The following is a 288,358-nucleotide window of genomic DNA, read 5'->3' on the forward strand; positions in this document are numbered from 1 at the left end:
AGTTGAGATCCACATCACGCATTTCGTACCCTCGTTAGTAGTCCACCGCGGAGTCGACGTCCTCCAGGATCGAGTTGGAGTGCTGTTTTGGCCACAGAAACGTCGTCTTTTCTCACGACGTGACCATACCACCGGGGTCGGGCCTCACTCGCTCTAACCACAACAAGCTGTTACCCGCGGCTTCGCTCGCGTGCATTTAGTAATTTGATAAAAGTTATCGTTCCTCTGTACTGCACTAAGACATCATCTAAAAATCCCTAAAGTACAAAACTCTCCAAAAATTGATTTTCATTTACCCCAGAACCTCCTACGTTTGTGGTACTGGGGCTAAGATGATCTAGCTACTGGCAGAGCTAACTCTGGAAATGCGGCATAGAACTCCTTATTCACTTCTTCTCCCCCACCCCCACCCCCGCCCCACTTGAGTAGGTTTACCGAAAACAAAAATACGCGTACCTTTGTTTTTAAACGTCTGTTACAGGTTTATTTTTAATAATAATGTTATTTGCTTTACCTCCCACAAACTATAGGCTACTCATGTCCATAAAAACCAGAACACGTTGAAAGACTAGAGATAGGAAGTTCATATTCACAGGATATGTGCATTAGTATGTTCTAAAGAAATAATTAGCATTTGAACCATGCAGGACTTCAGGTTCAAGGTTCACATCGATATCTCGGCGCACCAGCACCGACTGGTAAAACGTGACTGCGGCTCTCGTTGTCGCTAAAAAGCGAAGGTAATTGATCAGTGTGACTTGAGCAGTCGTGCAGGATTCCTCGCAGATGTATGCGACAAAAGTGCTGTCAAATGAGTGAGTTTGAAAGAGGGCGCATAATTGGAATGAGAGAACGTGATGCATCCGTCCGGAAAATTGCTGCTCGAGTGGGACGTACTATGTCAGCAGTGCAACGAGTGTGTACAGAAGGGTTCGCGGAAGGCCGTAGAACACGACGAGATGGGTCTAGTCACACCGCTCAGACCCCACCCCCCCCCCGAGAAGATCGACACATCATCCGAATGGCATTGCAGGACTGATCTGCGTTCTCTTCGACTCTGGCGCAACAGTGGAACAGTGTAACATATCGTAATCAGGAGTGACAATCCGTCGTCGTTTATTACGGTCCGGGTTACCGGCGCATCGTCCACTTCTCCGCCTACGTTTGACTAATGTGCATAAATATGTTGGACTGCAATGGTGTATGGAACAACGTCACTGGAGACAAGAATGGCAGCAGATAATGTTTTCGGGCGAATCTAGGTTCTGTATGTGTGGACATGATGGCCACATTTTGGTTCGCCGCAGACAGGGGGAGAGGCATCACATTGACTGCATTCGCACAAGACATACAGTGCCATCTCAAGGCTTTATGGTGTTAGGTGCTATTGGGTACAACCACTAATCACAGTAGGTGCGTGTCCAGGGCACTGAGACCAGTTTGACCTACGTGAATGACGTCCTGCGACCCGTAGCCATACCCTTTCTGCACAACATCCTAGACGCCACATTTCAGCAGAACAATGCGCTACCACATGTTGCTGCACGAACACGTGCCTTCTTGTTGTCACAGGATGTCAGGATGTTGCCCTGGCCCACCCAATCACTGGACTTGCCGCCAATCGAAAATGTGTGGGATATGGTGAAACGACGGGTGCAGCGCTGTGAGGCAAAGCCAACCACCAAAGATGAACTGTAGACCCAGGTGAATGCAGCATGGGTGGCTTACCCCAGCACGCCATTCGCTCCTTATACGCGTCGATGCCATCATGCATGGAACAAGTTATCAGTGCTCATTGAGGACCGAGTGCCTATAGGGCAACAGGACACATGCTGAACCTAGGTGACTGAAATGCTAATCGTTTCTGCATAACATACTAATGAACATGTTCTGTGAATATGAAGTTCCTATCTCTAGTCCTTCAAGGTGTTCTTTTTTTATGAATAGGAGTGTACTTTACTGTTTTCGGAGATGTCGAGGTGCCGGAATTTAGTCCCGCAGGGGTTCTTTTACGTGCCAGTAAATCTACCGGCAGGAGGCTGGCGTACTTGAGCACCTTCAAATACCACCGGTCTGAGCCAGGATCGAATCTGCCAAGTTGGGGTCAGAAGGCCGGCGCAACAAGAACAGGAATCTGTGTAGACTGATTGTTGCATGAAATATATATACTCAGAAACCAGTCTCATCCCATAAGTCAATGAGATTTTGATGTTCAGAGCGATAAACACCTGCTAGTATCAGAATACCAATCACACACTCTTCCACTTAGTCTGTTTACCTTTACCCAAGTAATGATTTTCTCCTTCATGGTGAACTGATTCTGTCCGTCATTATGTACTTCTCTATAAGCCTCAGTATCACTGTCTTGGTCAAGTCTCTTACAATTGTCGCTTTCTTCTAGATCTGACTCATCCAAATCTTCTTCACAACTTTCATCATCTTCTAAATGTTCGCGTATTTTAGCCTCTGGTCGTTCATAGCTACACATTTTCATAGAAAATGAGACTTTCACCACTCAAGCGAGAACTGAGTACTGAGCCGAAAATGTTACGATAGCGGTCGAGCGGGGGTATGACGACACCCCACGTGTGAAAAAAGAGCGCTAACGCCCGTCATAGCAATTCTAATTATAAGTACTCGCTCAACACTTCATTGTAAAGGTCACTTAGAGTGGTATACTGTAAGAGATTACAGCAAGCTAAATGAACTCGATCGCAAGATATAGCCTAAAAATGAACGTGGGGTGTTGTCAACACCCCACGCGACTCTTTGAGGGTTAAGCTCTTCAGTTTTATTCAACTGAATTTCATTATTTATGTCCACCGTCTCTTCATCGGCCCTATTGCAGTCATCAACTAACAGTTCGTTCCTTTCGCTAGAGTCTAATTTCGGCTGTATCTCATCACTTGCCTGGAATTCTATGACAATGCAGTCCTTATTGGGGTCTACCTCCATTTGAGAAATACTAGATTGTTCACTCAGTTCAGTGGACTTATTCACTCATTTATCTTCACCACGTTCGACTTGATTGTCATTTATTGGTTCTGTGGACCTAACTGTCCTTTGATTTACCCCAAACTTCAAATTGTCTCTATTCTTTCTTATATCATCGTCCCAAACCTTAATCCTAGCCTCTAACTTATCAGCTAAACGATCCCTTTGAGCTTTCATGTTTCCCTCATATTATTCAAACCATCCTTCTGAATGTTCATGTCTACACCCAACTGCCTCAGCAGTTCCATCATCTGACCTTCCATCACAACAATAACAAATACACAAACGAGTACGCTGGCTGTTCAGTGCAGCCAAGACACCCTACACCACTATGGAAAGTATTCACTACTGCGTTTTGACATGCAAACGCTATTAAGTGTTAATGAAATGAAACTCACATCCTTGCGACAGTTGCCTTATTTAAATTTAACAATGGCGGGGTGTATCACAAATAATTTAATGAAAGAAAATTCTGAAGTTATAGTAAAGTAATAAAGATAAATATCCAAAAATTGTTTTGCTTCCATGTAATTACGTAATTATCCAACATGCTAAAGCAGAAATCCTGAATGTAATTCAAAAGTATCACTTCCAAAATTGGTATGTGACATGGATCAAAATTAACAAAAAGCCTTAAGTATCGGCTTCCTTAAATAAAATGTGACTGTCATTATTATTTACTAAGCAGTTATGCTCCTTGTTCTACGTAATAAATTTAGCACTCTCACTGGGCATAATTTGTTTAACTGTGGATCAGCGCTAGTCTTCATCTGGCTTGTATTACTTATAATGTGGCTTAGGCCTGAACATTAATTCGCGTTATCGTTATATATTTGTTACAGTGACATATGCTCCCTAATCGTTATCGTGACATAGGCTCCAAAGTTGGTGCGCCATTTTAGTGGCGAACAGCTTGACAAAATCTCCTCGTCCGAGTGACTTAAGCCCCACGTTGATGCGACATTTTACTGATCGGTAAGGTTCAGAAGATGTGGGTATAAGTAGTTCAAATGAGGAGCAAAAATGCGCTTACTACAATTTATTCAATGCAAATCACGATAATTTATTCATTAATTTAATCAAGAAAAGTCACTTAAAATGTTCGCAACATGTTTTAACGCAGTCATAATGTATAACGTGAGTGGTAAATTTTTATTGAAATTGTTTATTATTCTCTGTCAAAGAATGAAAATGTAGTGTAAGATTCTTGGACAGCAAAAACCAGAAATAGAGAATAAAACCTGAAAATCGGGAACCATTGATCCATATGATGACTGAAAGTTAATCCACACGATCCGTGGAAAATCTGACCTTCAACAAATAGAATTCCAGATTGGCATTGAATTAAGGTTATCCACCAGTCGACTATCCTACCGGTTATTGGAACACTCCTGGAATGGATCCTTAATCGAACCAAATCGACGATCAGTTGCTTTGGATAGGTTGCGAAAAGTTACTCGAAAGCATGGTGTTCATTACTGGTTAACAGCAATTGTCACAATCAAAAATAAAGTTCCACCATATATCGCCATCTCATTACACCCTTAAGTTACAGATGAATCCCGATGCTGAAAAACACATCACCCCAAACAGATGTTCAGAAGGAACCAACAACACTTGATCCGATGGGATCTTACGTTACATCGTTCTAGAGGAATAAAACTGCGAAATGCAGGAAAACATTAATTCATTTACGCTTTTAGAAGAAATGACAAACACTGAAATTAAAGAAAGGTGATAAATCACTTGAAAATGTTCTTACTAAACCAATTTCCAGTTATGAAATAATTACATCGTTAAATTAGTTAGATACAAATCCACAAAATACAACCAACAAAAGGAAATCTTCCCAATTTTCTATAACTACGACTACAATTACATATCTGTCTACCTACATTTGTCCCATTAAACCAAACTACAAGTGATCGGTAAATCAATGTCTCACATAATAATGTGAATAACGAAAAAATGAAAATAAAGTACATTAACTACTGAAGGATCGAAACCGCATTCGTATGGAAAATTCTACAAAAATCAACTAAGTGTCAACACACGGCATTATCATAATATACCGAACACCCGAACAATAAATCTTAAAGTAAAGAACGGGTAAATAAAAAACGAATGTTAATCGAACTTGAACACCGCGGCTAAGCAATAATGATCAGTCTCCATTAGCCAGATTTCCACGTGAGACAACCCTAACATTCATGCCACTAAGGATGCACCTTCTTTCTAGTAAGAATTTTGCCGAAACGTGGCCTGAATAATACCTGCTAATATCTTTCACATTCATATCCACTACTGCAAAGACTAACATCGTTCAAGTCGATTCACAAAAATGACTAACTTAAGACTTGACTATGTACAGACGACGCCCTAATCCTGTCGTTGAGTCAGCGTTACAGTGTCTACTCATCCTTAAGTTATGTAATACACGCAGCGTCCTAAATCTACCGTTGAGCCAACGTTATAGCGTCTACACATCATTGAAACTGTCAGACGAAATCGAAACGTTTAACACAATGTCTGGATATTTAAATTTGATCCTCGTTGAAATTCTAACGCACGAAGTGAAATTCGCTACAAAAATGAACTCGAACCTGGAAATATTGTCTATTTTGTAAAATAAAGCGTGAAACTTAAATTAAACAAGATGTCCGAGTAGTTTAATCTATTCCTCAATACAGTCTCAACTCATGCAGTGAAGTTCGCTAAATAAAAATAAACTCAACTCTCGTTTGATATTACGTGATATCACTGAAAACAATAATCACTACCATCACGATATTCACGGCACAACTGGAGTGTGAGGCTCCAGCCGACCTTCCGTGTTAACAATCCAAACAGGTATCACAGTGAACTGTCCAGTGAAATAACTTTCCATCGATCTACGCAAGCTAAACTCTCATTTTAATAAATTTTATTTTTCACACCTGCAATGTTTCCAGTCAACGATATTTTCATCTCGTAAAGATACTGAATAGAATTCAATTTACAATAATCAAGTATTCTATTGACCGTGTGTGAGAATGTATTTTGTTCGTGAGGTCAGCTATCACAAAATGCACTTCGCTGGTACCACATACAACCATCACTTAAACTTAACTGCCGTTACCTACGGTCTTACATAAAATAGTAATCATGGGAGAACATAAACTTGTACTTTAAAAAGTCGTTACAACGCGCTCACTTGGATTTCACAACCTTCTTATTCATCAATCGCTCTAGATTGCTACAGGACATTGTTCCTCTTATACAGCCTGTCTCAGAAATATTATATCTCATCCGATAGACCTGTCACAAAAAACCTCTCCGTCGAAATACAGGGACTCTTATCCTCAGCATCCTACTTATGCTACATTACTCATAAAATACAGGCTCACTTTGCCCTTAACATCTTCGTAACTTTTCTCATAATATTCCATTTCCATTACAATCCATTTCCTTCTTGTTTGAAACTTTTTTAATTGCAAGCGATCACATAACCAAACAGCTTTATAATGATCTCGCAATTAATGTAACTTCTCGAAATTTTTCCTGACCTCAGGAGCAAAATAGCATGTCGTGATTTACTGTATCAGAAATACACGTTGTCACAAAATTTAACATTCCCAAAAATGCCGACATGATTTTCTTCAGTGGATTTCGATATAAACCGCAAATTTTGCTTGACATTACTGATGAACACATAATTTATCATCTCACTTTCATCCTGATGTGAATATTATTATGATTATTATAATTGGATAATTTGATATTTGACTTTATCACACTCATAACGGTTATTTCATCGGTATCACTATCGTAATTTTTAGCGGCCCGAACATTATTTCATTAATTTTCATTGCAATATTTATCTTCATTCGAATTTTTTTAAAGAAACGTAAACACATTGTAAAGTTTCGCGCGCTGACATAAATCATAGAAAATTCGCCTCCACACTAGAATAACGACAAGAAACATCATCATCGTCGCAACACTTAAATGCAGTGTGCCACGTATACAACGCGATGTTACGATTTATTAATTAATTAATTTTAAAGGACAAGCATTTACATTTCTAACTACAAAATATGATGTTTAAATTAGACAGACCTGTACTTTCGTCGTTGGCATGGCGTTATCTGGCTTCATTTTATGCCAGCCACCTCGGACTTTGCCTCTCATAATTGCAGGACACATTATTCGCTTACACCTTATAAATACACAGATTCTGCATTTGGTTTGAAGCAACACACATTAAATTTTCTTATATCTAACCCTTGACGAAATTAAAATTATATACCGTACAATTATACAACAGTTAAACCGCCCCGCTTCATATCGAGAACTCTACTAATACAGTTCGCTGTATCTTCCAACTCCTTCCTATTGAGATGTTTCACAGGTGGGACTGGCCGTGAGACACAAGCTTATCTCCGCAAGACTACAGTCCCCCCTTACCGATTACCTAAAATAACACCGTCCGCAGTAATACACAAGAGCTATGTATGAATCTGCTGTCTCGCTATGAGAAGTTCAGAATCCTACAATGATTTAACTCCTAATTTTCTTCCCCGACTGGAATGGATATCATGAATACAAAGTTATCATTATCTAATTTGTCTCCGTTCACCATTTACCACTTGGTAATGTATTCCTCCCTTACGCCAACTGGCTTTAGAGATTCTACAAGTCTATTTCGCACACTTTTAAGTCTTCTTATTAATGTCACCTGACGCAGATTCACACTCTAGGACCATGGTATGATAACTGACGCTCTTGCTGGAGGAGGTGCTATTTATGCATTTTCTAGGGACGCACTGTTTGGCGTTATCTACTGTTGTGAAATGATTCCAATTGATGACCATTGGACCGATTTCTTCGAGACTCACTACAGAGACTCAACCTATTTTTCCAGGCATGCTGTTTCTTTAACGGGCGTAATTAATTAATTTCGTGCACGAGGATTCCCGCTCATTTTGACTGCATATGCTTGACACGTGTGTTTCTCTCGACCAAGATAAATGCCAACTTCTCTCGAAGCCTAATTAAATACATTTCCACCCTGTGGACTTAAGCTTCACCAGATTTTTCCCAAAATTCTTAATCACGTAATTCTTGGTTAATTGACAGTGCCGAAATCTCTCGCAATGAGGGTTATTACCCAGAATTCCATTATTAATTACCCGAGGTATTCCGAAATGTTCAGACCTCGTTCGAAGTTTGGTAGCTCACCTGCCGTCGAGAGTTTTCACGCCACAGAACGTGAGACGAGCTTGCAATAAACATATAGATGCACTCTATCTTATAGTTGAAATTTTTAGCAAGGTAGAATTATGAGTTCATTTACTAGACACTGCTGGCAACTTACAAACCAAAGGCTGTAGGCCAGTATGTGCCACCTCAATACAGAAGCAATTCTCCTATGTTAAACACAATTCCATTCCCTAGGTGGCACTAGTAACCATAAGTAGTGACATCAAATAATGATCCACTAATTTAAGTAGAAATAGTTCAGTTCAACCTGTCTCCATGAGACTTCACCACTTGCAGGTATTAGAAGGTTTGTCCACAACTATGGAGAGGCCGCAGTACTTTCACATACTCCAACTCATAAGATTTGTAAATCTAAAACAGCCTGTGAAATTTACATAAATTTTCTTCAATTTTTTATATTTTTTAATTTCTTGCAAATATATTGATTGCAGCGTGATACCTGCTATAGTACGTTATTGCATAATCAAGGCTGTTGTGCCCAAAGCTTGACAGCGAGATTGGTCATCGTGGCTTCTTTTGGTTCCGAAGAATCGGACCCACAATATACCCTGTGATACCGGTTCCCGGTATAATGAGAAATGTGTTAAGTGTTGACCTTTTCACCAACCAAGGACCTTGACACCATACACCGTATGAGGTGCATGCATGTGTTGTAACCCCAGATACTGTCCAACACTGTATAAGTTCCCGTGACACAGAGAATCTGAATGGCTCACGAGTTCATGACACAGCAGCTTGCTTCAGTCGGGCCCAGACAGGAGCTGCAAAATATGAATCCAGATCAAAACACCATCCACGGTGTTACTTGGGGAACTGAAACGAAGCACAACTCGGAAAGAGAAAATGTTTATGCTTTCTGTTTCTTGAAGTTGAACGTGGTTGCGCGAGAAGGGGAGTGAGACATCATAGAGTGATTGAGTTTTCAACGATGGTAGGCTGGGGCAGTTAGTAGAACTTAACTGTCTCGAGGAGATATTACAAAAAATTTAAACAAGAGGAGGTCCTGCAATTAGATTAAATTAGGATGTAACCCATCTAATTCACTAGAAAATGAAAGAGAATAGACTATACGAATATTGCACAAGTTATAAAGAAGAAAAAGCCTAAACATGCCCCCAAAGTATATTTTACATGGAGGCATATCTAACACTAATCACAGACACATTTAACTAATAAATCTGTAGATAGATGCCTTTAACAGCTGTATGTTTTAACATTCCTAATCTCGCGTTGTGTGGAATGCCATTTTTGGCTGGATTCGAAGGATTTGATTTTGGAAACTGTAGCTCTGTCCTACATTGACATATACCTAACATGTACATTCAATGAAGACATGAATATGAAAACTCAATTATTACAGTTGACTTCTTCGAAAGAAAGTCCCAAGATGGGATCAGAAACAATTAAGCAACAAAAGTTCCGTAAGTGGGCTTGTCTTGAGACAGGTGAAACCTGAAAAACTTTTGGGACTCCGAATTTCTAACCAACAGAGTAACTGGAGTGAGAAAATCCTCAATGGAACAATGGCCGCCTAATCTGATAGCAAGTTTACAAGACGCAACAAAATTCTTTAAAAAATACCTTCCCTCTGTCATTCAAGTTAGTGGTTCGGTGTCCACGATCGTATCTCTCCTTCCCTCATCTATGCGAGTCCTTGCGATTATCCTTAGCTTTTCCCCACGAACTTTAGTCTGATATATTGTTTCGGGCAAAATAAACAAAAGTTGGAAAGTGGTGAGTTAGGGACTATACATTAGGGACGTCGGAGAAAGCTTTCTAGTGGATAGATGAATTAAATGCGAAAGACGGCAAATGCAACGATGTAACCCATCGGATATGGTCATCGTGTTGGAAATAATTGAGGGCCGAGCGGAGTTTGTAGTAAACTCACTCTGCCAACGAGGCCAGAGGATAAGAGGCAGTAGTTGTCACATGTGAAATAGACAGATCAGATGAGTGAAAAATAGAAGGGTATGTATAGGTAGTTTAAGGCAGAAACAGGTTCCAAGAAGGACATTCCAGGAATAATTAATGAACAAGGAGAGTGTATATGTGAGGATCTTCAAAAGGTTGAAGTATTCAGTCAGCAGTATGTAAAGATTGTTGGTTACAAGGAAAATGTCCAGATGGAGGAGGTGACTAATGCTAAAGAAGTATTAAAATTTACATATGATCACAATGGTATTTACAACAAGATACAAAAGTTGAAAGCTAGAAAAGCGGCTGGAAATGATAAGATTTCTGGGGATATATTAAAGACAATGATTTGGGATATAGTACCATATCTGAAGTACTTATTTGATTATTGTTCGGTTGAGGAGCTATACAAAATGAATGGAGAGTTGCTATCGTAGCCCCTGTGTATAAAGGAGGGGGTTATAGACATAAAACTGAAAATTACAGGCCAATAAGTTTGACATGCGTTGCATGTAAGCTATGGGAAGGCATTCCTTCTGATTACATTAGACATGTTTGCGAAATTAATAACTGGTTCGATAGAAGGCAATTCGATTTTAGGAAACGCTATTCGACTGAAGCTCAACTTGTAGGATTCCAGCAAGATAAACCAGATATTTTGGATTCTGGAGGTCAAATAGACTGTATCGCGATTGCCCTGTCTAAAGCATTTGATAGGGTGGATCATGGGAGACTACTGGAAAAAATGAGTGAAATTGGACTAGATAAAAGAGTGACTGAGGGGTTGCTATATTTCTAGAAAATATATCTCAGAGCATTAGAGTAGGTGAAGCTTTATCTGACCTTGTAATAATTAAGAGGGGAATTCCTCAAGGCAGTATTATTGGACCTTTATGTTTTCTTATACATATACAAATGATTTTAGTAAAGGAGTGGAATCAGAGGTAAGGCTTTTTGCGGATGATGTTATTCTCTATAGAGTAATAAATAAGTTACAAGATTGTGAGCAACTGCAAAATGAGGTTGATAATGTTGTGAGATGGACAGTAAGAAATGGTATGATGATAAACGGGGTTAAAAGTCAGGTTGTGAGTTTCACAAATAGGAAATGTCCTCTCAGTTTAATTACTGCGTTGATGGAGTGAAATGTCCTTTTCTTGGAATCAATGTAAGTATCTGGGTGTTAATATAAGGAAAGATCTTCATTGGGGTAATGTTTAGGGGTTGTAGCAAGGATGCAAAGGAGAGGGCCTATAAGTCTCTGATAAGACCCCAACTAGAGAATGGTTCGAGTGTATGAGGCCCTCACCAGGATTACTTGATTCAAGACCTGGAAAAAATCCAAAGAAAAGCACCTCTATTTGTTGTGGGTGATTTCCGACAAAAGAGTAGCGTTACAAAAATGTTGCAAAGTTTGGGCTGTGAATAACTGGGAGAAAGGAGACGAGCTGCTCGACTGAGTGGTATGTTCCGAGCTGTCAGCGGAGAAATGGCGTGGAATGACATTAGTAGACGAATAAGTTTGAGTGGCATCTTTAAAAGTAGGAAAGGTCACAATATGAAGATAAAGTTGGAATACAAGAGGACAAATTGGGGAAAATATTCATTTATAGGAAGGGGAGTTACGGACTGGAATAACTTACCAAGGGAGATGTTCAATAAATTTCCAATGTCATTGAAATCCCATTTAAGAAAAGACTAGGAAAACTACAGATAGGGAATCTGCCACCTGGACGCCTGCCCTAAATGCAGATCAGTATTGATTGATTGACTGATAGCAAAACTTACGTGAAAGTTTGACGTGAATACTCTTGCATTATCATATACAAGATATTGACAGGGTCCGAATGAAGCGGGAATAGAATGCAGACAAGTGATGGTGGTTTGAGCAGTGGTCGGTCTAGTAGGAAACAACCATGAAACACGGATAAACTCGTCCACACACACACATACGAACTTGTCTCCATTTCCTTTATACTTTGGAAAAGGCCCCACGTGGTCAATAAACATGCGCTCCACAGGGCGAGTGGCTTGATGAAAAGACAGTAATCCAGACTTATTATTTAACGGCTTGCTAACCATAAAAATTTTACAGGCCTTGACAAGTCCCTCCATCTCTCCATCCATAGATTTACAGATGAACATTTCCCGAATTTACTTTCGGGTCTTGAAAACTCCTAGACGTCCTCCTAGAGGCTCCTCACCATAATATTTGAAGATCATGGGCACTAAGACAGTGGGGATAACGATCTTCATACTCTTATCTAGTTGAGACGGACCACAGATAAGACCATTTTTCAGTACATATGGAGTACCTGTTTTGCCAGGAGAAAGGTCCTCAATAATAGGCCCTAGGACACTGTCTTCCCTTTCGTGCTTAGTAATATCATGATATAGTAACGGAGCATCAGATAGGATGGCATTAACAGTAGAATTAACAGAAGATGAAAGATGAGATAATTTCGAAGAGACAGGATAAGAATTAATGGAGTCACTATCCGAAAACATTCTACTGAGACTGTCAGAGACCACATTATCTGATCCCTGAATGTGTAGCTCGTCAAAATGGATGCAGAAATGTGAAGAGCCCAGCGAACTAGGCGACCAGTACGACGGGGCATACTCAGTGGCCAATTCAAAGCCTGTTTTTCGGTCTTCAACTCCAATTTAACATGCTCCATATACAAATGAAATTTTTCTAGAGAAGAAAGAACTGCAAGCCCCTCTACTTCGAAAACGGTATTTTCGCTTCCTGAGGATAAATCATTCTAGCAAAGTATGAGACAGGTCCCCTACATATATCGGAGTCTTTTAATAAGGCAGCAGAGACGGGAGGTGAAGATGAGTATGTTTAAACAATAAATGTTCTAGACAATTCCGCCATGGCTATGATTGGCGCATTACACAGGTCTTCAAAAACGGCTTGTTGAGAGGATGCCCATACGCATTTGACATATTTGCGCCGCAGATTGTTAAGAGGAGCAGCACGATTAGCAAAATTGGCTATACATTTGCGCAAGATCCTATCCCGATGAATTGGGCTACACCTGTTTACGCCTTTAGGGGGTTTGACCTCACGGATTATGTGAGTCCTAGATTTGTCAACAGAAACTCCGCTAGGAGAAACGATGTGCACTACAAAGGTCATGCTCGGTTTAGCGAATGATACCTCATATAATTTAACAGCCAGACCGAACTTTCTCAGAAACAGTAGGACTTCTTTCAGACGAGTAAGGTGTTCTTTAAAGGTTTCAGAATATACAACAACGTCGCCTAGGTAGTGATAGATAAAGCTGAATTTGACGTCAGAGAGGATATTATCAAGCTGCCTAATAAATACAGAAGCCCCAGTCGACAATGCAAAATGTCCTCAGCTGAATTCGTAGAGATTCCAGTCCGTAGCGAGGCAGTGATATATTTACATTCCTCAGCTAACGCAGTCTGAAAACACGCTTGATATAATATAAAGTAGTAAAATACCTAGCTTTGCGAACCAAGAATACAAATCAGGGTGAGAAACAGATTGCAAGATATCTTCTTATTCAAGGCCGTATTATCAATAACAGGGTGAAAACCACCGTGTGGTATAAGCACGAGAAAAATAGGGGAACAGTAAGTGGACGTCAATGGGCGGATGAAACCATCAGTGAACATCAGGTTTATGATTTCCCTAAGCGCATTCATCTTAGGAAGGGCTAAACGATAGGGAGGAAATCTCACCGGAATCGTATCCGTGACGTCAATTTTGTATTCGAACTCGTCAGTAACCCCTAGCTTCTCTGAGAAGATATCCGAGAAAGACTGACAGAGACTATGAATACCCTTAGCCTGGTCTTCAGGTAAATGACTAAGATCCCACGTAATTTCACACTGAGGGGGAGAAAATAAAATACACGTTGCCGATATAATCGCATAGTATGACTGTGAATCTTCCAAAAATTTGTACGGTGCTGCATAGGGTTACTTCTGATGAAATTATATAGTAAACAAAACCAATAGTAGACAATTCTGGTCCTTCTCAAACTATCTCCACATTATTTGTCTCGCTTTTAAATAAATGGCGTTACTTGAATCACACTACCAAACGTAGGATAAAGAAAAGAAACGAATTTTCAATAAAATGAAAGAAAGGAGAAATAGAGTACTTATCTTTGCTGGAACACCACTACCGCATGCTGTGGTGGCTAACTAACCATAATCATAGGGTTTCCAGTCCCCCATGTTTTTCAGGTGGACATGTTTATAGCTTTCTCAAACCTCTCCATACTTGGCTTATTTACAACATTCTCGTTCACCTGTAACTGAAAACTGAGTATTAAGTACATCGTAAAAGAGAAAAGTACACAGCACATAATTCTAAAAGCAACAAAACAACACTTGCCTTAAAAATAATATTAAAACTTTTACGAACAATCTCTTATAACCAGCTTAACCTAAATAAAGTATTTACAGTCTGTATTTAGCAACAGTCTCTACATGTGTGTGGCCACGCCACATCGACTTCATATTTCCACACGGCACATATTCCATAGATTCGACATCAGTACCCTTTCACACGTTTCATGTAGCATTCACAATCAGCACACTGCTAAAATATGGATTCACTATCGTAAGCAGTTTGCCTTGTAATCGTTTGTTTAGCAGCATATGATATTTCCAATAAACAGAAATGCACAAGGATCCAGTATCTTCGTAGTTCATATTAACTGAATTAATTTAAGAAAACACTGTTTATAGTATAAATCACTCTAAGAACATTCCTCGAACATGTAAAACTCAAATACGCGAGCAACCGACTCATGGCGCATTATTGTCATGCCGTATCCATTGTTGGCCGGCCCCGTGGTGTAGGGGTAGCGTGCCAGCCTCTCACCCGGAGACCCCGGGTTCGATTCCCGGCCAGGTCAGGGATTTTTCTCTCGACCTGAGAGCTGGATCGAGGTCCACTCAGCCTACGTGATTAGAATTGAGGAGCTATGTGACGGTGAGATGGCGGCTCCGGTCTCGAAAGCCCAGAATAATGGCCGAGAGAATGCGCCGTGCTGACCACACGACTCCTCGAAATCTGCAGGCCTTCGGACTGAGCAGCGGTCGCTGGGCAGGCCAAAGCCCTTTCACGAGCGTTAAGTGACGTGGGGTATGTTTTTTGGTATACATTGTTGAACTTGTTCACACAGACAAGACGATCAGAGTGATAGTGACAAAGATAAAATGGCGAACTGCCGCGACTGGAAAGCAGTCCTACAACTCAAGTCATTGAATGACTAATGATTCATAAATGTCATTTAAAATTGTTCCAAATCCCAATTTTATATGTGGCCAAATTATCAGTGATAACTAATAACACATCCATTCTGGATGAATAGCTCTATGCCCCATGGTAAAATTAACAACTTGAGCAGTCGTATTGCCAAAATGTACTCTCACAATTCCATGGAATAAATTAAGCCATCGCCTATCATCCTCATGAAAGGCTACACCAGATTGCACCTTTCTTATAAAAAAATAATTAAAAAAGCTCCGCTACAGCGTCCCGAGGGTTTGACATAGTAAAAACTTTGGAAGAAACGAAAAATTGAAAAATTGAAATTTTCAGAATTCGGATGAGAAAACTACCAAAAATGGTCAAATGTTGCTTTGTCCAGGACTATTTAACTATGCTCTGCTACCACATGTTGTCACCAGGTGGCAGGAGAGTGGGAAGAATCGGCACGGCAAAAGCACACGACGAAAATTTTAAATTTAGAATAAATTTTCATTCTTTGACTTCATAATGCTTAAAGCAATAAAAATTTAAAAAAAAGTAACATCAAGTAAAATTTAAAAGGGTATTTACAAAATTATAATTCTTGACTAGGGAGAAGAAGCTCCCAATTTACCATACATCGTCAATAGGTATTACAAGTGTCTTAGCTAAGGAGGGAGAAAAATGGAGCTTCAGCCTTTACGCATGAATTTCCCCTTCAGAGGGTATATCGAGCTTTACTTTTTTAACGTAGAGAAAGAAGCTAGAGTTTCCAAAACCAAGTTACTAAGAGGGGAATAGAACCCTTATTTCAAAGATTACATTACAGAAGGTTCCCGAATCCTGAACCACAATCTCAATTTTTAACGACCTAATGGACCAACAATATACATCAGATACCCCGATTTACCTTTAAAAGTTCACATTAGAACACCTCTTATTATTCTTAACAGCTGATCGGATTCAACATTCGCCACCCTTACCAAGTAGGGGAGGCACACACAAATAGAAAATCGAAAGATCCAAGCCGGCGATGAAATGAAAATAAACAAAACAAAAGGCTAATATAAAGGCTGAGAACAAAAATGAAAGGGATGCTGGACACCTCAAGCGATCCCGTTACGTAACTTGTCAAGAAATCTAACAGTGCAGAAGGCCCTGTGATACAAAGGATAAGCCATATTGAACCTTTGACTTACCATTCGATCGTTGGTCGGGCACAGCTGCTGCAGTAGAGCAATGTTGAACGCTTAAATCTTGGGGTCGTTGCGGGAATAATTCGGTCACGATCTTAACCATACGATGGGGTTCCGAAGAGAGCCTAACTACTTGAAATGAGGAGCGAATATGTGCTTACTAACTTTTATTGAATCAATTAATTGCACAAAAACATTTTATTTATATAAATCCTTGATCAAAAATTTATTAATTATTAAATGTTTCAAACGCAGTCACATTGCATAGCGTTATTTTTATTGATTACAATATCGAAGAATTTTCTTCGGAGAAAAGTAGAGATCTCACAGATTAGTGGACAGCGAAACTGAAAAAGTGAAAAGAAAATCTGAGAATCGGGTACCTATTGGTCCAAACGATAACTGAGAATTAATCCACACGATCCGTGGAAAATCTGACCTTCAACAAATAGAGTTCCAGATTTTCTCTTAATTAAGGTTATCCACCAGTCAAATACCCTGTCGGATACGGAAACACCCGCCGAATGGACTCTTAAACGAACCAAATTGACTATCAGTTGCTTTGGATAGGCTCCGAGATATTATTGGAAAGCATGGTGTTCACTACAAGTTAACAGCAGCATTCACAGTCGAAAACAAAATTCCACCATGTATTGTCATTTCATGACACCATTAAGTTATAAAATAATCCCGATGCTGAAACGTGCATCACCCAAACAGCTGTTCAGAAGGAACCAACAACAACACGATCCGGGAGGACCTTTCGTTACGTCGTTCTGAAGGAACAAAACTGCGAAATGCAGGAAACACTTATTCATCACGCATTTAGAGGAAATGCCAAACACTGAAGTTAAATAAAAAGTGGTATATCACTTGGAAAATATTATTATAAAACCAACTTTCAGGTTATAAATGGTTACGTTACGCTTAATAAAATTACAAGTCCACATGATAAAATAAAATAAAACACAGAATTATTTCCTTTATAACAATGACTACCATCACAGATCCATCTACTTATTGTTTGTCCCAAGACACTATCTACAAAGTTATCAATTGACCACACTCAACTACGTATACAAATGAAAGAACGACAAAAATTGAAAATAAAATATATTACCGGCTGACGAATCGAACCCGCATTCGTAACTCAAGTCTCACCTATTACTAAGTGTCAACACGCACACTAGCAAAGCACTCGGACGCCAGAACGACAAAGCAATAAAATACTGAAGTTCATTGAACTCAAACATGCGTAGCGCACTGCAATAATATTTCAATCACCGTTAGCTTAGTACCTAATATTGGACAACCCTCAAGTTAGTGGTTCCATAATCTTAGGTAAACACCTTCCAGCTGGTAAAGGGCTGCGCGCAACCATGGCATCAATATTACTTAGCTAACACTCTTCGCATTGCATACACTACTGCAGACACTGCCATCGCTCAAGTCACTTCGCAAAAACATCTAATCCAAGACTTGAGTATATACAGCTGACATCCCAGACCTATCGTCGGGCCTACCTGATGTCTGCACGCCCTAACATTAACCTCTATGTACACACACACCTTCCTAAACCTATCGTTAAGAGTAAACTAGGACGTCTCATCATCAGTATACTCCTAGGATAACATGTGACGTACTAAATCTATTGTCGAGCGGAAACTGGGTCGTATACGCTTCCTCTAGCATATCAGGCGAAATCGTAACTTCGAACACACTCTTAGATATTTCAGCTGTAAACCTTGTCGAAAATAATAGCACACAATGAAACGAATCTTGCCACAGAATGAACGAAAGTCGGGAAATGCAACTAAGTCCCTATCTTGTTACTAAAACGTGAAATTGAAAATAAATAACGCGTGGCAAGCAGTCCACAACTCAAACACGATCTCGGCATGTGCAATGAAGTTTGGAAAAAAATAGTGACTTCCAACACACGTCTAACATTACGTGAATATCGGCAAAAATAGTAATCAACACCACCTCAAAAATCCACGCTGTAATTTTAGGATGAACACCTCAAATCGCCTACCATCTCATAATTCCAAATATCCATACCCATGACTATCCAGTGAAGTGAAATTCAATGAATCTACACAGCCAAACTATCGCTTTAAAACGTCCAACATCTCATCCCACAATGTTTCCGATTTAATGATAAATTATCGTCTGGTAAGTTTTGAAATTTACTGATTGGAAACTTGTCATTACAGTCATATAACACCAACCACGTATCCAGAATGCTCTTCTACTCTTGAGGTCATATTAATATAATATTCATTATACTGACTTTACGTAACTAGTCACTTGGTCTTTAACTACCACGAGTTACAATCTTCACCAGAAATTGTTTTCCCTTGGGATCTTAACTTGAAATCTTACTATGCATCACACAATGCTCATCTCGAACCAACCTTCTCCTGGTCTCAGTTTTCGGATTGTTAGCGGAATATACTACAGCCTGCCACATAAATATCACATTAAATATACAGCCTGTCTCAAAAATTCTTCGCGCATCAGCAAATATAACTTGTCTCAAAAATTCATTCTCATCGCCTTCTCACGGCGGCATCGCATGAAATACAGGCTTCCTCATCTATACAACTCTTATCTCAACATATATAAATTCATCGCCATCTATCCCTTTTCTTATATTTCAGGACCTTTCAAACCTCAATCCTCTCCTGACAAACAACTTTTATAAAAATTCCTTTTCATCTTATTTTTACTACAACATTCGGACCTCAGGAATACAACAACACACCGTGATTTCCCTTATCACCGACATACACGATGTCAAAAAATTTAACTTCCCATGAATAAAACATAACTTTATCAGATTTTCCTGGATTTCGCAAACCTTATTGATCAAAACTGTTAAATACACTTTTAACATAGAAACATTTTTATCCCGCGGTAAATATTATTATTATTATTATTATTATTATTATTATTATTATTATTATTATTATTATTATTATTATTATTATTATTTCGACAAAAAATTCTGAATTCATACGATATTCGAAATTAAGACATTCATCACGACTACATGATCGTTATCAACTTCCTAATTTTACTCAATTTGGACAATATCTCAAAGAATATTAACACACAATTTATATGTTTGAGTTGTGGACTGCTTGCCACGCGTTATTTTATAGTTTCCTGACGGGAATTTTACAGCCCTGAAGAGTTTCACACGACGACAAAAAATGGAATACCTTCGCCTGATCATTATTAAATATCAACCCGACACACGCAATGAAAATTGGTTGGGACAAAGAATATTCTAACTACAACATTGATACAAAGATATTTACAGACCTGTAATCGTAGACATCATCCTGGATTCTGGCTGCATCTAGCCAGCAGGCTTTGTGTCTAACCTTCCATGGTTATAATTGTCGTCATCTTCTAATATATATATAATTCAAAATACACAACAATTTACACTCGGGGTCGATTGACACCGCAAACAACGCACTTTCAACACGTTTAACACGCGACGAGCACTCTTCTCAAATGGCAACGGCCACTGTTTTCCCAAGATACTGCTTTCGTTCACCCTACTAAGGGCCAGGTGGCAAATGTTCTGCCTGCCTTAATGCCGCTGCCCCAGCCTCGTCGTCGTCTCCTGCGTTGCACGGACACAGATAATTTTGGGCGACAATGGGATAGGAAAGGGCTGGGAGTGGGAAGGAAGGAAGGAAGGAAGGAAGGAAGGAAGGAAGGAAGGAAGGCAGGAAGGAAGGAAGGAAGGTCGGAAGGTCAGAAGGAAGCGGCCCTGTCCTTAATTAAGGTACAGCCCCAGCATTTCCTGGTGCAAAAATTCAAAACCACGGAAAACTATCTTCAGGGCTGCCTATAGTGGGGTTCAAACCCACTATCTCCCGAATACTCAAAGATTAGATCAGGATAGATCTATGAGGGACAAGTTCACAGTATGTATAAGGATACGCTGGGCGTTGATAGGGTGATGATGACATAAACAGCCAGTAGGCAGATTGGCTGATAATGACATAACAAGATAGTAGCGCCAACATAGAAAAAAATACTGTAGCCGAGTGTTCGCCACCCCAATACAGAAACAATTTCCTACTAAATTAAACATAACATCAGTTCTTAGGCCAACCAACAGTAGTGGCTTCTAGTTATGATCCAGTAATTTAAGTGGGCATAGTCCAGTTCAACTTGTCTTCGTGAGACTTTCCCACTTTGACGTTTGATAAGTTTTGCCTACAACTAGGGAGAAGCAGTAAATACTGTCACAATTATTATTATTATTATTATTATTATTATTATTATTATTATTATTATTATTATTATTATTATTATTATTATTATTATTATTATTATTATTATTTGCTAATTGCTTTAAGTCGCACCGACACAGATAGGTCTTATGGCGACGATGGGACAGGAAAGGGCTAGGAGTGGGAGGGAAGCGGCCGTGGCCTTAATTAAGGTACAGCCCCATTATTTGCATGGTGTGAAAATGGGAAATCACGGAACACCATCTTCAGCGCTGCCGACAGTGGGGTTCGAACCTACTATCTCCCGAATACTGAATACTGGCCGCACTTAAGCGACTGCAGCTATCGAGCTCGGTAGTTTATTATTATTATTATTGTTATTATTATTATTATTATTATTGTAATTTTATTCAACTGATTCAAATGAACGAAAATATTGGGGAAATATACTCACTTTGATCATCTGCAAATAACTTCGCGTACTCATCTGCTAAAATTAATGTAACTCGACGTAACACATCTTTTCATGACATTTACCGAAAGCCTGTCTCAGTCAGTGCTACGTTAAACCACTAGCGAAATAATAATAATAATAATAATAATAATAATAATAATAATAATAATAATAATAATAATAATAATAATAATAATAATAATAATAATAATAATAGTTGATTTTAATGTTGCAAATTACTATGCTCACAGAGTTCTTCCAATAATAGTAGTAATTTTATATGCCGTATTGTTTCATGGGAAATGTTTGGTGTACCGTGAGAAGAAGAATGTTGCAGAACACTGGTATAGTGATTCCATGTATTCTATTACAAGATTTACAGAAGAGGTTTAAAGTCAATTTATTTTATCCACTTCTTTTTTTTATGGCGTATACCCGCTGAAGAGGCGTTTTGTGCATGTGTGACCTGCACATCTGCGAGGATGGGCCCCTACCTAGGATGTCAGTATCTAACGCTGAAGAGGGCACAAACTCTTCGTCCCCTGAGCCAGAGGAATAAATCAATGAAGGTTAAAATACCCTAGCTGGCCGATAATCGACTCTTGAACCCACGGGACAAAGGGCAGAATTCAAACAAGTTAAGCCACTGAACCGGGCACTTTCTTCAATGAGAAATTTCCGGTAGAGAAAATGTTTAGAACCCCCGTAGTTGGTAAATACGTAACTCCCTAATTTACAGCAGTATCTATAAATTTCATGGTGAAAGATGTCATTTATAATAGCCATTCGAAATTTTCCTCAGGTGACATCACTTTTAGAAACGTGACGGCGCAACACTTCATAACATAAAAATACCGAGGTTCAATCCCTGATCGTGGAAGAAAGTTGAGAAATTGTGTACAATTTCGAGGAGGTTGTTAGTTGAATCTGTCACTTAGCCAAACTAAGACCTGAGGAACTTCCACCCTTCATCATTCAAGTATATCATCGTATTGACTCCACTGTCTCCTGCTCTGGAGGTTAATAATAATAATAATAATAATAATAATAATAATAATAATGTGCTACTTGTTTTACGTTGCACCTATACAATGAAGAGGCGTACTAGGAATATAAGGATCTAATTTAGTTTTTCATTGCCTTTTTAGGGAGACAAACTGTGTTGTTGCCTATCATTCTGCCAAACCAATTGAAATTCATACACCAATCTATACTATGAGGTATACCTTCACACTATTCATCACAGGGATTGGCTACATAAGAAATTTGGTGTAACTTGCATCACTCATATCTCAGTCACTTTGATATTCATGATACTGAGACAGACAAATTATAGCCACAAACTTGTTCTACCTAATACTAGTCCCATAGTAGGTGTTCAAATACGCCGGCAGTGTCCATGGATTTACAAGCACGTAGCTACATGACGGGACCGGGCGAGTTGGCCGTGTAGTTAGGGGAGTGCAGCTGTGAGCTTGCATCCGGGAGATAGTGGGTTCGAATCCCACTATCGGCAGTCCTGAAGATAGTTTTCCGTGGTTTCCCATTTTCACAACAGGAAAATTCTGGGGCTGTACCTTAATTAAGGCCAAGGCCGCTTCCTTCCCGCTCCTAGCCCTTTCCAATCCCATCGTCGACATAAGACCTGCCTGTATCGGTGCGACGTAAAGCCACTAGCAAAAAAAATCGACGGAAAAAAATATCCGGCACTTCGGTGTTTCAGAAATCCTTGAAAGTAATAAGTGGGACGTTAAACACTAAACTTGGAAATGAATCCAGTAACTCTATCAGACGATAGAATAGAGCCTTACACTACGCGTTGATTATCATAGCGATCTCGGTCAGGCTTTTTCCATGAACTTTTGGCACATCAGAGTAGCTCACGGGTACCTGTATTGGGTGAGGTAATCACCACGTTCAGACAGAGAGTAAGAAGACTTTCGGCCGCATTACGATGTGAGTATGAACGAAAGCGGAAGCAGGTGAAAGAGAACAAGTCATTAAGACTGTAAGAGCTAGTGGGTCAGCAACGCTTCTCCTCGCCTCAGGACCACACAACGGAAGTTAGAAATTCGGCGTGTCATAAACCCTGCAGTAATGAGTCGGCAACTCCTACCTCATTAGCCTCCCCTGTTCTACTACTTGCAATCATACTACAAAGAGGTACACATTTATGATGTTACTAAAAGTAGTAACTTACTAAATGAAGTTAGAAGATAATCAGCAGTAACATTCCTTGGAGTAAATTATTGATTTAGCGTATGATGATATGTTAGTGTTGATGTACGTTCGCTCAAACAGGAATGATTATTGTATCAGTTCCTCGCAGGTACACTTTTCTCAACCGACAGTATATGTAGATACAATGATTTTTGACGGTATGCACAGGGTTTGTATCTACATAGGAGGTGTATTATTTGTTGATAATGATTCAAATTAAGTGAGATAAAATTTTAAATGCGAGGAATATAGAACAAAATGTGGTTCATTCATTTTTGAAAGACTATGCCATAGTATTAAAACATTGTTTGCAAATATATAAGTTTACTGATCTCAAGATTGTAATCAAATTGCAGTTGTAAATCCAGTTGGTGAATTCTATGAATAATTTAGCCAGTCCCGAGGTGGAGGAGGTCTGTTATATTGCCCTATAGCACCCACCACTAGGGAAGGCCCTTGGAGACGACAGTGTCTTTCTCCTCCAGCGACCGCGATATTGCCGGCCCTCCCACGCCTCGCACACATGCCAACCGGAGGTGCGTTTCTATTTCTGATGGCATGCTTATATCTCATATGATTACGGTCATAATTCTCTAATTTTATCTAATAATAATAATAATACGACTCTCTTAATCGCACCACCCTGTTTAATATGCTTCGTGAATACGGTATGGATAATCAAACAACTATGTTAATCGAACAGATCTTGACAGACACATTCCGGACCTTTCCAAATTAGAACTGAAATAAGACAGGGTAATGGACTGTCCTCATTCCTGTTCAACCTGGTACTCGTTAAGATCATCGAAACATGGGAGAAATAAACACGTGGAATAAGTATGGAGACAAAAATAAACGAATAAACATAAAGTGCCTCGTATTTGCTGAAGATCTAGCAATAATTACCCGAATTTCCGACGAAGCCAGCCATACCATCGGGAAGCTTCATGAGACTGCCATCAAGACCGGGCTCCAAATCTCTTACTAAAAACACAGTACAAAGACTCCAAGAGCCAAAATTTGGCACTATTTGCAACCAAGTATGGCGACATCACACAAGCTACATACTTCAAGTAACTAGGTGAAATTATTCGAAACATTGACAACGGAAGAATAGCTAACAAAACATGCCATGCTCAGAAAAATTGCGTAAGACCTGCACAATCACCTGGAATATGTACAACGAGAAATCGCTTTCCACTGAAGCCAAACTTCGTCACTACCACACAATCATTCTTACAGAAGCACTCTACGCAACGGAGACCTCATCAATAGCTACCAAAGTCAAAGACATCGAGAAAATAGAACGACAGATATGATACTGAGGAAAATATTTGGTCCAAATGTTCAAGATGGCATCTGGATGTGCAAAAGGTCAGAAGAACTGTATTCGCTGACTGAAAGATTCACCTCACTTGTTCGGAAAAGACATATGAATTTCTACGGTCATATAGCACGAATGGACGACTCTCCCTTGACCAAGAAAATTTTCAACATCAGTAACAGAACCCGACAATCCAAAATACGCTGGCTGATAGACACCCAAAGCGACCTCATAGACATTGATATTGACCCACTGGCAACTGCACGGACTACATACAGGCAGAAAATCAATACACAGAACTTCATACCTAAGAACCCAACAGGAAGGAATTTGAAAGTCAAAAACACATGGATGCAAGAATGAAGCCAGGCCCAAAGTAAAAGGTTGAGGAAGTTTTGGGAAGATAAGAAGGATAAGAAGAAAAGAAAACCAGTGCTAAGTAATGGTTCTACCTGCTCCTTAGAGGACGAAATGCAATATCAACAATAATAATAATAGTAATAAAATGTCCGACTCGTTGGCTGAACGGTCAGCGTACTGGCCTTCGGTTCAGAGGGTCCCGGGTTCGATTCCCGGCCGGGTCGGGGATTTTAAACTTAATTGGTTAATTCCAATGGCACGGGGGCTGGGTGTATGTGTTGTCTTCATCATCATTTCATCCTCATCACGACGCGCAGGTCGCCTACGGGAGTCAAATAGAAAGACCTGCACCTGGCGAGCCGAACCCGTCCTGGGATATCCCGGCACTAAAAGCCATACGACATTTCATTTCATAGTAATAAAATAATTATTATAATATGTTAATGGAAGTATTAATGGGGGGGGGTCGTGAATTTAGGAAAAGAATTGGAGCCAAAGGGGCAAGACAAAACAGCTAGTGAGAATAATTTTTCTCAGCAGAATCTCGAGTTACAGACCCATCAATTTTCTTACCCACTGATGTGTACCTCTAGGAACGTAAACCTCTTACATTACTTTGGACGAGCTTTACGAAATAAGCCCGCGCTATGTCGCTATACTGACAAACTTGGAAGAAAAATTTTGTGCTGAGTTTATGCCAGGCTGCCGGGAAGAAGTGAAAATAGAAAGGCACAAAAATGACTAAAAGCTAATTCCAAAACGATTACTACAAATTTAAACAGCTAAAAAGTTAGTGCATATTATCTGGAGATATACTGCCGTGAGCATTAACACACCGATATTTTTACATTTTCATATCAAATACGAATACAAGTAGCGAAACGTAGGCTTGGTATCTGGTTTATATGACGCTTGAATCTCAGCCTCTATCATAAGTAAGGTGAGGATTTGTCGGCTATAAACATCCCCAAAATAGAGAGGCAAGTAAGTCCTTAAAGTGACAAGTAATAAAAATCAACCCTGAAGCTCCAGGTTAAAAAAATACAAATGTCAATCTAGATGCTTCATTATATAGATCAAGGTTATATTTCAATAAGCGCGTCACCAATATCAGGAAAAGGTTAATACTGTTGCTGCCATTTTCTTACCCCTCGCCCGTCACTCATGGCCCTGATTAATATAAGTCTCATCCGGACAATATACGGTATATATGCAATCCCTTCCCCACGAATTTCCTTCATTTTCCGATGGAATTTCACCCTTGCAGCTTCAACGTCACTTCGCTCCATTAAGAAACTCTTTTCATTACTACACATTTTGTATTTTAAATCAATCGATTTTTAATTCCTGTGCATTGAAGTCGTACTTCCATTGTAGCCCGCATCATATCGCGTTTCGGCAACACGCATTTTTGCTGTAGGAAATTCACCCCGGTCGTACATCGCAAAAAATTTACCACGCAGAAAGCATTTATTGAAATCATCCATTCCAGTTACTTGTTTACCTGAAGACCTTAAAACGTAATTTCCACAGCTCAAAAATCATCTTGGCACTTCTCAGCTCTACTTCACACGCACGTGTTACACACTCCTGCGCTTTGGCAACATCACCCACTGGCACCTCAGCTGCCTTCTCAAGTAGGAAGTAGCTATACACCCTATAAACTAGCTCCCGTGCTTGTCTATGAAATAGCCTACTGCACGCCTTTTACCTGCTTCTGCCATCGCATGGTTTATCAACTACACCACAACACTTCAAGCAACGAAAAATTCACTTAAAACTAACAAAGTGGAAATATATCACTGAAACTTGAACCAGCACCCTACATAGCGGTCACGGTGACAATACTGCACGCTACTAGATGAATGTCACGTGATCTGCCAAGGTGCACATCAGGCCAATTGCCTTTCCAACTGGTGACTGCTTTAGTTGCTTACTACAGTCACAGCTTGGCGTTGCCAGACATCCCCATTTGTGAAATAAAGCGTCACATCTACCTTTTCCAGTCCTGATTCAGTTTAGACGCCACCACTGACGCCTGGGTAGATGAAACCCAGCAGGGCGTATCCTTGGGTTGTCCATGGTGGCATGAGCTATGGCAGCGTTTGTTTCAATGATTTAGGGGTGCTGAAGGAACCAGTAAGTATGTCAATAAGTACGGTGTGACATGATGGTTATCCGGATTTAAATATTCTTCCCGTTGACAATGTCATACCACGGTGGACTGGCAAGCTGGTATTTTTATCAATTCTCCTCCATGTATGCATTAGGCAATCCTACCAACTCAGATGTGATGGTGGTATGTTACGTAAGGTCGGTAACTATTATACATTTGTACTGCAAAAATCTCATCAGCTTCCCACTTCAAGTACCTCGGAAGCACCATCTCGAAGGACAACACTGTTAGGCAGGAAATACTCAGCAGGACATAGAAAGCATCAAACTTTTACAGTCAAGCCAGAAATCTTCTCTGGGACTGTAAAATACCACAAAAAGCGAAAACAATCATGTACCGAACTTACTTCGTACCAATCCTCACGTACGGTTTAGAGACATGTACCCTACTAAACAAAGACTTCAGTAGAATCCAAGCAACTGGAATGACATTCATTAGAACCATGAACCAAACTACCAGAAAGGACAAGATCAGAAATGAAGTGAATAGGAAAGTAGCTGGTATTGAGCTTCCTATTACCAATGTCATTAAGAAACGCAGACTTCAGTGGTATGGGCACATAATGAGAATGAGCAGGGAAAGACCTGCCAGAAAATATTTTGACCCTAATCTCGTAGGAAGAAGATCATCGGGCAGACCAAGAAAACGTTAGATAGATACTATGAGATCTGGTGTGGAGGAGGGAGGACACAAATGGGAGGATGTACTGGAACAGATGTATGAAGACAGAAGGAGATGGCGAGCGCTTGTACACCACACCCGGGAAACTGGAGTTGGGAAATGATGATGATGATGATGACTGCAAAGGGAATGTAAATACAGTAGGTCGTACTGTTTATTTCAGTTGTGCATCTACTAAGTTATAAAGGCCATGTTGAGAAACAGTACTCGGCAACAGAGGAAGACAGGACCAGAGCAGTTTATCTGAGAACGGGTACAATAGCTCCCCAGGAATGACATGTTAAGCTTTGGAGTAACTCGTTCCGTGTTTCCATCTAGATGAAATAATGAAATGTAATTCAAAATAATTTCGGATAACAGGCTACAACTACTCATCTCCAAACCGTCACCGAACATACCAAGTAACGTTAAAATCTCACGTGAAACATTGATAATGATAGAAGTAAAGCTATAGCCTACAGAACAGCAACATGGGTAGGTCAGGTGAGCTTAGCGACTTTCAACGTGGGGTAATGATTGGTCTCCACAAAAGCTATAATGAACAAATATTTCTTGCTTTTCGAATTCAACCATATCGACTGTCTGTGGTGTAATATTGTTAAGTGGGGACGTGAAGGTACAACCACAGCATAACCACGATCAGGTCAGGCGCCTCATATACCGACCACCAGGGACCAACGAAAATGAAAAAGAGAAAATCGTCGAGTGTCTGTAAAACTATCACCCGCAAATTTTAAGGAGCTACGCAAAGTACATCCAGTCTCATGATTGTATGTCGGGAATTAAAAAGAATAGGATTTCATGCTCGAGCAGCAGCTCATAAACCAAATGTTTCCCATCTTAATAAAAAGTGCTGCCAGGCGACGCCAGTGGACACTAACAGTGGAAACAAGCACTTTGGAGTGACGGATCACGTTGTGGCAATCTGATGGGAGAATCTGGGTGTGGATAATATACGGGGAACGCTACTTACCTGAAAGTTGAGTACGACCAGTGAAGTTTGGAGAAGTGGGCATTATGGCGTGGGGATGTGTCTCATAGCACGGACTCTATCTTCTTGTAGGATAACATGGCACTGTAAACGCAGAAGGAAAAAAAGCATTGAATGTTTTCGTTCTGCCTAGCGTGGAAAATCAGTTCGGTGATAACTATTGTTTATACCAACATGATAACGCTCCGAGTCATAACGCGGGCTCTGTAATCCAATGATTTAAGGATAATAATATTCTACAACTGGACTGGCCCACCCAGAGTCCCGACCTAAACACTATAGAGTACCTGGTGGATGAATAAGAGCGGCGACTTCGTTCCAGACACCTACCATCCAAAGTCAACACGTTCTCTGGCTACAGCTCTTTGGAGAGAATGGGATGCAATTCCCATGCAAAACCTTCTGACAAGTGGTGGAAAGTCTCCCAACAGTCGGGGCTGTGATAAAGGCAAAATGCCGGCCAACATTACATTAATGTACACTATTAGAGAATATGCTACCGGCAAAATCTGTCTTCAGTTTGAGGTGGGTGTCCGGGTACTTTTGATCAGGCAGTGTATACCACTAAATCCATCTCCTTATCAATTGATTGCCCGCCACTAGAGGTGTTAGTGTTCCTCCAATATGGGCCACATAAACTAATCTATATATATAAAATAGCTTGTCCTGACTGACTGACTGACTGATTCATCATCGCCGAGCCAAAACTACTGGACATAATGAAATTAAATTTTGGGAATACATTCATATTAAGATGTAGGTGCTCGCTAAGAGAGGATGTTTTGATATTCCGTCGCTAAGGGGGTGAAAAGGGGGGTGAAATTTTAAAATGAGTGAATCTATATCTCAAAACTTTAAAAGTTTACAAATGTAAAAATTGGTATTTAGAATCTTCTTTAAAAATAAGGAAATACGTATTTTTTGTTTTCAGAAAATCCCAATAGGAGGGGTGAAAAAGGGTGAAAAAGTGGTTGAATGCCTTTAATCAGGATACCGGTACTTATATCTCAGAAACTGAAGGTATTACAGACCTGAAAATTAGTACTTTTAATCTCTTTTAAAAATAAAGAAATACGTATTTTTTTGTTTCTGGAAAATCCAATTAATGGGAGTGTGAAAAGGGGGGTGAATTTTTAAAATCAGTGTATCTATATCTCAAAACTTTGGAAGTTTACAGATGCAAAAATTGGTATTTAGAATCTTCATTAAAAATAAAGAAACACGTATTTTTTTGTTTTCGGAAAATCCGAATAGGAAAGGTGGAAAGGGGTGAAAAATGGGTTGAATGAATTTAATGAGGATACTTATATCTCAGAAACTGAATATATTACAGACCTGAAAATTGGTGTTTTGGATCTCCTTTGAAAATAAAGAAACACGTATTTTTTTGTTTTTGGAAAATCCAATTAATTGGGGGGGTGAAAAAGGGGTGAATTTTTAAAATGAGTGTATCTACATCCTAAAATTTTAAACGTTTACAGATGTGAAAATTGATATTTTGAATCTCCTTTAAAAATAAAGAAACATGTATTTTTTGTTTTCGGAAAATGGGTTGAATGCCTTCAGTGAGGATACATATATCTCAAAAACTGAAGATATTACAGAACTGAAAATTTGCATATGGGATCTCCTTTAAAAATAAAGAAACACGTATTCTTTTGTTTTTTTGAAAATCCAATTAATGGCGGTTAAACAGGAGTGACATATTTGGGTGAATTTTTTGAAAGACAGTATCTACAGAATATCTGAGAAACGTAGAATGTTACAGACGTAAAAAGTGATATTTGGAATCTCCTGTAAATGTAAAGAAACATAGGCGATTTGGTTTTGGAAACTCCTCTTGAGGGGAACTAAAAGGGTGGTTAAAGTTTAAAATGAGAATTTATACAGTATATCTCAAGAAACTTAACATGTGACAGAAGTGAAAAATGGTATTTTTATCTCTATAAAAATAAGGAAACGTGTATTTTTAGTTTTCGGATATAGCACTTGGGTGGAGGGGGAGGGGGTGTAAAACTGACTGAAAATGGTGTTGAATTCTTTTAATTAGGCTACTGTTATCTCAAAAATGAAGATGTTACAGACGTGAAATTTGATATTTGGAATCTGCTTTAAAAGTTAAGAAACACGAATTCTCGGAAAATCCAATGAATGGGGAGGGGGGAGGTGAAAGAATTGAAAAATTAATTGACTTAATTGTATGAGAATACTTACATCTAATAAAAACTAAAGTTGTTAGGGCCTACAGACGTGAAAATTGGTATTTGGATCTCCTTCAAAGACAAAGAAAAGCCCGTTTTGTGGGCGGGAGGGGGGGGGGGAATCATCTTGGGAGGCGTGAGTGAAAAGGAGTTGAATTCCTTTCATGAGGACACATAAATCAAAAACTGAAAAAGTTACAGTCGTGATAATTGGTATTTAGAAGATCCTTTACTATTAAAGAAACAAGTTTTGTTGCCGGAGGGGTGGCGGGGAGGAGTGTGAAAGTGAAAAAAGTGAATTATTTTAATCTGAAAACTGAAGGTAATAGACGTAAACAATGGTATTTGGAATCTCCTTTAAACATAAAGAAGCACGCCTTCTTTCAGTTTTTTTTTGGGGGGGGGGGTAAATAAACTTAACGGCGGTGGGGTGTAAAAGGAGTTGAGACCAATTGATTTTACTGTTCATAATGTATTTTTAAGGAGCCTCCGTTGCTCAGGCGGCAGCCTCTCACAGCTGGGTTTCGTGGTTCAAATCCCGGTTTCTCCATGTGACATTCGTGCTGGACAAAACGGAGGTGGGACAGGTTTTTCTCCGGATACTCCGGTTTTCCCTGTCATCATTCATTCCAGCAACACTGTCCAATATAATTTCATTTCATTTGTCATCCGTTAATCATTGCCCCAGAGGAGTGCGACAGGTTTCGGCTGCCGGCACAATTCCTATTTTCGCCGCTAGATGGGGGATTTATTCATTCCATTCCTGACCCTGTCGAATTACTGGAAACAGGCTGTAGATTTTCGATGTACTTATTCTGATCGTAAACCGATCATTTTTAATCTATCCTGGGTTCGTTTTCAAGAGCCATCTTTCCCTTCGGAGAACGTTCTTAGATTACAGTACCTTTCCTGGCATATAAATAAAAATGTAAACACATTTGAAATAAATGATAGGAATGAGATCGACCGTCCAGTTTTTCATCTCTATAATAAGGTCAATAATGCACGGAAGTATGTCTTTCGTATGGCCAGAAATCCCCCCACAGTTGCCTACGCGCGACAATGGTGCTGGCCACATTCTCAACAATGACAATGGCAGCAGATGTAATTTACCGCCAAGTAGCGGTCTTGCATCTTGCTAATAATAATAATAATAATAATAATAATAATAATAATAATAATAATAATAATAATAATAATAATAATAATAATAATAATAATGTTCTGCACCATCGTCAAATGTGCGGACCGTGCTGAAAACGGGTCCTGGACAGGTAATGACTAAGAATTTAGTCCGGCTGCGGGTTCAGAACCGCCAAGGCACCCATGACGACACCAGGCCGGATCTCCTGAAGGATTTCATCCATATTAAAAATGCTTATAGGAAAAGATGGCAAAGATTTAGGGACGCAACTGACCGGGTGGAATACCTGGACCTAGCCCGGGAAGTATGAAATCGATTGCTGGAAAGAAAGATTGAAAAATGGAAGGAGACTTGCGGCAATCTATTAGAAAACAAGTCAGATCGCGAATTTTGGCGGATTCTCGCAGAAAACGAGTCAGATCGCGAATTTCGGCGGATTATATATCTAAAACAATAAGCATTCAATTATAAATTTCATTATAATACTGTAGCGAAGCACGGGTACCTTGCTAGTGTGGGATAAATAAGAAAGCAGTCGTGAGAGGGACCAATATCGTTGGACTAAGAGAGGCAATCTAGTTATATAGGCGAAATGACTATCATTTGAGGTGATCCGATACCACGTCATCTTTGAATAATCCTGTACTGACAACTTCTATATCAAGGCATCCTACATTACTGGGTTTGTCCTTTCCACCTACCGTACGTCATCTCTAACACCTCGACAGCGATGGATTAATTTGTATTTCTGTCGTAGGCGGGTGGCATGGTCACGTGTGGTATTTAATGACAAACATATGTTTTGTATTGATATCAATGACCAACGAATCCGAGCAGAGAGTGGTCTGAAGCAATGCACAAGCTGGAGGTTAAGTGTGAAGATTCATACTGCCGGAGTGCATAGTGTCATGGTGCAGGGTGCCATCAACTCGATTTCGAATCCGTCCGGTAATGACCATGAAACATGAATTGAGAATGTATTACGATCTCCGTATATACTCTACGTTTTCCTACCTTGCTTGACGCTGCTTGCTTCTACTCCACGCTCGCCGCATGATGTACACTGCTCATCTACTGTCAACTCGAATGATTACGTCAGTTGTGCTACACTTTGCCGTGCTTGTGTACTGTGCACCACGTGACCTTCTTCTTTCTAGAACTCGCTAGTGTGTATAGCCTTTGCTTCGTTTCTGGAAACTTCCTTTCCTCTTTAAATTGCCCTCTCCGCCCATCCATCCTTGAGTCGGGCTTACGTGGCGGAGTGGTGGATTACACACGCTAACAACTGTGTGGTGTGCTATTATGTCAACTTCAGCTGGACATTATCTGCTGCAACTCGGTGAGCAAGGCTTATAACGCATTTGTTTACATTTGGACTTTACCTTCATTCTGGCATTTGCCTGTTATAAATACTTTACTCAGTCGAGTGGCAATGCTTCGCTTTAAAAACTTTCACATAAACTTTTTCTACTTATGAACTGCGCTACGGACTATTTGCAAAAAGAAAGCTTCTTCAGTTCTCATTTATGATCTATTGCTATTGCTAAACTATTCATTTACCCGGTGAAGAAGATCCCTTCTCATCCTAGTCCCCTTTCCCTTCCCATGCGTCCCTTTTCTTTTCAGGGTTCTGGTTTCGATGCATATTGTATACTTTTGTAAATGTGGCACATCTTTTATTTTTTAGATTTTTCTTCCATTTCCAAATTTTTATCTGGTTGTTAACTTATGGTTGTTAAAATATATTTATGTATTATTTTGCACTGTTATTCTGGTCATCTTCTTTTGGGTCTAGTTCCTTGCTTACTGCGCGATTTTCCTCATCATAGCCTACTTATTATTATATATTATTAACCACTTTGATTGCCTAACGTTATCTTATCAATATTGAACCCTTTTGGTCCATATTGAGGGATACCTACCTTCCTTACCTATCAGCAAAGTTCATGAGATCTGTCTCTTGGGTCGTATCGGGTTCTTCGTCACTTGCTGAGGTAAAGGTAGGGTTCAGTAATTCTAATCTATCTACTGGAATGAAAGGTCTGTTTAAAAGATTCCTATTTATTCAGGAAAATTCTGAAGCATTCTGTCAACGGTATCATCGAAGTCAATTGTGTCCACTGGACACCACAATCATTTTTACATAAACGTCAGAACACTGGTGTGAGACGTTAACGTAACTGCCTGACGGGCATTCATACTAGAAACCATTGTCTCAATTATTAATCATTTAAGAAAGGAAAGTCTGGAAATCCTTAAATTCGGCTTCCATGTGAGACCACATGTACCATCATAGTGATTCGTTATGGTCCAGCCCTCGTAACACGAACTCTGGACTCTGGGTATAATTAAGGCCGTCCAATCGGTGTGTGCCACACAGTGGTTCTACGGCATGGACCCTTAATTGAATCGATGTGACCTGCGTCTATGTCATGGACCAACATCTAATCTTCTAAGTTACTTTAAAGGCATTGTGGATGATGACCGCAAGGAAATGATGCTACAATGGCATATGGCCCTAATCTAAGTCACTGAGGTTGATGACCCCCTGACCATCCAAGTTTCTAGGCTGAAGGCTAAACACAATTAAGTTACATCGGTTGATGACCAAAGTTTCCACTTTACTATCCCCAGCACATTCACTGCTCAATCAATCAAAGTTCAATCATTACAACAATAGCAATGCTCACAAACTTTGTGGCAGTAAAATCCATTTCCTTCGGATATGTCCCTTTAATCGTTACTTTATTTTTAATATTCCCCAGAAAACAAACTAAAATTTCCAGAATGCATCTCCAAGTTATTCGCTTGATTAAAGTTATTTCAAAATGCGGTTTCACTGAATTTAATAATTAAATAAATTTAAATGATTTTAACGAAATGTTAAAGATCAGTAAATTTTATCTACGCGGACTCTGGTTTCTTCACAAATTCCTACGCAGCTGTGATGTAAATTCAATATTGCGATGTTTAAGTGGCTGGAAAAGAATTGTTACATAATTCATGTCCAGTTATATATCTTGTCTCCTGATCTCGCACTTTTAAAATCTAATCTAGTCCTAACCGTTATTAACACTCGGATATCCTAATAATCTACGTACAAACCAAACAACTCGCCATATAATTACGATGTCATATCTCGTCATTACCATTATGAATTTTGCACACGCCTCACAGACAAACCGATCATCACGACCATCGCTCTATATTTTGGACAACCCTGAATTTGGTTACTCTGTTCCTTATACTCAAAGTTCGTGATTTCAAATGTTCATTACGTCCCCAATTACAGTATTTCACAATACTCAGATCATTACCGGCTATGAATTTCAACTAAATCCAGCATTTTAACGTTTTCCCTGGCCGAGAATTACAGTACAATCTCAATTCCACGCCTGTCCCGTTATATCACAGCCGAGGCCTCTCATCCCCCCAAGTTCGCTTGGCAGTTACATGAAACACCCGGTTCGTTCTACCTGACTGACTTCTCAAAATGCTCCCTTTAAACTCTGCCGACATTATTAAACAAATACGATATTCTAACCAACAAAATGCACAGATTATGCTTCAAGATGCCCACACTAATTATACGCGTCGCCAATTGATACCGCTATGGATTTCTATGAATTTCTTTCCATTCTCAACATTATAACATATTCCTCGGGCTATCATGTCCCGGCTTCAATGACAGGACTCTAACCTGATTCGCACATCTCGTCTCAACCCATATAAAACATTCCTCGGGCTTCCATGTCCCGGCTTCAATGACAGGTCCAACCTGATTCACAAATCACATATCAACAAAACTAACCTCTGTTTCCCAGCTCCACAATTATCATCGACAAAGAACTGGAATAAAATCCTCACTAGAAATCTCGATGTCTCATATGGCACAATGCATTAATCATGAATAACTTCGCATAAATGATATCGTATTTAATAACTAAATTTTTACGAGAAATGACTGAAACCTTCTACTAGATCTTTTTATTGTCAGTCAGACACAGTTTAAAATGAGCATAGAAAAACTTTTCTCTCCGTGACCAAATTCATCATCCTAGGTTCTCACCCGACAGCGCGCTTCCACTCGATTGAAAATGAGTAACCATGGATTATTATTATTATTAACGTCAAATTGCAGACAGAAAAATTTTACGTCGAATGAACATCTTAATTTGACCTCACAAAATATAGGCAGTACACTCACACGGATGACGATCTACATTGGACGTGATATCACTTCGAAACCCTATTCAATAACTTTTTACAACATTATACGGCACTCGCAAGACTTCAAAAATTTATCCAAGTGGAAAATAAAACAAATGACTCTTTTTTTAGTCGTATTCTCACATTTACAAAACTTAGTAGGGGTGACCACTGCGTCGTATATCCCCATTCAAATACACTTTTAGAGATCACGAGACAAGATATAAGAGGTAGTAAGATGAAAAGTCACCTACCTCATGTCGTCACGCCAGTGTTCGTCATAGGGCTCACCTGCGACCCTGGCATTTTATTTAGCCATTTTTACATTAATGGCTTCACAATTCATTGTTAATTTTCTTCAGGTTTCCTGGAATAAAGCATTAAAAAAAAGAAAATACCCTTCACTTGTTTGTTGAGCGCACACGATGGACTATAATTATTTCCGCACACGAATTACTTAATCACATTAGAATTTATTCAGTACTTTGACCGTCCTATCTGGTACAATTATTTCACTCAAGAAAACTATCTCCTCATGGAGTCAAGACTTAGCCGCAATGGCTAAAATCTGCAGTTGAACTCAGTCCACTTTCGTTGGTTTGATTTCGCAGAGCAGCTCAACAATTTTTCGTCCGCTGTGTATCACAAATGCCGGAGAAGGAGACTTCGTCATGGCGTCCCTTCATATTTATAGCAGTTACCCCCTCTCTTCGGATCTCTCCCTTTGCCGCCAAGAAAATTTCTATAAATTTTCTGACTTACCTAAACTGTAATTTGAAGAGTTTCGAAAGTGACTACATGCTTGCCACATTTCTGGCGGTAGTGTTCATGGACATTTAAAACTTTTACGTGTTCGATTTGTGAGATGATTGACCCCCTTTGATAGGCAGTATTTTTTTTTGACTTGGCGTGGGTCGCCATGTACACGCGCTTTGAAATAGTTCACAAAAATGACTTGAGATTCTTCCGCCGTTGACACGTGTGGCTGACGTCACGTACCCCAGAGCGAGGCCGACGAGAAAGACAGGCCGCGGCGCGCACGTCATACACTGAATGTCACGTGACTCGGCCGGTCTTACTGTAGAGAATGCATCCCCAAGCTCACGCGAGAGACTATCGTAGCGCGGTAAATAAAATACATTTCAGCGCATTTTAACCTACTAAAAGAACACTACTGAACTACAGATCAAATGAAACATAGTGTCTCTTACTATACTTGGTTGAACAAAAACTAAAAATAACATTCATGTAAGGAATATCTTATTGAATCCAGTGTGAAAGGTAGGCCTATTGTAAGCTATTTACAAGTCTTACATTTGTTCCACTCCATACCTGGCTTCAGCATATCTAATACTTAAATTATGTTCCCTTCCTGAAAGTTATCTTGGAACCACCCTATTCAGTTACAAATTAAATGAAACACAGTGTCTCTTACTAGCCCTGGATAACAAAAAATAAAAAATCATACTGCAGTAAAAAATACACAGTCATAGAAATCAAATATTGCTAATGAAACTGGTTAATGTACAATTAGGCCTATATTTACAATAACATTCATGTAGGGAATATCTTATTGAATCCAGGGTGAAAGGTAGGCTTATTGTAAGCTATTTACAAGTCTTACATTTCTTCCACGTCATGCCTGGCTTCAGCAACATATTTAATAATTAAATCATGCCCCTTTGCTGAAAATTATCTTGGAACCACCCTATTGAATTAGAAAGTAAATGAAACATAGTGTCTCTTACTAGCCTTGGATGACAAAAACTAAAAATCTTACTGCAGTAAAAAATACACAGTCATAGAAATCAAATATTGCTAATTGAACTGGTTAATGTACAATTAGGCCTACATTTACAATAACATTCATGTAGGGAATATCTTATTGAATCCAGGGTGAAAGGTAGGCCTATTGTAAGCTATTTACAAGTCTTACATTTGTTCCACTCCATACCTGGCTTCAGCATATCTAATATTTAAATTATGTTCCCTTCCTGAAAGTTATCTTGGAACCACCCTATTCAATTAGAAATTAAATGAAACAGTGTCTCTTACTAGCCTTGGATGACAAAAACTAAAAATCATACTGCAGTAAAAAATACACAGTCATAGAAATCAAATATTGCTAATGAAACTGGTTAATGTACAATTAGGCCTATATTTACAATAGCATTCTTGTAAGGAATATCTTATTGAACGCAGGATCAGAGGTAGGCCTATTGTAAGCTATTTACAATTCTTACATTTGTTCCACGCCATACCTGGCTTCAGCATAATATTTAATACTTAAATTATGCTCCCTTCCTGAAAATTACCTTGCAACCACTCTATTCAATTAGAAATTAAATGAAACATAGTGTCTCTTACTAGCCTTGGATGACAAAAACTAAAAATCATACTGCAGTAAAAAAATAGTCATAGAAATCAAATATTGCTGATGAAACTGGTTAATGTACATGTAGGCCTATATTTACAATAGCATTCTTGTAAGGAATATCTTATTGAACGCAGGATCAGAGGTAGGCCTATTGTAAGCTGTTTACAATTCTTTCATTTGTTCCACGCCATACCTGGCTTCAGCATAGTATTTAATACTTAAATTATGCTCCCTTCCTGAAAATTACCTTGGAACCAACCTATTCAATTAGAAATTAAATGAAACATAGTGTCTCTTACTAGCCTTGGATGACAAAAACTAAAAATCATACTGCAGTAAAAAATAATACAGTCATAGAAATCAAATATTGCTAATGAAACTGGTTAATGTACAGTTAGGCCTAGATTTACAATAACATTCATGTAGGGAATATCTTATTGAATCCAGGGTGAAAGGTAGGCCTATTGAGAGCTATTTACAAGTCTTACATTTGTTTCACGCCATGCCTGGCGAGCAATATGAAGGTGTATTTGGAAAAATAGTTGGCACAGCAGTTTCAGAATTATTCTTGGAAACTCTCTCAGCTTTCCCTTAACTTTAACCCTGTCCACTCGAATTATGCACGACTCATCAAAATGTTTTATGCATACTATTGGGTTTTTCATTTTAGGAAAATCTGTCGGAATGTAACGAAGCCATAGCTTACGGCGGCTTTCATCCGTCGGTAAGAAAAAAGTCGATGTTTTTTCAGTTTCAGTGTCATAATTAGACCGACAGTCGAAGACACTACAGCGACGTGGCATTTTCATATATCTGTAATTAAATAGGAAATAAATGTACTACGTCTAAATCCTCAGCACTGGAGTTGTAACTTATCCAGCTTGTGTATTGCAGCTCAACATTGCTGAATGAAGTGAAGAACGTTGAGGTTATATACACATTTTTGTAAATAAATACATACTTACACTTCCGCACACAACACTATGAATGTAAGGAACTGTTGCACAACACCAACATATTCAAATAAACACAAAATCTCCGTTATTTCCTTCCATAATCCACAACAAACTAGCAATAACACCGCAAGAACACATGTAATAACCGGCTTCGCTCTACCATTTCTGGGACTGGTCTCGTCACGGGACATTAGTGGACCGTGGCCTGTCTCTCACGTTGGCCTCGCCCCAGAGCGTGGGACCGAAGGTAATCACCCCCTCGTCACGTGTCAAATCCATGCTATCAAGAATCCAACTTTTAAATGATTGTCGATTTATGCATAATGTTCTTAGGGCACAAAGGTCATGGGTTCAATATTGGTACATTTTATTTCATTGTGGCATATCAAACTAATATTATTATATCGTCGCCCCGATAGTATTGGTAGCGTTATTACAAATGTATTTAACCATTTTGAACTTTACTTTGCTCAGAGCTTGGAAATTCGTGCGAGAATCTTTAATGAATATATTTCATTACTGAATTGTTACCTGAACTGCAGTATGTTCTATCACATATTTATGAGTGTGAGCATTTTAATAATCACGTATTTTTTTATATTGGAATCCGTAATAATATTCAAAATATGCACTTATTCTCCTGCGCACCAGCGGGATACGTATGGCAGTCACGAATCAACGACAATGAAATCTACACTGTGTAGTGTAGTGAGAGAAGCCTAGCCGTGTAGACGCTCGTGACACGATGCTACTCTCCGCTAGGATGGATGCTAAAATCGTGCCCCAACTACCCAAGCGTGTAGATCCTGGTTAAAATTAACCAGATCTACAGATCTAGTGATCTACAGATCTACATTCTGATACCAGCAATGACATGCTAATTGTATGGTGACTTGGTAATACTTTGGAACCTAACTGAAAGCACGTATGTCGCCATAGACAAGCGGCGGGTATCTAATTCGATTTGAATTTAAAATTCCACTTTCTTCATACTCTTCGGTGATGTTTCATGGGTCATCAAGACATCAAGAATGATTTACCAGTGCAATATAACTTTTAGTTGGAAACCATCATAATGACGTCTGTTGCAAGCTTGGTCGGCGACATACTGAAATTTTTAGCCAGTTTGATTTAGTTAAATTTTCCAATGAGATTAATCCTCTTTCGGGACTTCCAAGACAACGTTACTTAAAATATCGATGGAGCTTCGAATAAATTACGAATACATTCGACTTACTGTATCTTATGGAAATCTGATGGTTTAAATTAATTTATATGATTCCTCAAATTAATTATTGAATTTTACGACTATTTGAACCTCACATTTTTATGTATTTGGAGTAGTTTAACGAACCATAGGGTTCGAGTAGGTGTTAATCTCAGTGTCATAATTCGGGCTATTAATCCCAAATCAACGTTGTAAGATTATGGGAAGATAATGATTTATCAGTCTATCATGCATTTCAAATCATAGTTTCGTCGTGCGATGAGGTTATTATTTCTATTCCTTGTCATTTCTTTTGCCACTCCGTCATGGCTCAAGCTGGTATCACTTTGGTTTTGTCTATTTTAAAATTTCATTATTTTTCTTCACTTTTAAGCTGTACTGGAATGTATGAAGATTAGTAAAGCATTTTCAAGTGATGAGCGTGTTCTTGAAAGAATACTTAGGTAGGTCCACGGAAGTGAGGTCAATATTTTAATTGCAATATATTACCTATATGATTATATTCTGTTTTAAATATCTTTCCCTGAATATGATCATATTCTCCCTTTCTTGTTATCTGTTGCTCTGCTGCGTATTGACGTTACTTGACCTGTGGCGGGTTGAGGGTCCGCGTTCTGATTAGTGTGTTGTCATTGTTTAAGCTGCCGCGTATTTGTCACTTGGCTTTTTTCATTCATTTGTCAACTATTCTTTTTATTCATCGGATTCGGTTGTAATTTTCCTTTACATTTTGTTCTGAATACTTTTACGTATTTTGAAGTCCATATTACGTTACCTTTTCGTGAATCTCTTAAGTGTTCTGAGAGATACGACTCGTTGTTACAAGTAACGAAGTCTATGATTAAGATATTAAGTATCAAATATTAGAAATTCCGGTGGAAACTGAAACCTAAGTACTTAATTTTGTTGCTTCAAATTTTGCTTTAACTAAGTTTAACCTTGCGTATTATTCTGTATCAGCATTTCGTTCAGAGACCCAACCTTTGTTTGAGGATGTGATTATTAACTATATTGAACCTTGCGTATTATTCTGTATCAGCATTTTGTTCGGAGACCCAACCTTTGTTTGAGGATGAGAATTTTAACTATAATTAACCTTGCGTATTCGTCTGTATCAGCATTTTGCTTGGAGACGCCACCCCTTTGTTTGAGGATGTGATTTTTAACTATATTTAACCTTGCGTATTCTTCTGTATCAGCTTTTTGTTTGGAGATACCCCCTTTGTTTGAGGATGTGATTTTTAACTATATTTAACCTTGCGTATTCTTCTGTATCAGTATTTTGTTTGGATCCCCCCTCCTTAGTTTGAGGATGTGATTTCAACTATATTTAACCTTGCGTTTTCGTCTGTATCGGCATTTTGTTTGGAGACCCCCCCTTTGTTTGAGGATGCGATTTTTAAATATATTTAACCTTGCGTATTCTTATGTATCAGCATTTTGTTTGGAGACCTCACCTTTGTTTGAGGATGTGAATTTCAACTATAATTAACCTTGCGTATTATTCTGTATCAGCATTTTGTTTGGAGACCTCACCTTTGTTTGAGGATGTGATTTTAACTATATTTAAACTTGCGTATTCTTCTGTATCAGCATTTTGTTTGGAGACCCCCTTTGTTTGAGGATGTGATTTTTAACCATATTTAACCTTGTGTGTTCTTCTGTATCAGTATTTTGTTTGGAGAACCCCCTTTGTTTGAGGATATGATTTTCAACTATATTTAACCTTGCGTATTCTTCTTTATCAGCATCTTGTTTGGAGACGCACCCCACCCCCCTTTTGTTTGAGGATGTGATTTTCAACTATATTAAACCTTGCGTATTCTTCTGTATCAGCATTTTGTTCGGAGACCCAACCTTTGTTTGAGGATGTGATTTTAACTATACTTAACCTTGCGTATTCTTCTGTATCAGAATTTTGTTTGGAGACCCCCCTTTGTTTGAGGATGTGATTTTTAACTGTATTTAACCTTGCGTATTCTTCTGTATCAGCGTTTTGTATGCAGACCCCCCCTTTGTTTGAGGATGTGATTTTTAAATATATTTTTCCTTGCGTATTCTTCTGCATCAGCATTTTGTTTTGAGACCCCCCTTTGTTTGAGGATGTGATTTTTATATTAACCTTGCGTATTCTTCTGTACCAGCATTTTGTTTGGAGAACCCCCTTTGGTTGAGGATGTGATTTTTAACTATATTTAACCTTGCGTATTATTCTGTATCAGCATTTCGTTTGGAGACCACCCCTTTGTTTGAGGGCGTGTTTTGTTTCCTTTTAGGGAATTATTGTGTGGACTTTGCCTCGATATGACATGGATGCTTATTTATGCTCTCAATTTGAGTTGTGTATTACAGTTTAATCTTGAATTAAAGTTGAATTTAATTGGAAGTGTAATACTTATTGGGGTTTAATTAATATTGATTTCATTCTGGGAAATCGTCTGGATATTGGCGTTCAACTTTCACACATTGCCTAATTAACATTTCTACTATTTACAGCTTAATTTTAACTCTAAATTATCATGAACTTACCTTACTTAATCTTAGTTAGAATTTATTCATTTGAGTCACTTAATAATCTTAAAGCTTGCTAATATTTCAATAAATGTATTTTCCTTCTATGAAGGTTTATTTATATGGAACATTAATTTCTCAACCGACGTTTTTGTTTTGTGTCGGTTATTCATAGTATTTTCACACCTCTTTGATTTTACTGCTCGAGCCACTTCCACTGTTTCGTTTGGCTTCATTTATATGTTCAGACTAAGGTAAGTTTTCATGGTACATTTGTGTCATGTTGTGTTTTATGTTTTCCTAATTCCGTCCCATGTGATATATACAGGAAGTTCAACACTTGAATGTTCTTTCCTGGAGTAGGATCAGAACCGCACATTTCAAAAGGACAATATCCGCCCTCATACAGCATGAATATCCCTGAATTTTGTTTATGAGGTTGGCACACTTCCTCGGAAAGCACATTCCCCACACCCGTCCCCCATTGGGTATATTCGGGGACAGAATGGAAAATAACTTCAATCAGTATCGAGCACAGGGATCTGGACCTTCAATTGTGACTACTGTGGAATAATCGTCCTCAGGAGTTCAAGAAATAATTTTGTATCTCCAAGCCCCAGCGCATCAGTGCACATCTCCTTGCTAAGGGTGAAACGCCACCTTACACGGTCGTCTTCACATTATTTCCCCTTAATACAGGCTTCTTGAGGCCTGCTATTACATATAACGAGTGCCTTTTGCTAGCACGGTCTTTGTCTGCAATTAGTTTTACGCCATTGTAGTGATTACCTTGAGGTGCCCAATATCCTTTGCACGATAGTGTGCATTATCAGCTATGTCAACTATTGCCAACTACTACCAGATATGCTGGACAATCTACAGGACTAGGTATCTTTTCAGCTTCGCTGGTTGGTACACACCATGAACTGCAGTGTATTGTCAGCTACTCTGTTTGGTACATATCTAGAGGTATATTATCAGCTAAGCTGGAAAGTACTTACCACGAGGTACATTGTCAGTTACACTACGTTGGGTGGTGTACCTTGGAGAATATTGTCAACTACGCTGGTTGGTGTACACCGAGGAATATTGTCAACTACGCTGGTTGGTGCCCATCTCGAGGAATATTGTCAACTATGCTGGTTGGTTCACCCCTCGAGTTATATTGTCAACTACGTGTTTTGTGTACGCAGCACTAGCCATGCTAGTTGATCCATGATCCGTACAACGCTTACTACATTGTCAATTACGCCGGTTAGTGCATATCTCTAGCAATATTGTCAACAACGCTGGTTAGTACATACCTCGAGCAATATTGTCAACTACGTTGGCTGGTGTACACTTCGAGAAATATTGTCAACTACGCTGGTTGGTGAACACCCCGAGGAATTTTCTTAACCACACTGGCTGGTGCACACCTCGAGGAATATTGCCAAGTACACTGGTTGGTGTACACCTCGAGGAATATTGTCAACTACGCTTGTTGGTGCACACCTCGAGGAATATTGTCAACTACGTTGGCTGGTGTACACCTCGAGGAATATTGTCAACTACGTTGGTTGGTGCACACCTCGAGGAATATTGTCAACTACGTTGGCTGGTGTACACCTCGAAGAACATTGTCAACTACGCTGGTTGGTTCACACATCGAGATATGCTGTCAGCTAAGTTGGACAGTGTAGCAAGTAAAAATGGCTCAGTAACCAAAGACTTGTTTTTTCCAAATGTATATAGTAGGCTGGGATGTAAATATATAGTGTCATGGTAAATTCAATGCTTACTTCGAGCGATTCAAAATTCCAACACAAAATGGCTCACTGTGCTTTTGCACTGAAGACATTCAAACTGTAGAACACATTCTGTTCAACTCTCCTGATTTTAGAAGAGCACGTTTTGAACTTAAGATGCATTTGTTAACTTGCAGTTGCTATTTCGAAAAACCACTAAATTTCATATTTTATAAAAAATGCTGCACTTTTCAATTTTCAGAATTTATTGACTATGTATTTAAACATGTATAATTTGATATTGCCTGCTTATTAGCTGTTTAACATATTGCGCCATTCCCGCGTCCAGGTCGAGACGCACAAGATCCAGGCTAGCTCAAATATGATCACATTTCTCGTTGTTCACAGTTTACGGGCTATGGGTTCCGCATTAGAGAAAAGATCACCGATTTATGCTAGTGGAAAATACCTATCTTACGCATTGGACGTTTCCTATTCGTATTCCTAGTTAGTTTCCACCTCCGGCTTACGAAATTACCAAATCATTAGCACTTACATCTAAGCAACTAATCTAGAAGTCATTAAAAGAATGGTTAAATTTTACTATGCATCATTTATTATAAATCAAAAAAGATCTGACGCAACAGGTTGTCAAGATTTCCTCTTTGGAATGGTAAGTAATAAGCATTGATATATATCTTGAAATTCATCTTGAAATGTCAAGTTGCAGACATTGAATTGAAATAAAATCTCAAATTAGGATAATTAAAAATGAAAACATATTAAAAGATATTAATTGAAAAATACTAGAATGAAAATATCTGATTGAAAAGAAAATAATTTAAGTTAAACAAGGACATTAGATGCATCTAATTAAATGAATGAAAATGACATTGAATCACAATATATACACTATCGTAGACTGAGAGGCTTTAAATGTTGGGCGCAGTTTCCATACTTGGAAATGAATAAATTAAAATTGGAATCACATCTTTCATTATGTAAATTCCTGAAAAATTATTCTGAAAATACTACTTACTTTCATCTCATATTCGTTAATTCCTTGCAATAAGATAACTTTGCTTGACTCAAACTATTTGTGTCCAAATACAACCAGATTGACATGAGAAAATGTCTTCAGAAATATTTAAAATATTTAATATGTATCACACTTTACAAATATGTTCTCAGATTTCTTGGCATTTCTTCTTGCAGAGACAAAGACAACCCCCTTTATGTCAATATATTCTTTAAAATATTATGGTCAAACATCATATCTAGAAACCATGCAAATTGTTCTCTTATTTGAGATCATTAATTAATTCAAGTGCATATCTATGTCATAACATTGTGCTGTCAAGTGTATCTGACCTTCACTCCATCAAATCATACCGTAATTGGGTGGTCTACCTTGTAAGAAGAGTTCACTTACTACCAACAACTCATATTTGGGAAGCTAAGTCACCAGTGATATCGGGTAATGCATTGGAATAAACTTCAAAGCTTCCCTAATATGTGAGAAAATTCTTACGATTAGAAGAAATACATAGATGTAGGTTAATTTAACATCATCTTCCTCATCAAGAATCATTTGGTGATCTACAATAAAAATATCAACATACAGACGTCATTGAGATCGTATCCTACTCTACCTATGGCTTATACAAGGATAAACGGTCGATTGAAGACAAATTATATGCATTAACTACCTCAGGAACACGTAACTTGTAATACTATCTTCCTTAAAACAAACTATGACCTCACTCACGAAGAACAATAATCATCACCAACATTAATCATCATAACCTCATATCATTATTCACATTTAAAACCATCACTTCACATTTCATATCAATATAACACTTCACTTCACAGTAACTGCATTAACTCATTCCAACTCGACGTATATCTAACTGTCATCATTGACCGTGTACCTGACTACTCTGTCATAGTCTCAATCTTTTAATAATTCCGTAAAATATTACTGTTACCGTGTTTTTGTGGTAGTTATGCGTGAAAGAAGGTGCGGGGTGGTGAACAGGTCTCCAGCTACTAAGTAAAATTAATTTAAAATTTAACAAGGTTATATTTTCTTTTGAAACAAAGAAATAACAAGCATGGCAGGTACAAGGTAGCAAGTCCCAAAAGGGTAGTTACAATATTTACAGGATTTGGGCTTCGAGCCCTGAAAACACAATTCTTGAGCAACTAGCCCAACTTTACGATATACACATTTCAACAACGGGGCAGAAGACCCCAATCAAACCCTGGAGCACTTGCTCCAAATTGCACAGTAAAGCCTCCTCGAGGCATACAACACTCAGTTTTCAAAAGAGCCACTCGCTCTCAAATTTAAGCCTCTCCCAGGCCCCACCAAACTCCACCTTCAAGTTGTCCTCAACGGACGTACACACAGGGGTAAAATACCCAATCTACTGAGGTCTCTTAAACGAAAAGAAGGTTAATTAAATGACCTCTAAAATAACAATTGGAGAGGAGGCAAACTTGCACTCCTAATACACTTTGATTAAGACCTACTTGGCACTAGGCCGTTAATACAAGGGCTAATCCCATACTAAAGAGGTGACTTAAGAAGAGAACAATTGTTTTACGTTAACGAAGAATAGGTTGAGAAAACTAAATTCACCTCACAACAATATGAGTGGGAGCTCGAGAGGGTTAGCACTCTCTATCCCAGTATGAAGCTTTAAAAGAGAATAGATGAAAAGAGTAGTTACATTTTAGGAAACGGTTACATTGTTGAACGCTTCGAACCCGCCCCGAGAGTTAAACTGCTGAGCTAGCAAAGAAAGAAGTTATTAATCGGCCATTACCTTGTTGTTGACCGCTGCCGAGGAAAGAGGCGCTTCCCGCCCCCTGCTATGTACTTTACACACTGAAAGATGGAACAGAAGTGGCGCAGAGACCCAAAAATCAGCAGTTTATATCCTCTCGCGGAAGGTTCTAGGCGTTAGGGGAATGAAAACACCCGCCCACAATTACTTTATTGGCTAGGGTACAGAAACATATCCAAGTTGGGGGAAGATACATCGGATTGGTCGGAAATTACTAAAAGAAATTCGGGATTGGATAAATCTAAAACAAGGGGAAAAAGAGGGGTATACAGCCAACTTAAACAATAACAGAAAGAAATTTAACAAGAAACAAACATTTGAAATAAAAATTTCTCCAACAAAATAGTTGTTTGACTCCGCACTAGGGTGCACTATTGTTGATCTTCAGTAGTGTCCTCTAGGAGAGAAAGTTCACACTTCTTACTTCCAGCGAAACAAAAACACATCAAAAATGACACAGTTCAAAAACTCAAAATTTTCCACGTGGTGGCATCTTCTGAGAAGGTAAAGAATTAATAGCGTAGATAAAGTTCCGACTTCCTCCAGCAGAGGAGTTTCAACAAGCGCACATTTTAAATTAGCGGTGTGAAGGTGTACCGCCCGGTACAGACCTCCCCCCCCAAAAGTTCCTCCAGGGGTGACACATGAAATTGTTTGAAAACAAGGTCCGAGTTTTGATGTAGATAAGGAGATTAATTGCCAAAAAAAAATTCTTAATTTGGTTTGATTCAGTTTCAAAATATTGTTGTTGCAGGTGAAGTACAGTCTTTATGTTTGTAGATGTTGAATTCAGAAGATAAACTTTTAATACTTGAAAGTGAAGAAAATTTTTGCAATGTCCACCAAATATTGCTGTTGAATTCCCAAGTGTAGTCAATGCTTATAGTAACTGTTCATGTAGTTGATGTTGATGAAGTGGGATGGCCAGACCGGCCGTTGCAGCTTGCGTCCAAAGGAGGCCGCTCGGACCCCTCAAGTACCCTGAGATACCGCTCGCCCGCACTATGAGGGGAGCAGTGGTGTTGAAACACGCCGCGCCCGCGGTGAAGGTATACAGGCTGCGGGCAAGTAGCAGGTCGTGCGCCGCACATCAGCCTGGGCCGGGAGGAGAGCTCCGGCTCGCCGTGCACATGTCGTCCTCGCTGGGGCCGAGGGGGCCCGTCCTCGAACCCAGTCGCGGCACAGCGCCGCGCGGCTGCGGGGGCACTGAAACATTAAAGCTAGGCGGCAGAATATTGTAGGACCATCATCTTTTTTTTTTGAGGGCACAGTCTTGGTGAAGAGGTTGAGGGGTCAGCGGCGAGCAGATGTCCATGGCATTTAATATAATAAAGCCACAGTGTGTATTGGAGCAGGAGACGGGAGCGTGGTAATGGCCGAGGCAAGGACAGGATGGCAGTTTAACAAATCGGGGGAGGTTTTACACAAATGCTTACATATAAAACAAAATATTATAGAAGGGGCAGAATGCCTAGAAATTGAAAACTAAAAAAAAAATATATAACCTTCATATTCCTATCAAATTATATGAAGCAAGTTGACACAAAATTTACACCGGTTTCACCTGGGACAGGTGAACCCTAAATATCCTCTCGGTGGCTGGATTGCTTACTAACAATGTAACCGGCGTAAGAAAATCGAGAATGATACAAGGCCCATGAAATCTGGGGGCAAGCTTGCCCGCGGGAACAAAGTTCTTGACCATAACTTGGTCACCTACCTTCAAAGGGGTGGGTCTCCGTCCACGATCATACCTTTCCCTAACCTTTTCATGAGACACTTTAAGATTGGCTTTAGCCTTCTTCCAAGGATCTTTAATATTATCCGGATCTATTGTCTCGGGTAGAATGTCACTCAGAGACCAGGGGTTAGAGAGCGGCGAGTTGGGAACAAACTTGAACATCAAAGAAGCTGGAGTGAATTTATGGGATTCATGAACCGCCGAATTCAAAGCAAAAGCTAACCAATGCAGGGACGTGTCCCACCTGGAATGATCTTCATGATGATAGGCAATAAGTGCGGACCTGAGATTACGATTAACCCGTTCAGCCAGAGATGGTTGAGGGTAATAAGCAGAAGTAGTTACATGAGAGATGGATAAGTCAAAACAGAATTTACGAAAAAGATTTGATGTAAACGCCTTAGCGTTATCAGACACAATATATTGGCACGGACCAAAAGAAGCAAAAATAGAATTTAAGCAAGTAATGGTAGACTGAGCGGTAGCCAGCTTAGTCGGAAATAACCAGGAAAATCTAGTAAAGCCATCTACGCATACAAGGATGAACTTATTAGCATTTCCCTTTGACTGGGGGAAGGGTCCTACATAATCAATGTACAGGCGTTCCATGGGGCGCGACGCTTGATGGGAAGACAAAAGGCCTACCTTGGTGGACATGGTTGGTTTACTAATCAAACAGGATTTACAAGCCTTTACTAGTTCACGGATTTCACCGTCCATACCTTTCCAGATGAACATTTCACGAATCTTTTCACGAGTTTTAAAGATACCCAGATGCCCTCCTAATGGGGTCTCATGATAATACTTGAAGATCATAGGTACAAGAACAGCTGGAACGACAACTTTCATCATCTTGTCATGCCTCGAAGGGCAACATAAAACACCATTCCTCAGAACATAAGGGACAACATGTTCCCCAGAAGAAAGGGTTTCCATTATCGGAGCCAGCGTCGGATCTTCATGTTGGTATTTCTCGATATCCCTAAAGAGCATGGGGGCATCAGTTAAGATGGCATTGACATCAAATAGTGTGGACTCGGGAGGTGATGAATGGTCGACCGGTTCATGGTTCTCAACGTCGTTTGAAAACATACGACTGAGTCCATCAGCAACAACATTTTCGGTACCTCTGATATGCCTGACATCGAATTGGAAGGCAGAAATACGGATGGCCCAACGGGCTATGCGACCAGTACGACGCGGCCTACCTAAGACCCAGCTTAAGGCTTGATTATCTGTCTCCAGGTCGAATTTGACGTGTTCCAGATAGAGACGGAACTTTTCTAAGGCGAATAAGACTGCCAAACCTTCGAGCTCATAGATGGAATACTTGGCTTCTTGAGCCGACAAGGTCCTGGATGCATAGGCGATAGGTCGCCTCCCTAGTTCAGTCTCTTGAAGAAGGACTGCCGCTACTGCTGACGACGACGCGTCGGTTTGGACGATGAATTTCTTCGAGAAATCAGGCATAGCAAGTACAGGGGCATTACAGAGAGCCAATTTAAGATCTTCAAAAGCGGCTTGTTGAGAAGATCCCCACTCGAATTTGATGCCTTTCCTACGAAGAAGGTTTAAGGGCGCCGCTCTATTAGCAAAGTTAGGAATGAACTTTCTGAAGAAATTCACCATACCAATAAACCTGGCGATGCCTTTAATGTCCTTGGGAGGTTTAAAATCACGGATGGCCTGTGTTCTCGAATGATCGACTGCAACACCATCAGGTGACACAATATGCCCTAGGAATGACATAGAGGGCTTAGCAAAGGCAACCTTGGACAACTTGACAGTTAACCCAGCCTTACGAAGGCAATTGAGAACTTCTCGCAGATGATCTAGATGCTCCTCAAAAGTCTCTGAAAATACGACGACATCATCCAAGTAGTGATATAAGTACTCAAATTTGATGTCGGAGAAGACCCTATCTAGTAGCCTAGTGAGTACAGCTGCTCCCGTGGGGAGCCCGAAAGGCACGCGGTTGTATTCATATAAATTCCAGTCCGTGGCAAACGCTGTAAGGTGTTTCGACTCTTCGGCAAGGGGAATTTGATTATAGGCCTGATTCAAGTCCAAGATAGTAAAGAACTTGGCCTTACGAAACCATGAAAAACAAGAATGAAGGTCGGGAAGGGGCACAGATTGTAACACCACCTTCCGATTGAGAGCCCTATAATCAATGACAGGCCTGAAGCCTCCTTGGGGTTTCGGAACTAGAAAAATAGGCGAAGAATACGCCGACTTAGAGGGCCTAATAATACCATCCTTCAACATCTGATCGATAATTTCTTTCAGTGCCTTCATTTTAGGTGGAGATAGTCTATACGGTGGAAAACGGACAGGAATCGAATCCGTGACCTCAATTTTGTATTCGATCAGGTCAGTAACACCAAGAGTATCAGAAAACACCTCTGGAAACGACTGACACAGCTTACGAATACTATCAGCCTGCTCCTCAGGTAGATATCTAAGGTCTAACAACATCTCATCCTGGGTAGGCGAAATAGAAGAACATGATGCAGATTTACACTTTAATAGAGGGATGCTACAATTAGAGGCAAATTTGAAAGTGCAAGACCTACTCTGAAGATCGAGCACAAGACCAGTGTGAAAAATAAAGTCCGCTCCCAATATAATGGGGCAAGACAAGAGCTTGGCCACAAACAATTTAACTTTCCATGTAAATTTAAAAATACGAATTTTGACCAATAAGGAACCTAGAATTTCTAATGGGGATGAATTAGCCGAAACATATTGAACAGGAGATGAGACATAGTCAGGTAGTTTACAAACAGATTTCAATTTAGAATACCATTCAGCCGAAATAATCGAACAGACACTGCCTGAATCTAATAAAGCGGTTATAGGCTCATTATTTAACTCAATCTTAAGAAAAGGAATAGGTGCGGGGGAATCCGCCGCAATCCTAAGACACTCTTTGGGACATTCAAAAGATGCATTTGAAAATTGCTCGTTCCCTGAATTTACAACCTGTTTACCAGGGGCTGAGTCTCGGGAAGATGGACTAGTCGACTCAGCCGATGCCACTAGTCACTTTTTATTATTGGCATAGGTGGAATTTGCACCAGAAGTTGAGCAGGAGGGGGTGCTATTCGAATTTGGGCAATTCTTGGCAATATGTGAGAAAGCCCCACATTTAAAACAGCCTTGTGATGAACCAGCCCCATTACTTGTCCCACTCGACTTGATCAGTGGACACTTATTGCGCAGGTGGTCAGGCGACCCACAAGCATAACATTTACGAGGGGTGATTGATCGGCGAGGTGGAGGCCGAGTATTACTAAAGGAAGGCGGGGGTTCTTTCGCTACACGCAAAGAATCGGCGTATCTAACTCCTTCCGCTGAGACGGCCAACGCTTCAAGTTCAGAGAAAGTTTGCGGGCACGCCGCGAAACACAAGTATGACCTATAAGATGGTGAAATGCCTTCTACAATAGCCTGTACAATCTGATCTTCAGGAAAATGAAGGGCAAACACCCTAGTATAAAACTTAATATCTTGGATGAAGTCTGCCAAGTTTTCATCCAAGCGCTGTACCCGATAATAGTACTTCTGAATCAGAGATGACCTCGCGCGGGCGGGAATAAAATTTGCAAGCAAGTGTGCATGAAAATCTTCAATAGATGACTGTTCAGCTATGGCTCTTACTATTTTATCAGAGAGAATACCAATAGCATACGGATAGATAATTTGCAAAATTTGACATGGAGAAAGAGAAAAAAACAAGGGCATGATCCTGAAATTAAACAAGAAATCTTAAAAATGAAATTACTTCACTGGTGGTATTAACCGAAAACTTAGAGATACCTCTGAGCAACATTGCCAATGGATGAGGCAAGCTGCTAAACCCGGGTGACATAGTAGGTAAAGGTTTCAATGGCAAGGTAGTTAATTCAGAACGTACATTCCACAGAAGCTAGCCCAGTAATATTCTCCGTGATCGTGGAAAGAGAGTCGTCAATTTCTTTCTCTCCCAAGGTGGGGATGGAAATGGGCAAATCAAGGGACTCTCTAAGCTTGTTGGTGTCAACTGCAACCGTGCCTCCAGATTGCACATTTCTAATAGTTAATTCATATATCAACTCCTCCTTGCGCAAATAGTTAAGATGGAGAACATCGCGAGGGCCGGGCATGATGACAGAACAATTTTGAAAAACTCAAAAATTCCAGCAACTGAGAAAATGGTTAGGGTTCGGAACAAACAATGTTTAGCCGTCAAAAGGGGCTAAATTGAGACCCATTCAACCACGCTCTGCTACCACTTGTTACCGTGTTTTTGTGGTAGTTATGCGTGAAAGAAGGTGCGGGGTGGTGAACAGGTCTCCAGCTACTAAGTAAAATTAATTTAAAATTTAACAAGGTTATATTTTCTTTTGAAACAAAGAAATAACAAGCATGGCAGGTACAAAGTAGCAAGTCCCAAAAGGGTAGTTACAATATTTACAGGATTTGGGCTTCGAGCCCTGAAAACACAATTCTTGAGCAACTAGCCCAACTTTACGATATACACATTTCAACAACGGGGCAGAAGACCCCAATCAAACCCTGGAGCACTTGCTCCAAATTGCACAGTAAAGCCTCCTCGAGGCATACAACACTCAGTTTTCAAAAGAGCCACTCGCTCTCAAATTTAAGCCTCTCCCAGGCCCCACCAAACTCCACCTTCAAGTTGTCCTCAACGGACGTACACACAGGGGTAAAATACCCAATCCACTGAGGTCTCTTAAACAAAAAGAAGGTTAATTAAATGACCTCTAAAATAACAATTGGAGAGGAGGCAAACTTGCACTCCTAATACACTTTGATTAAGACCTACTTGGCACTAGGCCGTTAATACAAGGGCTAATCCCATACTAAAGAGGTGACTTAAGAAGAGAACAATTGTTTTACGTTAACGAAGAATAGGTTGAGAAAACTAAATTCACCTCACAACAATATGAGTGGGAGCTCGAGAGGGTTAGCACTCTCTATCCCAGTATGAAGCTTTAAAAGAGAATAGATGAAAAGAGTAGTTACATTTTAGGAAAAGGTTACATGGTTGAACGCTTCGAACCCGCCCCGAGAGTTAAACTGCTGAGCTAGCAAAGAAAGAAGTTATTAATCGGCCATTACCTTGTTGTTGACCGCTGCCGAGGAAAGAGGCGCTTCCCGCCCCCTGCTATGTACTTTACACACTGAAAGATGGAACAGAAGTGGCGCAGAGACCCAAAAATCAGCAGTTTATATCCTCTCGCGGAAGGTTCTAGGCGTTAGGGGAATGAAAACACCCGCCCACAATTACTTTATTGGCTAGGGTACAGAAACATATCCAAGTTGGGGGAAGATACATCGGATTGGTCGGAAATTACTAAAAGAAATTCGGGATTGGATAAATCTAAAACAAGGGGAAAAAGAGGGGTATACAGCCAACTTAAACAATAACAGAAAGAAATTTAACAAGAAACAAACATTTGAAATAAAAATTTCTCCAACAAAATAGTTGTTTGACTCCGCACTAGGGTGCACTATTGTTGATCTTCAGTAGTGTCCTCTAGGAGAGAAAGTTCACACTTCTTACTTCCAGCGAAACAAAAACACATCAAAAATGACACAGTTCAAAAACTCAAAATTTTCCACGTGGTGGCATCTTCTGAGAAGGTAAAGAATTAATAGCGTAGATAAAGTTCCGACTTCCTCCAGCAGAGGAGTTTCAACAAGCGCACATTTTAAATTAGCGGTGTGAAGGTGTACCGCCCGGTACAATTACCATAACCTTCTATTTAGTAAACATATCCTACATAGGATTCATAGCACTTTGGAGATTAAATAATAAATAATAACGAGGTACACCATCTGATACGGTGATTGGTGGACACCTCGAAGTATATCGCCAGCTACATTGGTTGGTGCACAACTCGAGGTAAATTGTTAACTATACTGGTTGGTGCATAACCTCCAGGTATATTGTCATTTAAGCTGGGCATTCTACACCACGATTGTCAGCTAAGATGGTTAGTGCACACCTCAAGGTACATTGTCAGCTGAGCCAGATATTTCATACCACGAGGTATACTGTCAGGTATTTTGGTTTGTGTACATCTTGAGGTATACTGTAAGCTACGGCTAGTGGTCGTACACCATGAACTACACAGTCAGGTATGTTAGTTGATCTACTACTCGAAGTATATTGTATACCTTGCTGGATGGTACACATTTTAGGGTACATTGTCGGCTATTATGGATAGAGTGGCATTTGGGCCTACTTCCCTTTCCAACAGTTCTCACATAGCTGTACGACCCAAATTGTAACAGCTGAATTCTTCCAGACTGAGTTACAGGTTCTCCCAAAAGAAGATACTGTATAATACTAACTAGCATTAATACGAGTAAAAGAATGCATCGGGGTGTTCACTGCGATAAACAAAATCCTCAAAATATTTAAATAGTGAGTCTGCAAACTGTGAATAAACAACATTTCTTGTTCTTTACACTTGTATTGCCCGTAGGTAATTTAGGAACAGCATAGCAGACTATTATGAACATGGTCACCGAGCGGCTTGGGTGCGTGGGTCCGGCCATGTCACTAAAAGCTTGCATTCGAGAGATGGTGAGTTCGAATCCCACTATCGGTAGTCCTCAATATTGTTCTCTGTAGTTTTCACACAAGGAAAATGCTGGGGTTGTACCTCAATTAAGGTAACGGTCACTTATTTCCAAGTCGAAGCCCTTTCCATTCCCATCGTAACCAAAAATCCTCTCCAAGTTGGTGAAACGTTAAACCATTATAAAATAATTAACAAGATCTTTAATAAGAAGAAGAAAAGAAAAATTAGAATAAATACATTATTGTCTCAAAGCGTTCATTGACTTTCAGTTAAGTTAAGAACCAGGCAATGTAAATCCCTATTTACAATCAACCGCACAGGTTATTATTGATATTAATCAATGGTACGGTTTCTTGTGGAGACTGGCTAGCGGAGGTATGAAAGCGTGCTCAGTTCACCCGCAAGGAGGCGGATTAGATTCAACATGAGGAAATTGAGGAATTTAAATCCAAATTTCTGGAGAGGCAAGTGGTTCAATTTTCACACAGCCTACACATGAAGTGAGTACCATTCATTTCCTTGAAGCGAAGACTGCAGGAAATTGTTGACAACCATTCTATCCCATATAATGCCGAGACCACGGATAGCAGAAACTGCTTTCTTCCACTCCTACAGGGGCCTTCTTGTACTGAACGATGATGTCTTTTTTTTCGTTTGCATTCTTTGTACAATCAATCATCAATGATCTGCATTTAGGGCTGTCGCCCAGGTGCCAGCTCCCCTATCAATTGTTTGCCATGCGTTTTCTTAAAAGTTTTCAAAGAACCTGGAAATTTATAGAACATTTCCCTTAATAACTTATTCCATTCCTTTACTCCTCGTTCTGTAAATTAATATTTGCCGAAATTTGTCCTCTTGAATTTCAGCATAATCTTCATAATATGATCTTTCCTAATTTTAAAAACTTTTCTCTAGCTTATTTGTCTACTAACGTCATGCCACGCCATCTCTCCATTGACAGCTCGGAACATACCAATTAGTCGAGTATCTCATCTCCTTACTTCCAAGTCTTCCCAGCCCAAAGTTTGCAACAATTTAATATATCTATACTCCTTTGTCGGAAATCACCCAGAGCAAATCGTGTTGCTTTCCTTTGGTTCTTCCCAAATTGTCGTATCAAATAGTCCTGGTGGGCGTCCAATACACTGGAAACAAACTCTAAGTGGAGTCTTAACAGAGACTTACACGCCCACTTCTCTATATTCTTACTACAGTCCCTAAATACCCTTATAACCATGTGAGGAGATCTCTAACCTTTCTTAACAACCTCATTAATATGATTACCCCAGTGATCATGTCTTATATTATCACCTATGTACTTATAGTGATCCCCATGAGGAACTGTCACCTCATCAAAACAGTAATTAAAACTGAGAGGACTTTTCCTCTTGGTGTAACTTACAACCTGACTTTTCATCCAGTTTACCACTATATCATTTTCCTCTGTCCATCTCACAACATTGTCTAGGTCCCCCTGCAGTCGCTCACAATCCTACAAGTAGTCTTTCACTACTCTATACAGTATAACATCCGCAAATAGTCATATCTGTTATTCCAGTTCGTTACACATATCATCTATGTATATAAGAAATCATAAAGGTCCAATAATACTGCAATGGGCGAACCACAGCTTAAACCTTACTGAATCAGATAATATTTCATCTACTCCAATTTTCTGGAAATATAGTCACCCATTCGACCACTCTCCTGTCTAGTCAGTAGCCCTAATTTTCGTCAGTAATCTCTCATTATATACCTTATCACAAGCCTTGTACTGGTCAATACCGATACAATTAATTTGATCTCCTGAAGAAAAATATCTGCTATATCTTGCTGGAATTCTGTAAGTTGTCCTTGACTGAAACAAACTTTCCTCAACCCGAACTGCTTCCTATCAAATCAGTTAGTAATTTCGCAAACGTGTCTAATATAATAAAAAGAACGCTTTCCCGAAGCTTAGAAACAACTGGCCTGTAAGTTTCCGCTTAATGTTTTTCACCTTTTCCCTTGTACACTGGTGCTACTTTTGTAAATTTCCATTCCTTTGGATCGCTCCTTTATCCAAATAGTAATCGAATAAGTATTTCAGATATAACTCTATATCCCAACCCATTGCGTTTCATGTATCCCCATAAATCTTATCAATCCCAGCTGATTTCTAGCTTTCATTTTTTGTACCTTTTTGTAAATGTCTTATTATCACAGCGACATGTCAATAATTCACCAGTATTAGACGCGTTCTCTATCTGGGCATTATCCTCAAATCAAACTACTGTTGGGAGATCAGAAGAATGCACATGCCCGGTGAGGCACGGGGCGAAGGGGTTTTCACCAGCAGAGCCAGTGACGCAATGGTTACCATAGCAACTCCGCTACTACCCAGGCGACTTTATATTATCTTCTACTGGCAACTCTTCGCTCTTGTCAGTTGTAATCCAGCGAACTGCAAAGTGTGAGTCAATGTTTTCGTGTAGCAGATACGAGCAGATAAGAGCCGACCTGTCTGGGCAGAACAGAAAGTTCGTGCTTGCTGGTCACATTCCTCATTCTTGCATTCTTCTCATCTCTACACAGTACCTTTACATACTGCTAGTGAGCTTCTCTTGTTCATTAATGATCCCTGGAATGTCCTTCCCGGAACCTGTTTCTTCCTCAAAGTATCTATAAATATCCTGATTTTCCTTCTTAAACTTCATATGACTGCTAATTATGTTTGGCAACATGTTATGCTTAGCTGAATTTTTCACTAAATTCGATTTCCTAGTAAGTCCCTTCACTCTATTCTTATTCCCGCAACCATTCCTAACTCTGTTTCTCTCTAATCTGCACCTCCTTCTTAATATCTATTTCCTTGTTATCATGTAATGGATTAATGCCATTCCTTACCACATTTAAAAATGCATAACTGTTTCACACTTCTCAACAATTGCTTTAAATTCATCCCATAGATTGTTTACATTATTATTTTCAATTTTCCATTGACCATAATTGACTTTTAAAGATTTTTCCATGCTTCCTTTATCAAGCATATGTTATTGCCTACTTTCACGACATTCCTTTCTATCACATTTATTTTTAACTACTAAACACAGCTTCATGTTCACTAATACCATCCATCAATTCAGTATCTCTATAGAGGTCATCTGCCCAGCACAACGTACGGAATATATTTCCCTCTAGTTGTTTCCCATCATTTTATGAATCAGAAGTCCTTCCCATGTTAAGTTATTCACAATTTGTTTATTATGGTTTCTGTCACTGGCATTCCCTTCCATGTTATCATTTGGTAAGTTCAGAACACGCACTACGAAAACAACGTTCCTTTCTCTGTCGTTCCTCGCATAAATGAATATTTTATCAAATGATTCCTTATCATCATCAGTGCCAACTTTTCCAGGTCTGTACACCCTAAAAACAAGTTACCTATCATCTTCAGAGATATGTCTTAAACCTAGAATTTCAGATTTCTCATCCGTAACTCTTTCGTAACTTACAAATCCTTTTTTGACCAGAGTGAATACTACCCATCCTTGCGTTCTAAACATGTCTGTATCCTTGAGAAAATGTTCGCATCCAAATTATTACTTCTCAGCCATGATTCAATCCCTATTACAATATCTGGTATATAAATATATTAAATTACTTAATTCTATTCCTTTCTTTACAATATTTATACTGTTTAATATTAACGATTTTATGTCATCATTACTTGACTTCATACTCCCTATACTGTCATCACCGCTCCCTAGTACACCCTGTTTCCCTGAATGTATCTCCCTGTAACTCTTTTAAACAAATCCCCTAACTTATCTGTACCATTGCAGTTGAAGTGAAGGCCGTCTGAACGTAGATTCCTGTCTCTTACGCAACTATTAGGATTTACAAATCTCACTCCCAATTACCCACGTACTCATTTCATAGTCTCATTTAAATCGCCAATCAACCTCCAGTTAGTAACGTATTCCTCCTACAAAGTATTCCATTGATAACGATCCCTGCTTCCTTAAACTTCTTCCGTGCCGCCTTAACCAGATTCCATACATCCAGAGCTATGGTAGTACCTATTCTAGCTTGCCTTTCGTTATTGGTACCAGCATGGAATATTACTACTTTCTCCTTATCCTCCTCCTTCCCTTCTATTTTCCCCAACATCTGCCTTAACCTAATTCCTGGATGCCACTGTACCCTGGTTCCCTTTCCTCCATAAACTTTTCCCACATGCCTAACAATTCAGTCACCCATGACCAGAGGTTCAACGCCACACTCCTCATTATATTCCCTCTTCTCCTGGTCTCCCTTAACTTCCCTGACGCCTGCTGAACCTACTTCCTCCTCCTTTCTCTCCCTTTCAATACCCTTTTCCGCCTCCCTCTTCCTATCCTCTACACTGCGTTTCTCTTTCCTACCGCCCCTTTTCCTCTTGCCCCGCCAATCCTCTGTAACACTTTCCCGATCTTCATTCTCCCCTGCCGATCTACCTGGAGTGACTCAAATCGATATCTCATCGACACCTCTGCTGGGTCCACTCCCAGAACTGATAATGAATAGACATGTTTGTTACGCAGTGATGCAAACATTATATTGTATGGAACTAGTCTTACAATAATCACCGTATATGTTCATATCGGTCTGACTGTGTGTGGCGTAGTTTGATTCATTGATAAGCACAATTAACTAAATTGGGACTCGGAATGTCGATTGCTTTCCAGCCAGACGATCATCAGGTGTTGGACTGATGGCTTCCTCTTCGGTATTACTTGAATTTATTGGACATGTTTGCGGTCTCTCATATCAGACAGCTCATCAGTTGTCCTCACGAGACTGAATAAACCCTGGATTGAGAAATCGACACCGAAGCTTCCAGGCAGGAAGAAGAGACGCAACCCTTACACCATGCACCATACCCTTAATTAACATCGCCACTCCTTGAAGAAGTCAAGACAAATACCTGATTATCACAGGCTATGTTCATTTTACAACACTGAATAAATTATCATTTCACTATCATAATTGCAGGGCGTGTAAAATTAAACAAGTAGTACGTTCAACACCTTGTTTCAGCGACCTGCGGTACTCGTCTGAGCATCGAATCCAGTGATATTTAAATGACGTCGTGCACAAGAGATTTTACTTTTATTCAATGGCTGTATATCGTCACACTGCGTCAGAAAAGGGCTAGGATTCGGAAGATAGCGGGTACCGGGGTTTAAAGAGGGGAAACCATGAAAATCTTCACTCAGGGCTACCAGTGTTGGAGTTAGAACCCACGACCTCTATTCACATTTGTCGATTCTTGGTTTTAATACGGCACTTATCGTTTCATAATATTTTAGTGGGCTTGACTGAGTGGATCAAACAGTTGATGTGCTGGCCTTCTTAGCTCACGTTCTCGGGTTCGTTCTCAGCTGAGTGAGGCGTATTTGAAGAAGTTGAAATACGCCTGCCTCACGTCGGTAGATTTACTAGTACGCAGAAGAACTCCCGTGGAAGAAAATTTCGGCACCTCGGCGTTTCAGAAAACCCTAAAATCAGTTTGAGGGACGCAAAACCATCATCATTATTATCATTATTATTATTATAGTATTATTATTATTATTTTATATGACGGGCTGAGTTTCTCAGATGGCTGAGGCGCTGGCCTTCTGACCCCAACATGGCAGGTTCGATCCTGGCTCAGTCCGGTGATATTTGTAGGTTCTCAGATACGTCAACCTCGTGCGGTAGATTTACTGGCACGTAAAAGAACTCCTGCGGGACTAAATTCCAGCACCTCGATGTCTCCGAAAACCATAAAAGTAGTTAGTGGGACGTAAAGCCCATAATATTATTATTTTTTTGCTAGTGGCTTTATGTCGCACCGAAACAAACAGGTCTTATGCCGACGATGGGATAGGAAAGGGCTAGAAGTTGAAAGGAAGCGGTCGTGGCCATAATTAAGGTACAGCCCCAGCATTTGCCTGGTGTGAAAATGGGAAACCACAGAAAATCATCTTCAGGGCTGCCGACAGTGGGATTCGAACCCTCTATCTCCCAGATGCAAGCTCACCGCACCTAACCGCACGGCCAACCCGCCCGGTAACATTATTATTATTATTATTATTATTATTATTATTATTATTATTATTATTATTATTATTATTATATTTACAGTGGTGACCTAGAGGGCCACGACTTTGGTGGAATTTGGATATCCCTGATTAAGGGTAGTATGTCCGACTCGTTGGCTGAAAGGTCAGCGTACTGGCCTTCGGTTCAGAGGGTCCCGGGTTCGATTCCCGGCCGGGTCTGGGATTTTAACCTTAATTGGTTAATTCCAATGGCACGGGGGCTGGGTGTATGTGTTGTCTTCATCATCATTTCATCCTCATCACGACGCGCAGGTCGCCTACGGCTGTCAAATAGAAAGACCTGCACCCGGCGAGCCGAACCCGTTCTAGGATATCCCGGCACTAAAAGCCATACGACATTTCATTTCAAGGGTACTTTTTGTCACCGTAACATGTGATGTTGGAGATGTGTGGCCGGCCTGAGGCTACTTTAAAATTGTCTCCGAATGGCATTGACATGATGGACAATAGCAATGGTGAAGCGGATATCAAAATATGATTTACTGTTACACCCAGTTGCACTCTGGACGGTAATGTCCTTCATTGGTGCGGCATGACTTATGTAATTACAATTCTTACGGTTACGAGGTCATCGTCTGACAATGATCTTAACATTTTCACCTATACAGAGCCGTCATTTATAGATAGAAACAATATTTCACCGTTCTGGTTTCCAGTCACTTTTTTTCGATACACTATTGAACTCTGAGAGTCTTATGAAGAAGGTCTTTAAACGGTAGTCATTGGAGAGGTCTTCAAGCATGCACGCTATTCATTAATACACGGCGACATCAGATATCCTGTTATTGTTCACCAATGTTTCACTAACAGAGCGTTCATTTACTGGTAGCTCGATAAGGTGACGTTTTTCCTACGATTTTTAAGTGTAGCACGTTCAGAATGTTTTATCTAGCCTCTTCTTCAAACCATTCTCTTCACCTTTCAGCAAGACCGAAACAATGCACACAACTGCCATTGCTTTTTCCTGAATGCATTGCACTTCCTCATACCAATAATGCAAACACCTTCAAGATCACTGATTTAGATGAGCGGTTCTCTTACATGCTGACGTAATATCCTTGAGTACTTCAACAGCCTACTAGTAAACAAGCATTGACAGTTTGACCTAAAATCGTGACGTATTTAACCTATTATCACCCACTTAACGTCGTGTAACGTTGTGACAACTGATTGGCCTAGAGTCCGTATTTCTAGTCTAATGAGAACACAATGTTAATTATTTTATCAGTGCTTCATAGTAAAACTGTACGGTGAAACTCAACACCTTCGTGGTCTTCGTATAATATTATGGACAACTTCAGTCCAACTCCATTCGTTCACCCTTCTTTGTCATGGACATGGCATTTATACATGTTAACCTCATTAACTTGCAGTAACATTTTTCTAGCTGGCTTTTTCAGATTAATAAAGGTTTCTGCCATAGCTCTTGTGTTCTTCCTATTATGTCGATATCATCAGCATTCGACGTAACTGAACATGAAGGGATAGTGACACGTGCGCTCACGTCAAAAATACGTGCGTTTGAAAGCTGTCAGATCGAACCTGTGCATTCAATATATTGTTTATCGACTGTGACGTATGTATCACCACCTCCTACGCCCTAGTCACAAACATTTCACAACTATGAGTTTCCCTTATCAATAGCACTAGAATGGGAAACATTAGGTCTTGCTAAACTGATCGGATCATCAAGAAACAGGTACAGTCTTCTTTTGTAAGCAAACTGCGTGAGAAGAGGTGATGTGGCCAGTACGTCCCACTTTTCAACCTCCCTTCCAAGTTTTCATCACAGTAGACGGGGCTATGAATTTACAGTTCAGTTTCTTACGCTCCTCACTTCCAAATAAAAACCCCAAATGATTGGGGAAGGGTAATTAAATACTGGAATTTAGGCCTATGTCGATCCCTTAGACCCGTTTTTTGATAGGGTTAGGGGATGAAGTGGGATGAATTTCAAAGTCATGTGTCTACTGCCGGATGCCCTTTCTGACGCCAACCTCAGTTGCAGGGGTGAAATGAAATGTCGTATGGCTTTTAGTGCCGGGATATCCCAGGACGGGTTCGGGTCGCCAGGTGCAGGCCTTTCTAATTGACTCCCGTAGGCGACCTGCGCGTCCTGTTGAGGATGAAATGATGATGAAGACAACACATACACCTAGCCCCCGTGTCATTGGAATTAACCAATTAAGGTTAAAATCCCCGACCCGGCCGGGAATCGAACCAGGGACCCTCTGAACCGAAGGCCAGTACGCTGACCGTTCAGCCAACGAGTCGGACAGTTGCAGGGGTAATAAAGATAGTGAATTGAAATTGTGAATGATAGTGAATTGAAATTTGGTAAGGAGGTGGAAGGATTCGGCTGTGGCCTATGAATAGGAACTATCCACGCATTTGCCTGGAAGTGAAGAGAGGAAACCACAGAAAACCATTCTCAGGACAACCGACGGTGGGGTTCGAACCCACGCATCTCCCGAATTCAGAGATTGGCTCCATAGGCCTAGCGCGTTAACAGGGCGCGACAATTCTGTACGGTAACTAGATAATTCGCCTCTGTGGTGTAATTGTTAGTGTGATTAGCTGCCACCCCCGGAGGCTCGTGTTCGATTCCCGGCTCTGCCACGAAATTTGAAAAGTGGTACGAGGGCTGGAACGGGGTCCACTCTGCCTCGGGAGGTCAACTGAGTAGAGGGGTTTCGATTCGCTCCTCAGCCATCCTCGAAGTGGTTTTCCGTGGTATGCAAATGCTGGGATGGTACCTAACTTAAGACCACGGCCGCTTCCTTCCCTCCTCCTTGTCTATCCCTTCCAATCTTCCCATCCTCCGACAAGGCACCTGTTCAGCATAGCAGGTGAGGACGCCTGGGCGAGATACTGGTCATGCTCCTCAGTTGTTTCCCTCGACCCAAAGTCGGTAGAGGTGGGATCCCTCGCTGAGTCCGAGGGGAAAACCAACCCTGGAGGGAAAGCAGATTCAGAAGAAAAATTAGATATTTGAATGTAAGAGTACGGAGTGAAAAAAGCGAAAATATACTTAAATCTCGTGTACAAATAATCTGCATAGTAAATACTGAAGTGGGAGAAATAAAGCTAAGAAAGTAAAAAGCATCTGCAAAGTAAAACACAATTCTTCACAAACTAAGAATAAAGACAGCATTAAAAGAGTAGCGGTAGAAAGGAAGGACATAAATTCATTCAAGTATTGAACATTTTCAAACCTGGAAATGGAAAAAAATGCCGGGCTAAGTGGCGCAGACGGTTACGGCGCTGGCTATCTCAGTCCAAGTTGGCAGCTTCAGTCCTGGCTAAGTCCGGTGGTACTGTATTTGAAGGTCCTTAAATTCGCCAGCCCGTGTCGGTAGATTTAGTGGCACGTAATAAAACTCCTGTAGGACAGAATTCCGGCACCTCGGTGTCTCCGAAAATCGTAGAAGTAATTAGTGAGATTTAAACCCATTAACATCATAATTAAATAATGAAATAAAGCTAATATATTTTAATAAATAACTCATGAAGTAGTTATGAGGTCAATTTACAGATACTTTCAAATCTTTGAGGTAAATAATAACGGCGTGCGGCCTTTCAAGAAGCCTGATGCAGATCTTTCGAGTTGACGCCGTATAGGCGATCTGCGAGGATGGGGCCCTACCTATGACGAATTCTAATGCTGAAGAAGGCACACACACACCCCCATCCCACGTACAATTGGAATTAACCAATGAAAGTTAAAATGCCCCGCCCGGCCGAGAATCGAACCCGGGATCCTCTGGACCAAAGGTCAGCTTTCTACCCATTTAGCCATGGAGCCGGACACATTTTAAGTGGAAATTGAAATGCTTATGTGGAACTCTTCTCAAGTGGTCTCGTTCGTTTCGGTGAATTCGATTACGGTGAGGAAAAACAATGAGTTATTGCACTAACCTTAATACCTGTACGTGATATGCATGTGTATTAGTTGAATATATCGTTGGTTTATAATCGAATGTATACATTGTTCCGTTAATTATCTCTGGTTAACCATAAGAAGGTGCGGCCCTCATAGGATCTGGACTATGTAAGGATGGAACCTACCCAGAGGACAAACAGTGATACCGGCAGGAAAACAGTATAACAAAATTTATTAAGCAAGGAAAACAAACATCGAAGAGAATAGGAAAAATGTAAAATGTTTCAAAAACTAACATCCCTGAGGTTTACATTGACACGTGTCTCGTACAATTCACAGGGGACCAGCCCTGTTCACCATTTAACATACGGTGGACTCGAAAACAATAATAACTCTGTTTACATATAACATCAATAATACGCCACTTCAGGTGACTCAAGAAGGGGGAGCACAAGTTCCCCCTAGCGACCATTCAATGGTTTCAAATGTTTCTTAAAAGAGCAAATGCTCTGCCCCACATGATTTCTTACACCTACTAAGGAGGTACAAACTTTCGAAAACATGCTCTAAGCTGCAGGAATCAGAACGCATGGTTCACCGAGAACTTGCTAATATGCACTTGCTAGGTTTTAAACAACTTGGCCTTTAAAAAACCTCAAACCAATCTTTAGCGCCCATCAAGGGAAAAATTAGACAGTCGAATTTTGCACTTTACCACGCCGGAAACTTCAACTCTCGAAGAATTCGCGGCAACAAACGACCAAGAAACAGGCAAAACGTCGAAAAATTTACAAACAGAACTATTGAGAGCAAACCACTTCTCACTAATAAACGAGACTACGCTTCCCGAATCCAAAAGAGCCGATACCGGTTCATTAGTTATCTCTACTTTGAGGAAGGGTGCTAAACCGTTGACCTCGATAGATATGGCTAAACACTGATAAGGGCACCCAGGAGAATATTCGCCGGAAGAAAGGCGAGAATAACATGGTTCTACAGGCGATAGATCGGGGAGGCCAACGCTTCCCGCTTCCCTATCTAGTCAGCTAACATTTGGCTTACGCGAACAGTGCCGCGCCACGTGGCCAGGAACCCCACACCTGAAACATACAACATTAGAAGGCCTAGAAACCCTGGTGCCCGAACTGGCACCCGACACCTGTGCGCTAGTAGAACGAGCAGGGCACTTATTTCGAAGATGATCGGAAGCCCCGCAACCAAAACAACTTTTTAATGGGGCAGGTTTATTAACCAACGAAGAGCCAGAATTATCACAGGGCAAGGAAGAAGTACTCTCAACTCGAAGTGAATCAGCATGCCGAAAACCCTCCGCGGACACAACCATCGCTTCCAACTCGTCAAAATTACGAGGCTGGGATGCGAAGCATAAACATGAACGGTATAATGGAGAAATGCCCTCCACAATTGTAGCTACAATTTGCTCTTCAGTGAAATTCAGCGCTAAAAACCTTGGCATAAAACTTAATATCCGAAATAAACTCCGATAGAGACTCATCCAGGCGCTGCACTCTGAAATAACATTTCTGGACTAACGAATGAAGAGCCCTAGGAGGAATGAAATGAGCCAATAAATGAGCATGAAACTGATGTGGTGAAGATTGGCTCGAAATAGCGTTTACGATTTTATTTGACAAAACTCCAACCGTATATGGGTAAATAATCCGTAGAATTTGAGCATGCGTTAACCCAAAGACTAAGGCATGATCCAGATATTCAACCAGAAACCGAAGAAAGGAAACCACATCGCTTGCCGAGTTTACTGAGTAACGAGGGGCACTTTTCAACATCATATTCAAAGGCTGAGGCATATTCGAAACGGGTGAGCTCAAAGAAGGCACAGTTGACTGCTGATTCAACGGGCGACAATCAGAAGGAGCATTTAAATTAACAGACTGCTGCGATGGAAGCGAAGCTCTTTCCTCGTCAAGCTCGCCACTACGAGTTTGTTGATTCAACTCGCCTTCTACCTGGGCAGGTGGGGGAAGAGCGGGCTTTGTTTTAATGGATAGCCCAGCTAACCAGGCCTCCACTTTCTCTAAAAGGTCAGCTGATCTGTCCTTTAATTCGAGAGCCTGACCCGATATTTCTTCCTTCAATTCCAGGGTAAGGAGATCTTCCACTCGTTGACAATAATGGTTTAATCTACCCTGTAGTCTCTTAAGTTGATGAGGAGACGCCAGGTCATTCTCCAGAAAATCCATCACAGATGCAATATTGGACAGGTTCGCCTGGATAAGGGACAGCGCACTAGCGACCTCACCTTCGGTATAACGAGGCACAGTAATCGGTCTATTTAAGTTATTTCGTAACAAAAGTTCATCGGCCTTGACGGTGCCTTTTGACTCAAGGTTACGTATCCCAAGTTCATACCAAAGCTCCTCCTTCCGCAGGGAACCCGGATAAGGTATGTCTCGAATGGACATGGTGCGAAAAATACAAGGCACACGACAACTAAAGAAATCCTGAAAACGGAAGGAACGTTACGAGCCCAAATTCCGCTGCCAAACGCAACCAGTCGAGATCCAACCACGCTCTGCTACCAGATTTGTTCCGTTAATTATCTCTGGTTAACCATAAGAAGGTGCGGCCCTCATAGGATCTGGACTATGTAAGGATGGAACCTACCCAGAGGACAAACAGTGATACCGGCAGGAAAACAGTATAACAAAATTTATTAAGCAAGGAAAACAAACATCGAAGAGAATAGGAAAAATGTCAAATGTTTCAAAAACTAACATCCCTGAGGTTTACATTGACACGTGTCTCGTACAATTCACAAGAGACCAGCCCTGTTCACCATTTAACATACATTGGACTCGAAAACAATAATAACTCTGTTTACATATATCATCAATAATACGCCACTTCAAGTGACTCAAGAAGGGGGAGCAGAAGGTCCCCCCTAGCGACCATTCAATGGTTTCAAATGTTTCTTAAAAGAGCAAATGCTCTGCCCCACATGATTTCTTACACCTACTAAGGAGGTACAAACTTTCGAAAACATGCTCTAAGCTGCAGGAATCAGAACGCATGGTTCACCGAGAACTTGCTAATATACACTTGCTAGGTTTTAAACAACTTGGCATTTAAAAAATCACAAACCAATCTTTTGCGCCCATCAAGGGACTTAGAAGAAAAGAAATATCCTCCCATCATCCACAAGTTCAATGAAGAGTCAGACGCTTACCTCCCAAACCCCAAGCGGTCCTGGGTTCGACGGAGCCGTGCGGTGCTCGAGATAGAAAGAGAGCCAGGCACGAAGTGAACAGCTGCTCACAGCGAGTCCGCCTGACCTCGCCAAGCGAGGCAATCGCGCAAGGCGCCTGGCGCAGGCGGCGTGAAGAGAGCACGGCGCATCCGCAGGGTTAAGGGAGGGAAGCAAGGGGAGAAAGCATAGGGCAGATCGCTCCTAGGGCGGAAAGCTCCTTTACCCTAGGGCCATAGTTTAGGAACATAATTTCATTTTGCCCGAGGGCAATACACAAGGGGACAAAATACCATAGTTATGCATAAAATAATCAGTAAACATTAAAATAGACTTAATAAATAGAATAAATTGAGAGGGGAAATCAAATTCATGGCACATACATAATAACTCATTGTGTGGGGTGCACAATCCTCAGTGGTCATGTTACCTTTAAAGTTTCTTTAAAGGTATTGATCAATCGGAAAGCGAATTTTTTCCGGACGTTAAGAGAGGCTTCTAAAGATCAGTCCTCACCTATATCTACGGCCACAGGAATGAGAGAACCATTATCACAAACTCTTCTTGAACACGGCTTTCAGACATATCACCAGCTCACGAACGCCTATATTTCTACAGCAAAGCCATTTCTGAACAGGTCATGAAGTGCATGCACTTTCCTGCTACTCAGAATTAGACGGAACAGTGTGATGAATGCCATTGCCAATCGCGCACCTGATTACTGAACATTTCAATTATGACAAGTCAAAGGCAGGCACAGTCCGGCTCATTGAGTAGTGTTCCAGCTCAGACAGGTAAAGGAGCAGAGTGTGCACTCTGGCGGAGTGTTCAGCCTAGCTGTTACAACTAGTGGGGAGGCGGGTATCTACTGTAAAGAGATTTGAACCTTTAGCAGTTTTATTGTGCCTAATGTCTCGTTATATTCTGTGCATTCGATTATGGTGAGGACACAAAATGAGTTATTTTGTATACAAACAAATTTTCTAAGTAAATACGTTTAATTATATTCCTTTCATTGGGTTATGCGTTATTTCAGTATTCATTTAATCCGTGGGATGGGAAGGAAAGAGGGAAGGAAGCGGACGAACCCTTAAATTAGGTACCATACAGCCATTGGGCTGGAGAAGTGGGAAACCATAGAAAACCACTTTGAGGATGGCTGAGGCGGGAATCGAACTCCTTCTACTCATTTGACCTCCCGAGGTTGAGTGAACCCCGTTTCAGTCCTCGTGCCACTTTTCAAACTTCATGACAGAGTCAGAAATCGAACTCGGACCTCCGAGGTTGGGAGCTAATCACACTAACCATTACACCACACAGGCGGACTAGGTTATGCGTAGGAAAAAAAATTAATTATTTTGACATGCGATTACTCAATACTCGTTTTATGTACTCATAAAAATACGATAAGCCAATGTAAAAGCTTGTTTACGAATACAGCATAAGTAATGACCGGCAAACGAATTGCACGATTGTACTGCGTAAACATAATATACTCAGCCAGGTACATTGCTGTGGCTTTGCTTGCGTCTTCACTCCGCACATCACTATTCCGGTTTTTTCTTTTTTTGTTTTTTGTTTTTACTACTTGCTTTACGTCGCTCCGACTCAGATAGCTCTTATGGTGAAGAGGTCGTGGCAAGCTCACAGCTGCGCGCCCCTGACCGCATGGCCAAACCGCTCGGTCATCTAGTATTTACAGCACAAACTAATAGAATCCAACTGCTCTCGGCTCTTCCCGCGCTCAAAAGTAATGGGGCTCTCTCATTGCCTGCCTATGGCTTAAGTGGACCCCACAACAATTTGTGTCCTGGAAACATATGGAATATGTCTAAAATTCTCACCAGCAAACTTGTGATGGGATATTCGATTCATGTTACTGAATCGATTCATTTGATTCCATTCACGTTACTGAATCGGTACAGTGAGCCGATTCACGACACGAGGTTGACGTATTTGAGCACCTTCAAATATCATCGGACTGAGCCAGGATCGAATCTGCCAAGTTGGGGTCAGAAGGCCAGGCCTCAACCGTCTTAGCCACTCAGCCAGGCGGGTATGCTAGATGAGCTGAGTTTAATTAATTGTCGAATGTCAACTAGTTATAAGAATGCTGATTGATTAAACTAATGCGGTAAATAGAATAACCTAATACAGGCTAGGTACTTTGGAATTATGTTTTGACTACCTTTACAACACCACAAATAAATCCGGCTATTATTTAATGGGTATTATTTTCAAATCAGGTGAGCGCGAGAGTCCGTTGTAGCGAACGATTCTTTTAGTTGCCATGGCTCTGTATGTCTCGCTGCAGCGGAAGTTCGGCTCCCCGCCAGTGTCCAGTGTACCGGTAATGAACCGTGTGTGTGTTGTGTCTCACTGATCCGTGACTGCGTACGATTCTTTCAGTGTGATATGGCTCTGTATGTCTCGCTGCAGCAGAAGTTCGGCTCCCCGCCAATGTTCAGTGTCCCGCTAGTGAGCCGTGTGTGTAATGTGTCTCACTGATCCGTGAGTGTGCGCACTGTCTGCTGCGAGTCAGCTGAATCGTGTGCCGTGAGCTCACCGTTCCTGTGAAGCGATTCACAAGGGACACTTGAATGAATCGATACACTGCTTCGAATCATACACTCGGTAGCCAACACTACAGCAGACTAGAGATAAAACACATCCTTTCAGTCGCTGACCTTACACTGCCATAGAGCGGCCACTAAAGAACACACATGAATAAGTAATTCGAATTGCAAGAGCCGCTATCAGTTTGAATCCCAGACTTGGAAATTCTAGACTAATCCCTAAGATTTTTTAAGTGATTTATTTCATTCTGGCCAGACAGACATGTCGAGGTATGGTTCCCGTCTCTTTGGATATGTAACTTCTCAAAATGCTGTAAGCCTGGACCTGTATTTTTGGAGTACTGAGGCCCTCCATGTTGTACATGAAGTGTCACCACGTCCAATTAAAACAGGGCTACGGTGTGCTGTAAGCCTGGGACTGTATTTTTGAAGTACTGAGGCCCTACATGTTGCAGAGGAAGTGTCATCACATCCAATTAAAATACGGCTACGATGTGCGTTAAGCCAGGGCCTGTATTTTTGGAATACTGAGTCCCTACATGTTGTAGAGGAACTGGCATCATTCCAATTAAAACGGAGCTACGGTGTTCGGCAAGCCTGGGCCTGTATTTTTGGAGTACTGTGGCCCTATATGTTGTAGAGGAAGTGTCATTGCATCCAATTAAAGTAGGGCCTGTATTTTTCGTTGACCCCGTGAATTCACATGTGTATGTGAGAAAAATGTCACGTCTAATTTTTTAATGAACTGACACAGGGAGAAAGGATTAGGAATATTTTCAACAGAATGGTGCTTCAGACCAAACGGCTCTGAATTCTATAGACTTTAAGCCCAGTTTTTGATGATCGCATAATTAGTACAGGTTTGTGGCTCCCTAGATCAGCCGACCTAGCTTACTGCGATCGTTATCTTTGGGTAACCCTAAAAGGCAAAATTTACGGAAATAATCCCCGAAAGCTATAGAAGAACTGAAGTCAGAAATAACACGTGCAGTACAGTCTGTTACCGAAGCGGAACCACTGAAAGTGGAAAATAATTTGTTTAAAGGACGTGAGGCATGCCCTACTGTGTAAGGTCATTTCAACAGTGTTTTAACTTTACAATTTGCTTTACATCGCGCCGACACAAATAGCTCTTATGACGACGATGGGATGGTAAATGCCTACTAGTGGGAAGAAAGCAAGCGTGGCCTTAATTAAGGTACAGACCGAGGAGTTGCCTGGTGTGAAAATGCATTTTGTATACAGTTCTTCGGTGACATGAGATTTAGAGGCAGCTGTAAGGTGATGGCCAGTATTGGAGGTGAGGGCAGTGTAGTTACATCAGCAACTCGAACTATCTTCAGGTCTGTCGTCAGTGGAGTCCTACAGTAAGCCACTATCTCCCGAAAACAAGCTGAGAGCTATGTGGCCCAAACCGCGCAGCCACTTGTTTGGTATTTTCAACACCTTCTTCTTCTTCTTCTTCTCCTTCTTCTTCTTCTTCTTCTTCTTATTATTATTATTATTGTTATTATTATTATTATTATTATTATTATTATTATTATTATTATTATTATTATTATTATTATTATTATTATTATTCGACCGCTTTTCCCACGCTTGTGGGCCTCGGAGGATTTGGCTCTGCTTTACGGCCGGATGCTCTTCTTGACGCCAACTGTACGTGGAGGTATGTAATCACTATTGCGTGTTTCTATGGTGTTTGGCAGTATGGAGTGTTGTCTGAATATGAAGAGGTGAGTTTTGGGAAAAAACACAAACCGCCAGTTCCCGAGCCAAAGGATATTAAAATCCCTCATCCGGCCGGAAATCGAACACGGGACCCTCCGAACCGAAGGCCTCAACACCGATCATTCAGCCAAGGAGTCTGACTCGGTATTTTCAACAGTATTTTAAATAAATGATGAGTAATAAGCATATATACATGCACACTATTTTCCATAATATTTGAATTTGTGGTCTTATATTTATTGTTTTATTTTGCAGTTGCTAAATGTCTTGATTTGCCATTAGCAATGGAACACGCTCTGCGCCCCAAGCACGTCGCGCGATCGGGGGAGCGCAAGTCGGTCGACGGCTGGATGATGCGGAAGTTTCCTCCTAAAATGAAAGCACTGTATAAGAAGGCAGGCATCACAGTTCTTCGGTGATATAAGAAGTCGAATGGTACATATGGGGAGTAAGGTTCTACAGAGCTGAGGGCTGTATAGTTACATCAGCAACTCGAACGATCATTGTTACAAAAGGGAATCCACCAATGAAGGAAATCCACTTGGTACTCGTTTTAGAAGCTGGTGAGGTCAACCACGGATCTTCTGGAATGTTTTAAATCCCTGTCACTACCAGTACTTGAACCATGACATATCCACAGGAAGGTAAATATCTTAACGATTGATCCACCGCTACTCAATCAAATGACTTTTGATCCACCACTACTCGAACAAATGATGTAGCCTATACATTAATGAAAGAGAATAATTCGAGTATATCTCCACCACATCGTGCTGTAGATCGTGGGCTCTTGGAGTTAATTTCAACTATATTTTGACAAGTGTTCGAAGGCAGTTGGTTAGCATCCTCATTCTGAAGGAAAGTCAAAATATAACTCTAAGTTGAAAGTAAAACCGGACTATGACATCTGGTTTTCAGCCCACTCGACTATAGAGAATATCCTGAGATAGAGTGATCGTGAACGCTGCAAGCTAATCGTGCGTGATAGCAGAGAAGCAGGAAATCAAAGTTTATGGTTTGTCACTGACAACGTCGACATTCAGCGGCCATTGGCCCTACCGGGTTTGGATCTATCCATCATTACCTTATGGTTATACTGACATGGCTTCCTTTCTCCAAGTCCCTAGGCACTTTCCTCATTCCTAGTGCAGCCGTGATGACAACAACACACACAAGTGGCTCAAGCCCAATATGCAGGTCTACTTCACCTGGCTCCTCACCCTCATCGGAGGGTCTGCCTTACAAGGGCTGCACTCGGCTAGAAATAGCCACACGAAATTAAAACCTGGTTCCTACAACTGAAGGCATTTTCTCATAAAGAGACGGCCATGGTTGAAAGAAGAACTCGACATAATAAATGCGACCTTCCTGAGTGTAAGCCACACAATGTGGGCTGACGGGCGACCAACGCGGAACACACGGGCACTGTATCCCAGTTGTATTATTCGTGTTCTCCTTACAAGGCTAAAGTGAACAAGGTCTACGACAGGTACAAGGTGAATTTAATAATAATAATAATAATAATAATAATAATAATAATAATAATAATAATAATAATAATAATAATAATAATAATAATAATAATAATAATAATAATAAGGTTGCCCGTGTGGGGATTTACCGTTTACCTCCATCGGGCGCGTCCCATTGGAATTGGGGAAGCTCGCTGGCTCTGCCGCCAGCAGAGTCAGAGGGTAGTAGGGAAATAAAATACCACCGTGAAAAAAAACTGGTCCCTTGCCAGGGTTACGGCGAAGACTGGTAAATGACCAGAAGCCAGAAAACATCTTGAGGCAACCTCTAGGGCTAACAACCCTAGTTTTAAAAGGATGGGTACCCGTCCAAAGCAAAGTCAAGTCAAAAAGCATGATGGCACAACATTTCAAGGAACATACCCCAGGGGGTAAATCTTCGGATAAATCCCTCGTCGTGAACGCCACGGCGCACGAGTCTCGTTCGGATTCTGGGTGAGACTCGACATCATGCAAGAGACGAGTCGGAGCGTCTCGGTGTACCCCGAAGAGTCAACAACTCAGGCCAAAATCTAAAACCGTTCTAGCAACTTTCAACATAAATTCACTTACACAAACTGGCAAGCTGAAAACCCTCACCAAAGCTCTTCACTAAAATCAGATATCCATAATGGCGCTACAGGAAACAAGGTACCCATATGAAGAGATTTTTGAACCCGAAGGCTACCGATTTTTCAAGAGCAAAGCGCAAAGGGGAATCCTCAATGGAGCTGTGATGCTTGGAACCGCGTTTGCTGTTAGAACCAAGATCCTTAAATCGGTTGCAAATTTCGAACCTGTGAATGACAGATTGTCTATACTCACAATTAAATGCGCGAACAAAACCTACGCCCTAGTTAATGCACATGCTCCTACAAACGATAAGAACAAGTCTGACCCAGATGAAGTTGATAATTTCTGGGACCTACTGGATGAAAAATTTAAAAAATCCCCAAACACCATGTCAAGCTTCTTTTGGGTGACTTCAATGCCCAACTAGGTCGTGAACAGAAGTATAAGAAAGTTATAGGAAATTACCCTGCTCACAAAAGAACCAATCCCAACGGCAAAAGACTGGTGTCCATTTGCGAAAATCACAACCTGCAGGTCATGTCGACCCACTTTCGCCATCTACCCAGAAAGCAAATGACTTGGCGTTCTCCCGTCCAAGCTCTCGGAGAGTTCCAAATTGATCATGTTGCAATCTCCAGGAGAAACAGCCCTGAGATTATGAATGTCAAGGTAAAGAAAGGCATCAATGTGGCCTCAGATCATTATATGTCTCTTATCAAATTCAAACCAATTCCCGCAAACACAAGGAAGACAACCAAACAGATCACACGCTTCGACAATGATAAACTTCGGCAAAGGGTGGAGGAGTTCCAGGAGAAGGCTAGACCAAATGACGTGACTTTAACAACGCCAAAAGTCTCCTTGTTGAGGCCGCCAAAGACGTTGCAGAAATCAAGAGAAGCAGAAAGCATGCCTGGTGAAATGGTACCTGCGAATCAGTCCTCCAAGAAAGACTCAATGCGTGGAAACAGTACTACTCTACGAAATCAGAAAATGATTGGGAAACCTACAAAACCCAACGTGCCCAAGCAGCTAGGGTGTTCAGAACTGAGAAACGTAAATACGAAAAATCTCTCATTGAAAAGATAGAACAAAACTTTAGGAAGAATGAAAGCAGAGAGTACTACAGAGCCTTCAAACGCAAACTCACTGGCTATAAACCACCATCTCTATGCTTTGAGCGAAAGGACGGCACACTAGCGACGTCAAATGAAGAAAATTGCAGCATTCTGGCAGATTACTTCAAGAATTTACTTAATTGCTCTAAACCGCAAAGCGCCATTGAGACCAAGGAACACTTACTTAGGTACCCCGATTCCAGACCACCCGACAGAGATGAAATCAAGCGCCACACTGCCCGTCTCAAAAATAACAAAGCGCTGGGGGAAGACTCAGTAGTAGCAGAACTATGGAAATATGCCCCAGAGGAATCACTTGATATCCTGCAAAAGAAAATAGAATAAATTTGGACAAGGAGACCCTACCCGAAGATTGGAAAATAACTTTGATCCATCCATTACACAAAAAAGGCAGCATGAAGACAGAGGAATATCTTTGCTACCCGTGACTTACAAAATTCTATCACTTGCCATCCTGGAGCGTTTGGAAGCACAAGTCGAACATCAAATAGGTGAATACCAAGGAGGGTTCAGAAAAGGTCGCTCAACAGCTGAACAGATCCAAAATCTCAAAATGATCATCAGATATTGTACACTAAGGTCCAAGCAGTATGTGTCTGTCTTTGTGGACTTTAAGAAAGCGTACGACTCAATTGACCGGGAAGTCCTGCTAAACATCTTAAATGAATTTGGAGTTGATTTGAAACTGCTGGCATTAATTAGAGACACCCTGACCGATACGAAATTCAAGGTGAAGTTCGACGGATGTCTCTCGCATTCCTTTGACATCAAAACAGGAGTCCGACAAGGTGATGGGCTATCCCCGATACTCTTCAACTGTGTTCTTGAAAAGATTATCAGAACCTGGCGGGTGAGATTACAGGAAACCAACTATAGTCCATTGAGAATAGGAACCAAATCCAAGGGGATCGCAACAGACTGCTTAGCATTTGCCGATGATATTGCTGTTCTCTCAAACGACATAGAAACCGCTAGAGTTCAAGTTGAAATTTTAAAGGAAATTGCCGAACAAACTGGTTTGCAGATATCGTTTGAGAAAACAGAAGTAATGACTAACATCAAAGAGGCTCCACCAAAACTCCATACAAGATACGGGGACATCACCCGAGTAGACAAATTCAAATACATGGGTAAGATCATCATGAAAAATGGACTGGACAAAGAAGCACTTCAGGAGCGAGTACGCAAACTGGAAATAGCCTACCAAACATCCCGCACAATCTACAACAAAAAATGCCTTTCCCAAAACACCAAGATACGTCACTATGAAACAGTTCTGAAGCCAGTAGTTCTATATGCAGCCGAAACCCTGTCTCTAAATGCCAACAAAGGACTCCTTGAGGAACTGGAGAAAAGAGAACGCAAAATTGTGAGAGGAATCTTGGGATCAAAGTACAGAAATGGAATCCATCAAAGGAGATCCAACAAGGAAGTCTACAGCAAAATAGAGAAAATTACCGACACAATCAGAAAAAGACGGGCATGATTTTACGGTCATCTGAAAAGAGTGGACGGAAGAAAGTTAATTAAAGAAATCTTTCACTTTTTTATTCAAACCCCAAAACCACAATTCCCTATTTTAGAAATACCAGAGAAGACCTGCAAATGCTACATATCTCAGCTGAAGACGTCCTTAACAGAGATCTTTTCCGCAAGAAAATATTGACGAACGGGCAAAACCGAGACGAGCAACCGAAGAGAAGACACGGTTCCCCTTGGACAGAGGAGCGTAAGCAGGCCCACTCACAAAGAATGAGGGAAATATGGGCTCTAAAGAAGGCCAAGTTCAGTGTCAAATGCAACAAGACTTAACGTGGTCCTTGATGGCCCCAGCGAATTATATATATATATAATAAGGTTGTAGATTTTGCGTCCTAGTGACTACTTTTATAGTTTTCGAAGACGCTGAATTTTGTCTGGCAGGAAATTCTTTTCCGTGCCGGTAAATCTATTGACATACGGTTGACCTATTTTAGCACCTTCAAATACCACTGGACTGAGCCAGGTTAGCTTCATAAGGTCAGAGCTCTACCGTCTGAGTCACACAGCTCGGTGAGTTGGATTAATGTCAGGTGTTTTTCATTACATAAGAGTACGCAATATATAAATTTACTAAGTCCGTCACTCTGATCTAGCAAGTTAGAATGGTACCTCGCCACCCGGCTGGCCCGGTTTTGATTTTCTCACGAATTTTAAGTTAGTGTAAGGAATTAAAAGAGGCGTACATAGCCTCAGCCTCAGTAAAGATTTATTTTAATATTCCACTCACGTCCATCCTATAAGTTTGTTTCCATAGTTTCCCCCTTCAGTTTCAGGCTAATACATTCGTCGTATCTCGCCCATAGATTACGACAGCTTTGCTTCCCAATTCTAGGATCATTTAAATACAAATACACAAGGTAGGCGGAGGACCGAAGACGTCATATTCAGCTGAACGTGCAGTGTTCTTTCAGGCGTGCTTAATTGTGGCAAGGTAATTATCTCTATCTCAATGATGAAATGAAATGGCGTCTGGCTCTTGATTCTGCTTTACACTATCAACAATATGTGTTTGCATTTCCGGATAAATTATTCATAGAAGTATCAATCATTTCACTCAATACGACTTAACTGGTTCTGCCTTTAGATGCATACGTTCTTCGTCAATAGAAATGGTTTACCAAACAGTTTTGTAAACAAGCTTTGCTCGATATTAATCTCCAAAGCCGAAATGCCATCGTCAGCCTTTATGCGTACATCCATACTAGGTTCAGAGCTCTAGTATTCATTGCATGGTTAAGTACACCTGCAGGAAAACTACATTTCCAGTTCAGTGTGGTGTCTTTGAAGCTCTTGACAATATGATATCGAAGATTGAAAATTCAAGTCGATCAGTTCCCAACTTTACAAATGAATCATTCATCCATCTGCTACCGATTTAACTTTACCCTATCGCAGATACATTTTTGGTGGCGATGTAATAGGAAAACGTTAGGACTGACAAGTAATTTTCTGGTGTGAAAATGGGAAACCAAGGAGAGCCACTTCCAGGACTGAAGAAGATGGTGTTCGAAACCAATACCTCTCACAGTTACACGACGTGTCGTGTGTTATGAAGGTAAAGAGACAGCTCTGAAATATTCCATCGATTTCCTGTGACCCCCCTTATTGCCTTATGTTTAGTTCACCAGCATACCCAACGCCGTTATGCAGAAATATTTCTTTTAATAGTGGATTAACGTCCCATTCGGATAGGTTTTTGGTGAAGATGGGACAGGAAAGGACTATGGCTGGGAAGGAAGATGCCGTGGCCTTAGTTTAAATACAGCCCCAGTATTCACCTGTTGTGAAAATGAGGAACCGCGGAAAACCATCTTCGGGGCCGTCGATGGCGGTGTTCCAACTCGCTATCCCTCGAATGTAAGCCTACAGAGTTGCGGCCTGGCACCACGCGGCCAAATCACTCAATGCTGCAAAGATAATGCTTCTGCCCATATGGCTCACTTCACCCAACAGACTCTGCAAGGTGTGGACAACATTCATTGGCCTGGAAGGGCGCCAAATTTGTCACTAACTCAACACATGTGAGATATGATGGAAAGATGTCGGCACCGCCGTCAAAGACACAAATACGGGACCATTTACGTGTGAAGTTGCAAAGAGACTTGTTGGATGTGCCTCAGGGCACTAACTGGAAGCTGTACGAAGAAATGCTTCGTCGTATCACTGCCTGTACACCCGTGAAAGGAGGCCTCACCCCGTATTTAAGTGCCTTGCGGGTGCTAAGCTTGGGCATACTCTATGAGGGAAGGATATATCACGGCTGGTTCGTTAAATCAGCCTGTGAATGTTTCATAAATTTTCCATATCCATCAATATATTTCCTTCACTTTTGGGGATGTTAAGTGCGATGGAATGCAATAAGGATAAGGGCTGAGTGGGTCAATTTGAGTGTCCTTAATGTTTGCTCTTCGTTGCTGTAGATTTAGAATTGTTTCCCTGATCCAGAAGTCTCTCTCTAATTTAATGTTCGTGTTACACAAAACATACAATACAGGTGTATCAAAACTTAATTTCAACATTTCAGGAGTATATTCCTCACATAGCGAGAAGAAAAGAAAAGAGTAAGACATGTGTCCGGAAATGCATAATTACAGAGTTATCCGATCTTTAGTAGGCCTAATGTTAGTGTTGCCCGACACTCCCAACACTCTTATACAGAGTACGTCTGTAAGGTAAGTTGGAACACTCTTTATTGAAATGTCCGAAGTGACTTCCTGCCTGAATACAGGCTTCCACTCGAGTAGTATAATTGGATGGTTCTGCGGCCACCTCCTCCTCCGGCTCTCGGGAGAGGCCTCCACCTCCCGCGGGAAATTTGAATTTTGGCGGGAAAGTTGAATTTTGGCGCGAGATTTGAATTTGTAAACAAATCCACGTGCCTTTTGACAGCCACGTGCTTCTTGACAGACAACAACGCATCGCTAACCTCAGTACTGAAATCTTGACGGGCCTAAACCTCAGTGGTACCAACTTAATATTACTAGCGCGAGATTTGAATTTGTAAACAAATCCACGTGCTTTTTGACAGCCACGTGCTTTTTGACAGACAACAACGCATCGCTAACCTCAGTACTGCCATCCTGACGGGCCTAAACCTTAATGCTACCAACTTAACCTCACTAGCGCGAGATTTCAATCGGTAAACAAATCCACGTGCTTGTGACAGCTGTCATCCGCCATCTTTAAACCAAAGAGCACTGTGCTGCCCTCTTTATCGCAGTAACTGCAAATTCGTCACCTGTCATCCGCAGTGCTGCCATCTTAACGGGATTAAACCTAAGTGCTACCAACTTAACCTCATTAGCGCGAGATTTGAACCGGTAAACTAATCCACGTGCTTTTTTGACAGCTGTCATCCGCCATCTTTAATCTATAGAGCACAGTGCTGCCCTCTTTAGCTACTTACCTTTGAAATGTGGTGGCGGATAATTTGAAAAATGCTTTTTGACAGCAGCCATCTTTAATCCAGAGAGAACCGTGCTGCCCTCTTTAGCTAGATACCTTTGAAATGTGGTGGCAGGCAATTCCAATTGCAAACATCTCAAGAAGAGATGCAAGGTAAAGAAGAAGGAAATTTCAACGCTTCATCGCTATCGAAACAAGTTAAGTTTGTACCTAGAAACGCTACTGCTGAAGCACGTATTACATCAAAACAAGTCCCTACACATCAACTGTCTGCATATAGACTCAAAGTTCACAACAAGCCTCTGTTACCCTATGTAGATATAAGATACTGTAAAGACCCCAACGTACTCGCAAAACGTTTACAACGGCTAAGAGCCTATCATGATGCTGGTTACACACAGTACAAAGAAGATATTTTTGAAATAGAGCATGAATTACGTTGTGTACGTATTATTAAGTAAGCTCTTACCCTCACCTAAGTCATCCATCTGTAGTATATAGCCGATCGAGTAGCTATATTCGTATAGATTATTTCCCAACATTCTGCCTTCTTTAGGGCGTTAACTCCGCCTCTAGTTGTAGAGCCGGTCTCAAGCCCGGATAAAGAGAGGAGAGGCACCCTAGCCCTTTAGCCCTTTTGCCCATTAGCACTTTAACCCTTTTGCCCATTAGCCCTTTAGCCTATTAGCCCTACAAGGAATGTGCGGTAATCTAATCTTCTTAGAACAAAGGTATCCCCTGACATGTTCTAAACACATGTTGTATCGAGTACAGTGTTCTATTTTAGTCTTGATTACTTATTTAGAGTTCTAAACACTTCAATCAATGTTCCGATCACATGATAAAGTTCACGGCATAGAGTGCAGTGTTCGATTCTAGTCTTGTTCCGTTTCTTTTGTGATTTGCAAGTCTAAACATGCTTAATGACGTCATCACTGCAGCACGTTCTTACTCTAGCTATTCCGATTCAGGTTTAAACTTGTTCGATAGAGCTATGCCTTGACATAAGAGGAGGCCTTAACAGCTTATGTATAGCCGCTATTGTCTAAAGATAGCTGCTGTGAAGAAAAAGCAAGTCGAAATTTTCAAATTGCCCGCCACCACATTTCAAAGGTACGAGGTTTAGTGCTGTAAAAATAACTGCACGATGCAAAGCTAGCTTTCTTCATCAGAGCAGCCACCATCTTGTGTGAGCACCTCTAGGCCGTATCATAAGGAGCTGTGTATAGTCATCGTCTTGTCGCTGCTACCTCCCGCAAGCACCCCTAGGGCGTCTCATAAGAGCAGCAGCCATCTTGTGCAAGCGCTCTTAAGCTGTCTCATAAGAAGCTATGTATAGCCGCCATCTTGTAGAAATAGATAGCTGCCAATGCCAAAGGGCCTAAGTAAGAATCGAACCGTCGATCTCATCATTAGACTATGTTTTCCTTATGTTATCATGTTCCTGATACTGCAAGCCTAGGTATTACGTAGAAAAATTTTGTCCGTTTTGCTCTACGATGCACCGTTTTCGAGATATTTAACATTTTGCATTTAAGCCCCAAATTTAATGAATCGAACCTGCACGGCACGTTATACTCTCTACCATAGCTAGACTTGTTCATGTTGCGAAGACTTGCTTCATTACAAGCTGAAACAGAGCTAATGCCAAAGGGCCTAAGTTGGAACCGAACCGTTGATCTCATCATTAGACTATGTTTTCTTATGCTATCATGTTCCTCATTCTGCGAACCGAGGTATTGGGCAAAAAAAATTTTGTCCGTTTTGCTCTACGATGTACCGTTTTCGAGATATTTAACATTTCGCATTTTTTTGCTAGGGGCTTTACGTTGCACCGACACAAATAGGTCTTATGGCGACGATGGGATAGGAAGGGCCTAGGAGTTGGAAGGAAGCGGCCGTGGCCTTAATTAAGGTACAACCCCAGCATTTGCCTGGTGTGAAAATGGGAAACCACGGAAAACCATTTTCAGTTCTGCCGATAGTGGGATTCGAACCTACTATCTCCCGGATGCAAGCTCGCAGCCGCGCGCCTCTACGCGCACGGCCAACTCGCCCGGTCATTTCGCATTTAAGCCCCAAATTTAATGAATCGAACTAGCATGACACGTTAGCCTCTAAGCTAGCTTTCTTCATAAGAGCAGCAGCCATATTGCGCAAGCACCCTTAAGGCATCTCATAAGGAGTCGTGTATAGCCGCCATCTTGCATTCACCATCTTGCGCAAGCACCCTTAGGGCATCTCTAGCCATCTTGTGCAAAGGACCCTTAAGCCGCCTCATAAGAGCAACCGCCATCTTGCGCAAGCATCCCTAGGGCGTCTCATAAGGAGCCTTGCATAACCGTCATCTTGCGCAAGCATCCAAGGGCGTCTCATAAGAACCTATGTATAGCGGCCATCTTCCATAAGCACCTTTAAGGAGTCATGTATAGCCACCATCTTGTGCAATTAGCGTCGAGAGATGGCTGATGTAGAATTTTACTTTTTAAATTTTCCGCCACCATATTTCAAAGGTATGTACCTAAAGAGTGTAGCACTGAGGTTTGCGATGTAAGATGGGGGATGACAGCTGACAAAGAGCGCGTGAGTTTGTTTACTAAACAAGAGCACGTGGAATTTTTCAATTTTCCGCCACCACATTTCAAAGGTATCTAGCTAAAGATGGCAGCACGGTGCTCTCTTGATTAAAGATGGCGGATGACAGCTAACAGAACTTTTCAAATTGCCCGCTTCTACATGTCATAAAGAGGGCAGCACGGTGCTCTGTGGATTAAAGATGGCGGATGACAGCTGACGAAATTGCCCGCATGATAGCAGCACTGTGCTCTATTGATTAAAGATGGCGGATGACAGCTGTCAAAAAAGCACGTGGCTTTGTTTCCAAACAAGAGCACATCGAATTTTTCAAATTGCCGCCACCACATTTCAAAGGTATCTAGCTAAAAGAGTGCAGCACTGAGGTTTGTGATGCAAGATGGCGGATTACAGCTATCAGAAAAAAAATCACGTGAGTTTGTTTCCAAACAAGAGCACGTGGAATTTGCCACCGCCACAAAGAGGGTAGCACGGTGCTCTCTTGATTAAATATGGCTGCTGTCACGTGGAAATGCCTGCCACCACATTTCAAAGGTATCTAGCTAAAGAGGGCAGCACTGTGCTCTATCGATTAAAGATGGCGGATGACAGCTGTCAAAAAACCACGTGGATTTGTTTACCGATTCAAATCTCGCGCTAGTGAGGTTAAGTTGGTAGCACTAAGGTTTAGGCCCGTTAGGATGGCAGCGCTGCGGATGACAGGTTACGAATTTGCAGCTACTACGATAAAGAGGGCAGCACAGTGGTCTGTGGTTTAAAGATGGCGGATGACAGCTGTCAAAAAAGCACGTGGATTTGTTTACCGATTCAAATCTCGCGCTAGTTAGGTTAAGTTTGTACCACTGAGGTTTAGGCCCGTCAAGATGGCAGTACTGAGGTTAGCGATGCGTTGTTGTCTGTCAAAAAGCACGTGGCTGTCAAAAAGCACGTGGATTTGTTTACAAATTCAAATCTCGCGCTAGTAAGGTTAAGTTGGTACCACTGAGGTTAGCGATGCGTTGTTGTTTGTAAAAAATCACGTTTCTGTCAAAAAACACGTGGATTTGTTTACAAATTCAAATCTCGCGCTAGTAAGGTTAAGTTGGTACCACTGAGGTTTAGGCCCGTTAATATGGCAGCAGTGAGGTTAGCGATGCGTTGTTGTCGATGACAGCTGTCAAAAAGCACGTGGCTTTGTTTACAAATTCGAATCTCGCGCCAAAATTCAAATTTCCCGCGGGAGGTGGAGGCCTCTCCCGAGAGCCGGAGGAGGAGGTGGCCGCAGAACCATCCAATTATACTACTCCCTCGTCTTCGCTCTGAGTGCCGAATTCGATCAAAAATATCTGATCCAGTACGTACTCTCTGACAGGTTGCTACAATGCGCTACTTGCTTTACGTCGCACCGACACAGATAGGTCTTATGGCGACGACGATGGGACAGGAAAGGGCTAGGAGTGGGAAGGAAGCTGCGTGGCCTTAATTAAGGTACAGCCAAAGCATTTGCCTGGTGTGAAAATGGGATACCACGGAAAACCATTTTCAGGGCTGCCGACAGTGGGGTTCGAACCTACTATCTCCCGAATACTGGATACTGGCCGCACTTAAGTGACTGCAGCTATCGAGCTCGGTGCTACAATGCGCATGCGGAGAGTTGGTTCATCATCAACAGCAGTCGAAGATACGACAGGCTTTACGTGTCCCCAATGGTTTTAAGTCAGGAGAATGTGGTGGCCAAGCAAAGGTCGGATAACTCTACAATTATGCATTCATGGACCCACGTTGCCCTAGGTTTTGTTTCTTCTCTCAATATGATGAAACCATCTCAGAAGTTTTGCCATTGAGTTTTGATATACCTTGTATAAGTACGAGCGATAGCATGAATCCATACCCCATACACTTCCAATTAGAGATCCATGTTCGTATCCTGACAGACTGAGTAGTATAAATTTGAAGTCACTCCCTTCGATGAAAAGGCTCGAGGTTCGAATTCCTGCTTCGTTGGTTGACTTTTAGGAAAGCTGAAAATTGAAATATCTGAAATAGAAAATTCAATGGAATGTTTGATATTTATTGTGGGGTAAATTTGTTTGCACTCCGGTGTATTTAAAGTGACAATTGTTGAATAAATGTTAGGCACAAGCAACTGAAAAGCAAGATTGAAGCTTTTCGTGACTGTTGACATCGCCATAATAGCCAGGAGACATTTTACGTGGAACGCGAACCTCTCGAATATGATTCTCATTTTAAAAATCCCACATGCACTGGCTGTGATTCGAACCACGTTCTAAGAAGCCAGTGATTATACTACTCAGCTATGATGCCCTCAGGTACATATTCTTATTCTCTTCCCTGGCCATTTTCCTATTTTATTGTGGACGGCGCTTATTATGGGTTTGGCTCAGTTTTATGCTCGGATGTCTTCCTTTATCCAGCCCTATATGGAGGAATATATTCATTGGTGTATGTTTCTGTAGTATTTAGCAGCGTGGAATGTTGCGTGTATATGAAGGGAAGTATATTACAAATATTACAAACACTCAGTTACCGAACAAGAGAAATTGACCATACGCAGTTAAAATCCTCGATTAGGACGGGAATCGAACCCAGGGCTCTATGAACCGAAGACCAGTACGCTGACCATTCAGTAGAGGAGCCGGACGACGTATTATTATTATTATTATTATTATTATTATTATTATTATTATTATTATTATTATTATTATTATTATTATTATTATTATTCCTTTCTTTCTTTCTTTCTTTCTTTCTTTCTTTCTTTCTTTCTTTCTTAATCCGCTTACTCTCCAGGGTTGGTTTTTCCCTCAGACTCAGCGAGAGATCCCCCCTCTACGGCCTCAAGTGCAGTGTCCTAAAGCACGAGACTTTGGGTAGGATGATACAACTGGGAAGGAGGACCAGTACCCCCCACCCAGGCGGCCTCATCTGCTATGCTGAACTGGGGTCTTGTGGAGGGATGGGAAGATCGGAAGGGATAGTCAAGGAAGAAGGGACGAAGAGGCTGTGGCCTTATGTTAGGTACCATCCTGGCATTTGTCTAGAGGAGAACCACTTCGAAGATGGCTGAGGTGGGAATCGAGCCCCCCTTTACTCAGTTGACCTCCCGAGGCTGAGTGGACCCCGTTCCAACCCTCATACCACTTTTCATATATCGTGGCAGAGCCCGGAATCGAACCCGGGCCTTCCGGGGTGGCAGCCAATCACACTAACCACTACGCCACAGAGGCGGATATTATTACCTTCCCACGTCACTTAATTCGATTAACTGTGGCATGGTTTACGTAAAAATTATAGATTATTCTCCTATTACTATTTCATTGTAGATTTTATCATTCATCAACATCGAAGATGTCTCAGATGTAAATTTGCTTCTTTCAGTTGGTTAATCGGGTGATTTGCCTAGGTACATGACAATAATACACAAAATAATAAAATCTCTTATACATATAAATACCGAGCGGAGTGTTACTGCGCTGATTATGGAGCCAAGCTCTGCATTCTGGAGACGCGTGGGTTCGAATCCCATCGTCGGATCCCCTTATAATAGTTTTCTGTGGGTTCCCATTTTCACTTCGAGTCTTTTTTTGCTAGTTGCTTTACGTCGCACCGACACAGATAGGTCTTATGGCGCCGATGGGACAGGAAAGGCCTAGGAATGCGAAGGAAGGGGCCGTTGCTTTAATTAAGGTACAGCCCCAGCATTTGCCTGGTGTGAAAATGGCAAATCACGGAAAAGCATATTCAGGGCTGCCGACAGTGGGTTTCGAACCCACTATCTCCCCGGATGCGAGCTCACAGCTGCGCGCTCCTAACCACACGGCCAAGTAGCCCGGTCACTTCGAGTCTAATGCTGCGGTAGTTCCTGTTCATAGGCCACACCCGATTACTTCCACCTCCTTCATCATCATCATCTGTTTACCCTCCAGGTTCGGCTTTTCCCTCGGACTCAGCGAGGGATCCCACCTCTACCGCCTCAAGGGCAGTGTCCTGGAGCTTCAGACTCTTGGTCGGGGGATACAACTGGGGAGTATGACCAGTACCTCGCCCAGGCGGCCTCACCTGCTATGCTGAACAGGGGCCTTGTAGGAGGATGGGAAGATTGGAAGGGATAGGCAAGGATGAGGGAAGGAAGCGGCCGTGGCCTTAAGTTAGGTACCATCCCGGCATTCGCCTGGAGGTGAAGTGGGAAACCACGGAAAACCACTTCGAGGATGGCTGAGGCGGGAATCGAACCCACCTCTACTCAGTTGACCTCCCGAGGCTGAGTGGACCCCGTTCCAGCCCTCGTACCACTTTTCAAATTTCGTGGCAGAGCCGGGAATCGAACCCGGACCTCCGGGGGTGGCAGCTAAGCACGCTAACCACTACACCACAGAGGCGTTCCACCTCCTTAACCAATTATATTCACCAACATGCATTTCATCTTCATTGGCTTCTCAACTGAGGCTGGCATCAGGGAGGGCATCCAACCATAAAATCTTGCCATATAAATTCATCTCACCTCATCCCCGATCCCGTATCAGGAGGGGATAAGGCACATACGTACAATCATACATGCGTACATACATACCTAGGCCTACATATAAATAAGGAAATAAAGTAACGCTATCGATGGGCAACTCAGAAGAAAACAACATTTCTACACATTATAACGTGAACCATACATTTTAAATAGGCAATGTGTTGTTCGATTAAGTAACCCGTGTGATGACGTAGTATTCCATATTTCTCATCAGCATGCATCCTATAGCCGGCCCCGTGGTGTAGGGGTAGCGTGCCTGCCTCTTACCCGGAGGCCCCGGATTCGATTCCAGGCCAGGTCAGGGAATTTTACCTGGACCTGAGGGCTGGTTCGAGGTCCTCTCAGCCTACGTGATTAAAATTGAGGAGCTATCTGACGGTGAGATGGCGGTCCCGGTCTAGAAAGCCAAGAATAACGGCCAAGAGGATTCGTCGTGCTGACCTCACGACACCTCGTATTCTGCATTCCTTCGGGCTGAGCAGCGGTCCCTTGGTAGGGCAAGGCCCTCCGAGGGCTGTAGTGCCATGGGGTTTCGTTTGGTTTGGTTTGGTTTGGTTTGGTTTGGTTTGGTTTGGTATCTTATGCATGTAATATCGAAGACTGCTATTTATCATGATATTATGTATATGATGTATGTGTACTTGTATACCGTGTGATTCAGCCGCCCCTTCCAATGTAGTTTTATACAACCCGTAATATTAATTCCCTCCTGAAAATATCTGCCCTGTCTGTATGCTCAGACAACACAACCGAATATCTTTGTATTTACCGCCTCACCACTACAAGACGCCGTAATACTATACTCGTATTAAACACTGGAAGGCATGCGTGTGCCTTCTAGATCATTTGAACCTGACACGCCGGCGGAACACTAAATTGTTATTGCATCCGGGAGATAGTAGGTTCGAATCCCACTATCGGCAGCCCTGAAGATGGTTTTCCGTGGTTTCCCATTTTCACACCAGGCAAATGCTGGGGCTGTACCTTAATTAAGGCCACGGCCGCTTCCTTCCAACTCCTAGGCCTTTCCCATCCCATCGTCGCCATAAGACCTATCTGTGTCGGAGCGACGTAAAGCCCCTAGCAAAAAAAAAAAAAAAAAAAAAAAAAATTGTTATTGCGACCGTAATGAACCTCATTTAAGCTACAAGCTGCTTAAGCTGGTGTGCGGAACGTAGCGTAGTGGTAAAGGCACGGCAGAGAGGGATTAGGTGGGAGGTTCGAGTTCGGCGCGAAGATTCCTTATTTTTGAAACATTTGTTAAATACGCACCGCACGTAATGTAAGTTCAATACGCGCTTTCATGCAAATTGTGAGTGAATGAATGTGTCTGTGGCCCTAATAAGAGCCTATTAGGTAGAAGGCCGGACTAATACGGACTGGAAATAATAACTGCCCTGTCAATGTTTTACTGCCGTGCTGGGTGGCTCAGACGGTTGAGGCGTTGGCTTTCCGACCCCAGCTTGGCAGGTTCGATCCCGGCTCAGTCCGCTGGTATTTGAAGGTGCTCAAATACGTCAGCCTTGTGTCGGTAGATTTACTGGAATGTAAAAGAACTCCTGCGAGAATATATTCCGGCACCTCGGCGTCTCCAAAAACCGCAGAAGTAGTAAGTGGGCTGTAAAACAAATAACGTTATAATTATTGTTACGGGGTTACCCGTGGAGCAGAAACAGGTTAAAGAAGGTGCCGGGGTGAACGGGTCTATGTACAATATCAAAATTGAATTAAAACTTTAAAAGGTTATATTTCTTTTCCAAAAACAAACTTAACAACATATCAGCTATCTTGAAACAAGAGTAGGAAAGTCCAAGATTAGTGATTTTTACAAATTCTGGGCTTCAAACCCCTAGTTTTGCAATTTTACAAAAGGAAGAGGTATTATTTAGTGAGGGACAGAAATCCCCTAATTCAAAGAGCACTTGCTCCCGAAATTACAACATCAGCCTTCAAGAGGCATTCATTAATCTTACAAAAACTTTGAAAAAGAGCAAACAGGCTCTCAGTTTTCCAAGACTACTCAAGGCAACATCAACTTACAATTTCTGGCGTCTCAAGACACAACTTACAATTGGAAAATGATTATACAGGGGTATTTAATACCCAACCTATTGGGCCTTCATGGAAAAAGATCAACGGTTAAATAAATGGCCCGAACACAAAATGAATGGAGGCGAAAACTTGTACTCCTAGATGTGAACACTTAAAACCTAAAGGGCAGTAGGCCGATGAAACAGGGGCTATTCCCAAACTGCTGAGGTGACTCGTATAGAAATTAATTACTACGTTACAGGATGAAAAACAGTTATGCAACGTTGTCACCTCAAACCAAGATGAAGGGGAGCTCGAGAGGGTACATCACTCTCTATCCCCGATTTACAATTAAAGATTTTATGAAGTTTTTACATTAGCCGAAAGAAGATTTACATTTTAGAAACGTTGGTTACATAGTTAAAGATTCGGACCTTTCCCTCGGGTTAGACTGCGGAGGTACCAAGAAAGAAAGATGTTATGTGACCATTACCTTGTAGATGTACTGCTGACCGATGAAAGAGGCCGCCCGCCTCCTGTTTTGACACACACACTCAATAAGACGACGATCAAGTGGCCAAGAGGCGTGAAAAGCCGCAGTTTATAAACCCTCAGGGAAGGTTCGAGATCATTCATGAATAAACCAGCCACACTCTCTCCCTTTAATTGGTCAATTTAAAAGTTACACTCAAAATCGAAGAACAATAAGAAGAATAAGAAGAAGACTGTGATAGAAAATTAATTACAGAAATTGGGGATTGGCCAGATTTCAAAACTGGCGGAAAGGAAAAGAAAATATTGCCAACCCAAAAATAAATGAACATCACTTAGAAAAAAACGTATGAATACAAAACTTCTTTAAATCAAAAGTTCTTTCACTTCGCACCAGGGTGCATGATCATAGTTTTTGTAGTGTCATCTGTGGGAAAAATGTCCAAACTTCTTGATGAATGTCAAACAAAAGAAGTGGAAATTCACTCAGGTTAGGAAACAGTACAATAACAAAATCACATCATATTTCTGTGGTGACATCTTCAGAGTAAAGTTCTAAGTTGGTGTAGTTTCAGTTTCACTGTTTTGGCACTAGAGGAGTTCATTTAGGCGCTGGATTTAAATGCGGGGCGTTGGGGTGTACCTTCCGGTACAATTATTACAATGTTTTATCGCAGCAAATGATCGATGTGATGACCGTTTTCGTTTATACACATTCGGGCACGTGTCCAATAGATTGTCTTGCGTGCTGAAGCATTCCAGGTGTAATTGCTCGGCAGGCGTTCGTGATAATTTGCCGGAGCTGGTCGGGGTTTTCCGGCGCTTGAGTGTAAACGACCTTCTCTAAATGCCCCCAACAAGAAGATGCCTAACGGTGTAAATTCAGATGATCTGCCGGGCCAAGGAACAGGGCCTCCTCGTCCTATCCATTTTCCCGGTTGTTCCTCGTTCAGAAGGTTACGGACGGTTAAAGTTGAATGTGGCGGAGCTCTATCCTGTTGGCAACCACATCGTCAAACGATCGTGCAAGGGCACTTCCTTCAACAGCAGTGGGACTTCCTGACGCAGAAAGTGCAGGTAGCATGGGCCAGTCCAATAGTCCTCAAAGAAATAAGGTCCAAGCTGGCGAACCCCCAAGATTCCCCAACATACATTCACTCCCCATCCTACCTTATAGGCCGCCTGTCGCACCCAGTGAGATTAGTTCATGTTGTGGCGACTGACGTTCCCATTATTGCGGAAGCGCGATTCGACCCAGAACAAGATGTGCGATATGAATGCTGCACCATTGTCCAGCCTGCCTAATAGCCAAAGACAGAACTCCATTCGAGCTTCGAAATCCCGCCAATGGAGTTATCGGTATGGGTGAAATTTATGTTCATGCAGTACTTCAAGTACTGTCACAAACTGGGGAATATGAAATTGAAACTACATTAGATAGAATGTCTTTCCCTTCATTTCATTTCCTAATATCCCTTCTAAAGTCAACCCTGAGAAGAAATAAATTTTCACCTAACTGTATTTCATTGTGAGATTATTATTTCTTTTCCAGACAAGAATAACACAGTTTCATAATTGTCATATACATACGTGCTTTACGCCTTCAAACTCATTTGTGTTCGCAAACTAGTCTCCTTGTCCTACAGGACCACCCTGGCATATTCTTTCACTCAGTGATGTGTTTGCGATGAGTTCTAGAAGAGGCCAAGCATCATATTTCAATCACCTACCGATACTATTATACTTGAGTCGCTTTCTGTGTCACGAATGATGCAGGCACGCAAAAATTCAGCTGACTTCATGCCTGATTGACCTGTATAGCAGTGACAGTCAACATAGAGCTTATTAGATGCTCGTGTTGTGTGAAAACTATAGAGGCAGGAATAGCTGGTAACATAATAGCAGCTTGGTAAAAACATGACGACATATTGGTTACACGGTGAAAAATAAGTGCATCACGTTGTTGTTGCTGTTGCTGTTGTTGTTGTTGTTGTTGTTGTTTGGGTGATGGTCCATAGACTGGTTTGATGCAACCTCCACTACGCCCTATCGCCTGTCAATGCTTGCCATTTCTACATAACTACTACATCCTACGTGTACTCCAGTTTGTCACATTCATACATAGATCTGCCCTTACTGTTCTTACACCCCTCCCCCTAAATTTCCCTGAAAATCGAACTGAACAAGTCGCGAGTGTCTCAAGATATATTCCATCCTTCTATCTCGTTTCCTAGTCACAATTCACCAAATCTCCTCTTACTTCTCTACTTCTTCTTCTTCCACAGCTTTTCCCACACCCGTGGGGTCGCAGGTGCGAACTGTGTCGCACATGTGGATCTGCCCCTGTATTTTTTTTTTTTGCTAGGGGCTTTACGTCGCACCGACACAGATAGGTCTTATGGCGACGATGGGATAGGAAAGGCCTAGGAGTTGGAAGGAAGCGGCCGTGGCCTTAATTAAGGTACAGCCCCAGCATTTGCCTGGTGTGAAAATGGGAAACCACGGAAAACCATCTTCAGGGCTGCCGATAGTGGGATTCGAACCTACTATCTCCCGGATGCAAGCTCACAGCCGCGCGCCTCTACGCGCACGGCCAACTTGCCCGGTACTCTGCCCCTGTTGTACGGCAGGATGCCCTTCCTGACGCCAACCCTATATGGAGGGATATAATCACTATTGCGTGTTTCTGTGGTGGTTGGTAGTGTGGTCAGTTGTCTGAATATGAAGAGGAAAGTGTTGGAACAAACACAAACACCCAGTCTCCGAGCCAGAATAATTAATCTCACGCGATTAAAATCCCCGACACAGGACAACTACTTTTAAAATGAAGAGAGTGAATTGTACCCCGACTGCTTCCAAGCATTATTCCCAGAAACGAGAGGAGCCAGTTCTAAATACTCAAACCAAATCACTGAAGACCAGTGAATCAAATCAGGTGAGAAACGGTGGGTCAGGAAGAAAACCATCTCCCTGAAAGCAAGAAAGGTCTGGAAAGGTCCCACATTCGAACCTTGACGGTCTTACTTAAGCGCCTGAAATTATACGCTAGCACAAGTTTTGTCAGATACACACACACTTTCACCGCAATATTCGTGAGAAATATGCTGAACACTAGTATTACTTGTTACAATAACAATATTACGCTGCCTTATGCTCTTTGTTGATGAACAGGCCTACAGTATTATTTTCTCGTTTGTTATTTGCCACACGCTGGAGCGAAATGTAGCTTTCTCTGACGTCTTTGCCTGTTTTTGGATTGGTAGTATGGAAGTTGCCGAGATATGAATTGCGCTGACAAATGATATTCAGTTAACGAAAGTGCCTGTGGTTTTTGTGCAAGAGCTAGTTTTGGTGCGTAGAGGCAGCGCGCCGGTCTCTCACCGCTGGGTTCGGTGGTTCAGATCCCGGTCACTCCATGTGAGATTTGTGCTCGACTAAGCAGAGGCGGGACAGAATTTTCTCCGGGTATCCCGGTTATCCCTCTCATATTTCATTCCAGCAATAGTCTCCAATATCATTTCATTTCATCTGTCATTCATCAAACATTGTTCCAGAGGACTGCGACAGGCTTCGACAGACGGCTTCATTCTTTCCATTCCTGACCCAGTCGAATGACTGGAAACAGGCTGTGGATTATAATTTTCCAGTATTGCTGCAATAGCATTCTCGGCTCATTGAAGTAAATAACGTCAAACTTCCTCGTTCCACATTCTACCTGGTAGGCCATATTTAAGCACTTTCTTTGGTTTCAGAAAATTTAACTCTACCATTTGTGGTAATTCAATCAGCCTCCAGCCAAACGACTCAACAAGAATATGTTATTCGATTGAATCACAAAGAAATAAACTGAGTGGCGTTTAAGAGTTCATCAATTTATAATTAAATTAGTAGTCATGAAATGCCTCTGTCCCGTGTAGATGAAAATATTATTTTTTTCTTTTTTGCTAGTTGCTTTCCGTCGCACCGACACAGATAGGTCTTATGGCGACGATGGGGCTGGGAAGGGCTAGGAGTGGGAAGGAAGCGGCCGTGGCCTTAATTAAGGTACAGCCCCAGCATTTTCCTGGTGAGAAAATAGGAAACCACGGAAAATCATCTTCAGGGCTGCCGACAGTGGGGTTCGAACCTACTATCTCGCGAATACTGGATACTGGCCGCACTTAAGCGACTGCAGCTATCGAGCTCGGTGAGAAAAAAAAACGAAGGAAGCTAAATCATCTTCGTACATATCATAAAGGTTGCTGGGGTGGATGGTCAAGGTTTGGACTATCTGCCGTTTCAGTTTTAAGTCGGATGAAGTGTTAAGCTCTATGTCCACCCACCTTCTCCCCAGGAAGCTATTGTTGCTGTAGGATGGGTGAGCCCTGGGCCATGGGCCTTGACAGAAGCGGAAATTTCGTTGCATATTTCTCAACTTTGTGACAGTTAACACGTATAGGTACTGACAACGTATGAGCGTATGAGTCTTTCAGAATGGATATTCAGTGATGCTGCACGGACAACATTCGTCGTGAAACATGTGCTACAATTGATGATTATTATTGTTATTACAAATGTAGGCAGTCAAATGCCATAAGAGATTAAGTGAAATGATTTATACAGGTAAGAGTTTAGTGTCCGCCTCTGTGATGTAATGGTTAATGTGATTAGTTGCCACCCCTGAAGGCCCGGGTTCGGTTCCCGGCTATGCCACGGACTTTAAAAAGTGATACGAGGGCTGAAAAGGGGTTCAATCACTTTCGGGAAGTCAACTGAGCAGAGGGGGTTCTATTCCCACCTCATCCATCCTCGAAGTGCTTTTCTGTCGTTTCCCACTACCCTTCCAAGCAAATGCCGGGATTGTACCTAACATAAAGCCACGACTTCTTCCTTTCCTCTTCCTCGTTCATCACTTCCGATCTTCCCATCCCCCCACAAGACACTTGTTCAGCATAGCAGGTGAAGCCGCCTGGGCGAGACACTGGTCCTCCTCCCCAATTGTATCCCCAACCAAACGTTTCACGCTACAGGACACGCTTTAGGCGGTAGAGGTGTGATGTCTCGCTGAGTCCGAGAGAAAAACCAACGCTGGAGGGCAAACGAATTAAGAAAGAAAGAAAGAAAGAAAGAAAGAAAGAAAGAAAGAATTAGTCCAGCAATACACGAATCTTAAGCGGAAATGACTATCATGATTCTAGTGCATGGAACTTCTAACCTGTGTGGTACTTCTTCGTGTTCCACGCTGATTTACTTGCTTCAGAAATGACTTCATTGTTCCGGCAACAGATTTTTTAGTGAGACATTACTGGACAGGCTGATAGTTTCTTCTCAACATTGGGAGGATAACCTCTGCGTTAGGGCACTCGAAATCAGAATCACAGTAATAATAATAATAATAATAATAATAATAATAATAATAATAATCATCATCTCATCTCTGTCTTCGTCTATAATGCTGTTTATGAGAAAAATTAAATCAACTATGCCGATTCTATATGAGGCCAAACAGATGCAATGACACACTAATCACATCAAGACATGCCGGTATGAACGACGGGACGGTCAAGTTGTGCAAACCCACATCGTTGCACATCTTTGCTAACACAGTGTAAACGTATGCTGACTAGCATGGCGGGAGACTGTATTATCGGCACACTTTATCTTGGTGCATTTGTGTACAGGGGTGAGGAGTAAGGAGGGAGCTGTCCCGGTTCCGATAGTGCTGCCAACTGAATGAAAATGAAATCTGAATTGAATCGAGAATAAATGATCGATCGGTATGAAGTTTCTAAACCGTAATTATCTTAAGCCAACAACTATGTCACATACACATTATATAACATTTCTCGATGCGAATCTTGTTCCTAGCATGAATTCTATACTTCGGCTTGCTGTGTAAACAACAACCACGGCCGACTTGATGCGTCGCTCTAGCTAGCTCCTTACCGACCTTGACAATCGGGTCCACGCACTGTAATCGAAGTAGTTACACAGCTCGACACGTGGCGCTGGCGGCCGACCTATTTGCGGTAGAAATGCATACTTCTTTATGGAAAATATATTGACTTTGATTGCCGATTTATCGTAATTTAGAGTTATGGAGAATGTTACATAGGTTAATACTGTTAAAATGATCTATCTTAAAGGTTACTTTCGTTGATATTTGTCAAAATAACGTCGTGAAATGAAACTGCGGAGGATGGAGTAGTCCAACTCACGTTCCTTAATTGTGAGGAATAATAGTAATCGGTTTTATTATCATGGCATTTAGATACATAGCAGAACTTACCACAGTACTTTTATCTTCTGATGTTAATATTGAGATTAAGAGTCATTGTTCAACTTGAGTTTTAAAATTCTTCAAGCGCTGCTCTCAGGAAGGGGGCTGGACAAAATATAAACGTCTTACTTTTTCCATATTCGTTGTAAGCATAACATAAATATTTTGACTCAAACATGTTTAAATTTTAATTTCAATATATATAGTTTCAGATTACATTTTATTCATACCTTTCACTTGAATATTAAATACCGGGCAAGTTGGCCGTGTTAAATTCAGACAATAATATTTACTTGAAATGCAGTAGGGTGGAACAAGTTGGCCACGCGGCGTGCAGCTGTGAGCTGTGAGCTTGCATCCGGGAGATAGTGGATTCGAACCCCACTGTCGGCAGCCCTGGAGATGGTTTTCCGTGGTTTCCCATTTTCACATCAGGCTGTACCTTAATTAAGGCCACGGCCGGTTCCTTCCCTCTGCTAGCCCTTTCCTATTCCACCGGCGTCATAAGACCTATCATTGTCAGTGCGACGAAAAAAATACGAAAACAGAAGAAGAATTTAAATACAAATTCACGGAGAGAAAAGTATTTTGAGTTAATAAATTGTAAACTGTTCTCTGCTCGATGATGATGCTTGTTGTCTAAAGGGGCCTAACATCTAGGTCATCGGCCCCATTGCTCAGGTAACAACACTTCATACGTTGGCCTTACCGTCATAGCAGTAGTGATTCTTACTTGTCAATGTTAAAATGTTAGAGTTCAGATTATCTTGGATAAAAATGTGTTGTGTTGCTGTCATATGGCAAAAGGATTATTTTATGAAAGAAAATTCATCGGTAAATATAACTGATTAGCGGGATTAGCTGCCACTCCCGGAGGCCCGGGTTCGATTCCTGGCCCTGCCACGAAATTTCAAAAGTGGTACGAAGGCTGGAACGGGGTCCACTCAGCCTTTGGAGGTCAACTGTTTAGAGGGGGTTATCGATTCCCATCTCAGACATCCTCGAAGTGGTTTTCCATAGTTTCCCACTTCTCCTCCAAGCAAATGCCGGGATGGTAACTAACTTAAGGCCACGGCTGCTTCGTTCACTCTTCCTTGTCTATACCTTCCAATCTTCCCATCCCCAATACAAGGCCCCTGTTCAGCATAGAAGTTGCGGCCGCCTGGGCGAGGTACTGGTCATCCTTCCCAGTTGTCTCCCCGATCCGCAGTCTCACGCTCCAGGACACTACCCTTGAGGTGGTAGAGGTGGTATCCCTCACTGAGTCCGAGAGAAAAGCCAATCCGAAGAGAAAGAAAGAAAGAAATAAAGAAAGGAAGAAAGAAAGAAAGAAAGAAAGAAAGAAAGAAAGAAAGAACGAAGGTAAATACCCGAAATAGAAACGGAAAACTAAGATGAGAGTGCTATCTGCTTTTAGCCACTCCGTAGTTTTGTCCTGGTCTACAGAGAATTCGTGAAATGATGGTGTCCCTTTGCTCTTTTCTTCCTGTTCGGAATACAAAAAAGGCACGCAGCATTATATATTCGAATATTTCCTAACACAGTTAAAGAAAAGCAAATCACCACACCATTAAAAAACGAATTAGCGCATAAATTAAAATCCTTGTTCAGGACGAAGATACAGCGAGAAATCACTTTGTTCTTGTTTCCCTAACATTTCTGCCTGAAGTACCGTACGAAAAGGTGCACAAGGAGGTCACAAATTCCAAGATTTGTAAACACAATTTAAAAAATTAATTACCACACTACACAATAAAAAATAAACTCACTAGCGCGTAACTATCAGATCTCAATATCAAACCCACAAGCACCTCATTGCGAACACATTGCCAACATTTACGACAGCAAAACCACATAAATAAAACTGGAAATGCGGCAATTTGCGGTATACAGCTTCCTGTCAGTGGGTAGTAGGCCAGCGCTCCAGCGGCATTACGGGGAAACTTTCCAATTACAGCTTTATGCTGGGCTTCACAAGCGATTGTCAAGGTCGATATAAGGAGCACAGCGAGGGATCCAGTCGGCCGTGCAACAACAGTACTAGTACGTAAAGTGTACGCCAGATGTCACACAACGATGCCTAAGCGATTCATAGTTTGTGTTTCAAAGGTTGCCAGTACGAATCTCGAAGATTGCAGAGGTCGACCGATTTCAGCACTAGGGTGTAAATGCATTAAGATAAAGTGTGCCGATTATAGATAGTACAATGTTTTTATGTTATATCACGTCATGTCATGTTATATGCGAATGTTTAATTTCGATCATGAAGGGTAACTCACCATGCTTGTGAGCTAACATTACAGACGAACATTTCCCATGCAACAGTACTTCCATTTATTTGTTACCTGATCCCTTGCGCCTACCATTAATGTGACTGTTAAGTCAGAAAAAATGCAACGGCAATTGGATACCTTATTTCCTATTTTTTTTTTTTTGTAGTTTAACGTCTCTCTTCCAATATTTTTTTATATAATTTGTTCGGCTCCTTGGCTGGATGGTCAGCATAGTGACCTTTGGTTCAAAGCGCTCCTGGTCAATACCCGGCCAGACCGCGATTGGTTAATTCCTCTAACTCTGGAGTGGGTGCTTCTTAATATGCGTCTACCGGGCGAGTTGGCAGTGCGGTTAGGGGCGCGCAGCTGTGGGTTTGCATTCAATCAATCAATCAATCAATCAATCAATCAATCAATCAATCCTTATCTACATTTAGGACAGTCGCCCTGGTGGCACTTTCCCTATCTGTTGTTTTCCTAGCGTTTTCTTAAATGATTGCAAAGCAATTGGAAATTTATTGAACATCTCCCTTAGTAAGTTATTCCAATCCGTAACTCCCCTTCCTATAAATGAATATTTGCCCCAATTTGTCCCCTTCAATTCCAACTTTATCTTCATATTGTGATCTTTCCTACTTTTAAAAACGCCACTCAAACTTATTCGTCTACTAATGTCATTCCACGCCAACTCTCCGCTGACAGATCGGAACATACCACTTAGTCGAGCAGCTCGTCTTCTTTCTCCCAATTCTTCCCATCCCAAACTTTGCAACTCTTTGCTACTCTTTTGTCGGAAATCACCCAGAATAAATCGAGCTGCTTTTCTTCGGATTTCTTCCAGTTTTTGAATCAAGTAATCCTGGTGAGGGTCCCATACACTGGAACCATACTCTAGTTGGGATCTTACCAGAGACTTATTTGCCATTTCATTTACATCCTTACTACAACCCCTAAATACCCTTATAACCATGTGTAGAGATCTGTACCCTTTATTTATAATCCCATTTATGTGCTTGCCCCATTAAAGATCTTTCCACCGATCTCGATAGCTGCAGTCGCTTAAGTGCGGCCAGTATCCAGTAATCGGGAGATAGTGGGTTTGAGCTCCACTGTCGGCAGCCCTGAAGATGGTTTTCCGTGGTTTCCCAATTTCACATTAGACAATTGCCGGGGCTGTACCTTAATTAAGGCCACGACCGCTTCCTTCCACTTCCTAGACCTTTCCTATCCCATCGTCGCCATAAGACATACCTGTGTCGGTGCGACGTTAAGCAAAATAGAACAAAAAAGATCTTTCCTTATATTAACACCTAGATACTTACAATGATCCCCAAAAGGAACTTTCACCCCATCAACGCAGTAAATAAAAGTGAGAGGACTTTTCCTATTTGTGAAACTCACAGCTTGTAGGTTCGAACCCCACTGTCGGCAGCGTTGAAGATGGTTTTGCGTGGTTTTCCATTTTCACACCATGCAAATTCTGGGGCTGTACCTTAATTAAGGCCGGTCGCTTCCTTCCCGCTCCTAGCCTCGTAAGGCTAGATCTTCCCTATCCCATCGTCATTATAAAAGCTATCTGCGTCGGTGCGACGTAAAGCAAGTTGTAAAAACAAAACACACATCACACTACCAACCACCACAGAAACGCAATTGTGAATAACATCCCTCCACACAGGATTGGCGTCCGGAAAAGCAACAGCCGTGAAACTAGGCTTAATCCACTGACAGTGACGACCTCAAATAGTTGGCAAAGGCCAGGGAGAAGAAGAAGTTTTCTATAATTTGTCGTTATTTTCCTGATATAATCATTCCACTGAATAAATTTATTTTAAAACCACTGCTCTGAGAATTGCTCCTGTTGGGTGTTAACAAAGTTACGAACCTTATTGAACCAGATGTGCTCCGAAACTTTGTATATAAATTAACATTCGAACGAATTAAAGAATTGATTTGCTTGGAATATCCCTTCACGTACAGTAAAAAGAACATCAGTATTAAACCTGTTAATGAAGTATCAACGCAATTGTTGAACTTATTCGGGATTAAAGACGACCATAAGAACAGCAATGAGTTTCTAAATGTTCTGCAGTACGGCTAAATCTGCATCAAGCACAGGGCTATAGAACTGTGAGTTGCCTTGGACACTAGAGCAATCATATCAATGAAAGGAGCATGATGAATACATTAGAAAAGAAGTCATCTGCCCGGAGGCTGGATGGGTCTTCAAATGACACCAGCAAATGTTACGTGATCATAGCGAAACAGAAAGAAACCGAAGGCATCATCAGGAGTGATGTAGTCTCACGTTGCTTTCCTCAACCATCGAAGTTATGATCATGGTGGATAGCCACTAATATGTACTGTCACACCGAAATATTGAGAGAACTTCAAGCACCAGTGTAGCCTAACTTATACAATTCTCGGTCAGCTCTGCACTATAGTAATGTATAGTCGCTCAAAAAGGAATGAGCGTATTTAATACTTTATGAGACTTAATTCTAACTATTGTCAAACCGACTGAGTTGGCTACTTGGTTCTGGTCACGTAGGTTTCTGCTAGCATTCGAGATATGGTGGATACGAACCACTCTGTCAGGAAATCTGAATGTTTTCTATGGTTTCCCACTTTCACACCAGCCAAATGGTGGGGCTGAACCTTAATTACAATCAGGGTCACTTCCTTCCCAGACTTATTCCTTTTCTATCCCATCGTCTTCACAAGACCTTTTGGAGTCGGGGCGACGTAGAACAAATAAAAAAAAGAATATATTTTTTCTTAACGCATTTACCCTCCAGGGTTGGTTTTCCCCCGTAATCAGCGAGGGATCCCACCCATACCGTCTCAAGGGCAGTGTCCTGGAGCGTGAGAAGACTTTGAGTCGGGGCATACAAATGGGGATGAGCACCAGTACCACGCCCAGGCGACCTCACCTGCTATGCTGAACAGGGGCCTTGTGGGGGGATGGGAAGATTGGAAGGGATAGACGATGAAGAGGGAAGGACGCTGCAGTGGCCTTTTAAGTTAGGTACCATTGCGGCATTTGCCTCGAGGAAAAGTGGGAAACCACGGAAATCAACTTCGAGGATGGCTGAGGAGGGAATCAAACCCTCCTCTACTAAGTTGACATACCGAAGCTGAGTGGACCCCGTTCCAGCCCTCGTACCACTTTTGAAATTTCGTGGCAGAGCCGGGAATTGAACCCGGGCCTCTGAAAGGCAGCTAATCATTCTAATCTATACACGCCAGAGGCGGACAAAAAATAATATTTTAATCTAAATTTAACACAACTCCCATGTAGATACATACTATGTGGATAATCAATCAATCAATCAATCAATCAATCAATCAATCAATCAATCAATCAATCAATCAATCAATCAATCAATCAATCAATCAATCAATCAATCAATCAATCAATCAATCAATCAATAAATAAATAAATAAATAAATAAATAAATAAATAAATAAATAATCACAACTGAGTATTAACCTAATTATTATCAAATCATCTGAGTTAGCTACGCGTTTCTGGTCACGTAGCTGCTTACTGCATGTGGCAAAGGACTTTGAAATCTATTTATCGATTGGTAAATTATTCCACTCTGTAAGTCCTATTCCTACAAACATTATATCACAAGGGAGGCGATCTATACATAGGCTACAGCTGTGTGATAGCGTTGTCTGTGGGTGTAGGTATAACTGCAATTGGGACGGAAGCGGCCGTGGGCTTCATTTGTGTATTATCCCGGCGTTTGCCTGGAGTTGAAGTAGGAAACAACGGAAAACCATTTCAGAATGGCAGAGGACGGATTCTAACCCACCTGTCTCCCAAAAACAGAGCTAGCAACCATAACTGGTCGTTCCACAACGCACCGAGCTAACCTGTTCGATACTTCGTACATAATAGTCTACCATTTGATCCACGCAGTATGGTAATAGGATTTTTTATAGCTACATTGAATTACTTAAACGTTATTGTAATTGTAGGAAAGTAAAAAGGATCAATTTACAAAAATATTGTATATTTTAGATTAAGACGTGTACAGAATAACAGTTTTCTCATATTTAGTGCTGAGATCTAATCATTCTAACCTATACACGCCAGAGGCGGACAAAAAATAATATTTTAATCTAAATTTAACTGCAACTGAACTCAATCGGTCCAGTGCTGTCGTAAAGGAATGACGCTTAATCTGTAGAATATCTATATACAGGTATATAAAATAACATGTCCTGACTGACATAAAGAAATGAATGTTTGAGTTTACATTTATATTACAATGTAGGTGCTCACTAAGGGAGTATTTTTTGATATTCCACCGACAAAGGGGTGAAAAGTGAGGTAATTTTTAATATGGGTATCCAAATCTCAAAACTTAACAGTTTAAAGACGTGAAAATTGGTATTTGGAATCTCCTTTCAAAAATAAACAGGATTTTTTTTGTGGAAAATCTACTTCAGATGGTGTGAACAAGAGTGACAAAGGGGGTGAATTTTTAAAATGAAAATTGGCGTTTTTAATCTCTTTTAAAAACAAAGTAACACGTATTTTTGGTTTCGGTAAAAGCACTTAAGGAGTGGGGGTTGTAAAATGAACTGAAAAAGGGGATGAATTCTTTTTATGAGGATACTTACATCTCAAAAACTGAAGATGTTAGAGACATGAAATTTGTATTTGGATTTCCTTCAAGAAGAAAGAAAGGCGCATTCTTTTGTTTTCGGAAAATTCAATTAAGGGGGGTGGGCAAATGAAGTGAAAATTGAGTTGATTCTTTGTTTGAAGATACTTATATTTCGAAAACGAAGGATGTTATGGTAGAGAAAATTGGTGTTTGAAATATGCTTTAAAACTAAAGACACACGTATTTTATGCCTGGGGAGGGGGTGTTGGAAACAACTTAAGGGGGGGGGGGGTAAAAGGAGTTGAATTATTTTTATGAGGATACAAATAAGAAGTGGATTTTGAAACAATACACCTCTAAGGGGGCTTTCACTGGGTGGGGGGGGGGGTGAACGATGTCAGAAATATGCATTTAAATGAAACCGTTTGAATTATGAAGTTAGAATTTCAAATGATATCCTAGGTGTTAAATAACAGAAGGTTTGAAAAAATGTAACCATTCAGAGAGTTAAATGGGGGTTAAGATCTGAAAACAAATATATCCATACCTTCCTCCGAAACGATTTAACTTACTAAGACAAAATTCCAAATAGCGGTATATATTTTAAATCCTACAGTAGGTGTGAAATACGAAATATTTTTTTAACGTTCCATCCCTGAAGTGTTAAATGAGGTTAGCTCCATAAAAGAAATGATTCATCCCTCCAAAACCGTTCGAAGTACAAAGTTGTATGTCCAAGGTGTAAAATATCGTATACCTGAAAACATTTCTCCCTAAGAGGTTTAGATGGTTGGATGAATCTCAAAAACGCAATACCCATTCTTCCGACACCGTTTCAGGCACGAACTTATTTTTTTATGAAGGGTGGTCTATATCCTAGATGTTATAAATTTTTAAAAACATTCGCCCCTTAAATAGGTATTCATTCCCCCATTACTGTTCGACGTACAAAATCAAAATTTCACTGGTTGGTTTAAAACATTCAAATTCTTCTCTACGGGATTCAAATGAGTGTTAGATCAGAAAATAAATAATCATTCCCCAAAACCGTTTGACGTACGAACTGAGGGAGTATTTTACAGGCTCAGCTGACAGTGGACTCCCCAAAATGTAAAACATTGAATAAAAACTTTCGATTTAAAATCGTAGCGAAGCACGGGTATCTCTCTAGTCCAGTATAAGATTGAAACGAACATACATTGAATTCTACGTAACAAAGTATGTCCATGGCCACAGCACGGTTTACTCCCATAACTTCGGTGGACAAAATACGATTTGAAATGTCTGTCACTTTTCAAGTCTCATCTATATACGTATATAAAATAACTTGTCCTGACTGACTGACTGACTGACTGACTGACTGACTGACTGACTGACTGACTGCGATTGACTGACTGACTGACTGACTGATTCATCATCGCCGAGTCAAAACTACTGGACATAGAGAAATGAAATGTTGGAGACACATTCATATTAAGATGTAGGTGCACGCTAAGAGAGGATTTTTGGATATTCCGTCGCTAAAGGGGTGAAAAGTGGTTGAAATTTTAAAACGAGTGTATCTATATCTCAAAACTTTAAAAGTTTACAGATGTAAAAATTGGCATTTAGAATCTTCATTAAAAACAAAGAAACAAGTATTTTCTTGTTTACGAAAAATCCCAATAGGAGGGGTGAAACGGGGTGAAAAATGGGTTGAATGCCTTTAATGAGGATAATTATAACTCAGAAACCGAAGATATTACAGACCTGAAAATTGGTTTACGGAAAATCCCAATAGGAGGAGTGAAACGGGGTGAAAAATGGGTTGAATGCCTTTAATGAGGATAATTATAACTCAGAAACCGAAGATATTACAGACCTGAAAATTGGTCCTATTGATCTCTCTTAAAAACAAAAGAAACTCGTATTTTTTGTTTTTGGAAAATGCAATAAATGGGAGGGTGAAAAGCAGGGTGAATTTTTAAAATGAGTGTATCTATATCTCAAAACTTTTAAAGTTTACAGATGTAAAAATTGGTATTTGAAATCTTCATAAAAAATAAAGAAACATGTATTTTTTCGGAAAATCCCAATAGGAGGGGTGAAAAGGGGTGAAAATGGGTTGAATGCCTTTAATGAGGATACATATGTCTCAGAAACTGAAGATATTACAGAACTGAAAATGTGTATATGGGATCTCCCTTAAAAATAAAGAAACACGTATTTTTTGTTTTTGGAAAATCCAATTAATGGCGGTTAAACAGGAGTGACAATTTGGGGTGAATTTTTCGAAAGACTATATCTACAGAATATCTGAGCAACGTAAAATGTTACAGACGTAAAAAGTGGGTATTTGGAATTTCCTCTAAATAAAGAAACATAGGTGTTTTGTTTTTGGAAACTCCCCTTAAGGGGAAATAAAAAGGGGTGAAATTTTAAAATGAGAATTTCTACAGTATATATCAAAAAAACTGGTCATGTTACAGAAGTGAAAAATGGTATTTTTATCTCTATTAAAGATAAAGAAACGTGTATTTTTAGTTTTCGGAAATACCACTTGGGTGGAGTGGGGGGGGGTAAAAGTGAATGAAAATGGTGTTGATTTCGTTTAATTAGGCTACTGATATCTCAAAAATGAAGATGTTACAGACGTGAAATTTGATATTTGGAATCTGCTTTAAAAGTAAAGAAACACGTATTCTCGGAAAATCCAGTGAAGTGGGGGGGGCGGGAGGTGAAAGAATTGAAAAAGTAATTGACTTAATTGTATTAGAATACATTCATATAATAAAAATAAAGTTGTTACAGACGTGAAAATTGGTATTTGGATTTCCTTTAAAAACAAAGAAGAACGCGTTTTGGGGGGGGGGGGGAACGATCTTGCGGGGCGGGAGTGAAAATGAGTTGAATTCCTTTCGCGAGGACACATAAATCAAAAACTGAAGAAGTTAGAGTCGTGAATATCCTTTACTAGTAAAGAAACAAGTAATTTTTTGCCGGATAATTCACTTAGTGGGGAGGGATGAGTGTGAAATGAAGTGAAAGAATGTAATTCTTTTTATCGAGAAACTTATATACATTTATATCAAAATGTAGGTGCTCGCTAAGGGAGGATTTTTTGATATTCCGTGGCTAAGGGGGTGAAAAGGAGGGTGAATTTTTAAAATGAGTTTATCTATATCCCGAAACTTTAAAAGTTTACACATGTAAAAATTGGCATTTAGATTCTCCATTAAAAATAAAGAAACACGTATTTTTTGTTTTCGGAAAATCCCACTAGGAGAGGTGAAAAGGGGTGAAAAATGGGTTGAATGCCTTTAACGAGGATACTTTTATCTCAGAAACTGAAGATATTACAGACCTGATAATTGGTATTTAGAATCTCCTTTAAAAATGAAGAAACACGTATTTTTTGTTTTTGTAAAATCCAATTAATGGGGGTTAAACAGGAGTGACAAATGGGGAGAAATTTTAGAAATTTTAAAAATTAGAGTATCTATATCTCTGAACTTTAAAAGTTTACAGATGTAAAATTTGGTATTAAGAATCTTCTTTAAAAATAAAAAACACGTATTTCTTGTTGCTAAGGGTGTGAAAGTGGAAGGGGGCGTGAAATTTGGAATAAGGATATCTATATCTCAAAAACATAAAAGTTTACAGATGTAAACTTGGTATTTGTTATCCCCTTTAAAAATAAGGAAACACTTTTTTCTTTGTTTTCGCAAAATCCCATTAAGGGGATTGAAAAAAGGGGGAAAATTGGTTGAATACCTCTTATGAAGATACTTATATCTCAAAAACTGAAGGTTACAGAAATTAAAATTGGTATTTGGAATATCCTTTAAAAATAAAGAAACACGTTTTATTTTGATTTTAAAAAATCCAATGAATTGGGGGTGAACGGGTGTGACACACGGGGTGGAAATTTAAAATAAAATTTATATCAAGGACTACAATATATCTCAGACACTTAACATGCAACAGACTTGAAAACTGGTACTCCTGTAAAGGTAAAGAGACGTAGATATTTTTTTTCGGAAAATCCACTTAAGGCGAACAAAAAAGGGGGTGAATTTTTAGAATGAGAATATCTACAGTATATCTCAAAAACATATCTTTTTACTGAAGTGAAAATTGGTATTTTTAATCCCTTTCAAAAGTAAGAAACATGTATTTTTGTTTTCGGAAGAAACAGTTGGGGGGGGGGGTAGGGGCGGGTAGAAAAGACTGAAATGTGGGTTGAAGTCTCTGTATTAGGATATTGATATCTCAAAAACTGAAGACGTTACAGACGTAAAAATCGGTGATTGGAATCACATAAAAAATGCATATTCGTTTGTTTTCGGAAAATCTACTAAGGCGGGGGTGAAAAAATTGAAAAAATAGTTAAATTATTTGCATGAGTCTACTTATATCTAAAAAACTAAAGATGTTGCAGATATGAAAATTGGTGTTTGGAATCCCCTTTAAAAATTAAGAAACACGTCTTCTTTTGTTTTCAGAAATGCACTTACGGGGGGAAAGAACTGAAATATTCGTTGAATTATTTGTATGAGGATACTTATATCTCTAAAAGATACAGATGTTACAGACGTGAAACTTGGTATTTGGAATCTCCTTTAAAAACAAACACGTACGGTATATTTTTGTTTTCGGAAAATCGACTTGGTGGGGGAGGGGTGAAAGTAAGTAAGGAAGGAGTCGAATTCTGTTTAAGAGGATACTTATATATCAGCAACTGAAGATGTTACAGACGTGAAAGTTGGTATTTTGAATCTCCTTTAAAAATAAAGGAACACATATTTTTTGTTTTCGAAAAGTCCACTTAAAGGGAAAGGGGGTGGAAAAAAGGGAAAAAGAAGTTGAATTCATTTTACGAGGATACTTATATCTCAAAACCTGAAGATGTTACAGACGTGAAAGTTGGGACCATATTTTGAATCTCCTTTAAGAATAAAACACGTATATTTTGTTTTCGGAAAATCCACTTTCGGGAAAGGCACTTAACGGAGGGGGGTTAAAAGAAATGAAAAGGAAGTGAATAATTTTTAATGATGGTGCTTGTATCTCACAAACTGATGATGTTACAGACGCGAAAATTAGTATTTGGAATCTCCTTTAAAAGTAAAGGCATATGTGTTCCTTTTTGTTTTCGGAAAATGGGAAGGACTGATAAAGAGGTTAATTATTTTTATCGGGAATCTTATAGCCTATCTCAAAAACTGAAAATGTTACGAGTTGGAGATAGATATTTGGAATCTCCTTTTACTCCCCGTATGTTCCCCATCTTTTACACATTACGTCTCAAAACGTGCAGTAGTTCCTCCCGGAGGAAAGTTAACTAGTCTGACGCACGGTTGAAGTGAAGAAATGTGAGTAGATTAATAACAGACTACATGTGGGTAACATTCATGCTTGATAAAACAGGCTTCGTCTGCGTGAAATATGGGAGGGAAAATGTTGTCACATCATTCCTTTCAGAAACCATGTGAAGAACCCCTGCCCTTTTGCAAAACCCTCCTCACACCGGTTACGTGGCATTTATCACTCAGTACCGATGAATTGTCCTATGGGTAACACCAATATTTTGCCAAACAATCCAAGTGAATCCCCCAGAGTGCTGTTCGGCGATGTCTACAACAAGTTTTTGTTCCTAATACTTGTCCAGACGTTTGCCGACCACCAGCTCATAGGGAGAGACAATATATTCATCGTCATCCATACATCTATGACCGCCGGACGGCGTGGCACAGACGGTCGAGGAGCTGGTCTTCTGACCCCAACTTGGCAGCTTCGATTCTGGCTCAGTAAGGTCGTACATGGAGGTGCTCAAAACGTCAGCCTCGTGTTGGTAGATTTACGGGCAGGTAAAAGAACTCCCGAGAGACATAATTCCGACACCTCGGTTACTCCGAAAACCGTAAAAGTAGTTAGTGGGTCGTAAAGCCAATATTATTATTATTATTATTATTATTATTATTATTATTATTATTATTATTATTATTATTATTATTATTATTATTATTATTATTATTATTATTATTATTATTATAACATGTATGAATAATTTGACGATCAGGAAATATTTTCCTGTGCAATCTGACCGCGGCCTAGGAATAATTGCGATGAGTTCCAGCATAATAAGGATCATATCAACCCCTTCGTGAGTGTAAAGTTTCATTCTTCCAACAGTAAACAAATCCGTGTTACCTGTTTGCTGGACAAAGCCGGGTTGTTTCTGTCATCTACCTACAATAGTGATCTTTGTCGTTGCGAGAGTCTTCGCTTTGATCTGCACCACTCTTAATGCTGGAGTGTTGTATTTTGTAGTGTCAGCTGGTCTCACCTTGCTCGGAGAGTGATTACGGTAACAGGATCAAAATACTGCACTTTCATGTTTGTCGTAACTGATAGTGTGTACTACCCAGCATAAAAATATATGTGTTGTCTTATATACTACAGTAATTCAAATAAGTAAGATGCTTTTGACCTTTTTTATACAAGAACCATTTTCTTCCACCTCATACGTTTTCAGTGCAATATTCCTTTATACTTCGTACAGACCCATCTTCATATCCCGAATTTTCGATTAGTCCGAATAATTTTAACACTTAGAAATGATACAAGACATCAATGCTTTTCTATATTCTTAAATGGAATAGGCGCTACTTAATCTTTTCTTTCAAAACTCAGAGCGTCCTTCACAATGACGTTCAAACAGAATAAAAGACAGCATATTGCTCATTATTTGATATAAACTATGAAGGCATGCCCGGCTCCATGGCTAAATGGTTAGAGTGCTGGCATTTGGTCAGAGGTGTCCCGGATTCGATTCCTGGCAGCGTCGGGAATTTTAACTATAATTGGTTAATTTCGCTGGCAGGCGGGCTGGGTTTATGTGTCATCTTCATCTCATTTCATCCTCATCACGACGTGCTGGTCGCCTACGGGAGTCAAATCAAAAGACCTGCATCTGGCGAGCCGAACATGTTCTCGGACACTCCCGGCACTAAAAGGCATACGCCATTTCATTTTCATTTATGAAGGCATGGCAAAAATCTATCAAAAACGAAACAAATTATTAATTTTATTTAAAGGATATCCTTCTCGTAGGATATTTCGGAAGTTTCGTGCTTTGTTCATGGATACAACGAATTTTCATACCCATGCGTATATTAAAGAGCACAATTTCAAAATTCGTTCTTTCATATCATCTGTCCAAAATGAACAACAGAGTTGTTAACACTGCACTGTATTGCTTTTTTCATTCCCATATATAGAAACAATTTAAAAGCCATCGTGCGCTAAAAATTGTTCACGTCTCCTTAAAGAATTTTCCAATACCTATGAATAAACTATTTTTGCTCTGCGATGTTAGTAAAAAAGCAGAGCACACCGGAAAAGAATTATTTTCCAATTGTTCATATTTCAATGTCAAGAAACATTTGGTATAGGTCTACATCTGTGGAGAGCAGACTAGTCTAAGCTCCCGTCCTCTGTCGGCACGGGGACAGGTTCCCTGCAAGAAACACTCCTCACCTGAAAAATGAAATGGTGTATGGCTTTTAGTGCCTGGAGTGTCCGAGGAAAAGTACGGCTCGCCAGGTAAAGGTCTTTTGATTTGACGCCCGTAGGCGACCTGTGCGTCGTGATGAGGATGAAATGATGATGAAGACGACATATATACCCAGCCGCCGTGCCAGCGAAATTAACCAATTAAGGTTAAAATTCTCGACCCTGCTGGGAATCGAACCCGGGATCCCTGTGACCAAAGGACAGCACGCTTACTATTTAGCCATGGAGCCGGACTCCTCACCAGAAATTCGATCTCATAGTCTCTGACCAACAGAATCTCACAGCCTACCCATGTTCAAAGTAATTTAGGATACGAGAAGTATTAATTTCAGCTATTTTTTAATTGGAATGAATTTGCTTTTAATCCTGATGTTATTTTCTCACTTAATAAAAATAAATGAAAATGTTCCGTTACCACGTCATTTTTTCGTAAAATACTGAACGTTGAAACATTGTTTATTCAAACGCTATACATGTATTGTTGTAAATTATCTCAATCTGTTAAAACATTAAAATTAGTCAGGCTGTAAAATGCATTTCCTCCACTTTCTAGTAAATTCAAGGCTGTGGTACCAAGAGCGGAAATTAAAATATGTATAGTTTATCAACACGAACTAACCTATTAAGTGCACTCTCTTTTATAGATCATGATATATGTTTCGAGGAGTGCTTATTTGCTCTATTTTGGCACAAGTTTCATCTTTCTCCAAACTTGGTTATCACAAACGTGCATACGTAAACATACATCTATATATTGTATTTAATTATACTATATTTTCATTGTACTCTTCTCACCATAATCATGTTTTTGTGTAGACTCCACCACATCAAGACACTTGCCATAATGCTATATGAGATTTTGTACAGTCACAGAGTATGGTGATGCCACCAAATTCAACAATCAAAACTCATCATCTGTGCTAAAAGGGAAGAGCCCACAACCTTACATATTTAATTAATCTGATTGTATTTCGTGTTCCTTGACAATAAATTGTGTCTCAGCCCAATGGACTGCCATTTCGATTGAGGAATCTCACGAGTTTTGTCATGAGTAAAAATATGACTGAACACATTATCTGGCTACACGCATCATGTGAGGAAGGTCGAAGAACAAAAGAGTAGTCACTATTTGCCTTTATTGATTTACGACGTTCGCACTTAGCACAAGAACAACATATGAACATCCAGGCGATACTGCAATTGCTTAGAAGTGATGGTTAAATTCGAAAAGTGCTGAGAAGATTACGAAAGTGTGAGACGCCTTTTCTCGCGAACTCCCTTTGCAGGCACAAAATCCTCGTTGAACACAGTTGATCTGCCTTTACACTACTTCTCAACAAATGTCCACGTCCTTAATTCAAGTTCCTAACTCATCTACTTTCCGTTGAATCATTGTCTGCATACTCTTCCCAAAGTTATCGATGAACACCAGTAGATTTCACATATTTTTTACCGGTTAAGTACCAGATTACAGACAGATTTGCGGCAGAATTGTTCTCCACATAACGTTAAAGATACTGAACAACGCATGCACACAGTCATGACCGAAATGCTGCATTACAGTGAATGCAAAATAATATGTTGCACTCTAGATAGATACCCTCTGTGTGTACAAGATGAAACAGATTATATAATTCTTAAACAAAATTAAGTTCTCTCAGGAACAATACGTCTTATTATTATTATTATTATTATTATTATTATTATTATTATTATTATTATTATTATTATTATTATTATTATTATTATTATTATTATTATTATTATTATTATTATTATTATTATACTTTTCCACACCTGTAGAGTTACGGGTGCGAAATGTGTCACACGTGTGTATTTAACCCCGTTTTACGGCCAGATGCCCTTCCTCAAGCCAACCAGATATGGAAGGATATATATATTGAACCCATGACCTTTGTACCCTAGGAATATCAAGTATTAAATTCTCAATTTAATAAGAAGTTCGATTCTTGATAGCATGGAATTGATACGTGGCAAGGGGGTGATTACCTGCGGTCCCACGTTCTGGGATACGTGACGTCAGTCGCACGTGTCAACGGCGGAAGAATCTTAAGTCATTTTTGTGAACTATTTCAAAGCGCGTGTATATGGCGTGCCCAAGCCAAGTCCAAAATATAGTGCCTATCAAATGAGGTCATTTATCCAACTAATTGAACATGTATAAATTTTAAATGTCCATGAACACTACCGCCAGAAATGTAGCGAGTATGTAGTCACCTTCAAAACTCTTGTAATTACAGTTTAGTTAAGTCTGAAAAGTTATAGAAATTTTCTTGGCGGCAAAGGGAGATGCCCGGAGAGAGGGGGTAGCTGCTATATATAAGAATTGACGCCATGACGAAGCCCCTGCATTTTGTGTTACGAAGCTGACGACAGAGGGTTGAGCTGCTCTGTAAAATCAAACAACAAAAGTAGACTAAGTTCAACCAACATATTTCGGCCGATCTGGCTGGGGTCTTGACTCCATGTGGAGATAGTTTCCTTGAGTGGAAATAATTGTACCAGATAGGACGGTCAAAGTACTGAATAAATTCTTATGTGATAAATAAAGTAATTCGTGTGCGGAAGTAATTACAGTCCATCGTGTGCGCTCAACAAAAACAAGTGAAGGGCATTTTCTTTTTTTAATGCTTTATTTCCAGGAAACCTGAAGAAATATAATGATCTGTAAAGCCAGAAATGTAAAAATGGCTAAATAAAAATGCCAGGGTAGCTGGTGAGCCCAATGATGACCGATGGTGTAACATAAGGTATGTGACTTACCATCTTACTACCTATTATATCTTGTTTCATGATCTCTAAAATGTGTATTTGAATGGGGTATATACGACGCAGTTGGTCCCCCTATGTGGTTTTTGTAAATGTTAGAATACGACTAAAAAAGAGTCATTTGTTTTATTTTCCACTTGGATAAATTTTTGAAGTCTTGCGAGTGCCGTATGATGTTGTAAAAAGTTATTAAATAGGGTTTCGAAGTGATATCACGTCCAATGTAGATCGTCATTTCCGTGTGTTTACTGCCTATATTTTGTGATGTCAAATTAAGATGTTCATTCGACGTAAAATTTTTCTGTTTGAAATTTTGACGTAAAAAATATAAGAAATCCATAGTTACCCATTTTCAATCGAGTTGAAGCGCGCTGTCGGGTGAGAGTATAGTGTGATGAATTTGGTCACGGAGTGAAACGTTTTTCTAGGCTCATTTAAACTGTGTCTGACTGACAATAAAAAGATCTAGTAGAAATTTTCAGTCATTTTCGTGAAAATCCAGTTATATAATTACGATATCATTTTATGCGAAGTTATTCATTATTAAAGCACTGAGCGTTATTAGACGTCGTGGATTCTAGTAAGGATTTTATTCCAGTTCTTTTGTCGGTGATAGTCGTGAGTTGAGAAACAGAGGTTGGTTTTGACGTGTGAGTCGAGATGAGATTTGTGAAATCAGGTTGGAGACCTGTCAATGAAGCCGGACTTGTGGAAGCCCGAGGAAGATTTTAGAATGTTGGGAATGGAAAGCAATATACAAGGAATCCGCGCTGGTATTAATTTGCGACGTGTATAATTATTGTGGGAATTTTGAAGTATAATCTATGTGCATTTTATTGGTTAGAATATCGTATTTGTTTAATTACGTCGGTGGAGTTTAAAAGGGAGCATTTTGAGAAGCCAGTCAGGTAGAACGAAACAGATGTATCGTATCACTGACAAGCAGGCTTGGGCGAGAGGCCGTCAGCTGATAGGGGAACACAGCGGGGATAACGGGACACGCGTGGAATTGAGATTGTATTTCTCGGCCGGGGAGAACGTTAAATGTTGGATTTAGTTGAAATTTTCATCCGGTAATAACCTGAGTATTATTAGATACTGTAAAATTTGTTTAATTGGGGACGTAATGTGCATTTGATACCACGGACTTAGAGTACAGTGAACAAGATTAGCCAAATTCAGGGTTGTCCAAAATATAGAGCGATGGTAGTGATGATTGTTTGTCTGTGAGGGGTGCGTTAACTTTTTAAAATGTTATGACGAGATATGACATCGTAATTATATGGCGAGTTGCTTTTGGTTTGTACGTATCCAAGGGTTATCCAAGTGTTAATAACGGCTAGGGTTAGATTAGATTTAAAGTGTGAGGTCATGAAACAGGATATAAACTGGACATGAATGATGTAATCGTTCTTTTCCAGCAATAGGAATCAACAGATATACATCACAGGATTTAAAATAGTGAGAACACAATTGCGTAGGAATTTGTGAAGAAACCAGAGTCCGCGGAGATAGAATTTGTTGCCTTTTAAGATTTCATTAAATCATTTAAATTTATTTAATTATTAAATTCAGTGAAACCGCATTTTGAAATAACTTTAAATCAAGCGAATAACTTGGAGATGCATTCTGGAAATCTTAGTTTGTTTTCTGGGGAATGTGTAAATGTTAACGTAACGATTAACGGGACATGTCCGATGGTAATGGATTTTACTGCAGCAAGGTATTGTGAGCATTGCTATTGTTGTATTATTTAACTTTGATTGATTGAGCAGTGAATGTGCTGGGGATAGTGAAGTGGAAACTTTGGTCATCAACCGATGTAATTTAATTGTGTTTAGCCTTCAGCTTAGAAACTTGGATGGTCAGGGGGTCATCAACCTCAGTGACTTAGATTAGGGCCATATTCCACTGTAGCTTCATTTTCCTTGCGTTCATCATCCACAATGACTTTAAAGTAACTTATAAGTTTAGATGTCGGTCCATGACCTAGACGCAGGTCACATCGATTCAATTATTATTATTATTATTATTATTATTATTATTATTATTATTAAAGCGTCTTTATTGTGGCGAAGTTAGGACTCCCGGCCCTTTCTTACACTTAACCACTTCATGTATTTACAATGTATATTTTACATAAAATTTAAACATATGAAATCTTTACAACACACACCGATTGGACTGCTTTAATTATACCCAGAGTCCAGAGTTCGTGTTACGAGGGCTGGACCATAACGAATCACTATGATGGTACATGTAGTCTCACATGGAAGCCGAATTTAAGGATTTCCAGACTTTCCTTTCTTTAATAAAAAATGAGACAATGGTTTCTATTAAGAATGCCCATCAGGCAGACACGTCAAAGGCTCACACCAGTGTTCTGACCATCTATGTAATAAAAATGATTGTGGTGTCCAGTGGACACGATTAATTTCAATGATACCGTTGACAAATCACAATGCTCCAGAATTTCATGAATAAATAGGAATCATTTAAACAGACCTTTCATTTAGTAGATAGATTAGAATTACTGAACCCTACCTTTACCTCAGCAAGTGACGAAGAACCCGATACGACCCAAGAGACAGATCTCATGAACTTTGCTGATAGGTAAGAAAGGTAGGTATCCCTCAATATGGACCAAAAGGGTTCAATATATATTTTTTTGCTAGTGGCTTTACGTCGCACGGACACAGATAGGTCTTATGGCGAAGACCGAGGAGTTGGAAGGAAGCGGCCATGGCCTTAATTAAGTTACAGCCTGGTGTGAAAATGGGAAACCACGGAAAACCATCCTCAGGGCTGCTGAAAGTGGGGTTCGAACCCACTATCTCCCGGATGCAAGCTCAGAACCGCGCGCCCTTAATCGCAAGGCCAACTCGCCCGGTGTAGGATATATTCACTATTGCGTGTTTCTGTAGTGATTGGTAGGGTGGAATGTTGTCTGAATATGAAGAGGAGAGTGCTGGGACAAACTCAATCACCTTATCTCCGAGCCAGAAGAATGAATCAGACGCGATTAAAATCCCAGACCCGGTCGGGACCCTCTGAACCGACGGTCTCAACGCTGACCATTCAGCCAAGGATTCGGACTCTCAAAGGCCGTCCTAAACTATTTTATTGTTATCTTTTCGCTTTAGATAAGTTTTCCTAACACCATTATTGATTGCTGTAGTTACCATTAGCATAATGTTTCGTTTAATGAATTTAAAATTCGGAATCTTCTTTTTCAAGTAGAAAAGGTTTATTTATTATCGCTTACGAAACATAGAATTCAGTTTTTCTCAGATACCTCAAATTATAAACCCTTTATTTAATTTTGAGTGATCTATTTACACATCGACTCTGTGATCATGATATTTTATTCGTATGTTCGAGAAAACAGATATGAAAGTAGTGGGAATATTTGCTGGTGCAAAAAGGTAGTGTTACAGAGGAGGGGTGGGGCAAGAGGAAAGGGAAAGATTAGAGGATAGGAAGAGGTAGCTGGAACAGGGTAGTGAGAGGGAGAGAAGGGAAGAGGAAGTAGATTCTGCAGGCGTCAGGGAAGTTAAGTGGGACCGGGAGAGGAGGGGATCTAATGAGGAGTGTGGCTTTGAGCCACTGGTCTTAGGTGACCCAATTGATAAATATGTGAGGAATGTGTGTGGAGGAAAGGGAAACAGGGTAGAGTGTTATCCAGGAATTAATTAAGACAGAAGTTGAGGAAAGGGAAGGAGGTGGGTAAGAAGAGTTTGGAACATGAAATGCTAGATGTAAAGCATATCTCTAAAAATAATAGGCAACTTGATATTTTTGGGTTGTGCAGACCTGGCAAGGCTGACACTGACGCTGATGCGGGATTATTTGATAAGTTCATCAGCTATTTGGGGAACGGCACAAAATGGACCGTTATTGTAGCGGGTGATCAAAAATGACAAATTGTTAACTGGGAAGGAAACGCGAACCACAAAAAGCATGGCCAACTAATGGTGAATAAGTTAATATGGGAAGGACAGCTGAATCAGGAAGTGATGGAACCAACCAGAGAGGAAAATATTCTAAACACGGTGCTGAAAAATGCAGATGACCTCTAGTGAGGTGACAGATGTGATCATGAAGCTGTCTTTGTCGTCGTTAAAAATAAATGTGATGGAAAGGATTGTCGTAAAAATAGAATTATTACGCAATATCATATGGTTGATAGGAGAGGAATAGGAAAATATTTTAAAAGCAATTATGATAAATGGAAAACGGTAATTAAAAAGTAAAAAGCCTATGGGATTGGTTTAAAGCAATTGTTGAGAGTTTGAAAGCAATGTGTTCCTTTAAAAGTGGTAATGAATGGTAAGAACTCACTATATTATAACAGGGAATTAAAGTGGTTAATAATGAGGTGTCCGCCTCTGTGGTGTAGTGGTTAGTGTGATTAGCATCTGCCACCCCCGGAGGCCCGGGTTCAATTCCCGGCTCGGCCACGAAATTTGAAAAGTGGTACGAAGACTGGAACGTGGTCTACTCAGCCACGGGAGGTCAACAGAATAGAGTGTTTCCATTCCCAACTCAGAATTCCCCGATGTGGTTTTCCGTGTTTTTTAATCTTCTCCAGGCAAATGCCGGGATGGTACTTAACTTAAGGTCACGGCCGCTTCCTTTCCACTCCTAGCCCTTTCCTATCCTATCGTCGGCATGAGACTTATCTGTGTCGGTGCGACGTAGAGGAACGTGTAAAAATATATTTCTGCCACATAGTCAATTTTCTTGACACTGTGTCGGGGATGAGGTGAAATGATATTTTATGGCATGCTTTACGGTCAGTTGCCCTTGTTGACTCCCCTTCATTTGAACAGTTAATGGAGATGAAATGAATGATTGTGAATACAATTGGGTGACGAGATAGAAGGAATCGGCTGTGGGCTATGAATAGGAACTCTCCCGGCATTTACCTGGACTTGAAAATGGGAAACCACAGAAAACCATTCTCAGGAGTGACTACTGTGGAGCTCGTACCCATCCGTCTCCCGAGTATAGAGTTTGGCTCCATATCCGCAGCGCTTTAGCACTCATGGCCACTTGGTTTGGTGATAATAATAATAATAATAATAATAATAATAATAATAATAATAATAATAATAATAATATCAATAATATTAATAACAATGATAATATTTTTGTTCAATTTTCTTGCAATTGCTATGCATTTTAAGAGACGCCGATGTCCCGGAATATTGTCCATATTTTTTTAAGTGCCGTTAAATCTAATGACACGTGTCTTCCGCATTTAAGCACTCGTGGATATCAGCCGAATACGTCAGGAATCCATAAGCACAGGGATCGAACACTTAGCGAGCTACAATCTGCAGTTGATTTCCAGCTTTCTTTTAGCTTATGAATATGATTCATTCTTTCTACTCCTTTTTTGTCTCAGTAGATCGTAGGATAAACGTGGATCCTTTACTTTCGAGTCGACGCCGTATAGGAAAGCTGTGCGTCTGTGAGGATGGGGCCCTACTTAATGATGAAGGCAGCACAATCACCCAGCCCCAGCGCAAAAAGAATTAACCAATGAATGTTAAAATCCCCGATCCGGCCGTGAATCGACAGCTTGGATCAAAGGCCAGCATGCTAATTTCTGCCAGGCCAGACGTATTCGGTGAGGGTTAAGAATGAGTTTGGAACACACACACGCGTCACTTTTCTGAAGTCGACAGCCACATAATTTAAATAAAACTATAGACTACTTCAATTATTTTTGGTTCTTTACATTTTATAGAATTTTCCTCAGATCACTGATTAATGAGTTATCCCGTTTGTCCGCGCTAATTTCCCTCTCAAGTGAATTTCAACGCGGGTACACAAAATGTAGCCTATACATACATAAAATCCACATACACACATAACTCTTTCGGTCTGCACCGAGCAAGCGGCTGTGCGGAAATGATTGATTCAGCTCGTGTTCATTTTCGTCAGGTAACTTCTTAGTTGTCTGCCTCTGTGGTGTAGTGGTTAGTGTGATTAGCTGCCACCCGCGGAGGCCTGGATTGCATTTCCGGCTCTGCCACGAAATTTGAAAAGTGGTACGAGGGTTCGAACGAGTTCCACTAAGCCTCGGAGGTCAACTGAGTAGAAGGGGTTCGATTCCTACTTCAGCCATCCTCGAACTGGTTTTCTGTGGTTTCCCTGTTCTCCTCCAGGCAAAGACCCACCCCTCCACAAGACCGCTGTTCAGCATAGCAGGTTAGGCCACCTGGATGAGGTTCTGGTCCTCCTCCCCAGTTATATCCACCCGACCGAAAGCTTCACGCTCAAGGACATTTCCCTTGAGGCGGTGGAGGTGGGATCCCTTTGTACAGAATCAAAATATCCGAGTCTCAAAATATCCGTGAGAAATATGTAGGCGAAATAAATCAGCTAATGTGTATCAAAATATTCGAGAAATGTAAAGTATAAGTAGCTGCATGAGTGACAGGGGTTTTAAAAACAAACAATTGTAAGTTCAGTAGCTCTGTGTCCGTACTTCGTTACGGTGGCGGTGAATTTTTATTTTTATTCATTTTATTTTAAAGAATTGTTCGACTCTTTTCGTCGACCAGTGGCTGAACTTGAGCTGTGGAATTATCATGAAAGACAAAACGGAACCGACAATGGCGCTGAAGGATGAAATTCTATGTTCAATAGTCTGATAAAAAGACATCCCCCTTTTAAGAAGTTGATATCTAGTTTAGAAGAATAACCTGAAACATCTGATTTTGAGATAGCCAGGATGGATATGAACCTCTAAAGTTTCGAAGAGAAGGAAGAACGATCGGGTTTTAGGCGAAAGAACTAAGAAGTCTACAGCTAAATATGACGAAACTGAAGACAGAATTTTAAAAAAAACCTCTTAGGTCATCAAAATGGACTAAAACGTGTGAGCCGGGCTGGGTACTTCAATCAGTAGAGCGCTGGCCTTTTGAGCTCATTTCGGCTAGTTCGATCCTGGCTCAGACCAGTGGTATTTGAAGGTGCTCAAACGCGATACCCTCGTGTCAGTGGATTTACTGGTACGTAAAAGGATTCCTACGGGACATAATTTCTGCACCTCGGCGTTCCTGAAAACCGTAAAAGTAGTATAAAGTATTATTATTATTATTATTATTATTATTATTATTATTATTATTATTATTATTATTATTATTATTATTATTATTATTCGGCAGGCCCACCTTAAGATTTAAGTAAAATATTTAGAAGAGGGCATGCATTCCGGCTGATGTTGCTTGTTGCTGATGTTTGTTGTTTTAAGGGCCTAACATCGAACTTCATCGGCCCCCGGCTGATGTTAACAGTGAACCTTTTGGTATTACTTTACATTATTAAATTAATACAGTATACATGCAGGGTGTTTTAAAGCAGTACCACCATTAGAAATTCGGATATTTTGAGACTCGGATAGTTTGAGACGACTCAAATCCCTCGCTGAGTCCGAGGGAAAAGCAAACCCTGGACGGTAAGCGGATTAAGAAAGAAAGAACTTGTTAGTTGCTGGATGATACAATAACTCATTCAAACAAATGTAACGATCTGTTGAACAATGTGTTGTCCGATGGACCTGGACCGTGTCGTTGTCGATTTTACCTACCTACGGAGACTGATCGCAACGGATCGAATAGGGATACATTAGTCTTGGTAAAGACTATTGCAATTTATTCGGAGCTTTGGCAATCTGTAAATAGTATTTGTAGAACAAGGACACGTTCAAACACGGAAGAAGAACGTAATTGTGAACGCAAAAATTTTTAGCTGAGTACCGATTGGAAGTTACTTTGACATGCCTTCTTTATGCCATGTTCTACTACAAAGTCGGTACTGAACACCTGCAGGCACTTTTTTAGTAAGCCTACCAATACGAAAGTTGCAAGTAGCAGGGCTTTTATTTTAACCCGTGTAGCATCTACTCATTTGACCTCCCGAGGCTGAGTGGAGCCCGTTCCAGGCCTCGTACCACTTTTGAAATTTCGTGGCAGAGCCGAGAATCGAACACGGGCCTCCGGGGTTGGCAGCTAATCACACTAACCAGAACACCACAGAGGCGGACATTAAGTAAATATTTCGTACATAATATGAATTCACCCGGCACTATTTCTAATTTCAGCGCAAAGATTTCACACACCACATTATTGTAGAGTATCAAATGGCAATCACGTAGTAAGTATAGTACATTCCTTATGTCCATAAGGAGAAACAACATCTAGTTCCATTCCCGGGTGCCTCTTAAGTGGCCAATGGGAGTGGGCGCAGTGGACAGGCAATGAGAGAGGTGACACAACCCTACAAGCTGAGGATTCTATCCTTCTCAGGGTTGCTCCTCCAGTGTACAAGAAGATACTGAACAGAATTTCGAGTCCGGGGATTCACAATTGAGTAGAGTTTTAGAATTAATTTGGTATACTTGGCAATTTAAAACAAAATCGTCAACAGAATAAGGTTATGTGGTACTGTATGTTGTTGGAGTTGTTCATGACACAGATCCAGCCAAGTCAACCACCCAAAATATACAGAGTTCTTGTGAAGAGATTGAAGAATATTATTTTAAGTGTCATGCTGCCAGTGCTGCTGAGACAATGATTCTCGCAAGTATTAATAATGGTCAGTTTTTGAAAGTTTCTTTCTTCTTAGGTTGTCCAAGGGGTGTTTATTTGACCTACGGTGACTGTATTTTTATACACGGTAGTCTTCATTAGGCTGAGTATTATACCTCACTGTCAACTCATTCGTGCAAAACAGCAGCCTCTTTGCTTATGGATGATGCGATTAAATTTAGGTTACTGCTTGTAGGGAGTCGACTTTGCTTGTAGGAAGTCCTAAGTCTTCCAGGATCTGAAACTAGATACAAACTACATTTCCCTTTGCGAAAATCAAATAATCATAAATATCTCTCCCGTTTATATCCATCCATCAACGGCTGCTAATTTAAGATGAGGCACAACAAAAAATTGGTGAACCATTGGGACAGATTTCTGTCCCGTGATATCGAATTTTAATATCTGGAAATGTAAGCTTACCGTCACATAATGATGTTTTACGCTGGTTGTGGTATATTAGGAGGCCTAGTGGCCTGCCACAATACATAAAATTGTCTGCCTGCAAGAAATGGCATTGCAGTCACTTCCGTTGTCAACACCAGGTGAATGGCCTGGACTGAAACCACTCTCACAAACCTTGAAACCGTTGCTAAATGACGCCGACCAGCGAATCGGTTTTTATTCCACCTCCATCACTCAATGATCAAATTTCTCGCACGATGGAGTTCTTGTTAACTTGCAGTCTTAAATCAATCCACAGACATATTTATAAGAAGGTAATGATTCCGAGACTTACTTCTGTTTGTGTGATTCTGAATGTTTGTTTATAAGACTGTAATCAGGTGTAAAAGGCTGAGGGCCTGTTCCTAGTAGAAAAAATTAAAATTACATGTATATAATGCGGTCCTATTTATTAATTACTACAATATAAAAATACGGAAAAGCATATAAGTGGTTGTTCAATTATCGAGAGGTACTTCGTCAGGAGTTGAAAGCTAACATAAAAGAAAAAAGTAGTTAATACAACCTGCCTCCCCTGCGAACCATGTGATCTTGCCGCGGTGGTGAGGCTTGCGTGACACAAAGTAAGAGATGGAAGAGCCGCAGGTGCAACCATATCGGAGTGGTATCTGTCAAGAGTCCAGACTAACGAATGGTTCATCGAAAGAGGGGTAGCAGCCCTTCGGAAGTTACAAGGGCGGCAGTCTAGATGATTGATATGGCCTTGTAATCATACTCAACATGGCTTAGCGTGTTGATACTGCTACATGGCTGAAAGCAACGGGAAACTACAACCATAACTAACACCCGAGGACATTCAGATCTCTCTATATGAATGATGTACTGATGATGGCTTCCACCCGGGTACAATATTCCGGTGGTAAAATAGTCCCCGTTCGGACCTCCGGGTGGAGACTACACAAGAGGGGGCGATCATCAGGAAGATAAATACTGACATTCTACGAGTTGGAGCTTGGAATGTTAGAAGTTTGGTAGGTCAGAGAATATGAAAAGGGAGATGTATAGACTGAGTTAGATGTAGTTGGTTTAAGTGAAGTATGTTGGCAGGAATAGCAGGAATTTTGGTCAGGCTGCTACAGAATTATCAACACAAACTCAAACAGGGTAAATTTAGGAGTTGTTTTAATAATGCATGAGAAAATAGGGCAGTGGATAAGCTACTACAACCAGCATAGTGAAATAATTATACTTGTCAATATAGACACCAAATCAATGCCCACCACAATAGTGCAGGTCTATATGCCTACTAGTTCAGCGGATGGTGAAGAAAGCGAAAGATTATATGAAAAGAGAGAAGATTTAATAGAATATGTAAAAGGTTACGAGAATCTAATTGTGATGGGAGACTGGAATGCAGTGGTATGCCAAGGAAGAGAAGGTAATGCAGTATGAGAATTTGGATTGGGACAAAGGAATGAAAGAGCAATTCGGCTGGCTGAATTCTGCACCGATCGTAATTCAATCCGTACTAATACTTGGTTCAAACTCCACAAAAGACGGCTGTACACTTGGACGAGACGTGGAGACACTGGAAGGTATCAAATATACTTCATTGTGATTAAGCAGAGATTCAGAAACCAGCTGTTGGATTGCAAAACTTTTCCAGGAGCAGACGTAGACTCTGACCACAACTCGTAGGTCAAGATATGCCACCTGAAGTTGAAGAAATTGAAGAAAGGAAGGAATGCAAGGAGATAGGATCTAGACAAGTTGAAAGAAAATGTGAGGGATTGTTTCAAGGAATATGTTGCACAAGGACTAAATGAAAAGGCTGAAGGAAACACAATAGATGAAGAATGAAAAATCGTGAAGAATTATGTTCCTAGGGATGCTGAAGAAATTATAGCAAGAAACAAAAGACCGCCTAGGAGTCAATGGATAACTCAGGAGATACTAGATCTGAGTGATGAACAACGAAAGTACAATAATGTAAAAATGAACAGGGAAAAATGAATACAGACGATTAAAGAATGAAGTGGATAGAAAGTGTAGGACAGCTAAGGAAAAATGGCTGAAGGAGGAGTGCAAGGATGTTGAAGGTTGTACCGTTCTAGGAAAGGTAGATGTTGCATACAAGAAATTCAAGGAAACCTTTGTTGAAAGGAAAACTAGGTGTATGAATATTAAGGGCTTAGATGGAAAACCAATTCTAGGGAAAAAAGACAAGGCAAAAGATGGCAGGAACATTTCCAGAAGTTGTATCAGGGTAAAGACGTAGATGATATGGTTCTGGAACAAGAAAAGGCTGTTGATGCTGACGAATTGGGGGACCCAATTTTGAGGTCAGAATTTAACAGAGCTTTGAGAGACATAAATTGGAACAAGGCACCTGGAATTGCTGACATTCCCTCTGAATTACTGATAGACTTAGGAGAAAACAGCATGGCAATGTTATTCCACTTAGTGTGTACGATGTATGAGACAGGGGAAGTGGCATCCGATTTTTGGCAGAATGTTGTTATACTTATTCCTAAGAAAGCCGGTGCTGACAAGTGTGAAAACTACCGCACCATTAGTTTAGTATCTCACTCCTGCAAAATTTTAACACGTATTATTTACAGAAGAATGGAATGACAAGTTGAAACTGATTTGGGAGAAAACCAATTTGGCTTCATAAGAAATGTAGGAACACGTGAAGCAATCCTGACTTTACGTCTGATCTTAGAGGATCAAATTGAAAAGGGCAAGCCCACATATATAATGTTCGTAGATCTGGAAGAGGCATTCGATAATGTTGATTGGACCAAGCTGTTTGAGATTCTGAAGGTGATCGGGATCAGATACCGAGAAAGAAGAATTATCTACAATCTGTATAAAAATCAGTCTGCGGTGCTAAGAATCGAGGGCTTTGAAAAAGAATTAGCAATCCAGAAAGGAGTGAGGCAAGGTTGCAGTTTGTCCCCCCTACATTTCAATGTTTATAGAGAACAGGCATTAAAGGAAATCGAAGTGGAATTTGGGAAGGGAATCACAATCCAAGGAGAGGAAATCAAAACCCTGAGAATTGGTGATGATATTGTTATTTTATCTGAGACTGGAGAAGATCTGGAGAAATTGCTGAATGGTATGGACGAAGTCTTGGGTAAGGAGTACAAGATGAAAAGAAATAAGGCCAAAAGGAAAGTAATGGTGTGCAATCGAACGAATTCAGGTGATGTAGGAAATATTAAATTAGGATATGAAGTCTTAAAGGAAGTAGATGAATATTGTTACTTAGGTAAAAAATAACTAATCATGGCAGAAGTAAGTAGGATATAAAATGCAGACTAGCGCAAGCAAAGAAGGCCTTTCTTAAGAGAAGATATTTGCTCACTTTGAACTTTGATATAGGAATTAGAAAGACGTTTTTGAAGACTTTCGAATTGAACCCATGACCTTTGAGTCATAAGGAGCCAGAGTCCTAAATTACAAGTCATGAGGAGCCCTAGTTGCATATTCATTTCTGACCACGGCTCGTGGAGAACAGGTGGGGTGATTTTCATTCCCACGCTACAGAAATTACGTCACCCATACGTGTAAAATGTGCTGAGATACGAAGTAATTTTGCGGAAATATATTCTTGTTAAAGGTCCATTTAAGAAGAATTGGTGACGAAACCGCCGTGGTAAACGTCAGTAAATCTTAAGTGAAACAATTTGGTTGTTAGTGGTAAAGATTTTAGACCGTTAAATAACTCCAGAAGGAAAATTGTCGTAAGACGCGCCTGTTTGTTTAAACTCTGTTACATCGACCAAACCATAGAGCCTAGCTTATGAGTTAATTTAACAACTCAAATTTGTTAAGAGAAACCTTTAATGCTTATCATCAACACCGCTACTAAACTAAACAACTATATGTTATGTCATGTCATGTAAGGTACATTATTTGCGTAGTTTATTTTCCACCAAATTCAGATCTGACAGTCTATAGTTTTTTCTTTGAAAGTCTAATTCAAATCAAAGGTGTATTTTCATCGAATATTATTATAATGCGTGATTTTAATTTACCTAAAATAAGAGGCAGCAATTACGACATGAGTAAAGTTAGCAACAAAGTTAAATAAGTGCTAAAGTATTTACACTTGTTTAATTTAAAATCAATTAATTATGTACGGAATAAGAATGGAAGAACCTTTGACCTTGTGCTTTCAAATATAGATGCAATTAATCTGAGCGAAGAATCAGGGATACTTATTCCCATTGATCAACACCATCCTCCTTTCCTGGCCTCTATCAAGTATGAAGAAAATAAAACATGTAAAATTCACGGATGTGAACCTAGATTTAATTTTAAACGAGCAGATTTTTACATCTTTATATTCTGCTTAGGGAAGAAAAATGGAATGATATTCTGAATTTTGATGATGTAAATCTACCTGTAGATGTATTTTATGATAAGTTGTACTAAATTTTTAGTAAATGCTTTCCAAAAACTAAGCACTATAAACGGAGGTATCCAGTCTGGTTCACTAAGGATTTGATACGTAAACTGAAGCGTAAAGAAAGAATAGGAAAATGAAAGGAAAAACTAATTTGAATTCGGTCATGTATAAAGAATTAAGAGCAAATATTAATAAGGAAATGAATATTGCGTTCAAACAATACATTGAAAGTACTGAGTTAGATATACCAACCGAACATAAATTTATTCTGGAATTTTATAAAAAAAGTAAAAGAAAAACTGGAATAAAAGTACAGTGATGAAATTAGATGGTAATGTATTCAATAGTAAGGAAAGTATTGGGAATTGTCATGCAGAATACTTTTCTAAATTGTACTCAGAAAATACTGCATCATACAACCGTTCTGTTCAAATGGTAACTCAAACGCACAGCTGTATTTGCTTCTCTTTGGTAGAATAACTATCTATGAGATCGAGAAAGCAATAACGAAACTCAAGCCAACGAAATCGTCAGGACCAGATGGTATTCCTCCGTTTATTTTCAAGGGATGCAAAGATTAATCACTGTATCTATTGGCAATACTATTAATATGATTGTTAGCTCTTCGATCTTTCCTGATGCTTGGAAATAATCGAAAATTTCTCCTATTCATAAAACTGGTGACCTTACCTTAATCAGTAATAATAGATCAGGAACAATATTGTCAACACCTGCAGAGCTATTTGAAAGTATTATTTTGAACGTATAATGAATAATGTAAAACCTAGTATTTCTATTCGTCAGCATGGTTTCATGCCAGTGCGTTCTACCACCACAAATTGAATCCAGTTTTCAGAGTATATTTCAGAGCATCTGGATGAGAGAGGCCAAGTTGATTTACTGACTTTCAAAAACCTTTTGACAAAGTAGATCATGATGTACTTTTGAAGAAAATCGACTCCTTGAATTTTTCTCAGGGCTTTTACTCTTTGGTAAGATCTTACCTAGTTAACAGAAATCAGTATGTGTGTTATAAAATATATTCTACCCACAATTTTATAGCCAATTCAGGTGTACCTCTGGGATCAAATCTAGGACTTCTACTGTTTCTAATTTATGTTAATGATGTTGTAGATGTCATGTCTAAATGGGAAATATTACTCTTTGCCGATGATCTGAAAGTATCTTCTTCAATTAAATCCATTGATGACTGCAAGAATTTACAAAATGATCTAAATGCTATATCATTGTGGAGTAAAGAAACTAAATTACCATTCAGTGTAAGTAAATGTTTTAAAATATCAGTTACAAAATGTCGCCAGCACATCGGGTCTACTTATACCATCAACGGTTCCGTCTTGAAAGAAGTCAAACAAAATATGGATTTAGGTACTCAGTTCATTATAGATTTGAAATTTGGAAGTCATATTGAATATATAGTCAATAAAGCCTATAGGAATTTGGGTTTCATATTTCAAAATTCGTTACACTTTCAACGTACAACGTTATTTATTTTATACAATTCATTAGTAAGACCGAAACTAGAATATGGTTCTATTACCTGGAGTCCTTCAGACACTAAGTACATCAAATTAATTGATACAGTACAAAAGCAGTTCTTAAAGTATGTGTACTGGAAACAGTCACATGAATACTCGACATTTCTGTCCTACTCACAATGTTATCACAATTTGGTGTTAAAACTTTGGAACAAGGACGTAAAAAGACCATTATTTTTTTAAATAGAATATTGAGTAGTAAAATTAATTTGAAGAGTTACTTGGAAGTACAGCATTGTACGTTCCTCGGAAGTCTGGCAGGTTCAAGAATTTATTTTACATTAAGAAATGGCACACAGAAGCCCGTAAGAATTCACCTCTTAATAAAATTCTGAAACATTATAATTAATTAAATACATATAATTTGGATATCTTTTCAATTAATCAAATCAACTTTGAATTGGCGTGTGATACTTTCCTATAATACACACACTGTTGAATATTAATTCCGTTTTCTGTAGGCCCTACATGTCTTACTTCATTCTTATAGTTGTTATTTTATTCATCTTCTTTTATTTGAACTCACACTTTTCAAATAACCTATAAATTAAACACCTCAATTCTATTTTTAGAATATTATTTTGCATAATGTGTCATGTTTCAAGACTAAGACTATAATTTAACTGTATAACTGAATGTGTTACTTCGTATTAGGCACCACTGTAAAATAATTATTATCGGGCGAGTTGGCCGTGCAGTTAAGAGCGCGCAGCTGTGAGCTCGCATCCGGGAGATAGTGGGTTCGAGCCCCACTGTCGGCAGCTCTGAAGATAGTTTTCCGTGCTTTCCCATTTTCACACCAGGCAAATGCTGGAGCTGTGCCTTCATTAAGGCCACAGCCGCTTACTTCCTATTCGTAGGCCTTTCCTGTCCCATCGTCGCCATAAGAAATATCTGTGTCGGCGAGACGTTAAGCAACTAGGAGTAGCAAAAAAAAAATATTAATGTAGTAACTGTATATTTTTTGTATTACCAACTTTGTATTGTTTGGGTAGTTCATTGTATTATTTGTACTGTCCTTTTTCGGTTAATGTTTAGTAGTGTAACTGTTAACTGTACTGTACTGTACTGAAAATTGTGAACATTGTAATTGGCCGAAAGCCTGTTACGTTCATCAATGAATAAATAAATAAATAAATAAATAAATAAATAAATAAATAAATAAATAAATAAATAAATAAACAATCCTCCATCATTACATTTTCTGTGAGGTGAAAACAATGTCAGTACATTTTTGGCGGTAAATGCGGATGGCACGGTAGTGGGAGAAAAATCTATAAAATACACGCCGCGCCATGTGCAATCCCTGCATCGTGTCCAGTGATGTGAGGCGACCGCACGTCATTCAGACTACCATTGTAAAGTTGTCAAGGGAAGGTAGTTTTGGCCAAAGATGGATATGTAACGTTCTCTCCAAGTGGAGATAGAGTAGAAGGCAAATAATGGTATTTTGAAATGTGGAACCGTCTTGTAGATTCGTATCCTGGCAAGAGATGATCATTATAATGCCGAAATCCTGCAGCTGAATTAGAAAATATCTTTGTTTTACTTTATTGCGTGTGCGGATCGGTGATATGACGAACGTGTTCGGTTCGCGAGGAAGCAAACGCATGAAGGGAATTTTCTCTTCAATGTCGTTATTTTCAGGTGAACGATATCAAATACAAATGAAAGGAAGGTTATGTTTTGTAAAGCTACTATCTGTCGAGATGGCTAGATAAGGGATTGAGAGAGGCTGGTGAACCTTTTATGATGCAAGCTCACGTACGACTTCCAGGTATGTAAAGTACCTTTTTGTAAAGTGCATTTGTTTATTTCATTATGTCACCATTTTATTTGTGTATCTGCCGCGCATTTTGTGTGACCCTTTTAATTTCTTGAAAATGTAGGGGGAATACGACAGGTGATTTTGTGTTTCATGGATAGTCCGGAGAGCCGCGAAAATAGCGTGTGAAATGTTGTATAATAGTAGATTTGATGGCTGAAAAACGAATCTAATGTCTAGAGCGAAGTATCATTTCCGTTCGTTGAGATCCTATATTTGTTGTTTTTCAAAGTTAAGATATTAATTTATAATGAAATTCTGTTCACTTTAAAGATGAAATTCCTGCATGTGTAATCTGTGGCTTAACATTTAGAGCGTGTGCATAATAATGTTGGAATGTCAAATGTTGCGGAAGGCACACCGTCATGTGTTCGGCGCTCTAGATTTGTCAAGGGAAGGCAAGAGGCGAAATTGGCGTGTGATTTGCAAAAGGGAAGTGATATTCCGAAGGTCTGTTAAAATCTGCGTAGAATTGATGAGAGGAAAGTAACGGTAACAATTTTGTAAGTCAAGTTGTGAGTTTCGGTTTTGGAAATGCGAGGAGAGATGGGTAGTTAGTCACAGATTGTTTTATGTAACAACATAGTGGATCAGGTAAGCGAGATATTCCATATTAGAGAATTTGAGGTAGCAAAGGGTTCATGTCTTGCAGAGATAGGAAGAAATGTGCATCTTGTGATTGAAATCCCGTGGGTTCGAAGAGATTTTTGTGCCGGGATTTTCACTGTAGGGAACCCGATGATTTAATTTTGTGTAATTTAATGATATGGGAATAGGGTCATTCCATAGTTAGGATCCCACGTGAAACCGTAGGACCGTGATGGATAAGAATATTTCAAGGGGCGCTTTAAATTAAATATCACCGAGCTCGATAGCTGCAGTCGCTTAATTGCGGCCAGTGTCCAGTATTCGGGAGATAGTAGGTTCGAACCCCACTATCGGCAGCCCTGAAGATGGTTTTCCGTGGTTTCCCATTTTCACACCAGGCAAATGCTGGGGCTGTACCTTAATTAAGGCCACGGCCGATTCCTTCCCACTCCTAGCCATTTCCTGTCCCATCGTCGCCATAAGACCTATCTGAGTCGGTGCGACGTAAAGCAACTAGCAAAATTAAATATCTTCGCATATACGGTGTTGGTTAAGAATTATATTTCAAGCGAGTTGTCAACGAGGAGAGGTTTCATTTGATACAGTTCAAGATAACGTGTGTGTGTGCTTTTTAAGAGATAGCGAAGAAGGGTCTTCTTTCCTGGTAGTAAGACATCTGTGTTCTCGACCTGCGAGGCAGTTCATTGTCAGAAAGAAATTGCAACTGAGATTTTGTCATTTATAATAAATGTTCGGAATTAGATTTCATTATTTAAGAAAAGAGTCGTTTAATAGAGAACTTGAGATTCATTATCGGGACGACGGAAATGACACGATGTTGTGTTATGTTGTCAATAACCATTTCCAGGGGTTTCTAAATTTGAGAATCCGTATGATGTTGCTTCGTGTTGTTGAGAGCTGTCCAAAGTTTTGCAAATATTTTATTTGAATGTCTCGATAGCTTGTCAATCCATAGAGTTCATGATGGATGATTGTGTTGTTGGTGGTTTCCAATGCACAAATGTAGATTCATGTAGTATGAGATCATGCTTGTGGAGCATATGGGGTGCAGAAGTCCATTCACGTTAGAGTTGGGTGAGGTGCATTACACGCTTGAGTCTCATCGGCCTGAAATCATATAGAAGGAGGTACCGGAAATAGTCCAAGGGAAAACCGTAGGTGTTATAAGCGATCGACATGGGTTGTTTTATTTTGCGTTGTGTGTGCATTTATGCAGATTGCAGGATTTAAAGTTAGGAATATTGACGCTAGTTTCTTAATAATTATTAGTGTTATAATGCAAACGTTTTGAGTGACATCATGGAATAAATAAATGGTACCGGTAGTTATGACAATGTATTTCGCCCTCCAGCTGCGGAACAAGAAAACTGTGAGCATAAACCAATAGTAAATCAATATTTTCTTCAAAGTAATGTTTCTGGTAAACATTTCCAAGTGATAACGAAAATTTAATTGAAACAGTTAGGGAGTTTAAAGAAACCACTTCGTCCGGGATAGATAAATTTGTTGTTAATTATGATTATAGGATTAATTCTTTTATTGATTTATTAACTTCAGTGGATCTGTATTTTGAGAATTAGCTTAAAACCAAGTGACTAACTTGAAAATGTATTCTGGAAATCTAATTTTTATTTGCTGGGAAAATTCAATGTAACGATTAAGGGGACATGTCCGACGGCAAGGGACTTTACTGCAACAAGTGTTGTGAGCGTTTGTTGGTGTTGCTGTTATTTTTATTTTTATTTATTGAGCATCAAATGTGCTGGCGATTTATTATTGTGGGAACCCTGGTCATCAACTACTTTAACGTAATTTTGTTCAGCCTTCAGCTTAGCAGTTTGGATGGTCATGGGGTCATCAACCTCAGTGACTTAGATTAGGGCCATCTGCCAATATAGCTTCATTTTTCTTGCGGTTATCATCCACAATGACTTTAACGTAAATCACAAAGTTAGATGTCGGTCCATGACATAGTCGTAGGTCACATCGATTCAATTAAGGGTACATGCCGTACAACAACTGTTTGGACTGCCTTAATTATACCAAGAGACCAGAGTTCGTGTTAGGAGGGTTGGATCATAACGAATATTTATGGTGGTACATCCAGTCTCACATGAAAACCGATCGTAGGGATCTCCTCACTTTCTTTATTTCATTCTTAAATTAAGAGGGTAGTTTCTAGTAAGGATGCCCCTCAGGCAATTGAGTTAAGGTCTCCAAAGCCAGCATCTCTCTTCATCGTTTTTATTACTATTCTTTTAAACAGGCAGGACTGAGTTCATTGATTAGAGGTTGTGAAAGGTCACAAGTTGTCAGATTTTGTTTCAAATGGTAAATAAAACATCCATGGACGATAACTAGGTCAGAAAGAAAGAGAATAGAAGCTTTCGAAATGTGGTGTTACAGAAGAATGCTGAAAGGTGAGATGGATAGATCGAATCACGAATGAAGAGATAGTGAATCGAATTGGTGAGAGGAGATCGATCTGGGTAAATTTGACGACAAGACGTGATAGAATGATAGGACACATCTTAAGACACCGAGGACTTGTGCAGTTGGTTTTTGAAGGAAGGGTATGCGGTAAGAATGGTAGGTGTAGACCAAATTATGAATATGACAAGCAGATTAGGGTATATGAAGGATGCAGCAGTTATGTAGAAATGAAAAAGTCAGCACAGGATAGGGTGGAATGGAGGGCTGCATCAAACCGTTCTATGGACTGATGACTCAAACAACAACAATACTATTTTTCAGTTTATGAGCCTATCGAATATAAAATACTGAGCAAATTTATGAAACACTAGAAAATACCTAGAAACGATATAATTTTATTAATAATGGGATAAAGTGTTTCATTCTATAAGATCATTGATTGAATCCGAGGATGTTCTTATAGAATAGAATCTTATACTTTCCAAGTGTATTCTAGTATTTCTAAAATTAATGATTTTTGTTTAACGTACTAAGAAACTTAAAGGTTTTACAAATATAATGGACGTAGAAACTTATGTTCTCTCTCCAGGTTTGCTGCCACTATTTACGGGGCATTTGAATATTGCCTTCAATCTCTGAGACTTCTGCAGTTAAAACTTCAAAATTTTTGGAGGTGATTCTGGTATCTGTTGTATGTTAACTGACCAGAATGAAATGAATGCTTTGAATAAGATTTACGATGTCTTTTTGGTTAAAGCCGGCTTTAAATGGAACACATAACTTATTACAGAAGTCTCTCCATTTCATAAAGTAGTTTATAAAATAGCTTTCGGTTAGCAAGGCTCTGTGAATTACCTAAGCGCTCCTACAATCCTCTATTTGTTACTAGAAGTCGGGCCTCTTCTCCTTAAACAATTAAAGACTGAGTATGACCAATATCACCATTGGGTTGAAGTATTTGAGCATCCTCATTTACCACATGACTGAGCCGGGACTGAACACTCGAGAAGGATAGAACTCTACCTGAGCTACACAGCCCGGCTATTATTATTATTATTATTATTATTATTATTATTATTATTATTATTATTATTATTATTATTATTATTATATACATGTGCTGCTAGTATCCATACAACACATAATTACCGGCAGATATATAAGTTCTGAAGACCTATAACTGTACTACACAATATATAAGTTATATTATTTTAGGAATGCTGTGTTCCAACAGAAATAACTAGTACGATCCAGGGTACACTGATGAATCTGTTAAAGAACAGTTTTCAATACATAAATACACAGTTTTAGCTATGCTACAGTTAACTTAAATCAAAGTGATGAATAGACCATTTTTTTTACGAAAGCATGTAGATTTTCGAAAAACCTTCCATCGGTGCTAGAGAAGCCGTCAAAATTCCACAGAGTATTTAAAGGCATTTCTACAAATGTAGCTGTAACCTTGTAATTCTGGTGATTGCATGATCGAGCAATAGCATCGGCAGCCAGAAGATTGTTTTCCGTGGTATTCGATTTTCTCACCAGACAAACCTTTCCTTCATTACTATCATCAAAAAGTTATGTAGTTCTTTACAGAATATCCTAAAGAGTTGGAACCCTATTTTACAAGAGAATATTAGGGTTATAGTTAAACAACCGGTAAATTAATCTGCCCAGATACTGCTGTTTATTTACAGTGTTAGCAATGCACTCACATATCGACGCGCAATTTAAAGCAAGCCGGAGGACTCACCCATTTAAAATTTGAGAATAGGTTGAGGTTGATTCGGCCCCAAGGCCTCAAATCATTCGCTTGAATGGACGAGATTCGTTCGAGCACCAGCTGTCGTAAGGGAAACTTCGGAGGGAGCTACTAGACGGTTCGATTAGTCTTTCGCCCCTATACCCCACTCCGACAATCGATTTGCATAATGTCTCCTGGTATGGGTTAGATCAAGTTTGTTACTTTCAAGATCCAAGTGCTTCGGGCCGGTCATTGAACTGGACCGTTTCGACCAGGCCTCTGGCCCGAGAAAGTCGTGTCTAGATACTCTCTCACTGGCCAAGTAATGTGAGGGGCAGACAATCCTGAATAAGCCACATATATCTCTTTGCATGTGCAGAGGAATGTCATGTAGAGTCTCCGGCAGCGTTTCAGTTACAAACTACAAATGCTGCTGGCCTGTCGAACGGAGTAGAGAAGGTTTCGATTCCCGCCTCAGCCATCCTCGAAGTGGTTTTCTGTGGTTTCCCATTTCCTCCCTAGGCAGATGCCGGGATGGTAGCCCTTTCCTATCCATCGTCATCATAAGACGATGCGGTGCGACGTAGATTAACTTGTAAAAGAAGTATGTCTACCAGTTAGTCCCTTTTCTTGACACTGTGTCGGGGATGAGGTGAAATGATATTTTATAGCATGTTTTACGGCCAGTTGCCCTTCTTGACGCCAACTCCATTGGAGGAGTTAATGCATATGAAATTAATGGAACTGGGCAAGGGGACGGAAGGAATCAGCTGTGGCCTATAAAAAGGAACTGTCCCTGGGCTTGAAAGTGGGAAATCACAGAAAATCATTCTCAGAACAGACAACTGTCCGGGTCGAACCCACCCGACTCCCGAATGTACAGTTTGACTCAATATCCGTAGCGCTTTAGCATGCGCGGCTACGCGGCTCGGTACTACTACTACTACTACTACTGCTACTACTACTACTAATACTAATACTACTATTTTTTGCTATTTGCTTTACGTCGCACCGACACAAATATATCTTACGACGACGACGATGGGATAGGAAAGGCCTAGGAAGTGGAAGGAAGCAGCCGTGGCCTTAATTAAGGTACATCCCCGGCATTTTCCTGGTGTGAAAATGGGAAACCACGGAAAACCATCTTCAGGGCTGCCGACAGTGGGGCTCGAACCCACTATCTCCCGATTACTGGATACTGGCACTACTACTACTACTACCACTACTACTACTATGCCTACTACTACTACCACCACTAATAATAATAATAATAATAATAATAATAATAATAATAATAATAATAATTTATGGTTAACTTGCTTGCAATTGTTATGCATTTTAAGAGACGCCGAGAGTCCCGGAATATTGTCCACATATTTATTTAATTAAATAACGTTAAATTTCATGGCACGAGTATTCCGTCCTTAAGCACTTGTAAACATCAGCCGAGTACGTCAGGATTCCATAAGCACGGGGATCGAGCACCTAGCCAGCTACACTCTGCAGTTGATTTCCAGGTTTTATTAGCTTATGAATATGATTAATTCTTTCTATTCCTTTGTTCATCTCATTAGGTCCTCGGATTAAATGTGGATCTGTTGCTGTCGCCTTCGTCTCGCACCGTTTTCGAACTTTAAAAAAATAATGGCGAGAGGCCTGGTGCAGGTCTTGCTAGTTGACGCCGTATAGGCTAGGTGAACAGCGCGTCTGTGAGGATGGGGCTCTACAGCCGATGAATTATAGTGATGAAGACAGAACAATCACCCCGCCCCCGAGTGAGCAGAACTAACCAATGATTGTTAAAATCCCCGATCCGGCCGTAAATCGAATCTGGGACCCCTTGGACAAAAGGCCAGCACACTAACCATTCGTCCACGGAGCTGGACGTCTTCCAACTGAAATCTTCAATATAATATCTATTTCAACCAGGACAGACGTGTTCGGTGAGAGTTTGGAACATACACACTCGCCACTTTTCTGAGGTCGACAGCCACATAACTGAAATAAAACTATGGACTACTTCAATTATTTTTGGTACGAACAAGTGTCAGAAAGTGAAATAAGCGGTGTAATAGTAGGTACAATTTCACTTGCCATGGATTATACACCTTCAGTCATTCCGTTTGAAGAGTGCAGCTATTTATTGCACATAACCCTTTGCTTCATACCTTGGGTATATCGCATTCTCCTGAGCTATGTAAATGTCAGTAGCTGGACCTCCACACGACCTGGGCCAGCGCGGTGATCCTACACTTCGTGATCTCAACTAGCTGGAGCGAGGAAGTGAAATAGAGCATTCCGTAGGTGTGGATCCTTAGATCTGGGTTAATCTCCGTGCTCCACGCTCCGTGCCCCCCTTCACAACTGTTCTGGCTCCCAAGATACACACGAAACTACCGCGGCATGTGCTTCTCTGCACCACTCTCCTCTTGTACAATCGACGACAAAGAATTTTCAACATCGTGTAAATGTGATTCTAGCAGACAAATACAAGGTACGGAAACGGTATCGTTTTTGAAAGTTAGGACTCCCCCTGCAACAAACAAACATTAGAATGAAGAAGATAGGATTGCCGAACTACTGTTTATATTCTCCATGTGTGTAAACTTCACAGCATTTCTTGTTGAGTACTAGCAAGGAACGAAATATTTAGTTACGGAGGAAGCCATACTTTCCAGTGTCCTCTTATTTAGTTTAACTTTAAATCTTTCCCTTCCGTCAAAATTACTAATTATAACACATATAACACTATAAGATAACCGTACAAAAATACACACTATTAGGGCCTAAACAAAGAATAACATGTTTCAGATTCTATCACATCACTTAAAATCATGCGTACGTATATAGAATACTGTTAACGTTGCGTAAACTTGTCAATGATTGAGAGCTGGTAATACAATGAAAAAAATAATGAGCCGTGCGGTTAGGGACGCGCAGCTGAGAGCTTGCATCCGGGATATATTCGGTTCGAAGCCCACTGTGGGCAACCCTGAAGATGGTTTTCAGAGGTTTACCATTTTCACACCAGGCAAATGCTGGGGCTGTACTTTAATTAACGCCACGGCCGCATCCTGCCCACTCCTAGGCCTTTCATATCTCATCGACGCCATAAGACCTATCTGTGTCGGTGGGACCAAACGCAAATTGATAATAATAATAATAATAATAATAATAATAATAATAATAATAATAACAATAATTGTAGTGGTGTTCAACTGTCACCTTATTAACTTATAGAAATGTTTTTGTACTCAGTCCAGACGGAATTACTGAAGGTAATGTACGGTTGATTAGCATCATAGTTAAGAGCAGACACATTTCTGTAAGTTATTAAGGCGAGAGTTGAAGACTAATACAGTAATTATTTCTTAATACTCGTTCATATCAGCTCTCAATCATTGACAAGTTTGCGCAACGTAAACAATATTGTTCATCTATACGCACGATTTAAAGTGGTTTGGTAGAATCTGAGGACGTTCTTGTAGACGAAACATGCCAATCTTTGTTTAATACTGTCTATTGTTTTACAGGTATGTTATAGCGGTACATATGAGCGTTTTCTACGAAATGAAAAGCTTTAAAGGTACAGAAATGAAAAAGACACGAGTCTTTATTTCTTAATAATAAATTCGGACCGCCTCTGTGGTCTAGCGGTTAGTGTGATTAGTTTCCACCACCGGAGGCCCGGGTTCGATTCCCGGCTCTGCCACGAAATAGGAAAAGTGGTACGAGGGCTGGAACGGACTACACTCAACCTCGGGAGATCAACTGAGAAGATGGATTTCGATTCCCACCTCAGCCATCCTCGAAGTGGTTTTCAGTGGTTTCCCACTTCTCCTCCAGGTAAATGGCGGGATGGTACACAACTTTAGGCCACGGCCGCTTCCTTCCCTCTTCCTTGTCTATCTCTTTCAATATTTCCATCGCTCTACAAGGCCCCTGTTCAGCATAGCAGGCGAGGCCACCTGGGCGATGTACTGGTCTTCCTCCCCAGTTGTATCCCCCGAGCCAATGACTTACACTCCAGGACACTGCCCTTGAGGTGGTAGAGGTGGTATTCCTTACTGAGTACGATCGAAAAACCAACCCTGGAGCGTAAACCGATTAAAAAATACAGAATTAATAAATGCGTGTTTTCAGGTTACAGAGAAACAAATTCATTTAAGATAATATGTATTTTATACTGGCGATAGAATCTTATTTTTATCGCTTGATGAATGAACACGTGATAGAGATAACTGCCGGAATAAACTTTTTGCTCATATCACGTTCAGTTCAAAAATAATGAATATCGCCTGCTTTGAAACCGAAATATCTTTTTTCACTCATATGTGATGGTGTTGTATTTACAGTGTAAGTCAATTTACCACTCAATGTACTGTAAATCATAGAGTTAAGATATTGGAAATATTTGAGTTATGTGTGAATTTGTATGTGATGGCGTTGTATTTACAATGTTAAGCCAGTAGTAAATAATTATACCCCTCAGTCTATAGTAAGTCGTAGTGTTAAAACATTAGAAATATTAATGTCGCGTGTGAATTTATACGCGAATGCCTTGTTTTTTGCTAGCGGCTTTACGTCGCACCGACTCAGATAGGTCTTATGGCGACGATGGGATAGGAAAGTCCTAGGAATTGGAAGTAAGCGGCCGTGGCCTTGATTAAGGTACAGCCCCAGCATTTGCCTGGTGTGAAAATGGGAAACCACGGAAAACCATCTTCAGGGCTGTCGACAATGGGATTCGAACCTAGTATCTCCCGGATGCAAGCTCACAGCCGCGCGCCTCTAACCGCACGGCCAGCTCGCCCGGTCGAATCCCTTGTAAATATTTTTGTTGTACACTACCTCTAATAGAATAGTTTGTAAATTTTGGGTGAATTTCTAAGTGTCTGTGTAGTAATTAGGTTAAATATGATAATATTTTATTTTGAATACTGTTATTATGCATTATTATTTAATAATAATAATAATAATAATAATAATAATAATAATAATAATAATAATAATAATATGGAGTTAAGTTCAAAATTTGAATAAAATTTACTCTGCTTTTCTAAGATTATTTTTTATAATTCCGTTGATAGTGACCTTAATTTGGTTTGGTTCATTTTTTAATCATTGTACGCACATCATTGTCAAAATTACCGACGAAGTACACATTTATTAAGGTTACCAATATTCAGCTCATGGGTGCGTGGCTTCCTTAGTCTCTATGTTAAGATTACATCACGTAGCAAAATTTCAGTTCAGATTTATTGCCCCTACTTTCCTTATGCAACATATGTCTTTTCGGCGAGGGTGGGTTAATGAATGGCTAGTACTGGGAGTAATTAGCTGAGGCGTAATTAAGGTACAGCCCCAGCATTTCCTTGGTGTGAAAATGAGAAACCATAGAAAATCATTTTCAGGAATGCCGATGGCGGGGGTTCAAACCAACCACCTCTCTAATGCAAGGTTACGGCTACATGAACCGTAACTTGTAGCCAATTCACTATGTTCTACTTTCTCCCTAGATTTCCTATAACATTCCAGAAATATTCATCTAGCAATTGATTTAACTTCTCAAAGTTACTTTCTTTAAGGTTTCAAATATTTGTTTGGCTCTGCTTCCTTCTATGTGTAATATCCCAAACAATAGTTTGTTATTTATTTTTCAAGCATTATTTTATGCCTACTTTTTTCGTCCACGGATTGCCCGAAAATGCCAATCCTCTATGTTGTACTTTTTTCTAATATTTACACACTGTTGTTCCAAGATGTATAATTCCTCTCAATACATTCCCTACCAGTACTATTTCTTAATATTCTCATTGTTCATTCTTTTCGCCAGTTATGACCAATATCTTACAGTCTAATTTTCTTATTCTGATGGTTTTTCAGAATGATTCATCTGTCGATAGGCCTCACTTTATGCTTTTTTTTTTTTGCTTAGACTTTCTAATTTCACTGCAGATCAAATATAGGTTGGTAGGATCCCAGTATTTGTGCGCATTCCTCACAGACGACAAAAATATACAGTAGGCCTAGTTCATTATTAGTCTGGTAGACATTATTTCCAGAGTGTAGTTTACTTGAAGAAAGAATATATCATTGGTAGTTAATTCCATATTGGCTCGTCCAGTGATGTAGAGGTAGCATGCCTGCCTCTTACACGGAGCCCCCCCCCCTCCAGTTCGATTCCCGGTCAGGTCAGGGATTTCTATCTGGATCTGAGGGTTGGTTCGAGGTCCACTGAACCTATGTGATTACAGCTGAGTAGCTATCTGACGGTAAGATGGCGGCCGCAGTCTAGAAATCCAATAATAACGGCCAAGAATATTCACCGCACTGACCACGCTTCACTTAGGGCTGAGCAGCGGATACATGGTAAGCCAAGGCCCACGAGGGATATCGTACCATTGGTTAAAAACAGAAATCCAGAAGGTATTTGCAATTTATAGCCCTTTCTACACATTTCTCAAATCTATTTTCCAGTTTTCTCCTATGCTTTTATTCTGTTTTCAGTCCTTACATTGATCACACATCAGTATTACACAGCCTTTGAGTAGACTATCATTACGCAGTCCATCAGTGCACCATAAACACCCTTCCTTAATCATCACTCATTTCTAACACAAACAATTCCAGCTCTCCCGAGTTAGTCTGTTATGCCTTTCAGAACCCTAATAATTCCTGATAATGCCCCAGTGAGTGCCTGTGGAAAACATAACGGCCGTATACGTTTAATTCTGACAGTTTAGGAAATACTGATTGTTCACTTTTACTTTTTTGTATTCTGGTGAGATTAAGGCCATGTGGCGTTCTCTTGCTTCTAAACAGCTACTACTGACAGACCGGTTAGAATTATAGTTTAGTATGTAAACCAGAGCATAAGGAGGGCCAGAACATGAAATATCTCCGAAAAGTTCGCTCCCATTCCATAGTAACTGGTATCGAGACTAGGAACGAACTTACTGGGCAACATGTCGTTGCCCATGGGTCACGATTTAGGATGTACTGTATTATAAACTCCAACAATGAACGATAAATATGTGGATATGACTAAGACTAGTTGCAGTCCACCTAGTGTGTGGGCTCGAGTTCCAAAGACACAGGAAGTATTTAGTTTATTTCTAGTGAAGAATTAGAAAGAAACAACTTTTACTTGAATCACATGAGTTTCATCAACTGAAAATTACTTATATTGATAGCTGTCAGTCAATGATGAAATCGAGCACTAGAACTGGGCCCCTAAACAAATTTAATGAAGCTTAGCCTTGGTCAGCATTTGACAACTGAAAGCGTGCTGTTGACTTAATGAAGGATTACAAAGGAACTGGTGATCTACTGCAGCTAAAGGTACGCCTCCGTATGATATTGCAACGACCCCCACCCCCCCTCCCTACCTCGTCTACCGGGCGAGTTGGCCGTGCGCGTAGAGGCGTGCGGCTGTGAGCTTGCATCCGGGAGATAGTAGGTTCGAATCCCACTATCGGCAGCCCTGAAGATGGTTTTCCGTGGTTTCCCATTTTCACACCAGGCAAATGCTGGGGCTGTACCTTAATTAAGGCCACGGCCGCTTCCTTCCAACTCCTAGGCCTTTCCTTTCCCATCGTCGCCATAAGACCTATCTGTGTCGGTGCGACGTAAAGCCAATAGCAAAAAAAAAAAAAAAAGCCTACCTCGTCTTAGTTATGGAACTTTTATTACCTATTACCTATTGACGCACATTCATACACATCCTGGGGTTTCATTCTTCCTTGCCGTCGCAATTAATCGACTACTAATCGTTATATGAAGTGATAGACATCTCATTATGCAGTAAGTTCTTCACTTATAAACTAATTTGTCTACAACATACTTACAGACGTGTGAATAATAATTTTAAACTGCACTCGATTTCACTTCAGGTAAATGCTGGGCGTTGGCTCGCGGCATGTGGCCTAAACCGAAGACCAAATAATTACACTGGTAAATACACTTTGTAGTAGCACCGGAGCAAATGTTCATAAATAGGACGCGGTAAGGCACTAAATATTTAAGGAATAGACACTTCAAACGGTAATGAAGTTCAAGAAATATCCACGAAGAGATTACAAAATTCAGTAATGTTCGTAAAAACCAGGACGCCTTGAAAGACTAGGACATGAAGTTCGTATTCACAGGACATGTGCATTAGTATGTTCTGAAGAAATGATTAGCATTGGAACCATGTTGGTCACAGGTTCGTGGTCCACATCGATATCTTGGCGCACCAGCACCGACTGGTAAACTGTGCCTGCCGCTCTCGTTGTCGCTATAAACCGAAGATAATGGATCGGTGTGACTTGAGCGGACATGCAGGATGCGAAGCAGACCTACGCGAGAACCGTACCGTCAAATGAGTGACTATAAAAAGGGCGCATTATTGGTATGAGACAAAGTGATGCATCCATCCGGGAAATTGCTGTTGGTGTGGGAAGACGTGTGTCGGCAGTGCAACAGGTGCGTGCAGAATGGTTCACAGAAGGCTGTAGAACACGACGAGATGGATCTGGTAGCACCACCCCAAGAAGAGCTACACCTCATCCGAATGGGATTGCAGGACAGGTCTGCGTCCTCCTCGGCTCTGGCGCAACAGTGGAACAGTGTAACACATCGTACGCTATCAGGAGTGATAGTCCGTTGCCGTTTATTACGGTCTGGTTTACCGGGGTAACGGAGCGTCGTCCACTTCTCCGCCTATCTTTGACAAATGTGCATAAACATGCTAGACTGCAATGCTGTATGGAACGACGTCAATGGGGACGTGAATGGCAGCCGATAGTGTTTTCGGACGAAACAAGGTTATGTTTGTTTGAAAGTGATGACCGCATTTTGGTTCGCCGCAGACAAGAGGAGAGGCATCACATTCACTGCATTCGCACAAGACATACAGCGCCAACTCAAGGCCTTATGGTGTTAGGTGCTATTGGGTACAACCACAAATCACAGTTGGAGCGTGTCCGGGGCACTGAGACCAGTTTGACCTACGTGAATGACGTCCTGCGACCCGTAGACATACCCTTTCTGCACGACACCCCAGACGCCATATTTCAGCAGAACAATGCGCTACCACATGTTGCTGCACGAACACGTGCCTTCTTGTTGTCACAGGATGCCAGACTGTTGCTCTGGGTCGCCCGATCACCGGACTTGTTGCCAATCGAAAATGTGTGGGATATGGTGAGACGACGGGTGCGGCGCTGTGACTCAAAGCCAACCACCAAAGATGAACTGTGGGACCAGGTGAATGCAGCATGGATGGCTATACCCCAGGACGCCATTCGCACCTTATACGCGTCGATACCATCACGCATGGAACAAGATTCCAGTGCCGATGAAGGATCCAGTCCCTATTAGGTAACAGAACACATGCGGAACCTAGGTGACTGAAATGCTAATCGTTTCTACAGAACATACTAATAAACATGTCCTGAGAAGATGAACTTCTTATCTCTAGTTTTTCAAGCTGTTCTGTTTATTATGAACGTGAGTGTAAATTAAGAATACGACTTTGAAACAGAATTCTATATTTATCTTTTCGTTTACAGTATACTTACACTACTCCATGAAAAAAAATTGAATTATCATGTATTTCTCAAGATTTCCGAGAGTGAAACCTTTGTCTATTGTCCCGCAGAATATTTTTGTACCGATAAGAACCTCTCTGTGCATCACGCGAAACAATAGGGCAAAATTATTCTTCCTATTCCTTTTGACCCTTTCTCCAATTTACTGGCACTTGATGTCAATTTTGCTCTTTTCATTTGTTTGTTCACAATTTGATTTACGTCGCACCGACGCAGATAGGTATATTGGCGACGATGAAATAAGAAAGGCCTAGGAATGGGAAGGAAGCGGCCGTGGCCTTAATTAAGGTACAGCCCCAGCTTTTGCGTGCGTAAAAATGGAAAAACACGGAAAATCACTTTCAGAGCTTTTGACATTGTGGTTCGACCCCACTATCTCCCGAGTGTATCCTCATAGCTGGGCGAACCTAACCGCACGGCCAACTCGCTCGGTGATTTAGCCTAACTAAGGGATACGTTCATCGTGTGTTTCTGTGGTTATTTTTAGTTTGCTGAGTTGTATGTAGAAAAAAAAGAAGCTTATTGAGACAGTAATAAATACAAAGTCCCTACCCCAGAGGACTTAGCGACTCGCAGTTAAAATCATGGCCCCGGACGGAAATCCAACTCCTCTGAATCAAAGGGCCTACCCTCTAAAATACTACCAATCACTCCAATGGTTTTTAATTTTGAATTACGCTGAAGCACCTGATGCTGTTTGGCAATCACTGCTTGGCCTAACTGGTGCTTCCTATAAGATTTTGGAAATCTGCCTATCAATGCAGAGAGTCTACCAAAGTTTTGCTCCTCATCTCCAGCTTTGTTATCGCGTTTGCAATTTCATAGAAATGGCACTTGAACATTCAGAACAATATGAAATAAAATATGACAGCTGTGTAGTTTCAACATTAATTTCGCGCCTATTTGTAAGGTAGACACTCCGACGAGGGTGGGTGGCATCTGTCGTGTATAGGATACTGCGTGTTATTGTAGTAGAGGATAGTGTTGTGTGTTGTGTGAGAGTTGCAGGGATGTTGAGGAAAGTACAAACACCCAGTCCCTGAGCCAAGGGAATTAACCATTTATGGTTAAGATCTCAGAGCCGTCCGGGAATCGAACCCGAGGTCCTCTGAACCGAAGAGCAATACGCTGACCATTCAGCCAAGGAGTAGGACAACTGTGTGGTAAAAAGGGGAGATATTGCTGAATACAAGCTGTTTTAGACGTCAACAAACAGAATAGGCACAAACAAATCAAATAGGTAAGCAATTGTAGGCACAGTAAAAACTAGGATGTCAGGCTTGAGATAGCAGGAAGCGAGTTTATATCCTAGAAGCTTACATTTATGAACTACAGAATACAATTGCAAGTAGAGAAACCCATCCTAATTGATAACTTACACATACACATACAACGAGTGTCTGGTAGCTGAGTATGTTCAAAGTTGTTAATGTGAAGAAACAGCAATAAAGGGACCTTGGATCATCCGAGTAGTGAAGGTCGACACTAGATCATATAATTTTATCATCACTCTGTAATGGACATAGAGTACTGCTTAGCCGAGGCTATAAAGGCGTGCTCGAATTACCCGGAAAGACGCGAGTTCGATTCCCTACCAGGAAGTCGAAATATTTAGAGGCGAGGTTTCCACTTCTAGTGAGGCACATGGCCGTGAGGTTCACTCAGCCTACACCAGGTTAAATCGTAGAGGCTGAGGAGGATGAGAATGGAGCTAACCACTCTATCACACTTAGAGCCTAGATTACATATAGTACAAGCCTCTTCCTCCTACTCCTCCAAGGGCCTTTACGGCCTGTGCGATGTGCTTGTGTAATGGAATTCAGCGTCCAAGGACACTGTAAATCATTGCACCAGTTAGCATAGAATATTCGACTGAAGGTCTCTTTTGTTTAAAATCAAACCTTTGGAATTACAGTCCTTGGCCAATCAGCGTGTTGACAATTGATCAGGTGATCAGTGTGGCATGTTCTGTCGCCACGAGCTTCACTGTTTCCAACATGTCTTCCAAACAGATTACTCCAAATCCGCCCCCATGAATTTTTACACACCCAACCACTGAAGAGTCCAAAATGTCCGATAATGGTAGCCAAGACAAACTGGTTAGTAGTAAAGGACTATAATTACTAGGCCAGGATGTGGTCCCTGAATTTGCAACACAGCAGTCACTGCTTACTTTAATGGTTTTAGAATAAGGAGATGCAGTAAGTTTAATAGCAAAATCCCGGAAGAGATTTTGGTATGTTCTCGCTCTGTTTCCCGATACTTAACAGTCTTCCTGAAATTAGGTTTTAAATGAGCTCATACTAGTGGTATAACGCCTAACGCTTGAAGACTCTGACTGGAGAATTCTCCCCTCGCCTTGTAGCGTATAACAGTAACGTAAGGAAGGTATTCTGCCAGAGAGCGGATGGAGTAAGTTCAATGAACCGAAGCCGGTAGATTATATAAAATAAGTTTAGGATACTAGCGGTGACGTAACAATGTCTCGGTTCGGCTCAGAGCCCGCGGTAGAGCGTGACGAGCAAATGTGCAGACCTGACCTCGCCTCGCCATATTTGTTACGAATTCTGTAGGTCATAGACCTCTCTCCGCTGGCAGTTCACGACGTCGCATATTGGCCCGAAAACAGTTCGCCCGCCAGTCCAACCACTGGCCTAGTAATGGCAGGGGTGTACACTTCTCACTCCTTGTGGGAGCTCGCTCACGTGGGGAAATGCCTCATTACTTTATAATCAACCGTAAGTCAAGAAAACGTTGTGTTGTTTGTAACGGGATGAACAGTTTAACAACTCTAACTTGGTAGTCACTTTAGAACTTTAAGAAAAAGCAGGATTCGCAATACTCAAGCCAGCTTTATGAACGATTAACTCATGTTTGCAACATGCAGTATATGGTCACATCCGCGTGTGTGATCTAGAAAGGCATTCATATCCATAGATTATGTATCTCAAACAATAGTTTCCTATAAACCTACACTTTTCCGAAAATAGCCCTATTTCGCTAATTTACTTAGACAATGTACTATAATAGTAAGTAAATATTACGTTATTTCGTTGTGGCGATAAGTTTCATAAAATAGTCTTCTATTTTGTTGACACTTGTCATTATTTTAAGAAAGCTACTTAGCTGATGTGGTAACGATGTGCTCGGTTGCGACGTGTGTTCGATTCTTTATCAGGCAGCTGAAATATTTTATTTTTAAATGTCACTCACTTCTGAACAAATTCATGGCACTAGGGTTCAGTCAGCCTCCACCAGAAACGAGTATACTTTAATTCCTGGGGCCAAGGGCTGTCGGGGATAGAGTTGATCATTCGGCTGATACCGAGTTTCATGGGCGGTTTAAGGAATATTGTATGTGGAAGTGTCTAAACATTCTTCCTTTCCAAAAATACCGAGTTGCACCATTGGTCCCCCTGTCTCATTTATGTAACTCGTTCTCAGTAAAACGTTTACACCGAGCTCGATAGCTGCAGTCGCTTAACTGCGGGCAGTATCCAGTATTCGGGAGATAGTAGGTTCGAATCCCACTGTCGGCAGCCCTGAAGATGGTTTTCCGTGGTTTCCCATTTCCACACCAGGCAAATGCTGGGGCTGTACCTTAATTAAGGCCACGGCCGCTTCCTTCCCAGTCCTAGCCCTTTCCTGTCCCATCGTCGCCGTAAGACCTACCTGTGTCGGTGCGACGTAAAGCCAATAAAAAAAAAGTTTACTTAAAAAGGGCTATGTGAACACAGAGAGCATTTCATATTTTGTGATCGAAAGAGGCCCTTCGTACGCAGTGCATCCTAGAAATTAAATTGTCCAGCTTCAAAGTATTGTCAACAAAGACAAACTACAGTAATAACTCAGTGTGGAAGACACGAGAAAACTGTGGGCATGTTACTGAAATATAACCATTTATTTTAGTCCAATTTTCAAAGAAACATTCAAACGGAGCAGCCGCGCATCAACTTCGTTCTCAGTAAAATATTTACGTAAAATCCTACACATAGGAAACACTATTTTCTCTAATGGAAAGAGGTCTTTTCTTTTACATAATCCATCCTACAAATTAAATTGTTAAGGTATTTATTTTTTGATTCATTGACGTTTTCAATTGACTTACGATACTTTACACGTCTGTTTGAACACAATTACTTCCACAAAATTAAAAATATTCTGGTGAAATGAGTTAAAGTTTTAAACAAATTTGAAGTGGAATGCAACCATGACTGTACTTTTGTAAATAACGTCAAACGTAATGTTTATTTTCGTGCGACGGAACAATAAGTGGACTATGTAGATTTGTCAGTGCAAATCGAGTAGCCCCGGAAATTATGGCCGGTGCAACTCGACAAGCTAGTCAGCGTTAATTCCTAGCCACCGGTGCAACTCGACAAGCTAGTCGGCGTTAATTCCTAGCCACCGGTGCAACTCGACAAGCTAGTCAGCGTTAATTCCTAGCCAGCGGTGTAACTCGAAAACCGCCGACCAATCTACCCCACGCATAGTCCCGAGATTGCAGATTGTGTAAACTCTTTACCTTCCACTCCTCGAAGGGCCTTCATGGTTTGTACGAAAACGGCTGTTTTGCCCTTATTATTTCTTTTGCTAGTTGTACAGGTACAGCCCCAGCATTTGGCTGGTGTGAAAATGGGAAACCACGGAAAACCATTTTCAGGGCTGCCGACAGTGGGGTTCGAACCTACTATCTCTCGAATACTGGATACTGGCCGCAATTAAGCTACTCCAGCTATCGAGCTCGGTGCCCTTATTTTATCTGTCACAGGAACTTTGACAAACGAATACTAAGAAGCTGATGATTTGCTCGGAGTATGTATATTGGCAGCAATTCTTCTTCTTCTTCTCCTTCTTTTCTTCTTTTTCTTGGTCCTTCTCCCAATGCACTGGGGCCAGAACTAGAAATGAATCTGCTCCCGTGTTACGGCCGGTTGCCCTTCCTGACGTAACCTTATCATGAGGGATGTGTTCACTATTTTATATTTCTGTGGTTATTTGTAGTGTGGTGTGTTGTATGTAAATGAAGAGAAGTGCATTATGACGATCACGAACACCCAGCCAAAGGAAATTAACTACACGCAGGTAAAATTCCCGCCCGGGTGGCAATTGAACACGGAGCCATCAATACGCTTACCAATAAACCAATGGAGGTGTCTATAGCTAGAATCAAGATATAATTTCAATTTCTCTAGGTCTTACCCACGTGAAATACTGAACATTCAAGAGGTCAATAAGCAGCTCAAAAGTTAAAACATCAGCAAATTCACTGTTATGTCCGCATACATCGTGATCGACAGCCTCGTCTGTGAGGTCTCTCTGACTACCAGTGTGATTAAGTGGGAGCGAGGATTTGGAAGAAAGTCTCCAGGGCAAATATGTGAGCGGGAAACCACGGAAAGCACGTGTAACAGCTGTCCTCACGAGGCTGAGTGCAACTCGTTTCAGACCCTCAAACCAGTTTTAAATTCGTGACATAGCCATGCCAACCTGGCGGGACGGAACCACGGTGGCAGCGGCTTGTTACTCTGGAGTAAGTATGTCAGACTCAACACTTGATGAGAGTCAATTCTCCCGCGAAGCTAGACTACGAGAATCCACTTCGAAAAGAAGACGGGATATTCGGATCTGAAACTGTAATATCTTGTGAATTATTCCAGTTTGGATTATATCGAAGGCAGACCTCATTTTTCAGAAAAAACGGGCTAAAATTTCTCATTATATCGCAATGTGATGTATACCATCTCTTAAGAAATAATATCACACAGCAAATAAAATAATGTTTTTAGCGTAGGCCTGAACGAAATTCAGTCGAGAATGTATACAACGCTACATACACAATCGAATGTTGCATTTAAGCCTCGTAAGAAAAAGTTCGGAATTCTTATCCATAATGTAGGATACTACAGTTCAGACTTATCAGTAGTAGTAGTAGTAGTAGTAGTAGTAGTAATAATAGTGCCGGGCTGAGTAGCTCAGACGGTAGAGCGCTGGCCTTCTGAGCCCAACTTGGCAGGTTCGATCCTCGCTCTGTCCGGTGGTATTTGAAGGTACTCAAATACGTCAGCCTCGTGTCGATAGATTTACTGTCACGTAAAAGAAATCCTGCGGGACAAACTTCCGGTACCTCGACGTCTCCGTAAACTGTAAAAGTAGTTATTGGTACGCAAAATCAATAGCATTCTTATACTAATAGCACGAGTAGTGGTATTAATGGTAGTACTCGCTGTACTAATACAGTGATATGGTTTCAGTACAAATTAATTCTGTGAACTCCCAATCCTTGACTGGTTAGAGGCCAAGCTTCTCAGTGTCGACTAGTTAACAGAGAGAATGTTCACTCTGTCGAACGCTATTCATAATATTAACAAAAGTTGAGAATTAAGAGCTGAAAAATGTATAATCATTATCATCATCATCTGTTTACCCTCCAGGTTCGGCTTTTCCCTCGGACTCAGCGAGGGATCCCACCTCTACCACCCCAAGGGCAGTGTCCTGGAGCTTCAGACTCTTGGTCGGGGGATACGACTGGGGAGTATGACCAGTACTTCGCCCAGGCGGCCTCACCTGCTATGGTGAACAGGGGCCTTGTAGGGGGATGGGAAGATTGGAAGGGATAGGCAAGGATGAGGGAAGGAAGCGGCCGTGGCCTTAAGTTAGGTACCACCCCGGCATTCGCCTGGAGGAGAAGTGGGAAACCACGGAAAACCACTTCGAGGATGGCTGAGGTGGGAATCGAACCCACCTCTACTCAGTTGACCTCCCGAGGCTGAGTGGACCCCGTTCCAGCCCTCGTACCACTTTTCAAATTTCGTGGCAGAGCCGGGAATCGAACCCGGACCTCCGGGGGTGGCAGCTAATCACGCTAACCACTACACCACAGAGGCGGCTAAAATGTATAATTCTGTGTTTAATAACTTTTCGTATTAAGTTAGACCTTTTCACATTTTCCTTAGAGGTTTCTTTTTGTAAAACGAGGGACAACTAAACGGGCTTTCCTAAAGTAAAATGATTGGTATGAATATGAGGATTATTAAAACGCAGCTATAATGTTGTTATTCAGTTATTTTCTGTTAAAGAGTGCTTAATTCGCAATTTAGGGGCATTTGCAACAATGTACTGCAATCTGAAATTTACAGAATTTCTGTAGCTTAGAAACAGGGAGAAATTTGCACTCTGTTAAGCAGTCACTAAGTGGCTCAGATTGTAGAGCACTGACCTTCTGAGCCCAACTTGGCAGGTTCGATCCTGGCTCGGACCGGTGGTCTTTGAGGTGTTCAAAAACGACAGCCTTGTGTCGGTAGGTTTGACAGTACATAAAAGAACTCCTGTGAGACAAAATTCTGGCACCTAGGAGTCTCCGAAATCTTATAAAGTAGCGAATGGTACATTATTATTATTATTATTATTATTATTATTATTATTATTATTATTATTATTATTATTATTATTATTATTATTATTATTATTATTCACGGCCTTTTCCCCATTTTATTGTGATGACCACTGATGCTAATTTGGTCGAGTTTTACTGTCGGATACTTTTCCTGACACCAATTCTAAGTAAAGAGATAGGCCTATACTCACTATTGCGTGTTTCTGTGGTGGTTTGTAGTATGAAATATTCTGTGTACATGGAGACAAATGTATTAAGATGAATATAACTGTACGGTCCTCAAACTAGAGCAAATAATTATACGCTTTTAAAATCCTTGACACCAGGCGAGTTGGCCGTACGGTTAGGAGCGCGCTACTGTGAGCTTGCATCCTGGAGATAGTGGGTTCGAATCCCACTGTCGGCAGTCCTGAAGATGTTTTTCCGTGGTTTCCCATTTTCACACCAGGCAAATATTGGGGCTGTACCTCAATTAAGGCCATGGCCGCTTCCTCCCTACTCCTAACCCTTTCCTATCTCCCATCGTCGCCATAAGACCTACCTGTGTCGGTGCGACGTAAAGCAAATTCAAAAATATTATTATTATTATTATTATTATTATTATTATTATTATTATTATTATTATTATTATTATTGGAAGAAGAAGAATAAGTCAAGGTCACGGAAAGGCCAGACTCACAAAATCGCGAAAAATTAGTATTTTGATGTGATACCATCATTGCAACTTTTTAAAGTTGTTTTAAGTTGTACCGACAAAAACAGGTCTTATGGACACTATTGGATAGGATAGGTCAGTGAGTTTAGAATATAATAAAGGAAATATAGGTGAGGACTTGACCGTTAAAATGGATCTTCTACAGGTCGAGCATCAACTCACGTTAGGAGGACAACAATAGATACTATAGATCAAAATAGAATTTGGTTGGTTGGGTAAAATTGGATTCCACGGAATTTATTGTTTGCAGTAAAAGGGAGGATAAGAAGAATTGCGATAGATATTACTAATGCAGTAACACCTCCTAGTGTATTAGGGATAGATCGTAGAATCGCATAAGCAAAGAGGAAGTATCATTCAGGTTGAAAATGAACGGGTGTAACTAAAGGATTGGCAGGTGTAAAATTATCGGGGTCTCCTAATATACAAGGTTCAAGAAGAGTTAATAATAGTAGAATGGCTACTATAATGATAAAACCAAAAATGTCCTTGAAGGAGAAAAAAGGGTGAAATGGGATTTTGTCCGAGTTTCTCTTAAGACCTAAAGGGTTGTTTGATGGAGAAATAAGAGATGAATTATAACCATTATACTGTAGCTACAATAAATGGTAGAACGAAGTGTAAGGTAAAGAATAGGGTAAGAGTGCCATTATCAACAGCGAATCCTCCTCAAACTCACTGTACTAGATCAATACCTAAATAGGGAACGGCTGATAAGAGATTTGTGATTACTGTTGCTCCTCAGAAAGATATTTGCCCAAAAGGTAGAACATATAATATAAAAGCTGTTCGTATTACTAGAAATAGAATTACAACACCCGTGGATCAAATCTATATATATATATATATCAAATAACTTGTCCTGTCTGACTGACTGACTCATCATCGCCGAGCCAAAACTACTGGACATAAAGAAATGAAATTTTGGGGATATATAAATATTAAGATATAAGGGCTCGCTAAGAGAGGATTTTTGGATATTCCATAGCTAACGGGTGAAAAGGGGGATGAAATTTTAAAATGAGTGTATCTATATCTCAAAACTTTAAAAGTTTACAGATGTAAAAATTGGTATTTAGAATCTTCTTTAAAAATAAGGAAACACGTATTTTTTTGGTTTCAGAAATTCTCAATAGGTGGGGTGAAAAAGGGTGAAAAAGCGATTGAATGCCTTTAATCAGGATACCGGTACTTATATCTCAGAAACTGAAGATATTACAGACCTGAAAATTGGTACTTTTGATCTCTTTCGAAAATAAGGAAACACGTATTTTTTTGTTTTTGGAAAATCCAATTAATGGGAGGGTGAAAAGGGGGGTGAATTTTTAACATGAGTGCATCTATATCTCAAAACTTTTAAAGATTAGAGATGTAAAAATTGGTACTTAGAATCTTCATTAAAAATAAAGAAACATGTACTTTTTTGTTTTCGGAAAATCCCAATAGGAGGGGTGAAAATGGGTGAAAAATGAGTTGAATGCCTTTAATGAGGATACTTATATCTCAGGAACTGAAGATATTACAGACCTGAAAATTGGTGTTTGGGATCTCCTTTAAAAATAAAGAAAGAAGTATTTTTGTTTTTGGAAAATCCAATTAATGGGGGGTGAAAAGGGGGTGAATTTTTAAAATGAGTGTATCTATATCTCAAAACTTTTAAAGTTTATAGTTCTAAAAATTAGTATTTAGAATCTCCTTTAAAAATAAAGAAACACGTATTTTTATTTTCGGAAAATCCCAATGGGAAGAGTGGAAAAGGGTGAAAAAAAGGGTTGAATGCCTTTAATGAGGCTACTTATATTTCGGAACCTGAAGATATTACAGACCTGAAAATTGGTATTTGGGATCTACTTTGAAAATGAAGAAACCGGTATTTTTTCGTTTTTCGAAAATCAAAATATTGGGGGGTGAAAAGGGGGGTGAAGTTTTAAAATGAGTGTGTCTACATCTTAACTTTAAAAGTTTACAGATGTAAAAATTGGTATTTAGGATCTCCTCTAAAAATAAAGGAACATGTATTTTTTTTGTTTTCGGTAAATCCCAATAGGAGGGGTGTAAAAGGGTGAATAGTGGGTTGAATGCCTTTAATGAGGATACATATATCTCAGAAACTGAAGATATTACAGAACTGAAAATATTTGTTTTTGGAAAATATAATTAATGGCGGTTAAACAGGAGTGACAAATTGGGGTGAATTTTTCGAAAGACTATATCTGCAGAATATCTGAAAAACGTAGAATGTTACAGACGTAAAATGTGGGTATTTGGAATTTTCTGTAAATGCAAATAAACATAGGTAATTTGTTTTTGGAAACTCCACTTAAGGGAAAATAAAAAGGGGTGAAATTTTAAAATGAGAATTTCTACAGTATATCTCAAAAAACTTAACATGTTACAGAAGTGAAAAATGGTATTTCTTATCTCTATTAAAAATAAAGGAACGTGTATTTTTAGTTTTCGGAAATACTACTTGGGCGGTGAGGGGGGGGGGAGGTAAAAGTGACTGAAAATGGTGTTGAATTCTTTTAATTAGGCTACTGATATCTCAAATATGAAGATGTTACAGACGTAAAATTTGGTATTTGGAATTTGCTTTAAAAGTAATTTCGGATAATCCAATGAAGAGGGGGGGGATGAAAGAATTGAAAATATATTGACTTAATTGTATGAGAATACATACATCTAATAAACACTAAAGTTGTTACAGACGTGAACATTGGTATTTGGATCTCCTTTAAAAACAAAGAAAAACGCGTTTTGGGGGGAAACCATCTTGGGGGGCGGGAGTGAAAAGGAGTTGAATTCCTTTCATGAGGACACATAAATAAAAAACTGAAGAAGTTAGAGTCGTGATAATTGGTATTTATGAGATCCTTTACTATTAAAGAAACAAGTATTTTTGCCAGAAAATTCACTTGGGGGATTGGGAGAGGAGTGTGAAAAGAAGTGAAAAAAAGGGAATTATTTTTATGGGGATACTTATATCTCAAAACTGAAGGTAATAGACGTGAACAGTGATGTTTGGAATCTCCTTTAAACATAAAGAAACATTCCTTCTTTTAATTTTTTTTTGGGGGGGGATAAACTTAACGCCGGTGGGGTGTAAAAGGAGGTGAGACCAATTGATTTTACTGTTCCTAATGCAATTATAAGGAGCCTCCGTTGCTCAGGCGGCAGCGCACCTGCCTCTCACAACTGGATTCCGTGGTTCAAATCCCGGTTACTCCATGTGATATTCGTGCTGGACAAAACGGAGGCGGGTCTGGTTTTTCTCCGGATACTCCGGTTTTCCCTGTCATCACTAATTCCAGCAACACTGTCCAATATTTCATTTCATTTGTCATTCATCGATCATTGCCCCAGAGGAGTGCTTCGGCAGCCGGCACAGTTCCTATTGTCGCCGCTAGATGGGGCTTTATTCATTCAATTCCTGACCCTGTCGAATGACTGGAAACAGGCCGTAGATTTTCGATGTACTTATTCTGATCATAAACCGATCATTTTTAATCTTTCCTGGGTTCGTTTTCAACAGCCACCTTTTCCTTCGGAGAACGTTCTTAGATAACAGTAGATTCTCCTAGCATGTAAATAAAAATGTAAACACTTTTGAAATAAACGATAGGAATGCATTTGAAGGTCAAATTGTTCACCTCTATAATAAAGTCAATAATGTATGGAAGTATGTCATTCGTATCGCCAGAAATCCTGCACACTTGCCTACGCGCGAAACATCTAATAATAATAATAATAATAATAATAATAATAATAATAATAATAACGTTCTGGATCGTCGTCAAACATACGGACCGAGCTGGAAACGGGTCCTGGACGGGTAATGACTACGATTGCAGTCCGGCCGCCGGTTTAGTACCGCCAAGGCACCTAAGACGACACCACGCCGGATCTCCTGAGGGATTTGATCCATATTAAAAATGCTTGTAGGAAAAGATGGCAAAGATTTAGGGACCCAACTGACCGGGTGGAATACCTGGACCTAGCCCAGGAAGTACGAAATCGATTGCTGGAAAGAAGGATTGAAAAATGGGATGAAACTTGCCGTAATCTATTAGAAAACTAGTCAGATCGCGAATTTTGGCGGTATCTCGCGGAAAACGAGTCAGATCGCGAAATTCGGCGGATTATATATCTAAAACAATAAGCATTCAATTATAAATGTCAGTATAATATCGTAGCGCGGGTATCTTCCTAGTGTGTATATAATTCTAATTAATTAATTAATTAATTAATGTTATTAGCTTTACGTCCCACTAACTACTTTTTCGGTTTTCTGAGACGCCGAGGTGCCGGAATTTAGTCCCGCAGAAGTTCTTTTAAGTGCCGGTAAATCTACCGACACGAGGCTGACGTATTTGAACACCTTCAAATACCACCGGACTGAGCCAGGATCGAACCTGCCATGTTGGGGTCAGAAGGCCAGCGCCTCAACCTTCTGAGCCACTCAGCCCGGCTATATAATTATGTGAACTATAATATATCCCACGGCCTGCATGAAGATAAAGACAGATAAAAAATAAGGATGCGCCATTGGCATGCAAGGTACGTAATAATGAACCGTAGTTGACATCACGGCAAATGTGAGCTACACTAGAGAAAGCTAGATCACCGAGCTCGATAGCTGCAGTCGCTTAAGTGCGGCCAGTATCCAGTATTCGGGAGATAGTAGGTTCGAACCCCACTGTCGGCAGCCCTGAAAATGGTTTTCAGTGGTTTCCCATTTTCACACCAGGCAAATGCTGGGGCTGTACCTAGCCCTTTCCTGTCCCATCGTCGCCGTAAGACCTATCTGTGTCGGTGCGACGTAAAACAACTAGCAAAAAGAAAGCTATATCTACATTTGCCGTATAGTGTATAGCTAGAAAAAGACTGGTGGCAATTTGGATTATTAAACATAGACCGAGGAGGGAACCAAAATTTCATCAAGCAGAAATATTGGGAGGTGCTGGAAGATCTACTAGGACATTATTAGCAATTTTTAAAAAAGTGTGTGATACTCGTATAGGTTTTACCATAAAAAATTTTGTCGTAAAGGGACTTGGAAGATATTTGTGATTTTTACAATCACGATTAAAGTAAACTGTTTGATGACCACCAGAATGTACACGCGCAGAGCTCACTGCAGTTGGGCAGCAGTGATCGTCCTATCTGCGTGCACGGACTTCAGTAGGTTAACACGTGGCGACATTTAACTGTATGGGGAACGAGGCCGAAAGCGCAGCGTGTTATGTGCCTCAGATCAGTTGAAGATATTCCATCTTACGTATACATTTTGGACGGAGGCTGTTCGTCAAAATAAATGAACAGGAAACTTTCGGTGTGGCAATATGCGGAGAGCCCTATTGCCTTTTTTGTGAAGGCAGTAATATCTCATTCTGGCCCGATAACCTGGATATTAGGTCCCTTTAAACAATACACAACTCATTCTGCGCTTTTCTTAACTTCATCCGACCGAGCTCGATAGCTGCAGTCGCTTAAGTGCGGCCAGTATTCAGTATTCGGGAGATAGTAGGTTCGAACCCCACTGTCGGCAGCCCTGAAAATGGTTTTCCGTGGTTTCCCATTTTCACACCAGGCAAATGCTGGGGCTGTACCTTAATTAAGGCCACGGCCGTTTCCTTCCCACTCCTAGCCCTTCCCTGTCCCATCGTCGCCATAAGACCTATCTGTGTCGGTGCGACGTAAAGCAACTAGCAGCAGTAACTTCATCCGTCTTCATAATCCTCGCAAATGGAGCAGAACAGGCAGTAAGTCAAATGGCAACACTTCCCGCTTTTGAATGAAAACTTTCTGATTTGTTGAGCCGTGGTCCACCAGATCTTCCTTCTCCCAAAGACCATCGAGGATCCGAAAACGAAATTTTAAATACGCCGCTGGAAATGGCTCGCGCTTGCAGTCGAACGTCAGAAAGAGGAAGAAGAGGCAATGGACCGCAGTTCAACAGCTCGTAAAATATTTACGCTATTGATACCGGCGTTGAGATACTTCACACATTAATTTCTTAGAGCTTTATTAGAAAATTGTAGCTTTCTGTTGATCTCTTTGTTAATATAAACGTGTAACTGGAATACCTTAAAGCCATGCATTTCAGGGTCGGCGTTTTTCAACCGAGCGACTCAATTAATTTTCAGTCTGAGGACGAGGTTTTAACGCAATTAAAGTAACCTGTACGTACGAACAAAAGACGCTCTGTGATTATTATCCTTAAGGATTTGGATGTTTCGATTTCTCTGTTCGCATGATTGCCACAGTAACTGGCTTCCAAATATTTCAAGTATTCCGGCAGTCAGACGAATGGCGAATAATTCCTTAAGAATAATGGACGAAACGCATCTTCAGTATATTTGACTCAAAACCAAAAAACGGCAATGCCATGGTACGTTAATGTCAAGAAAGAGCTTAAAGAACTGGGCCTACAAGCAGAAGCTGCACAAGACCGAAATATTTCCAGAGCAGCCATCAAGAACTTTCCGGGACGAAAAGAAGGGCAACTGGAGCTAAGTGGACAGAAGATCGTGCTAAATACAGTGAGCTAATGAAGACGATGTGGATCAAGTGAAAAATGAACAAATGCCAGAATGTAAAGTGAGGCTTATCGTGGTCCCTAGTTGGCCGATTAGCGAAGTTGATTGAATGAATATTCATAGAACTTAATTTGTTATCAGTTTATGTTCTTTTAAATTTAGTTGTGCTAAAATATTGTTGTTGGACTAAAAAGGAACTGAGTCACTCACAGACTACAAATACTACGATATTCTTTTACTACTACCGTCCTTGGATTTAAATTACAAGTGATTTTGACTGGATCAAGACGAATAGTTTTGTATCTCTTGTTGCAGTCAACCTCAGGATTTGGAGTTTCCGTCAGATGACAAATATACAGCACCGCTGAATATAGGTTCTACCATCACAAGTCCATTCTTGCAAAATATGGATACAGATGCAGACGGCGAGACGTCAAATTCCCGTTCCTCTGGAAACGTGGACCGATCAACATCTAGTAATTCACTTCTTCGAAAATGTTGGAAACGACCTTGTCATGACCAGTGATCTTCATCTATTTCAACAGGTCTTTATTGCGATCCTGAAAGGACAGAGGAAATACATCATGCTGTGGCAAAACTGATAACCTCTTGCATGTTGCCGTTGTCCCTGGTATTTAATTCTGGATTTGTTGAGTCCGCGAACATCTTGGAACCTAACTAGAAAATGTGTCAGGAAGAGGTACTAAAAAAGGGAATTGAAATACTGGAATAACATGTTAAAGAAACAATTAAAACAGAGCTAGATTCCGCTGACTATGCCGCCTGAACAGCCGACTGCTGGACGTCGCATGCCCAACAATCTTATATCACGGCACTTGCCATATCACTGATAAAGAATTGCCTCCAACGTTGTTCACTCTAACAGCAGAACATATGGAAGAGCGACACACAGCCGACAATCTCCGTAAGACCATGGAAGATTTAATAGCGAAGTGATTTTAAAGACAAGATATCAGTGGTACTGAAGCCTCCGTGGCTCAGGCGGCAGCGCGCTGGCCTCTCACCGCTGGATACCGTGGTTCAAATCCCGATCACTCCATGTGAGATTTGTGCTGGACAAAGCGGAGGCAGGACAGGGTTTTCTCCAGGTACTCCAGTTTTCCCTGTCATATTTCATTCCAGCAACACTCTCCATTAAGATTTCATTTCATCTATCAGTCATTTATCATCGCCCCAGAGGAGTGCGAGAGGCTTCGGCAGCCGGCACATTTCCTATCCTCTCCGCTGGATCGGGGCTTTATTCATTTCATCCCTGACCCGGTCGAATTACTGGAAACAGGCTGTGGATTTTCATTTTTCATATCCGTGGTACTGACAGACAACACGATCAGCATTGTAAATCCTGTACGTCAAATGCACAGCATTCAGCTAAAGGAAGCCTTCACATGCTCGTCGCTTTTGATGCACCTCGTGGACAGCAAAGTCTTGAGAGAGTCACTGTTTCAGGACCTTTGTGAAAAAACTGGAAAACTTGTGGGACATTTTCGTCATTCCAACATAGCTTCGTCAGCTTTGCAGGGAAAACAAAAGCAGCTAATTATGCAGCAGCTCAAACTAGCACAGAGTATTAAAACACGTTGGAATTGCAGATTTCAGAAGCTAGAACGATTGCTTATGAACCGAGCTCCTATCAGTAATGTTTTAGCTGATTGGTCCACTACATCTGCTGCCACAGCTAGAAAATTAGAAGTGACAGAGGACGCGTGGATATGACCAGAAGACTTTGTAAAGTTCCTAAAACCTTTAGAAATGGCAACAGCAATGTTGCACGTAGACACCATCTCATATGTACCGATGGTACGGCCAGTTATCTTTAAAGTAATCAATAACTACATGTATTATTCTTACAATGATTCGAAAATAACTAAAACATTAATGGAAACAGTTCATTCGGATCGTTTTCAGCTAAAGTGGAAAATCTAAATTGCCGTATTTGATCACCAAATGAGCTCATTTCTAGAGGCCTGCTTCAAATATGTAGATCAGGGCTCCACTAGCTGTAATAATCTGGTGTTTTGACCTTTTACTCACTGTCTGAGAATGGAACACACTCAAAACAACGTAGGTGGCTACATTTGCACTAATTTACTGCAGGTAGCAGAATTATGGAGGTAGTCTCAAGGTCTTACTGCCAGAGAATAGGCGGGGTTTCACTTCTTTGCACTAGTTTACTGTTTGTGCTACGACTCCACTTGCAGTTAGTTTACTGCTGGCAGCGGTGGTGAACTCAGTGTTCACTTGCGTTGGAAATAGTATATGGAGCTTCGAAACTTGGATTTAAGTGGCAATGGAGCTTTACTGGATAGTAAGCTCATAATAATTGAAAATGAAAAGAAACCAATAGTGTGCAATAATGGCGATTAAAATCATAAACACAGGAACTGCTAGAGTTGAAGGATGGAAGAGAGTTACAGAAGCTACCATTGGACAGGATGCGAATGACTGGATTTCGCAGAACAAAATGGCATAGGTAAGTGATAAATAACAACACGAAAAATATGTTATTACAATTTTTTTTAAATAAGAAAACACTTTACAGTAATTCAGAACATCAATGTTTACAGAATAGATTTGTACAGTGCATTTGTTTAATTGTCATTTTTCACACTTACCAAACTTTATTTTCTGTTTTGACAGAATTACTTTATATGCACTTAGAGTTTTCGATTTCCCGACGAGCAATCAAACCTATGTCCTTCCGGTTGAACCGAGCACGCCTTTGCTGAATCAACTAGGTAGCTCCTATAAATAATCAAAGTAGTGTTAATACTTCATTCAGGAAAAGAAGTTCAATTGAAACGGAAAGACTTAAAAGTTGCATATACCGGGCGAGTTGGCCGTGCGCGTAGAGGCACGCGGCTGTGAGCTTGCATCCGGGAGATCGTGGGTTCGAGCCCCACTGTCGGCAGCCCTGAAAATGGTTTTCCGTGGTTTCCCATTTTCACACCAGGCAAATGCTGTGGCTGTACCTTAATGAAGGCCACGGCCGCTTCCTTCCAACTCCTAGGCCTTTCCCATCCCATCGTCGCCATAAGACCTATCTGTGTCGGTGCGACGTAAAGCAAGTAGCAAAAAAAAAAAAAAAAGTTGCATATGGGAAATAACTGAAAATGCCTACAGAGAATAGTGGAAGTGGTGCGAACAAAAGACGACCTTACACCTACCATCATCAAATGTCTTTTCTTATACCACCATGAGGAAACTGACAGTAAGTAATTTATGTAAATAGATTTTCCTTCTATTTGGAAAAGTAACAGTAAAATAACAGCTCCCATTAAATCGAAACAGATTAAGTATTTTCCAGTTTTATACTTTACATTTGTTTCAGAACTATTGGAAACATGGAAATAGTTTCGGAACGAGAAAAGGAAACCGAACGAATTGAACCACTTCCAACCACTGAAGCACCTTCGTCAGTGAAGGAAAAGAAAACGAAAGTTTTTTAAAAATTCAACTGAACCAGGTAATGAAAAGGGAAGCGACATAGCAACACAGATCTCCGCCAGAAAACGATATGAACAAAATGTTTCAACACCGGCGGCCAAAAAAATGTGGTTCACTTTGTCAGAACGAAATCGTAATTGTTAAACACCAATTATTAGTGGGAATTGGGACCATTAATTACATTAATTTTTGTATTAATGCAGTTTATAAAGTGCATTCTGCAGTTTTGGGGAGGAATATGATGTTTAGAGATCATAAATAAACTTAAGGAGCCACTTTTCACCCTTAAGTGCTAGACACTCAATTTTATTGCATTGACTAGCATTAACACGTTTGAAGTTTAGCGATAATGGAGCGGAAGCTATTGATAGATTATCAGTATGTGACACAATATCTGTCACAAATGAACATTTTCCTTCAGTTTATCTTTCACATTTGACAAGTTAAGATGCCTCATAGCCCAGAAGACGTTGCAAGAGAAGTGGCGTTGGTGGATGATGGACGCAGCATTCGTTATGCGTCTAATGCCATCGGTGCATATTATGGAAGCGTCCAGCGTGTTCTAAGACGATTTCGTGAACTCAGTATCTACAACAGGCAACCTGGATCAGGCCGCCGGAGGTCTACATCTGCAAGGGAGGATAGGCTTCTGATCATCCATGTCTTGAGCGAACGCCAAACTACCACCGTCCAAGCAAGAAATCGACTCGAGGCTGTAAGAAATGCCACGGTGACTGCGAAGACCGTCAGACGAAGACTCCGAGAAGCCAATTTGATCTCAAGAAGACCTGCAACTGGTCCACAGAATACCCCCACCCCAGCACAGAACAGCTGGATTACAGTTTGCGCGTCAACATCGGAACTGGACTATGCAGCAGTGGTCAATGGTACTGTTAACGGACGAGTCACGATTATGCTTCCGGTCACCTAATGGTAGAGAGAGAGTGTGGAGAAGGCGTGGGGAAAGATACTCACTTTGCAACATCTCCAAGAGGACACCATTTGGGGGTGGCTCCAAAATGGTATAGGCCGGTATCTGTGGCCCAGAGGGAAATTCTTTTCAACGATGGAGGTGCTCTGAAAGCACACCGTAACATCGTAGAGATGTTAGCAGAGCATGTAACGCCCTATGCTGCCTTAGTTGGTGAAAATTTCATCCTGATGCAAGATAATGCACACCACCATGCTTCTCACTGCTTGACGGAATATCTACGCGACGTCGGGACACGAACTCTCGACTGGCCAGCTCGCAGTCCAGACCTCAGTCCCACAGAACACCGGCGTCGAAACTTTGATACCCTCAACGAAATGCGGGTAATATTACTGGAAGAGTGGGCGCTAATCCTCCAGGAGACGATCCAGGACCTTCTAGGCAGCATGCTGCGACGGATGGAGGCCGTAATCATCGCCAGAGAAGGTAACATCCGATACTAAGGCAAGATAAGTGTAGAGTGCAATCAAGAAATCTTTCAGTGGTACGTTCATAAGTTCGTTCAGTGTAATGCAATATTTATTTAAGGTAATGACATTTCCATAAATTACAGCCTCTAACAAATTCTGGGATAAACTTCAAAAAAAGAACCGCAATAATCAATATGAAGTACACAAGCGCTGGTTAACTTCTTCTTCTTCTTCTTCTTCTTCTTCTTCTTCTTCTTCTTAATCTGTTTACCCTCCAGGGTTGGCGTTTCATTCAGCGAGGGATCCCACCTCTACCGCCTCAAGGGCAGTGTCCTGGAGCGTGAGACATTGGGTCGGGGGATACACCTGGGGAGAATGACCAGTACCTCGCCCAGGTGGCCTTACCTGCTATGCTGAACAGGGGTCTTGTCGGGGGATGGGAGGATTGGAAGGGATAGACAAGGAAGAGGGAAGGAAGCGGCCGTGGCCTAAGTTAGGTACCATCCCGGCATATGCCTGGAGGAGAAGAGGGAAACCACGGAAAACCACTTCCAGGATGGCTTAGGTGGGAATAGAACCCACCTCTACTCAGTTGACCTCCAGAGGCTGAGTGGACCCCGTTGGAACCCTCGTACCACTTTTCAAATTTCGTGACAGAGACGGGAATCGAACCCGGGCCTCCGGGGGTGGCAGCTAATCACACTAACCACTACACCGCCGAGCCGGACGCTGATTAACTTCATTTTATAGCAATATGTTGTGGGAATAAGGACAAAGCAAGGCTTAAGCTAAATACAATCCTTGTTCTTAAATTAAAGTGATCCACTTTTTTTGTCTGCCAATGTACTTTCATTATTGCCGGAAATGAAAAGTACATCAGCCAGCTTCTTTCTTTCTTTCTTAATCTGCTTACCCTCCAGGGTTGGTTTTTCCCTCGGACTCAGCGAGGGATCCCACCTCTACCGCTTCAAGGGCAGTGTCCTGGAGCGTGAGACATTGGGTCGGGGGATACAACTGGGGAGAATGGCCAGTACCTCGCCCAGGCGGCCTCACCTGCTATGCTGGACAGGGGCCTTGTCGGGGGATGGGAATATTGGAAGGGATAGACAAGGGAGAGGGAAGGAGACGGCCTTGGCCTAAGTTAGGTACCATCCCGGCATTTGCCTGGAGGAGAAGTGGGAAACCACGGAAAATCACTTCCAGGATGGCTGAGTTAGGAATCGAACCATCCTCTACTCAGTTGACCTACCGAGGCTGAGTGGACTCCGTTCCAACCCTCGTACCACTTTTCAAATTTCGTGGCAGAGCCGGGAATCGAACCCGGGCCTCCGGGGGGGTGGCAGCTAATCACACTAAACACTACACCACAGAGGCGGACCGCCAGCTTCTTTCGATTTCCAAATTAAATGTTGCAATTACTAGAGCAGTATTTGGCTGACAGCTGAAACACCATACATCCAACCCTCCATTCTACGGAAGTGCATTTACCTACCTCTTCAAACCAACAACAACAAATCCAAATCATTTCCAGACAAGTAAAAAGCATTTCAGATAGAACACAAATCCCTCCCACCGAAACTTGCAATCTAATCAGGCCTTTCTTGGCGTTCTTCATCATGTTACCCGTCCAATTTCTCCCTATCTGCACAGTCAGTACTATCAATGGAAGGCAGTGCCGGGCTGAGTAGCTCAGACGGTTCAGGCGCTGGCCTTCTGACTCAAATTTGGCAGGTTCGATCTTGGTTCAGTCCGGTGATATCTAAAGATGTTCAAATACGTCAGCCTCGTGTCGGCAGATTTACTGGTAAGTTAGCTCACTGGGGCGAAATGATGCCAGCAGGAATGAGTTAGCTGGATAATTTATAATGTCCAATAACCTACCATTTATATTGGTATTATGAATTTACTCATTCGGGACAAATATTTCAGATTCCCTATGGGAATCATCATCTATATCACGTAAAAGTACTCCTGCGGGATTAAATTCCGGCACCTTGGCGTCTCCGAAAACCTTAGAAGAGTAGTTAATGCGACGTAAAGCAAATATTACTATTAGGGAGAGATGTGAAACGATGATGTCTGAAAAAGCAATGATGTCAATTTGAAATAACCGGGCATTTGGATGCTAAATGACAATGTACAGTAGATATGAATGTAAAAATGTTTATTGACATAAAATAAACTTACCTTAATGTTACCGACAATTCATCTTCCACTACTTCATTTTCCCTCCTCTTGGTGTTCATTTTCTTAAGACTGCCTGAGATCACAGACAGAAATATAAGCAAAGGAACTCTCCGACCTTCGGTAGAACTCGAAAAAGGTATAAGGATATTTTCTAAGCTTGTAATGGGTGCATCACAGCAAACATGCCTGCACGTTTCCTAATATTGGATGTAGCCTATCCATCATTTCCTATGATGCAATCGTCGACACAGCTAACCAGTGTCACTCATAAAATGACCTTAAAGATGAAATTTACTAGAGTAATTTTTTAAAAATTGTTGACTTATGATATTACTATCTGTATTTTTATTTATTTATTTATTTATTTATTTATTTATTTAATTATTTATTTACTGCATTTGATACGCAGTACTCGCACATAAAGAACATCTCACCACAACTGTAGGCCTACATAGCTGCTAGTGGAGCAGGACTAGAGTAGAGAGGAGCAGTAAACTACTGCTTTTATCCGCGAAAATTTTATAGCAAATGGAGCCATCATTTGCAGTAGAAATCGAGACGGTAACACACAGCTCAAAACAGAAGATAATTACAGCTACTGGAGCTCTGCCAAAGGCACCGCAGACTGTCAAGGAACACGTTCCATTGCTACTCCAGAGCCAAGTTAAGCATGCTGTTGAAGATGGAAATGCGTCAAGAACAGAAGCGTTGGAGTATTTTTTGCGGCAGTCAGTTTTTGCTTTTTTATTCGCGGAAACAGTGCCTTCTCCTCACATACCAATGTGCAGTTCCAGAATGACGTGAACGAACCACTGGCGCGTTTTGATTAAATCCCTTTGAAAGGTGGAAGTCCCGCGAGACAGATATGCTGAGCTGGCACTCTTATCAAAAGGGGCCGATGAGCTTCGATGTTAGGCCCCTTAAAACAACAAGCATCATCAGCAAGCCTTATCAAAAGTACATGTGCATTCCATTTTCCTCAGCAAGTTTTGAAAGTGATTTTTGGGTCACAGGTAACATAGTGACCTCTAAACGGAGTTGCTTGAATCCGAACAATGTAAACATGCTAGAGTTTTCTTGTTTCAAAAAAGGATACGAATACAGTGAGTTTAAGTGCCAAGTATGACATCTCCGGGCGAGTTGGCCGTGCGGTTAGGGGCGCACAGCTGTGAGCTTGCATCCTGAAGACAGTGGGTTCGAACCCCACTGTCGGCAGCCCTGAAGATGATTTTTCGTGCTTTCCCATTTTCACACCAGGCAAATGTTGGGGCTGTACCTTAATTAAGGCCACGGTCGCTTCCTTTCCACTCCTAGCCCTTTCCTATCCTATCACCGCCACAAAACCTATCTGTGTCGGTGCGATGTAAAGCAGCTTGTAAAAAATGTCTCACATCTGCTGGTAATTTCGTTTCATTTGCGCTCCTAAAAATTAGGAGTGTCTGTCCTAAAGGTGTTATTTCCACTTCTAAACAATAAATAAGTATTTCGTCCATGTACATTACACTAGTTGAATATTACCGAATGCCATGGTCAATCCAGACCAGAAAGACGTAATTCCTTAAGCGTTTTACCAAACCTGATCATGGATAGGCCCTACGTTCCACGTGCCCTTTATTTTACATTTCTTGCTCTTTTACCGCAACTTTCTTAAGGTAGAAATAGCGCCTTCTGAACAGACACTCCTCATATAGAAGCGTTTAGTTACTCGACTGACCTGTACTGCAAATGCTTGATTTTCTTTATATTTCCTTATTTGTTATTTATATAAACACCAACGTATTATTTATGGAAATACTATTATATGACTTGAAGCATTTAAAATTACGTCAAGTGTAGCAAAAGTTAATTGTTAATATTTGCTTGCTTTTGTTCAAAATGAAATTAAAATAAAATGGTCTCGGATGCTTCTGACAGAACGCATTTTGCCATATTTTTCAAAGTTTTTGTTCCTGAATGTAAATACTATATTTGTTCCCATCCTTACTCTTGCAAATTGGAGTGTTTGGCATTTGTGTTTTTGTCATTTAATGACTGAGAGCTGTGTGCAAAAGGTTCCAATTGCTTCGACGCTCTACGTTATAGACAAGCAGGTTTGACAACATCCGACATGACGAACGAACGTTCCTACAGTTAATAACAGTTTAGATGTTTCATGACAGTTTAGTCGTTCTGGTCGTACAGTATAATACATAGGCTATCTGAATTACGTATGTCGTATTATCGTAAAAACGTTTAGCTACTTGAAATTGGGACAGGAAACACTTTTGGTACCGGTGTAGTACTCTAAAAAATATGTGGCAAAAGAGAATAAAATAAAACAAACACAAAGTCAACTTTTAGTATCATGACTGTGTTGTCATTTTTTTCCTTATTAAATGCCATTTGTTAAATCTAGGATAAAAATAAATACAAATTTTAAAACGACAATTTAGCGATTGGGTGTAAATAGATAAACTAATTGTAACAATGACATCCATGCATGTATCCAAAAAAATTTGGATTGTAATAAATCATTACTCCTTCCCCAGTTCCAGGCGATCCAGAACTAGCGGATGAGAGTATTCTATTATACTTCTAAGTAATTGCTGTCGTTATTCTGCTCGGAGGGCCTAATACCTTTCTGGATGCAGATACATTGCAGGGCACGAAGCTTTCACAAGAATGGGTGGATTACGAAGTTCCAGCTTACGGAGAATATAAAGAGAAATAATTTAAAAAATGGCAGCATAGATATAGTCTTTGTCATAAAGTAGTGGAGAATATTTCGAGTGAAGCTCAAAAAGTAAATTACAAGTGGTCGTTATATTGTCTCTATCTCGAAATAAGGACATATAGTAACTATGAAGATTTTTAGAACAACGTACAAAATCGCAAAAGAAAAAAAAACAAACTTTCTTCGATTATTAATCATAAATAGACCCTCCAACCATGTCACTACAGCCCCGAAGGTCCTTGGCCTACCAAGCGACCGCTGCTCAGCCCGAAGGCCTGCAGATTACGAGGTGCCGTGCGGTCAGCACGACGAATCCTCTCGGCCGTTATTCTTGGCTATCTTACCGTCAGATAGCTCCTCAGTTATAATCACGTGGACTGAGTGGACCTCGAACCAGCCATCAAATCCAGGTAAAAGTCCCTGACCTGGCCGTAAATCGCATCCGAGGCCTCCGTGTAAGAGGCAGGCACGCTACCCCTACACTATGGGGCCGGCGAATCAGAAATTGACCTCCGGGAAATGACTGGGTTTAACATGCGATTTAGGAACATGTAAGTAAAACGCATAAAGCAACTAACCTGTTCATTTTCAATTTTAATAGATAATATTAGTCGGTCAGTACAGTTTTCACCTTGATATTTAGTATTTAATGTTGAATATTGATTATATCACGTGGCGTCAGGAAGGGCATTCGGCCTTAAATCCGCGGCCAAAACAAAAGTGAGACAGGGTGGCTCCAGAGACGCGACATATAGCTGGGATAAGGTTAAGAAAGTTCGTTGATGATTCCCGTACGCAATTTTCTCTTAATTCATTAATTGACTTAAAAGTTTGCCTTATGTGACGCCGAAGGTCAAATTTAACTCTTATGGACAATTTGAAATCCCATGGTTTTACATGTGGGTTTCTTAAAAACAATCTTCTTTCAGTTGCATATTATTATGGAGCTGTGGTTTTGTTTGGAGTAAAGAGTGTAGTAAAGAAACTCATGTAAAAATGTTTCCTACGGTTTTCCTCTGGCGCTATAAAAATCACAGACTTCAATTTTCAGTGGGCGATGTTGTAAATGAAGTGCCGGGAGTTAATCGGTTCAAGTAATTCATGCACAAACAGAATGTTCTTCGTCATTCAAGCCCCCAAAATTCTAGAGATCTTCAATACTGTGCTAGTTTGCTACATATGCAGCTACTCAAAATAATTAGCAGAATACTTAGCACACGCTAGGTTCCTTCTACTTACCACACTTCATCGGCAGTATGGCAAGATTTTAAAGTAGGCTAGTAGTTCATCATTTCGAGATTGCTTCAAAGGACTTCACAGGGATGCAAGAGAGAAAGAAAATTATGTGTTAAAGGTTACTTAGAAAGATGTCCGACTCGTTGGCTGAACGGTCAGCGTACTGGCCTTTGGTTCAGAGGGTCCCGGGTTCGATTCCCGGGGTTTTAACATTAATTGGTTAATTCCAATGGCACGGGGGCTGGGTGTATGTGTTGTCTTCATCATCATTTCATCCCCATCATGACGCGCAGGTCGCCTACGGGAGTCAAACAGAAATACCTGCACCTGGCGAGCCGAACCCGTCCTGAGATATCCTGGCACTAAAAGCCATACGACATTTCATTTCACTTAGAAAGATAACGTCAACAGAACTTGCGTTAAATTTAGCATTAACGAGTGATTCTTTGCAAGAATTGTCCGAGTAATCTCTCTCGAGCTCCTATCTAGAGAAATGGCAGTGTATCGGGCAAGTGATGCCTTAAATAGGCAGTCTATTATGATGTTTGAAAGCGGAATAGGTAAACCAGTCTCATACTACAATACTTCATAAGTGAGCAACAAAGAAAGTTAACGTCGCCATAAGACCTATCTGTGTCGGTGCGACGTATAGCAACTAGCAAAAAAAAGCTAACAGTGCATCCGTAAACCCAGGACAGCTGTACAGAGGCCCATTGAAGGAAAGAAAGACTAAACAATCATGGTGATCAAGAAATGTTTAACTATGTAGATGCTCTTCATCTTGAAAAATGGCCAGGTAATGTTCAATCTAACAGTAGGTTAGAAGAACGAAAAATTAGAAACCTATGAGCAAGATTTCAAGTTCATGTGAGGTGGTCACTTATGACCTTCCGAGACAACCTATTTGATCAAAAAATGACTCCGGATTTGTTCACTCTAACTATAGCAGTTAATATAATTCCAGTCTCTTCCATAGAATACGAGAGAGGATTCTATAAAATTAATTTAACAATATCCAGAAATCGATTATTTCCGGTAATATCAACAGTGTCACCATTGTTGTTTATTAGGATTATTAGTCCCCCTTTAACAAGATTTGATTCATCGCAGTACTGTATGTGGAGTCGTGGTTATCTTAATTAATGCAGCTACTGTCACAAACAGCAAGACGCGCAGTCAGTAGGCTCATAGAGATATGAACATGATATCAATGTGAAGTTCATTTATTTGGCTCAAAAATATCCAAGGGTTACGTTGGGTTTCATTTTTCACTGTAAGTAGCCTAACTTTCCTTAAGGACTGTAGAGTATAGATCGTCATCATATATTGTACCCTTGGATGAGCTTGATATGGGTGCAATACATTGTACGAGAGCTCATCGTTACTAGATGGTTGCCTGATCGATATGAACTCAGAGCTTCCTTGTTCGGCTACATGACTAACTAACCAATGTTCCAGCCTTCAGTACTGTGGGCCATGGGTTCGATTACCGGCCGGGTGAAGGGATTTTGAATACTGAATGGTAAATTTCCTTGGTTCGGGAACTTGCTGTTTTTGTTGTTCCTAACATTCATGCAACTCAAACACACATTATCCTCCACTACATTAATACGCAGTTTCCCATATACGGCCGTTGCCGCCCACCTTCGTCGGAAGGTCTGCCTTACAGCATCTGCACCGGACTACCAATAGCTACACGAAATTAAATTAAGGCCTCGTTTTCTTAGTTTGCTACAAATTAAGCACTGGTAGCGTCCATTTAAATGTTGCCACTTCTCCTCTGAATATCTAAAGAGAATGGTTAATCAACTGTAGATAGTTCACAAACGGACGATGTGAATTTACAGTACGCAACAAAATGGCAGACTCAATAATTAGTTATTTCATGCTGTAAGTAAACCGCCGTCCGCCTCTGTGGTGTAGAGTTGTGTAGTGTGATTAGCTGCCACCCACGGAGGCCCAGGTTCTATTCTCGGCTCTGTCACGTAATTTGAAAAGTTGTACGAGGGCTGGAAAGGGATCCACTCAGCCTGAGTAAAGGAGGGTTCAATTCCCTCTTCAGCCGCCCTCGAAGTGGTTTTCCGTTGTTTCCACTTCTCCAGGCAAATACCTCGATGGTACCTAATTTAAGGCCGCGGCCACTTTCTTCCCTCTTCCTTGTCTCACCCTTCCAATCTTTCCATTCCCCAACATGGCCCCTGTTCAGCATAGCAGGTGCAGCCGTTTGTGCAAAGTACTGGTCCTTCTGCCCAGTTGTATACCCCGACCCAATTAACACTTTATCTTACCATTCCATTGTTGGCCGGCCACAGCTGCTGCAGTAGAGCAATATCGAACTCTTAAATCTTGGGGTCGTAGCGGGAATATTTCGGTCACGATCTTAACCAAACGATGGGGTTCAGAAGAGAACCTAACTACTTGAAACGAGGAGCAAATATGTGCTTACTAACTTTTGTTGAATTAATTAAATGCAAAAATTTATTTTTATAAAATCATTCATCAATTTTTTAATTATTTAATGTTTCAAACACAGTCACATTGCATGGCGTGATTATTATTAGTTACATTTATCGAAGAACTTTCTTCGGAGAAAAGTAGAAATATCACAGATTAGTGGACAGCGAAAACTAGAAAAATGAAAAGAAACCCTGAAAATCGGGCACAAACGATAACTGAGAATTAAACCACACGATCCGTGGAAAATCTGACCTTCAACAGGTAGAGTTCCAGATTTACATTTAATTAAGGTTGTCCACCAGTCAAATACCCTGTCGGATATGGAAACACACGCCGAATGGACCTTTAATCGAACCAAATTGACTATCAGTTGCTTTGGATAGGTTGCGAGATACTACTGGAAAGCATGGTGTTCACTACAAGTTAACAGCAGCAGTCATAATAAAAAATAAAATTCCGCCATGCACTGTCATCTCGTGACACCCTTAAGTTATAGAATAATCCCGATGCTGAAACGTGCATCACGCAAACAGCTGTTCAGAAGGAACCAATAACAACTCGATACGAGAGGATCTTACGTTACGTCGTTCTGAAGGAACAAAACTGCGAAATGCAGGAAACACTTATTCACCATGCATTTAGAAGAAATGTCAAACACTGAAGTTAAAGAAAAAGTGGTAAATCACTTGAAAAATATTCTTATGAAACCAACTTTCAGGTTATAAACGGTTAGGTTTAGCTTAATAAAATTACAAGTCCACATGGTAAAATAAAATCAAAAATCTAGGAATTCTTTCCTTTACAACAACGACTACCATTACAGATCCATCTACTTATTGTTTGTCCCAACAAACTAACTACAAAGTTATTGATCGACCACAATCAACTATTATAAAAATGAAAGAACGAAATATTGAAAATAAAATACATTCCCAGCTGACGAATCGAACCCACATTCGTAACTCAAGTCTCACATAAAGAAGCTAAGTGTCAACACGCACACTAACAAAGCAATCGGACGTCCGAACGACAAAACAATTAAGTCCGTAACTAAAATAAAATACTGAAGTTAAAGAACTCAAACATGCATGGCAAACAGCAGTAAACAATCAATCACCGTTAGCTCAGTATCCAATCTTGGACAACCCTCACGTTCATGCCACTAGTGGTTCCATAATCTTATGTAAACACCTTCCAGCTGGTAAGGGCTGTGCCAAAACATGGCCTCAATATTACTTCGCTAACACTCTTCGCATTGCATACACTACTGCAGACACTACCATCGTTCAAGTCACTTCTCAAAAACACCTAATCTGAGACTTGAATATATACAGACGACACCCTAAACCTATCGTCGGCCCTGCATAATGTCTACACACCCTAACACTATCATCTATGTACACACACCTTCCTAAACCTATCGTCGAGCGGAAACAGGGACGTCTATGCATCCTCTATAATGTCAGGCGAAAATCGTAACTTCAAACACATTCTTTGATATTTAGCTGGAAACCTTGTCGAAACAATAGCACACAATGAAACGAATCTTGCCACAGAATGAACGCAAGTCGGGAAATGCAACAAAGTCCCTATCTTGTTAACAAACCGAGAAATTGAAAATAAATAACGGGTGGCAAACAATCCACAACTCAAACACGATCTCGACATACGCAATGAAGTTTGGAAAAATAATAATGAATTTCAGCACACGTCTAATATTACATGAATATCGCCAAAACAGTAATCATCACCACCGCAAAAATCCACACTAAAATTCTAGGGTGAGGCTCAAAAATGGCCTATCATCTCACTATTCCAAACATTCATATCCATAAACTATCCAGTGAAGCGAAATTCAATGAATTTACACAGCCAAACTATCCCTTTAATAACGTCCAATATCTCATCCCACAATGTTTCCGAATTAATAATAATTATCGTCTCGTAATATATGAAATTTACTGAGTGGAAATTTGTAAATACAGTCAAATAACACCAACCGTGTATTCAGGATGCTCTTCTACCCTTGAGGTCGCATACTATAATATTCATTATGCTGACTTTACATAAATCATCATTTGGACTTAACTGCCAAGATCTACAAACTTCTACAGCAATTGTTTTTCACTGGGAGATCTTGACATGAAATCTTAATGTGCATCACAAAGTACTCATTTCGAACCAACCTTCACCCGGTCAGCTGTTCCGGATTATTAGCGGAATCTCACTACAGCCTCCCTCAGAAATATCACATTTAATATACAGCCTGTCTCAAAAATTCTTCGCCATCGACAAATAGAGCCTGTCTCAAAAATTCATCTTCATCGCCTATCACGGCGGTATCACACATGAAATACAGGCTTCCTATGCCTTCAACATCTACACAACTATTGTCTCAACATATCATTCCGGCACAATCCATTTCTTCGTGTTTCAAACTTTTCAAACCTCAATACTCCCGTGACGAACAATTTTATAAGGATCTATTCACACATTTTTACTACAACTTTCGGACCTAAAGAATACAATAACACACCGTGATTTCCAATATCACCGACAACACGGTGTCAAAAAAATTACCTTCCCACGAATAAATATAACTTTATCAGACTCCACTGGATTTCGAGATGAACGCAAATCTTACTCAACATATCTGTTAAATACACTTTTAACATTGCAAAATTTATCCTGCTGTAAATATTATTATTATTATTATTATTATTATTATTATTATTATTATTATTATTATTATTATTATTTCGACAAAAATTTTCTGAACTCACACGACATTCGAAATAAGACATTCACCACGACTACATGATCATTATCACTTTCCTAATTTTACTCAGTTTGAAAAATATCTCAAATAATTTTAACACATATTTCAAACTTCCCATTTCACAGTTTCTCGACGTGGATTTTACTGCCCTGAAGAGTTTCATACTGTGACTAGAAATGTAACACATTCGCCTGATCATTATTAAATATTAATTCGACACACGCACTGAAAATTTTATTGGGACAAACAAATTCTAAACTACAACATTGATACAAAATATAGACACAGACGTGTAATAGTAATCATCCTGGAGATTCCGGCCACATTTAGCCAGCTGCCCTCTTATTTAGCCGATCATGGCTACAATAGACATCATCTTCTTATATATATAACTTAAACTACACAGATTTTATACTTGGTAACGATTAACACCGCAAATGGCGCACTTTCTTCGCGTTTTAACATGCGACGAGCACCCTTCTCAAATGGCGACTGCCACTGTTTTCCCAGGACCCTGCTTTCGTTCAACCTACTGCTGGCCAGGTGTTTCAAATAGATAACAAAAATCAGACCTCACTGGTTAGACTCCAGGCTCCCTTTGACAATATCAAACACACACAATTGTAATACAGAGAGAAACTCAGCTACGCATTTTAAACAGATATTTAAGCCTTCACAGTTTTCATCGGCGGAAGCTCAGGAATATTTCTATCACCTTCCATTTAATATTCGACTTCAACCATTGACACGAATATATAACAAGTGATTTTGAGAACAAAACCCCGCACTTTCTTGCAGACGAACGACGTGGGTTTCACCATCCAGACCATCAGATAGAATGAAAAAGTAGGCGGAGAGGATTTCTTATATACCCTCTGAGATGACGCCAGACTCACCATGAAGCTCGATGGTGAAGTCTGCTAATTCCACATCCACTGGACCAATTTTCTTGAAATTTATTCCATAAATTCGGACAGACTTATAATTCATCATGGTGTTAATTTAATATTTTTCCCATACTTGAAACGGGCGTAATAAATTTATTTCTGACATGTAGATTCGCGATCTTTCTTCAGCAATCGGCCTTGACACGTGTCGCAATTCCGCGAGTATGACGCCAACTTTCCTCCAGGCTTAACTGGATTTACATTTATCCTGGGGATTCTATCTTCACGTAAGGTTTATTAATAATTTAGATTCTTTATTCCTGGATTTACCATGTCGCCAAAATCTCTAGTTATGAAGGATTTTCTGAAATTGATAAATTATTCGGTACTCGAGGTCAACCGAAGTATCCCCGCATTTCACGAGCTCGCGACTCGCTTGGCACGGTGAGTTCGTTCCCACGAGAGAGCGAGGCTCTTGAAATAAAAACATGGCTACTCTCAAAAAGTTGTTTGTAGCTGAAATAAATATCTGGAATTATTTTTCATCGTAGAGTTATGGGTTCACCAAAATCTCACGTTCCAGGACACTGCGCTTGAGGCGGTAGAGGTGGGTTCCTCGCTGCGTCCGAGGGAAAAACCAATCCTGGTGAGTAAACGGATTAAGAAAAACAAGAAAGAAATTAAACCGCCTAAAATCGAAAACCTTAGGGAGCTATTTTTAAATCATGGCATTATTCACCTTTTCTTCCTATGATTCTAAGCGACAATTTAAAAGTCTTAAAACTGTTACATCATAAAATCATAATTTGAAGTTTCTCTGCTGTATTTAACTTAAAAGGTATTTAAGTATTATATCATCTCTATGGCAGCCTCCGTTGCTCAGGCAGCAGCGCGTCGGTCTCTCACCGCTGGGATCCGTAGTTCAAATCCCGGTTGCTCCATATGAGATTTGTCCTGGACAGGTTTTTCTCCGAGGCACTCCGGTTTTCCCCGTCATCTTTCATTCCAGCAACACAGTCCATTATCATTTCATTTCATCTGTCAGGCACTAATCATTGCCCAGGAGGAATGGGACAGGCCTCAGCAGCCGGCACAATTCCTATCCTCCCCGCAAGTTGGGGACTTCATTCATTCCGTCCCTGACCCAGTCAATGACCGGAAAACAGGATGTAGGTTTTCATTTTCATCATGTCTATCGTAAATACCAAATCCTCAAGCAATTCATAGCTACAAGGATCACAAGGTGATTCAGTCTTGGTTTCAAGGAAAAGTGGTAACTGTAAAATTATAAACCATTTACTATAGCTCAGTAATTTCCACTGACTAACCGGACTGGAAGTTATGACACCTTACCAGGTGACCTAATCATTCAACTACCTTTCCAAGGCATTCTTTCAGTGACTTAACAATGGCTTTTATCATTTGATTTTATTTTTTGCTAGTGGTTGAGCGTCTCACCAACACATCGAAGGTTTTCGGTGACGCAAGGATGGAAAAGGGTTAGGATTGGGAAGATATCGGCCATGGTCTTAGTTAACTAAAGCCCCAACGTTTGGCTGGGGTGAAAATGGGAAACCACGGAAAACCGATCTCTGACAAACGGTATTGAATATTTACATTTGAACGGTGTTTAGCAGTATATACGTATTTGACAAGTTTTTAGAATCGTAAACAAGTGTAAATATTTCATAAAACTACCTGATTTCTGGACTAATAGATCACTTGTAGTCCAACCTAATATTCAAGATATAAATATAAATCATAAAACTCAAAAGGATTGGAGAATAGCAATAAGGACACTTTTTTTTTGCAAGTTGTTTTACGTCGCATCGACACAGATAGGTCTCACGGCGACGACGGGATAGGAAAGGGCTAGGAGTGGGAAGGAAGCGGCCGTGGCCTTAATTAAGGTACAGCCCCAGCATTTGCCTGGTGTGAAAATGGGAAACCACGAAAAATCATTTTCAGGGCTGCGGTTCGAACCTACTATCTCCCGAATACTGGATAATGGCCGCACTTAAGCGGCTGCAGCTATCGAGCTCGGTGGGACACATTTCTATATGCCTCCACGGGAACACGGTGATATCCACTATGATCCCAGACTGTACAATACATACAAACGGCTCAGATACATCAAAACAAATGATAGCATGAAGCGAGTATGTGAACATTTATACGCAAAACGGTACTACAGAGGAATGTTGAAATAAATACCCTTCTAATTATTTTATTGTTTTATGGATATTAGTGACAAAATGTAATTACCTTGCTGCGTTATAGGTATCAAAGAACCGACTTCAATTTTCTGGAAATGAACGGAAGAGAGCTCTAGTTTTTAAGAGTGCAATAGAATAATTAATTTCCTGCAGAGAGCAGAAACCATGTTCCGGTACGGCTTCCCCTTAGTCCCGGAAAAGCAATTTTAGGGCTGTCGACGTCGGAATTCGAACCAACAATATCCATAATGCAAGCTTACAGCTAAGCGACTTATACCATGTAGCCAACTCAGTCCGTCCCAAACTGTATTGAACTGCATACATCGATACTTACGCTGGACATGAAGACCATGTAGGAATTAATATAATTATAGATATAGTGTGCTGTCCTGATGTATTGTGCCTGCTCCACTGAACGCAAGCTCTGCGCTCACTGGAGTTTGTTGAGGATCACTACCTGTCCTTTGACCAGGACTGCCATTATTATCTAATGATTTTTTCAGTGTAGACTGCATCCATTTTTTACACAGTCCGATGTTCCATCTACGTACGACGTGACATTTTCAATGACAATGATAAAACTACAAATTAAGGTGATTTTGCTATTGGCTTTACGTCGCACCGACACAGATAGGTCTTATGGAGACGATGGGACAAGAAAGGGCTAGGACTGGGAAGGAAGCGGTCGTGGCCTTAATTAAGGTACAGCCCCAGCATTTGCCTGGTGTGAAAATGGGAAACCACGGAAAACCATCTTCAGAGCTGCCGACAGTGGGGTTCGAACCACCTATCTCCCGAATACTGGATACTGGCTGCACTTAAGCAACTGCAGCTATCGGGCTCGGTTACGAATTAAGAACTGGCACAAAGTTGTGTTAAAGTGCATAATTGGGGACTACACACACACAGTGTAATATTAACGAACCATCTATATAAATAAAATTGTTCGTGTCTGTTTGTTTGTCTGTTTGTTCCACCATCACGTCGAAACGGCTGGATAGATCTCAACCAAACTCCATATTTAGAGTATACTCATCCCGGGGAAGGTTTGGATATGCATATCATTTTAAAATCTTTGAATACACGGGGGGTTTATAGGAAAACCAGAATGGTTTTTCCACCATCACGTCGAAACGGCTGGATAGATCTCAACCAAACTTCATATTTAGAGTATACTCCTCCCGGGAAAGGTTTCGATATGCATATCATTTTAAAATCTTTGAATGCACGGGGGATTTATAGGAAAACCAGAATGGTTTTTCCACCATCACGTCGAAACGGCTGGATAGATCTCAACCAAACTTCATATTTAGAGTATACTCCTCCCGGGGAAGGTTTCGATATGCATATCATTTTAAAATCTTTGAATACACGGGGGATTTATAGGAAAACCAGAATGGTTTTCCACCATCACGTCGAAACGGCTGGATAGATCTCAACCAAATTTCATATTTAGAGTATACTCATCCCGGGGAAGGTTTCGATTTGCATCTCATTTTAAAATCTTTGAATATACGGGGGTTTATAGGAAAACCAGAATGGTTTTTCCACCATAACGTCGAAACGGCTCGATAGATTTCAACTAAACTTCATATTTAGAGTATACTCCTTCCGGGGAAGGTTTCGATATGCATATCATTTTAAAATCTTTGAATACCCGGGGGTTTATAGGAAAACCAGAAAGGTTTTTCCACCATCACGTCGAAACGGCTGGATAGATCTCAACCAAACTTCATATTTAGAGTATACTCATCCCGTGGAAGGTTTCGATATGCATATCATTTTAAAATCTTTGAATACACGGGGTTTTATAGGAAAACCAGAATGGTTTTTCCACCATCACGTCGAAACGGCTGGATAGATCTCAACCAAATTTCATATTTAGAGTAGGCCTATACTCATCCCGGGGAAGGTTTCGATATGCATATCATTTTAAAATCTTTGAATAGACGGGGGTTTATAGGAAAACCAGAATGGTTTTTCCACCATCACGTCGAAACGGCTCGATAGATCTCAACTAAACTTCATATTTAGAGTATACTCATCGCGGGGAAGGTTTCAATATGCATATCATTTTAAAATCTTTGAACAGACTTGGGGTTTATAGGAAAACCACAATGGTTTTCCTCCATTTTCTCTTATACTATTGATTTTCTGTAAACTTCGTTTACCGTACGTGAAACGTCTCTTCATTATAAACAACTTTCGTTATGTCCATAATTTACCTTACTCTTTACATGACGGAGAAATTTACAATTTTCTGCTGGTACCATGCTCTGCATTGAGTGACCGACAGACCGACAACGAACCTACAGGTTACCATGGCAACGTCTCTGACTGCATGCCAGCAGGGAAGTAACGTATTGCCATTTTCCTCATCATGCTTTTAAATTCGTGGTTGTTCCTTGGGTAGAAGGCAAGAGAGGCGTCAATCGGCCTATCTGCGGGATATTGGCGGAATATCGTTGGATGTTATAACCGCCTTCGAATAGATTAAGTAATAACACCATTAGTCATCTTCTTATTATTTGTTTACCTAGGAATCAATGGACCAAAATTTCTCCTCTGTTACCGCTTTATTATATCCATAACTCACACTAGCATAATTTATTGAGGGGCATTTGATTTTCCAATACATTAACTTGGCATTTACATATTTGTCGTTATCCGGCTGTCCTCAGTTATAATCCATTTTCTATTACTTTCAACTTTCTTAACTGTATTATTTTCTTCCTTAATTACGCCGTATGTACGCGAGTGCTACAAACTACTGGATGTATTTCCACCAATACTCATATTTAGAATACACCTGTCCTTGATAGGTTTTAGGGCAAATATTGTTTCTAAATCCCTGAACTGACTGGGGGTTTATACGAAACCGAAACAGTGATTTTGCACTTCCACAAAATATACACAACCTACGTTAATTTAAATCTACCTGCCTTGGTAGAAATTAATTTCTAAACCTTTTTTCTCATGTGCATCATTTCGATACGAGGATTAATAAGGGAGATATCATTAACGGACCGTTTTTTTGTACAAGTCCCATCGGACTTAACTCACGAGCGGGTGCGTGTAAAGCGTATTCCTTACAACTTGAAAACTACTGAAGACATTCGAACCAAAATTCAGATTTAGCATCCACCTGTCGAAAGGTAGGTTTTAAACGTAAATAACATTTCATATTCCGGAATGGACTGGCGGTTTATAGGGAACCGAAATGGTGATTTTACTCTTCCACAATATATACAGAACAAGACCAACCTGACTGGAAATCGACCAAACGTGATGGAATTCCACCTCTAAACCTTTTTTTCATGTGCATTTTTTCGTCAGGAGGATTAATAAGGGAGATATCATGAATGATCAGTTTTGCAGGTTAAGTCCAGCGGACATAGCCAAAAAGGTGTTTTACATGGAGCAGATTCCTTATCTATATAAATCAAATCGTAACGACTGTGTGCCTCTACACTGACTATTTTGGCGAAATTTCCGTACAGCTTTCCGTTTAAGGGGTAATAATGACCATCTGCATAATGTTTGGTTTAGTTTCCTGAAAGTCCTAATTTTTACCCGCCTCGCCCAAAATCCAGATTGCGGCATAATCTGCCAGAAGAAAAGAAGATAATTGAAATTTGACAAAATTATACGTTTTAGCCTGTAACGAACGGAAAATATCCAAGATCATTAAATTTTTCACTTTTTATCCCCGAAGAATATCGAAATATGCAGGCAATTTTAATGATGGTGCAGACCTTCGGAAATTCCTATCACATAACGGATTGCACAATCTCCGTTCAATTTGGAATGATCTACAACCTTGGTCTTATGACTTTTTGCCGTATCTGTATCCCTTTTACGTTTGATTTTTCTCTATTAATGGATGTTAAGTCAATTTGGAATTTTCACATGCATAATTCATACCTTCGATTACTTATATGAAATACAGAATCATCAAACTCTTCACGAAAATTGGCCCACCCAGTAGCCATATATGAGCCAAATGCTATGTATGTAGCTGTCACATAATTATCCGAAAAGTAATGTAATGTGAGATAATCTTACAAGAACGTTACCCTGTTCCACGTTTCTAACTCAATCTGACCCAAGAATAGATGACATATCATAGGACCAGCCATTTAGGCCACTAAATCCGGCGTGTCTTATGGTATAATCCTTTGTCGATATGACGTACGTTTAGTAGCAGTTAATCTGTAAATGAAGGTCTTCAATATTGTAAACACGCATATACTTTCGTATGTCGATCTATATATATTCACTGATGTCGATTTGTAGCGATCGAGAAAGGATGGATCTGCTATTGTAATCAGTACTCCCCACACCGACTTTGACTGGCAGTATGAAAGGGTTCCTTCTCCAACTCCTGTGTAACTGTCATTAGTAAGGAAGGTCTACAATTGTAATGAATAGTTCACTTCTCGATTTGACTTGCAGAAGGCAAGTGAGCATACAGTTTTGTTTAAAACTCCCCTACCCGATTGTGTTTGGCAGTAGGCAAGGGTGCCCGCCATTATAAAGAAATGTCCTCATCTAAAACGTGACTGGCATTAAAGCATAGTGGCCTGCTATTTTGATGGAAACTCACCAACTTGGTGTGACTGGCAGTAAGCTGGCTGGAAGTAGGAAAATGGGCCTGGCATTACAATGATAACTGCACAACTCAATTTCGAGTGATAGTAGGGTAATTGCCTGCCATTATAATAAAAACTGTAATCTGTGTGGAAGTAGGAAAGGGGGGCTACCATTTTAACGAAAACTCCCCAAATCGATTCTGTCCGCTTAGTAGGCAATGGGGCCTGCAATTATAATGTAAACTTCCCAACTCGATTGTGAATGGCAGTAGGCAAGTGAGCCTGCCGTTATATCACAAATCCATAACAAACACTTTACATTGGAAACAACGTACGGGGACCTCCCCATGCTCTTTCTCGGATAACGCTAAGAGACATGCAATTTTAAAACAATCTTATTTACTGCATGCACACTATTTACTTCGATATTCGAATACAATGTAGAATACCGTAGCGAAGCACGGGTACATTCGCTAGTTTTAAATAAAATAATTTTGTGTGTTTTGGGACATGATAGCCGAGCGGCTTAGTCTGTGCATTCTCACCCCGTTGTCTGTGATTCGAATTCGTGACAATACATGTAAGATTTTTGAAATGAAAAGTCACGTGCCCGTAGTTAGTTTTCACAGTCTCGTGCTATAATCACGATACCAACAGTCACGTTGCTTTATTTTCTATTTCTTTTACATCCTGTCATCTGCTATTGGCCAAAATAAATCTAACATGAGCTACACGCATTTAAGGAATTCACTGGTACCAACCCTGGTACCAACCAGCTGCATCGAAATTCGATCCTTGCCCCATGAACTGAGGAGTCAGAGATTAACCAGCGGCATAATACAGTCGGTCAGTTAAGAACAAATAACAGAAAAGTAGAAATGCGATTACCTGTTTAAAATAATTTCGGCGTGCTTCTTGTAATTGATCTGAGTCAAACAATATAATATTTGTGCCTGCATCCGTCGTATTATAGGACAGGCTAATCTTAAATCGGTATACGTAACTCCGTACATTGCCTTGTGCCATTTCTTGATGGTGTACTTTTGCAGCAGCCTCTTGGCACAGGAAAAAGAAAAATGTAACTTTCAACGTAGTCCCAGGCTTATCCATGGTTGTGACAAGGAAGCTGGTGAGGTAGCACGACTACAAGTCCGATAGGACCAGCCGTGCTGCAATAGCACTTTCTGGTCTACTGAAGAAAGCAATAGCATCCTCATCTTGTCTAGTACGCCTCATTCTTGGCGCCACCATTAGTTTTTTCGGTTTCCTTAAAACCACCAGTTGAGCATCCAACGAGCCTCTGGACTGATGACTTAATACACGCAGGCAGACAGAACTCTATACAGAGAAAATGCTGCTTGCAAGAAAAAGAATTATATCCCCTCTATATTCTACTGCAGCCAAAAAATAATATAAATAATAATGCCATAGTTTTAATGTCCCACTGATTGCTTTTACAGTTTCAGGAGACTTCAAGGTGCCAGAATTGTGTCCTTTAGGAGTTTCTTACCTGGAGTATTGAATACTTTCAAATACCGAACTGAGTCGGGACAGAACCCTCCAACTTCGGCTTGGATGGCCAGTGCTTCCACCTTCAGAGCCACTCAGCCTGGTGTACCGATAACTGTGAAAATTATCATAGGCTACCATTAGTTAAGTCTTTAACGTATGTGCATTTTGTAACTATTTGTTGACAGAAGAATGTGAAGGCAAAATGAAACTGCATTTCGGGGAGATCAGTTGGATGTTCAAAGAAATTCAGTCACACGTAAGGGAATATTACCGCTACAAATTCTAGCTTTACCAAACAAAGTAGAGCGCTTATAGCATTTGTAAGTCTGGAGAAGGCATTTGATAATGCTGATAATACTACGGTATTCTAAGTTTTCACAATGGCGGGGACTAAGTGAAACCTGTATGGAAATCGAACAGGAGATGAGGTGGAGGAGTGCGACAGAGAAGAAACTATCAAGTAAGGAGTTTAATACGTAAATGGAGCAAATAGTATCCAGAATTTTAGAAAAAAGGAAATGAAGACAATGGATTGAAAGCAATTAAGATCGGAAATATCATAACATGGAAAAAGGTCTGAAGAGAATTACAGCTTTTTTTTCTTATGGAATGATGGTAGAAACAGGAAGGATACTACAACATGCAAACAAACCTAAAGAAAAAGGACTTGGCCAAAGAAGAAAAGTTAAAACATCAAACATAGTTTTATATAGCAAAGTGTCAGGTACGTAGATAAAATGTTATATGAAAGTGAAATATAGAAGATAATTGGTCCAGAAAGAAAGAGTCGAAAGCCTTTGAAATGTGGTGTTTCAGTAAAGTACTGTAATTCACCTGTTCTGATGGTAACACAAATGAATAGGTTTTAATCTAAGTTGGTGAGAGAAAAAGGCCGGTAGTTCATATCTTGGGACTTCTGGGACCCATTCACTTATTATCGGAGGGAAGTGTGTGGTAGGAATATTAATAGAACGCGGGGGCATAATCATAGCAGCATTGGTTATGTACACATCAAAAGGTATGGGTATGATGAAGTGGCATCGTAAAAGGCGTGAAATCAGCCTGTAGACTGATGACCAAAATACCACCACACTTGTACAAACACTACAAAGACACAGAATGTTAGACCTCTCGTTCACACTAAATATAAGGGACTGTTGAGAACAATGTCATGAGTCCCTAAATGGAAGACAGAAACAACAACACTTATCTCAGCGGTAAATACTTAACTGGGCTTGGTGGACTCGTCTCAAGCTATGAATGAGGCCGCTAGTGAACGTAATGGAACAACAGGCCTCTGTTGTTGTGAGAATCACTCATTCAATCCAACACACACACAAGCATGTGCACTTTCTATTGCTGAAAGGGAGGAAACATCGCTCTTCATATCTCAGTGAAATGAAATGGCGTGTGGCCTCCGGAGAGGCTTGGTGCAGATCTTTTGATTTGACTCCCGTAGGCGACCTGTGCGTCGTCATATCTCAGTAAATCCTGTGTTCTGAGAAGTAGAACTATCGTCACAACATTCCAGGACTGCCACTGAAAGGAATAAAATATATTCAGCTTCCCAACTACGGTATTGCTCAACCTCTTTCCCTTCACAATCGATACACGGTGCCGAACTCTCGAAAGAGTTTGGAAGCTGTCTTCTTAAAAGCTCTAGCGCCCTTAAATCACCTATCTTCCAAGGTTCTTCTCTACACTATCCTTAATGTCATCCGGCAATATCTTCCTACTTTTCCGGGTGTAAAGAACGTTGAAAGGAACATAGCAAAATTACTTTGCAGATTTCCAGGAGGACTGCGGTGGATAACCTTGGAAGTTTTCTATGATCAACTTACTGATTCTGCTTCCAGAACCATTCACAACGTCGAGGGGAATGAGGTTCATTAGTCGGCAAGATGAATATTTCATTTCTTACCGTGCCAGGCCTTGACCGTTAATGTGAATTGTTGTGTAAGAACCAACATTCGTTGTCAAGTTGTTAAGTTCATTCACAATAGGACTAAAAAGTCACATCGCTTGGAGATCCGAGCTTCGAATCCCAACACCGATAGACCTCTGTGTTAGTTTCTCCATGCGTTTTCCCTAGTCGCTTAATATGAGACCTTGGGTAATACATATTGCAAGTACTAGGGTACCTGACCAAATATCGCAGTAAACGATTTTACTTAAATATGTAGCGTTTCCAAAATATGACAAATTCTTCCATGTTATACGCTAACACTGAAGAATAAGATTCACAAGAAACTTCTTTCAGACAGAGAATCGTATGCATCTTGTAATGCGGTTGCAACTCAGGAATCCGATTACTGTCCCACACATTGGCAGTTAAACAAACCAAACCTCAAGCGACCGCTGCTCAGCCCGAAAGCCTGTAGATAACGGGGTGACGCGTGATCAGCGCGACGAAACCTCTCGGCCATTATTATTGGCTTTCTGGACCGAGACCGCTATCTCACCGTCAGATAGCTCCTCAACTGTAATCGCGAAGGCGGAGTGAACCTCGAACCAAATGTCAGATCCAGGTAAATATCCCAGATCTGGCCGGGATTCGAACCTGAACTTGAACCTCATTCGTCTAGAGGTTGCGCTGCAAATTGCTGTCATGGAGGTTCTGATTTTGAAAATCGTTGTGAGTAAACGATAAAGGCGCCATTGGTCAGTTGATCAAGGACCGAGGTAGTGTAGCGTTTTAGTTTGTTGGCTTAATTAATGATATTTCCTCTACGTCAGATGCGACACAAAGGAAAATGGTGTCGAATAAAGATAATTTCAAAGTTTCCATCATGATATTATTTAGACCGCTTTATTAGCGTAGTCACGGCGATAAACAAGCCAAGGAATATAAAATGTTCCATCGTATCCCTTTTTCTTGATCGCCTCGTCCACTCCTCAGGAAAGGCGTAATCAAACTAAGCTGCCTTTAACCCTTACAGTCACGAATTAATTTTTAACTATCTTTAAAATATAACTTATAGGACGATTCAAAATGGAGAAATAGAAAAGTACATCTCAGATTTTTAAAGAAACAATCCAACAGCTCATTTCTGAAATACGTAATTCCATCTGAAATGATGCTTGTATGCATTCTAGCAAGGTTGTTAGCGCGTGAAATATAATGTATTTCATATTGATGCTTTCCCTGAACATAATGCTATGAGTATGCAAACTATATTTATGTACAATAATGTGGCTCAGCATAGAGCTAATGTATAACTTTGTCCACGATGATAGACATTAGGTGTCTCTGGAAATGAGCCATCGGATTTCTTCAAACATTTGAGACACGCTTTCCTATAACTATTCCGAACCGAAAGATAAATTGTTCTGCTATGTATATTTATCCCTTTCAGTCGTAAATTAATTTAAGGAATTTTTAAGAAACGTCTCTTGCAGGAAATAGAGTCATAGGGAAGCGTATCTCATTTTTATAAAGAAATTCGACGGATCATTTCTGAGATACGATGAATAAATATGATGTCCAATATCATGGACAACATGACTGAAAGTGTTAAACTTTGCTTCAAACAAGTGACTTATGTCATAGGTCACTACTGATAACAATTAGAAATAACAATTGAATTTCAATTTTGTCTGCTTCTTATTTCCATGACGCTGAAGATAAAAATCCCTTTCAAGAATCAATAATAGGCACAAAATAGAAATGAAAGAAGATCAGATGCTTCTTCCTAATATAAATCAACCCCCAACCAATTATTTCCCTGCTGAAACGTGACAGTCTCTTCAAATCAAACGATACAGTTCCGAATTGTTCTAGTAAACCTGCTACACGTGCAGTCATCACGAGCGACGAATGATTTGATGCAGTGAACCGTCTAATATGTAGGTTGTCGGAACGGGACTCAGGGACGGAGAGAATGATTCAATCTGACCTGCCATCTAGTTGGTATGGCTATCGTGACGGTGCCCCTTCTCTTCTGCAGTACGGATGAACTATATGACCCTATCTGTCAGCAACCCACCCATCTAACGGGAAGAGACTGGAGAAATATGTATTTTCTACATGAGTTTACTCATCCATACAATCAACAAGAAACTAATTGTTCCACAAGTAATTGCTCGAGGTCAGTAAATAGTTCCTTAAGATATTTATACATAATTCTGACGGGGCTGATGACCTAGATGTTAGGTCCGTTAAACAACAATCATCATCATATATCCTGAAACTTCTCAGTTCCAAGGTGATGGCAACATTTGCATTCTAATGAGAATGATAAAAAACACACTTAATCCCATTCAAATTATTTCGTGCTGCAACTATGATCTCATTTCATGTTATCTCAGCTATGGCACGGGACCAATAAAGATTTCTAGACTTACGTGAGGTAGGGTGGTTAGTTCTTTGCCTCAAAGTTTTCTTCTGAGGTTGAAGAATCGGCTTTTTTAAATCCTTAATTTCGCCTGATATCGAACTAGCAAATGAGTTAACTAACTATCATACAGGCGTAGTGTCTATTTGATCAATTGTTAGCATACCATACCGCATATTACAAGAGTACAATTTTACATTCATGTAACGAAAACAACTTATTAAACACATTTATACTAATTGCACTCTTTTGTATATTCTAATCACTAAGGACCGCGTGATCACCATCTCCTTCCACCTGGCATTTTATAATTACTTGAGGCCAACACTAGATGTGAACTTGTCCCAATTTTACGGTCGGATGCCCTTTTTGATGCCAACATCTAAGCAGGGATATACTGTATTTACCATAGCGTGTCCCTGTGGTGATTAGTATGGAGTGGTGCCTGTAAATATGAACATATACACCCAGTCCCCGAGCAAGAAGAATTAACCAGCCGCCTCTAAAATCACCGGCCATGTCAGAAATTGAACCCAGAGCGTGATCACCATCTCTCTGTTCTTCACTAAATGTGAGTGTCTCTGATATGTTTACACTGAGTCATTGTGGCGTTAGTTCTACGGTATGAAACCGTAATTACATATAAACAGCACTGAGAAAGATTCCTCGTGATGGAAAAGGAGTTACTATTTCAGAAAACAATAGCAATGATACTAAAAATGTATTTGAATCGAAATTGCCTATCGGAAAAAATGTGCTGAGTAAAGTAGTTTTGACATGAATGTATTCAGAACTGTAATGTAGTCCCTAACGTTGTAGAACATGAGTTTCTCCTTCTTATTCTTTCTTGCCCTTTTCCAAATTACCTGGGATCAGCACTTTGTGTGGATTTAGCCCGGTTTTCTGGACGGATGCTCTACCTGACGCCAGCAATATGTGGTGAGAAGTACGTCGTTTCTGTGGTGGTTTGTAGAAATGTTGTGTACAAATTAGGATGTATGTTAAAATTAAAACGAACATCGGGCCCCCGAGCTACAGGAATTTACCAGACGTGGCTAAAATCCCCGGACGAGAATCAAAAATCAAGATGACTTCAGTTTCTGGGAGGGAGATGTGACAGGTGAATGACGTTGTCACTGTCACCCACAAGGAGACTGTCACGATTTGAGTCACAGACAGGAAACTTATCAGTTGAGGAATTATGCACGGTGGTGAGGACTTCCTTGGAAAACTGTAGATCTTTGATCACAGTGATTCAGTCTGTTAATCATTGTCCTTCTGTTCCCAAGGTAGAGGATTCAGTTTCAGCAAAGTTCGATAGAGCTTGAAGATGTCTCAATGGGACAAGTCCGAGTTGGCTTGAAATGAACTCCCGCCGAAAACAATTCCATTAGCACAACGTCTCTTGACATCTGTAGCAATTGAAACACGTCCGTGACAATAAAATCACATTTTTGAACCTTGCCAGATATTGTAATAGGAATTGAATTTTGGCTGAGAATTAATATTATGGATGCGGATTCTATTTTACAGAACTGGAGTGTTTATCGTAGAAACGGGTTAGGAACGATAGGAAGGGGGATATTCATACTGGTAAAAGAAACATTTGTAAGCTACGAAAACGTTAAGGATGAGAAACATGAAATTCTGGGTGTAAGACTTATCTCTATTGAAATTAGGCAACATGATGTTTTAGGGATGCACAAAACCGGCAAAACTAGCGTTGGCGATGATGCGGATAATCAGCTATGCGGGGAACGACACAGAAAATAGCATTATTGTAGCGGCTGATTTGAACTTACCAAATGTTAACTGGGAAGGGAATGCGAACGTCAGAAAGCATGACCAACAAATGGTGAAAACGTTAATATTGGGAAGGACAGCTGAATCAGAAAGTGATGGAACCAAGTAATATTAATGTTATTTGCGTTACGTCCCACTAACTATTCTTACGGCTTTCGGATACGCCGAGATGTCGGAATTTAGTCCCGCAGGAGTTCATTTACGTGCCAGTAAATCTACTGTCAACACGCTGAAATATTTGAGCACCTTCAAATACCATCGGACTGAGCCATGATCAAACCTGCGAGGCTGGGGTCAGAAGACCAGCACTTCAACCGTCTGAGCTACTCAGCCCAGTAATGGAACCAACTAGAGTGAAAAATATTCTAGACGTGATGCTAATATAGCCAGATGGCCTCTATAGAGAAACTGAAGTGGTAGGTGGTATAAATCATCATGTAGCGGTTTTTGTCACAGTTTAAAGAAATGTGATGGAAAGGAATGTTATGAAAATAGGAATATTGGGCAATACCATACGGTTGATAAGAGAGGCATGAGTAAATTTTAAAAAGCAATGGAAAATTGTACAAAAATAAATATAAACTGGCTATGAGATGGGTTTAAGGCAAATGCTGAGGAGGGTGATAACAGATACATGCAGTACCTTTAAAAGTGGTAAAGAATGGTATGGACCCAATATTTTACAGCAGGGAAATAAATAGCTTAAGAAGAAGATGCAAATTACAAAGAAACAGGGTTAGAGTTACTCAGGAGAGAACGAAGAAGCTTCCTAGGCAAATGAATTTAGCGAAAAAGTCAGCTAAGAATAACATGATGGCTAACGTAATTGGCAGCCATATGAATTTTAGGGACCGAGCAAGTGGCCATGCGGTTTGAGTCGCGTAGCTATCAGCTTGCATTCGGGAGATAGTGCGTTCTAGCCCCACCGTCGGCAGCACTGAAGATGGTTTTCGGTGGTTTCCCATTTTCACACCAGGCAAATACTGAAGCTGTACCTTAATAAAGGTAACGGCCACTTCCTTCCGACTCCTATCCCACCGTCACCATATGAAATATCTGCCTCCGTGCGATGTAAAGCAGACTGTTAAAAAATTTAAAACATTAGGAAGCAATGGTAGGATATACTGTATATACTCGTAGATACTTCTTTAAGGCAAAGCAGGTACCAGGAAAGACACTCCACGAATATTTAATGAACTATGGGAGTGTATATATTAGGACTTACAGAAGCCAGAAATACTAAGTCAGTACTAGGTAAAGATAGTTGGACATACGGATAATGACCAGATGGAGGAGGTGATTAATGGTGGCGAATGGCTGAAATTTACCTATGATAAAAAAAGACATTTACAAAATGAATAAAATGGGAAGGCTGGAAAAGAAGCCGGTATTTATAAGATTCTGGAGATATACGAATATTAAGACCCCGGGTTGGGATATAGTGCCGTATCTGAAATACTGATTTAATTACAGTTTCCATGAAGGAGCGATATCAAATTAACGAAGAGTTGCAATAGTGGCTCCACTGTACAAGGGTGAGGGTGATAAACATACAGCGGATAATTACAGGCCAGTCAGCTTGATATGAGTAGTATGAGCTATGTATGTTCTAAAACAATGGATGCTACGTCAGCATTTTCCCACGCTTTTGGAGGGAAATTTGAAATTGTGCTGTGTCAGCAAAACCTTTTGGTGCAGACAAGGTCACTGACGTGTGGTCAATGACGTAATTGTGAAGTCAAACCTTATCTACGTGAGCAGGCCTAACCTCACGTTGGTAAGGTTATGACGTCACGATGACGTCTTAACCTAACCTGCAGCCACGGAGGCTAACCTAACCTCATTGGGTTATTTTAGGGACCGAGGTTTTGGTTTCTTTTGGGAGGATGCAGAGGGCCCTCTCCTCCTTCCCAGGGGGCTACCTCCCTGTCCCTACCAAAAATAGGAGAAGGGTGAGAGAGAAATTACTCTCTCTATCTCTCTCCCCCAGAGGACCACCTCCCTGTTCTCGACCAAAAATATTGCCGGCTTCTTAGCCAGGCATGGCCGCCTTCCCTTCCGGGAGGTGGCACCCGATTTTTTCTTTCGGAGGGGGCGAAGCCCGCTCCCCCCGCGTGACCATCGACTCAATCTACGTGGCCTCCGACATGCTATAAATTTCTATGTAGAAAAGAGATAGCAGGGAAGAGTGGGAAGTGATACTGCAAGAGTATCTGCCTGTCCCCATGCTCAGCATGTTACCAGGCCGGATGTGGTGGTGGGCATCAATAGCGGTGTAATCGGGTAGTAAGGGTGAGGAAAAAACCACATAGGCTGAAATAGAAAGATGCCCACATGTAAAACCTGACATTTTGTAAATAGCACATGCAAGGATGTGGTTCTGGAGGGGTCCAGGTGATTGCGTTAAGTGGGAACAGGTATCATGCACAAGTCATAAGCCTATTCCTCGCCAGTCCAGTTGTTAAGGGGATCAGTCCTTCTGGGCACTGCTGTGGCTAGCCTTGCCGGTTCCGGAGCCATGCGTCAAGTACCACTAGGGCCCGCCGCACAGCGCCACCTCCTTGGGGTCCCTCGTACACAGTCTCCAATCTCGGAGAATGAGGCCAATCCCGCCTGGGCGGGGGCCTCCTGGATGGGGGTGGGTCATGATGCCGGGCCTCCTTCCTCTCTGCCCGCGCCATGGCCAGGTACACAGGCAACTGCGATGAGAGGCCGGGTGGCCCCCCGCGCAGTTGGCGCACACCGGCCTCTCTTTAAGTGCTACGCAGGCCGTGTAGTGGTGATCACCCCTACAACGGTTGCACCTCACTAAGAGCCCACACCGCTCCAGCCGGTGGCCCTACCTCTAGCAGCGGAAACACTGCAAGAGCTGCTGAGGGGGACGTTTAAGTTTCACCTGGTTGCCACTTCCCGCTGAGGTCCTCTCCTGGTTGGCTCCTCGGATTTCTGCTCTCCTGGGAGCGGTCGTAGGTTGCGGCTGGTTGGCCCTCTCCTGGTGGGCCGGCGTCATCTTCCTCCTCCTGGTCCGGGGGCGGCGTCGTCTCCTCCCCGGGGGTTCCTTCTCGGCAGGGGAAGAGGCCTCGTCCTGGTGGCCCTCCTCCCAGCCTGGTGACCCCGGGGCAGATGACGGTCCCGCTGTTTCGCCGTCTTCTCCCTCCTCATCAGTGGCGGTGGTGGCGTCGGTCGGTGCTGAAACCTGACTGCGTTCCCTGTCCTGTGGGGCGCTTATTTATCTCTGCACCTCGACTGACTCGCTGGCAGGCAGGGCCTGGACGGCAGCCTCTGAACGCCAGGTGGCGTCCTCCTCTACTGCCGTGGTGCCGTCCGCCGTCTGGAGCGCTTTCCTGGATTGCGCCCGGGTGATAGGCCCTTCCTGGTAGGCCTTGATCTGCGCCCACTTCGAAAAGGTGGTCCATGGAAGAGCGGTCTGCGTCCACTTCGCAGTGCCGAGCCGCTCAGCCTGGGTCGCACAGTCGCGGCGCCAGGGGGTGGCGTGCTCCACCTCCGTAGTGGCGTCGCTGGCCTCCAGCTGGGTGGCTTGGACTAGGTCGGTGTTAACCGCCCTATGTCTTAGCCTCCTTGGCGTCTGGGTGATGGCCTCCCTGGTCTCCTCCTGAGGGCGCCGGTGTTCGTCCCTGGCACGCCGTCCCTCCCTGGTAATCGGACGACCTGAAACAGAGTAGAGAGCTCCATCTCCACATCGTACATCCGCTCCTGGTCGTGATGCCTGATGATGAGGCCTCCTGGTAGAAAGCTCTCCATGGACTTGGTCGTCGGGTGCCTCCTGCCTCCCTGGAGAGGGCGCCGCACTCTGTCCAGGACTAGGCACCGCTCGGAATGAACGGGGCGGCCCAGCCTGTAGTAGACGAGCAGCGCCTCGTGATATATTTTACGGGTGTTAATTGAAAGCGTGTTTATTACAAAACTTGTTTTTGCTAGGGGCTTTACGTCGCACCGACACAGATAGGTCTTATGGCGACGATGGGATAGGAAAGGCCTAGGAGTTGGAAGGAAGCGGCCGTGGCCTTAATTAAGGTACAGCCCCAGCATTTGCCTGGTGTGAAAATGGGAAACCACGGAAAACCATTTTCAGGGCTGCCGATAGTGGGATTCGAACCTACTATCTCCCGGATGCAAGCTCACAGCCGCGCGCCTCTACGCGCACGGCCAACTCGCCCGGTATATTACAAAACTAGCTGATCGAGATTTTTTTACGTTTCGTGAACATACAATATAATAATCTACTGTCAACTGTTTCGTCATTATCTATATCAACTGTCAACATACAAAAGTAAAATTCTCTAATTTGTACATGGTCATAATCTTCAACACCTCGTGCTGTGGATCCGTGTAACCCTCGGAGAAAAAAACGCCGTCAGGGGGGTCGCACCCTTCCCTGTAGGGCTCCGCGTCTCCACCTCGGTCCGCGAAGCCTCCAGATCCGGTTCCGGCTCCTTCGGTGGTGGCGATGTCTTCAGTTCTGGGTGGTCCACCATCCGTTGCGGCGTTTGGTAGAAGTGGCCTCCCCTCTAGATAACTTCTGGCGCTAACCCTATGTCATAGGGAACGTTCCTGTTTTTCGCCGTGGTCATCCTGGTCCACCTGAAAAAGAAGGCGAGCAATGAAAAGTGCTCAGCTCTGACAAAAGCTCTTTCGGAAGTGTACCAATAAGTACAGTTGCCTGGCTAGCACTTAGAAAGTACAGAGCGCCTGGCGAGGAGAGGGACAGCGGAGCGGGAGGCACGTACGTGTTCTCGCTAGCGCAGTCAAGCTCGTCCTCGGTGGCACCCGATCTTTTTTTTTTTTTCTTCGGGGGGGGCCCCCGAAGCCCGCTCCCCCCGCGTGACCAACGACTCAATCTACATGGCCTCCGACATGCTATTATTTCTAAGAAGAAGAAAGAGATAGCAGGGAAGAGTGGGAAGTGATACAAGGAGTATCTGCCTGTTTCCATGTCAAACACGCTACCAGGCGATATTGTATTAGGTATATGGTATTGAAGTTTGGTATTGAAGGGTCAGGGAAAAACCACATAGGCAGAAAGAAGAAAGAGCCTACATGTAAAACCTGACATCTTTTGATAGCACATGCAAGGATGTGGGCTGGAAAAAGACCAGAGGTTGTGTTAGTTAGGAACAGGTAACATGCACAAAACATAAACCAATTCCTCGCCATTCCATCGCCTGGGGATCAGTCCGTCTGGGCACTGCTGGGACTAGCGCGGTCCTTGCCGGCTGCGGAGCCATGCGTCAAGTACCACTAGGGCCTGTCGCACGACTCCACCTCCTTGGGGTACCTCGTACCCAGTCTCCGATCCCGGAGAATGAGGCCAAGCCCGCCGAGGCGGGGGCCTCCTGGAATGGAGTGGGTCATGGCGCCGGGCCTCCCTCCTCTCTGCCCGCGCCATGGCCCTGTAGACTGGGCAACTGCGGTGGGAGGCAGGGTGGCCCCCCGCGCAATTGGCGCACACCGGCGCCTCCTTAAGTGTTGCGCAGGCCGTGTAGTGGTGATCACCACCACAGCGGTTGCACTTCACTTGGAGTCCACAGCTAACTTGACGGTGGCCCCACCTCAGACAGCGGAAACACTGCAAGAGCTGCTGAGGGGGACGTTTTACTCTCACCTGACTGCCGCTACCCGCTGAGGTCCTCTCCTGATTGGCTCCTCGGTTGACTGCTGTCCTGGGAGCAGTCCTGGGTTGCGGCTTGGCGGTCCTCTCCTGGTGAGCCAGCGACGCCTTCTGCTTCCTGGTGCGGCGTCGTCTTCTTCTTCTTCTTCCCGGGTGTTGCTTCTCGGCGGGGGAAGAGGCCTCGTCCTGGTGGCCCTCCTCCCGGCCTGGTGACCCCAGGGTAGTTGATGGCTCCGCTGCGTCGCCGTCTTCTTCCTTCTCCTGGCTGGCGGCGGCGGCGGCGTCGGTCGGTGCTAACGCCTGAGTGCATTCCCTGTCCTGTGGGGCGCACATCGAGGTCTGCAGCTCGACAGACGTGCTGTCAGGCTGGGCCTGGACAGCAGCCTCAGAACGCCAGGGGGCGTCCTCCTCCACTGAAGTCGCACCGTCGCGGCGCCAGGGGGCGTCATGCCCCACCTCCGTGATGGCGTCGCTGGTCGCCGGCTGGGTGGCCAGGACTAGGTCGGTATTAACCGCCCTATTCCTTAGCCTCCTCGGCGTCTCCCTGGTCTCCGTCGCGGCCCTGACTGCGCCGGTGTTCATCCCTGGCACGCCGTCCCTCCCTGGTAGACGGATGACCTGGAACAGAGTAGAAAGCTCCTTCTCTGCGTCGCGCATCCGCTCCTGGTCGTGATGCCGGATAATGAGGCCTCCTGGTAGGAAGCTCTCGACGGCCATGGTTGTCGAGATGATCCTGCCTCCTCGGCGAGGGCGCCGCATTCTGTCCAGGACGAGGCCCCGTTCAGAAGTTACAGGGCGCCCTGGCCTGTAGTACACGAGCAGCGCCTCGTACTCCGGGTCGGTGTGGCCTTCAGAGAAGAGAAAGCCGTCAGGGGGGTCGCACCCGTCCCTGTACGGCTCCGTCTCCACCTCGGTCTCCGGCTCCGGCTCGGGTGCAGGCGGCTCGTTCTCCTCCGATGCCCAGCAGTAGTCTGCTGCTCGCCACACGTCCGTATTCTTCTTCATCCTGGTACTCCTGAAAGAGAATAAGAATAAGCGAGCACTGAGAAGTGCTCAGCTCAGACAAAAGCCCTTTCGAAGTCGTACTAATAAGTACAGCTGCCTGGTTAGCACTTGAAAGTACTGAGCGCCTGGCAAGGAGAGAGACAACGGAGCGACAGGCACGTACGACCTCTCGCTACGACAGCCAGCTGCTCCTTGGCACCCGATCTCTCTATGCACTGACTTTTATAGCATGGTCGTGCGGGTGGGGGATGTGGGTGGAGCTTGGGTGAATGCTAGTGCGCCAGCGCGCTATCACCTCACCTTTCTCTCGCGGCGACTTGGCGAGTTACTGTGCGAGGAGGGGAGACATATCAATGTGCTCTTGCGGCGACTTCGTGAGTTAATGTAAACAAATGACAATCAGATCCCGTTATAGACATAACTGTGCTCTCCCGCAGCGACTTTCCTGAGTTACTGTAAAGAAATGTCTATTAGATCCCTCTAGAGACATATCAGTGCGCTCTCCCGGCGTATTCGTGAGTTGCCTTAAACAATTGATTACCAGATCCCGCTAGAGGCTTAAGCGTAGCTAAGAAGGAACGCTGCCTAGCAGCTAGTTGCTAAAAGGGGGGGTAACAGATCGCGCACTAGCAGTTAATTAACTGTTTTTCCGCTTGTTAGCGCATGCAAACAAGATGACTGACACGCGCTTTTGTAAGCGTTTTAATCACATTCATTCCCTGATGTCATCTAACCCTGTTCATAGGAAAAGGGAGGTGTGCGTGGATGGGGAACGGACAGCATGCATCCTCTACCAAGTAGCGGAAGTGAACAAGGTGGTAGCGAATTTAAGACATGTTATGTGTTACGCAAGCGCAACATCGTCAAAAGAAAGAAATGCATATGAAAATCGTAGTACCAGTGCTCGCTGTGCATAAGCCTTTTTAGGTTTCAGACTGCTGGAGCGAGAATGCCGTTACACACACTAATACACGTGTTTAGTCTAGCTAAAATGATTTGTCTCTGCATGTACAGAAAAACAGTAATAATTAATTTACTGTAGCTGATAAATAGTAGTAATAATAAACTTCCTTCAACTTATCTCATGCATTTCTGGAGAACACTAGATGTACTTATGCTGATGTTGGCTTCAGCAGGTCCCATATTATGGATTTAGGCCTATTTTACGGTCAGATGCCCTTCCTGTCGCCAACCCTACATTGAGGAATGTAATCACTATTGCATGTTCTGTACTGGTTGGTAGTATAGTGTATTGTCTGAATATAAAGGGAAAAGTGTTGACACAAGCACAATCATCTAGTCTCCGAGCCAGAAGACTTAATCAGACAAGAATAAAATTCCCGACCCGGCTGCGAATCGAACCCGGGCTCTCTGAACCGAAGGCTACAATGCTAACCATTCAGCCAAGGAGTCGGATATTAATAATATTAATAATAATAATAATAATAATAATAATAATAGAGGAGCCTCCGCGGCTCAGACGGCAGCGCGTCGGCCTCTCACCGCTGGATACCGTAGTTCAAATCTCGGTCACTCCATGTGACATTTGTGCTGGACAAAGCGGAGGCGGGACAGGTTTTTCTCCGGGTACTCCGGTTTTCCCTGTCATCTTTCATTCCAGCAACACTCTCCATTCTCATTTCATAGCATCTATCAGTCATTACTAAATCACTTTGGGAGTGGCTACCCCATCGTACTAATAGCCTATATCTGTTTCATTCATTCCATTCCTGACCCGGTCAATGACTGGAAAACAGGTTGTAGGTTTTTTCAATAATAATATACCGACTAGCGTTGGTATGAGAATTTCTTAAAAAAAAAACTGTCAAGCACATTGTACCTGCTATGGTCTGCTCTAGGCTTTACGTCTCCATCCAACGTTCAATCACTAACAACAGCAGCGTGTCATGCGCTCACTCCCTATAAGCACTGCTATTATTATTATTATTATTATTATTATTATTATTATTATGTCCGACTCATTGGCTGAACGGTCAGCGTACTGGCCTTCGGTTCAGAGGCTGCCGGGTTCAATTCCTGGCTGGGTCGGGGATTTTAAGCTTCATTGGTTAATTCCAATGGCTCGAGGGCTGGGTGTTTGTGCTGTCCCCAACATACCTGCAACTCGCACATTACACATAACACTATCCTCCACCACAATAACACATAGTTATCTACAAATGGCAGATGCCGCCCACCCTCATCGGAGGGTCTGCCTTACAAGGGGTGCACACGGCTAGAAATAGCCACACGAATAATGAATTATTATTATTATTATTATTATTATTATTATTATTATTATTATTATTATTATTATTATTATTATTATTACTGTGCCCCGTGCCGATTCCTCCCCACTCCTACGGTGAGTTGGTAGTGCGGTTAGGTGCAGGCAACTCTAAGCTTCTATACGCGAGATAGCGAGTTCGAACCCTACTGACGACAGGCATGAAGATTGTTTTCCAGTAAGGAGCCTCACATAAGTAGATGGGATGGCAGGACTCAGCTATGCGCCCGTAGTCAACAACCCAGGCTCTTACCTATTAAGCTGAACTGAGGTCAAGTAGGCGGATGGGAAGATTAGGAGGGTAGTGAAGGAAGAAGGAAGGAAGCGGTTGTAGCTGCCTAGTAGAGAATTGTAAAACCATAGACAACCTCTTCGAGGGTGGACAAGGTGTGAATCGAGCGCATCTCTACTTAGTTGAGCACCTGCGCCAGAGTTGACTCCGTTTCAGGGCATGTACCAATTTTCGAATTCCGTAACAGAGCTGCGAATCAAACATATTGTACATACTTTATGTATTGTCCTATAATAATAATAATAATAATAATAATAATAATAATAATAATAATAATAATAATAATAATAATAATAATAATAATAATAATAATAATAACAATAATAATACCGGACCTGAGCATGTGTCATACTAAGGTCACGCTGTTTTAACATGCCGTGATTACGTGGACATGGTTATACATGTTTAGACTTGTACGTTTACAAGGTCACTCTCTAGTAAACTCAAGCCTGTAAATATGATATAAGTGAGAATATTTTCCTTAGTCTATAGGGTACTATAGTAGAGATTAGAGCGCTTTATTCCATCATGACAAGAATATTAATAGTCGATGAAGAACGGGAACAAATTTGTGTCCAAAGAGGTGGCTCTATTGGATTGCACTGTGTTGTGGGCGCCAATTTAGTACTTAACCCACCTTTCCCTTACTGTCTGCAAACAGATGAAGACAAAAGGTAGGCACAATGGTTAGAAAAATATTTATATCTGGAGTGGGAAGGAAAAGGAATACCTTATCGCTTTCGAGCTATGATCATGAACGCTTATTTGTCAAGGGCAGAAATTGCTTTTTTAAAGGGTCGTGAAAAGAAGGAATGGCTGCGTAAGTATCTACTATCAACATGTGAAAGTATTGACATGCATGAATTAGGAAGTCCATCATTAAAAACTCTTCTCAAGGAGCATTGTGGAGAAACAATTAAACACTCTTTACGCCATGTGGGCATGCTCTTTGATTGGTTGCGTCGAAGTGTATGCCGGGAGGTGAGCAACACATGTAAATTACAGTGTCGAAATGATGAAAGTGTGAAAGAAACATTTGTAAAGTCATCATGTCATTCCTATCTGATTCTAAGTGTAACGCAGTTGAAAAGGCAATTGTAAAGTTTCACACTTTCAATAAAAAAAAATAAAAAAACTCTTTTATTGAAGAAGAGTTAAAAGCATTACCAAAAGCATTTCTAGTGAATGTAGCTGCAAATGCTGTAAATAAGAATTGGGAAAAAGTGCCTCGTGAGTAGAGACAAGATCCTGTTTTGTCAGAGCTTCAAACGTGTAGTCTACATCATGAACACATAAGTTTATCAAAGAGGCCTTCAGTGAGGCAATGTCGTTCGTGTCAACTGATTAAACTGTATCACGAACCTAAAACTAACGAGATGACTACTTCTGAACACTTACCATTGCTGCGAAAAAAGCAGACAAGCAGACTCAGAGAAACATCAACAGACGTGTTGGGAGAAAGGTAAAGAATCATGCTGGGCATGGGCTCTTCAATAAAGTAATTGGTCTTCTTGCGTTTGAGCTTCACCTTCCTACCTACCAATACTGTGGTCCTCTCACTAATCTCGATGTTCTCTTAGCGCGTGATGCTGCTTGCTTACCATGCTAGTAACGTAAGTTTATCAAAGAGGCCTTCAGTGAGGGAGTGTCGTTCGTGTCAACTGATTAAACTGTATCACGAACCTGAACTGAGACGTGTAGCTGATACAAATCTGTTTCGTCAGTGGAATAGGACGCTATGACGTCGACCTATACACCAAATACCCCACACCGAAACACATTCTGTTCAGCCACAGGGTTAGGAGGCCGGGGGCTCAAAACCGCCCGCCCCCCCCCTCTTAAGCTGACACCAACTCACTACACCGCACCTCTTAACATTACGTACACACACCACAAAACCTGTATATATGTACATGCCTGTGTACTACCTATATCCTTGTCCTAGATTATGTTATTACTATGTTGCAGATTTAGCCACCACAGGGAATCAAGCGAGGGAGGATTGAGAGAAGAAATACAACATGATGAAGGCAACACAGCCATAATAAGAGACGATCTAATCCAACCCCGCCCCCCGCCAGTGACAAAGGAGTGGACGAAAAACCCACCCCTGATAATACCATTTAACTATTAATTAACTTGTTGTACTTGTTTTACAGGACACGAGAGCGGAAAAGCAGCCCGCACTCTACAGAAGAAAAGTATTAATGTATATATGATAGGATGTGTGTATATAGTTACAGAGACAAGCGTGTGCCACCAACACCGCAAAGAAAGGATGTCATCAGGCGAGAAAGAAGATGCCCCTTAAAATAAGTAAGGCTTGGCACTACTCCCCTTCTCCTTAAAAGGAGACTTGGCACCAGGGACTGCTGGCTGCTGGACCAAGGGACTAACCTGTGGCCCAAAGCCCAGACGCCAGCTGACCCGAGCCGCACCAGGCAGTGACAAGAAGGACTGATTCCCCATAATAATTGACAAAAGCTAAGTAAATGGTTATGATTGCATGACACATACTCCTAACTAACACAACCTCTGGACTTTTCCAGCCCACATCCTTGCATGTGCTATCAAAAGATGTCAGATTTTACATGTAGGCTCTTTCTATTTTCTGCCTATGTGGTTTTCCCTGACCCTTCAATACCATATGTTAACATCATCCTACCAATACAAAATCGGCTGGTAACGTGTTTAACATGGAAACAGGCAGATACTTCTTGTATCACTTCCCACTCTCCCTGCTATCTCTTTCTACTTAGAACTAATAGCATGTCGGAGGCAATGAAGATTGTGTCGATTGCCACGCCGGGGGAGCGGGCTACGCGGGCCCCCGTAAAAAAATATCGGGTGCCACTTCCCGCAAGAGAAGGCAGCCATGCCTGGCTAAGAAGCGCGCGAAATTTTTGGTCGAGGAGCGGGAGGTGGTCCTCTGGGAGAGAGAGAGAGAATAATCTCTCTCTCACCCTTCCCCTATTTTTGGTAGAGGCTGGGAGGTAGCCCCCTGGGTGGGAGGAGAGGGCCCTCTCCATCCTCCCAAAAAACCAAAACCTCGGTCCCTAACATAACCCAATGAGGTTAGGTTAGCGTCCATGGTTGCAGGTTAGGTTAAGACGTCATCGTGATGCCATAACCTTACCTACTTGAGGTTTTGCCTGCTCATGTAGTTAATGTTTAACGTCACAATGACGTCATCGATGTGACGTCGTTGACTAGGTGTCAAGGACCTTGCCTGCAACAAAAAAATTAATAACTCAGCAAATATTCAAATTTCCCGCCAAAAGCGTGGGATAATACTGACGTAGCACCCATTGTTTTAGAACATACAAAGCTCATACTACTGATATGTGTTGTTTGTAAGCTCTGGGAAAGCATTCTTTCTTATTATACTGGGCACGTTTGTGAAATTACTAACTTGTTACTTCAGCGAGGCTCAACTTTCAGGATTCCAGCAAGATATAGCAGTATTTTAGATTCAGGAGGTCAACTGGACTGTATCGCTATTGAACTATCCAAGGCGTTTGATAGAGTAGATAATGTGAGACTACTGGCAAAAGTGAGTGCAATTGAACTAGACAAAAAAATTACTGGCTTGGTGACTATATTTCTAGAAAATATGACTCAGAAAATCAGAGTAGGTGAAGTAAAATGTGATCCTGTAATGATTAAGAGAGGTTCCCACGGGGCAGTATTAGCGGACATTTATGTTTTCTCATGTACAAATGATATGAGCAAAGAATGAAATCACAGATAAGGCTTTTCGTGGATGTTGTCATACTGTATAGAGTACTAAACACGTTACAAGGTTATGAGCAACAGAAAAAAGACCTCAACAACGTTGTGAGATGGACAGCGGGCAATGATATGATGGCAAATGGGATGAAATGTCAGGCAGTAAGTTTCACAAAGAGAAAAGGCCCTCTGAGTATTGATTAATATGTTGAAGGGATGTTAGTATCTCATGGAGATCACTGTATTACTTAGGTGTTAATATAAGGAATGATCTTCTTTGGGGTAACCATATTCACAAAGTTGTTAAGAAAGGTTACAGATCTCTTCGTATGGTTATGAGGGTGTTTAGGGGTTGTAGTGAGGAGGTAAAGTAGAGGGCGTATAAGTCTCTGGTAAGACCCCAAACAGAGTATAGTTGCACTGAAGGGTACCCACGCCAGGGCTACTTGATACGAGAAATAGAAAAGATCCGAAGAAAAGTAGCACGATTTGTTTTTGGTGATTTCCGACAGAAGAGTAGTGTTACGAAAATGTTGCATACTTTGGACTGGGAAGACTTGGGAGTAAGGAGACGAGCTGCTCAACTAAGTGGTATGTTTCAAGCTGTCAGTGGAGAGACGGCCTGGAATGACATTAGTGGACGAATAAACTTGAGAGGAGCTTTTAAAAATACGAAAGATCGTAATACAATATGAAGTTGGAATTCAGGAGGACAAACTGGGGCAAATATTGACTTATAGGACGAGAACGAGGGGAATGGAAAGACTTATCAAGGGAAATGTTCGATAAATGTTCAAATTCACTGAAAACGTTTAATAAAAGGTTAGGAAAACATTAACTGATGGGAAATCTGCCACCTTGTGGACTGCCAAAAATGCAGATGATTGATTGATTGATTGATTGATTGATTGATTGATTGATTGATTGATTGATTGATTGATTGATTGATTGATTGATTGATTGATTGATTGATTGAAAGTGACTTCTGCCCAGAAAGGTATTCTGCAGTATTGGAGCGCCTCGTGGCTGCGTTACGACATCCTGGACTCTCATTACCGGGTCTGCTGATTCTCATATCAGACTGCTCCTTCCTCGATCTCACGATAATGAGTGAAACGGATTTCCGGCCCTCAGTCTAAAATTAAAAGGATTGAACTGACCAGGAACCGAACCCGGCACGCCATCCATACGCAAATAAGCATACAACATTATTATTAGAACTAGGTGTGCCGAGCGAGTTGGCTTCATTGTACGAGTCTTGTAGCTCAACGCTGAATTCGGGAGATGGTAGGTTCGAACCCCACCATTGGAAGCCATGCAAATGTTAGTTCATAACTTTTAATTAGCAAATTACGTGATACAAAGCATTTCAGTACCGCCGTATTGAGTGACTCAGGCGGTAAATTTGGCGGGTTTGATCCCATCTGAGTCCGGTGGTGTTTGGAGTGCACAAATATGTCAGCCTTGTGTCTGCAGATTTACACCCACGGGAAAAAAAATATTTAGGCACCTTGACGTCTTTGAAGACCATAAAAATAGCTATAGTGACGTAAAACCAATAATATTATTAGTTCTTTATTACCAGGAGCTAGTGTATTTTGACTAACAACACGGCTTATTATGAATGTTGTGATGAATCAGTGACTTTCTACCCTGTTCTCAATAAATGGATTCAGCGGTAAACCTCTGACCAAAAGTGAACGAACATTAGAAATGGGGTACTTGTAATAACTGAGACGAAGTCAAGGGGCGACTTTTGTGTCAAATATCGGTCAAAAACTTGAATTTGTTTTCTGCCAGAAAAACATTCAGAGAGGTGGTACTGAACCCATCATTCACAGTCATCAAAAGGGACCCTAAAACTTCCTAGTCACCTAGCCAAGAGATACGTTATTGGGCAAGGAGTATCCATTTTTGCTTCATTACTTGAGGAGCACCCTGTATCTTCTTCATGTTTCGTACCCACGAGGCAAGAGCGTTGAGGTTGAATTGTGATCTCCTTGGGCAGGAAAGGAATCCAGATTTATAAGATTCTAGGGGAGAATTTCGGATGGATTCGAGTATGCCCGTGACTAATTTCTAAAATACGATGATTATACAGATGTAAATTGAAACTTGGATTGGTACAGTGGAACGCCCATTAAAATGGCAGGAATTATCATGTTGTCAATTCTCTTCTGGCCAAAGATGGAAAGATTGTGATTGACCGTGGGAAGATTTGAAGCCACACGTGTCTGTCATCATAGTGGGAGAAATATATTTATCCAACCCCCGCTTCAGCATTTTTAGACCGTTTAGAGGCAAATTAAAACTATAAAATCATAAGATTCATATTCCTCGAATTTTTCTGAACATCATGGGTATCGGCAACAAAGATGAGACCCGTGAGACAATAGAATTATATAATGTGGTGAAATTTTCCTATCACTTTCGCGCGCTAAAACGCAGGCATACTAGGATTGCTGACTGAGGCTTGAGCATTCTATCATGGGCAGTTCGTGAAGTAAGACCTGTTTTCCTGTTGGTCATTTATTTTTGTGCGGGTGGTGTGGGATACTCAAGATTGGCCATGGTAAGAGTGAATACCAGCCTAGCAGTAGTATTGTAAGAAGTGGTGGAGTGTGAAATGAAATAAATACTCATATTCGTGTGATTATAGATTTTGCCCGTGTTTGGCGAGGGATACAATATAAAATCAACGGCAAATCTCGGCATGTTAATTTCAGTATATTCCTCCTGCCTGTTAAATATTAAATTACGAATAAGAGGTGAATTGATAATATCTGTTATAACTAGCTGATGTACCCGTGCTTCGCTACGGAATTCTACCTTGTATACAGAATTCTAGGTTAGGTAGTGTACACGTTGTGAGTAAGATTGTATGAAATTGCATAGCTCTTAACGTTACCCTAGAAACGCGACGGGTTAGTCACCAAACACCTTTTCTCATATGAAGACAGAGTTAGGGAATTTTCACTGCAATCGTAGACCCGCTTGCATACCGTGAGTCACAATCAGGTTGGAGAGCTTTCATTATAATGGTAGACACACTCTCCACCTGCCATTTTACATCCTCAGAAAGATTTTCATAGTGGTTTTTCAAACTGAAATGGACATACATTACACTGACGTCAGTAGGAGTGGCGCGATCAGAAGCAATTCTTTCATATGAAATACTCAATCAAATGAAAAACCACACATTTTCTCACTTTTAACGAACAGGACTAAGCTGCCGATCTAACAGTCCAAAGTTCCAGAGCTGGAATGACCAAGCCGCAGACTGCCGTGAGTCGTGAACACTCTTCGTCCGTTTTCGGCGGGGAGGGGTTCGATAGTGGAGACTCCCAAGGGTAAAAACTAATCTGTTTCCTAGGAGTACCCGATTAGTCGGAAAATATCAACTCACTACACTGGTGGCGGAAAAATCGATCTGATGTGGAGGCAAGTTTTTTCTGCTACCCAAAAGAGAAATCCCCTCTTATCTGCTAATCTGGAATAAAATGAATGTAGAATTTAATAAAAGTGAAGAGGAAGAAGCTTTTCATAAGAAACGGCTCTTTTCAGGATTGAATTTTGAGTTATTTAGTGAATAGTGGTGCTATAATTTGGAATAGGCCTAAATTGGAATTCTAGACTAGGGTCTCTCAGGGTGCATGCGCCTGGTGCACGCACTGTGCGCGGTGCAAAATACGACTTCGCTTGGTTGACCAGAGTGCAGACCCCCACTCCTCGATTTTGAGCAATAGCGCTGTCTCTCTCTTTCCCCACGCCTGTCTCGCTCGCTCCCCCTGTCTCCCTCTTCCTCACTTGCTCCGTAGCGTTCCAAATCCGAGCTGAGTTGAGCTGAGATGAGCCGAGCTTAGCCGAGTAGCCCAGAGACGAAGCGTTGGTCGTAACCGAGCCGAGCGGGACCGATGCACTGTGCACAGGAACTCTGCACCGCTGTTTGTACGCGTGAGATTTTGGGCCTTTGAGAGGCCCTGTTCTAGACTATGCCATACTACTACTACTACTACTACTACTACTACTACTACTACTCTCCTAAGTGAGCCTCTGCCTTAAATATGCCCACTGCTCATTCAAAACAGCGCGTCAGAGTACGAATAGAATAGCTGAAATACTATGAAGAACCATTGTGTTACGTACCAGCTGTATCAGGAAATGTATGAACCAGAGGAATGGCATGCTAAAGAAGAAAGTGTTCTAACTCCCCGGCTATTTCCCGCCAAAATTCAGTCAGTCTATTATACTCGGTACCCAGCAGTAATCCCATATATCGGAGTTGAGAGGCAACATAAGAGACAAAGAACATCACAACAAACAATGGTCAATGTAATGTTGTTGTTGATCAATGTTATGCGTTTTCGATAATGTTGGCCTTCATATTTAGTTTCCTTCCGACCGGAAATTGTATTCTCTATAACTTTTGTTATGTAGTATTTTTCGATAGGACTAATATCATAGATATTTAAAAATTACATTTTAGGCGCCTTCGCCTAAACTACAATTTCATACAGGCTGAATAAAATTGTTTATAGCTTAGACTGTAGTTTCTTATTCCCCGACTCTATATACCGAATTTCATTAAATTCTGCTTACCCATTTTCTCGTGGCTCGGCTTTGATATGAACTTAGCAACAAAATACAAATTCATGAATATCTGTATTATCATAGCCGGTACGGTAAAAATGCATAAGGCATAAATGGTTGGAAATTTAATTTATATATACCTTTGGTTATGTAGTATTTATCCATACGACCACTAATAATATGAATATTTGAGAATTAAATTTTATGCTTTCCACTAAACTACCATTTCACTCGGCGTGAATACAATTATTTATAGCCTAGATTGTAGCGACTTAGTTCCCGACTTTGCATACCGATTTTAATTAAATTCTCTTTAGCCGTTTTCTAATGATGCGTGTACATACAGACAGACAGCCAGCCAGACAGACAGACAGACAGACAGACAGACAGACAGACAGACAGACAGACAGACAGACAGACAGACAGACAGACAGACAGAAAAGTAAAAAGTGCATTTCCTTGTTACTGTGGACATGACCGATACAGAAATACCGTTCTTTTCAAATTCTGAGCAATGTACAGACAAATCTCTTATTTCATATATATAGATTGTACAGTGTTTTATGTAGATAGCATATAAAGGTAAGAATATAGGAGAAGAAAAGTGTGAAATAACATTGAAGATTCACATATATTTGTTAAGTATTAACATTTTCAGTGTGAACAATGTAAGAAATAAAATTGAATAATGTTGTTAATTAAGAATCTCCGAGAAGAAATGTGTGAAATTGGCATAGTGTGTGTCAACATGTTTTGTTAATCCATAGTTCAGCGTTCGGCGAACGGCAATGTCTGATGACATGCCATTGCTCATCAAAAATCGAGGTGGGTGACATGATTCGTATTCTCCAAAGTGTATTATGCATCGTTATGTTCTGTGTAAATAAGTTTCAGGCCGATAGATTGTTGTTTTCTTTGCTTTTGTGAAAATATTAAGTGCTGTGTGGCACACAGATGTTTCGCGTGTGGTCAGTAATGAGAAATTCACGTAGTTTTACGTTAAAATCCCAAATTTAAGGCGATTATTTTAAATTGGATTAAGGGAGGTATCGGTTAAAGATAAGTACTATGCCAGTTTGTCGTTAAGGAATTAGTGTGTCAAGGTTTCGTATCAAATTATAATGTACAATGTAGTTGGATGTTAGTAAAATTTCTTTTGTAGATATCGGATAGAGATATCGGCGTGATATTCCTGTCATTTGAAGTTTGATATTTGTTAGAAGCTCGTTGCGGTAGTTTACGTAATTTTAGTACGACAACTAATCTGTGAAATAAGCCACGATATGAAAAGGAAATATACAGTAAAATAAAATGAGATCAAGATGGGCCACATAAAATTGTGTAAGATTACTTTGATATCAAATATAAATCCAATAGCCATGATGAGGGAAAGACGAACCAGCAGCGACAGTGTTAAATAAATGAGTGCAGTCGAATTCCGGGATGATAAGGTAGTGAATGGATTCCGGGACGATGTGGTGTCCCTAGGAAGTAATGAGTTAGTGCCCTGGGGAAATAATAGTGAATGAGTTCCGGGATGATGCCCGAAGAAATATTTTAGAATGTCATGAAAGGCATTTGCAATGTCCAGGGTTCGAAGACCGTTTGGTCCTAGGAATTATGTGATCTCAAAAGGTTGGATGATATGAGAAATATATTCATTTGATATGAGTTTATTGTAATCTGGCTTGTTCCAAAGTGATTCCTTTCATGTAGAATTAAAGAAGGTATAAAAACGACAGACCGAGCTCGATAGCTGCAGTCGCTTAAGTGCGGGCAGTATCCAGTAATCGGGAGATAGTGGGTTCGAGCTCCACTGTCGGCAGCCCGGAAGATGGTTTTCCGTGGTTTCCCATTTTCACACCAGGCAAATGCCGGGGCTGTACCTTGATTAAGGCCACGGCCGCTTCCTTCCAATTCCTATCCCATCGTCGCCATAAGACCTATCTGTGTCGGTGCGACGTAAAGCAAATAGCAAAAAAATATATATATAAAAAATAACAACGACAGGTGTGAGGCGACTAGAAGAATGGCAAGCCGTTGGCCCGAAGAGATGCTATATCTTTAGAACACTGCTAGCCTGTTATCAGATATCTGGGAATATTTAAGAAGGTCAAAGGAACAATAGTTTTATGTAAACCTCGTAAATGATATACACAATGTGTTGTATAGCGGATTAATGGTTTTGAGAGGTGGAAGAGGTTGGTACGGTGAAATCTTGACACAGTTTTGTTGTGGCAGTAGAATATTAGTGTGGGTTGTGGCGAATTTATCGAATGGTACAGGTAAATGACGACACTCGTCTGTCACGCATCAACAGTTAAGATTTGTGGTTTAGTTATAAGTAGACCTGGGATTTTAGGCTCTAAAAATTAGTTTTAGGCGCCTAAAATAGGCTTTAAAAACAAGTAAATCGACTTTTAAAAGAGAAAATAGGCACTTAAAAATGTATTTAAAATGTGTGGATGGGCAGTAAATAGACTTTATAATATTACAATATACACTTAAACTGTAACGTGATACTTTTTTACTTTAACAAAAGTGGTATCCCGATTCTTAACAGAAATAATTGCAAAATTAAGACAGAATAAAAAAGACACTTATCAAAACAATATAAAAAAGTCATGTGTCAAAAAGTTATGGATTATATGATATATCATTATCAGTACTGATCTAAAACCTTAATACTAAAATCACTTACACCGTACACAATTACAGTACAATAATCTTCTCCAAATTTTCCACAGTCAGGCTGTCTCTTTTGTCTGTTAAAATCATTTTGAAAGCAGAAAAAGAGGGCTCCACACTCACAGATGTTAGAGGGGCATAGAACAATTTACATACATTTTTCAATTCAATTTCACTTGGTAAGTCTACCTTTTCCCCATCCATTACCTGATGTACTCTTTTCAGCACTGAATAACCTGGGTTCTTCTGCAGTACACTGGACCACTTGTCTCTTATTTTATCCCCTACCTTGCCCCTAGCACTTTGTATGTTATTCTCAACTTCCTCAATTACAGAAAATTGCTGTTTGAGACTGTTTCCTTTTTCCTCCATTTTTGTAATGGTGACTGTAAGAAATGAAAAATATGCCTGAATATACGCAATGTCTCTCTGAACACTGGAACAATCATTTAACAGCTCTTTGACAGACGACACACATGCAGCGTTGTCCGTTAAAGGCAAATTGTCTATCACAGTCATGATTTCCTCAAGATGTTCTGCATAATACTGGGCAGCTTCCATCCAGGAACCCCAACGGGTGATGATTGGCTGTGGTGGAAGGGGAATAGAAGGGAATTTCTCTCGAAAGATGGCTATTCTTGATTAAGCCTTACAGAACACTTTTTTCATTGCTGAAATGAGAGAATTTACTGCAGGAAACTCGGCCCTAACGGTTTCTGCGAGTCTATGCAAGGCATGGGCCAAGCAAGTAACATGAATTAAAGAAGGATAGAAAGTTTGAGGAGAGGTGCAGTGGCAATCATGTAGGAAGCAGCATTGGAGACAAGGAGAAGGACTTTAGAATCATCAACACTCCCAGGATACAACAATTGCAACCCCTTGTTGACGAAGTATGCAATGCTTTGACTATTGACTTTCTCAAGCTGTTTAGAGCAAATAAGGTGAGCGGTGGATGCCTGATTGGGTTCCAGTTTTCCTACTATAAGGTTACCAATGTACCTGTCCACGGATTCGGTGGTTTCATCCACACACAACCATATGCAAGACTCCCCATTATCCTCCCTGATTGATAAAATGACCTCATTGTAACAAATATCTAAGTAGTTTTTCTTTAATGCAGATGCTGATGGGATGTGCTGCTTAGTGTATTTCTGTAAATAATCTCTGAAAACCGGATTGTGCACAGCATTCCAGGGGATATTTGCTGCAACTACGGCTCTACACATATCAGCATAGAAACCATTATGGGTTGTAGGAGATATAGTTTATGTGAGCAGAGTCTGTCTAATGTTACTTTTCATGGCTGCTTTCGCTTTGTGACTGAGGGTATCAGCATGCTGCTGAAGGTGGCATTTTTTCTCATGTGAAATCTAAAACACAATAAAGTTATGTCAATTAGAGACTAAGATGAGGAATAGAAAAGGTGAGCTATTGAATAAAATATGTAATTTTGAACTATTTAAATTAAGCCATTACTACTCTAAAGTTAATTAAGAACAAGAACACTACAGTCCCCGAATGGGCCTTGGCTTTCAATAACGGTTGCTGCCCAGCTCATGGCCTGCAGATATTGGGTGGCGTGTGGTCAGCACGATACATACCTCAGCCGTATTGCCTTGCTTCCGTGACCCCTGCCCACTGTAGCTTCTCAATTGTCCTCACAATGCTGAGTCAACACCGTTTCAGACGTCATAGATTTCTAAATTACTGCCGGTACTGGAAATCAAACCCAGGTCGCCTAGATTAGGTCTCTACAATTAATTAGAAGAGCCAATATCAAAATCTTAGTTTTAGATAAATATGAAATTTAAGATATATACACATACCTGTTTATTGCAGTACTGGCAGAAAATAATCTTGCCATCAAAAGTCATCCCTGGAAATTGTACAAGCCATTGTTGTATAAGCGCACTCTTAGATGATTTCGTCTTAGGCATGATGGACTGTATTCACTTAAACAGATGTTCTTTCACTGGCGACTTGACACAGTATGTCCCTTCTTACTACCTGCTCCTTGTTCTTCCTAGATAATCCTCCCCCTCACCCCGTCACTCGACACAGTACGTCTTTTACTACCTGCTCGTTGTTCTTCTGAGCTAATCCTCCATCATTCACTCAGCATTCCATTGGTGGCAGTTGCCTAGGAAGAGCACATTTCTGTGAAAAACCCACCCTCTGCTGATCTGCTCGTTCCAGGGATGTCCATTGTGTGATTGTAAAAATTACAGAAGTTGATTTTTTTAATGTGGAAAATAGGCATTTTTAGGCACTAAAATAGTAAAATAGGCTCGGAAGGTCCAAATAGGCATTTTAGGGTACTATAAAATTCTATTAATGTAAGGAATTTATCACGAAACGTCAACATATTTAAAGCAAAATCACGTTATTTCGTAAGGAACGAAATAGGCATTTGCCTTAAAATCCCAGGTCTAGTTATAGATGGTATCGGTTCTGGTTGTCTGATGGACCATCATGTTATTTGAGTTGTACAGCAGTGATCTGTTAAAACGTAGTCCTTGCGGCTAGACTCACACGTATTTTTATTAGTTGGTTAGTGGGCCACATGGATAGTTGTACGTAATGTTAATATTCTTAGGGTTAAAAGGACGTAACGATGCAGAAAAGATTTTGTCATGGTATTATTTCCATACCTTGTAATAGCGAAGAGTTAACATCCACCGCGGGAGAGGTCACTAATTTACAAAGTTAGTTTATGTCTGATGATAGTTGTTTTAGCGACATTCATGAGTTCCATTAGATGGTTAGCTCAGGTTGCAAGGAAAAATGGTTAGTTTTTGTTCCAGTGAGAGTTAACATTTTGTGGACAATCATTACACGATCAGTTTAGTCTACGATGATAGAGGGTTAGCTAAATTTTATTGGTGATGATCACTGAAGTTAAACGCTCGAGATAAAATTTAATTCTGTTTATGATAGTACTGATCATAGCTCTCCAGTGGTCACGATGATAGTGCTGATTACTGAAATATATACCAAATCGTTCTTTTATATGTGTGAGATGTTGCTCGTTGTTTCTTACCACAATAGTGATCATGATAATTTTAATGAACTATGTTTTCCACATTTTGATGAAGACCATTTGTTTAATAAGTTCGCGTTAGTTGCTAATGATAACATGGTGATGCTTATTATGACACCGTCCATTCACGTTACTATTTTCAGTCCACTTTTGTTGGTACCATTCATGAACGGTAGGATTAAATTAATTTAACTATTATTCAGTGAAGCGATAAGATTAATTTTCAGAAATCTGTGCTTATTGGTTTATACGATTTAAATTGGTCGTTCATAAACTAACATAATCTGAAAGTTATTTTTGTGTTAAATTAAATGTATATACATGTTTTTAATTACATTTTTAGAATATTGCAACTCAGTGTAACACTATTCTATACAATTTCAAATAATTAATTGTCCGACTCGTTGGCTGAACGGTCAGCGGGCCTTCGGTTCAGAGGGTCCCAGGTTCGATTTCCGGCCGGATAGGGGATTTTAACCTTAATTGGTTAATTCCAATGGCACTGGGGCTGGGTGTATGTGTTGTCTTCATCATCAGCTCATCCTTATCACGACGCGCAGGTCTCCTACGGGAGTCAAATAGAAAGACATGCACGTGGCGAGCCGAACCCGTCCTGGGATATCCCGGCACTAAAAGCCATACGACATTTCATTTTCAATAATTAATTAATAAAGTCACTTTATTTCTGGGTGTCTGGTTGTGACACAACATGGTGCGATCATGTATTTTACACAGATATTAGGGATTGAAAACACTGAAATTTGGAGCACCATGCCTTGACAAGGAGCAAGTTAACCTGTGAAGTAACTGCTTTTTTGTGTACAATTAATCGGTACAAATATAGCCGCAGGTTGTTTCGGTTCAATTAAAGGGTCCAATCGGTGGTTGATGATATCCTACGTGGTATTTTGTGATCGGTGGATAACCTTAGTTAAAGAAAAATTCGGTGTCCGGTTACGGAAACTGAACGTTCACGGACCAAGTGAATCGACCAACGACGTTACTTGCAATCCCATAGTAATTTTCAGGTTTTTCTCTTTTCTTGTTGCCGGCCTGAGTGGGTCAGGCGGTTAAGGCGCTGGCCTTCTGACCCCAACTTGGCAGGATCGATCCTGGCTCAGTCCGGTGGTATTTGAAGGTGCTCAAATACGTCAGCCTCGTGTCGGTAGATTTACTGGCACGGAAAAGAACTCCTGCGGGACTAAATTCCGGCACCTCGGCGTCTCCGAAAACCGTAAATGAGTAGTTAGTTGGACGTAAAACAAATAACATTATTATTATTATCTTTTCTTGTTCTTGTTCTTAAATTCTACTCTGGAATGGTAATCAACGTTTAACAATAAAACTCATTTTTCTGAGGTCTTCATTTTTATCCACATTTATGTCAAATTTCTGTCAGCTGTTTCATCAGTACAAATTTTCTTTTCATTTGATGCTTCACATCTATTGGACGTAGTATTAATACTTTTTGTAATAAATCCATTTTATCCCACTTCTTGAATTTCATTTCAAGTAATAATTAGATTTCCTTATTCCACCCTCCGATTCATGACAAGTGACTGAAAAACTCGAAACCCCTTTGAGAATAGAATAATCTACATTTACAAGAGCCAGAGGCAGATGTTGACATTCGTTAAGCAAGGGTGCAGTACAAGATTAATTTTCGACATTCCCGTCCCTTTCTCAGCTCAACAAACATTTTTAATAGGGTGCAATTATTCATTTGGAGAAAATGTCCCAAGAATTCCTCTTTTTAGGTTTGATAAAGGGGCACATGTTTCTTAATTCAGTATCGGGTACTCCGCTACTCATGGATTCTAAGAGGTTAAAAGTGTTCATCAGCTTCCTCTGCAATATATCAGTGTCGGTATACTGCTAGAGTGTATGAAAGTAGGTCTAGCTAGCTTCAGTCGTAGGGAAGGGGGACCACGTGGACTATGATCAAAGAAACTGAAGCATGAAGGTATTAAACAAAAGCAGAAAGGCAAGATTTACAAATCAGGAGCGTTTTATTTCTTCAGGTAAGGCACGGCGTTTAGTGCAGCATGTCGATACTAAAAATTGTTTTCTCAAAACTGCATTTTGATATACTCAAAATATTCCACTCGCGTCAAATTATGTCCAAATTCAATGACATTTTCCATAAATGATTAAACAGGCGAAAAACAAAATTCCAGAGCAACATTTGAGGTATCATTGTACTGAGGCAAGATACGTGATTTTTCCTAAATCAGTTACAGAATTAAAATAAAATATGTCATCTATAACATTGGAAATGATTACAAATACATGTATGGAGTTATCTGAACTGAGTAAAGTTGTTGAGCATGGTTTGGGGTATGTAATACAAAACATACGTTTTCAAATTGAATTTCTAATGAATGTGAAAGGTTTTGATTAAGAGGTAGGTCTATATTTAATTATCAGATTAATCAAAATAAACTAGAAAACTAATTGTGTAATTGTAATGAAATTTGATATACATACTTCAATAATATAGTCAGGCGTAAACATTTCAGAAAATTCCGTAAAACATGTGAAAGTTCCAAACTTCAGTCCTAAAGTGTTGCCGATGAGGGTGCCTGGTATTCTGAGTTACTCTAGTAAGCTCTTAAGGGCACGGACTGGGGATAGTATTGCAGGTGTTCCAGCAAAGGACAGTCCAAGAATGAGTGAATGTGAGGAACACCTAGTAGGACGTTTGCCAAAGGCTCACTTGGTAATTCTAGTTAAGACAATGCAGAATTATTTGGAAGTAAAGCACGTCTCTTATTGTTGTTGTTTAGGGGCATTGATCTCGATGTCGGCTACCAAACACGATGCCCCACATTCGAACCACAGGTCATTAACACGAACGGATGTGGAGGTCGGAAGAGAATACAGCTGTTGTTTTCATTTTTCATTTAGATGCTTGGCACATCATGATTATCAGTCCAGTGTCTTTGTGAAATCTCTCCTATAAGCCCCATTACTCTATTGTCCGTTCCGAATGAATAATTGGACTTCATTACAAAAGTACCTTGAGAAAAGTATCAACTCACTTTATCTGCAGTTAAAATAGGAACGTACAGAAAACTAATTCAACGTAACGCTAACTGAATGATTCGAATCAGTCCACGGATAGCAGCTAGTGCTCCTAACGCTTAACATTGGACTCTTTTGCTTGGCTAGGGAGTGCAAATAAACTGAAGTTAGAAAAGGAAGCTACAGGAAACAGATCCACTTCAAAATATATTGAGTGTCAATATACTAATTGACGTGTTAGCTGAGTGCCATGTCACAACATTGTAATTCGGATTTGTCCAGCTCGTTGGCCGAGTGGTCAGTGAAAAGGTCTTTGGTTCAGAAGGTCCCATGTTCGATTTCTGGACGGGCCGTGGATTTCAACTGCGTCTGATTAATTCCTCCGGCTCGGGGACTGGTGTTTTCGTTCGTCTTAATGCACATCACATCATCTACAGCTACATCTACCACACTAGCAACCACATTCAACAGTGAATTCATTTTTGCGCAAAGGATTGGCGTCAGAGGCCAACTGGCCGTGAAACTAGGAAAATCGATATTAATTGTCGACCCCCAAAAAAGTGAGAAAAACGCAAGAAAAGACAACAACTCATATTCGGATTCCACGTAAAACTGGAAGTCTTATGTGCATACCAACAGTCACGTAAAAATACAAGCTTGCGCGCTTTCTTTTCTCGATAACATTTAAAGAGTGAGCAGAAGAGTCTCTATAATGAAGTTTCAGCAGAATTGGGCATGTTATTATTACTCAAGAAACACAGTAGGCCTACATTTCAATTATCTCTACCGCTACTTAGGCGACACGGTAAGAAACGTTCTACACTGTGCATATACAGAGTTTTCGGTAAATGATAAATGGTAAATGATAAAACAAGCTGAACAAGCATGAAACTTCTCTAGATAGGAAACGGAGAAATGGAACAGACTTCGTTTCAAAAACCTTTGAGGTGTGATTTCGAAGATATAGCTCGTTGAAAATGTGGTAAAAGTGAGAAGCTGGCAACGCGTAGCACGGGCGCGGCTTGGCACGTGAATGGACAAGCAGTGGCTTCACTTGTTCGTGTATAATAGAGGAAGGCGGTATATGACTGCACGGCTACGTGTAGGTACCATGGGATGTTGCCAAGATCATTATCAGTTCTCAAGTTGTACTCAACGTAGAACAGTCTAAGGAAAGTATGTAACAATCCTTACACACCCAGAATTCTCCTAACCTTAGCTTGATCTACACTCTGTATGCCAGAAACGATTATCGGTGTCGCTTGGTAAATGTGCATTTGATCACAGAAGTTTTTTATACGTTGCTCTACGAAAAGTTAGTTTATCACATTTGAGTTACGGGATTAGTACATTTCGAGCGAGAGTATGAGTTAAGTACCCTAGAATAAGGTAAAGCTTTCTAAATGTTTACTCTGCGTACAAAGTGCATAACTGTATTGTTTGTAATTAGAAAGTATTTTTACAAAAATAACTAACACTTTCTTTACTAAATAATGTAACACGCGATACTGGGTTTTGAACTGTCTTACACTTACAGGTGTGTGCACTAAGACACGAGGCTACGTTGTGACCCAAGTGTTAGCGTTGCTTGTCCGGCTGCATGGCTAAATGGTTAGCATGATGGCCTTTGTTTCAAGAGGTCCTGGGTTCGATTCCTGGTCGGGAACTGTCATTAGTAAATTCCTATGGCTCGGGGACTGGGTGTTTGTGACATTTTCAGTGTCAGATTTCATCTTAGATTGGGCCCCATCCTCACAGACGCGCAGGCCCTCTGTATGAAATACAGCGTCAAATCGAAAGACCTGCACCGGGCCCCTCCGGAGACCATCGGCATTAGTTTATCTTCCCGCCTGGTTGATTCGAGTTTAATTACAGACTCTGCTATAAAAAACTTAAACAAGGTGTGAGAAAACTAAGAAGGGGAAAAGTTTCAAATTCCACTCTCGGTCATTCTGGAAGAGATCCATTTGTGGTTTCCCAATTGGTCATCACGTGAATATTGTGCTAATAGCTAGCCTCTCAGTTATAGTTTCAACCACGAGGACATTTTAATATGTTACTTAACAATAATTTTCTGTATGTTAATCTGCACTCGTCCTACTTACAGTGCTCGTATAATACAGATTATGGATTTTGATTACATTATAGATTTTCATTTGTACCCGTTCTTCGCACGCTAATTTGCAGTGAATTACATGTTACCTTCAGGAATTTATTTCAAGTAACATGGCTCTATTCGCACGTTTAATGCGACATGTTAAAATGATTTCGTACGAAAGCGCGTGGCAGTAACGTGAAATATGATGAAGCTGAACAAAGTCGAGGGAGAATGATCACGATTTGCGAATTTATTGTACGGTACAGTTCCTGGTACGCAGCTGTGCGAAATTCTTCATGGTTCTCAGGTTGCATATTGTGTCTGACCACTGGCGTGGCGCTCTGACATTGATGATACCTCCCTTAATATCTATCCTGTCGAAAAGAGTAAAATGGCCCCTAGTTTATCCCGTTTCCCACCTTGAAGTGACATGCACATGTTCCACGGGACTTGGACCAATAATCCAAATTTTCATAATCATATGCGTTATTATCCGTCGTACGTTAAGTGCGCACATGGCACAAAGAAACAGAAATATCATATTCTTAAACGTTTGTTGTATACAGTATTTTGATAGACTTAATGTCAACGAAAATATTTGAGAATAACACACACATATATATAATAATATGTTCTCACTGACTGACTGACTGACTGACTGACTGACTGACTGACTGACTGACTGACTGACTGACTGATTCGTCATCACCTAGCCGACGCTACTGGACATAAAGAAATGAAATTTCGGGGATACATTTCTATTAGAAAAATGGCGGACGAGATTATTACACGACTAGGAGGTGCCCTGAAAAGTTTAGGGAATATCGCGGAAATAGGAGGTTATCTAAAAAACGGCATGAAAGAAGATATTCTACAAGCGGTGTCATTAGAACCTGTTTCACTGATATGGAAACCGTTCTATACGTTAAGAATGATGAAATTAAGAATACCCGAAACGAGGTTAGAAGAAGTAAAATTGTTGACATGCAAGGAGAAGACAACTCATCTACTGAAAAAGTAGCGCCATCTGTCAACATCATTGAGCAACAAATTAATGGCAATCAACGTCTGTCGACTACTGATGGTCACCTGTCTCAGGCGCAATATTCAACTAATTCAACTAACTCGATACAGATGGCATCACCTATGCAATATATAAACACAATTAAAGAAAAAGACGACATAACATGCATAAAAAGGACGTACAACTTTTAATGGTATTTATTTCAAATAAGCTAAACGTACTAATAGAAGATAAAGTTAATCAATGTCTAAACCAAAATACATTGACAATAACTGATGTAAGCACACGAAATGTTAATGAGAAGCCATTTCACGCAAGCAACGGAGAGAGTTATCACAATATCGACCAGAGAGATATGCAAGATATTACAGCACACACATACGAGGAAGCAAAATACATTTTAATCAAGTAAAAACTATCATTGGGACAGACGTACTAGAAAACAATGAACTTGAATCCGCGGAAGAAATGCATGGCTATATTTAGGTAACTTAAAGAAAAACACAACTACAGAAAATGTAAGACGCTACGTTAAGAAAAAAGGAATCAAAGATAGTAGTTAACATACATAGCACCGAATGGCACTAGCGCAATAGACCTTGTACAATTCAGAGAAGTCATAAAAGGTTTTTTTTTTTTGCTATTTGCTTTACGTCGCACTGACACAGATAGGTCTTATGGCGACGATGGGATAGGAAAGGCCTAGGAGTTGGAAGGAAGCGGCCGTGGCCTTAATTATGGTACAGCCCCGGCATTTGCTTGGTGTGAAAATGGGAAACCACGGAAAGCCATCTTCAAGGCTGCCGACAGTGGGACTCGAACCCACTATCTCCCGATTACTGGATACTGGCCGCACTTAAGCGACTGCAGCTATCGAGCTCGGTGTGTCATAAAAGTAATTAAACAGGAAGCACTTTAGACATCAGTAATAACACCAATAAAAAAATATACCAGTTATAACAAATTTTAATGTTATTCAACCATTATCTTCAATAAACCTTGTGGTGACCAGAATATCTATGAAATGAAATTTGGAAAAATTGAAAGAACATTTGAAAAAAAAAAAAACAGCAGAAGCAGCACGTCTAATGCAGCAACATCAAATAATAGAAGCAATATAACGATGCACAAGGACTTTGAAATCGTGTCAAACACAAATAAAGGATAGGATATCGCAACCATGGTTTGACAAAGAATGCTATGATGAACGGAAGAAAACCCTATCAGCGCTACATCAAGCCAAATCACAATAAAAAAAGTTGTACAAAATTTTAATTTAACAGAAAAAAGCAGACGGCATAGATCTAGATGCCAGAAGACAAGCAGAACTTGCTCAAAAAGATCCTTTCATAGCGCTCATGAAACCAAGACCACATACAATAGAAGGAATTTCCATGGACACATGGGAAAATCATTTTTGGCACCATTCTAAACATCAAACATAAGGACACAGCATATGATTGTTATGCTACGGAAATAACAGAAAATTTCACCCCGATAACGAGACAAGAAATACATCATGCAATAACAAAACCAAAAAAATAACAAGGCTTCAGGACCAGACGGCATATATACATAACATCTCAAAGAATCTTACAATCTGATGGAAGACTATTGTATAGAATTATTCAATACATGTTTGAGTACAGAAAAAATACCTGAACAATGGATAACATCAACAAAAAAGTTATTTTCAAATGGAGAGGGGAAAACTTGTAACCCAGACTCATACAGAGGGATAGCCCTCGAAAACACTTCCTTCAAAATATTCATGGACATTTTAAACGGCAGGATTACTGATGAAGTAGATGTCCTAATACCAGAAAATCAATCTGGTTTAAGAAAGGGAAGAAGCACTCTCCATGCTGTGAACTGCTTACTACAACATGTTCATGGTACAATAAGGCACTCAGGGATAAAATATTTTGTAGTCTTCATGGATTACATAAAAGCCTTCGATTTCATAAATAGGGAAACACTCATCCAAAAACTCAGTCTGTTGATTGACGACGCACAACAAATAACGAAAATACTATCGGATATCTTAAAATAAAATTTCATCCAAATATCTGATGATATCACCTTATCCAAGAGTTTAATTCAAACTAATAGTGTTCTAAAAGGAGATTCGATTAGCCCATTACTGTTCAATATCATGACAGCAGACATTACAAGTATCATTAAGGACAATTCAGCAAAACTTCTACTCTATGCAGATGATCTGATAATATGTTCAGAAGACAGAGAAGATCTCCAGATGGTACTAAACAGACTCACTTCATGGGCCCTACAAAATGACTTACAAATCAATCATGACAAAAATAAACAAGTGACTTTCGGAAGAGGTGGTAATCTCTCTCCAAAAAAGATACATTGACCCTTCAATATAAACCTCTAGAAGTAGTACCAAAATTCAAATATCTCGTAGTTACTTTTCAAACAACATTGGCACCGTTTAACAATCATGTCAAAGAAAGAACAACATCAGCAATAAAATCAATTTACAACATGCAACAACCACAAAAACTTTCAACGAAAACAGTAATGATTCTACTTAAAGCAGCTATAGCACAAATAGCAACTTATGGGATCCATATAATCTGGGATAAACTTAAAATTAACGACTTGATAACGCTAGAGAAAATTAGAGCTCGTTATTCGAAACGAATCCTGGGTGTCGGGAAGACATCACCATCAAGACTGACCTATGTCTTACTAAAAAACTTTCTTTATAGAAGACATCAGAATGCAGGTAAACCTGCCAAACACTAAGGCCTACGAGAACACATTCCAAATTCTAATAGAAAAACGTAGCTATATCTGAAACGAATTTTATTCAACACACGCCATAATGACGGATGGTTGAAAACAAGCAAATTACGAGTTTCGACACGTAATAACGCGATATGCAACACATGGTTTTCATTACAAGTTCTGCCAAAATAAGAAATTTCATCTCCCAAATGAAAATTGCGTGTGTGAATTGTGCAATGAACACTGTGAAAGATATCATGCAAATATTTGCTGTAAAAGAAAAAATATCTGTACCAAAACTAGGACTAGAGTAATGTAATATAGTGTTCGTATTTTGCACACTGCGCGCATTTTCGTTATTAATAATAATTGATATTAGAGTGTAGGTGCTCACTAGGGAGGATTTATGGATATTCCTTTGCTAACGGGGTAAAATGGGGGTGAAATTTCTCAATGAGTATTTGTATATCTCAAAAACTTAAAGGTTTACAGACGTAAAAATTGGTATTTGGAATCTCCTTAAAAAATAAAGAAACACGTGTTTTTTGTCTTCGGAAAATCCCAGTAATGAGGGTGAAAAAAGGTGAAAAAGTGTTTGAGTACGTTTTATGTGGATACATATATCTCAAAAACTGAAGATTTTGCAGACGTAAAAATCGATATTTGGAATCTCCTTTCAAATAAAGAAACACGTTTAAAAAATCCAATTAAAGGGGGTAAACAGGAGTGACCAACTGGGTGAAATTTAAAAAAGTATTATATTTAAAGTATATCTCAGAAATGTAACATGTTACAGACGTGAAAGTTGGTACTCGGAATCTCCTACAAAAGTAAAGAAACGTACATAATTTACTTTCAGAAATTCCATTTAAGGGGAGCTGAAAAAGGGGGTGAATTATTTAAAATGAACATATTTACAGTATATCTCAAAAACTGAACATGTTACAGAAATGAAAATTGGTATTTTTAATCTCTTTTAAAAGTAAGAAACATGTGTTTTTGTGTTTTGGAAAACCAGTTAAGGGGTAAAAAAGGACTGAAACGGGGGCTGAAGTTTTTTTTTTTTTTGCTATTTGCTTTACGTCGCACCGACACAGATATGTCTTATGGCGACAATGGGACAGAAAACGGCTAGGACTGGGAAGGAAGCGGCCGTGGCCTTAATTAAGGTACAGCCCCAGCATTTGCCTGGTGTGAAAATGGGAAACCACGGACAACCATATTTAGAGCTGCCGACAGTGGGGTTCGAACCTGCTATCTCTCGAATACTGGATACTGGCCGCACTTAAGCGACTGCAGCTATCGAGCTCCGTGAAATGTTTTTATTAGGATACTGATATCTCAAACACTTTAGATGTTACATACGTGAAAACTGATATTTGAAGTCTCCTTTAAAATAAAGGACACGTATGGTTCTGTTTTTCGGAAAATCCACTAAGTGGGGGGGGGGGGGGGGTGAAAGAATTGATAAGTTAGTTGAATTATTTGTATGAGGATAATTATACCTCAAGAACATAAGTTCTTGCAGGCGCGAAAATTTGTATTTAGAACCTCCTTTAAAAATTTTGTTATCGGAAAAGCCACTTAAGGGGGATTGGGTGAAAGAAAATAGTTGAATTATTTGTATGATGATACTTATATCTAAAAAAGAAAGTTGTTACAGACGTGAAAATTGTTAATTGGAACCACCATCTATATATATATATATATATATATATATATATATATATATATAATAACTTGTCCTGACTGACTGACTGACTGACTGACTGACTGACTGATTCAACATCGCCGAGCCGAAACTACTGGACATAGAGAAATGAAATTTTGGGGATACATTATTATTAACACGTAGGTGCTCGCTAAGGGAGTATTTTCGGATATTCCGTCGCTAAGGGGGTGAAAAGAGGGGTTAAATTTTTAAAATGAGTGTATCTATATCTCAAATCTTTAAAAGCTTATAGATGTAAAAATTGGTACTTAGAATCTCCTTTCAAAATAAAGGAACAAGTATTTTTTGTTTTCGGAAAATCCCATGAAAAGAGGTGAAAAGTGGGGGAAAAGGGGTTGAACACCTTTTATGAGGAAACTTATATCTCAAAAACTGAAGACGTTACAGTCATGAAAATTTAAATTTGGAAACTCATTTTAAAATAAAGAAACACGTATCTTTTGTTTTTGGAAAATCCAAATAATGGGGGTGAAAAGGGGGTGAATTTTTAAAATGAATGTATCTATATCTCGAAACTGTAAAAGTTTACAGACGTAGGAATTGGTATTTAGAATCTCCTTTCAACATTAACAAACACGCATTTTTTGTTTTTGGAAAATCCCAATATCAGGGGTGAAAAGGAGTGAAAAATGGGTTGAATGCCTTTAATAAGGATCCTTATATCTCAGAAACTGAAGATATTACAGACCTGAAAAAGGTATATTGGACCTCCTTTAAAAATAAAGAAACATGTACTTTTTGTTTTTTGAAAATAAAAATAGTGGAGGGTTGAAAGGAGGGTGAATTTTTAAAACGAGTGTATCTATATCTCAAAACTTTCAAACTTTACAGATGTAAAAAGTGGTACTTAGAATCTACTTTCAAAATAAAGAAACACGTATTCTTTTGTTTTCGGAAAATCCCAATAGGAGGGGTGAAAAGGGGTGAGAAATGGTTGAATGCCTTTAATAAGGATCCTTATATCTCAGAAACTGAAGATGTTATAGACCTGAAAATCGGTAACGGTATTTGGGATCTCATTTATAAATAACAAAACATGTATTTTTGTTTTTAGAAAATCCATATAGTGGGGGGTTGAAAGGGGGGGCTGAATTTTTAAAATCTCAAAACTTTAAAAGTTTACAGATGTGAAAATTGGTACTTAGAATCTCCTTTCAAAATGAAGAAACAAGTAATTTTTTGTTTCCGGAAAATCCCATGAAGGGGGTGAAGAGGGGGAGGGGGAAATTGGTTGAACACCTTTCATGAGGAGACTTATATCTCAAAAACTGAAGAGGTTACAGTCATGAAATTTTAAATTTGGAACCTCCTTTATAAATAAAGGAACACCTATTTTTTGTTTTTGGAAAATCCAAATAATGGGGGTGAAAAGGGGGGGTGAATTTTTAAATCGAGTGTATCTGTATCTCGAAACTATAAAAGTTTACAGACGTAGAAACTGGTATTAAGAATCCCTTTTCAAAATAAAGAAATATGTATTTTTTGGTTTTAGGAAAATCCCAATAGTAGGGGTGAAAAGGGGTGAAAAATAGTTGAATCCCTTTAATAAGGATCCTTATATCTCAGATACTGAAGATGTTACAGACCTGAAAATCGGTATTTGGGATATTCTTTATAAATAAAGAACCATGTACTTTTTTTAGAATATCCAAATAGTGCGGAGTGAAAGGGGTGTGTATTTTAAAAATGAGTGTATCTATATCTCAAAACTTTCAAAGATTACAGATGTAAAAATTGGTAATTAGAATCTACTTTCAAAATAAAGAAACACGTATTTTTTTGTTTTCGGAAAATCCTAATAGTAGGGGTGAAAAGGGGTGAAAAATGGTTGAATGCCTTTAATAAGGATCCTTATATCTCAGAAAATGAAGATGTTACAGACCCGAAAATCGGTATTTGGGACCTTCTTTATAAATAAAGAAGCTTGTACTTTTTTTGAAAACCAAATAGTGGGGGGTGAAATGGGGGTATATTTTAAAAATGAGTGTATCTATATCTCAAAGCTTCAAACGTTTGCAGATGTAAAAATTGATATTTAATATCTCCTTTAAAAATAAAAGAACACGCATTTTTTGTTTTCTTTAAATTCCAATAGGAGGGGTGAAAAGTGTGAATAAGGGGTTGAATGTCTTTGAAGAGGATACTTATATCTCAGAAACTGAAGATACTACAGACCAGAGAGTTAGTATATGGACTCTCCTTTAAAAATACAGAAACATATTTTTTTTTTTTTTGCTTTTGGAAAATCTAATTAATGGGGGTTAAACAGGAGTGACGAATTGGCGTGAATTTTTAGAAAGACTATATCTACATTATATCTCAGAAATGTAAAATGTTACAGACGTAAAAACTGGTATTTGGAATCTCCTGTTAAAGTAAAGAAACAGGTATTCTCGGAAAATCCAATGAAGGGAGAGAGGTTGAAAAATTGAAAAGTTAATTGAATTAATTGTATGAGGATACTTACATCTAATAAAAACTAAAGTTGTTACAGTCGTGAAAATTAGTATTTAGATCTTCATTAGAAATAAAACGACGCGTTTGGGGGGGGGGGGAATCATCTTTGGGGGCGGGTGTGAAAAGGAGTTGAATTCGTTTCACGAGGACACATATCTCAAAAATGAAGATAATCGGTATTTAGAAGATCCTTTACTATTAAAGAAACAAATATTTTTTCCGGAAAATTCACTTAAGGTGGGGGGGGGGAGTGTGAATGTAAGTGAAAAAGTGAATTATTTTTATGGCAATACTTATATCTCAAAACTTAAGGTAACACACGTTAACATTGGTATTTGGAATCTCCTTTAAACATAAAGAAACACGCCTTCTCATTTGGGGGGAGGGGGTAAATCAACTTAACCGCGGTGGGGTGAAAACCGAGGTGAGACGAATTGATTTTACTGTTCCTAACGTACGTATAAGGAGCCTCCGTGGCTCAGGCGGCAGCGCGCTGACCTCTCACCGCTGGGTGTCGTGGTTCGAATCCCAGTCACTCCATGTGAGGTTTTTGCTGGACAAAGCGGAGGCGGGACAGGTTTTTCTCCGGATACTCCGGTTTTCCCCGTCATCATACATTCTAGCAACACTCTCCAATATCATTTTATTTCATTTGTCATTCATTAATCATTGCCCCAGAGGAGTGCGACAGGCTTCGGCAGCAGGCACAATTCCTATCCTCACCGCTGGCTGGGGGCTTATTCATTCCATTCCTGACCCGGTTGAATGACTGGAAACAGGCTGTGGATTTTCAATGTACTTATTCTGATCATAAACCGATCATTTTTAATCTTTCCTGGGTTCTTTTTCAAGAGCCATCTTTTCCTTTGGAGAACCTTCTTAGATTACAGTAGATTCTTCTGACATATAAATAATAATTTAAACACATTTGAAATAAACGACAGGTTGACCGTGCAATTGTTCACCTCTATAATAAGGTCAATAATGCACGGAAATATGTCATTCGTATAGCCAGATGTCCTGCGCCCTTGCCTACGGGTGACAATGGTGCTGGTCATACTGTCATCAATGACAATGGCAGCAGATGTAATTTACCGCCAAGTAGAGGTCTTATATCTTGCTGTGGGGTCCAGAACATCAGTAATAATAATAATAATAATAATAATAATAATAATAATAATAATAATAATAATAATGTTCTGGACCGTCGTCAAAATGTGCGGTCCGTTCTGGAAACGGGTCCTGGACGTGTAATGACTACGATTGCAGTCCGGCTGCCGGTTCAGTACCGCCAAGACACACAAGACGACACCACGCCGGATCTCCTCAAGGATTTGATCCACATTAAAAATGGTTATAGGAAAACATGGCAAAGATTTAGGGACCCAACTGACCGGGTGTAATACCTGGACCTAGCCCGGGAAGTACGAAATCGATTGCTGGAAAAAAGATTGAAAATGGGAGGAACGTCGCCGTAATCTCTCAGAAATCGAGTCAGATCGCGAATTTTGGCGGAATCTCTCAGAAAACGAGTCAGATCGCGAACATCGGCGGTTTATATATAAAACGATAACCATGCAAATATAAATTTCAGTATAATACCGTAGCGAAGCACGGGTATCTTGCTAGTTAAAAATAAAGGAACACACATTTTTGTAGAAAAATCATATTTGGGTGTGGGGCTGAAAAAGGAGTTGAATTCTCTTTATGGGCATACATACATCTCAAAATCTGAAAATGTTACAGTCGTGATGACTGGTATTTGGAATCTCCTTTATAAATGAACACATATTTTTCTGTTTTCGGAAAATCCACTTAAGGGGAGGGTGAAAGGAAGTGAAAGAATTGATTCTGTTTATGGTGTTACTTATATCTCAAAACTGAAAGTTAAGTCGTGAAAATTGGTATTTAGAACAATTTAAAAAAGATACAGGAATCTGGAGGGTAACTAAACTAAAAGGGGGGGGGGAATGAGTTGAAAACTTTTCATGAGGATACTTATATCTCAAAAGCTGAAGATGTTACAAACATTAAAATTTATATTTGGAATCTTCTTTCAAAGTCAAGAAACACGCATTCTTTTGTTTTCGGATGGCCCACTTAAGGGGGTTGAATGAACTGAAAAATTAGTTGAATTCTTTGTATGACGGTACTTATATCTCAAAACAAAGGATGTTATAGACGTGAAAATTGGCATTTGGAGTCCCCTTTAAAAGTAAGGAAACATTCCTTCTTTTGTTTTCGAAAAATCCACTGAAGGATGTGAAGGAATTGAAAAATTAGATGAAATATTTGTATGAGGGTACTTACGTCTAAAAATATGATGTTACAGACCTGAAAATTGGTATTTGGAATCTCCTTTAAAAATAAGGAAACACGTTTTCTTTTGTTTTCGAAAAATCCACTTAAGGAGATGAAGGAATTGAAAACTTTGTTAAATTATTTGTATGAGAATACTTACGTCTAAAAGGATGATGTTACAGACCTGAAAATTGGTATTTGTAATCTCCTTTAAAAATAAGGAATCACGTAATTTTTGTTTTCGAAAAATTGACTTAAGTGGGTGGGGTGGGTGAAAATAAGTAAAGAAGCAGTTGAATTGTTTTTATTAGGATACTGATATCTCAAACACTTAAGATGATAAGAACATGAAAAGAGGTCTTTGGAATCTCCTTTAATACTATAAAACCGGAAGGGGTCAAAATTACTCCCGCCTTCAATTTTTCTTTAATAATGTGCTTACTCTTACATCGTTTCTCTTCAAATATCTTGACTTTTTGTAGTTTTGTGTTTTTACGGTGATGTATCGGACCCAGAAATATATTGTCATTTTCATAGATTTTTAATATGGCATACCCTGGACAGTGGAAGGGGTCATTTTGAAACCTGTTATTCCTTATTACCACGCAGAAGTTTGCAGTGCTAGACAACAGTGAGTCCCCGCCCTGGATTATTAGTATTGTTGAGCTCTTACTGTCAGATGAGTGTTCCAGTTAGCGGAATTATTGTATTCATCTCATCATTTAGATAGTGTTCTTCTTACAGACATGTGTTACGCTTGTCTTTCTACTGAAGAGGTGTCTCGTATGCTAGAAAATTCAGGTATTGAATTTGAAAGGGAACTATCCTGTTCATATGACGATGTTCGTCTAGAGACAAGCGAGACTAGTGAGGACGAAATTCGTAATGAGACAGAGGATGAATTTCAGCAGGAGAGGTCCAAAGTGCTATTCTGCCTCCAAACTCTCCTCAAATGTCTCAGTCTCAGTTAGGTGTTTCTTCAGTGAAAGTGGTTGCTCAAGACGGAAATGAGTGGGACGTCTTGGATTCGAACTCCTTATCTGGAAGGCTGGGATGCAATGAACGCCCTGACAGAGCGGGGAGGTCCCTGTAAGTTTCCTAACTGTCCGACTAACTTTACAACATATGTAAATCTGCATTTAACTTGAAAATTCTGAATATCTGCATTTAAAATGGAAATTATGAAAATTAACATTCATAAAATAAAATACACACACGTCGAACCTTGTACTCACACTTACTTGTTACCTGCTTACTTACACATACGTTATTTGAAGGGCGCCAGCTGTCACTCAGTACAGCAATAATAGAATGAGACTCTTGACTATCTCTAGGGTGTGGGGTAATAAGCTTACTTTTGACAACATACCATATAAGTTCTGGGAAAAGGAGATTGGCGTTCGGTTTCCCCATTAATTTTGAGGTTAAGATATTTTACTGTAATTGAAATAAAACTATGAATTCGTTTGATAGAACAAAATATATTCTTTAAATAATATATAAAAAATAGTGAGTCTTGTTGCGATAAAACAGATGAGAATATGAAATTATGACATTGCAACTGAAAGAAACTAGGCATGAATTTGAATTCTTCTTGACCGGACATTTAACAATTTATACGAAATATTTCCCTCACTGATTCACTTGACTGTACCTTCAACACTTTGAGTGTAATTACGACGTAATCCATTGATCTGGTGTTTACTGTAGATGTGTCACGCCTAACTTGGTGATACATCCTTGTGACTGCTTCTTCTCCATATCATCTGACTTCTTTGTAAGTCAATATGGTATTACCTCTTGGCAGGTCCAGGGTTGCCCTCTCTGACTCCATGGTAAGCCCTTGCGTCCGTGTCTTCCACTAAGTGACGGACCAAGTTTGGTCTCACTCTCTCAATGACCAATAATTAATGGCTCACTGAATCCTCTCCATCTCTCGTTCACACTTGTTGACTGACCGACTGAGGCCTCTTGATCTCGTAGACTTCTTCACTGTACTGCATCCGTATAACTAATGACTGACGCTACAATATGCACCCACCTTATATAGACGTTGGTTGACACAGCTACGTATCTCCAGAAATAACAATGACATACTCCCACAACGCGGCAAATATTACATACAGTGGTGAAATAGCCCTGGGGCGGCTGACTCTCTGAGCGCATATTCTAAATAAATACGATGACATAGCCATGGAGTGGCGATGACTTGGCAGAATCGCCAACAATATAGCACAATGCACCAACGTCACATCCAATCTCTGATATATACAACAATTCTCACTGTACAGGTATTGAGTGTTATTCTACACATACGTATATATGCATACATCTAAGTACAATCTTGCAAGCAACAGGCAATTGCAAAATCGAATTGAATAAAACGGATAATTACAATCATAGTAACAATATCACAGATAACATAATAATACGGACATAATAATAATAATAATAATAATAATAATAATAATAATAATAATAATAATATAGATAAAATAATAAAAATACAGATATCATCTTGTAACGGGATTTGAACCGTTACAATTCGCCTCCCTCATAAATAAATCGAAGAACAAAGAATCTATTGATTTATGAACAACATAATATATATATATAACACTGACACATATAAACACTTTAAATGAGTATACAACAATAATTTTCTTTTTCAGCATCCATACATTTTATGATACATCACATATATGAGAATATTTTCTCGCACATTGTCATCGCAGTTAACTGTCCAGTGTCCCATTCTCATACAATTCACAAGAGCATAGCCCTTAATTTAACACACACAAATAATTTTCAATCAATATACAACATTCTTCTCCTTTTTTTTAACATATCAAAATATTTTGTGAATATTCACTTATATGAGAACTTTTCTCGCATATTGTTATCGCAGATAACTGTCCAATGTCCTGTTCTCCGTTTTTTTGTCACACAGAACATGACAATGTAGCACTTATTCTTCCAATACACCAATACAACACTTGGTTCACACGCAAATCGCAGATGTTAGTTTTATTTTGCCAGTTTCCTACAAAATTTAATCATCTTACTCTTATTTCAACAAATCTCACGTGAAATACTTCTTTAAGTTCTTAATATTATAAGTACCGACAATCTTCCCTTCCTGATCTATTAAAGAATATGCACACTTCCCGATACGGTTCACAATAGTGAAATACCCCTGATACAAAAGAAAGAATTTAGACATATTTCCTGCCTCTGCAGATGATGAAATGGAACTCTGAGTAGCACTCTGTCACTCAAACTGAATCAATTTTGCCCTTGTAAACTTACATGTCTCAATAAATCACATCCTCCTTGGCAACAATAATTAAAGAATCAATACTACGGCTACAAGATGGTTCAATTATTCCGTAATCCAGCATAATGTTTATTTGTTCTTAGACTTCACTCGCATTTTTAAGTTGAATGGGGTACTTACCTCCCACAAATGATGAATGGTCATATACTATAAATTTATGTTTATATACGTGTTCTTCCTCACTTACCACTAAATACCTCTCGATGCTTACCTAACATCGAACACAATTACTCCTCCTGTAATTCACTCAAATTACCTCACGTCACTGCCTCATACCGACGATCCCTCAGATCCTGGTCGTACAGGCACGTAACACACCCAACACATTTCCTCTCACTAGGAACACCTTCATCTTACCTCTCATATATCTTCAAAGAACACACGTTACCCAAACACTTACCTCAGACCATCATAATTAACACGTACTTCTTTGCTAGATTACTCCCAGAACAAACACACACTACCTAAATTAAAGTCTATTCTACTTTCATGATTTGCAACCAAGTCAGCTCCTAAAACAACTGAATACACAAGTTTTGGTACAACGCATAGATGAAACTTACAATTATCTTCAATTATGATTGGTACCGCTATCATCTTATTTACTCACTGTGACTTACCCAACGGCTGTTACAATATCTAATAGTACCTTAACTTACCTTCACAATTTCCATCATCGGAGTTACTACCTCACTACTTACATCATATTCTCAGTATTACAAGTACTTAGATCACTTATCAGAACACGTCTTACGTCTAACTTACTACTACCATTAATTACTTCATTATCTACGACTACGTCACTACTTAAATATCTCGCTTAACATTACTTAGGTCACAATCACACTATACTTAAATCTACTTTCACTACATAACTACTTATAATAAATACCATTTCATCTTCTACCTTCGGCCTGTCCACTTAATTTACCGGATTCCCTGTGAATCTGGAATACTCTGGCTCGATGATTATTCCTGAATACCATTCACATTTGGCCTATTAATCGCTCTCTGACGACTTAAATCCTCACGCCTTCCGTCACTTTGGCCTATTAAGTTTCCTCGCCTTCCTTCTCCGGATTGCCCCTGGTAACTCTGCTGAACCCTATCACTATTGAAATGTCTATTAGTCGTTTGCTGATCATAATTATTCCCTCTCCAGCTATTCTGTCTATAATTCCTCACATAATTCACATCTGCACGCCTCCCATCTTCCGATTCTCTCTGGTAATTCTGTTGACCTCTACCAGTATTGAAATATCTATCATTCCTCGGCTGATCATAATTATTCCCTCTCCAGCTATTCTGTCTATAATTCCTCACATAATTCACATCTGCACGCCTCCCATCTTCCGATTCTCTCGGGTAATTCTGCTGACCTCTATCACTATTGAAATATCTATCATTCCTCTGCTGATCATAATTATTCCCTCTCCAGCTATTCTGTCTATAATTCCTCACATAATTCACATCTGCACGCCTCCCATCTTCCGATTCTTTCTGGTAACTTTGCTGACCTCTATCACTATTTAAATTTCTATTAGCCCTCGGCTGATCATAATTTTTACCTCTCCTCTGATAAATATCTGACCTGTTTCCCGCTCCCTCTACAGTTCTTTGTGGTCGACTACCACCTATGCTACTATTCAGAGAATCAAAACTATCTAACAATACCTCCATTTCTTTGATAGTACTGACTTTCCGCATGCACGCAGCTTCCCTAATCCTATCAGAATAATGTTTTAACATAATCCTTACGATATCAACTTCTGAACCAATACTATTAAGATTTTTCCAGATGAGCACGTGTGCTAGAAAGTATTCTGTCATTGACACTCCCTCCTGGTGTCTATATTTACCAAACATAATCCGTTCTCTCTCACGACCCTGGACATTCTCATCCCAAAACTTATTAATGAACTTCTCTTTAAATTCTTCCAAATTAGACATATTATTACGGTACACTTGAAACCAGGTTTTACTTTCACCGATGAAAGAATTAGACAAAATTTCCAGCAAGTATTCCCATTCAAAAATATTATTCCTCAACTTACTTGCAAATCTTTTCTCAACTAGTTTTACAAACTCCATAGGATTAAACTGTTTTCCAGAAAACTTGGGCAAATCTGGGTCCCTATTGAATAAACCACTCGTTACCACTATTTCTCTTGTAATCTGACTTTCTCTCATTTCTTGCCGTAGTACCCTCTGGCAGTTCAAAACTTTTTCTTCCGCTACTCTCTCAGCATTCTCTTTCATTATACTCAATTCTTCCTGTAATTTTTCCTTTTTCTCTGTCACCGGCTGTGACAAAGTTTCCTGTTTTTTCTTTAGTTCATTGACCCGCCCAAGCACTTTGTCAAACGTTTCTACCTTATTGACACATTCCCTCGTATCTTGCACCACTGCATTATGGATCTTGTCTAGTCTTTTATCTACGATCTCATGACTTTCTTCCCGGGTATTAGAAATCTTATTACTTAACTCTACGATATTCTCTGTACATGTTCCTTTGACATGCTCAATTAGATTATGAAGATCGCTCCGATTCCACTCAATTTCTCCTCTAAGGTCACCGCACTCTTTATTAAACTTATTTTCTAACTTACATATTTGACCAGTTACCTCTACTATCTTAGTATCTATTTTAGAATTTAGTGATTCACTTAACCTATCTATTTTATCATTGATCACATTAAAATTTTCGTTACAACTACCAATCCTTTCTTCCATTTTACTATTTATGGAGTTAATTCGTTTCTTACAGTTTTCGTTAATAGTATCAATCTTTTCATCCATCTTACTACAGATACCAATCACTTTTTCCATCTGTTTCATATACACTTCGTTATTCTTTTCAAGGCGCTCGGTATATCTGGCAATCAACAAATTTATACAATCTTGGTTCATTACCCCCGCGATTTCTTTTTGAGTTTCAGTGTGCTTCTCAATTTCTGCACTTTCCTGAATTACCACAGAAGCTTCCATCGTATTCACCTGCTCCCTACTTTGAATTTCACCTTGGATGTCCGCAGAAGCAACAACCTCGTCATCACATGACTTGCTATTGTTTTCCTTGTCCATCTTTGGTTCACTAGTGATAGTACGCGATCTCAAATTAATTTCCCTCTTCAAATCCCTTGACATATCCCCAAAATACAAATATATTTCACAAAATTACACTCCTGACATTTGCCGGTAATAATTTCCGTTGGCTTAAATGAGCACACTCTTCCCAAAATGAACCTATGATATGCTGTCATTCAGAACAAATTCTGAATTTCTTCGTGTCCCACGTTGCGTCGACACTTTGTAACATATTTATTACTAAAAACTAACAGGGTGTGGGGTAATAAGCTTACTTTTGAAAACATACCATATAAGTTCTGGGAAAAGGAGATTGGCGTTCGGTTTCCCCATTAATTTTGAGGTTAAGATATTTTACTGTAATTGAAATAAAACTATGAATTCGTTTGATAGAACAAAATATATTCTTTAAATAATATATAAAAAATAGTGAGTCTTGTTACGATAAAACAGATGAGAATATGAAATTATGACATTGCAACTGAAAGAAACTAGGCATGAATTTGAATTCTTCTTGACCGGACATTTAACAATTTATACGAAATATTTCCCTCACTGATTCACTTGACTGTACCTTCAACACTTTGAGTGTAAATACGACGTAATCCATTGATCTGGTGTTTACTGTAGATGTGTCACGCCTAACTTGGTGATACATCCTTGTGACTGCTTCTTCTCCATATCATCTGACTTCTTTGTAAGTCAATATGGTATTACCTCTTGGCAGGTCCAGGGTTGCCCTCTCTGACTCCATGGTAAGCCCTTGCGTCCGTGTCTTCCACTAAGTGACGGACCAAGTTTGGTCTCACTCTCTCAATGACCAATAATTAATGGCTCACTGAATCCTCTCCATCTCTCGTTCACACTTGTTGACTGACCGACTGAGGCCTCTTGATCTCGTAGACTTCTTCACTGTACTGCATCCGTATAACTAATGACTGACGCTACAATATGCACCCACCTTATATAGACGTTGGTTGACACAGCTACGTAATCTCCAGAAATAACAATGACATACTCCCACAACGCGGCAAATATTACATACAGTGGTGAAATAGCCCTGGGGCGGCTGACTCTCTGAGCGCATATTCTAAATAAATACGATGACATAGCCATGGAGTGGCGATGACTTGGCAGAATCGCCAACAATATAGCACAATGCACCAACGTCACATCCAATCTCTGATATATACAACAATTCTCACTGTACAGGTATTGAGTGTTATTCTACACATACGTATATATGCATACATCTAAGTACAATCTTGCAAGCAACAGGCAATTGCAAAATCGAATTGAATAAAACGGATAATTACAATCATAGTAACAATATCACAGATAACATAATAATACGGACATAATAATAATAATAATAATAATAATAATAATAATAATAATAATAATATAGATAAAATAATAAAAATACAGATATCATCTTGTAACGGGATTTGAACCGTTACATCCCACAGCAATTACTTACTACGACGACACCGTCATTAGTGCCCTTCTTTCCCTATTTGATTAATCGATGCCTAGTTTAATAATAAAACGACACCCGGAATAAATCGATCAGAAAAAATCAAGAAAACGGACTGGACCGTTTTGCTCGAGGAGTGGGAGGCAATGACTGCATCATATATACCCGGGGGTATTCTGTGCTCGAGTGGTGTGTCTGTGGATGATCTATGGTCGCGTTTTTGTGTACAACAATTCATGAAGGACACAATATCAAGAGCTAGATTTCGAGAGCTTCTCAGGTACATCCATTTCGACGAGAAATCAGCCCGAGCTGAGTGCCTGTCAGCTGACAGGTTTGCTCTTTTCTGCGAAATCTGGAACAAATTTGTGGAATATTGCCTTCACTGTTACCACCGAAGTGAAAATATAACAGTTACTTCCAAACAAAACCAGGTGCGGATTTACCCAGTTTTATGATAAACAAGTCCGACAAGTACGGACTGAAATTCTGGATTGCTGCACGTGTGGCCAAAAAATATATCTGCAAGGCCTTTCCATACCTTGGTAAGATCGACTCGCGTCCGGCTAAGCAGCCAATGGGAGAGTACGTCGTGCTTCGCCTCATGCACTCGTTTCTAAACCAAGGGAGAAACATGACGACAGACAGCTTCTTCACATCCGTCCAACTTGCTAAAAAGCTCCAAGGCAAAAGTCTTCGTTGGTGGGAACCATCAAACTCATTCGTCATGAAAAAATCCGTATTGAGGTGAAGTAGTCCAACCATCTTGTGACAGACTGGGAACAAACCGTGCATATTGATAGTGTACCAAGGGGAGAAGAACAAGAGCATCCTTCTTCTTAGCACGCGGCACGCTCAAGTAACAATGAGCACAGGACGAAAGAAGCCAGAAACTGTTCCTTTCTACAACGGGGTAGATGTGGTCTACCAAATGTCTCGTAAATACTGCACCAAGGGTGCATGGAGAAGGTCTCCAAGGCAATATCCTAGACCTAATTGCTATCAATACTTGGGTCATTTACAAGCAAGAGACGGGCAGAAAGATAAAGCGGAAGAAGTACATCTTCCACCTGGCAAGTGAATTAAAAAGACGGAACGAGCAAAAGCAACAACAACTAAAGGAGTTTGCAAGATTGCTTCCATCTGAAAAGCGTAAGAAGTGCCCAGTTTGTCTGTGTAAAGGCAACAAGCCTAGCGTTGCCTGCAGCAAGTGCTTCAAAGCAGTACGAGAAAAATGTGAACGAAAAATAGAAGTTGTGTGTGAAAAATGCGTTTGGGTTGTTTTTTATTCTTAAAATATTTCTGAAAATGTATAATTGTTGCAATGTGAACGGCTGACTAACACAAGATGTTCAATTGGTTACGTTTTTGAAAACTGCTTAGAGAAACACAAACACGATGAAGTTATTTGTGATTATTCGAGTGTCCATCAGGGGGTCCATACACTAAGGTCAGGTAGTTTTGAGTAAACTAAATTTGTGGAAACACAGCAGAAGAAAATAGATCTCTTACTGAGTTCTAATTTGAACATTTCCAAGCATTTCTTATAATGGGTCAAAATGATCCTTTACCCCTGTTCTAGGAATGTAAGTTTCTCAGTCGTTCTAGTTTTACAAATAAAGAAACATGTTTTTTCGACTTGAGAGAAGACTGTTTCTCACATGTAGAGTTCTATGTCGCAGTTCTTAGCCCCAAAAGACAATACTACAAACGTGCCTTACAGAGATTTTCTGGGGTAAATAAAACTCATTTTTCGGTGAGTTTTTATACTTCAATAGGGATTTTCTGATAATGTCTTAGTACAGTACCGAGAAACGATTACTTTTATCAAATTACGAAATCCACGCAAGCGAAGCCGCGGGTAACTGCTAGTTTATAAACATAAAGTAACATGTCCTGACTGACTAACTGATTTATCATCGCCGAGCCAAAACTTCTAGGCGGAAAGAAATAAAATGTTGGGAATACATTTACATTACATCGTAGGTGCTCGCTAAGAGATGATTTTTGAATATTCCATTGCTAAGGGGGTGAAAATGGGGGTTCAGTTGTTTAAATGAGTACATCTAAATCTCAGAAACTCGACAGTTTAGAGACGTAGACATTTGTATTTTTAATCTCCTTTAAAAACAAAGAAACACGTGTTTTTTCCCTTTGTGAAAATCCTCTTAAGGGAAGTGAAAAGGGGTGAAAAGTGTGTTCAGTTCCTTTTATGAGGATGCATATATATAAAAAAACTTAAGATATTATAGACATGAAAATTGGTCTTTGGAATGTACTTTAAAAAAAGAAACACGTATATTTTTGTTTTCGGAAAATCCACTTAAAGGGGGTGAAAAGAAGTGAAAATATGGGTGGATTTTTAAAATGAGTAAATCTACAGTATATCTCAAAAACTGAAGATGTTAGAGACGTGAAAACTGTCATTTAAAATCTATTTTAAAAATAAAGAATCACTTTTTGTTGTGTGAAAATCCACTTAAGGGGCGGAGGAGGGGGTAGATTGAAAAGGAGTGAAGGAGTTGAATTATTTTTATGAGGATACTTATCACTAAAACGGAAGACATTGCAGACGTTAAAATTAGTATATACCTATATAAAATGCCATTGACACCCACTAAGGTAAGGTTTCGAAAAATGCCTCCCCTAAGGGGATGAAACGGGCGTAAAACCCTAAAGACCAAAATATTCATTTCTCCGAAACCATTGACAACACAAAGTTGAAATGGCACTGAATGATTGCTTCCTTATGTACTAGCTCTTCAATAAGACAAGTTTAGAAATAAATTCAGCCCTTAAGGGTAAAATGGGAGTTAATATACGAAAACAAATATATTCCTTTCTCTGAAACCTTTTGACATATAAGGTTGAAACTTAACATGATGGCTTCTCCTGTATGTCTTAGATTTTCAATAAAACGTAGTCTTAAAATAGTGCATATCTAAGGGTTTTTGAATAAGGGTGGCGGTTAACAACATAAATATTAATTTCTCCCCAACCGTTTGCCATATGGGCTTGAAATTTTGCACGATGGTTGTCCTATATGTAATAGATTTTTAAATAAAAATTGGTCTTAAAGCAATGCACCCCTAAGGGGTTATGACTGGCGATGGTTGAAATTTCACATGATTGTTGCTCCTATACTATATTTCCGATTTTAAATGAGAAGTGGTCTTGAAGCAATGTATTCCTAATGGGTTTTGACTGGAGTTTGGGGGCCTGATGACAAAAAAGTCATTTCTCTGGAAACCCTTGATATACGAGCTTAAAGCTTCACATGATGATTGCCCGTATGTGCATTACATTTTAACTAAAAAGTGGTCTTAAACCAACATGCCCTTAAGGGTTTTGACTGGGTGTGAGGTCTGATGACATAATATCCATTTCTATGAAACCGTTTGACATACGAGGTTAAAATTTCACAAGATGGTTGGTCCTATATGTTTTAGGTTTTAAACAAGAATAGGTCTTAAAACAATACACCTCCAAGAAGTTTCGGCTGGGGAGTGACGAATTATGACGAAATTATTCATCCCTCCAAACCGTTTGGGGTATGAATTTGACATTTTACAAGGTCTTTGGAGGTCATGCGAGAATACCGATTCGTTCAAAAGCTTCAGGTTAAGTTCGGTGGCTTAAATATTGAATTATTAATAGTTACGGAGGTTTGACACATACATTCAAAAACAAATCCAATGCTCGTGCTGAATCAGCGGCATTTGCTTCTACAAAAACTTTTCCTTATTCATGACACCTTGTCTGAGATCTCCAAAATGTATTAATGATATACAATATCGCCGGATCCCCGCCCACTTCTTGACGTTATATCTTGTAATTGTCCACCTTTCTAGTATAACAGTTAGCGCTATTAGCTGCCTTCCTCGGGGGCTCCGACAATCTTCGTGGTACTGCCAGGTGTTTAGGATTAGCAGGAGGGGTGGTATATGGTTTAGAATGGTACATACAGTTCATCTCCATTGGTGGTACGCCTGAAAAGAGCCGCACCATCTTACGAATTTACATTTACATCCTCCATTTGCGATGGTAGTGTTGGTTTCATGTTACAGGTGTTTCAGGGATGGTAAAACCTGCATTCAGTGGCTTTTTATATGTAGTGTGTGTTCGCCAAATTACATTGTGACGATCTGAATTAGACTAATGAAAATACGTTTAATTTCCTCGAATTCAACTAAAACGGTGTAGCCTATACTATAAGGTAACTTAGGGAGATCCCGACATGAGGGAGAACTCGACACTTTTAAGCTTAGCGCCCCTGGTAACCACAGTACTCTACAGGTCGAACTAGTAACTACATGTATTGGAGCCGTAGGGTGTTGTGCTCATGGCGATCCTGGTAGCAGACGATTATCACTATAAATACAAGACATCTGAATAGTTGAAGGTGAGTATGTAAGTGATATATGATGTAAAAGTAACGTACTATAAGATAATGAGTAGGTTGTAGAACGAAATACGTAGATATGCGATATTTTTAAGGCAATGTTTGAGGTTAGGCGCACAAAGCACGTTTTGGAGAAGCGGCCATGTCATTTCCAAATCGCCAATCATTCAACGTGGTAAGGGCTGCCACCTCTTGCCTGCCAATGTAACTCGGGGAGATGTCGACATAACAAGCGTGGGAGATCTCGACACTGTCATTTATCCGTACAATCCCGATATCCTCCAAGAAGACATTTTTGAATACGACCTTGTGCAAGACGAAAATGGTTCAAATCACGTACATGTTGGAGAAGATATTGCTGTCGAAACTAAGGCCAGTAGTCCTACATTATCACAGGAACATGAAGCCTCACCTGCATTTACACCTCCGAGTTGCTCAGTCCAGGAGTTATCTCCTGTTCCGATATTAAGACTCCTATCTGGAAAAGGAAGAGGAAGAAGAGTGCAAGAATCCGCCATGGTGACTTCTCAGGATTACCGATAAAAGTTAAGGAAGAGGAAACGCGGAAATGAACAGAATACCTCAAATCTAAACAAAACAACGAGAACTCGGCGTGTTGGTAGTGGGGAAGCTAGTTCCTCAAGCAGTCTTAATTGCTCTGAGAATTACTGCGCAGTATGTGATGGCTATTTCTATGACGACAACCGAAATGAGGCATTGGTCCAGTGTAGTGGGGAATGCAGGAAATGGTTCCACGAGATGTGTGTAGAAAATGGAAACGACGAACATTTTATATGTTCCCACTGTGTACAATAGCTGTGTAACTCTTCCGAGGTCCTACCTAGTGTCAGGTTCTCCCTAAGTGCGGGAGAAGTGGACATTTTTGCATCGTTTATTTATTTTCTAATTTACAATGATATGAAGTTTTATTTTTGGCCATAAATAATAGAAAACATACACTAACTGTCTACAAATTCACCAGGTAAAAATTGAACTATTTTGCAAATAAAGCATTATCAAAATTACAGGTTTTTGCTTAGCGTGTCGAGATATCCCTAAATTACTATATGCAATGCAAATGGTTTATTAGTATAGGGGCGCATCATGGAATTACTAATGGCACATCCCTTACGCTTATTTTTTATTGTAATTCTTAATATCCAAAACATACAATCCAGGTACTAGAAGAGGTTTCCTTGTTTTATTTGTTTTACGTCGCACCGATACAGTCAGGGCTTACGGTGGCGATAGAACAGGAAAGGGTACGGAATATGAAGGAAGCAATCGGGGATTTTATTAAGGTGCAGCCTCAGTATTTGCCTGGTGTGAAAATGGGAAATCACAGAAAACCATCTTCAGGGCTGCCGACAGTGGTATTCGGAACCACTGTCTCCAAAATGCAAGCTGACAGCAACGTGTCCAAACCAAGTAGCCACTTGCTCGGTGGAAGAGGTCTTTTCTTGCTAACGAAATTACAGATTTTTCTAGCAACCAGATCTTTTAAGTGGGATATTAAAATACCTCACCTGTATTTGTTTTTGCATTCAATTGTTCCATGTCATTATGACAGTCTTCGAGAGATTTGAATAGAGGTGGCTGAATAAATAAGCGAGTATTTTTGGACGTTCTTTTTAATAAATTCAGTATGTGATGTACCCGTAGTATCTATATCGAGCGAGTTGGCCATACAGTTAGGAGCGCGCAGCTGTGAGCTTGCATTCGGGAGACAGTGGTTTCGAACCCCTCTGTCGAGAGCCCTCAATATGATTTTCCGTTATTTACCACTTTCACAACAAGCAAGTGCTCAGTCTGTACTTTAATTAAGGCCATGGCCGCTTCCTTCCAATCCTAGTCCTTTCCTATTCCATCGTCAACGTAAGACCTATCTGTGTCGGTGCGTCGTAAGCCAATTATAAAGAAAGTATCTACATCACGACTCGTTCCAAATTCCATAACCAATAATTTAGCCGGACGTATACACAGATTATCTACTCCTTTCCATTCGACTGAATAATTTAACTTCTGACGATTCAAGTCTTTATCACGTAGCCAGTCGTGATTGTGTCCTGACATATTTTCAGGTATTGAATTATTGCTATCAATTTTTATAAGTTATTAACTTACAACATTTTTCAAATTACAGGCCCAAAGTCGCATTCCACCGGTAAGCTTCTTGTGGTGCCGAAACTTACAGCTATCAACAACGAACAATGTATGCCGCTTTTTCTATTTTAAACTCCTGCAGCGTTATAACACCAAAGTATGTAGATGAGTTAGTACAATGAGCAAAACTGCGCAATGGGCAATTGCGAATGATAGCATCGTGCCCAACGTCCGAAATAATTGCTTTAAACTAGTGTAATTCATAGCACATATTCACGAAATTATGCGAATATTAGTAATTATGTTAATAATAGCTATCTACTATTAGGCAGCTATGACGTAACATGCAACATATGAAAGGTAGGACGCAACATAAATGCTCCCTTCTACACAGTGTTCCATACTTACTTCTACCAAATTGTGAACCGATACCTCACGTTGAATCCTGGGAGCTCTTCACAAATCTACAGCCAAGCTGGGCTACTGCAAATGCACGCCCCAACCGAGGCACAATAACACTATGGGTTGTTAGTTCCAATACACACAAGGAAGATACCGCGCTAATCTTGAGGTTTTAAATGGAGCTATCTATTACTACCACTTACTTAAAACACACTATAACTTACATGTAAAATATCATACATATGAGGGAGAGGAGGAGGGTCCTTAGGCTAGATATTTCTTTATCTAGGGCACCTCCAAAATCGTAAGAGTAGTTAGTGGGACACATAAATCGAAACACATTATTATCATTATCATTATCTGTATTATTATTATTATTATTATTATTATTATTATTATTATTATTATTATTATTATTTTAGCGGGGTACACTTTCTCCATCCCGTTGAACTGCGCGCCTTCTGGAAGGCCATCACTGTGCTGTGAATCCTAAGCTATGTATCACAAGATACTCGGATTTTTAACCATTAGATGTCTCTGCTATCGACCTGTGTGCCCCCTCTGGCGGGATTAAGGACAATTTCCCTTTAAGGGAATTTTCAATTTTCAATGTTTGTTAACCTTAAGTTTTATAGATTGTTTTCTTCATGTGTTATTGTTGTCAGCACCCCTACGGCTTCCTTCTTCCATATGTTATTAACCAATCAGGAATTTTTGTGTATATTTCTCTAGCCAATTAAAATTTGGGGTGTGTACGGGCATTCTGCCGATCTCAAGAGAGTTCTGGAACTTTCCCCTCTGACATGATATAAAAGCTGGGCGCTTTAAGGCCGTATCTTCATCGTTCCGGTCTAGTGTGTACGGCATATTTTGGAGGCAGGGGCAGCCTTGCCATCGTCGAAGGCTCGACAATTCAAGATAATGGCAGACATCTCTTAACATGTGATAGCTCCAGGAAGATAACTTGAGAGGAAGGTTTCAAACTTCTTTTACTAATGTAAAGTCCCAAAGTCTCGGTTTAAATGTAAATTTTCGGCAAGTCTGAGGACTTTCTTCATATCCCCGCTGGGAAACATATAATTTAGGGAAAAAAGAGTGTTCACCCTCAGTTAATTCCCATTCAACTTGGAATGGGAGTGACTTAGGTTTTCTAATCCTATAAATTCTTCACACTGCTTTGTTACGTAAGATTTCGCATCTAGTCACCCCTCTGTAGTATAGGCTTGTCCTCTGCAACTTCGGCCCATAAGCCCATTTAGGATATTAAGTGCTTTTTTCAAAAGGAGTGCGAGTGTTTCAACTCCTAGCCTTTTGTTCATGGCCGATCGTCTTAAAACTTTTACACTGACTGACAGAGCAAATGCAACACCAAGGAGGAGTGGTTCGAAAGGGATGAAAGTTGGGGAAAAAACAGAGTTGGCACGGAAGAATAATTGATGTTTATTTCAAACCGATATGCAGGTTACACAATGCGCACGGCATCGACTCAGTAGGATGTAGGACCACCGCGAGCGGCGATGCACGCAGAAACACGTCGAGGTACAGAGTCAATAAGAGTGCGGATGGTGTCCTGAGGGATGGTTCTCCATTCTCTGTCAACCATTTGCCACAGTTGGTCGTCCGTACGAGGCTGGGGCAGAGTTTGCAAACGGCGTCCAATGAGATCCCACACGTGTTCGATTGGTGAGAGATCCGGAGAGTACGCTGGCCACGGAAGCATCTGTACACCTCGTAGAGCCTGTTGGGAGATGCGAGCAGTGTGTGGGCGGGCATTATCCTGCTGAAACAGAGCATTGGGCAGCCCTTGAAGGTACGGGAGTGCCACCGGCCGCAGCACATGCTGCACGTAGCGGTGGGCATTTAACGTGCCTTGAATACGCACTAGAGGTGACGTGGAATCATACGCAATAGCGCCCCAAACCATGATGCCGCGTTGTCTAGCGGTAGGGCGCTCCACAGTTACTGCCGGATTTGACCTTTCTCCACGCCGACGCCACACTCGTCTGCGGTGACTATCACTGACAGAACAGAAGCGTGACTCATCGGAGAACACGACGTTCCGCCATTCCCTCATCCAAGTCGCTCTAGCCCGGCACCATGCCAGGCGTGCACGTCTATGCTGTGGAGTCAATGGTAGTCTTCTGAGCGGACGCCGGGAGTGCAGGCCTCCTTCAACCAATCGACGGGAAATTGTTCTGGTCGATATTGGAACAGCCAGGGTGTCTTGCACATGCTGAAGAATGGCGGTTGACGTGGCGTGCGGGCCTGCCACCGCTTGGCGGCGGATGCGCCGATCCTCGCGTGCTGACGTCACTCGGGCTGCGCCTGGACCCCTCGCACGTGCCACATGTCCCTGCGCCAACCATCTTCGCCACAGGCGCTGCACCGTGGACACATCCCTATGGGTATCGGCTGCGATTTGACGAAGCGACCAACCTGCCCTTCTCAGCCCGATCACCATACCCCTCGTAAAGTCGTCTGTCTGCTGGAAATGCCTCCGTTGACGGCGGCCTGGCATTCTTAGCTATACACGTGTCCTGTGGCACACGACAACACGTTCTACAATGACTGTCGGCTGAGAAATCACGGTACGAAGTGGGCCATTCGCCAACGCCGTGTCCCATTTATCGTTCGCTACGTGCGCAGCACAGCGGCGCATTTCACATCATGAGCATACCTCAGTGACGTCAGTCTACCCTGCAATTGGCATAAAGTTCTGACCACTCCTTCTTGGTGTTGCATTTGCTCTGTCAGTCAGTGTATTTTTGTATATCAAGGCCATTTAGAAGTGCACTCATTGCCCCTGGTCAAATTGTCATTATTATTATTGACGAGTGTGTAATAGACTGTCGAGCAGAAATGACAGTGAACGTATTATCTGAAGTTTATCAAGTATGATTGTGTAAGAAAATTGTGCCTCTCAGAGGCTGGACTGTAGGAAATTTTGGGGCTCAGTCTCCCAGAATGTAAGTGAGTGGAGCAAATTTGCTCTTGTAAAATAGGGTACCTTTAGAGCTACGATGCTCATTCCTTTTAAACCATTGTGTCGACTATCTTCCCTATTGTATCTGATTTTTGACCTCAAGTCACTGTTATTGTGGGAGCTGTCGTGCTCTTTAACTGTTATTTGCTATTGCTTATTCAGATTATCTATCAAATGTTAAACTCAAAAAAGGGAAAGAAATAAAATTTCGAAATTTAGTGCTTGAACGTATGCTCTGGTCACTTCTCTGTCCACCCATTCACCCCAGCACCTTCTTATACCTCTATAAACCACGGGAAAAACCGTAATTATTATTATTATTATTATTATTATTATTATTATTATTATTATTATTATTATTATTATTATTATTATTATTATTATTATTATTTCGCTTTGTTTTTTAACGTCGCAACTACTCAGTGAGGTCTTTTGGCTACGATAAAATAGGAAAGGGCTAGCCAGAAAAGGAGCGTCTGTGATCCTAAGGTACCATATTCAGGACTGCCGATCTTGGTGTTAGAACATAATATCTCCCGAATGCAAGCTCACAGCTACGTGACGCAAAAAAAGTTGCCACTAGCTCGCTGTTATTATTATTATTATTATTATTATTATTATTATTATTATTATTATTATTATTATGCCCAACTTCTTAGATGTTCAGCATACTGACCTTTGGTTCAGAGGGCCTCGGGTTCGATTCCTTGCTGGTTCGGGGATCTTAAACGCGTATGGTTAATTTATCTGGCTCCGGGCATTTATGTGTGTTTTAATGCATTTCTCTTCATACACACACAATGCACCACACAAACGGCCACCACAAAATACGCAATAGTGTATACATCTGCCCACATTGGGTTGGCCCCACGAAGGGCATACAGCCGTAAAATTGGGACAAATTCACATCAAGTGCCGACACCAATAAATTGATGAAGAAGAAGAAGAAGAAGAAGAAGATAAAGTGGTAATGATTTTCGACATGTATAAATAAAGAATATCCTTTCTTAATTCCTCCCTTATATTTAGCGGCGGCTTCGAAATTTTGGTCAGAGGAAATGACCATATGCAGATAAAATCGTCGGCCAAGCCGGGAATGAAATCCAGGGCCCTCTGAACGGAAGGCCAGTACGCTGGCAATTCAGTCAATGTCCTGGACACCTAAAATCATTACTTATGTGTTTATTTACATTTTAAAAACTGCCTCCCAACAAAGATAGCCCCATAGAACTCAATGTACTCACTAACAGAAATGTTATGTAACAGCTAGTCTTTAGCAAATCGTACTCAAATATCTGGATAACTGGGCGAGTTGGCCCGCGCTTAGAGGCGCACGGCTGTGAGCTTGCATCCGGGAGATAGTGGGTTCGAATCCCACTCTAGGCAGCCCTAAAGATGGTTTTCCGTTGTTTCCCATTATCACATCAGGCAAATGCTGGGGCTGTGGCTTAATTGAGGCCACGGCCACTTCCTTCCAACTCCTAGGCCTTTCCTATCCCATCGTAGCCATAAGACCTGTCTGTGTCGGTGCGACGTAAAGCCACTAGCAAAAAAATTTGTGGATTGAGATGGTGATTTAAGATTTGGCAGGATTCTTCAGCACTGTCCCTACAATCTCATCTCTAAGATTAGATGGTAAACAGAATCTCTTCCTAAAATCTTCGTTGATATTACTGTATCATTATTAATTATTATTATTATTATTATTATTATTATTATTATTATTATTATTATTATTATTATTATTATTATTATTAGGTGGAAATGTAGCAAGCAGTTTGGCCTATGCCGACGACTTGGTCTTAATGGCAGATTTTGCCGAAAGCCTGCAGTTTAATATCTTGGAACTTGGAAGTAGATGCAATGAATATGGTATTAAAATTAGCCTTTCGAAGACTAAATTGATGTCAGTAGGTAAGAAATTCAACAGAATTGAATGTCAGATTGGTGATACAAAGCTGGAACAGGTAGGTAATTTCAAGTATTTAGCATGTGTGTTCTCCCAGAATGGTAATATATTAAGTGAGATTGAATCAAGGTGCAGTAAAGCTAATGCAGTGACCTCGCAGTTGCGATCATGAGTATTATGTAAGAAGGAAGTCAGCTCCCGGATCAAATTATCTTTACATCGGTCTGTTTTCAGACCAACTTTGCTTTACGGAAGCGAAAACTGAGTGGACTCAGGATATCTTACTCATAAGTTAGAAGTAACCGACGTAAAAGTTTTTTTTTTTTTTTTTTTTTTTTGCCAGTTGCTTTTCCCTACGTCGCACCGACACAGGTAGGTCTTATGGCGACGATGGGACAGGAAAGGGCCAGGAGCTGGAAGGAAGCGGCCGTGGCTTTAATTAAGCTACAGCCCCAGCATTTTCCTGGTCTGAAAATGGGAAACCACGGAAAACCATTTTCAGGGCTGCCGACAGTGGGGTTCGAACCTACTATCTCCCGAATACTGGATACTGGCCGCACTTAAGCGACTGCAGCTATCGAGCTTGGTGACGTGAAAGTAGCGAGAATGATTGCTGGTAAAACAGGTGGGAACAATGACAGGAGGGTGCTCGGAATGAGTAGATAAAGGCTAAGTTAGGAATGAACTCGATGGACGAAGCTGTACGCATAAACCGGCTTCGGTGGTGGGGTCATGTGAGGCGAATGGAGGAGGATAGTTTTCCTAATGGAATAATGGACTCCATTATGGAGGGTAAGGGAAGCAGAGGAAGACCAAGACGGCGATGGTTAGACTCAGTTTCTAACGATTTCAAGATAACAGGTATAGAACTAAATGAGGCCACAACACTAGTTACAAATAGAGGATTGTGGCCACATTTAGTAAATTCACAGAGGCTTGCAGACTGAACGCTGAAAAGCATAACGTTCGATAATGATGATATATGTATGCATGTATTATTATTATTATTATTATTATTATTATTATTATTATTATTATTATTATTATTATTATTATTACGCCCAACTTCTTAGATGTTCAGCATACTGACCTTTGGTTCAGAGGGTCTCGGGTTCGATTCCTGGCTGGTTCAGAGTTTTTAAATGTCACCTAGAGCTCACAGTAAACGACTATAAACCTCGATTGACTCCAAGTGATATTTATCTTTCAAGAAATTTACTGTACCTTTCCCACACTCAAATCTTATTGTGGGATCCAGAATTACCCTCGCTTTGTATTAGGAGAGTACGCAATCATGTCAACTGTCCAAACTGATCCATTCATAACAAGGCAGGAAATTTCCTCATCTATTGTCCAACCCTTCTTCCTCAGGGTGTCAGCTATCCTTGACGTGAGTTCCAAATGAGCATTCCACGGTCACACTCTCCCATGAAGTGAGCTAGGGTTACAGTCTGCATAGGGTACCGTCTAAGGACCGACCGGCTTGGCTCGAACTGCAGCAAAATCTGCATTCATCTTTAAACATGCCAACATCATAACTGCATTTGCGTGTGCATTATCAGTTCTCATTAATGCTATACAAGCATTACAGTGCAGGAGGATGGCTTCCCATTCAGCTCGAATTAAATTTAGCCCTCTTACTTTTCTCTCTGAATGCATAACCTACACAGATACTTAAATATTCATAGCTCTTCTTCTTTATCGGCCATTTTTCCCACTCCTTGGTTGGACTCCGGGCACTACGTGTGTCACACATGTGAACTTGACCCAGTTAATAGCCAGATGCCCTTCCTGATGCCAACTCCACGTGAGATGTGACCTGTGGTGGTTGGTGAGGAGGTGCCTTATGCGGTAATGAAGAAATGTGTACATATTAAAACAAACAAAAACAGCCTGATCCCGTGCTTGAGAAATTAATTAAAACCTACTAAAATCTCCTGCTCGACTAGGAATCGAGAACTGGAACCTGAAGCGAAGACCACTCCACTGACCATTTGACCAAAGAGTCGGACATAACTTTTTATTTTAGACTGCTCTAACATTTAGCATTCAGTCTATAAACTTTTGTGAGTCAACTATCTGTCTCTATAGACCTATTTTCACCTCACAGCTTAAAGCCTCCTGCTTACTATCCTACTACCCTCTGTACGTCTTCTCCTGTTCTCACCATTAACGATCGAATCTAATAATAATAATAATAATAATAATAATAATAATAATAATAATAATAATAATAATAATAATCATGTTATTTGTTTTACGTCCCACTAACTACTCTTTTACGGTTTTCGGAGACGCCGAAGTGCCGGAATTTAGTCCCGCAGGAGTTCTGTTACGTGCCAGTAAATCTACCGACACGAGGCTGACGTATTTGAGCACCTTCAAATACCACCGGACAGAACCTGCCAAGTTGGGGTCAGAAGGCCAGCGCCTTAACCGTCTGAGCCACTCAGCCCGGCACGCTCGAATCTAACATTCACTGACAATACCGTGTACTGTTCGTCCAACGTGTTTGTTACGGAACGTAACTTTTCATTTTAAAAATCCTACACGCATTGGCCCAGATTCGAACCATGATCGCCTTGGTGACAAGCCAGTAACGATGTCACTGATTATTATGTCCCTACAGAAAATAAATGACGCCTCATAACCCTTTACCAGTTCATTTATAAGAAATTCCTGCACAACGATAGGATCCCCTACTTTATTTATAGAGCTAAGAACCATGACACATTGCTATGGCATGAGCGAACAGATCGTCAGTAGAACTTCTGTGGGACTACAAAAATATTTTCATTCCGCACTCTGCTGGTGGGATACTTCAATATCCTAGAGCGTGACGCCCTCTCTCAAGCCAGGAGATGTGTTGCGGTGTGGAGAAGCTGAGACAGGAGTGGTCGTGGCCTTAAAAGGAACTGTCCAATCATTCGCCTTGGTCAGGCGAATGGAAAACCGTGGGAAACCATTCTCAGGACAGGTGACGGGGACCCATTCAACCGCCTCCCGAATACAGAGCTGTAGAGCCGAAGCCACCATTAAGCCGAAGCCAATATGCTCGGTTTCCGATGGGAGGATAGCAGCAAATTTTGGTGCTGCGCCCCTTATATGATCGTGAGCCTTAGACACATTGTTGATAGCATAGCCATCTCTTGGCTAACTGTAGAACTTAGTGAGAACTGGGATCTGGCGCACACTGAAGTGACTGCACCACTAGCTACCTCTGGCGTACACGGAGCTGAAGTAACAAGTCAGCCAGCTGACAGGAACCTTCTCTTTTTAAATGCTCTCCCTACTTCCTTTTGGCCTCTTCCCAATTACATCAGGCCAGCACTTCATGTGGATTGAGCTCAGGTTTACGCCTGAAGGCCTTCCCTGACGAGGAGGAAGTTAAACACAATTGCATTTTTCTTATCGCAGTTGGTAGTGGGTACGTTGTATGTAAATGAGGATGTGTATTAAGACGAACACAAACATCCAGCCCCCAAGCCAATGGAGTTCAGCAGACTGAAATCCCGAGCCTAGCCGAGAATCAAACGCTGGATCCTCTGAACCGAAGGTCACTACGCCGGCTATTCAGGCAATGAGCCTGATACATGTATTTTAACATCATGGCAAGGGACTCGAGTGATTGTTATATTTTAAGATTTAAGAGGACACGTTTCCAAGTGCTTCGCCTTTAAATTAAGCTCACAAGTACAGTAACACCCGTCGTTTAGAACCTCGGGCCCTGTAAAGAAGCTGCTCTGGCCAGAATAGTTTAAAGTGCAGTCATTACCTTGAATTAACTTACTATAATGAATATTGATAACGTTATTTACCTGCCATACCTATCATTATCTTAACTCTACAGTCTAGCGGTTGCAGAAGCATACTGCCTCAGGAGGCCCTGTATCCAATTCCCACCCCTGTCACGAAAATATATGATTTAGGTTGCGTACCACAGTTAGCTTGCTCTTCGTCTGCTACTTTCAAAGAGTCTGAATCGAATTATAGCATAGCCCGTTGATGCCTAAGGGTGTTTGTATATTATGTCAGTAGATTTGTAAGTTTAAAATAAATTCCTTTTCTTTTCTTTTCTTTTTTCAAGTTGTTTTACGTCGCACAGACACATATAATTCTTATGGCGACGATGCGGTAGGAAACGGCTAGGAGTGGGAAGGAAGTAGCCGTGGCCTTAACTAAGGTACAGCTCCAGCAATTACCTGGTGTGAAAATGAGAAACTAGGGAAAACCATATTTAGGGCTGCCGACATTGGGGTTCGAACCCGCTATTTCCAGAATCCAAGCTCACAGCTGCGCGCTAAGAAATTTCTCTATCGTAATACCGGTGTCTCTTAAGAACCTCTGGCGGGCTGAGTAGTTCGGGCGGTAGAGCGGTGGCCCTCTGAGCCCAGTTTGGCAGGTCCGGTGGTATTTGAAGGTGCTCAAATACGTCAGCCTCTTGTTGGTAGATTTACCGGCACGTAAAAGAACTCCTGCGGGACAAAATTCTAAGCACCTCGACGTCTCCGAAAAGCGAAAAAGTAGTTAGTTGGACGTAAAAACAATAACATTATTATTTACTAAAATACTCTCGCCGTTTATGGGACGATAATCAGCAACAGAATCTGTCTCAATATAAATGGGATATCCAGTCTTACAAACATGTATCAGACTGTCACGTCGTCCGGTAGGCATTGTCCAATGTGACCTGGTAACTACAGCCAACACTCTGCTCTGTAAGAAGTATACTTAGGCTACTTATTTTCATCCTCAGCGATTCACCTTCAAATTGGGTTTGACATCCCTCAAGAACTCATGCTCTATTCTACACCTTCTTCCATCATATTGTCCCGTTTCGAGCCCAGTAGCGTGCGCCAAGTTCGTCAAATTTCAAGTTGAGTTTCGTAAGAACAGTGGTTTTGCAGGGTGGGGAAGTTAGTCCCACGCCCAGACCCAACGCAATGGAGGTTACCACTCTAATGTCCGTTTTCGCAATATTCGCATAAAGTTCGAATCGGGCTTAAGCGGAAGCTTATGCTATAGACGAGTTTTAAAGGACGACGGGAAGTGCAAGTGACAGCTCACATGACTTGGTTTGAGATGAACTGAATTGTGGTTGCTAAGAAGTCCCCATGCTATCCAAAGAAAATGATATTAGTCAGAAAGAAATGTAAATTATTTTAGGTTAGGGGCCGATGACCTTCGATGTTAGGCCCCTTTAAACAACAAGCATCATCATCATCATCATCATCATCAACATCATATTTTAGGTTAGATGCAGAAGAGGAGAAGAACAATAATGTTCCGAATATACGCAAACCATTTTCATGAATGGAAAGCCAGATAATTCTATGAGAGATTTCGATTACGTAAAGAGTCACAACTGATGGTACAAGAAGGTACTGATGATGCAATTAAACATAAAACCGACTGTTAAGTATAAAGTGACATCAATATTCATATTATATCTTCATCATAGAATGTTATACCTTTCAGCGTTCAGTCTGCAGGTCCCTGTGAATTGACTGTGCGCCCCCACAATCCTTCATTTGCAGTTAGCTCTGTGACCTCCTTTAGTTCCACACCTCTTATCAATGAATCTTTAACAACTGAGTCTAACCATCGTGGCTTTGGTGTTCCTCTACTGCTGATACCTCCAATGGCCGAGTTCATTATTCTCCTAGGTAACCTATTCTCTTCCACTCTCCTCACACGACCACCACCTCTGAAGCTGGTTTATGCATATGGTTATCCATCGAGTTTATCCCTAATATAACCTTTGTCTCCTCACTCCAATTAACCTGGTGCCGCTTTTCCCTACCTGTTTTTACCAGCAATCATTCTCGTTACTTTCATGCCTGTTATTTCTAACTTATAAATAAGATATCCTGCGTCCACCCAGCTCTCACTCCAGTAAATCAAAGGCAGTCTCGAAACAGACCGATGTAAAGACAGTTTCGTCCAAAACTCTACCTGGATTTTAGGAGCATTGTAGCACAATCAGTGGAATAGAGCTCCTAGATGAGAAACATTGTAACAAGAACAAGCTACCTTCCTGGACCTCGAGAACGCCTTCAATTACGTACCACATGACCTGATTTCAACAACACAGTGTCCTGAAATACCCCATGATGTAGGTGCCGCTACCTTATTCGAGACTACTGTACGTCCAAATCGCTTCAGGATCGTTCGAAGACTTTCGCATTACAGTTGGCGTCCACCAGAGCTCGGCTATTCCATCAATTTTCCCCATCCTTGTGATGGTCACTGTTGTGGTACACTTTCACCGGCTGATACTCTAGGGCAAGGCCTCTCTGGGTACATGCACTGTGCACGGTGCAAAAGACGACTTCGCTTGCTTGACCAGAGTGCAGACCCCACTCCTCGATTTGGAGAATAGCGTTGTCTCTCTCTTTACCCACGCCTGTTTCACTTGCTCCGTAGAGCTCCAAATCCGAGCCGAATTGAGTCGAATTGAGCCGAAATTAGCTGAGTAGCCCAGAGACGAAGCGTTGGTCCGAGCCGAGCCGAGCGGGACCGATGCACTGTGCACAGGAACTCTGCGCCGCTGTTTGCACGCGTGAGATTTTAGGCGTTTGCGAGACCACTAACAACGTCACGTTAGCTATCAAAATCAAACGCCATCTCCAGCGTCAAACTTAGGAATGAAATGATCGATCGGTGCAATATGGTTTGCAACAGAATCGGAACAACACAAGTCGATGGTAAGGATCTGGCGCGATAGATGAAGATCAACTATCCTTATTCTACAATTGCTGGCGATGGCAAATATTAACACCTAGAAAAGGCAATGGGATAAACAATTCCCATGCAGAAAATAAATGTTTATCTTTATTTCCATTGCAACTGGTGAAATCTTAAAACACGTGCACTGGAAAATCTACTCCTTTTTGAGTTGTAGTGCTACTGAATTGAAGTCTGGCTCCTCGGTTGAATGGTCAGCGTTATGTTCCTGGGTTTTCTGGGCTCTATGTTCGATTACCGGCAGAGCCGGGGATTTAAACCGCGTTAACTCCTCTAGTTCGGGGGAAGGGTATTGGTGATCGTCTTAACACATATCTTCATATACATATAAATCACACCCACAACCAACAGTGAAACACGTAAATTGGAATACAACTCTTCACGTGGGGTTGGCGTCTTGAAAGACATCCGATCGTTAAACAGGGCTTAATCCACATTAGTGCCGAGCCCAGATAACTGGGAAAAGGACAGGTAAGAAAGAAAGAACTGTTAAACTGAACAGTCGATATGTTTGCTCCCTTGATATTTAATCCACCATCAGAGCTACATCATCACCTCGACTCACTGATGTCTGGCACAGTTCTCTTCACATTGACAAAAGGCGCAAGTTCCAGTGAAGTACTTATCAAGGCTTTTCAATAACCACGCACTTCTCAGCCTCTCCTCAAGCGTTTAAATAATTGCTTTAGTAGTTAAGAAGAATTCCACCGCAAAATCCCGCGAGCGGTCATTAAGTAATTGTTTGCAGTCCACAACTTTGCCACAGAGCAAATCAAATTACCGTATATAATTCTTAGAATTGATCATTTTAATCCTCTAGTGAAACTAAAATACACTGACAGGAGTATTGATGATGATGATGCTTGTTGTTTAAAGAGGCCTAACATCTAGGTCATCGGCCCCTAATGGTACGAAATGAGACGAAATGTAATAGCAAATTAAAAGTCCAAAACCCACCACTGACCAGAATTCAAAACGCGAGGACGGAGAATGAATGGATGCATATGAATTTAAAACAATCAGTGGATCCGACCCGCAATGCCTCACATTCACAAAAACTGACGTAAACAATAGTATTACTGACCAAGGGACTGCTTCTATAGCACAATGCTGAATCGATGATGCTTGTAGTCTAAGCGAGTCCAAAATCCAAGTTATCGGCCCCTCATAATGGTACTTATCGCTAGTAAAGTAGAACCATGGTATTTATCATGGTGCGGTACTAATCAAAAGTAGCGAAGACTCGCGGTATTCCACACATTATGGTACTACTGACAGGTAAGGAAATTCGCACATGGAATACAGACCTATGGAGTTTCGCGCATTGCGGCGCCATGTACAGGCAACGCAAACCTATGGTGTTCATCACATAATTGTACTAACCACAGGGCCTCGTATTATCCCGTGGTGTTCCTCATATAGTGGGTAGTAATCATAGGCAAGCCAGAACCATGGTGTCGCTTCTCAAATGGTACTAATCATAGGTACTGTAAAAGCCGGCAACGGACTCTGTTGCTACTAATCACAAACCTATTTGGTACCTATCATAGTGGTACTACGCGCAAGTAAAAGCGACCCATGGTGTTCCCCGCGTGGTGGCTATTAATCACAAGTATTTTCATGGTTCTTAGACAATCATCCCTTGGTCGCCCCTTTTAGTCGCCTCTTACTACAGGCAGGGGATACCGTGGGTGTAGGCCTATTCTTCGTCTGCGTCCCCCGCCGACAGGGGGTTATATGTTTGGTCCACGAGAGGTATTTTATTTCTCTCAAGTCCGCCGGCAAGCCGGTTAGGAACCCCCTATCCGCCATTTGGACGCGGCACGTGGGAGTATCACCTCTCCCCCTGCTACGCCAGCGCAGTAGGTTCGTGGGATAAGAGTGTTCTTTAGACATTAGTGCCCCTTATCAACCAGAAAGCAAGCATATATCTAGTGAATATCCTGAAGTCTGGCATCACGGCTTTGATCCAAGTGGTTCCGAGTTCGATTCCCGGCTGGGTCGTAGATTTTAAACATCATTGGTTAATTTCTCTGGCTCGGGGACTAGGTATGTTCAGCATTAGATTTCATCCTCGGCAGGGCCCCATCCTCATAGATGCGCAGGTCCCCACGGGCGCTGATTCGAAAGATCTCCACCAGGCCTCTCTGGAAGCCATACGCTATTATTTCCGTGAAGAATCTCCGGAGTCACTGATCACGCATTATTTTCATCTAGATACCCACACTTATTCGAATTCGTCCAACATTCACTTCGACAGATTAAATTTTCACCATGGCTGCCGCAGTTTGAATCCCGAACAATGAATGAGGATTTTTCAAATGAAACGTTACGTCCCTGAAAAATTGAAGATCACGTGGTCACGATTACGATATCAACAGCCCTGTAAAACTACAAGCGTGATATTTTGTTCGGTAAGTGACATAGCTAAGGAAACAGCAAGAACTCAAGAAGGACTGAACATTTTTTCGGTCCTAATAATTTTGCATCCTACAGCTATCAGGGATACACTCAATAGGCCACAGAATAGCAAGAATCATCATTGATTTATCACAGGTCATCTGTACTCATCCGTGAAGGAGTGCCGTTCATGTATTGGTTTCCAAAACGAAGTTATATTGTAATGATTTATAATTGAGTAATGTATTAATGCACAATGTTAATGGGTCAAACACGTTCTATCCTTTTAACTTGATTATTTTCATTTGAGAAAAGGCTGCTGTGCAAAGATAGCTGAAAGAAGAAAGTGTTGTCAAACGAAGAATGAAGAACGGCATTTGCCTTCATGTGGAAGGGATCAGAAATTACCTTCACACACATTTGCTTTTGGTACATTTTATCAATTAATCAAGCACGATATCTCCGGTTTAAAAATCGTAGATACACGACACTGTACTTGTGATGGGATATCAGTACAGGATCTGAGTTGTTGTTGTTGTTATTATTATTATTATTATTATTATTATTATTATTATTATTATTATTATTATTATTATTATTATTATTATTATTATTATTATTATTATTATTATTATTATTATTATTATTATTATTATTATTATTATTATTATTATCTGGTTGAAAGGTCCACTTGTGATCGAAATTCAATAAATGAAAGATAATTACACGAGCAATAAGGCATGTGAGAAATATAGATATTTATAAGCATAAGATGTAATTCGCCTACTTATAGTGATGGCTCGGTAACATAAATTTCTCATACCTTACTTACAGTATTTCAGATCTTCCGTACACAACCAAGAAACATTAGAATTGAAAAATGAAATAGCAATTTGTGGCGCTGGATCGTTAAAGCTAATGAAAACTTTACTAATAGGCCTACTTTTCCTGCCACTTTTGTCACTTCAAAAAAAGTAGGAAAGATATACGAATTTTCGGGGAAGCGCATCTGGAAATGTTTCATGGATATTTTACCAACCAGAGCAACACTAGTTTGAAGATGGCAATAACAAACGACCAGTCTCTTACAATAACCCTGTATTCCATCCTATGATGATGATGATGATGATGATGATAATTGTTCAATGTCCCTTCCACTGCTGTAGATTTTAACAGACACCAGGTTGTTGGGATTTTGTCCCACAGAAGTTCCTCAACGTGCTGGAAGCCGACGGCTCGAAGTTATCGCATATAGCACCATCTCAGCCGTGATCGAAGCCATTATTTTGGGAACAGAGGGACAGCGACCAGTCGACTGCGGCACTGAGATCTATGAGTTCTCTGTAAATGGCAGAAGGGTCATTAGCTAATGACTTCATTGTTGAACGTTAAGCATTAGCAAACTTCTAGCCTACAAACAAAAAAACCGAAAAAATGACAACACTGTAAATCAATTTCACTGGAAATTCGTCTTATGCAGGAAAATATCTGATGACTTGAAGATACTGACATTCTAGGTTCACCATGTACGAAGACTAGTTTGCTTATTTGTAATAGGCCTAAAGTAAATAAGAACTAAAAGGCGAGAACAAAAGGAAGAAATAATAAAAGAAGTGAAGGAAACAGGACAATTTCCGGACAACGATATTAAAAACATGTCAAGTTTCAATCACAAAAGTACTGATCGTTTTCGATGTCGCGGGAATGGTATGGAACAAAGGTAGCCAAACTGTATCTGTTTACTGTGTGATCTACTTCAAACTGAAAATCTTTTGCGATCTACAGTACCATAGTTCGTTTATTAATACCGCAGTATTAATGTTTATCAATATTAACTAATTTCATCCCAGATACCTATGTAAGCATATGTTCTGAACGTACGCAATACCGTAACTAAAGCAATTTATTTGTAATTCATGAATTGTAAGGGACTGCCTAGTCAAGGCGGTAAAAGACGTGTTCTGTTCACCTGAAGGACGGGGGCTCGAGTTTAAGGAATGAGATTTCCAATTCTGAAGCGATGCATGGCACTGAGTTTCACTCAGCCTACACCAAAAATAGATAGATTTGCTCTTGCTTTGCTTGATTCATGAATTGTAAGGATCAGAAATATTGTGCATACTACTTATTTATTTACATTGCAGGTATTTCAGCTTCTAATATGGTTTTCAATATATCATCAGTTACACATAACTTAAGTTCAGTTAAGTATTCTTAACTGTGAAAAGTACTATATCAGTAAACATTTACCTTGAATGTGAAGCATCGAACTGCATTTCTTCCGAAAATTGAAAGAAAGTTGGTCCGTACTTGGTCAAGAAACACAGTTAATTGGTCAAAAATGTTCTACTTTTTAAGTTGATTATTTCCATTTGACAGAAGGTTGCTTCGCAAAGGTAGGTGGAGCTGAAAATGCTGTCCAACGAAGAACCACGGACCTCAAGAAAGGGTACTTACTTTCATACGGAAAGGATCAGAAATTACCTTCAGTCACCCTTGCTTTTGATTAATTTTATTTTTTCCACAAAAATAAACATTGTGATCTACCCCATAGACTGTCACGATCGACTGTTTGACCAGCCCTGGTATAAATTACAGTGAAGACCCATCTATAGCAACATTAGAGTAGTTGTTGGTATAACAGTGTAATAATAAAAGGTCAGATATCAGTGCAATCCCACTTCTTGAAGTACTGTTGTTTCTACACCAGATCAACTCGTAATTGAACAGATATTTAATAAATCAATTTAAATTATGTAAATAGATGTTGCCGGGCTGAGTGACTCAGATGATTGAGGCGCTGCCTTCTGACCCCAACTTGGCAGGTTCGATCATGGCTCAGTCCGGTGGTATTTGAAGGTACTCAAATACGTCAGCCTCGTGTCGGTAGATTTACTGGCACTCAAAAGAAATCCTGACGGACTAATTTCCGGCACCTCGGCGTCTACGAAAACCGTAAAAGTAGTTAGTGGTACGTAAAGCAAATATTATTATTATTATTATTATTATTATTATTATTATTATTATTATTATTATTATTATTATTATTATTATTATTATTATTATTATTGCCGGCCCCGTGATGTAGGGACAGCGTACCTCCTTCTTACTCGGAGGCCCCGGGTTGGATTCCCGGCCAGGTCAAGGATTTTTACCTGGATCTGAGGGCTGGTTCGAGGTCCACTCAGCCTACATGATTAGAACTGAGGAGATATCTGACGGAGAGATAGCAGCCCCGGTCTAGAAAGCCAAGAATAGCGGCCGAGAAGATTCGTCGTGCTGATCACACGGCACCTCGTAATCTGAAGGCCTTCGGACTGAGCAGCGGTCACTCGGTAGGCCAAAGCCGTTCAGGGTTGTGGTGCCATGGGTTTAGTTAGTTATTATTATTAAATAGTTGTTACCTCATAGTGATTTCCTGAATTCGAATTGCATAAAGAAAACTAAACAGGATGGTTCATTGTATTAAGGTATCAGTCAAGTGGCTACCGTTAATAGGCATGGGAAACAAGTGAGTTTGAATCCTCCAGTCGGCCATCTTAAACATGACTATTTTAATTCAAAGTGATAGAGAAATGTAACTTTTCTCTACTCACTTCCTACCAAAGTTCCTTTCTTCCACATGATTTTCCTTCTACATTCCTCCAGTTTTTGGTTGTGGTTTTCTTTGCTGTTTGTTTTACGTCGCACCGACACAGGTAGATTTTATGGCGACGATGGGATAGGAAACGCCTGGGAATGGGAAGGAAGCGGCCGTGGCCTTAATTAAGGTACAGTCCCAGCAGTTACCTGGTGTGAAAGTGGGAAACCACGAAAAACCATCTTCAGGGCTGCCGACAGTGGGGTTCGAACCCACTATCTCCCGGATACAAGCTCACAGCTGCGCGCCCCTAACCGCACGACAGTTTTTGTTTTAACGTCCCACTAAACCTTACAGGTTTTTGACGTCGCTGGGATAGGAAAGGAATAGAACGGTGAAGGAAGTAGACGCAGCGTTAATTGAGTTATAGTCCCAGAACTCACCTGGAATGAAAATGGAAAACAATAGAAAAACATTTTCAGTGCTGCTGACGGTGGGGTTCGAACTATCATCTCCTGAATGTAAATTTGTTACTACACGATCCACACTGCGCAGCCAACACGCAAATCCTTCCACGCGCAGAGTAGGTGGATAACTGGATTGTATGGGCACTTAAAAGTAACAATTCTCATTATCAACATAAACACATTCCGCAGTTGGCCATTGGGAGTAATTCGCCGAGCAATAGACTAATTTACTTCTGGATCGTAGGATCAGTTTCAGATATAAGAAATACACGTGGGATTCGAAACTTAGAGCCGTAACCTTCCATTTCGAAAATCCCACATGTGTCCACCGTGACTGGAATAACGGTCTCCTGGACCAATAGATGTCAATATCACTGATGTCAAGCCCTAATGAATAAATTATAGTAATTTACATATTAAATTGACTCGCTACCCCCATCTGAGATAGAACTATCAACATTTGCACCTTCGCTATTTTTAAATGAATATTTGGTGTCAAAATACATTTTAAAGTAGTTTTGCTAAACATTTTAAGAAATATAATAACTTATTTTAGTATACCATACATCCGTTATGTTCCCCTTTTCACAGAAACCTTAAGCGAATAACGGACATGAAAGGTGAATGTTTTAACATGTATCTCTATTATAGCATCAATAAAGTTATATATGAATGATACTGTGTAGTGGTGCATTCATCTTCGCTACCTCCAAACGCTGGTTATTTGTAATGCCACGTCGCGCTACCACGGAAACAATACCAAGGACTTTGAAACGTTTGAAACAACAAATACTGCAATTCCTTACATCTTACACACGGAAAGAAGATATGGATTTGAATTTAACGAAGAGTCGTTCTAACTTCAAGATGGTGCTCCAGGGTGATTTATTTGATGGTATGGTCATTTAATAAAACACGTTGTTCTCAAACGAAGTTGTAGTCCAGAAGGGTTAATGGCCGAGAACTGAGCCTAAAATTTCCCTCGATTATAATGAGATAAGGGGCAATAAAGAACAAGAAAGAATTCTCCCACTTGCTCTCTTCCGTCATAAAATAGACCTGCTTCTCCACCGTTAGGTCTACCTAGGAGATAAAGTTATACCATTTCAGGTACAAAATGTGATAATGTTTCTCGTCAGCCCTAGAAAATTCGAGTCCATAATATTTTAGGCGAATTATTAGTTCCGTGACTTGGACCTTACTAATTAAACGTATATGCACTTGTAAGGTCAGCTTGAAAAATATTAATCACCTTTCTTCAGAAACGACATTTTAATAGTACACACGAGCTGATAAACTATATTCTATGCCCCTTTAAACAACACGCATCATCATGTTTATCATCAATAGTGGGTTCGAATCCCACCGTCGGCAGCCCTGAAGTTGGTTCCCCTGTTTTCCACTTTCACACCAGGCAAATGCTTGGGCTGTACCTTAATTAAGGGCACGGCCACTACCTTCCAAGTCCTAGCCCTTTCCCATCCTTCCGTCCCCGAAAACCTTCGATGTGTTAGTGCGACTTTAAACGAGTAGAAAATTTATATAAACATCGTCAATAGCACACAAAGGTCGCGAAAGAGAATTCAGCAAATTCTTCATGACAGAGAGAACCCTATTATGTAGTGAATCACTCCGATGAAGGTCCCAGCCCTGTTGTAAAGCGCAGATAAGCGTGCTCGGCTCAGGCGGCCCATTTTTTTCAAAATATGTCACCACGCCACCCCTGTTAACCATGTGACCGCGCCGCGGTGGGGAGGCTTGCGAGTCCCAATGAAGCAGACAGCCGAGACGCGGGTGCAAACATATCGGATGGGCATCTGTCAAGAGACCAGACTAACGAATAGTTCTTCGAAAGGGGAGTAGCAGGATTTCGGAAGTTGCAAGGGTGGTAGACTATATGATTGACTGATTTGGCCTTGTAATAATACTCAATATGCCTTAGCTGTGTTGACACTGCTACACGGCTGAAAGCAACGGGAAACTAAAGCCGTAACTAACTCCCGGGGACATACAGCTCTCTCTGCATGAATAATGTACTGATGATGGCTTCCTCCCGGATAAAATATTCTGGAGGTAAAATAGTCCCCATTCGGATCTCCAGGTGGAGACTACACAAGAGGAGGTGATCATCACGAAGATGGATACTACAATTCTGAGGGTCGGAGCGTGGAATGTTAGAAGTTTGAATCGTAGTGGTAGGAGAATATGAAAAGGAAGATGGATAGACTAAACTTAGATGTAGTTGGTATAAGTGCAGTACGTTGGCAGGAAGAACAGGATTTTTGGTCAGGCGACTACAGAATTATCAACACAAACTCAAAATGGGGAAATGCAGAGGTTGATTTAATAATGAATGAGGAAATAGGGCAGCGGGTAAGCTACTACGACCAGCATAGTGTAAGAATTATTGTTGTCAAGATAGACACCAAACCAATGCCCACCACAATAGTGCAGGTCTATATACCTACTAGTTCAGCAGATGTTGAAGAAAGAGAAATATTATATGAAGAGATAGAAAACATGTAAAAGGTGACGAGAATCTAATTGTGATGGGAGACTGGGATGAGTGGTAGGCCAAGGAAGAGAAGGTAATACAGTAGGAGAATTTGGATTGGGAAGTCGGCTGGTTGAATTCTGCACCGATCAAAATTTAGTCCTTGCTAATACTTGGTTCACACTCCACAAAAGACGGCTGCACACGTGGACGACACCTGGAGACACTGGATGTTATCAAATATACCTCATTATAATCAGGCAGAAATTCAGAAACAAGGTGTTGGATTGCAAAACTTTCCCAGGAGCAGACGTAGACTCTGACCACAACTTCTTGGTCATGAAATGAGACCTGAAGTTGAAGAAATTGAAGAAAGGAAGGAGTGCAAGGACATTAGATCTAGACAAGTTGAAAGAAAAGAATGTGAGTGACTTTTTCAAGAAACATGTTGTACAAGACTAAACTAAAAGGCTGAAAGAAACACAATAGATGAAGAATGGGCAGTTGAAAAGAATGAGATTTCTAGGGCTGCTGGAGAAATGATTGGAAGAAACGAAATATCACCTAAGAATCAATGAATAACTCAGGAGATACTAGATCTGAGTGATGAACGACGAAAGTACAAGAATGTAAAAATGAAGAGGGCAAAAAGTAGTACAGACGATTAAAGAATGAAGTGCAAGGTAGCTAAGGAAAAATGGCTGAAGGAGAAGTGCAAGAATGTTGAAGATTGTATGGTCCTAGGAAAGGTAGATGCTGCATGCAGGAAATTCAAGGAAACCTTTGGAGAAAGGATATCTAGGTGTTTGAATATTAAGAGCTCAGATGGAAAACCACTTCTAGGGAAAGAATAAAAAGCAGAAAGATGGCAGGAACATATCCAACAGTTGTATGAAGGTAAGGACGTAGATGATATGGTTCTGGAACATGAAGAGGCTATTGATATTGATGAAATGGGAGACCCAGTTTTGTGGCCAGATTTTGACAGATCTGTGAGAGACCTAAATAGGAACAAAGCACTTGGAATTCATGAAATATCCTCTGAATTGCTGACTGCTTTAGGAGAAACCAGTATGGCAAGGTTATTCCATCTAGTGCGTAAGATGAATGAGACAGGAGAAGTGCCATCCGATTTTCGGCAGAATGTTGTTATACCGATCCCCAAGAAAGCCGGTGCTGCAACATTTTAACACGTATTATTTACAGAAGAATGGAAAGACTAGTTGAAGCTAAGTTGGTAGAAGATCAGTTTGTCTTCAGAAGAAATGTAGGAACACGTGAAGCAATCCTGACTTTACCGCTGATCTTACAGGATCGAATTAAGAAGGACAAGCCCACGTACATGGGGTTCGTAGATCTAGACAAGGCTTTGAAAATGTTAATTGGACCAAGCTATTTGAGGTTCTGAAGGTGATTGGTATCAGATACCGAGAACGAAGAATTATCTACCATCTGTATAAGACTCAGTCTGCAGTGATAAGAGGCGAGGGCTTTGAAAAAGAAGCAGCTATCCAGAAAGGAGTGATGCAAGGCTAAAGTTTCTCTATCCCACCCCTCCTTTTCAATGTTCACATAGAACAAGCAGTAATGGGAATCAAAGAGGAATTTGGAAAGGGGATCACAATCCAAGGAGAGGAAATCAAAACCTTGAAATTTGCCGATAATATTGTTATTTTATCTGAGACTGAAGAATATCTCGAGAAGTTGCTGAATTGTATGTACGAAGTCTTGGGTAAGAAGTACAAGATGAAAAAAATCAGTCCAAAACGAAAGGAATGGATTGCAGTCGAACGAAGTCAGGCGATGCAGGAAATATTAGATTGGGGAATGAAGTCTTAAAGGAAGTAGATGAATGTTGTAGTTTGGGTAGTAAAATAAAGTAACTAACGATGGAAGAAGTAAGGAGGACATAAAGTGCAGACTAGCACAAGCAAGGAAGAGCGTTCTTAAGAAAAGAAATTTGCTCACTTCAAAAATTAATATAGGAATTAAGAAGATGTTTCTGAGACATTAATCTGGAGGGTGGCATTGTACGGAAGTGAAACATGGACGATAACTAGCTCAGAAAGAAAGAGAATGGAAACTTTTGAAATGTGGTGTTACAGAAGAATGCTGAAGGTAAGATGGATAGATCGAATCACAAATGAAGATATTCTGAATCGAATTGGTGAGAGGAGATCATTTTGGCTAAATTTGACGGGAAGAAGAGATGGAATGATAAGACACATCTTAAGACACCCATGACTTGTTCAGTTGGTTTTTGAAGGAAGTGCATGTAGTAAGAACGTTAGGGGTAGACCAAGGTATGAATATGACGAGTAGATTAGAGCAGATATAAGATGCGATAGTTACGTAGAAATGAAGAGGTTTGCTCAGGATAGGGTGGCATGGAGTGCTGCATCAAACCAGTCTATGGGTTTATGACTCAAACAACAACAAGTTACCACGTTATAACTAAAACTGGAACTCCAATCAATGTAAGGGCAAAACATTCAATAATAGGTTATACTTAATCACGACTAAGTTTCTTTTAAGTCTTATTTCGATTGCAAGAAAGAACGTCAAATATTTTGTCTGACCATTGTTGAGTATGTAATTTTCAAACGCCAGCAATTTTAACTATTTCAGTAACGAACCAACTTCCGTGCTTACACAAATGTTGCGTCCTTCCAGCAAGTAAACGGCAAAGCAAGAAAGCGTGCAGTTTTACGTAACCTTAAATATCGCGATCATAGCAATGTGACTTCCATCTTAACGTGAAATTCAGGGACATTAATTTTGATTTCAAAAACCTCAAATTTAATAGCTGGGATTCGAACCGCGGTCATCTTGGTGTGAAGCCAATGACAATGCCACTCATCTACCATGCCCCTTGAGTTGGTCAATGACTCGCGAGCGGAAAAGGCAGTATTGGATACAGAGCACACTTACCAATGCAGAAATGATTCATTCGTGCATCGCAGGTGGACTGCAAGAATGAAATAATCAGGCAGTGGAGGGGTCATTAACATTGCTGCTTCCTTGCGCTAATGATTCTGTCTTGGAGGATGCCAGCCAGCCACTACTCCAGGTGGACGGAGATGCGCTTGGAGAGGTGCAGACGACAGTGTAATACAGGAGGGCAGATTTTAAGGTGTCAAAGAAACACTGGTATTGCAGTACTTCTGGTTGGATTGAAGAACACTATTCCTTTGTTGACCAGATTTCGTGTAAATCATTGTTTAAAAATACTAAATAATATATTGTGTTTGTTTCTTTCTTCCTTTCTTAATGCACTTACCGTCTAGGGTTGGCTTTTCCCGCCTCAAGGGCACTGTCCTGGAGCGCGAGACTGTGGGTCGGGGATATAACTGGGGAGGAGGACCAGTACTTCGCCCAGGCAGCCTCACCAGCTATGCTGAACAGGGACTTGTGGGGGGATGGGAAGATCGGAAGGAATTGACAAGGAAGAGGGAATGAAGCGGCCGTGATCTTCAGTTAGGTACCGTCCCGGAGTAGATGTTGGAAACCGTGGAAAATCACTTCGAAGGTGACCGAGGTGGGAATCGAATCCCCTCCACTCAGTTGACCTCATGAGGCTGAGTGGACCCCGTTTCATGGCATAGCCGGGAATCGAACCCGGGCCTCGGGGATGGCAGCTAATCACACAAACCACTACACCACAGATGCGGACTTGTCTTTGTTTACTTTAGTTTAGTGATATAGGTATATTCTCCCTCACATGAAAGTTGGTACAGATTATTTTCACACTTTTTTTATATTTGCTTTACGTCGCACCGACACAGATATGTCTTACGGCGACGATGGGATAGGAAAGGCCTAGGAATTGGAAGGAAGCGGCCGTGGCCTTACTTAAGGTACAGCCCCGGCATTTGCCTGGTGTGAAAATGGGAAACCACGGAAAACCATCTTCAGGGCTGCCGACAGTGGGACTCGAACCCACTATCTCCCGATTACTGGACACTGGTCGCACTTAAGCGACTGAAGCTATCGAGCTCGGTTCACACATTTGTGCTATTGGTAGCTATAGTCTTACAATATAGCCGGGCTGAGTGGGTCAGTCGATTGAGTCGCTGGACTTCTGACTCCAACTTTGCAGGTTCGATCCTGGCTCAGTTCGGTGGTAATTGAAGGTGCTCAAATACGTCAGCCTCGTGTCGGTAGATTTACCGGCACGTAAAAGGACTCTTGCGGGACTAAATTCCGGCACCTTAGCGTCTTAGAAAAGCGTAAAAGTAGTTAGTGGGACGTAAAGTCAATATTATTATAGTTTTACAATAAACGAACAATTACATTTATCGATATAGAGTGGTCACGGTTAATTTAGACAGTCCACTCCCCGTTCGCTAGCCCGTAACTCAGCTGGATAGCTCTCACTCAACGTAACCATTGGCGTAGCATTAATTAGACTGTATCAGCGCCCCCAAAGTATAAGCCCAACGTAATGAGGCTAGAAAACAAGAACGTTAAGGAAATAGACCACCCTCTTCAATCCAGGGTTGTGTGCGTACCAACGGTCCAATTGTTAACACACCTAATCACTAAAATGATCTAAGGAACTGCCTCCAATGGGGAGAAGAACTGCAGGAAGTTATTTCTAGTGAGACAAATAGGTATGGCAGTGATTGCGATGCTATAATCACCCACTCCATGTAAACTGAAACTGGTATCTTGTGATCCGGGCGCTATGAGGGTTCTGACAAGTCCACGTGTGAACCGTGTGAATGTCCATGACGTCGTGTACAGAGAACATTCCTCATCACCGAATAAAGTGTACGAGATGAACCGTAGATTCATTGCAAATTGTTATAAATAAAACACTGACTGTTTTACTGAACTAATTTAATCCAGGATTACCGACTCAGCAACCTGCCCCCCGGTGTAAAAGTAGCATACCCACCAATTGCCTGGAGACCCCACGTTCGATTCCCGGCAAGATCAGGGAATTTTTACCTAGATCTGAGGGCTGGTTCGAGATCCCTTAGCCTACATGTTAACACTGAGAAGATATCTGACGGTAAAATGGAGGTCACATTCTAGAAAGCCAAGAATACCGGCCGAGAGGATTCGTCGTGCCGACCACACGACGCCTCGTAATCTGCAGGTCTTCGGGCTGAGCAGCGGTCGATTGGCAGGCCCTGGCCTTTCGGGGCTGTTACGTCATTGGGTTTGGTTTGGTTTTGACTCAATAATTACACACACACACACACACACACACACATATATATATATATATACATATACACTATTATATTTGACAATGAATGACAACACTTCACTAATGTCTGGCTATTTATAAAAGTATCTCGTCCTCTAAGGGGATTTTCGGCAGTCTTTGCATGGAACGGGCGATCGTTAGTAATCTTGACTGACATGTTTCACCTTTCACTATACTACGCATGCACCATAATCATTTCACACAGTACCCCCATACAGTCAGGCTCGAACGTACGTCCGTTGACAATCACAGCAGACAACTGATGTGCACTCCGTTAGACTTCGGACAAGGCAATCAACTCTCGTGACCACCCCACACTGAGCTCACGAATCATAACTGAGTACTCAACACTCAACATAATAACCTCTCCAGGACGAGCCTGCTTCTGTATACCGGGTGATCAAGTTCTAGCATCTTCGGGATACAGCCAGAATACCAGTGTTCTACTTTCACCTTCCAGAAAATTCACGGGTACACCAGGCTAAAGGGACAACAGAAGCAGAGGTTGTCACGTGCCCGCAGATCGGCCAGTCCTTCGAAGAACTACCGAAGGGGACTTCGAGAGAGCTGACAGTCGCATTACCACGGAACACTATTGAGCGATCACTTGAGATGGACAGCAGGCAATGGTATGTTGATAAACGGGGTTAAAAGTCAGATTGTGAGTTTCACAAATAGAAAAAGTCCTCTCAGTTTTAATAACTGCGTTGATGGGGGTGAATGTTCCTGTTGGGGATCATTGTAAGTATCTAGGTGTTAATACTGTATAAGGAAAGATCTTCAATGGGGTAATCACATAAATGGGATTGTAAATAAAGGGTACAGAACGCTGCACATGGTTATGAGGGTGTTTAGGGGTTGTAGTAAGGATGTAAAGGCGATGGCATATAAGTCTCTGGTAAGACCCCAACTAGAGTATGGTTCGAGTGTATGGGACACTCACCAGGATTACCTGATTCAAGAATTGGAAAAAACAACCAAAGAAAAGCAGCTCGATTTGTTCTGGGCGATTTCCGACAAAAGAGTAGCGTTACAAAAATGTTGCAAAGTTTGGGTTGGGAAGAATTGAGAGAGAGAAGAAGAGCTGCTCGACTAAGTGGTATGTTCCGAGCTGTCAGTGGAGAGATGGCGTGGAATGATATTAGTAGACGAATAAGTTTGAGTGGTGTTTATAAAAGTAGGAAAGATCACAATATGAAGATAAAGTTGGAATTCAAGATGACAAACTGGGGCAAATATTCATTTATAGGAAGGGGAGTTAGGGATTGGAATAACTTACCAAGGGAGACGTTTAATAAATTTCCAATTCCTTTGAAATCATTTAGGAAAAGGCTAGGAAAACAACAGATAGGGAATCTGCCACCTGGGCGACTGCCCTAAATGCAGATCAGTATTGATATTGAACACTCGCAGAACACTATTTGTTCTCGACCGTCAGCTGTAGTCTTCTTCATATTCTTATCAGCCTTTTTCCAATTACTTAAGATCGGTACTGGATGTGGATTAAGCACAGCTTTACAGCCGTATGCCATTCCTGACGCCAATCTTATGTGAAGGGATGAATTCACAATAGCGTGTTTCTGTGATGGGTGATAGTAAAAAAAAAAATGAAATGGCATATGGCTTTTAGTGCCGGGAGTGTACGAGGTCAAGTTCGGCTCGCCATATGCAGGTCTTTTGACTTGACGCCCGCAGGTGACCAGCGCGTCGTGATGAGGATGAACTGATGATGAAGACGACACATACACCAAGCCCCTGTGCCAGCGAAAATAACCAATTAAGGTTCAAATTCCCGACCCTGCCGCGAATCGAACCCGGGACCCCTGCGACCAAAGGCTAGCACGCTAACCATTTAGCCTTGCAGCCGGACATGGGTGGTAGTGTGTAGTATGTAATAATAATGTTATTGGCTATACGTACCACTAACTACTTTTGACGGCTTTTGGAGACGCCGAAGTGCCGAAATTTTGTCCCTAAGGGGTTATTTTACGTGCCAGTAAATCTATCGATATGAGGCTGACATTTATAATCACTTTCAAATTCCCCCGGACTGAGCAAGGATCGAACCCGTCAATTTGGGGTCAGAAGACCAGCGCCTCATCCGTCTGAATCACTCATCCCGGCGTGTTTAGCCGTATGTAAATGAATATGTGAGATGTGTATTAAGATAAACGCAAGCACTAGCCGCTGAGGCAGAGAAAGTCACAAGACGTGACAAATAACCCCGACCCCTCCGGAAGTCAAAGTCATTGGCCTCTGAACCGAAAACTACAACGCTGACCATTCACTGTCAGCAGCTGTGTTCTTAGGATATAGTATTGGTAGTGGTAGAACCTTTCATACACGTTCATATGACTTATCCTTGGACGTCGGACCATTACCCTCATGCAGATCCAACGGTTGTCCGCAGCTGCATTCAAAACTGCGTCAGCATGGTTACATCTTCGGAAAAATCCCTGATCATGACAACTGAACGTAAATTCCGAGATATTTTTCTTGGGCGCAGGGGCATCTGCACATCATTTCGCCGGTGTTCCCACTCCACGCACCAAGAAGAAAAATAATGTCAACGTACTCAAGTCGAGAGCTAATCTCTCGTACATTGTCGAATAGTGTTTACAAAATACTGAATTTGTCCTCCGTGTGAGCTAAATTCGGCATTCATTTTGACATCAAGCTGTACTTGCCAATTCAAAAGCGTAGTATAGTGAATCGTAAGCATACTGTATATTTACTGTAAAGACTACTTTGAAACATCATAACTCATTAACGGCGCGTGTATGTAATTTTCGATTTAGATTTTGTTGTAGAATGCGCCCTTACAAGACGGTAAGTGAATTTTATTACACCAATCAATCATCAATCAATCAATCAATCAATCAATCAATCAATCAATCAATCAATGAATCAATCAATCAATCAATCAAACAAACAAACAATCAATCAATAATGATCTGCATTTAGGACAGTCGCCCAGGTGGCAGATTCCCTGTCTGTTCTTTTCCTAGCCTTATCTTAAGTGTTTCAAAGAAATTGGATATTTATTGAACATCTCCCTTGGTAAGTTGTGCCAGTCATTAACTCCCGTTCCTATAAACGAATCTTTGCCCCAGTTTGTCCTCTTATGTTTCCAACTTTATCATCATATTGTGATCTTTCCTACTTTTAAAGACACCAATTAAACTTATTCGTCAACTAATGTCATTCCACGCCATCTCTCCGCTGACAGCTCGGAACATACCACATACGAGCAGCTCGTCTTCTTTCTCCCAAGTCTTCCCAGCCCAAACTTTACAACATTTTTATAACGCTACTCCTTTGTCGGAAATCACCCACAACAAATCGAACTGCTTTTCGTTGGATTTTTTCCAGTTCTTGAATCAAGTAATCCTGGTGAGGGTCCCATACACTCGAACCATACTGTAGTTGGGGTCTTACCAGAGACTTATATGCCCTCTCCTTTACATCTTCACTACAACCCCTAAACACCCTCATAACCATGTGCAGATATCTGTACACTTTATTTACAATCACATTTATGTGATTACCTCAATGAAGATACTTACAGTGATACTTACAGTGATCCCCATAAATAACTTTCACCCCATAAACGCAGTAATTAAATTGAGAGGACATTTCATATTTGTGAAACTCACAACCTGACTTTTAACCCCGTTTATCATCATACCATTGCCTGCTCTCCACCTCACATTATTATCGAGGTCCCGTTGCAGTTGCTCACAATCTTGTAACTTATTTATAACTCTGTACAGAATAACATCATCCGCAAAAGGCCTTAATCCTGATTCCACTCCTTTACTCGTATCATTTATATATATAAGAAAACATAAAGGTCCAATAATACTGCCTTGAGGAATTCCCCTCTTAATTTTTACAGGGACAGATAAAGCTTCACCTACTCTAATTCTCCGAGTTCTATTTTCTAGAAACAGAGCCACCCATTCAGTCACTCTTTTATCTAGTCCAATTGCACTCATTTTTGCCAGTAGTCTCCCATGATCTACCCTATCAAATGCCTTAGACAAGTCAATTGCAATACAGCCCAATTGACCTCCTGAATCCAGGATATCTGCTATATCTTGCTGGAATCCTACTAGTTGGGCTTCAGTGGACTAACCTTTCCTAAATCCGAACTGCCTTCTATCGAACCAGTATAATCAGAAAGAATGCCTTCCCAAACCTTACATGCAATGCATGTCAAACTTACTGGCCTGTAATTTTCACTTTATGTCTATCACCCTTTCCTTTATACACAGGGGCTACAGTAGCAACTATCCATTCATTTGGTATAGCTCCTTCATGCAAACAATAATCAAATAAGTACTTCAGATATGGTAATATATCCCAACCCATTGTCTTTAGCATAACCCCAGAAATCTCTTCAATTCCAGCTGCTTTCCTATTTTTCAAATTTCGTACCTTATTGTAAATTTCATTGTTATCGTATGTAATTTTAATACTTCTTTAGCATTAGTCACCTCCTCTATCTGTACATTATCCTTGTAACCAACACTCATTACAAACTCCTGACTGAATACTTCTGCCTTTTGAAGATCCTCACATACACACTCCCTTTTTCCATTAATGATTCCTGGAATGTCCTTCTTGGAACCTGTTTATCACTTAAAGTACCTTTACATACCCTTCCATTTCTCACAAAAATTTGTATGACTGCCAATTATGCTCCCCATCATGTTATCCTTAGTTTACTTCTTTGACAGATTCAGTTTCCTAGTAAGATCCTTCAATTTCTCCTTAATTCCACAGCAATTTCTAACTCTATTTCTTTCCAATATGCACATCCTTCTTAGTTTCTTTATTTCTCTGTTGTAATAAGATGGGTCTCTACCATTCCTTACCATGTTTAAAGGTAAAAAACTGTTTTCACATTCCTCAACAAATGCTTTAAACCCATTCCAGGGTTTGTTTACATTTTTTTACCGTTTTCCACCGATCATAGATATTTTTTTAAACTGCCTAATTACTGCTTTAGCAGCCATATGGTACTGCCTAATAGTCCTACTTTAAGACATTCCTTTCTGTCGTATTTATTTATAACTACGACAAAAACAGCTTCATGATCACTAATACCATCTATTACTTCGGTTTCTCTATAGAGCTCATCTGGTTTTACCACCACCACGTCCAGGATATTCTTCTCTCTAGTTGGCTCCATCACCTGCTGAATCAGCTGTCCTTCCCATATTAACTTATTTGCCATTTGTTGGTCATGCTTCCTGTCGCTCGCATTACTTTCCCAGTTGACAATTGGTAAATTCAGATTCCCGGTCTGTACACTGCAAAGACATCAAGTTGCCTATTATCTTTATAAATGAGCCTTACACCCAAAATTTCATGTTTGCCGTCTTTAACATTTTCGTAGCTTACAGATTTTCGTTTCACCATAATGAATACTCCCCCTCCTACCATTCCTATCCTATCTCTACTATACGCACTCCAGTTCCGTGAGAAAATCTCCGCATCCATTATATCATTCCTCAGCCATGATTCAGCTCCTATTACAATATCTGGTAAGTATATATCTATTAAATTACTTAGTTCTATTACTTTCTTTACAATACTAAGACATTATCTGAAAATTCCTAAAGTATAAAAACTCGCCCAAAAATTGAGTTTCATTTACCCCAGAAATTCTTTGTAAACCATGTTTGTGGTATTACCTTTTGGGGCTAAGACGACCATGCGACATAGAACTGTACATGCGAGAAACAGTCTTCTCCCAAGTCGAAAAAATAAATGCATGTTTCTTTACTTTTATAGATTCCAAATACCTATTCCCACACCTGTAACATCTTCAGTTTATGAGACATACATAAGTATCCCGAATAAAAAGAATTCAACCCCTTGATCAGTCCTTCCCCATCCCCCACCCCCATCTAAGTGTATTTTCCGAAAAATAAAATGCATGTTCCTTTATTTTTAAAGAAGATTCCAAATACCAACTTTCACGTCTGTAACATCTTCAGTTTGTAGGATATAAGTATCGTCAAAAAAGATAATTCAACTATTTTTCATATCGTTTCACCCCCCGTTAAGTGCCTTCTCCGAAGACAAAAAGGTACATGTTCCTGTATTATTAAAGGACTTTTCAAATACCGAGTTTCTTCTCTCTAACGTGTTAAGATTTTGCTATAATGTAGATATACCGGTACTCATTTTAAAAATTCAACCGCTTTTCCAATTCTTTTCAGCCCCTTAACTGGATTTTCAGAAATCAAAAATACGTGTTTCATTATTTTTAAATGAGATTCCAAATACCAGTTTTCATGTCTGTACGTCTGTAACACCTTCAGTTTTTGAGATAAATGTATATTCATAAGAATAATTAAACTTCTTCTTCTTCACTTCTTTCTACCCCTCTTCCGCCTTAAGCGAACTTTCCGAAAACAAAAAAAATACATGTCCCTTTATTTTGAAAGGAAATTCAAAATACCAACTTTCACATCTGTAACAGATTCAGTTTTTAACATAAAGTATCCTCATAAACATATTTCAACTCCTTATTTACTTATTTTCAACCCCACACCCCTTACGTCGATTTTCCGAAAAAACAAACCCGTGTCGCTTCATTTTTAAAGGAGATTACAAATACTAATTTTCACGCCTGTAACATCTTCATTTCTTGAGATATAAGTATTCTCATAAAAGTAATTCACCGGGCGAGTTGGCCGTGCGCGTAGAGGCGCGCGGCTGTGATCTTGCATCCGGGAGATAGTAGGTTCGAATCCCACTATCGGCAGCCCTGTTGATGGTTTTCCGTGGTTTCCCATTTTGACACCAGGCAAATGCTGGGGCTGTACCTTAAATAAGGCCACGGCCGCTTCCTTCCAACTCCTAGGCCTTTCCTATCGCATCGTCGCCATAAAACCTATCTGTGTCGGTGCGACGTAAAGCCCCTAGCAAAAAAAAAGTAATTCAACTCTTTTTCAACCCCTCCCACCTACCCGTTCAGTTGATTCACCCCTCCCCAAGAGTGCGTGCTTCTTTATTTTTAAAGTAGATTCCAAATACCGATTTTCACCTTCTTAACATCTTTAGTTTTTGAAATATAATTATCCTCATACAAATATATCAACTAATTTTTCAATTCATTCACCCGTCGGAAGTGGATTTTCCGCAGACAAAAGAACACGTGTTTCTTTACATTGAAAGAAAATTCCAAATACGAATGTTCATGCCTCTAACATCTGCATTATTTTTTATATATAAGTATCCTCATAAAAAGAATTCAACTCCATTTCACCCCAGCTCGTTAAGTTGATTCACCCCTCCCCATGAGTGCGTGTTTCTTTATTTTTAAAGGAGATTCCAAAACCTAATTTTCACGTCTGTAACATCTTCAGTCTTTGAGATATAAGTATCCTCATACAAAGAATTCAACTAATTTTTCAATTAATTCACCCCCCCCCCATAAGTGAATTTTCCAAAGACAAAAGATTACGTGTTTCTTTACATTCAAATAAAATACCTAATAAAATTTTCATGTCTGTAATATCTTCAGATTTTGAGATATAGGCCTAAGTATCCTCATGAAAAAAATTCAACTCCTATTTCACTCCACCCCCACCCGTTAAGTTGGTTTCCCCCACCCAAAAAATGCGTGATCTTTATTTTTAAAGGAGATCCAAATACCAGTTTTCACGTCTATAACCTTGAGTTTTGAGACATAAGTTTCTCAAGAAAAAATATTTCACTTTTTTTACTTCCTTTCACACTCTCCACTCAACTGAATTTTCCCAAAACAAACAGTACCATTTTCTTCAAAAGAACTCCCAAATACAAATTATCACGACTGTAACATCTTCAGTTTTCGAGATATATGTTTCCTTGTGAAAGGAATTCATCTCCGTTTTAATCCCCCCCCCCTACCAAGTTGATCCCACCCCAAAAGCGTGTTTTTTAAAGGAGATTCCAAATACCAGTTTTCACGTTTGTAACATCTTTAGATTTTTGGTGTATACAGAACATTTTCATACAAATAATTCAACTAATTTTTCAATTCTTTCACACACACACACACACACACACACACACACACACACACACACACGCACACACACACACACACACACAGACACACACATACACACACCTGTTAAGGGGTTTTACCGAAAAGCAATGAATACGTTTTTCCTTATTTTTAAGGAGATTACAAATACCAATTTTCACATCTGCAACATGTTAATTTTTTGAGAAATATTGTAGATACGCTAATTTTAAAAATTCACCCCCTATTTCAGTTGCCCTTAAGTGGATTTTCCGAAAAAAATTATGTTTCTTTTCTTTTACAGGAAATTCCAAATATTGTTTTCAAATCTGTAAAATATTACGTGTCAGAAAATTTGCCCATATAGTCTTTTTTTAAATTCACCCCGGTTGTCAATCCTGTTCACCCCCTATTCATCGGATTATCCAAAAACACAAAAATACGTGTTTCTTTATTTTCAAAGGAGATTCCAAATTTCAATTTTCATGTCTGTAGCATCTTCAGTTTTTGAGATATAAGTCTCCTCATAAAAGGTGTTCAACCACATTTCCGCTTTTTTTCACCCTCCATAATGGGATTTTCCAAAAAACAAAAAAATACGTTTTTCTTTATTTTTCAAGGAGATTCCAAATACCAAATTTTACGTCTGTTAACTTTTAAGTTTTTGAGATATAGATATCCTCATTTTTAAAATTCGCCCCCATTTTCACCCCCTTAGCGACATAATATCCAAAAATCCTCCCTTAGCGACCACCTACATGTTAATATGAATGTATCCCCAAAATGTCATTTCTTAATGTCCAGTAGTTTTGGCTCGGCGATGATGAGTCAGTCAGTCAGTCAGCCAGTCAGTCAGTCAGGACAAGTTATTTTATATAACCTATATAGATTAGTTCTTATCAGCCCTGCTTTGGTAGTGCTGAAACATATTTTGGTTCATCTATCTATATATATAAAATAGCTTGTCCTGACTGACTGACTGACTGACTGACTGATTCATCATCGCCGAGCCAAAACTACTGGACATAAAGAAATGAAATTTTGGGGATATATTCACATTATGATTTAGGTGCTCGCTAAGAGAGGATTTTTGGATATTCCTTCGGTAAGGGGGTGAAAAGGGGGGTGAAAATTTAAAATGAGTGTATCTATATCTCAAAACTTTAAACGTTTATAGATGTGAAAATTGGTATTTAGAATCTTCTTTAAAAATAAGGAAATACGTATCTTTTTGTTTTCAGAAAATCCCAAATGGAGGGGTGAAAAAGGGGCAAAATGGGGGAAAATGGGTTGAATGCCCTTAATCAGGATACCGGTACTTATATATCAGAAACTGAAGATATTACAGACCTCAAAATTGGTACTTTTGATCTCTTTTAAAAATAAAGAAACACGTATTTTTTTGTTTTTGGAAAATCCAATTAATGGGAGGGTGAAAAGGGGGTGAATTTCTAAAATGAGTGTATCTATATCTCAAAACTTTTAAAGGTTATAGATGTAGAAATTGGTATTTAGAATCTCCTTTAAGAATAAAGAAACACGTATTTTTTTGTTTTCGGAAAATCGCAATAGGAGGAGTGAAAAGGGGTGAAAAATGGGTTGAATGCCTTTAATGAGGCTACTTATATTTCAGAACCTGAAGATATTACAGACCTGAAAATTGGTGTTTGGGATCTCCTTTAAAAATAAAGAAACACGTATTTTTTTGTTTGTGGAAAATCCAATTAATGGGGGGGGGGTGAAAAGGGGGTGATTTTTTAAAATGAGTGTATCTATATCTCAAAACTTTTAAAGTTTATAGATGTAAAAATTGGTATTTAGAATCTCCTTTAAAAATAAAGAAACACGCATTCTTTTGTTTTCGGAAAATCCCAATAGGAAGGGTGAAAAAGGGTGAAAAATGGGTTGAATGCCTTTAATGAGGCTACTTATATTTCAGAACCTGAAGATATTACAGACCTGAAAATTGGTATTTTGGATCTACTTTAAAAGTAAAGAAACACGTATATTTTTTCGTTTTTGGAAAATCCAAATATTGGGGGGTGAAATGGGGGGGTGAATTTTTTAAAATGAGTGCGTCTACATCTTAAAACTTTAAAATTTACAGATGTAAAAATTGGTAGTTAGAATCTCCTCTAAAAATAAAGGAACACGTATTTTTTTGTTTCCTGTAAATCCTAATAGGAGGGGTGTAAAAGGGGTGAAAAATGGGTTGAATGCCTTTAATGGGGATACATATATATCAGAAACGAAAGATATTGCAGAACTGAAGATTTGTATATGGGATCTCCTTTAAAAATAGAGAAACACGTAATTCTTAGTTTTTGGGAAATCCAATTAATGGCGGTTAAACAGGAGTGACAAATTGGGGTGAATTTTTTTGAAAGACTATATCTACAGAATATCTTGGAAACGTAAAATGTTACAGACGTAAAAAGTGGGTGTTTGGAATCTCCTGTAAATGTAAATAAACATAGGTGATTTGTTTTTGGAAACTCCACTTAAGGGGAACTCAAAAGGGGTGAAATTATAAAATGAGAATTTTTACAGTATATCTAAAAAAACTTAACATGTTACAGAAGTGAAGGTATTTTTTATCTCTATTAAACATAAAGAAACGTGTGTTTTTAGTTTTCGGAAATACCTCTTGGGTGGAGGGGGGTGGTAAAAGTGACTGAAAATGGTGTTGAATTCTTTTAATTAGGCTACTGATATCACAAAAATGAAGACGTTACAGACGTGAAATTTGATATTTGCAATCTGCTTTAAAAGTAAAGAAACACGTATTCTGGGAAAATCCAATGAAGTAGGGGGGGGGGGGGAATTGAAAAATTAATTGGCTTAATTGTATGAGAATACATACATCTAATAAAAACTAAAGTTGTTACAGACGTGAAAATTCGTATTTGGATCTCCTTTAAAAACAAAGAAAAGCGCGTTTTGGTGGGGAAACCATCTTGGAGGGCGGGAGTGTAAAGGAGTTGAATTCCTTTCATGAGGACACATAAATCAAAAACTGAAGAAGTTAGAGTCGTGATCATTGGTATTTAAGATGATCATTTAATATTAAAGAAACAAGTATTTTTTGCGGGAAAATTCACTTACGGGGGGGGGGGGGAGTATTGTGATATGAAGTGCAGAAAGTAAATTATTTTTATTGGGATACTTATATCTCAAAACTGAAGGTAATAGACGTGAACATTGGTGTTTGGAATCTCCCTTAAACATAAAGAAACAAGCATTCTTTTAATTTTTTTGGTTGGGGGGGGGGTGGCGGTAAATAAACTTAACTGCGGTGGGGTGTAGAAGTAGGTGAGACCAATTGATTTTAGCTGTTATTAATGTACTTATAAGGATCCTCCGTTGCTCAGGCGGCAGCGCGCCAGCCTCTCACAGCTGGGTTCCGTGGTTCAAATCCCGGTCACTCCATGTGACATTCGTGCTGGACAAAACGATGGCGGGACAGGTTTTTCTCCGGATACTCCTGTTTTCCCTGTCATCAGCCATTCCAGCAACACATAATAGTAATAACAATAATAATAATAATATTCCGGACCGTCGTCAAATGTGCGGACCGCGCTGGAAACGGCTCCTGGACGGGTAATGACTAAGAATGCAGTCAGGCCGCGGGTTCAGTGCCGCCAAGGCACCCAATATGACACCACGCCGAATCTCCTGAAGGATTATATCCATATTAAACATGATTATAGGAAAAGATGGCAAAGATTTACGGACCCATCTGACCGGGAGGAATACCTGAGCCTAGCCCGGGAAGTACGAAATCGATTGCTGGAAAGGAAGATTGAAAAATGGGAGGAAACGTGCCGTAAAATAATAGAAAACCAGTCAGATCGGGAATTTTGGTGGATTCTCGCAGAAAACGAGTCAGATCGCGAATTTCGTCGGATTATATATCTAAAACAATAAGCATTCAATTGTAAATTTCAGTATGATACCGTAGCGAAGCACGGGTATCTTGCTAGTATATATATAAAATAGCTTGTCCTGACTGACTGACTGATTCATCATCGCCGAGCCAAAACTACTGGACATAATGAAATGAAATTTTGGGGATACATTCATATTAAGATGTAGGTGCTCGCTAAGAGAGGATTTTTGGATATTCCGTTGCCAAGGGTGTGAAAAGGGGGGGTGAAGTTTTAAAATGAGTGCACCTATATCTCAAAACTTTAAAAGTTTACAAATGTAAAAATTGGTATTTAGAATCTTCTTTGAAAATAAGGAAACACGTATTTTTTAGATTTCAGAAAATCCCAATAGGAGCGGTGAAAAGGGGTGAAAAAGGGGTTGAATGCCTTTAATCAGGATACCGGTACTTATATCTCAGAAACTGAAGAAATTACAGACCTGAAAATTGGTACTTTTGATCTCTTTTAAAAATAAAGGAACACGTATTTTTTTGTTTTTGCAAAAGCCAATTAATGGGAGGGTGAAAAGGGGGTGAATTTTTAAAATGAGTGAATCTATATCTCCAAACTTTTAAAGTTTGCAGATGTAAAAACTGGTATTTAGAATCTTCATTAAAAATAAAGAAACACGTATTTTTTTGTTTTCGGAAAATCGCAATAGGAGGAGTGAAAAGGGGTGGAAAAAGGGTTGAATGCCTTTAATGAGGCTACTTATATCTCAGAAAATGAAGATATTACAGACCTGAAAATCGGTGTTTGGGATCTCCTTTAAAAATAAAGAAACACGTATATTTTTGTTTCTGGAAAATCCAATTAAGGGAGGGGGGAAAAGGGGGTAATATTTTAAAATGAGTGTATCTATATCTCAAAACTTTTAAACGTTATAGATGTGAAAATTGGTATTTAGAATCCCCTTTAAAAATAAAGAAACACGTATATTTTGTTTTAGGAAAATCCTAATAGGAAGGGTGGAAAAGGTTGAAGAAGGGGTCGAATGATTTTCATGAGTCTACTTATATTTCAGAACCTGAAGATATTACAGATATGAAAATTGGTGTTTGGGATCTCCTTTAAAAAGAAACACGTATTTTTTTGTTTTTGGAAAATCCAATTAATTGGGGGGGTGAAAAGGGGGTGATTTTTAAAAATTTGTGTATCTATATCTCAAAACATTTAAAGTTTATAGATGTAAAAATTGGTATTTAGAAACTCCTTTAAAAATAAAGAAACACGTATTCTTTTGTTTTCGGAAAATCCCAATAAGAAGGGTGTAAAAGGGTGAAAATGGGTTGAATGCCTTTAACGAGGCTACCTATATTTCAGAACCTGAAGATATTACAGACCTTGAAATTGGTATTTGTAATCTACTTTAAAAGTAAAGAAACACGTATTTTTTCGTTTTTGGAAAATCCAAGTATTGGGGGGTGAAAAGGGGGGGTGAATTTTTTAAAATGAGTGTGTCTACATCTTAAAACTTTAAAATTTACAGATGTAAAAATTGGTAGTTGGAATCTCCTCTAAAAATAAAGGAACACGTATTTATTTTTGTTTCCTGTAAATCCCAATAGGAGGGGTGTAAAAGGGTGAAAAATGGGTTGAATGCCTTTAATGAGGATACATATATGTCAGAAACGAAAGATATTACAGAACTGAAAATTTGTATATGGGATCTCCTTTAAAAATAAAGAAACACGTATTTTTTAGTTTTTGGAAAATCCAATTAATGGCGGTTAAACAGGAGTGACAAATTGGGGTGAATTTTTTGAAAGACTATATCTACAGAATATCTTGGAAACGTAAAATGTTACAGACGTAAAAAGTGAGTGTTTGGAATCTCCTGTAAATGTAAAGAAACATAGGTGATTTGTTTTCGGAAACTCCAATTAAGGGGAACTCAAAAGGGGTGAAATTTTAAAATGAGAACTTTTACAGTATATCTAAAAAAACTTAACATGTTACAGAAGTGAAAAATGGTATTTTTTTATCTCTATTAAACATAAAGAAACGTGTATTTTTAGTTTTCGGAAATATCACTTTGGCGGAGGGGGGGGGGGCGGTAAAAGTGACTGAAAATGGTGTTGAATTCTTTTATTTAGGCTACTGATATATCAAAAATGAAGATGTTACAGACGTGAAATTTGATATTTTCAATCTGCTTTAAAGGTAATGAAACACGTATTCTCTTAAAATCCAATGAAGAAGGGGGGGGGGGGAATGAAAGAATTGAAAAATTAATTGGCTTAATTGTATGAGAATACATACATCTAATAAAAACTAAAGTTGTTACAGACGTGAAAATTCGTATTTGGATCTCCTTTAAAAACAAAGAAAAACGCGTTTTGGGCGGGAAACCATCTTGGAGGGCGGGAGTGTAAAGGAGTCGATATCCTTTCATGAGGACACATAAATAAAAAACTGAGGAATTTAGAGTCGTGATAATTGGTATTTAGAAGATCCTTTACTATTAAAGAAACAAGTATTTTTGCGGGAAAGTTCACTTCGGTGGGGGGGGGGGGAGTAGTGTGAAATGAAATGAAAAAAGTAAATTACTTTTATGGGGATACTTATACCTCAAAACTAAAGGTAATAGACGTGAACATTGGTGTTTGGAATCTTAGTTAAACATAAAGAAACAAGCCTTCTTTTAATTTTTTTTGGGGGGGGGTTTGCGGTAAATAAACTTTACGGCGGTGGGGTGTAGAAGGAGGTGAGACCAATTGATTTTACTGTTATTAATGTACTTATAAGGATCCTCCGTGGCTCAGGCGGCAGCGCGCCGGCCTCTCACAGCTGGGTTCCGTGGTTCAAATCCCGGTCACTCCATGTGACATTCGTGCTGGACAAAACGGAGGCGGGACAGGTTTTTCTCCGGATACTCCGGTTTTCCCTGTCATCAACCATTCCAGCTACACATAATAGTAATAATAATAATAATAATAATAATAATAATAATAATAATAATGTTCCGGACCGTCGTCAAATGTGCTGACGCGCTGGAAACGGCTCCTGGACGGCTAATGACTAAGAATGCAGTCCGGCCGCGTGTTCAGTGCCGCCAAGGCACCCAATATGACACCACGCCGTATCTTCTGAAGGATTTTATCCATATTAAAAATGATTATAGGAAAAGATGGCAAAGATTTACGGACCCAACTGACCGGGAGGAATACCTGAGCCTAGCCCGGGAAGTACAAAATCGATTGCTGGAAAGGAAGATTGAAAAATGGGAGGAGACACGCCGTAATCTAATAGAAAACGAGTCAGATCGGGAATTTTGGTGGATTCTCGCCGAAAACGAGTCAGATCACAAATTTCGGCGGATTATATATCTAAAACAATAAGCATTCAATTATAAATTTCAGTATAATACCGTAGCGAAGCACGGGTATCTTGCAAGTAATACATAAAACGACTGTGTTGTTGCTACTTAATTTATAATGCTAAAAGGGGAAAAAACTGTCAGTGATGTACTGAAAAAATATGTATGGGAATTTGACGACTTTTCACTTGACGGAAGTGTTTTGTTTTGAAAATATTGTAGCACAGCCATACAGCCAACTGAAAAGTATCAAATTCAAAATCTTCAAACAACGAAACCCGATAAATAAATGCAGGTGAACTTGAAACAAATACACCAGCCTCTTGTAACCACAGTTTTAGTTAAACCTGGACCAACACGAAGTAAATTCAATGAAGATTTCTGTAAAGCGTTTATCTCAGCAAAGATATCACTGGATAAGCTAACAATAGGAACTTAGTTCGGTTTCTGGAGGAGTATACGAAACAACCAGCCGCATATGATTCAGAAATTAGGAAGAATTACGTTACTGAGCTATATAAAGTTGTCTTTGGTAAAGTAAGGAAAACGTCTAATGGAAAACATATTTAGGTCTCGCTAGACCGAACAGCCGTTGATTGAAGATGTGTAACTAACTTAGTGTTTGGAATTTTAGGATAGGAAGAAGAGGGAGTCGAATTATGTCTACAGTACTAACTATGGATGAGTTACGTAATAATAAAGTGAATCGCTCAACAGTTGCTGCGTTTTATCAGTGATACACTTAGTTTTTGTGCTGAACCTTACATGTACAGAGCCAAGGGAGGTCTTGGGATGTATATCCCACGATAATAAACGTCACGTGTGTAGCACATGGACTTCATCGAGTCGCTGAAGCTTTTCGGGTTTCCTTTCCTGAAGTAAAAGTTATGATTTCTGCAGTTTAATTGAAAATA

The sequence above is a fragment of the Anabrus simplex genome, chromosome 2 (assembly GCF_040414725.1).
Source record: "Anabrus simplex isolate iqAnaSimp1 chromosome 2, ASM4041472v1, whole genome shotgun sequence".
Taxonomy (NCBI): Eukaryota; Metazoa; Arthropoda; class Insecta; order Orthoptera; family Tettigoniidae; genus Anabrus; species Anabrus simplex.